The 288,358-nt window shown below is 37.8% G+C and overlaps 14 protein-coding genes, 3 long non-coding RNA genes and 2 pseudogenes across 23 annotated transcripts; 11 read left to right on the top strand and 8 right to left on the bottom strand.

Moving 5' to 3' along the window:
- The first annotated feature begins 13,215 nt into the window (after positions 1 to 13,215).
- On the top strand, positions 13,216 to 14,780 carry LOC126609689 (F-box/kelch-repeat protein At3g06240-like). Its single transcript, XM_050277560.1, has one exon. It carries the CDS (start codon positions 13,364 to 13,366, stop codon positions 14,555 to 14,557), a length of 1,194 nt encoding a protein of 397 aa, XP_050133517.1. The 5' UTR covers positions 13,216 to 13,363; the 3' UTR covers positions 14,558 to 14,780.
- Positions 14,781 to 62,864: 48,084 nt separating this feature from the next.
- Positions 62,865 to 64,315, bottom strand: LOC126609690 (putative F-box protein At5g15660). The gene has a single exon (XM_050277561.1). It carries the CDS (start codon positions 64,182 to 64,184, stop codon positions 63,003 to 63,005), a length of 1,182 nt encoding a protein of 393 aa, XP_050133518.1. The 5' UTR covers positions 64,185 to 64,315; the 3' UTR covers positions 62,865 to 63,002.
- Positions 64,316 to 79,153: 14,838 nt separating this feature from the next.
- LOC126611959 (uncharacterized) lies at positions 79,154 to 79,826 on the top strand. Its single transcript, XM_050280260.1, has 2 exons — positions 79,154 to 79,455; positions 79,559 to 79,826. The coding sequence occupies exons 1-2, from the start codon at positions 79,154 to 79,156 to the stop codon at positions 79,824 to 79,826; spliced, it is 570 nt and encodes a 189-aa protein (XP_050136217.1).
- Positions 79,827 to 87,233: 7,407 nt separating this feature from the next.
- On the bottom strand, positions 87,234 to 89,007 carry LOC126611958 (uncharacterized; annotated as a pseudogene).
- A 313-nt stretch (positions 89,008 to 89,320) lies between these two features.
- Positions 89,321 to 94,614, top strand: LOC126609688 (integrin-linked protein kinase 1-like). Its single transcript, XM_050277559.1, has 11 exons — positions 89,321 to 89,960; positions 90,417 to 90,509; positions 91,160 to 91,243; positions 91,372 to 91,463; positions 91,588 to 91,708; positions 92,154 to 92,233; positions 92,533 to 92,595; positions 92,892 to 92,980; positions 93,058 to 93,143; positions 93,878 to 93,990; positions 94,293 to 94,614. The coding sequence occupies exons 1-11, from the start codon at positions 89,697 to 89,699 to the stop codon at positions 94,405 to 94,407; spliced, it is 1,200 nt and encodes a 399-aa protein (XP_050133516.1). The 5' UTR covers positions 89,321 to 89,696; the 3' UTR covers positions 94,408 to 94,614.
- Positions 94,615 to 109,075: 14,461 nt separating this feature from the next.
- On the top strand, positions 109,076 to 111,029 carry LOC126609687 (uncharacterized). Its single transcript, XM_050277558.1, has 2 exons — positions 109,076 to 109,767; positions 110,962 to 111,029. Exons 1-2 carry the CDS (start codon positions 109,166 to 109,168, stop codon positions 110,972 to 110,974), a joined length of 615 nt encoding a protein of 204 aa, XP_050133515.1. The 5' UTR covers positions 109,076 to 109,165; the 3' UTR covers positions 110,975 to 111,029.
- Positions 111,030 to 111,237: 208 nt separating this feature from the next.
- LOC126609686 (DNA ligase 6) lies at positions 111,238 to 123,748 on the top strand. 2 transcript variants are annotated; one of them, XM_050277556.1, is made up of 19 exons: positions 111,249 to 113,680; positions 113,792 to 113,909; positions 114,066 to 114,147; positions 114,791 to 114,893; positions 115,056 to 115,152; positions 116,298 to 116,400; positions 116,900 to 117,028; positions 117,193 to 117,240; positions 119,252 to 119,349; positions 119,450 to 119,515; positions 120,034 to 120,193; positions 120,312 to 120,419; positions 120,660 to 120,709; positions 121,399 to 121,433; positions 121,535 to 121,596; positions 121,703 to 121,864; positions 121,967 to 122,055; positions 122,519 to 122,618; positions 123,218 to 123,748. In XM_050277556.1, the coding sequence occupies exons 1-19, from the start codon at positions 111,376 to 111,378 to the stop codon at positions 123,524 to 123,526; spliced, it is 4,224 nt and encodes a 1,407-aa protein (XP_050133513.1). In that variant the 5' UTR covers positions 111,249 to 111,375; the 3' UTR covers positions 123,527 to 123,748. The 2 variants fall into 2 exon arrangements, with proteins under 2 accessions (XP_050133514.1, XP_050133513.1); XM_050277557.1 differs by lacking the exons at positions 122,519 to 122,618; positions 123,218 to 123,748 and having other exon boundaries at positions 111,238 to 113,680; positions 121,949 to 122,058.
- A 1,230-nt stretch (positions 123,749 to 124,978) lies between these two features.
- On the top strand, positions 124,979 to 131,626 carry LOC126609685 (histone chaperone ASF1B-like). Of its 2 annotated transcripts, none has more exons than XM_050277554.1 (3): positions 124,979 to 125,292; positions 126,704 to 126,845; positions 131,575 to 131,626. In XM_050277554.1, exons 1-3 carry the CDS (start codon positions 125,169 to 125,171, stop codon positions 131,609 to 131,611), a joined length of 303 nt encoding a protein of 100 aa, XP_050133511.1. In that variant the 5' UTR covers positions 124,979 to 125,168; the 3' UTR covers positions 131,612 to 131,626. The 2 variants fall into 2 exon arrangements, with proteins under 2 accessions (XP_050133511.1, XP_050133510.1); XM_050277553.1 differs by lacking the exon at positions 131,575 to 131,626 and adding an exon at positions 126,927 to 127,429.
- A 4,767-nt stretch (positions 131,627 to 136,393) lies between these two features.
- On the top strand, positions 136,394 to 172,153 carry LOC126609679 (F-box/kelch-repeat protein At3g06240-like). The gene is made up of 2 exons (XM_050277547.1): positions 136,394 to 137,195; positions 171,584 to 172,153. The coding sequence occupies exons 1-2, from the start codon at positions 136,394 to 136,396 to the stop codon at positions 171,982 to 171,984; spliced, it is 1,203 nt and encodes a 400-aa protein (XP_050133504.1). The 3' UTR covers positions 171,985 to 172,153.
- On the bottom strand, positions 143,524 to 145,569 carry LOC126609682 (uncharacterized). 3 transcript variants are annotated; one of them, XM_050277552.1, is made up of 5 exons: positions 145,256 to 145,569; positions 145,070 to 145,120; positions 143,971 to 144,093; positions 143,830 to 143,880; positions 143,524 to 143,739 (listed from the first exon to the last, which is right to left on the bottom strand). In XM_050277552.1, exons 1-5 carry the CDS (start codon positions 145,325 to 145,327, stop codon positions 143,680 to 143,682), a joined length of 357 nt encoding a protein of 118 aa, XP_050133509.1. In that variant the 5' UTR covers positions 145,328 to 145,569; the 3' UTR covers positions 143,524 to 143,679. The 3 variants fall into 3 exon arrangements, with proteins under 3 accessions (XP_050133509.1, XP_050133507.1, XP_050133508.1); XM_050277550.1 differs by lacking the exons at positions 143,524 to 143,739; positions 143,830 to 143,880; positions 143,971 to 144,093 and adding an exon at positions 144,239 to 144,413; XM_050277551.1 differs by lacking the exons at positions 143,524 to 143,739; positions 143,830 to 143,880; positions 143,971 to 144,093 and adding an exon at positions 144,812 to 144,966.
- Positions 145,760 to 149,771, top strand: LOC126609676 (2-hydroxyacyl-CoA lyase-like). Its single transcript, XM_050277543.1, has 2 exons — positions 145,760 to 147,348; positions 149,263 to 149,771. The coding sequence occupies exons 1-2, from the start codon at positions 145,951 to 145,953 to the stop codon at positions 149,575 to 149,577; spliced, it is 1,713 nt and encodes a 570-aa protein (XP_050133500.1). The 5' UTR covers positions 145,760 to 145,950; the 3' UTR covers positions 149,578 to 149,771.
- LOC126609677 (F-box/kelch-repeat protein At3g06240-like) lies at positions 170,706 to 239,591 on the top strand. 2 transcript variants are annotated; one of them, XM_050277545.1, is made up of 2 exons: positions 170,706 to 170,820; positions 238,259 to 239,591. In XM_050277545.1, the coding sequence occupies exons 1-2, from the start codon at positions 170,782 to 170,784 to the stop codon at positions 239,402 to 239,404; spliced, it is 1,185 nt and encodes a 394-aa protein (XP_050133502.1). In that variant the 5' UTR covers positions 170,706 to 170,781; the 3' UTR covers positions 239,405 to 239,591. The 2 variants fall into 2 exon arrangements, with proteins under 2 accessions (XP_050133502.1, XP_050133501.1); XM_050277544.1 differs by lacking the exon at positions 170,706 to 170,820 and having other exon boundaries at positions 238,014 to 239,591.
- Positions 200,057 to 202,856, bottom strand: LOC126609681 (uncharacterized). The gene is made up of 2 exons (XM_050277549.1): positions 200,632 to 202,856; positions 200,057 to 200,458 (listed from the first exon to the last, which is right to left on the bottom strand). Exons 1-2 carry the CDS (start codon positions 201,527 to 201,529, stop codon positions 200,415 to 200,417), a joined length of 942 nt encoding a protein of 313 aa, XP_050133506.1. The 5' UTR covers positions 201,530 to 202,856; the 3' UTR covers positions 200,057 to 200,414.
- On the top strand, positions 211,785 to 214,409 carry LOC126609684 (uncharacterized). The gene is made up of 2 exons (XR_007618232.1): positions 211,785 to 213,872; positions 214,025 to 214,409. It is a non-coding gene; the product is annotated as an uncharacterized LOC126609684 (long non-coding RNA).
- Positions 228,180 to 228,288, bottom strand: LOC126612714 (small nucleolar RNA R71; annotated as a pseudogene).
- LOC126609678 (F-box/kelch-repeat protein At3g23880-like) lies at positions 234,556 to 258,649 on the bottom strand. Its single transcript, XM_050277546.1, has 2 exons — positions 258,598 to 258,649; positions 234,556 to 235,876 (listed from the first exon to the last, which is right to left on the bottom strand). The coding sequence occupies exons 1-2, from the start codon at positions 258,604 to 258,606 to the stop codon at positions 234,701 to 234,703; spliced, it is 1,185 nt and encodes a 394-aa protein (XP_050133503.1). The 5' UTR covers positions 258,607 to 258,649; the 3' UTR covers positions 234,556 to 234,700.
- On the bottom strand, positions 257,237 to 258,606 carry LOC126609680 (F-box/kelch-repeat protein At3g06240-like). The gene has a single exon (XM_050277548.1). It carries the CDS (start codon positions 258,604 to 258,606, stop codon positions 257,419 to 257,421), a length of 1,188 nt encoding a protein of 395 aa, XP_050133505.1. The 3' UTR covers positions 257,237 to 257,418.
- A 9,710-nt stretch (positions 258,650 to 268,359) lies between the features above and the next one.
- Positions 268,360 to 271,948, bottom strand: LOC126609675 (uncharacterized). Of its 2 annotated transcripts, none has more exons than XR_007618229.1 (3): positions 271,417 to 271,948; positions 271,262 to 271,331; positions 268,360 to 270,808 (listed from the first exon to the last, which is right to left on the bottom strand). It is a non-coding gene; the product is annotated as an uncharacterized LOC126609675 (long non-coding RNA). The 2 variants fall into 2 exon arrangements; XR_007618230.1 differs by having other exon boundaries at positions 268,360 to 269,611.
- A 2,853-nt stretch (positions 271,949 to 274,801) lies between these two features.
- On the top strand, positions 274,802 to 276,106 carry LOC126609669 (uncharacterized). Its single transcript, XR_007618223.1, has 2 exons — positions 274,802 to 275,231; positions 275,909 to 276,106. It is a non-coding gene; the product is annotated as an uncharacterized LOC126609669 (long non-coding RNA).
- The last annotated feature ends 12,252 nt before the right edge of the window (positions 276,107 to 288,358 follow it).

Raw genomic sequence — 288,358 nt, 5'->3', positions numbered from 1 at the left:
AGATTAGCTAGCAATCTTTTATCCTCCAAGGTCACTCATCTCTTCTTCAAGTCCCTCCTTGGTGTGGAAAAAATAGAGGTTCTCAATTTTGGGAACTTGGAAAATCCTTTCTACCATCCTCCTCCAAGAAATCGATGGAACTAAGAAGCAAGGAATGAAGGCCCTCTCCTTGGGTGATTAGCCTTTGCTTATGCAAAGAGGAATCAACAAAGGTATAAAATATCTCAACTCACTATGTTCTTGAGTTGAGTCTTGGTTCACCTTTCTACTAGGCTTTGAATTTCATGGGTAATGTTTTTTTTTTGAGTGCATACAAGCATGATTCCGCCTTTAATTGTTAATTGCATGCCATAGATGTTGCTCAAATGAACATGTTTTTCACAAAATTTCCTTCAAGTGGTATCAAGAGCCTAGGTCTAGTAGTTGGTGAATCCTTTGGGTTTTGTAGTTCATAGTCTTTGATTTGAATGTTGTAATTGTTACAAACTTTATTCTTGCTTCTTTGAATGTAAATTTTGTTAGAAAATTTGCCATCTCAAATGTTGTAGATGTAGTTCATATGAGCATGAATTTTGGAGCTAAAATTTGGTGCCATGTTTTTGGGGAAATTCGGCCAAATCCAAAGGGTGGATTTTTGGGTTCTTGTTTGTCTTGTTGAAAGTGTTTTAAGGTGACTTTTGGAACCCCTAAGTACCCTAGGATGTTAACCCCCTTTTGGTAGTGAAATTTTGAATTTTATTGAGTGAAAACATTCATGGAGCTTTTATGAGTTTTCATGTGTGTTCTTCAATGTCTTAATGTTCTTACCAAGAACAAAAAGTTTGGTGTTTTTTATTCAAAGTTTTTGGTTGATTACATAAAGTCTTTGTTTTGTGTTGGCTGGTGTGACTTTTCTATCAACAAGACATTTATTTGAAAAGGTGATTGAAATGTTGATAGAGTGTTTGAATTTTTTGTACATGATTGGTACTTTTTTCTTACACACCTATACCTACTTTTTCACACCAACCCATCACCCATCCTTTTCAACTTGCATGACTTTATGACTTTGTTTTTTATAAAAAAAAACCACTCCCTCACACTACCATGACCGGCCACTCTACATGTAAGGTACTTTTGGGGCTTTTATGCAATTACATAAATTTTTGATACTTTTGTGTATTTGTACTTTGACCCGAAAGTTTACGTTTTTACGTAAAGGCCCAAAATCACTAAAGGACAAATTGTTTTGCTCCTTTAATGAAGTTTTTGTATTTGATTAAATTTTTGGGTTCTAGTTGTAATTACATGAAGTAGTGGACTTTTGTGTTCTTACAAAGTGACCTCAAAAGTTTGTGTTTTGCAACATAGCCCAAAAAGTTGAGGTTATTGCATTTGGCCCAAATTAGTTGAGAACAAAATAGTTTTGTATCTTTAAATGAGAATTGGATTTTCATTTCATTTAGCTCTATTTAAATCAATTCTATGGAAACAAAAACCAAATGAAAATGTTGCATTCAAGTTTAATTAGTTAAAGCGTTAATTAATTAAAGAGATGGTGATTATGAACCTAAGCCTACGATAATTGAGCTATGTGAAAGGCCGTCTCAAATTTGTTTGAACCATGGGAATGTGTAAATTAGATTTTGGTTATAATTTGATATGATCAAATGTTGTAAAAGAGCATAAGCTCTTCTTTACTTTAAAGTAATTTGTTTTGATCAAATGTTGTAAAAGAGCATGAGCTCTTCTTTACTTTGAAGTACTCTTTTCTTGTTTTATTTGATATGCATGAAATTGGAGTAGTTGGGTCCAACGCCCAATAAGAAAAACACACCTTAATATGATTAAACGCGTAACTAAAATCAATGACCATCCCTAGATCGAGATCCAACACTAGGCTCGTGTTGGATCTAATCAAAGGTTCATAGTCATCCTAAGGCCCTAAGGAAACTATATAGTCTATCAATGAATGCAAAACTTATGTTAGTAGTACCATATACTCTTGCTTTAAAAACCGTTTTACAAGCATAGTGGGAGTATTATATACAACTAAATCAATCACATGGACCAATAGTTGTAATAGGACCAAATTGTTTTAATAAGATTAAAATGCATGCTTATATGTGATGAGACCTAAAACCCTCAACCAAACCATTATTAAGTTGATAAGCGTGAGAGTGCTTTGAACACTCTTTCATGGCCTTCCACCGTGATAGGTTCCGATTGTATGTGACTCGTACACCAACTTCACCCTATCATGGGGAAGTACAAAGTGCGTGCTTACCCTCAGGAGGAGTTCTATATGCATACATGATGTTGTGAAGGTAGGCAACAAGAATGATCAACATCATATCATTGTGAGGTTGTTCTTGAACCCCTACTCGAACTTGGATGGTGGGAATGACTTAACTAAGTGCAATGGAGCCAACATCATATCATTGTGAGGCTTCATTCTCTAGAGGCCAAATAAGATGGGTACTTGCAAGAGATGCAAATGAGTAAGCGTACTCTTTCATTATTATTGATGCTAGCCAACATCATATCATTGTGAGGTGGGCTTGGTAATGATGAGTCTCCCATACCCTACTAAGAGTTTCCTCCAAAACTCTCGAATTCCGATAAAGAATATGGAATTTGCCAAAAATAGTGGGTGGTGCTATTTGATTTAAAGACCGGATCAAATGACTTAAAATCAATCAATTTATATTCGTTATGTATTTATTTACCAATATATTTGCAAACGCTATCCAAAAACTTGACAAAGAAAAAGCCGAAAGATTTAGTTTCCGGACTTGGTACTACAATCCCATAGATTGTCTATAATGGCTTGTATATGTACCTAAGTAGTCTCATCCTCGCAATCTTCCTATTGATAATGTATCATTGGAAGAACATGTTAGATAAGTCTATCATAAAGAGGACAACACTTTTAATGTCATAATTCTTCAATTACAAATTGTTGTATGAAGAAATAAGAGTTGCTTTGAACAACCCTTAGCTAATGCAAACATTAGTGCTTGTTTCTTTGTTACATGAACAAGGAACTTGAGAAGTAAGCACAAGGGCATAGACACTTTATGTGCCATGATTCTTCACTTACAAATTGTTGTATGAAGAAATGAGAGTTGCCTTGAACAACTCTTGAAAGTTTGTAATTATGTTTAGAACATAATGGTTGGTTGACAAAAATAGTCCATCAACATGGACTTATGATGATTTTGAATTATTGAGTGTTAAAGTGTTAAACCACTTCTAGAGACGAAAACTAGGCAAGGATTTCACCTTTGTGTCCCTATCCAAATGGTTCACTAAGTTTATTGTAAACTATATAGTGAACAATAACCACACGCTCTCCAAATCGTTTGATGTGTATAACACAATTGAAATAAGTTTCAAGAGAGATAGTGGGAGTTTAGGGACAATGACTATTGTAGTCAAATGAAGAAGGCGAAATAACTCCAAGGGAACAAACTTTCTTTATGAAAGGATGGACATTGGAAGGGGTATTTGCAAGAAATGTCTTGCAAGTGTCAAGAACACACCTTTCGAAGGTGTTGTAAATTGTTCTTGAAAAGTTCAAAACAGTTGGTTCTTCTACTTGAATACTTGATTCCGTATTAGTAACTATGTTTTACAATTGTTGTAAAAGTGTGGCTATTAAGAAGTAGAAGATTAATGAGAGAAGAGAAAGTACTTCACATTCAGAACGTGAATCAAATGTAGATCTCTGCGAAAGCAGGTAGTACTTACTTCCTCATATGAACTACCAAAGAAAATGGAAAAACAAAGATTGTCTTTACATTTCAATTGAATAAAGAAACTTAATTCCGTATGAGAAATGGATAAATGTTTTGTTTGACAAAACATTGTTCTTTATTAATGAATGATTAGATTATTGTAATCTAATTGATTATCTCTATAGTAGAGATGATATGGTAGTGTTAACTGTTTAGAATATAACGACGCTTAAAACCTAAAAGGTTGCAAGGTAGTGACTAATCCCAACTGAGTTGTGATACCTCTAAAACATAAATTACGAGTTGGTCATAGATGGATGCTTTGGATCGTTAGATCCGGATCCAATGCCTTCTTGTTAAAATTGTATAGAGGCAAAATGTTTGAATCTTTATTCTTTTGGAAAGGAAGAAAGAATCACAAAGTTGTTGAGGTTAATTCACTTAGATGTTAGTGGCACTTGTCCACAACATAATACTACTCATGTTGTATGACATTCACCGAAGGTCACTCTCGGTTGGACTATCGTTTATTTTGAATAAACACAAGTCCGAATACTTTGCAAAAGGTTTCAAAGAATTCAAGAATGTAAGTTGATGAGTAAGATGTCTAAAGTATTTACCTCCTTAGATTTGATCCAAGGAAAGGTAACACTTTAGAACAGTTTCCTTGAAAGATATCAAGGAAAGAAGCATCGTAAGATAATGGATTTCTCCATTAGGAGAAGAACGAACTTGAATAAGATTTAGTTTGTTGGATGTTATCAATTACCCATATATAGGATATATACTTCTAAGACAATATGATTGTCAATTAGAAGATCTTCCAAAATTTTCATGACTCCATAGGATGTAATTGGAAAGAAAGATAAGTCTTAATCGTGTTAAGATTTGGGGTTGTGTGCTAATAAGCAATATTTGTTTAAAGAATTATCTTGTGGGTATCCTTAAATTGACATTTGGATATCACTTCTATAAACCAACTAACAAATGTTGTTTGTTGGGTAGTTCATTGTAATCCTACACTAGGATTTGCCTAAGATAGAGCAAATGAACGAGGTATAGAACTCAAAGAATGGGTTCTTTGAGAGACAAGATAGTGATCAACAAATATAACAACCTAGTTCCTATACCACAAGCTTCAAGGTAGTCGAGAAGGATTTATAAACTGTCTCAGTTGAATGGTTTGAACTTTATGATTATGTCATAGAGTTACACCTCTTAATTCGAAAGAAATAAGAATGAAAATCCTTATGACTACATTGAGTGTATATACGACATATACTCAAGTAAATGGTAAAATATCATTTGACCCGAAATAATGAAACATTTATAGCTAATTGGTAGCTTAAGGTGACTACAATCAAAGAGATTGGTTGACTTTGAAGAAACCATCTTTGACGTAGTCTTGGTTTCAATTAATTCGAAGATTGCTAGCTACAACTAAATGGTGATTCAATGTTTGGACATAATATGGGTTTCCGAAACCATTATTAAGATAGTCTTGATAATATATGTCTGAAACTATGAATCACAAGACATGTAAGTTGTAGAGATCCATCCATCTCAAGCTAGTGGGAGCTATAAGCGTCTTATGAGAGAAAGATCAAATCGTTTGATTTCTCATAAAGATGTAAATAAATCTTTTGTTTACTAGGTTTACAAAAGATTAGTGGGAGTTAATCATGTTCCTAAATTTGAATATATATATATACACATATATGATATATTAATTTTGGAAATGTAAAGAGTACTTCTTCGTTAAAGTTATGACTTTAAACATTCTATAACGATAGAATGTATATGGGAGACATAGTCTATAAACATGGGATGGAAATCTATAATGATAGATTTCAGGATATAATTGGATTATATCAAGACCTAATGATAGACAAAAGATGTTAGGAAGTTTCTCATATGATGATAAACTTCAATCAGAAGAACAACTCTAGTAAGACTAGGAGGTAGCTCTTCTCAAAGGGAACGTACCCTTTAACTCCCAAAGAAATAATGCGTAAATAGAATCCTTTATGTATACGCAAAAAGGTGATTTATGTATTTCATATTGTATGAAAAACGTTGATATGAGTTGTACCAAGATCGGTACAAGACGATATCAATGAAAGCCCAGGATCAGAACCACGGCAACTGTCAAGTGAATCCTTAAGTATTTGAGAAATAAAAAAGGATGGATTCCTCAAGAATGAGGAAGAATTAGAGTAACGTAATGGAAGCGTAAATGTATTAGATTATTAATCTAATCCATCATTGGATGTTTCTTCATTATGAATGAAGAGATACTAAGATATCTATTTATTATAACTAAAGAGATATTTGGATGGAAACATTAAAAGTAATGACTTTAGTGTGTTCCATTGTGAATGCAAAATATATTGCCATATAGAAGCTTACAACAATGTTGTTTGGATGAGAAAGTTCATTCATGAACTCTCTATTCGGTTCCAACTAGAAAGTGTCTCAAGTGTACCGACACTACGACACTAATGGGGCGATAGCTCAAGCTAGGGAATCAAGGTCTCATCATGATCTGAACTCAAATGAGAGACTAAACCACATGATTAAGAATCATGTATAATGGTGACGTTGTTATTCTCAAGGTTGCTTCTATGGATAACTGATATGAGCATATTTATGCGACTTAGTTAGCTTGTTTCTTGGCATTTATGTTGTTAGTTCGTAGTTATTTTAGTATTTTAAGCTATTTTCGATTGTTTGTAGGTCCAAAGGGTTAATGTGGCAAAGAAGTGCATTTTTGAGCATTTTTGGGCATGGAATGGATATCATATGCTTGGAGCAAAATGAATGGACGAAATTTGAAGTTTGTGCATCATCATCTCCCTATAAATAACCATTTTAGCACACTCATTTCACCCAACACATTCACCTACCACTACATCCACTCATTACAACCACCCAACACATTCACCTACCACCACATCCACTCATTCCACCCAACACATTCACCTACCACTACATCCACTCATTTCACCCAACACATCCATTCACCTACCATTACATCCACTCATTCCACCCAACACATTCACCTACCACTACATCCACTCATTACAACCACCTAACACAAACACTCATCCACTACACCCATTACATCCACTACACCCATTACATCCACTCATTACCAAACATCCACCCACTACACCCATTACATCCACTCATTACCAAACACTACTCATTACCAAACACTACTCATTACCAAACACTTATCCACTACACCCATTACATTCACTCATTACCAAACATCCACCCACTACACCTATTACATCCACTCATTACAACTCCATACACTCCTCTCCCTAGCCTATAAATACATCCACCCTTCACCATAATTTGGGGGCCATCATCCAAAGACACTATATTTCACATCTCACAACTCCATACACTTACACTTTCATTCCTTGCCGTGGCACTCATCCAACCAAAAATCAAATACAATTCCATATATTTTCCTTCCCTTGGCCGTGACATTCACCAATCCTAAATACATTTCTAACTTTTCCATATATCCATACACATCTTAGACACTTGTGCTGCAACAAGGTGGTGAAAACAAAGATCCTTGGCATTTCAAGCTTGGAACTTTGGAGCGTTTTAGGTGTACTTCGTTCTTGCTTTCAATGTCTACTTTGTTATTTTCTAATTTTGTTGCAATTATGAGTGGCTAAACCCCTATTTAGTTAGGGTGAAGTTTGAAGCCGTGAACATGCTTGAGATATGAATTGATTTCGTCCAATTGTGATTTGATAAGTTGTGATTGCAATTCAATTATCTATTTTATTCATAACTGATTCTTGTATGTTTATTAAGGATGCATACTTAGTTTTCATGCATGAATTAGATGCTAGAATATAAATGAGTTTCACCTAATCGTTACAAGTTTATATTCATGAGTAGTGAAGGTTGTTTATCACAATCGCGTTAATTGAATTCTTGGCAAATGTATCATGCATTCATAGTTATAATTGTCTCGTCAACACTTATGATTTTCATTAAAAGTAATGATCTCTGATTGTATCTCTATTATGCATTCATATAGGGGACTTTTAGAGAATGATTTGGGTTGTTGCATTCATTCATCCAACTCAATGAGTAAAGGAAAATCTGAGGGTTAATTTGTGCATCACGGTTAATCTGGTGTGTTGAGCATCATAGTTTATTGAAAAGCAATTGGAAATCAATTCATGTACAAGTGTATCATGTGTGAAGAACGGACCTCTAACTAATCCATCCATCGTCTCATTTCTTAAATTCGCTTTACAATCTGTCTAATTTTATAAGTTGTTTGTTTGTTTCGAATTCATCAGAACCAAAATCCCCCTTTTACTTTGTTGCTTCAAAGTGTTAAATTTCTATTTCGTTAGTGTTTTTGAGTGTTTTGATTCAAACCAAAACACTAAATTCATCCAAAGTTGTGTTAGAGTCAAATCTGCCCAGTAAGTGTTTTTAGACAATTTTGAGTGTATTTAAGTTGTTTTGCGTCTTTAGAATCTGTTTTGAGTCCCTTGAGTCTATTCAAACATTTTTAACTTTGTTTTTATGTTTTTGAGTAAGTTTAGAGGTTTTAGCAAGCCCTCCTAATCCCCGGTTTAGAACGATTCCTACTTGCATTTATACTCCAATTTGACAACAAGAGGGTTTAATTTGAGTACTTAACTTTCATCGCATCAATAACATATAGATATCCATTGTCTAGGCCTACTACTCAGCCGTTTTTTGAAATGACTACAGAAGAGGTATCATTATTGATGACCAAGCTGATTGGCTCTAGTGCAAGTGGGAGATTGTTTAGAAATGTGCCCTAAAACCAATCATATGATGATACTTTACGGACATTTCACATGTTAAATTAATCTAGTTTAATATCAAGGGCAAAGATTATTGTTTTAAGCCGTCTCATATAAATGTTATATGCTTAAACAATAAGTCCAAGGAATATGTAATTAGGAGAATGTAATTTAAAGAAGTTAGATTCATGAGACCATTCTCTTTCGTATACATATCCTAAACGTTCCTGATCATAGGATTGCCAATTGGGCATTGACAGTCCGTTAAGATCAGTACGTGATATGTCTTCTCTCAGGGAGAGTGACTGGTCTCGAGTCATTGGTGTGATTGACACCAAGACAAGCATGTAGGTGCTCAATAGAGAATGAGTCCACTAAACACGATCAACAAGAGTTCTCATACTCATGTCACATGAGAACTCATGGTTGGGATAATGCAAAGTAGTCCTTTAACCTGAGGCATCATAGTTGTCTTGTGGTTAGGTCCTTGATCTTTGACTATGTCAAAGTCACTCTGTCAGAGGTTGTCCACGGCATAGTTGGGGTTAAGCTACTTAGCCATGAAGACAAGTGAATGCGCAACAAGAGATCTCTAACCTTCAAACTGTTTGAGGGAGAAAACTCTATGATATGATTAAGAATCTCTGGCCAGAGTATGAATGAGATTTAGGAAGTTGTTCCAAATCACATTCAAGGTAATCATATAAGTAAATGAATCACATTGGATAGTAGATATGATTAAACTATCAAACCAAACAATGTGGTCAAGAGTATTGTATTAGAGAAAGATCGTATTGCATTGTAATCCTAAACTGAATAGGTTCTCCACCTCTTCTGATTAGCTTGGGTAACCATGACATACTGCTAGGTGTCACTCATGGTTTGTGGAAGCCCTAAACTTGTATAATCACTAAAGGGAGAATTGAAAGTAAGTTTCAATTCACAATCGATTTGAAAGAGTTTTAATCACCCACTGTCTCGCTAAAAGGAACCTAATGGATCGTACACCGTGTAAGGTAGAGATTGAAGAAACAAAAGAGATGAGTAATGATAATTAAATGGTTTAACTTATGGCAAGGATTAATTAATATGTTAATTAATCAAACGAATAAAGTTCGTTAAAGACCTCAGGTTAGTTTTAGGCCACAAGGCCCAATGGGATTTGAATGTCAAGCCCATTAACTTAAGTTGTATGACAACTTGAAAACACAAAGGGCTTGAAACCCCAATAAACCCTTAAGGCCGGCCAAATAAAGGAGGGTAGTGAACTTGCTTTAATTGCAAGTTTGCCACTCCATTATGAGGTGGTATAAAGGCAACTTTATAGCCATTTCATCCTTAGGGTTTTCTTTTGGGGAAAGGATGAGAACACAATGCTCTCCTTTTCTCTCTAAGAGGTCGGCCCCCTTGGAGGAGATTAGCTAGCAATCTCTCATCCTCCAAGGTCACTCATCTCTTCTTCAAGTCCATCCTTGGTGTGGAAAAATTAAAGGTTCTCAATTTTGGGAACTTGGAGAATCCTTTCTACCATCCTCCTCCAAGAAATCGATGGAACTAAGAAGCAAGGAATAAAGGCCCTCTCCTTGGGTGATTAGCCTTTGCTTATGCAAAGAGGAATCAACAAAGGTATAAAATATCTCAACTCACTATGTTCTTGAGTTGAGTCTTGGTTCACCTTTCTACTAGGCTTTGAATTTCATGGGTAATGTTTTGTTTTTGAGTGTATACAAGCATGATTCCGCCTTTAATTGTTAATTGCATGACATAGATATTGCTCAAATGAACATGTTTTTCATAAAATTTCCTTCAGAAACTCCAGATCGACTGCGGCGGTAGTGTGTGAAATCAGTCTTGCCCTTCACCTTGTAGAGTTGTGGCAAAAATTTTGCATATAAGCGCATCGTCATTCTTGTAGAGGATCATGGTACTGCGGTAGTGCTTGAGATGTCAATTAGGATCTTCGTCTCCCTTGTGCAGAGTGAAGTGAGGCACAGTTAAGCCACGAGGTGGATCTGTCCGCTTGATCTCATCTGTGAATAGTGACATGCTTATGTTGGTCATGTCTCGTCGAAGCGCGTCATCAGCTGTCGTTGCGCTGGAAATTGCACAATCGTTCAGTCATGAGCCTGTCAACTTCTTCTTGAATTTGCCTTTGCTGGGACAGTGGAACTTGCGGCTGCCTTTGGTCATGACCTATTGGTTGACTCATCTATGTCGTGGTTGCGGTGCATGTGGCACGTTCCTAGCAAGCAAGCGGGCTGTTTGTAGGCTGCTAGTTGAACTTAAGCTAGATGTGATTGCTTTTCTCCATCTGCCATATTGCCTACTTTGATGTGAGGTGGAGAATGCTTCTTGTGAATGAACACTTCACCTGGAAGGTTGTCCATGTTGATAATTGGAGTGTGGCCTTAACCGTGAACTTATACTAATCCGTGGGCTTGATCGGGAGTGCGCGCAGACTCCTCCGTGGGCTAAAACGAGAGTATACATTATCTTGAAGATCCAGGCGGGAGTGTAAACTGCTAGAATGCTCAGATCGTGGCTGGTTGAGGGGCTGCTTACCGGGAAGCTGCTAGAGAGGTTCGTCATCTGCCCTTGTCATGCTTCGGGACACCTTATCTAAGGCATGTTGCATCTCGGTGTGCTGCAAAAGCTGATTCACCAAGGTCGTTTGCTGTGCAAGGGCGCTTGTCAATTCTATGACTTGTTAAGACAAGTGTAGTTCGCCATTCTGGTTGGAAGAGCTTGGACGGTATGCATCTCCTTGAGTAGTGGAAGTGTAATAGACTCTGAGTGTGAGATTTGAATTGGGAAATGTCAAATTTGAGGAGAAATGAGGTGAATTGCCCCTAATTCAATCCTAGGTCCAAAAATATGAATCCGGGACGGTTGAACTAGTCTTAGACCAGTCGAAACGAGCCAAGAGAGCGAGTTGGGCGACGGAAGTGGGCCGTGCCACGTACAAGATGCGTGGGCGCGGTGCGGCACTGATAGCGCATTGGATTTGGGCCGAGGGAATGGTCAGCGCAACTTGGGCCTGTTATGTGTTATGGGTGGGCCTGCTCGAGCTCGGGCTTAGCTAGGCTGAACTGCGGCGTGGGCAACAGATTGGGCCACCTGCTGGGCTACTTGCGCAGCTGCTGCCAATGCCTGGGCCTAGGCTTGGTTCTGGGTTTAGGTTGCTGTAATGGCAACGCATAAGGCCATGGTCTGCTGCCATGGAGCTGGCCCACTCCTCACTGCCACGGTAGTCCCCGTGGCTGCCATGGTGGTGGTGCTCCGTGGTGGCAAAATTACTCCTCTTACCGCCATGTTGAGCCTTGTGGATCGTCATGGTGGGGCTACATTGCAATCTCTCAATGAAAGCACCAATTTGTGGATGCAGATTTCCGCCTTCTTCTTTTTGGACAAAATTGCACCTACAAAACAATTAACACTTTGGTCATGGCCAAAAGCCTCACACGCCTACGATGAATGGAGGGGGGCTTTGGCTGAAGAACCTTCAATACCAAAGTTAGAATTTGAGGGAAAAATGTTTAGAGAATTTGGAGAATTTTGCAAGAGTGTTGAACTTAGGCTTTTGGAAAAAATGGAGTGGTATTTATAGGGGTGTGGCCGACCCCTTTGGGAGAGATGGGAACCGGCCACTTTAGTGCTTGTTTGGGTGTAATTCACAATTAATTAGCTAAGTAATAAATTAATTGAGTAATGAATCAATTAATTAGCCAATTAATATAATTTGAAAGAAATAATTTTGGACTTACCTTGTGGGGAGGATTTGATGACGATGGATGAAATAGGTTTTGAATAAATACCTATTTTGATCACTTTTGACATTGATTGAGCCATGATTGTCCGCTGCTTGCATGTAGAGGCTTCGGTGTGCCTCGAGGGTAATTTTGCCTTTTTAACCCTAGAATCTACGTGTCGCCTCCATATTTTTCTCAATTATTTTTTAGTCTACAGTATATATAATAGTTAGTTGTGAGTTTTTCTATTTAAACATCACTTCTCATCTAAGTTCACCCCACCACTTAAGTTTTTTTTTTTTTTTTAACTTTTATTTGTGTCAAAAAAAGAAAAAGAAAAAAAAAGAGTTTTATTCAGAACCAACATGTTGGTTTATATTGAATAATACAGAAAAGGAAAAAAGATGTTGGGCTATAATGAAGTTCAGAAATTAGGGGTGCAGAGGCTGCTTTAGGGTGTTTGTGGATGTGGATTTGGTCTTTGAGGGTATTTTCGGAAGAAAATCGGGGAACTTAGAAAATGAGTAAATTTTTTATTTTTAATGGAGTGCAGATAAACATTGAAAGTAAACTTCGATGAAAATTGGTTTTGTGAGTGTATATCTAACGAGAAAAATTGACTGGTGTGTGAATATGTGAATTTCCCTTTCTTAGTTAATTAAACTCGTGATGTTACATGCTAGCCCATTTACAGATATCATGTGAATTTTTCTTTCTTAGTTAATTTATGTAGAATTAAAAAGTAAAATTTGAATGTTTATTTTTATATCAATAAAAAATAGTAAAAATTTGAACGTATGATCCTCCATGAAATTCGAAGCTGACTGGATCGCCCCTGTTTTCTTTGGAAAACTCAAAAAAGCCAACTCTGGATAGTCCCGTTTTCGTTGATAGTTGTATATGTTGTGGTTGTGGAACTTCAAGTTTATTTAGTACTGTTAGATTTTGGAATCGTATGTGGTATTATGTTTCGTAATTGAACATCGATCTACCAGGCCTTAGGGATTTGGAGTGTGATTTAGTTTGTCTCTCAAATTGGTGGTGTTCTGTCCGGTGTATATATACATGTGAAGAATTTATGTGGAATAAAACTGCAGAAATGCTAGAAAGTGAAACTCCTGAAGATAGGGTCGTCGAAATCTTGTCCAAGTTGCCAGCCAAGTCTCTAACGCGATTCAAATGCATACGCAAATCTTGGTGCACTCTCATCAATAGTCCAAGTTTTGTGGCCAAACACCTCAACAATACCGTGGACAACAAACTCTCATCCTCCACTTTCATCCTTGTCAACCATTCTCAGCCTCACATTTTCCCGGACAAGAATTGGAAACAAGATGTTTTCTGGTCCATGATTAATATTTCCATTGATAGTGATGAGCACAACCTTCATTATGATGTTGTGGACCTAAATATACCGTTTCCATTGGAAGATCATGATTTTGTTCAGATTCACGGTTATTGCAATGGGATTGTATGTGTAATAGTAGGGAAAAATTTTCTTTTATGCAATCCTGCAACGAGAGAATTCATGCAACTTCCCGATTCATGCCTTCTTCTACCCCCTGCTGAGGGAAAATTCGAATTGGATACAACCTTTGAAGCATTGGGATTTGGCTATGATTGCAAAGGTAAAGAATACAAAGTCGTGCAAATTATAGAAAATTGTGAGTATTCAGATGATGAGCAAACATTTAATCATTGTACTGCTCTTCCTCACACGGCTGAGGTATACACAACGGCTGCTAACTCTTGGAAAGAGATCAAGATTGATATATCAAGTACAACCTATTCTTGGTCTTGTTCAGTGTACTTGAAGGGATTTTGTTATTGGTATGCAACGGATGACGATGAATACGTACTTTCATTTGATTTATGTGATGAGACATTTCATAGAATACCGTTCCCTTCTAGGGGAGAATCTGGTTTTACGTTTTTTTATATTTTTCTTCGTAATGAATCCCTTACATCTTTTTGCTCTCGTTACGATCGAAGTGGGGATTCTCAATCATGTGAAATATGGTTAATGGACGACTATGATGGAGTTAAGAGTTCATGGACAAAACTCCTAACTGTTGGACCCTTACAAGGCATTGAGAAGCCATTGACATTTTGGAAAAGTGACGAGCTTCTTATGCTTGCTTCTGATGGAAGAGCCACCTCATATAATTCTACTACTGGAAATCTGAAGTATGTTCATATCCCTCCTATTCTCAATAAGGTTGTGGATTTCCAAGCTCTAAGTTATGTGGAAAGTATTGTTCCACTCAAGTAAGCTAAGCGCAGAGTTCCCTTTGCTCCTATTTAATTTGTATGCATGATATAAGGCTTGAGTTTGCTTCTTTTAATTTAATTGCTCTGTGGCCTTTGTACTATGTTGGCTTATCATGGGCTGCCTTTAATTTTTGTAATGTCCACATTTTGTAATATTATTCAATTTCAAAGTGTATGGTAACTAATTTTCTTTAGAGAATTAATAATAACAATTCCCTTGTGTTTTCCTTTTTTTCCTTCAGAATTCCCTTCCTAAAAACCTAATATGTTTTTACTCATTCAACATAATCGAGTTTAACCTTCTAGCGTAGAAGTGCAAACATTCATAAGTAAAATTCGGGGTACTAAACAAATTCAGGCAACAAAGAATATTAATAGCCTTATAGCACCTAACCATAGTCCGAAAAATACGAAACGGGTATAGTATGCGAAAAATACGTAAGGGTATAGCACCTAAACCATCGCTACCCACCCCCCCCACCCCCCAAAAAAAATTTCCCATCACTACCCAAACATTAGACCCTGCAATTTTTGACACGATACGAAAACGATACGAAAATAACGGGTTTCGGGTAAACACGATAACTAATCGGGTCATTATCGGGTGACCCATTAAGAACGGGTATACGCGCGGGTAACACATGGGTAACCCGTTTCGACCCGGCAAGAAAAAAATTATTTTGATAATTTTAAAGTTTAATTGCTAAAAGATTTATTATAAAATACAATAGCCATATTAATATATACAATATATTCTATATTAAATATATAGTTTTGTATTATCATTCTATTTAAGTTAAAAAAAAATTTAGTCATTATTTATTTTTATTATGAGAGATCCTTATTATCATTAATAGGATAAATTTTACTTAACATGTTATTGTCCAAAATTAAAATTAACTAGTATAGTATTTGTATAGGCAAGAACTAAGAAGACATACATACAAGTATGAAAAATGTGAAAGAATATATAAACACTCGTGATTCATCATTATTCCTCCACGAGTAGATAATGGTTATACTTACAATATTGTTTAGATTTTTAAAATCCTTCAAACCCTCATGAATAATGTTTTTTATTTGAGGGAAAAATTAATAAAATTAATAATAATTATTGTAGAGGTATATAAAATGTAAAAGAAATATACAATCACTCAAAGTGCCAAGTTTTACAACTTTCATGAAGGGGTCAGCTTCGAAATCCTACACTATAATCCATAAACCTTAAATTCATATTTAACCGTAGATTGTCATTTACACTTTATTCTTCTTACTGAATTTCATTTTTTAATTTTTTTTTTTTTGAAAATATGATCATCTGGCAGATGTAAGAAGATAAACAGTTTAGATCTTTGATATCACATTTCGATATTTACGGTTAACTGAAATATGAGTTGATGTCATATAGTTTGTAGAAACTTTATAAACATCAAGCAATATTTTCACTAACCGTAAAACTTTGAATATAATATCAATGATCCAAATTGTTCATCTTCTTGCATCCTCTAATAGATCATGTTTTCAAAAAAGAAAATCTGAAAAACAAAATTTGATGAGAACAATGAAGCATAAATATAAACAGCAATCAACGGTTAAATTTTGATCTATGATTTATATGTTTATAGTGGCGAATTTTGAAGTTAAGCTCTTCATGAAAGTTGTAAAGCTTATCATTACGAGCGTTTATATTATTTCTATATTTTTTACACTTCTACATTAATTAAAAAAATATTAAAGACTTTACTTAAATAACAGTCGTAAGATAAATGGGAGTAAATCTGTACCGTTGGATTCTATTTCACTTGTATTGTTAGAACTTTTTTGGATGAAAAAACCCCTTCTCTATTCCAATATTTTCAAATTTTACCATTTAATCAATTTAGATAAGCGAAAATATACTTAAAAGAAAAATGCGTTTTTATGTTTTGGATGTGACAATACGGTATGTATATACTTATTTAGGATTATATTTTTCATTTGATTATTTATTGGTGTAAAATATATTTTCCTTAACGGGTAACGGGTCGGAACATATTACCTGTTAATATTATCGGGTCAATTTCGGGTCGGGTCATTTTACTCATTTGTTTTAATGAGTGTTGCACGACACGACCCGTTAAGCTATCAGGTATGACACGAAAACGACACGAACACAAAAAACATGACAAACACCCCCCCTCCCCCTTACATCACATTTGACATTCTGACGCTTATCTGGATCTTTGTCGATGTGTTGCTGCACTTGGAATTTCTTGTCAATTGTGAAGTGATTGGGCACCCTAGAATGTTTTCTTCAATATTTTCTCAATCCTTCAAAGAGAAATTCAACGCAAGAAAAACGAAAACAATTAATGCAATTCATTTTCCTATAACAGTATAACTTGATAAGAATGTGAATTCAACTATCAATCTACACAACCAACAAGCTAGAAATTCAATATCTTTGTTACGAGGAAAGATTTTCAAGGAAATACAAAATATACGGTGCGTTTCTGGACAGACGAAAAAAATTAAGGATTTGATATGGAAATGAGGACGAGGATATGAAACGTATTTAAGAAGACATTTCGGGCTGGTTTGGTATTGCTATGCTTTGAAAAAAAACTGCTGTGAGAATAAGCGACTGTACTGTGAAAATAAGCGGGTGTAAAATAAATCAACAGAGTGTTTGGTAAACTTTTTTGTAAAAGTGCTTTTGGAAAAAAAAAAACAGTCTAATAGTGAGTTTTTTCATTAAAGAAGCACTGTAGCTCCGTGTGCTTTGAAAAAAAGCCAGTTTTCCAAAGCTGCAAATAGCAGCTTCAGCTTTTTCCTTTGATTTCAGCTTATTCTCACAGTAGCTTCCAAAATAAGCCTTTTTTTTTTAGTTTACCAAACACCTAAAACCTTCACAGCTTTTTTTCATGGGTGCTTTATTTTTAAGCACCTCACTCCCAAACTAGGTCTTCAAATCATCTAGCCCTAGAATACGGATTGATTCCCCTTGAGATTAGTGAAACCACGGTTAAAACATCAGTAAAGAGTATAAGAGGTAATTTCTTTTTTTTTTTGTGCTCATGCAACAGACGCAAAACTTCACCATTATGCATGCCTGAATCCGAAACGACTCTACTAAGAATCGGATAACAACTTGAAGATAGAAGACTAAACGATTACGGTTACCTCAAAAGTCCGATCATGGACTTATACAGCTTCGAGTAGAGGTGGATCTGGCGGAGTAGCGATGCCATCATCACCCTAATCTGTGACAATAGGCGAAAAGCCTTTGGTCTAAAACTACGTACTATCTTGACTGTCAGAAAGCCTTTGGCTGGCATACCACCTCCTCCCTTACGGTGTTAAGCTTGCTTACAGTTCTTTTCTGCTGTTTTGCAGGTTGCTTGGTTTGTGCCTCCACCATTCGTGGCAGTGAACAAATTTGGTTCCAACATGGCCTATATGTCTTCTCACATCATCAAAGAATCAAACCATGTGTGGTTCCGGGGGAGTTAATCTTTTCGTCAATCAGCCTATTTTTTAGGACGATCCACACCTCAACACTGTTGGTTTCTTGTTCTTTTCTTCTTTTTTTTCTTTTTTTTTTTTTTGCCTCAGTCTACAGGCTTTTCTTTGCAAATGCAGTTGATATCGTTGAAGGCAGTCTTATTTACAGAGTGCCTGTCATCCTCGTTGTCAATACGATCATACCTATCAGTCTTACCCTTTCCTTCCTCTACAGGCTTTTCTTCCTAGATTTTGTTATACACAAATTCCTAACAGCCCCCTGGTCGAGGAATACTTCAATGTGATCCCTTCCTGACAAGTAGTTCCTCGTCGAGTGGTCTATACTCTATTTGAAATAGCATTATTCGTTCAATTTTCTCTTTACCAAGTGCTCGAGAAGGGCTTCAACCGCTGAAGGAAGGGTTGTCCCTACTCCCCGTTCTGTTGTTCCATTGTGGAGAAGAAGGTGGAGTGCTACGGCCTTGTTCTTCTGCTCAGTCATCTGACCATCATCCCACTCGAGGGCCTTCCTTATGGTCTTGTTGTCCCAATAAGTAAGGTCGTCTACCAAGTCAAAGAATTCTGCCAAAGTGGCATAGTTGTACTTCTTCTTATTTAGCTTATGGGATGAAGGAAAGATGATGCAGAGTCATCATTTAAAGGTCATTGTGGCGAGCTAATCGTCTGGCTTCTCCGCCTATACCTGTTCAGCTTGGAATCGCTTCATGTAAACCCTAAGTCTCTCATCTTTTCTTTAGGGTATCAAGTTAAATATAGCTTTGTGTCACTTCCAAGCATTATTGTAGACGAAATAGGTGTTGATGAAGATGTGTCTACGAAACTCTCGAAGCAGTCGATCAAGCGAGCTAGCAATTTTGAGAACCACCTCATAACTGGTTCTTCTAAGGTGGAGGGAAACAGCTTGCACATCCATGCATCATTGTTGCTATATAACGCCATAGCACTCCTATAGTGCATGATATTGCAGTTCAGGTTTGAGTCAACGCAGTAATATTTAAACCTAGGTTGGAAGAACTTAGTTGGTGGAGGAGCAGACTAGATTATGGAGGAGAGCGGGCTTCTAGTCTTCACAACAGCCCATCTAGGCACTCGTGGCAAAGTGTCCCTCATATTACTTAGGGGCTCTTTCACGGCTGGTGATCTGGTGTTTTTCAGACTCTTCTAAAGACTTGGGTCCCTCAAAAGTCAAGTGTTACGGCTGCACCAAATGCGCCCTGGTGCCATCTGAGGGTCTTTAGTCCTACAAAGTCTGTATCTTGTCCCCAAGGATGCGGTTAACAATTCGACCATCATGAGACAAGCTCGTGCTAGGATTAGCCATGTTTGCAGGAGTCCAAGTAGAGGTTGGCTCGATGGGTTGTCCATCAGGGGTTACAGTGTTGATGTTACTACAACCGAAGATAGGGATTTGAGTGTATAAGGTGGTTTAGCTAGAGTTCTCCAGAGCCTTCATCCTTTTCTTCACATCGCTTACTGCAGCTTATCAACATCAGAGTTGATCTTCAGCAAAGTATCCCACTTATGTTCCATAATAGAAGGGGCCTTTTAGCACGGGCCTTGCCTTTCCCTTTAGTGGTTGCAGCTTCATGAGTTTAGTTGGAAGCTTCCATAGTGGCAGTAGTGGCGTCGGAGGTAGGGTTACCACTAACCTGTACGATAGAGAGATCTGTAGTTGGGCCCCCATCAGGTACCTAATCAATGCTAGCGTAAAGTGATCTGTTTTTAGAGGAATTTAGATGAGCCTAAATAGCCAAAGAGGAGGCGGAACGAACGTTGGCATCGGAGCAAAGTTCTTGGGATGCCAACAGATCCATTCTTGAATCGAACTTAGACGAGCCTTGGCAGGAGGTGAGCCAGGTTGAGATATTCCAAGCAGGAACCTTTAAGTAGAACGAGCCGATCATCACAGACATACAAAAATTGTATAAGGAAGCTACCGTTCAAGAATATAGTTAGTGATACCTTGATGGCTACACAGGCCAAGGCCATCATGAAGAATAAGACTCCATTCGCTTATTGGTAGAGATTCAAGAGGCTGGTCTTCCGGTTCATTCTTCTCTTGCACTCGATGCTGCAGGGCTTTCACTATTGGAGGGAACTAAATCTTCTTCTGATTCTAAGGAGTTATTGAACCGTCGAATGAGGTTGATATGGTTGCACTCGAAGTTGTTCCTGTTAGTCATTTCCAGTAAATTCTAAGGGTGCTACAGATGTGATTGTTGATAAGTAGTTATTGTTACATCTTTATTTTATGTTCTTTTTGTCATTCGACCTGGATGAGGGTATGTCCATCAATAAGTTGAACCTCATTTGCCTCGATTGTGGGCCTTGGGTCTTTCCGAAGTTTTTCTTTCTTTTCGAAGATTTTCTTTAACTAATGCACGTTCTCTTATAGTGTTTGTTTTTCTAAATGATCATGGTATGACTTTGTTCATTTGACTGTGTCTTAATTCGGCAATTCATCTTAAGCAAGCTAACTTCGGAATGATAAGTGACATAGCGGATTAGGATAAGCTCGTAGGCTCGGGATAGAGCTAAAAAGCCCCCTTGGTGATGTTGATTTAGAAAAGCATCACCTCCCAAGCTTAGTGCCCATAGAGGTTCCCATCACGATATCTAGATTACCACCTTACTCCAGTATTAGGCATTCAATTATTAAACTCAATGAGAACCCTTTGCTCTGCCCTTACCTTTCCGTGTTTACCAAATTAAGATTAGTGGGTTGTGGTCTGATGCCTGGAATGGCCTCTAGTCGTATATTCTTTTTGAAAGGTCTTTAAGCCTTGCAATGTAACGCTAAGGACGCGTGTTTTCCTTAGTTCGTGTTACATGTTTATCCCCAACAAATCTTAAACAAAAGTTCTTTGGGGACCTGGTCGCTTATATATGGGTCGAAAATGCTTTTTGAATCTTTTTTTAGACCCTACGTGTCGGATCTGAACGTTTCTGGTCAGATTACCTTGATTGTCATGGTAAAAGCATTTCTGCGTATCGAACCTCCGTTAGAATAAATTTCCTCTTGGGTATTGCCTAGTCTGGATGCCTCTTTTAGACCTGCTAACATATGATGCTGCAGAACGTACTTGACTTAGTATGTTGGTTCATGATAAAATTAGTCGTACTCGAGGTTGGAGTTCATAGCCACCTTTGAATGCTTTCTAGATCGCCCTTTTGACTATTCCTAAATGGCATATAGCCTAAGTTTGAATGTTATAACCCACAACTTTACTAGTTCTATAGACTTTCCAGAGGCTGGATGGTGCACTGAACTTCCGGGTCAGGGTGCCTTGTGCCCATGCCTTTGGCTTGCCAATCGTAACCGTGCTTATTAGGGTTCAAATCTCGTAAGCTGCCAACTGTTTAATATGGAATGGGCTAAAAAAGACTCATTTAACAATGTTACTTTGAATTTTAGACTTGCATTTGTGCGAAGTTTTCAAAGTTTATGCTTTGAAAAAAAAAAAAACAACTATTGAAACGAAGAAACAAAACAAATTTGTTTATTTATGGTGAAAGTAGGATTGTTTGACAAAAGGGTGTGATTAAATCCAAGGAGGATTGCCCACATACAGCCAGGCGTGTGATCACACAGGGCCCCGATTTTTAGGGGTCCCTAAATTTTAATAACCTTTATAATGTACTACATATAAAAAGAGTGTGAATGCAATTCATATTGTTGTCTTAGGGAATCGTCAAGCGCTGGTACTTACATTTGCTTTTGCACGGGTTCGATTCCTAGTAGAACCATTTTGGCCTTTTTTTGAACTACATTAATTTTTTCTTTTCTCGTTAATATTTGTAGTTTAATTTCTATCCTTATAAAAGATACTTTTGATGATAAAGCTATGATTAGGAATATCATAATTAAAATCCTTAAAAGTTTGAAGATATAATCTTTGAAAGCCCCCTTCCATATATGACATCATTTAATCAAATACATGTCATTCGTTTTTTCTTTTTGTCATTCTTTAAGGATCATCTAATTTTCATTCCATTTGAAGACCATTTAGTCATCCATATATATATATATATATATATATATATATAAGATACTTTTGATGATAAATCTATGATTAGGAATATCATAATTAAAATCCTTAAAAGTTTGAAGATATAATCTTTAAAAGCCCCCTTCCATATTTGACATCATTTAATCGAATACATGTCATTCATTTATTCTTTTGGTCACCCTTTAGACCAACTCCAATGGGGGCTAAAAGCCAAATTACCCCCCAAACAATCTCCAATCCATGCTAAAATTTTGGGCTAAATGCCAAATGTTATTTCTGGACCAAATACCCCCCAGGTCCCCCCTCCCCCCCACGCAACAGGACTCGTTGGCTTTTGGGCCAGTCTCGGCCCGTTCACGCTCCAACGCGCCCCACGCGGAGCGCCTGCATTTCGTTCCCGACAGGGGTGGGCCCCGCTGTCAGCGATTTGTCGGCCACCCACTGAATTCCAACGGCTACATTTTGAATCGGATGGCTAGTTTTCAAGGACTGGTCATTGATCCAACAATTCAGATTCAAATTAGATTTTTTTAAATATGTTATTTTAAAATACATTGAATACAACGGCTGAGATCGAATATAATCAAATCTAATGGTAAAAAAAATAAGATCTAACGGCCCAAATTTAAATCCAATGGCTAAAATAATTTAAAAAAATTATTTAAGGCTAAAATAATTTAAAAAAATTATTTAAGGCTAAAATAATTTAAAAAAATTATTTAACTCAAAATTCACCCAAAAACTCTATAAATACCTATATATTTGTTCAAACAACCACACAAAACTCAATTTTCTCTTACAATTCTTCCAATTTATCTTTCTACCATTTCTTTCCATTTCCAAATTGTTCAACATGGCAAGAGAGCATATTAAAGTTCATAATTGGACCTATGAGGAAGATGTTGCTCTATGCTTGGCATGGGTTTCTGTTAGCGAAGATGGTCCAGTTGGCACAAATCAAAATAAGAAGGTTTTGTGGGATAAAATCATTGAAAAGTTTCAAGAAAACTACAATGGTGGCTGGCGGGATGGTGGTGGTGTTTATGATGAGTAGAAGACTATCAACAAAGCATGCACTTTATGAATGCCCCGTGACACTCTTCTTTATCATGACACTCTTCTCTATCACGTTGCACATATGAACGCCTCGTGCAGAACCACGATGGCTAGATTCGCCATGGTACTCAGGTTGCATAAACGAGTTAATAAGTTCAACTTCATCGTTCAACAATTCTGCATCCTCAATCTCGATCCTTGCTTGGGCTTGGTATTGTGCCATTTGCATTGCCAAGCTACGCATTCTTCTATCACCCATTGATGAGATATTGAGGATTTTTAGGAAATAAAAACTCTTTGAAAGTTGAAAGATTGGTGAATATAGAGGATGATTGAAGGTTGAAAGGTTGTGTGATCAACAAATATTGGACATATGTTTATATAGAGGATGATTGATGAAAGTTGAACGGTTGGTGAAGGTTGAAAGTTTGGTGTTGAACGGTTGGTAAAAGTTGAAAGTTTGGTGTTGAACGGTTGGTGAATTGAAAATTTGGTGTTGAACGGTTGGTGAATTGAAAGTTAGCCCAGGGTTGAAAGATTGGTAAAAGTTGAAGGCTTGCTCTGTGGAAAATTTAGTGATTTTTCAATATTTATCGGAATTTAAATTTTTTTAGATTAAAATGTTCATAAAATTAATTTACGATAGTCTACATATTTATTATTTTTTTAAATTTAATTTAAGAAAAAAATAGTCTAAGTTCATTCTTTAATAATCCCAGACTAAAATTTTAGGCCAAAAAGGTTGGAGTAGAAAAACTGTTTCTGGGCTAAAAGCTAACTTTTCCGGGCTAAAATATTTGGCTTTTAGCCCAACCATTGGAGGTGGTCTTAAGGATCATCTAATTTTCATTCCATTTGAAGACCATTTAGTCATCCATATATATATATATATATATATATATATATATATATATACAACTTTGCTCACAACACTTAAGTGGAGGTAAGCAAGTGATGCTCATCCCGTATTGATTATCGTTAAATTAATTTGGTTTAATTGATTTACGACACGAATCTCGAATTCTAACTAATCTAATGATAATCAACCAAGTGGTGGATAGAATCATCCTCACTTTAGGGAGTGAGAAAAAAAAATGCAATAAAAAAGCTAACAGTTCTTTATAAGATGCTACAAATATCATAACCAGTGATTTGTTTAACTAGTTCATAATAAAGAGCATGAGTTGTTCTGATTATGATATATGTACGGTGATATGATATGTACATAGCCATCACACCATTTTTTTATATTTTAAAAGTATAGGAGTTTCGAATCCAAAAACATAAAGAATGCAGATACATAGCCAACAAACCAAGCTTCTTTTTTATTATTTTCTTTTCCATTTATATCAATTTATACACAAGAAAAAAATATAAATATAAAAGAAAATATAGCAACCAAAATTTAAACCTTGTAAGAGCCTCCGTTTGAGTCTCACACAAGGCCTCCAATATCTTTGGACTGGCCCTGCCTACATATCTCTCGAGATGAGAATCAAATCACTAGTGTAGTTCTAAGAAAAAAGATGGGATAATGTAGAAATTATGTCAGGGATCACTTTTGACAATAAGCCTATGGTGGGGCATTTTGAGATGAGTTCTCCATGGACTTGTCTTCGCGTAGATGGTGGCGTTATGATTGAGTGTAGAATGGACATCATACATATCTCAGGAAGGGAATCAAACCACGTGTAGTTCAAATTACCTTTTTTTATTCTATCTAAAGGCATTGGTGGGGAGTCCATCTCTAGGTAATGGGTATCAAATTTCTTATGGTCCTTTCTATCACTTCTCTGTTCTTCGGAGTTTCTCGCCCTTCATAGATGCAGTTTATGTTGAGAGTTAACTTCTTCACTTGTTGTTGATCTTCATTATCAGTGTTCTTGTCTAATTGATCCCTATCCTTGGGTTTGACTAAGCCTTTTTAATTTCTTGCTTTTTCTCTGATGAACTCCCAGTAGTGCCCTTGATCTAGCAGTTCTTCAATGTGATCCCACAACATTTGGCAGCCCCTAATTGCATTGCTAGTGCTATTATGAAAAGAGGAATAATCATTCGGGTTTTTCTTGGCTAGGTTTTCATGGAGTAGTTTTGGGTGTTGAAGAAATGGCTTATCCTTTATGTTATGAAAGATGTTGTTCGTGGTGGTGAACAGAGCAATATACTGCTTTGGCTTTGTTAGGGCACTGTTTGTCTCAACATCCTCATCTGATAGCTTGTTGTGGACAAGGAGGAAGAGTGTGCATGTCAGCTTTTCTTTTGTTAGTCTTCTTGGGTTAGTCTAGTTTGATTGTTATCCTTCTAGTCTTTTCATCCAAATCAATCAAACCATCTACGATAGTAAAGCATTTAGCCAGAGTGACGTAGTTATAACTTCTCGTATTCAGCTTCTAGGGAAAAGGCGAATGAACGTATAAGCCCTGTTTGAATGCCATAATGGCTACCTTGTCATCAGGTTTCTTGACTTCCACCAGCTCTACCCGAAAGTGCTTTAGATAGGTGTTGAGGCTTTTGTCTCTGGGTTTAGGGGTTATCCTAACTTTCAGACATCGTTGTTGTTGTATATTGCCATGCCATTCCAATAGTGCGTGACATGGTAGTGATTTTGATTGCCATCGAAAGCGGGAATCTGATCCAAACTATCTACCTATTGGGGATATGAGGATGGTCGTTTCTGATCAAGATCCTAGGGTCCTCTTTATCCAAAGGGCACTATATTTCTTGGTCTTCAAAAGAGTCAGGTTTGTCGAACCTTGACGAGGCTCCTATCTTGGTATTCTCGTTGTATTATGGGAAAGGGAATTGTGCAAATTTTGGAGTTTCCTTCTAAAAGTTACATTGGCGACCTGCCTATCGCATAATGGATCCCTACTTAGATCAGGGACATTTGTCGAGGTTGGGATAACAGACGACACTATAAGTTCTTCTTTCAGGGTTGTGGTGCTTAACGTTGGCAGTTGGTTGAATAATTTGGTTGAGAAAAATACGAGTTCACTCTCAATGAAAGCACAAATTGTTGAAACCAAATTCACGCACCACCGCGTGTGGAGGAAGTGCTCAAACTCGACTGCCTATAAAATCATATACAACCATGAGTGAGTCTTAAATCCCGAGGGGGGGGAGGGGTTGCTCCAGCCAAAGGCTTTTTGACGGTCAAGTTAGAGAACTATTTTTAGACCCAAGCAGAGGGCAAGAGAATTCAAGTGTATAGATTTCGTTACCAGAGATAAACCCTTAAAAGTAGATATTGCACCCTTTTAGAAGTTATGATTACTTGTGGTTCATGCCAATTCTTATATTGTAGAAGCTGAAAGACTATACATATTTGATTATGTCTATATATAGATCAGATCACATGTTTGCGTAATAAGCATGGTCATCCAATAAAGTCACTAGGCCTTATCCTATTGCCCTAAAACAGGGTGATGGTGGCACCGTTGCTCCGTCTGATCTAGCTCCGTTTAGAGCTGGTAAGTCCATGACCAAACTTCTAAGGTAGTTATATTTGGATCAGCCTTACTTCGACCTTGAAAATCATGGTCCCACACTCTTTACTTCATAATCTCCTTTCTGAACCTAATTTTCACTTGAACCTTCGATACTTAAGATCTCAAAAGAGAAAAGCCATGTCTTTCTTATGAACCTTTGCCAAGCAAGTTTAGGCAAAAAAAAAAAAACAAAAAAAGTTAGCCATAATCCCATAATAGATCCTTCACTTCTTAAGACTTGTTCCATAACATTCATCCCCATGCAATACCCTCCTCGCAATCTTTCATATGGGTTAAATCTCAACAAAGTGTTAAGATTCTTTAGAGGGTTCTCTATCACAACTTACTTTCTCACATTTGGGAGTGAACAATGGTGACGACTGAACTTCATCATAGTTCACAAAAAAATCTTAACCCGATAAATCTTTCCAAAGTAAAAGAACTTTTAGAGAAAATAAGTAAAATAGCAGAATATCGTAAGTCTGTGGGCCCAGTACAGAGATCAAAAAATCCCCCTTTGGTAATGTTGATTCGAAAAAACATTGCCTCACAAACATAACATTCATATTTAAATTGACACCTTACTGCGGTACCAAGAATTAAATATTAAAGTCATGAAGAACCTTTTGTTACGCAGTTCTTAATACATATTTATTGGACTAAGAATTTTGAATTGTACCTGAAACAACTTGTAAAAAATGATTGAATTGCGTATCTGCCTCCAGCTATTGGGCCAAGGATTTCATTACTTGCAATGTAGTGCCAAGGAAAGGTTCATTCCTTATCCTGAATTGTGTATTTGCCTCTAGTGAATCCTAAACAAAAGTTCTTTGGAGACTTGGTTGTCGACTTGTAGCTCAAAAATAATTTTGAATCCTTTTGTCAGATCCTATGCGTTTCTAATTAGATTACATTGACTATCTTGGTCAAAGCATTTTCGTGTATCAGAGCTCTATAGATATAAAACTCATCTTGGGGATTCCCTAGTTTGCATGCCCTCTTCGAACATGCTAACATATGATGTTGCAAAGCATACCTGATTTAGTATGTTGGTTCGCGATAGAAGTAGTCATACTTAGGGTCGGAGTTCAAAGCCAGCGTTAGATGTTGAATCATTAGTCTTGGTGGCTTTTGTTTCCACCCATTTAGAAACATAAACAACAACCAATAAAATATAAAGAAAACCATTTAGAAACATAAATCAATACCTCACACATCAAAGATCTCAACAATTAGAATAGGGGTTTGTGGCATTAGATTTCTTGGGTCCAAGTTACTTATTTGTTGACAACATACACATGTAGCACAAAACTAATATGTGTCTTTAAACAAACTAAGCCAATAAAAACTACTCTCTAACACCTTAAGAGTTTTCTTCTTTGCTCCAAAATGACCGCCACATGCATAAGAATGACATAAAGCTAGAATACATTTAAACTCAAGTTAGGGTATGACCTTCTAATCAATTGATCAAGACAATATTTCCACAAACAAAACAAAAAAAGATCATCCCACTCATAGTATTTGGTGGTTTTGATAAGCTTATCTTTTTTAGAACATGTAAAGTTATTCAGAATCTTCTTGGTGAACTTATATTGATAATATCTACATACAAAGGATCAATGGCCTCCAATGAAAATAGCTGCTCATCCAAAAGCTCTCACAGAAAGGGAGGAGATCTTCTTTTGTGTTTGAAGGCACAAATCTGCTTAGATGGTCTGCTAAAACATTTTCGTTCCCCTTCTTATCCTTGATTTCCAAGTCCAATTCCTAAAGCAGAAGTATCCATTGAATGAGTCACGGTTTTGCGTTCTTTAGTTCCAATTAGATAAGATCTAAATTTTTCTAAAGCAAATACAATAGCTAAAAGCTCATTCTCTATTGTCGAATAGTTCAATTGTGCATCATTGAGCATCTAAGATGCGTAATAGATGACATGGGGCACCTTATGGACACGCTACAGTGGAACTGCACCCGCCGTATAGCCCGAAGCATCACACATAAACTCAAAAGGTAAACTCTTATCTGGTGGTATGATCACATGAGTCTTGGATAACACATTGTTCAGTGATATCAAATGTTGCATCCTTTTGAAACAAACGGCACAAAGGTCTTGAAATGCATTGAGAAGTCTTTTATAAACCTTTGGTAGAAACTTGCATGTCTAAGAAAACAATGAACCTCCTTGACAGTAGTAGGGAGGTGTAAAGAACTAACAAGTTATACTTTAGATTTATCAACTTCAATTCCTTCTTCAAATACGATAAGTCCTAGAACTAATCCATGTGAAACCATGAAATGACATTTTATTTTTAAGACCAAATTAGTTTCTTGACAACATTTTAAAACTAGGGATAGATTATGTAGACATGTATCAAAAGAATCACCATAAACAGAAAAGTCATCCATGAACACTTCAATTATCTCAATCATATCAGAAACAATACTTAATATACACATTTAAAATTTGACGGGGGCGTTGCGAAGTCCAAATGGCATCCTCTGATATGCAAATGTGCCAAATGAACATGTGAAAGTCGTATTTTCTTGATCCTCCGGCATTATTGCAATTTGATTATATCTAGAGTAGCCATTAAGAAAGCAATAATGGGAATGACCAGTCAACCACTTTAACACCTGATAAATGAATGGGATTAGAAAGTGATCCTTGTGTGTGTGGTGTTGTTTATCTTTCGATAGTCTATGCAAACTCTCCAGCTACCTTGCACACATCTAGGCACTAGCTTAGCAACTGTGGCTCCAAATCACTTAGAAACTCCTTGAACAGGGCTCACCCACTTGTTGTTCGAGATGAGATATATGATGCCAACATCAAGAAGTTTGATAATCTCTTTCTTGACGACCTCTATCATGAGTGGGTTCAAACGGCATTGAGCTTCTCTTGTTGGTTTTGCATCTTCCTCCAGCAGAATCATATGCATACATGAAACTGGATTTATGCCTTTGATATTCACAATGTTCCAAGCTATGACAATTTTGTGGTCCTTGACTATCAGATTAGTTTTTTTCCCTCTATTGTTGTGAGTTGTGACGATATGATAATCAGTAATATTTCATTCTCTCCGAAAAATGCATACTTCAAATGGTCAGGAATTGGTTTAAGCTCCAATTTGGGTACCTAAATCACAGAAACAAAAGCCCTTCCGTTAGAAGTAGGAAGAGAAATAAAATAGGAAGAAGACTTACAACGATTTGGTGGAAGAGACTCAAGGGTTGCCACAGTTTGAATTAATTCCTCTTGAATGTGCTCGGAAGAATTAAGTTTTCCATGTGTAATGTTATGCATTAATGCCTTCTCTAAATTATTTTGTCCCATACTTGCATTAAAACATTTATGCATGAAATAATCAAAAGAATCAATAGAAAAACATATTCAAAATCATTAGGGTACCTGATAGCATCAAAGATTCTAAATTTGATGCTCTCGCCATCAATTTCCATGGTTAAGGTGTCGTTGTAGACATCCATCTTTGTACAAGCCTAATATAAGAGGAAGTGCAATAGGCATAGGGTCATGTTCCATCTCAAGAACAAAAACATTAGTGGGAAAAATAAGATCATTCACTTCCACAAGTACATCCTCTAATATGCCTTTAGGATATCCATTTGAACGATCTACAAATTGGATTACTACCTTTGTTTCCTTCAACTCTCCAAGGTTCAAAGTTTCATCCACCGAATATGGCATCAAATTAAGGACGCCCCCAAATCACACAATGCTCTCCCAAACTCTGTCCCTTTAGTTATACATGGAATGGTAGAAGGATGTATTTATACTAGTCAGGAGAGAGACCTTTTTAAGTTAGAATCATTGTTCTAAGCCGGGAGAATCTTATAAGATATCTAAAAGTAGATATTACATCCTCTTCAGGAGTGTAGTTACTTGTAACGCATGCCAATTCCTAGGTTGTAGGAACTCCAAGACCTACAAAGGATTGGCTTATTCCATATCAACCAGACCCTAGTCTTGTGGAACAAGCTGATCATTAACAGTGAAGTCGCTCGGTCTTCGCCTGTTGCTCCGTAACAGGATAATGGTGATATAACTGCTCCATTAATCCAGCTTTGTCCATAGTTCTTTGTAGACATGTAAATTTCGATGCATACAAATGATGCATCGCAAAGCTCCACATGGCATATGACTCATCACAAATGGACAAGTCATTAATGACATATGGCACAAATCAAGCAAAGGAAGTGTAAAAGCTTCCTTAAATTTGGCAAAGGGAGAACAAACTCTCCTAAATTCGGCTAAGGGTCCAAATCAATCCTAAAACAGGAAAGAAAGTTAAGGCATCTTCATAAAACAAGCAAGAATTGAAGATTGCTCACAAAATAGGCAACAAAGCCTATAAAATTCGGCCAATATGAAGAAAGTGATTTAAATTAATACATAAAACATGTCTAAATTCTCTCATGGACAAATTAGGACACAAATCAAAGCCAAATCCTCCCAAAGGCAAGCTTTAAGAAGCTTATAAATACAAGGTCCTCCCATAAGCATAAGGTCGAAAAATCTGAAGAACCTCTGCCAAAACCTTTGAAGACTAATACGCTATGAAAGCTCTCTTCGAAGAACATTCAACCAAAGCTGAAGCTTTCTCTCGACCAAAGTTGAAGGACTTCCTTGAAGAATCAACAAGCGCTCGTGCCGATTTCTTCAAGACTTTGTTGCAAGCTTATAAACTTGTAGTAACGTTCGTTTGAAGATCAAGTCGCCAAGACCTTTGAAGCAACGAAATCCCACATCAAACACTATATTTGCCACATCTTGAGGTGAAAACCATCCCCACGTTTGTTTCAAGCTCAAAAGTTGAAGTAATCGCTTAACTGTTAGTCCGAGATCAAGTAACCGCGACCCTTGGATCAATAATCAATCATCTACATCAGATTTGAAGACTAAATCAGAGGAAAAGTTGTAAACAAAGATTGTAACCTACAAATTCAAATCAATACCAATGTACTTTGTACACGTGTTCTCGTTTCATTCGATATAGGATTTTCATGTTTACAAATTTGGCATGTCCGGTGGGACATCTCTGCCTCTCATCTCTGTCTTAAAAAACTGCACAAGTGGCATCAAAGAAGGATCAAGCTGCTCCCGCTACCAATATGAAAAACAAGGGCATCCTTGCAGCAAGTGGTGGTACTTTGGGAGTCATAACCAGAAGCAAAGCAAGAACTCTCTCTGCCATTCCTTCCACCCTTCCATCAACTTTGCCAAAGGAGGAAGAGCACTCGAGGCACGAACCTATGATCACCCTGGCCTAGCTAAGGGCGCTGAAGGAAGAAAGCCCGATGAGGTACTCTAAGTCTTTGACTTCTGAAGCTGACTTAAGCAGCTCATGTCCCGTAGCCATACAAGTCATGACTACTGGCCCAACTTCCATCGAGGAGCAGCTGGCTTAAATGAGTAAAGCAATTGCAAGGCTGACAAAGACCGTGGAGGAGAATGACTTGCAAATTGTTACGCTCGTCAACTATCTGAAGGCGTAGCACGAAGACAAAGCTAACCCGAAGGTTGACCCACTAAAAGAGGAAACCGATGAAAAGGAAGAGCCTCTAGTGGAGAAAGCCGAAGAGAAGTTGGACCAAACAACAACGCTCATGGGATCTCTTTCTATCCAGCAGCTACAAGAGATAATCACTAGCTCCATCAAGGCGTAGTACCAAGGAAGCTTTATGACTCCGTGCTGTACTCAAACCCTTACTCCAAGAAGATTGACGCATTGAGGATGCCAATGGGTTATCAGCCGCCAAAGTTCATGCAATTTGATGGAAATGGCAATCATAAACAACATATTAGCCATTTCATCAAAACTAACAATGTTGGGACAGAGGGAGGCTACCTCGTTAAGCAGTTCATGAGCTCGCTGAAAGGTAATGCCTTTGACTAGTACACCGACCTTAAGCCCAAATCCATCAATTGCTGGGACCAGCTTGAAAGGGAATTCCTCAACCGCTTCTACAACATGCGCCACACCGTAAGCGTGCTGGAGCTGACAAGTACAAAGCAGTGGAAGGATGAATCGGTCATCGACTACATCAATATATGGGGCTTATTAAGTCTAGATTGCAAGGATCAGCTTTTGAAACCTCCACCATTAAGATGTGTGTTCAAGTCAAGCACTAGGGTCTACATTACATCCTCCAAGGCATAAAGCCGAGGAAATTTGAGGAACTGGCGACTCGTTCCCATGACATGAATCTGAGTATCGTAAACCATGGAAAAAATGACCTAATCACCGACTTCAAGAAGGACAAGGTGTTAGTTCCGAAGGTAGACAAGACTAGGAAGAAACCTGTCAAGGAAACTTTTGCCGTCAACACTACCCCCGTCAAGACCTCCCTTGCGCCTGTCAAGATCTTATCCAAGAACAAAGCGAATGAGATAAAAATGAGTAAGCCTTCTCGCACCCAAGATAGGTACAAAAACACCTTGATGGAGTTGGAGCAGAAGACCTTTTTCCAGACTTTGACGTGGCTACAATGCTAGATGACCTGCTAGAGAAGAAAGTGATCGAGTTGCCTGAATGCAAGCGTCCCAAAGAGATGAGTTGTATAAATGATCCTAGGTACTGCAAATACCATCGTATCATGAGCCATCATGTTGGCAAATGCTTTGTCTTTAAGGAGCTCATCATGAAGCTGGCACAACAATGGCAAATTAAACTTAACCTTGAAGACACGACTGCAACACACGCTACTGCAATTATATTTGGATCATTCGATCCCGTGCCTCTCCATATGACGCATGCTTATTGCCGTCCATGCTCAAGCCACATGGCACCTTCTACACAATCATCCATAGGGGCAAGTAACCAAAATGCACTTACCGATGATGAAGAAGGGTGGACACTGGTGACCTACAAGAAGACAATGAAGCTAAGACCATAAGCCGTCAAACCAAAAATGGAACAAGCGAGAAAGCACCGCCATCGCAACAATAGAAAGCCCAAGAAAAGCATAAGAGCTGCTAAGCCGATGTACTCTGGGGAACCTATGGAGCAAAAGCCATGCATTCCTGTCTCCTTGCACAAGTACTTCCCGAATGATTTCTTCCAACAGTGCACTACCACTGCCTGTCACATGGTTAAAGTAGAGATAGAATAAAGCTATAACCATAGAGGAAGAGAAAACTCCCATGCCTGAAGAAAGCCTGGTGTCGTACTTTAGCATCGAGGAGGCACTACGATTGCCCAATGAGATGCGAAGAGAACTAATAGCAGCCTTGGCAAGTCCTGACGACCATGAAGTGCAAGAAAGCAAGGATAAAGGCTTGGAGCTTCGACCACATGAATACGCCACATGCTATGCCACCCATGACGTAATCACCTTCACTGACAAAGACTTGCTGCTAGGGTTAAAGCCTCACAACCGTCATCTCTTCATCTCTGGGTACGTAAAGGAGTCAACCGCATGCTTGTGGATGGTGGTTTAGCCATAAACATCATGCCTAAGTCAACAATGACTATAATCGGCATAAAGGTGAGCGAACTGACCCGAAGACGTCTGCAAATCCAAGGTTTCAACCAAGGAGGACAAAGGGCGATGGGCATAGTCCGCGTCGAGATAACCATTGGTAAACTCAAGTCGAGCATGATATTCCATGTGATTGACTAGAGAACTTCTTACAATTTGTTTTTAGGAAGGCCTTAGATCCATGAGAATTGAGTGGTGCCATCCACCATCCACCAATGCTTAAAATACTACCAAGCATAAGTGAAGGTGATACAAGGCGACACCAAGCCATTCACCGAAGCTGAATCACACTTCGTAGACGCCAAGTTCTACATGGATGAAGATACAGTGCCTAAAGTTCTTCTAAAAGAGATCAAGTCCACAGGCAAAATCGCACCCAAAAAGAAGCAGTAGCAAACCGTGCCCAAAGAGCAAGAAGCGGAAGCTGTGCCATCTTCAAGCAAAAACGACGATGAGCCCGCTAAGCCCGCAATAACAAAAGGGAATGTAACGCCCTCAAAATGATCAAACACACCCATCTTCCGATACATCCTGATGTCAAGAAGAAAGGAGGGCAATCCCCATTTGAAACAAGCAAAGCTGACATACAGTTGCACAAGGACAACATAAAGCTGCTAAAAGTAAATGTAGTTTTACCTCTGACACAACTAGACGATGCTAAAATCTCAAAGCCATCGCAAGGCTTCGTACAACCCCTGTAAAAAAGGACGGAACCAAGCTCTCTTCTAACCAAGAGAACTGAAGAAGGCTTCGACCCAAACATCTACAAACTCATGTCAAAGGCTGGGTACGATTTCACTTCCTCTTCAAATCTTGGAAAGAAGAATGCAAATACCGTCAACGACAAAGAACATGACCTCATCAAGACTAAAAAAAGATTGAAGGAGCATGGTTACAGAGTTGACAACAACAAAGCTAGACTTGGCTTCACACCAAATACACCCATGAAGATTTCAAGAATGATAGGAGCATATTTATGCGACTTAGCTAGCTTGTTTCGTCGCATTTACTTAGTTATTTTCTGTTTATTATAGTGATTTAAGCTATTTTCGTGTGTTTGTAGGTTTAAATGATAAAGTTGGCAAGAAAGTGCATATTGGAGCATTTTAGAGCAATTTTGGGCTGGAATGGATTGCAAGCATGTTTTCAGATTTTGTTTTTTGAAAACATGATTTTTTTTAGCGAATATAGAAAGATGAATGGTTCAGATCGTGGATATCATGTTCAAATTTTTATAGTTAGTGAAAATATTGCTCGGAGCTGTTGCCATGACACCATCAAACTCATATGCGCATGACATGCAAAAGTCAAAGGCATTAAAAATAGGATTAATCACCAAATCCTATGTTTAATACATTCCTAATTGAAGGACAACTCAAACAAGTAAGAAATTTCATTACCATCAATCAATGATACTTGCTTGATAATTCTAAGATATTAATTAGGAGATAATATCTTAGAATTATTCTTTCCTCATTCATCTTACGGATGATTCATCTTGGCCAATTGGATGCCGCCACATGTAGGGCAGACCCCTATCATGGTAGGCCTTTGCTCCTATAAATACCTCATCTCTACCAGTTCTTGGTAAGCTCTATGCTAAGCATACGAGCCCTAAGGTTTTTACTTTTTTAGAGTTATTGACTTAGACATAGGAGATTCATTAGCTAAAACCCCCTCGTGGGCGCGTGATCAAAGTTGTTATTTGATTTATAGGTACAAATTCATCAAGACTGAAGACAACGGATTCTTGGTGCCATAAATTGGTGCTTTCAATGAAAGCTCAATTCAAATACTCGAAGAAGGTTCTCGCATTTGGAATTTTCTGTTACGTCGAATTTTCCACATTCCTAGTCATTGAATTTTTCCTAGAAAAATTCCTAAATCAGTCCTTAGGGAAATAATACAATGATAGGAAATTTTGAAACCATGATAAACGGAATGCCCTACAGTGAAGAATACGAACCGAATGAGGGGAACTAAGACATGGCCTCGTGTTGACGATCATCAAGCAGATAAACTACTCGGAGACACATGGTCAACATGAGCAGGTCACCATTAACAGGTAAGAAAAAGCCTGACCTCTTTTTCACTAAGGAATATTCGTCCTATCACTCAGTCAAGAAAAAGCCTGACCTCTTTTTCAAGGATTTGAAGGAATCATTTCGTACATATGTGAAAAGGTTCAAGGCGAAGAAGGCTAAGATCGTGGGATGTGACGATACCATAGCTAGGTCAGTCTTTAAAAAAGGATTCCCAATAGATCACCCCATTTTTAGAGAGCTAATCATGGGAGAAGACTTGACCATGGCCGATTCTTATGCTTTGGCAAAAAAGCACTCACTCTATAATGAAGCCAAGCGCGGCCAAAAAGTACCTGAGCAACCATGGAAAGACTCAAAGGCATATCAGAAAAAGACGAGCGAGAAGCATCTCAACAACAAAAGCAACCTAAGAAGCAAGTGCAGGGACCGTTCCCTAGCGAAATGAGGCTGAACGCCCATGACGTATACCAAGTTCTCAATCCCGATTCACCAAATCTTCCATGTCCTCAAGAATGAACCTTGTTCAAACTACCTTCACTTTCAAAGGGAGACACTTCCAAGCTGGGCGAGACGAAATATTACGCATTTCATTGAGGTCTAGGTTACATAACCAAGAGATGCCTCAAATGGAAGGACAACCTCAAAAAGCTAGTGAATGAAAGCATAAATGATAGATAAATCGATAAGCAAGCTACGCAACGCGGGGAGATGAAAAGCCAATGTCGAACCCCTAACCAAGGTGATCTGATTCAACGATATTTTCTCCAAGTCCAAGCATTTAGGGGCCACTAATAGTTCCAAGAAGCGAAAGATCTAGCAAGCATGATCGGTCTTCCAAGTTCAAGTCGTAGATACTCTACCTAAACTGGTCATTGACTTCATCGAACAGGACGTTGAGTGATGCGAAAATTAACTTAACACACAAATTTAACCCTCTTTTGACAATTGTAGTACAAGTATAAGTAGGGATCGTTCTAGACCGGGGATTAGGAGGGCTTGCTAATAACCTCTAAACTGACTCAAAAACATAAAACTAAACTTAAAAACACTTAACAAGACTCACAAGACTCAAAGCAAACTTAAAATACTCAAAAGAGCTTAAAACAACCAAATAAACTTAAACTAGACACTAGGAATGACTTTGGACGAAAATTGACTTTTACTTGAATCAAAACACTTAAAAACACAAACTAAAACAGATTTGAAACACTTTGAAACAAGAAACTAAAAGGGGTTTTGATTTGGATGAAGTTGTAACAAACAAACAAGTATGAAAAACTAGACAGATTGTAAAACAAATGTGAGAAATAAGATGATGGATGGGATAGCTAGAGGCTTTTTCTCCACACATGACATGTATGCAAATAACTTGATTTCCAGTTACTACTTCATTGAATTATGAACGACAATGCTCCAAATTAACCGTGACATCACTAGTTAACTCTCAGATTTTCCTTGTTTTATTGGATTGGATGACATCATTCGACAACCCAAAACATTCTTCAAAAGTTCCCTATATGACATCATAATAGAGATACAATCAAAGATCATTACGTTTAATGAAAATCATAAGCATTGACAAAGCACTTGCAACTATGACATCATGTCACTTATGCTAGGAATTTAACTTAACGCGATCGTTTATAAGCGACATTCACTACATGTGAATATAAGTTTGTAACGATTATGTGAAACTTCCTTATATTCTAGCAATGGATTTATGCATGCCAATTAAGTGTCGACCCTTAATTAACAAATACAAATAAGTTATCAATCAAATAGTTAAGCCAATTGCATTCACGATTCAAGAGTTCATAACTGGAATTTATCAAATTATATTGCACACATAATAGTGTTGATAGATGAAACTCAGGAAGGGGTAAATGCAAAGCTTAACCTTTGGAGAGAAGTGTTGGAATCTAAAGGTCTTCGTCTAAGCCGATCAAAGACAGAATATATGGAGTGCAAGTTCAGTGCAAATGGAGGCCAAAACGAGTTAGGGGTGAGGATCGGAGATCAAGAAATACCAAAGAGCGACCGTTTTCGTTACCTAGGATCTATCTTGCAAAAGAACGGAGAATTAGATGGAGATCTCAACCATAGAATACAAGCTGGATGGATGAAGTGGAAGAGTGCATCCGGAGTGTTGTGTGACCGCCGTATGCCACTGAAGCTCAAGGGAAAATTTTATAGGACGGCAATAAGGCCGGCGATGCTGTATGGCACAGAATGTTGGGCGGTGAAGCATCAACACGTACACAAAATGGGTGTAGCGGAGATGAGGATGCTTCGTTGGATGTGTGGGCACACGAGAAAGGATAAGATTAGGAATGAGGATATCCGGGGTAAAGTAGGAGTAGCCGAAATTGAAGGAAAGATGAGAGAAAATCGATTACGGTGGTTTGGACATGTGCAAAGAAGGCCTACTGACGCTCCGATTAGAAGATGCGACTATGGGACAGAGGTTCAGGGCCGAAGGGGTAGAGGAAGACCTAGGAAAACTTTGGAAGAGACTCTAAGAAAAGACTTAGAGTACTTGAATCTAACGAAAGACATGACACAGGACCGAGCACAATGGCGTTCTAAGATTCATATAGCCGATCCCACATAATCATGGCTTTGAAATCACCCCTAGCCAAGAGGGGTTTAGCCACTCATATTTACAACAAAACCAAAGGAAATGAATTTAAACATTAGAAACAAAAGAAAGAAAACACCTAAACGCTCTAACGATCCAAGTTGGACAGCAAGCATGTCCAAGCACTTTCCTTCCCTTCCTTTGCTACGGCACAAGGTGTTGGTGAGTGTTTGAAGGTTTGTTTATATGGAGGAATGATGTAAAGATGAATGGATGTGTTTGGATGAAGGTTGTATTGAAATGGGGATGAATGATCAAGCAAAAACTAAACTATATGGCTGCCACAGACACTTCCTTTTATAGAGGAAGTGCACGGCAATGGAGGGAAATTGGTGGTGTGTGCAATGATTCAAGGGTGAAAATGAAGTAATGATGCAAAGCATGAGGGGTAAAATGGAGTGGTGTTGCAGCAATGAGTGCATTAAATGGTGTTTGAAATGATTCAAAGGTGAAAGTGAAGTGATGATGCAAAGCATGGGGGGTAAAATGGAGTGGTGTTGCAGCTAGGGAACATGAATGATTGTGCACATGGTAGAGAAAGGAAAGGGAGGTAAAATGGTGCAGAAATAAGTCAAAGGTGCAGCAAGACTCATGATGCATGGCATGAGATTCCAAATGTGGTGGATGGTGCATCAATGAGTGCATGTAGTGAAGGTAAAAGTTGTATGAAATCTGATGGGTGAAGGGGACAATAAATGTGCAGCAATTGAGTGCAATGATTCAATGTTTAGATGCATGAAATTAGAAATAATGAAGGAGACAAGGGTGGTGCATGACATGGGTGGATAATGAGTGTAATGGTGCATGAAATGAGTGCAAGAAATCTGGTGCATGAAGGGGACAAGGGTGATTATGCATGGCATAGGTGGACAAGTGAGTAAGTGGTGAATCAATGAGTGCAAGGAGGTGAAAGGATATTGTGCACATGGTAGACAAAGGAAAGGAAGTGGAATGGTGCAACAAATGAGTCAATGGAGGGAACATGGATGATGATGCACGGCATAGGAATCCAAAGGGAGTGCAATGGTGGTGCACGACAATGATGGAAAGGTGAATGGTGGAGTGACACCTCTTTGTGGCTGAGCTCTTTATCCTTTTTACACTAATTCTTCTTTCTCTTTAACACATTCCTAGCCTCTTTAGTCTTCAATTTCGTCCATCCACCTTGCTCCATGCATGTGCTATCCATTCCAAGCCCAAAACTGCTCCAAAATGCACCAAAATGCATCTTATTGCTTTATAAGGCCTATGGACCTACAAACACACGAAAATAGCTTAAAATACATAATTAACTAAGAAATAACAACATAAATGCATGAGAACGAGCTAACTCAGTCGCATAAATATGCTCCTATCATTGAGGGAGTAGATTTTCCCCATGATGACATCCTGATGATATCTACCCAACTAACTCATGTCACTGTCAACAGAATTATGATGGACAATGACAGCACATGTAACCTTCTACAATTGTTGGTAATCTAGAAGTTAGGCCTAAAGATTAGAATTAGACAGAAAATGGAGGTTTAATCGAATGCAATGATCTTACGTCAATTGCCATCGGCAGTATTACACTCAACGTAAGAAGTTCTATTGTCTGATCACAAACCTTCATGATTGTCAACGACCCGTCTCCCTATAACTAGATTTTGGGTCAACCTTGGTTAGTGAAGATTTGAACTATGACCCCGATTGAGTGTCAGAAAATCTGATTCTGCATCCTGGGGGGAGAAGCTAGAGACATCAAGTCTGACTAGGCAATTGCTCGATGATACACTGTACAAGTTCTCAAGGAGTTGAAGAATAAGTCTTTAACCCCAGAAGTAGCTGCTAAAGTGTAGAAAGACGATTCTACCTCCACCAGATAACAATTATAGTAAGTAAGTCAAGAAGGTGGCATCCAGGATGATTAGCAACCAAACGAGTCAAGATGGAAACCTGAAAAAGATGTTGAATACATTGTTCTTAATCCAAGCAGCAGTCAAACCACATCAAGAACTTGGTGGAGACATTTAACATTCTTTGCGACTACAAGATGAAACTCAACCCCACCAAATGCATATTTAGAGTATCCTCAGGCAGATCCTTAGGGTACCTTGTGGCCTAGCGAAGAATCGATGAATATTAAAAAAAGATCTGAGTGATCCAGATATGAAGTCCTTGACTACCCTGAAGTAAATCCAGAGTCTTATCGAACAAGCAACAGCTTTCAGCCGTTTCCTCTCGCGATCAACTTATCAATGTAAACCTTTCTTCAAGGCAATCAAGAAGACCTAAAGGGATACATGGAATGAGAGTGCGAAAAACCATTCTAAGACTTAAAGAAGTACCTACTTTTCAACTCCCTTACTATCCAAGCCAGGAGTAGCGGGGTACTTATACATCTACTTGGTAGTGTAAGAAGTAGCAGTAAGCTCTACTGTCATACGCGAAAAGCTAGAGGTCCGTATTCTACACTTTTAAAACTCTCCTCATGCAGAAACCAAATACTCGAAGATTAAGAAGTTGATTTTGGCGCTAGTTGTTGTGGTTTGGAAACTCAAGCCCTATTTTCAGACGCATACGATCACCGTATGTCCCAATATCCCTTTTGATCAGCCCTGCACAGTCCAGACCCTTGAGTGTTCCTCAAATTCCTTGTGAATTGTTCAAAGAAAGGAAGCCAAGCCTCAAGCTCATGAGAGTGTGGGGTTGTACAACATATGTTAAGGTAATGGAAACTAGGAAGCTAGACAACTGGTCTAGGAGACTCAAAGAGAGACTATATAGCTTGACTTCAGAAAAAAGATCAATTAGTTTCGGGTTGGACTGCTTGATCAAGATCCCACCAAACTCAACATAACCTAGATGGACAACGACAAGTAGACCATGTTCTTCTCCTAGCCTTGAGTGGTAAGTAGAAGTTTGGTAATTTGCAGTGCAACACAGTTAGTTTACTAACTAATTATTTGAGATTCATTCTCTGAAAGGAATTTAGATTTTTTTTATGTTGTTGTGCTTGTGAAGGGCAGAGAATATTCTCAAAGCGAAAGAACACAATGAGTTGATTAGAGGTCGTAGGATCCTTTGGAAATGCCACTCTAGGGATTTAGGAGATTTCGCCAAAACCCTAAATGACTTGTTCTTGCATTGTTGTTTTGTAACCCGTGTTATCCTTTTTATAGCAAGAAAAGTGGGTGCCTTGTCTGAGTTTCCTTACATGTCGTACAAGGATAGTTAAATTTATAGGAAAACTAATGAAAATGACTTAAAAACTTTGAATTTTAACGAAAAATCATATACTAACTTTATTTAATATTAAGGACAAAAGATAAAAAACGAAATAAATAAAAAATAATCTAACCCAACCACGTGTAAGTGCACACCAACCTATTCAAATATCAAATCAAACCTTTACACTAGGCAATTAAAATCGAAAAGAAAACCCACTTGCAATGCAAAAAAAAAAAAGTGTGGGAGTAGTACAATAAATGATGAGATGGAATGGATTAGATGAAATTAAATTATTTTTTAAATATTTCATTGGGAATGAAAGGCTCAAAGATAGAGAGAGAGAAATAGAGAGAGAGAGAGAGAGAGAGAGAGAGAGAGAGAGAGAGAAGCTTCAATGGCTTTTTTTCCTTTCAGAATGACGGGGAGAGAGTATTGTTTATGTAAGAAAAAGAAAAGGATCAAGATTGTCTGCCCTCTTACTTTCCATCCCCTTCCATCCCTTTCCATCCCCTCTTACTTTTCTAACATTGATTTCATGTTAAGTTAATTTAATGTTCCAAATTTTGCCACCTCAGCAACTCCTCCAAAGCATCTTTAAAGCCCAATTTTTCAGACTTTTTCTACTGCCTTTCCCGCCCCACTCTCTCCTCTCTCTCTCTCCCCTCCTCCACTCTCTCTCCTCCTCTGAGACCTATAAACCAAAACAATGTATGAACTTTGAATCCCCAGAAATCCATATCCCCACCCATTTCACCAAAAACACCATATGGGTTTCCACCAAAATGCATTCCCCAAGCCAAAGGTTTTCCCTTTCCCTTTTCTCCCTGCTGGTTTTACTCCCTCTTGCTAAACCAGATCTGGCTTCTAACCGCACCACTCTGCTAGCCTTGTGCTCCTCCGTCAGCGGTCGAACTCTGCTTTGGAGCAGAAAAAGTCTAGAAAATTGGGCTTTAAAGATGCTTTTGAGGAGTTGGTGAGGTGGCAAAATCTAGAGCATTAAATTAACTTAACATGAAATCAATGGTTAGAAAAGTAGGAGGGGATGGAATGGGATGGAAAGTAGGAGGGCAAACAATCTTGGTCCAAAAGAAAAGTAGCAATTTTACGACCAAAGTAAAAAAAAACAGAAGTAAGAATTTCCTAGGGATGTCCAAATTAATATGTCAAATATCAAATTTTAATTTTACAAATAGGCAAATAGGTAATATCTGGCATGTAAATTTTGATTGACTGGTAGTGTACATAAAGATTGTCAATGCTATTAAGTATCATGCAATGAAGTAGTGGTAATACTAGTGTTCGGTTTAAGAAACAGTTAGTGTTTAGTTTACGAAATAGTAATACTACTAGTGTTCAGTTTAAGAAATAGTCAGTGTTTAATTTACGAAATAGTGATAGCACTAGTTTACGAATTAGTGATAGTACCAGTGTTCGTATAAAAAATAGTCAGTGTTATAGTAATAGTGTTCAGTTTAAGAAATAATCAGTTTTAGTTTACGAAATACTCAATGTCCAATTTAGGAAATAGTGATAGTATTAGTGTTCGGTTTAAGGTATAGTCATTGTTTGGTTTAAGAAATAGTCAATATTCAGTTTAAGAAATACTAATAGTACTAGTGTTTATTTTAATAAATAATTAGTGTTTGGTTTAAGAAATAGTTAGTATTTAATTTAAAAAATAGTGATAGTACTAGTGTTTAGTTTAAGAAATTGTCAGTGTATAGTTTAAGAAATAATGTTCAGTTTAAAAAGTAGTCAGTGTTTAGTTTAAAAAATAGTGATAGTATTAGTAATCCGTTTAAAAAATAATCAGTGTTCAGCTATAGAAATAGTAAGTGTTTAATTTAAAAAATAGTAGTACCATGGTGCAATTTTAGAAATAGTTAATGTTAAGTTCTAAATATAATCAATGTTCAAATCTAGAAATAAGCAATGTTAAGTTACAAAAATAATCAATGTTCATATGACATAACACAAACTTAAAAATTTGTCCAAACCAAAGATAAAATCACTATTTCGATATTAAAATAGGCATTGTTTATAAAACTGGGAAACGAAAATTTTCTTCACTTTTGGTCTTGTAACATTATTACTTAGTTTGTTCTTAAACAATTATGAAACAACGGTCAAATAAACAAACAATGAAATAAGAAAGAATGTATTGTTTATGGAGTGAGAGTAGTGTGATAGGAGAGAGTTAGGAGAGGTGAAATGAGAGAGGAGAAAGTTGATGTGGATGGGTGAGTTGAGAAGAGAGAGAAATTTGATGGGAATACGTGAAAGAAGGGAGAGGGAGAGAGGAGAACAATGGAGAGAGGGTAAGTGTGTTTGCGTAATATGACGCGCAGAACTAGCGAGTTAGCTTTTGCTTTCGTTTTTTTTATTATATTAAAATTTTGTCCTTTTTATTAAAGTTTAAGTATTTTTTTATTAAAATTTAAGCCATCTTTATTAAAAAAAGTTGGTAGACGATTTTTTGTTAATAAAAAGTTTAGAGAAGCCCCTTTCATTAAAGCTCTCTAAATTTATTGTTTTTGGACTTTTTACGCCGAATTTATTTCAATGTGTTGCGTTCGGCCTTTTGGTCCATGAAGGATGCACCCGGTTTGTTTCTTCTCGTCTTTGCTATACAAAATTGATTTCGTTGTTTTCACGAATTGTGTATGTTTGATGAAGTTATAAAGCACTTGGGTGTTAAAGTCTGTTTTCTTTCTTTCTTTTCATATAGTAGCTTTTGACAAAGATGATAAATTTTTGAGATTTATAATCCAGACATATTATTAAAAGCAAACCCTTGCCTGAATATGTTATGGGCTGATAGGAGCATATTTATGAGACTTAGCTTGTTCCTTGCATTTTCATAGCTAGTTTTTGCTTATTAGAGTGTTTTAAGATATTTTGGTTTGTTTTCAGGTTCAAATGACAAGGTTGGCAAGAAAGTGCAATTAGGAGCAATTTGGAGCAGTTTTGGGCCAAGAATGGATAGCATATGCATGAAGCAAGGTAGATGGACGTTTTTTAAGTTCAAGAGGCTAGGAATATGCTAAAGAGATGAAGAAAATAAAGTCAAGACAAAGAAGATAAGGAATCAGCTAAAAGGAAGGAACATTATCCAAAACCTTATCTTATCCAAACTAACCTTATCTTATCTTATCCTAATCTTATCCTACCTTAATTCCAGCTGTAAGGGGGACTGCTTATCACATTAGAATACCTAATATCTGATTCTAGAAGCCCTGAAACAATGCAAATAACCTGATCCCTTTTTCCCCTAGAAATCTGACTAATTTAATCCCTTCTCTTCTAGAAACCTGCCGTGTATCCTACTCCCTTTCATCGTAGGATTGTGCAATCCTTTTTCCTTCAGAAATTGTGCGAACCCTAAGCCTATAAATACATATTTATCACCACAATTTTGTGCACCACACACACAAGAGCCTAAAAATCAGAAAATCATATTTGTGTCGCAACTTTGCAAGGAAGGAAGAAGAGGAGACCCTTGGAGCCGTGCCTGCCATTCAAGCTTGAATTGCTAGAATGTTCCTAGGTGTATTCTATCCTTAGTTTTAGTTCAATGTCTAAATTAGATTGTTTTTGTTTAATTGCAACCATGTGGAACTAAATTCGTTTTAGTTAAAGGTGAATTCAAAGCCATGAACATATATGTGATATGAATTGATTACATCCAGTTATGATTCCATGAATCGTGAATGCAATTTACTTATCTGTTTGATTGATAACTTATTCTTGTGTGTTGATTGAGGGTGCACACTTAGTTTGCATGCAGGGATTTGATGCTAGAATATAAGGGAATTTCACCTAATCGTTATGAACTTATATTCACAAGTAGTAAAAGTCACTAGTCATGATGGTGTTAAGTGAATTCTTGGCAGGAGTATCATGCAGTTCATAGTTATGAATGTCTTGTCAACGCTTATGATTTTAATAGAACTTAATGATCTTTGATATGTATCTTTAACATGTTGTTCACGTAGGGAACTTGATAAGAATAATTTGGTTGCGTCGCTGAGTCTAATTCAAAGAATTTAGGAAAATCTGAAAGTTAATTTGTGTTTCTCACGATTAATTTGGGGCATTGTCATTCATGGTTTATAGGAAGAATAACTGGAGATCGATTTGTATGCATATCTGTCATGTGTGGAGAAGGACCCTCTAACTAGCCATTCACCCATTAAATCACCAATTTTGTCCAAAGTTATTTAGAGTCTTAAATATGTTTAGTTTTAGTCTTAAATTCGTCAAAAACCAACTCCCCTTTATATTTCATGTCTTTAGGTTAGAATCTATCCAAATTGGGTTCTTTTTAGTGTTTTGAGTCTTCTTAGTTTAATTTTCGTCCAAATCACTCTCTAGTTCTTGTTTTGAGTCAATTTAATTTAATTTTGTGTTATTTGAGTCAGTTTAGCTTGTTTTGAGTTGTTTGAGTCTAGTTTTCAGTTTTTAAGTTTAATTTGTATTGATTAGCATCCCTAACTAATCCCTGGTCTAGAACGGTCCCTACTTACGCGTACTACAACTATCTTAATAAGGTTTAATTTGTGTGCTAGTTTTACCACATCATGGGCCTGCTGCTGCAATGTTTGAATTGGGTTTTTAGCCAAAATGGTTCATGTGATTCATATAACTCCTCAATTTGGTCTTTGAGATTTGAAATTGAGAGAAGTGATCCCTGAGTGATGGCAGACAAATTCAGGGATCACTTCTGACAATTTATAATTTTAGGAATCAAAGTAAGGAGTTATGCTAATCTTAGTGATCATTTTGACTAAAAAGCCATTTGAATTTGAAAACTATACTTGCATCTAAACTTGATTTTCTTGATATTACTTCATGTGCTTGTGTATATTTAATTATTTATTAGGTCTTTACGAACTTTAGATTTTATGTAATGTCTAATGCGTGCGTTTGTTTTTTATGCATGTTAGTCATTTAATTTGTTGGAAATATGCATTCCTTGTAGTTTCCAGCCAGTATATATGTTGGAATAATGTTGACGAGGAAGAGTAGAAGAATTTTGAAAAATCATCTTATCTTTCTAACTTTACAACGGTGTCTTCAAAAATTATCCTATCGCGTGATATTCCAGCTAGCTTGGAATCTGAGACTTGATATATATTGTCAATTGTTTATTTGATTTGGTCAATTGTATGACCAAAATTACAAAAAAGGTGTGTAAAAGGTTAAGAATGATGTGTGAAAATAATCTTTATTTTTTATTTTCTTGATGTACAAATTTAATTTCATGAAAAATTTATTAATATCCTCATTAAATTGAGGGTTTTGTTTGTCAAAAATACCTTTAAAATGTGGTTACGTGGCCATTCACGTGACAATTAATGAGGATATTGACAGACTTTTCATAGAATGATCAAAATGACTTTTGGTGGACAAACTCAGGGACCACATTTATTGAATTTCATTGTTAAGGACCAAATTGAAGAGTTATACCAATTTTAGAAACCATTTTGGCCAAAAGACCAATTCACAACTATTTCTGTTTCAACAACCATTTCTTATGGGCTGTGTATTTATCTAAAAACCAATTAGATATGGGAGTAGTAGTCCATTGCTAAACATTACATGTGGGTCATTTCTTCGCATTCTCACATCTTAATGCAGTAATACTAGATGGTGGATAGACTCATTCTTTTGCTTGAAGATTTTAAATTAATGAACTCATGAAATGCGTGTCAATTTCGCCGCTCAAAATGCTATTATTCATCAAATCTATGTTTTTTTTATTGTTTTATTGGTAGGAGGTTACGGGCATAGTTTGTTAATCCACGCATTATGCACGTACTCTTTTTTTTCAAAATACTTCCATTTTTCGAACACATTTGGATGATTCATTAAATAACACTTTTTTTAAAAAGTCTAACATACAATACACGCTTTAAACATGTACGTACCTACGTTTCATGTTTAGTACATGTTACTGTCAACACAATTTTCAATAATACATATAAAATTCGTGTATTCAATACATATTTTTGATAAATTAAAATGATTAATTTATTTAAATAAATATTAAAATAAAAAATGGCAGAATTTTTCAAAATAAAATTTTGGCAAAGTTGTTGAATAATACATGAACATATCATTCACATATTATATCCGTGCTGTATTTTACAAACTATTGTCAGAGGCTAAAGGGCTATAAATATTCTTTGTTACTGATAGGATTTTTACTACCTGCAAAAATAAGGATAAAAACACTTAAAAATACTTGCAAGAAAACAAGGTAGTTGTCATAAGAATGATCATGCAAGATTGTTCTCAACATGGATTAGTTAAAATAATTTATATTAAAGCCAAATATTAATTAATTATTTTAAACAAAGTTTTGAAAATGTTGATTTTGGCATTTTAAAAATAATAAAAACAAAATTTTAATTAAAACAATAACAGATATCGAGAAAGTAAGGAAAACAAAATAAAAGAGTCGTTGAAAATAAAGTTGTAAAGCACTAGGGTTTCATCGTCACCTTAACAATCCTACATAGTTCTTCCAATTACTTATAACTTACATATGCATATTCTGAAGGTTAGGTTTTCCTAAAGTATGCTCTACTTGGACCCCCAATATAGAACGTATATCAAACATGCAATCCATCTATGGTGTTAAGCACAAATCGAAAAATGCAAAACTCATTAAGTTTTATAAAATTGAGACTTTGGATGCGGTCATGAGCTATGAATATTCTTTGATTGAAACCTTGTTGATTTTTAATTTTTAATCGAGGTCCCTGAAATTAATACAATAATTTATTTCTATATACGTTACTATATTTTTTAAATTAAAAATTAAAAATTTTAGTTGTTTATATAAATGAGATTTTAAATAAAAAACCATAATATGTGGGATTAAAAATATTAAAATATAAATATACTATTGTTTGTGTTTGTGTGTATAAACATGGGTACATTCATCAAAATTAACCAAAAAAATTATTGTATCAAAACATGGGTACATTTTTCAAAACCACAAACAAAACAAAAAAAATAAAAAAGATATTAGGCTTAATAACATTAGTAAATTTCTTCGATTAAACTTGACGTGGATACATTTTAAAATCAAAGAATAAAGAATTAATGTACCTATATAAGTTAAAAAATGGATTAGAGAAAAAATGAATAGATTTAATATAAAAAAAAGGTACATTTTACGTATAACAAATTGGTATATTTAAGAATGAGTACATTTTTACATTAATGGGTACATATAATTAGCATGGGTACATTTAGCAAAATAAAAAGTACAAATAAAAAAATATGGGTACAAATACAAATAATGACACACCCGACCAAAATCAAGGCATGCTGGTCGTCACGTGAGGGTGACGTAGCCATGTGCACAGTGCGAAAGCAACAGAGATATAAAGAAATACAAATAAATAAAGACCAAGTTACCAACAATACTAGCTAGGAGAATGTGCTAGTGCGAGATTAAGTGTGAAATACACAACCAGAGCATAAATAGCCTAACTGCAGTCAAGCACGACAAGTACTAATTATACAACACCCAAGGGTGATCGTACATTTATGATATTCTGTTAGAACCACCGTCGAAACCCCCGTGAGCCACCAAAGCACTTCTGCCTAAAACCTGGAGGGGCGCAAAACAGAAAGTGTGAGTGGGCAAAAACAAAGCTTTTCAAAATCATTTCATTTCTCAAAAGTTCTAACCCCTCACCATGAAACCTGTATAATTTCACAGAAATTAATATATGCTATAACAGAAATAATGCTCTGGATGAAAATCCATAGAAATATACCATGCCAAAGTATCTCAATGAAATGCTATAAGTAATCGAGTTAAAATATATCAATGCCAGATATCATATCAGCCGGATCCACCTAACGTCACCTGCGCGGCTAAGTATATAGCTCATAACCAATCTCAATCATATCAAATCCTGCACACAGGTCGAAACCACCTAAAGTGGTCTGTACGACAAAACTAGGTGTAAAATAAATATGCTTTAATGCTACGATCACGTGAAGACTGTGCGAATGATCGCGAGTCACCTACGAGTCGGAACCACCTAAAGTGGTCTGTACGACAAGCTTGTGCACCTAACTTGGATCCAAGGTGAGGATATGGTGCGGGAGATGAACATCACGTGAAGGATTGTGCCCTAACTCTGGACGGCAGCACTAACACCGGGGTGCAGGTTTATGAGCTCTCAATACATCACATCGTATCTCGCATAACTAAAGCAATCTCATATCTTTAATTTATTAACTTACCTGTACGTCCGCAGCACCAATCTTAAATATATCCAACTACTAATGCATAAATAAAATAGGCAGATACTTTGCATGGCATTTCAAAACGTATAATTATTCAAATTCATTTTCTAGGAAAAATCTCAAGTATATAGATATATACGGAAAACCAAAAGCCCACTCATTGATATATCGAAGGTTTGTAGCCCCCGAGCCTCGATTGATGGCGCTCGTTCTCCGGATAGGTCTCACCTATATGGGAAATAACTAAATAAACGTTATTTAAAGCACATATACAAAACTAGGAAAAAACTTCTCATACATTGCTCAAATGGGGTATTTGAATATACCACCATGATCTACTCAACCTCAAGATCATCCCCATATTTTTAGAAAAAATTTCCGAGCACCCACACTCCCTCACGCGCCGGCCAAGGCACGGCTAGATGCGCGGCTCAAGCTCAAGCACGTGCTTGGCACACTAAACGGATTCCCTAACGGCGTTAGGGAATATTTCGTTAAATATAAGCATATACCGTTAATTATACCTGACATTGTTAATTCGCGTTAGGAATATTCCGTCAAAGTTGATGGAATATTCGTCTTCTTCTCTGGCGAGTCACCGGATTTCGTCGCCGTCGTCGGAAACTGGAAAAAATTTCTAAACTTCATATCTTCTTCATTTCTCAACCAAAATTCATGAAACTTAAACCAAAATGAAGCTTGGGACGAAAGGAACAAGTTCTTACCACTTAAGAGTCCTAAAACCCACGGGAAATCACCAGAAAATCATTCGATATTCCAATCACGCCTGCAACTCGCCAAACCCAAGCTTCCGACGTCCAAATCACTCTAAAGTTACCCCCCCAAGCTTCATGAAGATGTTTTAAGGCTTCCTATGACCTTAAAACTCGCTAAAAGGTCCACATTTACGAATGCATGAACAGTGCTCACGATCGGGGTTATCTGGTTTTCGGGTTTTACGAGCTCTCACTCCGATCTAAGGGTATGGATGAGCTCCTAAGCTCACAAAGACCACCTTCACAGCCTTGATCCGTGCCTGTAAAGGTTGGTTTGAAGTTTTTCCATACAATTGTACGAAAATGGAAAGAAGTCCGAAAGAGGGATGAGAGAGAGAGAGCCCACGTGTGTGTATGGGTATATATGTGGTCCGAATTGGTCCCCAATCAAAAACAAGAAAATAACTTAAGTTCCAAACACTTAGGAATAAAAGAAATGGGTCCAAATCCTAAGCTTAGACCCCATAACCCCAGAAAACATCCAAGGGTACTATAGTCATTTCACGCCATAAAAATATAATTCGGGACGAGCTATGACAACCTACCCCCTTAAGAAAATTTTGGCCCTGAAATTTCCATACAATAATTACAATCCACTAATAATCATAAAACAACCTTGGGTACATATCTCTCATCCGGTCACCTATCTCTCAGGTGGCTTCTTCCACCGAATGATTTCTCCACAAAACCTTCACTAGGCGCACTGTCTTATTTCTCAGAACTTTATCTTTCTAATCCAAAATAGTCACTGGCTCCTCATCATAAGTTAAATCCAGATTAATTTTGCAAAGGTTGAGGAGGTATTACATGAGAAGGATCTGGGATATAATGACGAAACATAGAAACATGAAAAACATTGTGCACTTTGGACAACTCTGGAGGCAACTCAAGCCTGTAACCAACCTCACCAACTCGCTCGGTGATCATATACGGTCCAATTTACCTAGGACTCAGCTTGCCCTTCTTTCCAAACTGTACTACACCTCTCCATGGTGATAGCTTCAGAAATACCCAATCACTTACATTATACACCCGGTCAGTGGCATGTCTGTCAGCTAGACTTTTCTGTTGATCTTGGGCCGCTTTCAGGTTAGACTTAATTACCTGAACATTCTACGTAGTCTCATCTACGATCTCAGGGCCCACCAAACTGCAATGAAAGCTGTTGTTGTAGGAAAATTTCATTAAATCCAACTGTTTATGCCAAGCATCACCAAACCGCAATACTGAAGATCTCAACATATCTTCCAACGTCTGAATAGTCCTCTCTGATTGTCCATCTGTTTGAGGATGATATGATGTACTATAAAGTAATCTCGAACCAAAAGTTTCCTGGAATGCTATCTAGAACTTAGAAGTAAATCTAGGATCACGATCTGAGATAATACTAACTGGAATCTCATGGTACTTCACAATCTTTAATACGAATAATTCAGCTAATCGGCTTAAAGGATATTTCTCCCTCATAGGATTAAAATGTGCTGACTTAGTAAGCCGATCAACTATCACCCAAATGCCATCATAACCATTATGTGTACGAGGAAGCTTGTACACAAAATCCATAATAATATTTTCCCATTTCCACTGTGGAACGGGAAGTGGCTGCATCAATCCAAAATGCTTCTTTCTTTTTGCTTTGACTTGTTGACAAATGACACACCTACTCACATATTCAGCAATTTCTCTTTTCATACCTAGCCAATAATAAAATGGTCGAATGGTATGATACATTTTTTTACCTCATGGATGCATTGCATAAACTGAAATATGTGCTTCATCAAGAATCGCCTTCTTTAATTCCATATTATTCGGCACATACATCCTACTCTCCTGCATAAGCATGCTATCAGTTTCTCGCATTCTGAAGTCTTTCTTCTTCCCCCGATTCCTTGCTTGAATTATTTCCTGGGTCTCTTCATCATCCATCTAGGCTTCAAGTACACGATCAATTAAAATTGGCCTGACTTGAAAATTAGCAAGCAAGGCTTCCTTTCAATATTCCACTTCTAACTTCAATCCAGTGGACCTCAAATCCGCAAGAAGAGGAACATGACAATCATAAATGGCATTAAGTCTAACTGGAGTCTTTTTACCAAGTGCATTAGCCACTACATTCGCACGCCCAGGGTGATACTCAATCGTGCAATCATAATCACTAAGCAACTCAATCCACCTTCATTGCCGAAGATTAAGATCCCTCTAAGTAAAAAGATACTGAAGACTTTTATGATCTGTGAAGATCTTACATTTCTCATCATAGAGATAATGTCTCCAAATCTTCAAAGCAAAGATGATAGCTGTTAACTCCAGATCATGAGTAGGATAATTCATCTCATGAAGCTTTAATTGTCGTGAAGCATAAGCAATCACCCTACCATGTTGCATTAACACACAACCCATACCATTTAAGGAAGCATCACTGTAGACCTCAAAATTACCACTATCATCTGGGAGTGCCAAAACAGGTGCATGAGTGAGAAAATACTTCAATTGCTAAAATCTTTGCTCACAATTATCATCCCACTCGAACTTAACTTCTTTTCTAGTCAACTTCGTTAATGGCAAAGCAATGACTAAAAAATCCTTAACAAACCGTCTATAATAGCCTGCTAGGCCAAGAAAACTCCGTACCTCAGTGACGGTTCGTGGTTGCTCCCAATTCTCCACAGCTGCCACTTTCTGAGAATCCACCTAAATACCTTGAGCAGAAATGACATGTCTTAAAAATGCCACTTGATTCAGCCAAAATTGACATTTGCTAAACTTAGCATATAATTGATGTTCCTTTCATTTCTTCAACACCAAAGTAAGATGTCGAACATGCTTTGATTTAGATTTAGAGTCATCAATGAAAACAATGACAAACATGTCTATATACGGCTAGAATACTCGATTCATCAAATCCAGGAAAGCTACTGGTGCATTCGTTAATCCGAATAGCATCACAAGAAACTCATAATGACCATAACAAGTCCTGAAAGCACTCTTAGGGACATCGTCACTGTTGATCTTCAATTGGTAATAACCAAACCTCAAATCAATCTTAGAAAACACAAAGGCACCTTGAAGCTGATGATGCGATGAAAGTTAAGCACTCAAATTAAACTCTCTTGTTGTCAAATTGTAGTATAAATGCAAGTAGGGATCGTTCTAAATCGGGGATTAGGAGGGCTTGCTAAAACCTCTAAACTTACTCAAAAACAAAAAAACAAAGTTAAAAACGTTTGAATAGACTCAAGGGACTCAAAACAGATTCTAAAAACTCAAAACAACTTAATAACACTCAAAACTGCCTAAAAACACAAACTGGGCAGATTTGACTCTAACACAACTTTGGACCAATTTAGTGTTTTGACTTAAATCAAAACACTCTAAAACACAAACAAAACAGATTTTAAACACTTTGGAACAAGAAAGTAAAATGGGGGTTTTGATTTGGATGAATTTGAAATAAACAAGCAAGTTATAAAACTAGGCAGATTATAAAATGAATTTGAGAAATAAAATGATGGATGGATTAGTTAGAGGTCCGTTCTTCACACATGACACACTTGTACATGAATCAATTTCCAATTGCTTTTCAATAAACTACAATACTCAACACCCCAGATTAACCGTGATGCACAAATTAACCCTCAGATTTTCCTTTACTCATTGAATTGGATGAATGCATGCGACAACCCAAATCATTCTCTAAAAGTCCCCTATATGAATGCATAATAGAGATACAATCAGAGATCATTACGTTCAATGAAAATCATAAGTGTTGACGAGGCAATTATAACTATGAATGCATGATACAATTGCCAAGAATTCAATTAATGCGATTGTGATAGACAACCTTCACTACTCATGAATATAAACTTGTAACGATGAGGTGAAACTCATTTATATTCTAGCATCTAATTCATGCTTGAAAACTAAGTATGCATCCTTAATAAACATACAAGAATCAGTTATGAATAAAATAGATAATTGGATTGCAATCACAACTTATCAAATCACAATTGGAAGAAATCAATTGAAATCTCAAGCATGTTCATGGCTTAAAACTTCCCCCTAACTAAATAAGGGTTTAGCCACTCATAATTGCAACAAAATTAGAAAATAACAAAGTAGACATTGAAACCAAGAACAAATTACACCTAAAACGCTCCAAAGTTCCAAGCTTGAAACGTCAAGGACCTTTGTTTTCACCACCTTGTTGTAACACAAGTGTCTAGGATGTGTATGGATATATGGATGGAATGGATTTGCACGGCTAAGAGATGAAAGTGTATGGATTGGTGAGATATAGTATGGCTAGATGAATGGATGGAGGTCACGGCAAGGAAATTGTGTTTGTGAATGAAGTTGTGAGATGTGAAATGTAGTGTCTTTGGATGATGGCGCCCAAATTATGGTGAAGGGTGGATGTATTTATAGGCTAGGGAGATGAGTGTATGGAGTTGTAATGAGTGGATGTAATGGGTGTAGTGGGTGAGTGTTGTGGTAATGAGTGGATGTAATGGGTGTAGTGGGTGGATGTTTGGTAATGAGTGGATGTAATGGGTGTAGTGGGTTGTGGTAATGAGTGGATGTAATGGGTGTAGTGGGTGGATGTTTGGTAATGAGTGGATGTAATGGGTGTAGTGGATGGATGTTTGGAGAATGGATGTGTTGGGTGAAATGAGTGGATGTAGTAGTAGGTGAATGTGTTGGGTGAAATGAGTGGATGTAGTGATAGGTGAATGGATGTGTTGGGTGAAATGAGTGTGCTAAAATGGTTATTTATAGGGAGAGGATGATGCACAAACTTCAAATTTCGTCCATTCCTTTTACTCCAAGCATATGTTATCCATTCCATGCCCAAAAATGCTCCAAAATGCTCCAAAATGCACTTCTTTGCCACATTAACCCTTTGGACCCACAAACACACGAAAATAGCTTAAAATACTAAAATAACTACGAACTAACAACATAAATGCCAAGAAACAAGCTAACTAAGTCGCATAAATATGCTCCTATCAGCTTATCAAACAAATCATCAATACGCGGCAACGGATAACGGTTTTTAATTGTTACCCGATTTAATTGTCTATAATCAATACATAGCCTCAAAGTCCCGTCTTTCTTCCTTACAAACAAAACTGGATCTCCCCAGGGTGAAGTACTAGGCTGAATAAAACCTTTATCGATCAATTCTTGCAACTGGACTTTCAATTCCCTCAATTCAGCAGGAGCCATTCTATATAAACTCAAAGATATAAGATCCGTACCTGGAAGCAATTCAATAGTGAACTCCACATCTCGGTCTGGTGGTAATCCAGGTAAATCATCAGGGAATACATCAGGAAAATGCCTAACTACTCGAACATCCTCCACACTACTATAAGAAACATCATTCAGCACTACATGAGCTAAATATCCCTGGCAACCTTTTGATAACAGTTTTTTTGCTCTCATAGCAGAAATAACACCATGCCTCACCCCACTACTTTCACCCACGAAAGTAACTTTGGGTAATCCAAGACGATGGAAAGTAACTATTTTCCCGTAGCAATCTATATTGGCACGATTATAATGCAACTAATATGTGCCTAAAATCACATCAAAATCAACAATATCTAATAGTATAACATTAGCTGGTATAACCACCTTCTCCACCATCACTGGACATCCTGGATATACACAATCAACATAACATTTTTCCCCTCTAGGCATGGCAAACTCTAAATCATACCCTAGAGGTGTAGGATGAGGTTGTGTCACTTGAGCAAATGTATGAGAAATGACAAAATGAGTAGCACCACAATCAATTAAAACTCTAGCAAAGTGACCAAGAATGTTTAATGTACCTATGATCAAGTCCGGATGATTCTGAGCATCCTGCAGAGAGATATTGTTAATACGTCTTTGGGCTTGTTGTCGTCCCCCACGACCTCTATTAGTTTGATTACCTCGCCTCTGTACACCTCGCCCCTAACTTGGCTGACCAGATTGCCTTAAAGATCTTGCACTACTGGAAGCAATCTCAACTTGCTAGGGTTATCCTCCCTGATACCACTAAGATCAACCAGCTAGAATGGGAGGATACGGCGTATACCCTCCAGGATACTGAGAATACCCACTCTGGTAATACGGATCCTGCGAATACTGATATGGTCCTGGAGCATAAGGAGCGGCATCGCCCTGATAATGGTAAGCACCACCTCGACCCATTTGACCATAACTACCAGACCCTGGAACTTGCTGGATTGGCACTAGTGGTGGCATAAAAGGCTGTTGGGGCCTCTGCTGATTCTGGGGACAATTTATAGCCCTATGTCCCATCTGCCCACAAGTAAAACATCCACTGCTGCCTCGCCTACACTCTCTAAAATGCCGATTATTACATCTGCAGCATAAATGGGCACTTCCTCTTCCAGAATCTCCCTGCCTCTGGAATCTAGGACCCCCTGAAACTCTACCACCTCTCCTCTAACCAGTGGCACTAAAACCTCCGCTAGAAGAACTAGAACTAGTTTCGCTCCTCTTAAAGCTCTGAGTCTTGCAAGGTCCTTAAGAAGACTGACCTTTACCTTTATCATCTCTCATTTGATTCCCATCCTTTTCTTCCTCCTCACTATCACTGGGCATATTCTCAGAATCTTCAATTTGCAACGGAACCTCATAAAACTCTTGGTAAATAGCACAGGAAGCTGTGGTTGCCATAGAACACCACTTCTTTTTAGTACCCAATCTGAAGCGACGAAGCATCTCAACCGGATTAGCAGCAACCACCGGATGATAACGAGATAAATTAGTAAACCTCATGTAGTACTCATTAGCAGTCATCTTCCCCCGCTTTAGATTTGTAAACTCTTGTTTCTTGGGATCTATATACTCTAGAGGAATGAATCTCTTATGAAATAACTGCTTAAAAACTTTCCAATCAGCAGCTTCCTCGAGTGACAACTGATAAGACTCCTATCTCCACCAGGATGTAGGCTACTCCCCTAAAAACCAGGTAGTCGTCTCAACCCACCTGTCATCCGGAAGATTTCCCTATCTATTCATCAAACGGAAAGTCTTCACAAAATAAAAGAGTTGTTGAAAATAAAGTTGTAAAGCACTAGGGTTTCATCATCACCTTAACAATCCTACGTAGTTCTTCCAATTACTTATAACTTACATATGCATATTCTAAAGGTTAGGTTTTCCTAAAGTATGCTTTACTTGGACCCCCAATATAGAACTTATATTAAACATGCAATCCGTCTATGGTGTTAAGCTCAAATCTAAAAATGCAAAACTCATTAAGTTTTATAAAAGGGATACTTTGGATGCGGTCCTTAGTTATGAATATTCTTTGATTGAAACCTTGTTGGTTTTTAATTTTTGATCGAGGTCCCTGAAATTAATGCAATAATTTATTTCTATGTACGTTACTATATTTTTTAAATTAAAAATTAAAAATTATAGTTGTCTATATAAATGAGATTTTAAATAAAAAACCACAATTTGTGGGATTAAAAATATTAAAATATAAATATACTATTGTGTGTGTGTGTATAAACATGGGTACATTCATCAAAATTAACCAAAAAAATTATTGTATCAAAACATGGGTACATTCTTCAAAATCACAAAAAAAAAAAAAAAAAAAAAAGATATTAGGCTTAATTAAAGTAGTAAATTTCTTCAATTAAACTTGACATGGATACATTTCAAAATCAAAGAATAAAGAATTAATGTACCTATGTAAGTTTAAAAATGGATTAGAAAAAAATTGAATAGATTTTATATAAAAAAAGGTACATTTTACATAACAAATTGGTATATTTAAGAATGAGTACATTTTAAGATTAAAAAGTTTTACATGAATGGGTACATATAATTGGGTACATTTAGCAAAATAAAAAGTACAAATAAAAAAATATGGGTACAAATACAAATAATGACACACCCTGACCTAAATCGAGGCATGTTGGCCGTCACGTGAGGGTGACGTAACCATGTGCACACTGCGGAAGCAACAGAGATATAAAGAAATACGAATAAATAAAGACCAAGTTACCAGCAATACTAGCTAGAAGAAAGTGCTAGTATGAGATTAAGTGTGAAATACACAACCAGAGCATAAACAGCCTAAGTGTAGTCAAGCAAGACAAGTACTAATTATACAACACCCAAGGGTGATCCTACACACGAGTCGAAACCACCTAAAGTGGTTTGTACAACAAGACTAGGTGTAAAATAAATATGCTCTAGTGCTACAATCATGTGAAGACTGTGCGAATGATCACGTGTTACTTTCGAGTCGGAACCACCTAAAGTGGTTTGTACGACAAGCATGTGCACCTAACTTGGATCCAAGGTGAGCATATGGTGCGGGAGGTGAACATCATGTGAAGGACTGTGCCCTAACTCTGGGCGGGAGCACTAACACCAGGGTGCAGGTTTATGAGCTCTCAATACATCACATCATATCTCGCATAACTAAAGCAATCTCATATCTTTAATTTATGAACTTACCTGTGCGTCCGCAGCACCAATATTAAATATATGCAACTACTAATGCATAAATAAAATAGGCAAATACTTTGCATGGCATTTCAAAACGTATAATTATTCAAATTCATTTTCTAGGAAAAATCTCAAGTATATAGGTATATACGGAAAACCAAAAGCCCACTCACTGATATGTCGAAGGGTTGTAGCCCCCGAGCCTCGATTGATGGAGCTTGCCTCCAGATAGGTCTCAACTATATGCGAAATAACTAAATAAACATTATTTAAAGCACATATACAAAACTAGGAAATAACTTCTCATACATTGCTCAAATGGGGTATTTGAATATACCACCACAATCTACTCAACCTCAGGAACATCCCCATATTTTTAGAAAAATTTTCCGAGCACCCACACACCCTCAGGCGCCGGCCACGGCACGGCCAGATGCGTGGCTCACGCGCAGGCACGTGCCTGGCACACCAAACAGATTGCCTAACGGCGTTAGGGAATATTCCTTTAAATATAAGCATATACCGTTAATTATACCTGATGTCGTTAATCGCCGTTAGGAATATTCAGTCAAAGTTGACGGAATATTCATCTTCTTCTCCGGCGAGTCACCAGATTCTGTCGCCGTCGCCGGAAATTGGAAAATTTTTCTAAACTTCATATCTTCTTCATTTCTCAACCAAAATTCATGAAAATTAAACCAAAATGAAGCTTGGGACGAAAGGAACAAGTTCTTACCACTTAATAGTCCTAAAACCCACGGGAAATCGTCGGAAATCCTTCGATATTCCAGTCACTCTTGCAACTCGCCAAACCCAAGCTTCCGACGTCCAAATCACTCCAAAGTTACTCCCCGAGCTTCGTGAAGATTTTTTAAGGCTTCCTATGACCTTAAAACTTGCTAAAAGGTCCACATTTACCAATGCATGAACAGGGCTCACGATCGAGGTTCTCTGGTTTTCGGGTTTTACGAGCTCTCACTCCGAACTAAGGGTATGGATGAGCTCCTGAGCTCACAAAGAACACAAAGACCACCTTCACAGCCTTGATCTGCACCTGTAAAGGTTGTTTTGAAGTTTGTCCGTACAATTGTACGGAAATGGAAAGAAATCCCAGAAAGGGAGGAGAGAGAGAGAGTCAACATGTGTGTATGGGTGTATGTGTGGTCCGGATTGGTCCCCAATCAAAAACAAGAAAATAACTTAAGTTCCAAACACTTAGGAATAAAAGAAATGGGCCCAAATCCTAATCTTAGACCCCACAACCCCACAAAACATCCAAGGGTACTATAGTCATTTCACGCCATAAAAATATAATTCGAGACGGGCTGTGACAAATAAACTTTAAAAAATATGGGATCAAAAAGAAATTAATATATGGGTACAAATTAAAACTAAAAAGAAAATTGGTACAAATTCTAAAAGAATTACAAATTAAAAATGGGTACAAACTAAAAATATATGATAAAAAGTTTAGTCATAAATATAAATATACTAATTGTAACATTTTTAACATTAAATGAATATATTTAGAAATAAAAAAATATTTTGTTATAGAAATAATTAATGATGTTATTAATACCAAGGATCTTGATCAAAAATTAAAAATGAATAGGATTTTAATCAATAGAGTAGCAAAAGGAAGGATGAGAACCTAATTTCTCCTTTATAAAAACCTTTTGAAAAACCATGCAACCATTAAGAAGTGATATTTATCCTAAGTGAAATTACAATTATTAACCACAAGAAGTTTTCATCAAATTCAGGGACCGACTCCAACCAAAATTGTATCAAATTACTTTTCTAAATATCATAATGGTAGCTAAGCATTAACACAAATAGATAGTTTCAAACACGGTGATTAATAATTCAAAACATGCATGCATAGTATCACAAGTAAACTGAAAAGAAACTACACCTCGCCCTAGCAAAAGAGATTATTTACACGCAACCATAAAGCAAAAATTATTAAGAACATGGGTAGAAAAACACCTTGTAAATAAACTTAAATCGTCAAAAACTCTCTAAGTTGAATTCTCCAAAGAATGAGTTAAGAACCGTAATGGCTAAATAGTCTTATTTATACTACTACAAAATAAAAAATTTCCTTGAAAATGTCTTAGAACAAAACTAGGAAACATAATAAGTTAAAGATAAACTAGGAAACATAATCCTAATCAATAATGGGAAATTTGCCTAGCCATAAAAGCAGCCACGTTCAATAATGGGAAACCTGCCCAGCCACATTTTGGGCCTTAGACACTTACAAAACAGGCCCAAGAAGATTCTTTTTAAAACGTAAAATGTCTCAAACATATTTACAGAATGGCTATCTGTCAAAAAAAAACCTTCTTGGATGCCAAAAAGCCCAAACACCTTCTTCTCCGTAAATTATTCACTTGGTAGAAAAATCTGAAAATTTGCTATGAACAAGCTGAGAGACTCACGAATATCGTTCAAATGGAATCACTCCAAAATTCATCTCGCATGTCTTATGTTGAAAATATAAATCAAAGTAGCAAAATCTCACCAAAATAATTACTAAAATATACTAAGAATATAATAAAACATATAATATAAAATCAATTCATATCTTGCCTAAAAATTTTTTTAGCACCCCGGATTTTACTTATAACTGTGTGCACTCTTGCGCAGAAAGTTTAACTTAATTATGTTAAATGGGTAAAAAGTTTAGGTTTTAAGAAGGGAATTTCGAAGTAAAAAAAAATTGGGGGGGGGGGGGGGGGAATACTGAAAAATTGTTATCAGACTTTTAATTAGAATAGCATTACAAAATGCAAAGTTCTAAAAAACGCTAGACGTTGGTCGGGCGGCGGGCTAGCACCTAGCGCCTAGGCGGTTAAGCAGGGTCTAGGCGGGCGCCTAGGCTGCCTAGGCGGATTTAGATAAATTTCTTGTATATCTTGTAAATAAGTGTATATTGACACTTACAAAAAATTATATTTGTATGAAATCCATAGATAAGATAATAAAAGAATGATAAATGCAAAAAGAGTATCCAACAACTCCAAAATTTAAAAACATATTAAGCATATATGCCATATAACCATAGTGAGGAGTATTGTAGGATGACACATGTACAACAAGTTCACAATTTTAAACCACTTAGACTTGGATAGGATTTTTTTTTAATTTCATTAAAAATAAAATAAAAAACCGCCTAGCACCACCTAGCTCTGCCTAGCCCTGCCTAGCCCAGCTAGAGCCCAGTCGATTTTTCCAACCGATTTACAAGAAAACGCCTCAGGTCACCATCGCCCAGTGCCTAGGCCCTTTTTAAGAACACTGACAAAATGTGGAAAGCCGAAAAATAAAGCCAGCTCATGATAAACAAACTTAGTACAAAGGCCACAAAGTAAAATTAGAAGATGCAAACTCAAGCCTTATACCATGCATACAAATTAAATAAGAGAAAATGGAACTTTGCCCTCAACTCACTTAATTGGAACAAGACTTTCCTCATAAATAAGAGCTTGCAAATCTGTAACTTGATGCATAATTGGAGGAATATAAAGATCCTTGAGATTTCTGGTACTAGAATTATAAGAGGTGACTCTTCTACCGGAGGCAACCATAAGAAGCTCGTCACATTTCCAAAATGTTAATGGATACTCAATGCCTTTAAAGGGACCAACGGTTAGAAGTTTTGTCCATAAACTCTTAACTCCGCCATACCCATCCATTACCCATATTTCAAATAATTTAGAATCCTCACTTGGATCATAACGACAACAATAAGAAGTGATAGATTCATTATAAAGAAAAAGACCACAAAAGTTAAAACCGGATTCTATCTTAGAAGGCAATTGTATTCTATGAAATATCTCGTCACCTAAATCAAATGAAAGTATGCATTCTTCGCCATCCGTTGCAAACCAATAACAAAATCCCTTCAAGTACACAGAAAAGGGATAGGGATGGGTTGAACTTGATATATCAATCTTGATCTCTTTCCAAAAGTTAGCAGCCGTGGTGTATACCTCAGCCGTGTAAGGATAAGCAATACAATGTTGATATGTTTGCTCATCATCCGAATACTCACAATTTTCTACAATTTGCACAACCTTGTATTCATTAGCTTTGCAATCATAGCCAAAACCCATTCCGTGAAAGGTCGTTTCCAATTCGAATTTTCCCTCGGGATGGGGTACAAGAAGGCATGAATTGGGAAGTAGCCTGAATTCCCTCGTTGAAGGATTGCATAGAAGAACATTATCCCCTTCTATTAGACATACAATCCCATTGCAATACCCGTGAATCTGTACAGGATTATGGTCATCCCTAGAAAACGGTATATTTAAGGGCTTAACATCATAATGAAGGTTGTGCACATCACTATCACTGGAAAGATTAATCATGGACCATAAAACTTCACGTTTCCAACTCTGATCCGGGAAAATGTGAAACTGAGAACGGTTGAGAAGGATACAAGTGGAGGATGAGAGTTTGTTGTCCAAGGAATTGCTGAGGTGTTTGGCCACAAAACTTGGACTATTGATGAGAGTGCACCAAGACTTGCGTATGCATTTGAATCGCAATAGAGACTTGGGCGACAACCTGGACAAGATTCCGACCACCCTGTCTTCAGGAGTTTCACTTTCACGCACTTGGGACATTTTGGCAACTCTGTCCCATAGGAACTCTTAACATGTATAAATACACAGAAAAGAACACCACCAGTTTGAGAGCCAAACTAAATCAAACTACAAGTCCCTAAGGCATGGTAGATCAAGATTCAATTATTAAGCATATTACCACATAAGATGCCAAAATTTAACAGTACTAAATAAACTTGGGCTTCCACAACCACAACTTATTTAGCTATGGAAGAAAATAAAGGCGATCCAGTCAATTTGGAGTTTTATGGAGGATTCAAATTTTACTATCTTTTTAATTTTTTTATTGATACAAAACCATTTAAATTTTACCTTTTAAGTCTACATTTTTTTGAGAAAAAGTACGATATCGTACAAAGTGAGGATAGAATGCATAGATGGGCCTCGATAAATACTTCAGTCCCGTTCAAACATAACATCCACACCACCAATATAAAGGATCTGATCCCAAAGAGAACTCAAATGAACAACCCATTCTCTGTGCTATCGATAATAGTCTGCATATTGTAACTCGTTGAAACATGCTGAGAATGACCAAAGTCCAGCTGGTTCCCAATCCGTGGCCCAACTGGTATAGTATGAATAATTTTCTTTTTAGTTTTTCTACCCAAAACTTCATTAGATAAAGGTCTAGCTGTCCCCACTTCCATTGGAGTGGTAGTTTGTAATTTAATTCCAAATAAAGTCAACTCTTTATTGGAAGCAGGTAAGTGTACTTCATTCTCTCCAAAATCTCCGCAATTAAATTGTTCTCCATAGTCCTGCCTGTATTGAATGTGATGGTACTAATTTGTGGAATCAACTCCAAAGAGTCAACCACCATTTCCATATAATCCCCTTCCTCATTTAAATCAGGTAAGTTTTACCCTATAATTGCTGATGTCCCCAACCAAATTGATATCAGCATTAATTCCACCATCCTCCACGATCTCTTTCAAGTTAACCATCAGAAAATCAGTACTCCAGTGCCTCCTTTGGTGAAACCGGTGGTTCTTCCTCAACCTCATGCTCGGAAACATTCATTGATCAAGCTGGGGGAGGTTGTCTACACGCAGACATGGAGGTGCCGGATGTAAGATTCAGTCAAGCATTATGAATGCAATACTATAAGCTAGGTGAGTTATATCTAGTAAGGCTTTATTATGGTTTTGTTTGTTACCAGACAAATAACAAATGGAGGGAAACTTAAAGAGTTTCAAATACATTTGAAATATGCAGTTGGTTTTGGTTGATAACTGCTGACAACTCTTTCCCTAATGGGAGGAAGGGATTGTCATATATGTAATGAAAATGGTCATTTTTCTCGGTGTAGTTGGTTACCAATATATGCATGCTTGCCCCATTGAGAGTTTGATAACCTTTTCTTAAAAAACAAGAGAAGGTAAGTTCATCTTCTTACCGAGAGCACCATGGCTTAGAATGTAGGTTAGGTTTAATAACCTTGTATATCAATTATTAGGGTTTATGCATGATCATTTAATGTTCATGCACATATTAGAGTTTCATCCATAATGTCAGTATAGGGTTTGATGATATCGATCGCTGGAATGGCTTAATGTGATATCAGAGCCATTGGCCATTCAAACCATATCTTGTTATATGCATGTCTATGATGATGAATCTTTCGCTGCTGTTCATATATGTATGAGACTAAGCATGTTAAAAGACCCCTTCTTTGTCTTGGAGCCTCGTACATATAGGCTCTCCATGCCTTGCCTACAGTTGGATTTGACCTTGGTTGTGGGCTTGATTACTTGATGAAAGAACCAAGACTTGATTAATTAATATTTGATTTAATTTAAATAAAAATCAAATAATTCATTTCCACCAAGTGTTGACATGTGTCCGTCTTCATGAGTCGTTCAGTTTTGATGAGTCTTCTGCATGTGTACGATTTGTGAGACAAGTGGTGCATGCCACGTTTGTGTCAACAGTTGGAACCGGATTGTATCAAACGGATCCAAATGAATTGGTTCCACTAATAATACATAAATTTGAACAGGCTCCGACTCATTTATTAAAAAAACAAAAATTGAGTTTGGACAAAAAAAAAATGAAGGTGGCTAGAATCCCACCCCCCCCCCCGCGCGCGAGGGGGCGCCCATCCGTAGGACTACCCATGTTTTTTTCTAGTTTTTATTCTAAAAAAATGATTTTTTTTAGATAAATTATTAAGTACTTTTGAAACAAAAAAATTTCTCCAAAAAACTGTTAAAAGCAGTTACAAATTGTGATATTTGCAATTCAAGTTAGGAAAGGCTAATTTTATTTGCAATTCAAGTTAGGAAGGGCCAATTTTTGGTGTTTTGAATGTTTAAGGAAATTATGAGAGGCTTGTCGGCAGTATATTGCAACTCGAGTCAAGGTTCTAAATTCTTGCTAAAGACAAATTTGAACCACATTATTGCTAGCTCATTGTAGGTTAAGCCCACCTCCTCCCCTTAGTGTAGATAATATTGATTGTTCAAAAAAAAAAAAAAAGACACTAGGTGCTAGTCGGGCAGTGGGTTGGGGCCTAGCACCTAAATGGCTAGGCGGAGACTAGGCAAGGGCCTAGGCGAACAAGGCGGATTTAAGTAAATTTATTATATATTGTATAAATAAGTGTCTATTATACTTAAAAATGCAATATATATTATAAAGTATTAGACCATATTAAAAACATGGGGAACAAGCACATAATGAGTATTTAGCAAGTCTCTTACATCTTATTGAAAAATTAAAATACAAAATGAAAGTTATTGATTTTCCATCTAAGTGAGAGTCGAGAATTAGGTGGCTTTAGGAGGGTTAGGCAGACTCCTAAATGGGTCTAGGTTGTGGATGCAAATATCCACCGTCTTCTCCTTCGACGAAAATGCACCTGCAAAATAATAACACCTAAGATTAAGTCCAAAAGCCTTATGCACCCACAATGAATTGGGGGGGGGTGCTTTTGGCCGAAGAATCTTTGATGCCAAAGTTAGAATTTGAGAGATAAAGTGTTTAGGAATTTTTGGGGAGATAATGAATTAGTATTTTAGTGAGGAAAATGAGACTGTTTATAAGGGTGTGGCCGACCCTATTTGGAGAATAGGGTCCGGCGATTTTTGGTGGAATTAGAGATTTAATTGCAAGATATTATGTGAAATAATATCTTGCAATTAATCTAGGCAATCAATCCTAATTTAAATAGGATAATTGGGAGTTACCTTTTGAGTGGGGATTTGATGAGGAGTGATGAGAAGGATTTAAATAAATACCATTTTGATCTCCTTTGACTTTTCCTTGATTGAGTCATTGTTGTCCGTTGCATGCATGTGGGAATCCCGGTGTGCCTTGATGGTAATTTTGTCATTTTTACCCAAAAGTCCACATGTTGCCTCCATAATTTTCTTGATTATTTTTTGCTCCACAAATGCCCCCACAACTGTTGGCTGCTTGCAGGAAAGGGCAGCAGATGTAGAGATATTTCCTTGCTTTAGGAAACATAATATTGTTTCCTATTTTGATGTAGATCCCCTCATTAATTGGAAAGTAGATCCTTTTAGGAAAGTGAAATAAATTACTTCTAAAGTCTATTTAAGTCGACCTTAAGTAAATGATTAAATCAACTTCAGAGAGTAATTTATTCTACCTTACAAGGCCTAGTTCCCCACGGATTAGGTCAAGAGACCCAAAATCCTTCAGTTAGCTAAGCCTTGAAAAAGACCATTATGGCTACTTCTAGGAATCCTGGCACAAGACATCGTGCATCTAGTTATACCAGGGCAGCCCAACTCATCCACGTCTGGATATTCGAAGTGTAAAGTTTATCCTTCCATATTGGAGATCAAACCCATGTGGGTGTCGGGGAATTGGTTTACCCTCTCGCACTATAGAGTATGGTTGGTCCTTAGGAGGTGCAATTCATGCGATAAGTTCTTAAGAAGGGCGCAGTTTTCTTTTGAAGTGCAAGAGTGATTAGTTGTTGTAAGCATGCAGCTGAGCCAAGTTGTAAATTACTTCTGAATTCCTCATTGAAAAATGAGTGAAATGAACGAAAACTTAGCTGTAAAGTAGGAATTGCATAACAACTGAATAGTCCCCGGCTTGCGAGGTGGTATCCGTCGAGCTGCTTGAGTATTCGGGCTTTGATGTAGTGGGAGGTCATGCATGGTATTTACTCAGATTATAGGCGTTCCACTGGTTTTCGATCTCCTTGTCGTTCATGGTTAATGGTGTAACTACCCTTACCGCTTACTCTACTGATCTTGTACGAACATTCCCAAGTAGAATCCATCTTCTTTTCTTAGGACTAGATATCCTGGCTCGAACTGCCTGATTTTGGCCCTTTTTTTGTAGGTGGAGAAGGGATGTTGCTGGTAGGCTGCAATACGGGTGATGACCTTTTCGCGTTTCTCCTATGTTAGATCTAAGTTTGTGGCTATCTCTTTTCTGCTTTGCTCGATGCTTGGCAGTAGAGTGCTAATACTTGGCACGATGACATTGGGATGAATGATTGCTTTTGAACCAAATGCCAAAGAGAAATGAGTCTCACTGGTTGCTCGTTATTTGGTTGTGCGATACACCCATAGACATTCGGGAAGTTCGTTTAACCATTTTCCCTTCTTGTCGGAAAGGGATTTCTTAAGGTAATAGAGAATCATCTTGTTGGATGCTTCGGCCTGCCCATTGCCTTGGGGATACCTTGGCGTGGACAAGAAGCAGGCGACATTGGCCTTACAAAGTTGATTGCCCACTACATTGCCTGCAGTGATAGTACCAGCTTGTAGCGTTGGCATCGGTGACACTTTTGTACTAACTCATTAGCGTCTTGATGCATAGTAGGCCAGTAGTAGCCTGCGTTAAGAGCCTTATGTGCTAAGGACCGACCTCCGGAGTGATTTGGATGGAACTTAGAACCTTTAGGTCGTCGGGAGGTGCTAAGCAGCGGAGATGTGGTCCTGTGTAGGATCTTCGGACTAGAATGTCGTTCCACATATAATGGTGTGCTGTCTTTGTTTGGAGCTTTCTAGACTCCAACCTTTCCATGGGGAGTGTGTCATTGACCAGGTAGTCTATAATGGAATCTTACCAGTTTAGAGTTATACAACCTGTGTCATCTCGGCTGCTGGCTTCGCCTCTATGCTCGGCTTGTCTAGATACTCCATCGAAATAGAGCGTTTGAGTTGGTGGTCGAGGACGGAGCCTAGGCCGACTAACGCGTCCGTGTGGGCATTGTCTGCTCGCAGAACTTGAGTGAGGGTGTAAGTCTGAAACGCCTCAAGTTTCTTTCGTACCTTCTCTAGATATTACTCCATCTTTGGATGTTTTGCAATGTACTCTTAGTAGTCTAACTGGTGATTAGCTGAGAATCATAATGAATTGAAAGCTTTTTCACCGCTAGGTCTTTTGCCATTCGGAGGCCTGTCAATAGAGCTTTATACTCTACCTCGTTGTTGGATGCTTTGAAGCTAGAGTGATTGCTTGCTCGAGCATCAAACTATCTGGGGTGACAAGGACCACGCCTGCTCCCAAGCCTTTGTAGTTGAATGTGTCGTCGACATGGAAATGCTAGAAGTCTCCCTTGGGTGAAGTAGGCGTGGCTAGGGCATGCTCGGTTGCCTCCGAGGTATTTTTGGGTTGCTCTGTTGCATCACCTATGCTAGGCATGAATTCTGTTATGAAGTCCGCCAAGGCTTAAGCCTTTATCACCGTGCGGGGTCGGTAAACTAAGTCGTATTGGCCAAGTTCTAACACCTATTTCATCACTCATTGAGAAGAGTCTGGACCATGTAGGATTGATCGTAGAGGATGCTGAGTCATGGCGATGACTGTATGAGCTTGAAAATATGGTCCGAACTTCTGAGCTGCAACAACTAATGCCAAAATTAATTTCTCGATCTTTGGATATCTGGTTTCCTCATCGAGAAGAGCTTTAGAACTGTAGAATACCGGCAGTTGGGCCCTCAACTCTTCTCGTATAAGGGCAGAGCTCACTGCTACTTCTGAGACTGCCAATTAAATGTATAAGTCATATTCTGCTTTCAGCTTGGATAGTAAGAGAAGTGATGTGAGATACTTCTTCAGGTCTTAGAAAGCTCTTTCGCATTCATCATCCCATTTGCCTTGTTGTGCCCTCTTGATAGCTTTGAAAAAAAACTTGCATCGATCAGTGGATCGCGAGAGAAAGCGGTTGAGCGCGGCTGCTCGTCCAGTCAAACTTTGAATCTCCTTCAAGGTAGTTGGAGATTTCATCTCTAGGATTGCTCGAATTTGCTTGGGATGTGCTTCGATTCCTCATTGGGTTACTAGGTACCGTAAGAATCTGCTTGAAGATACTCCAAATGTGCATTTGGTGGGATTGAGTTTCATCTTGTACTTTCTAAGGATGTTGAAAGTTTCCGCCAAGTTGCCGATGTGGTCTGATCGCTGCTTGCCCTTCACCATGATGTCGTCGACGTAGACCTCCATGGTTACTCCAATTTGCTTCTTACACATCATGTTTACTAGTAGTTGGTAAGTGGCTCCCACGTTCTTGAAACCAAAAGGCATGAACTTGTAGCAGTAAGTGCCTCACTTGATCATGAATGCGGTTTTCTCCTTGTCGGGCTCGTGCATGGCTATTTGGTTGTAGCTGGAGAATGCGTTCACAATTATAATCTATTTCAATTTAGTTAGTTAGACTTTAGAATCAATTCGATCTCTGTGGGACGATATCCGTGTTTCAAAGTTATACTATCATATAATTCGTATACTTGCGAGCACTAAAATTCAAAACTTAATGAGGCTAATTTTGCTTATCTAATTTTTGCAACAATATCTGTATACTAAAGAGGATAACTTACATTTATTTAGGCCTCAATAAAAGTTGTTGGAAGATTTCAACTCAGTCGAAAGGATAAAAGGGTAATGTGCCAAAAAAAAAAAACATAGATCCGTAATCTAGTACTATCGTTGACACACCCCGACCCAAAATGTCCATTAGGACCCCGAATCGAGCCATGTTGGCCGACACTTGGAAGGTGACGAAGGCATAAGTGTGATAATGTATAAAATGTGAATAAATTAAAACCTAAAAGTGGTTAAGTACACGAGTGCGCGATGTACTGGTTTGGACCCATTTCACGTGTGATACAGAGCATAAGTATAGTACAGTAAGGTAAGATAATTATTATACCATCATAAGAAGACATATGTACTAAAAAGTGCCATGAATCCTCGTCGATACGGAACTCTGCTGCTAGAACCTGGAGGGGTACAAAAATAGAAAAATGTGAGTAAGTGAAACAAAACTTTTCAAACCAATTTCAATTACCAAAGGCAGTAGCCCTTCGCCGTAACACCTGTATAATTTCCCAGAAAATAGAATACATATCTATCTCAATTCCATACACGGCATAACAAAGTCCACATGAATATCATGCCATAGATCTCAATAAACATATATATCTCATCAACATGTTAGCCGGAGTCACCTCACGTGACATGTACGGCTGAATCAATATCTCATCAACATGTCTCATCAATCATTACTAGCATATAAATCGGAGTCACCTGTAGTGACCTGTATGACATATCCATATCTCATCAATCAATGTTAGCTCATAAGTCGGAGTCACCTGTAGTGATCTGTACGACATATTCATATCTCATCAATCAATGCTAGCTCATAAGTCGGAATCACCTCTAATGATCTGTACGACATATTTATATCTCATCAATGCTAGCTCATAAGTCGGAATCACCTCTAATGATCTGTACGACATATTCATATCTCATCGCATATGCAAATAATATGTCAGCCGGATCCATCTCTTGTGGCCTGTACGGCTAAGTCTATAGCTCATATCTTAATCTAGCCGGAGTCATATCTAGTGACCTATACATCACTACACCTGCACACGAGTCGGAACCACTGTAGTGGTCTGTATGACATGACTGGGTTTAAATGAATACGCTCAAGTCCTACGATCACGTGAAGAGTCACCTATGAGTCGGAACCACCTATAGTGGTCTGTACGACGAGTCTATGCACCTACCTTGAATTCAAGGTGAGCGTATGGTGCGGGAGGTGAACATTACGGGAAGGACTGTTCCCTGGCCACGGGCAGGAGCACTAACACCGGGGTGCAGGTTTATGAGCTTTAAATGTATATAATACCATATGTACGACTTATAAGCAACCTGTACGACAATGCCGGAGTTGCCTACTATTGCAACCTGTACGACCGTGTCGAAGTTACTTAAAACATAAATGCAGTCATACCATAACCCCATCAATTCAACTAATACCGTATACTTACCTGAACTTACCTGTGTGTCCAGCGTTCATTCTTGCACTCTAGAGCGTTCACAATAATTATGTGCAAGGAATATACATATGGATATACCAGAATGTAAATCTAAATTTCAACCATATCATAATATTTCCAGATATATAAACATATAAACAAATGGCCTAAAATGCAATAACTGTAACGCCTCACTCTCGAACCATTTACTTTTGGGAATACTTATCAGTGACAAGCCCAACAAAACACTAGTTTAAATTAATTATCACTACTTACGATTCTTTACTTCAATCACTAAATTTCTTACATATCGATTTATGATCAACATTTAACCATCAAATTCATAAGGTTAAACCTCGCTTTTCCACCAACCTTCTTCACATTGTTCAATTCCCTAAACAAGGTTGTTGTCTTAATTATTTAGTCTCATTTATTGTATGGCTGTATCTAACGTCTCGTTAGACTGCTTACGTACCCTTAATAGGGATCAAGTCATTCGTAGTTCACTATAATTATTTGTAGGTACATACATAAATTACTTTAGAAACGTTTGTGGAACTATCAAATATACACCTATGACAAAGGGAAAAGATCCACTTACCTGAAGCCCACGCTATGATTCACTAGCACGTACATCGAGGCGTCCCGAACAATTGCCGCCTATGACAATTATCGAATTATATCTCAGAACTCTTATCAATATAATACTTAATTCACACAAAGCACATCCTCAAGGACATTCTAAAATGATTTGAGATCCATTGACCAAAGGTCAACCGTCGGTCAAAGATCGACTGTGGGTCCACAACCCTACATAACTCAATCCAGGAGATCCACAACTCAAATTTCTGATCCGTATCTTCCAAAGATACACATTGTGCTTCTAAAATAACATACTAAAATTTCATTACGATCCAACGGTCGGATCTCCGCCAATTGCCCAAAACCAAGTGGTGGTTAACATTTATTTTATAAACTTACAAATCTAATTCGGGAAGATCCGTACGTCGTATTCCCAATCCGTAAGTTTCTATGGTACTCAAATATTACTTACTATAATGTATTAAAGTTTGGTTATGATCCAACGGCCGGATTGTCGATTACTATTCTGATCAAGTGGTGGACCTTAATGGAACTTCGCCGCATTCTGCAGATTTTGCAGATTTCCTGGGCAATCTTTGGAACTCCATATCTCACTTGTTTCTCATAATATACCAAATCAAAGCTAGAAATATGTAGAAAAAAATTATACCAGCTTGGAGTCCAAATGGTGGCCGGAGGTGGCCGAAAACAAGTGACTCGCCAAAATTTCTGGCGATACTCAACGAAACAAGTGATTCAAAAATGAAAATCATAGTTCTCAACGAGACGAAGAGATTGGTACCTTACATGATGGCTATCTCGCTGTGATTTGGCCGAAAAACACCTCGAAAATGGCAGAGGTCGCCAAAAACTGGGCAAACTTTAAATCGTTATAACTTTCTCATTTCTCCACCAAATCACACGATCCAAACATGAAAATTCATCTACACAACAGGAGGAATCGATTTATACCTGTGGCCAAGTCCAATCTAGCCAGGAAAGGCTCCAATTTCACTCAAACCCACCGGAACCCTAAAATGGGTGAACTTGGATTCTTCTTCCTCGGTGCTCCAACGTCTTTCCTACTGGTTGGATCTTGTTCCTGGGTCCAAGGGAAGTTGATTAAGGGCAGTTTTAGGTGGTGGAACTCACCGGAATGGAGGAATTTCCGTTGAGAATTCCCCACGACGCCGTGCGTCGTTCTCACGTTTTAGGAGCCAAGATGCTCGATTTTGGAAGGGAAAATAGTTGCATAGAGGTTGGATATTGATATCAAATGAAGGCTGAGCAAAAATCGCCTGAAAAAATGGTGGACATGGCCGGAATTGGAACTGGGTTGGGTATGTTGTGTGTGCCGGGCCAATGGGAAAGGGAAGGCAGGTCATTCCTCTTCTTTTTCTGATTGGTCCACTTAATTTTGCCTAAAATCTAATTGGTTAAAATTCCCACATGGTGGGAGTTTATTTTCCTTTAAATCTATTATTTAGTGAAACAACTTCAAATGTCTGTAACTATACTGTTATAATCCGGACTCGCGAACGGCTTTCGCCTATGCGTTTGTACTAATGAGTATTACACAATTACGCCGAAAGAATAAGTCATACGTTCCTCTAGACAATGGTCAACAGAAGTCAACACATTTGCCTCTAAGGGCATTTTCGTAAAATCACACTTTTAAAATTTATAAAATTGTAAAATTAGGGATGGGTTGTCACAATCGTCGATCAGTTGTAATCAACAAAAAAAAAAAGAGATCCTCAATATAAGCTGTTGGAAGATTTTGCATCGAACATCCAGATTCCGGCTGGTTAGGACTTTTTGATGACTTGTTGGAGAGTTGGATCCAAGAGATACTTTAACGGAACTTCATATTTGTTTCGTTCTCCTAAGTACAAAACTATATAAACTTTCTTGGAGCACTGGGGCACGATGAATATCTTCATCTTTTCTGGAACAAGATTTGCAAGATCTTCACCCTTCATATGCGCTTCGAATTCTCCTCAACTAGAAATTCACAAGTACATGATGAAAGTTTTTTTCGTACGTACGTACAATCTCAAGTGGCCCATCAATCTTTGAATCGAACACATCCGGTTGCGACTTCTTGATGAGTTGTTGGATAATTGGATACGATAAATACTTTAAAGGAACTTAATATTTCTTTCGTTCTTCTCATAGAATATTTAAAATTCCTATTGATAAATTAAACAAAATAAAATAACTAGTGTTTGGCCAACTGAATCATTCAAACTCAAATATCAAATATGAAGGGACCATTGACAACATCCTAAAAAATCAAGTGCACTATTTTTGCAACGTTATTAATTAAGAGTACTCTTAATTAAACAGTTGCTGTCTATATTTTTATTTATTTTTTGGTTTTTTAGTTAAAATGGTTCCTGATATTGGCATAACTCATCATTTTGATCCTTGATATTTAAAATCGATAGAACTTGTCCTATGTTCGCTCACCTTTAATCATTTTGGTCTTTCAGTGAAAAAACTCCATTAAATAAAGAAAAAAAATTGACAAAAATACTCTCAATTTTTTGTCAAATCATTTTGGGCCGTTGTTTATTAAATTGAAGGTCTTTTTGTCATTTTGGTCCTTATTTAACGGGGATATGTTATGGAATGACCAAAATGATTGAAGGTGATAAACTCAGGAACCAATTCTATCAATTTCAAATCTTAAAAACCAAATTCAGAAGTTATGTCAATCTCATAGACTATTTTGACTAAAATAGCTTCTTTTCTTTTGTTTTGGGGTGAAAAGTGAAGGAGATTTGTACCGTGAGTTGTACTAAGGGCTCCATCCATGTGGGATTGCTTGGTCTCAAACCAATCCTAATGAAGTAAAGAGTCTACTTTTTCTGTCTTTTCACATAGTCTAATCTAATTCTATGTTGTCCTAAAGAAAGGGAACATTGTTCTCATCAATCTTAATAGATGGTGATGCTCGTACCATATTTCTCATCGTTAGACAAGTTTAAAATTTAAAATCTATCTAGTAGGTAGACATAAATTTCAAATTGTAAACTCATTCAACGAAGATATGGAATTGAACAAAGTGGTTGGTATTTATTTTCATAATTCTATCAAAATGTATGATTTGGTTGTCGTTTTGGAAAGGGCGGTTATATCGAAGGGCAGTGATAGAAAAGCCGACCAATTTGCTTTACTTACTTTTTCTCAAATGATGGACAATTTTATTAAGATACAATGGTCTACCTAATTCACAAAATCAAATCCTCTCCATTTAAAATGGCTATGATCTATTTGTGGCCTCAATTATTGTTTGACACATTAAATTTATGACAACAAAGCTTAAAAAGTTGAGTTTATAAACATGTGTCAATAAATAATTGAGGAAGATCTTCACAATCACTTATCTGGGCTTCCAAATGGTCCTAGGACCATCCATGTCCCTTAATGGATTTGTCCTCCTTAATGGCATTCAAAAATACATTACTATTCATTCTTGAAACTAGGTTTCTATGGTTTCCGAATACAGCAGAGCGTCACTTGTCATGGACGTTGTTGTCAATGTTAAGTAGGGAAAGTTCTCTTCCTTGGTTATGTGTAGGGGATTTTAATGAGGTGTTGAGTTCGTCGGAACAACTTGGTGGGGCTGGGAGAAGGGAGAGTAAAATGAATGGGTTTCGGGAGGCGGTACATGACCGTGAACTGGTGGATTTGGGATTTATTGGTAGTGAATACACTTGGATAGATAACAGAGATGATGAGGTTCGGTGTCGCCTTGACTGTGCGCTTGCTACTCAGGCTTGGATACAGTTATTTCCACATTCTAAGGTTTGTCACCTCAACCCTTCCAAATCTAACCATTTGCCTATTGTGGTGGAGATTCGGAATTCAATGGTTGGCACCCCTTGGAAATCTCGCATATTTCAGTTTGAGAAGATGTGGTTACAAGAGGGCAGTTGTGAAGAGACGATTGCAGCGGCTTAAAGTGTGCAGCGGAGGGATTCACCATTGACCCGTGTATGTGACAAAATTAGAGCCACTAGGGTGGTGTTATTAGAGTGGCAGTGTGTTTCCTTTAGGAATACTAAGATGGAGATTGCGAATGTGAGAGATAAATTGGGGGTTTTGTTTGAGCATCCTCCTTCACCAGATATGCATAAACGTAGGGGAGAGTTGATGCAGGAGCTAGATAATTTGCTTGGTAGAGAAGAAACATTTTGGCGGCAAAGGGCAAGAACTCAATGGTTGAAGGAGGTGATTGGAATACAAGGTTCTTCCATACTCGCGCTTCTATCAACAATTTTGGCATATTATGGGTCCGAAGGTGGTGGAGGCGGTTCGGTCTTTTCTGCAGTCTAGCTATTTAAGTAAGGAAGTTTGTTTCACTCATGTTGTATTGGTTCCAAAGGTGAACAAGCCACAAAATATGTCACAATTACGCCCCATTAGTTTGTGTAATGCGCTCTACAAAATTGGTGCTAAGGTGATTACTAATCGTCTTAAAGGCATGATGTCCATGATTACTTCAACTAATCAGAGTGTGTTTATGCCTGGAAGATTAATTTCGGATAATTCTCTTGTGGCGGCGGAGATTGGGCACTATTTGCAAAATAAGAGGAATGGTAAGGAGGGTTCCTTTGCACTTAAGCTTGATCTCAGTAAAGCCTATGATCGAGTGAAGTGGTGCTTTTTGGAAGCTATAATGGTAAAGTTGGGGTTTGATACCGATTGGATAAAGATGGTGATGGCGTGCATTAAGTCGGTGTCATACTCCTTCCTAATCAATGGGCAATCGAGTGGATATTTGATTCCGTCACGTGGACTATGGCAAGGGGATCTTTTATCACCTTATTTGTTTGATTTATGTGTTGAAGGCTTGTCGGCACTCATTATACAGAATGAGCAATTAAGGCAGTTGAGTGGTATTCAGCTGTGTAAGGAAGCTCCCACGATTCACCACCTCTTGTTTGATGACGACAGTTTTCTCTTTGGTAGAGTGAATGTGGATGAATGTGCGATGATTCAACATATACTAGATATTTACTCTCAAGCTTCAAGCCAATCCGTGAACTTCGGTCAAAGTAGTGTGGCTTTTAGTGCGAATGTGCTCTAGTATGACCAACAAATGTTAGCAGGTTTCCTTGGTGTTTCGTTGGTAGAATGGCATGAAAGATATCTGGGGTTGCCAACATGTGTGGGGAAGAATAAAAAACAAACCTTCTCGTATATCAAGGAAAGAGTGACGCAAAGGCTTAATGGGTGGAAAAGTAAGCTTTTGAGTAGTGTGGGGAAGGAACTTCTTATAAAGGTTGTTGCCCAAACCCTCACGGCTTATGCAATGAATTGTTTCTTGCTCCCGAAGACTTTTTGTGATGAATTAAATCAACTTATGGCCCACTTTTGGTGGGGGAATGGTTCGGAGGATTGGAAAATTCATTGGAGGTCATGGGATAAGATGTGTAAATCTAAAGTAAAAGGTTAGGGTTTCGGGATTTTTATGCTTTTAATATGGCGGTGTTGGCTAAACAAGGGTGGCGGGTTTTCCATTATCCCTCATCATTGGTAGCGCAAATTTTCAAGACAAGATACTTTTCAAATTCTTCTTTCTGGGAAGCAGAAGCACATGCGTCTTCTTCGTATTGTTGGTAGAGTATTGTAATGGCGAGGGAGGTCTTGGTCCGAGGGTCTAGGTGGGTGGTAGGTGATGGATAAACAGTAAAGGTGTGGTTGGATCGGTGTGTACCTCGGCCTGGTACCTTTAAGATTATCTCGGCACCTCCTCCTAGAAGGGTTCACATGAAGGTTGAGGAGTTAATTCATACTTCTACAAGGGTGTGGCATACCAATTTGTTACTGGATTTTTTTAGCCATGAGGAATTATCTTTGATTCTTTCTCTTCCTTTTAGCTTTCGTGCTCTAAAGGATAGGTTGGTGTAGCATTATGACGAGATAGGTCATTTCTCTATGAAGAGTAGGTATTGGGTTGCTCGACAATGGTTACAATCTTCGGATAGCAGTGCATCTAGTGCGTATGCAAGACTTTGGAAGCATATATGGAAGGCTAACATCATTCCCAAAGTTAAGAATTTCACCTGGAGAGTGTGTCATGATTTTCTTCCAACCAAAGTTAACCTTTAAATGAAGGGAATGGGAGTGGAGTTGGAGTGTGGGGTGTGCAAAGGGGAGGAGGAAAATGCGGCTCATGTGTTACTTACATGCCCGTTTGCTAGAGCGGTGTGGTTTAGCTCTCCCTTTGGTATACGGTTGTCCAGGAGTGTTACACTGTCTTTGAAGGATTGGTTGCTTATGGTGCTGGAAAATAAGGAGATGGATTTTGACTTGGCTTGTGTGATCATTTGGGGCATATGGCAAGAAAGGAACTCACAGGTGCTCAAGCGTCACCTATGGTTATGTGGCAGAAGGTTTCGTCTTGGCTATCAGTGTTTCAAGTAACAAATTGTGCTTCTGCTAGGGTGGGGGTCGTACCTACCCCGAGATGATCTCCTCCTAGCCAATTGTGGGTTAAGGTTAATACGGATGGTACGGTGAAAGGTTCTGCGAATATAGGGGGTGGGGGGTTGAAGTGGTGTTGCGGGACTGGGGAGAGGGTTTTTTAGAGTCTAAGGGGCAGCAACTCCCATGGGTCACTTCGGTTCCGCTCGTGGAGTCGTTTGCCGTGCGGTACAGGTTACAGGTTGCGCAGATGCAAAGGTGTCAACAAATCATAGTCGAAAGCGATTCTATGAAGGTTATTTCAGTCCTTAATGGCACTGTGGCAGACTCATTGGCTCTTGGTATGATCGCGGAGGATGTGTTATAGCTAGCTTTCACCTTCTCTAGAGTGAAATTTATTCATGCTTCTCGTTTATGTAATGGGGTTGCCCATCGTCTTGCTAAGTTTGCTTTGTCTAGTAGCAATAACCTAGTTTGGTTTAAGGAGCCTCCTACTCTTATTCAGGAGCTTCTACTCTAAGACAAATGTAACTCTGCATGAGAGTATTCAATACAACGCTTCATTTAAAAATATATATATATATATATATATATATATATAGTATGAGTTGTGGCAATTCTGTAAGAATAATATTACTATGTATACGAATTGAGATTAATTAGAAGACCAAGCAAAGACATTCCATTGATCAATAAAATAAAATAAAACCCTATAGGGAGGGGACAGTAAAAATTCATATATGAAAGTTAAACGTAACACAAGATGAGATTCAGAATAGCGTTAGGCTATGAGTACTACTTCTGTGAATATGATGTCAACAAATCATGGAGAAAATGGAACCTAATTTGCCCCCTCAAGTCAATTGACTAGGACAATACTCTTCACATAAATTAGAGCTTGGAAATCTAAAACCTTATTTAGAATAGGCTAAATATGAAGATAGTTGAGATTTCTGGTACTGGAATTATAAGAGTTGGCTCTTCCATTGGAGGAAACCATAAGAAGCTCGTCACTTTTCCAAAATATTGATGGATTCTGAATGCCTTTTAAGGGTCCAATGGTTAGTAATTTTGTCCACGAACTCTTAACTCCGTTATAATAATTCATACCCATATTTCACATAATGTAGAATCCTTATCACTTGTATCGTAACAAGAGAAAAAAGAAGCAATGGATTCATTACACAGAAAACGATTATAAAGCTTAAAATCGGATTCTCTCCTTGTAACAACTCATCTCGATTAATTTTACGGATTTTGGAACGAGGGTATTTTGGTAATTTAATTGGTTTTGGGCTAGATATTTTGTTTTTGCTTTTGTTCTTAATGGGTGTGCCAAGGGGCCCACCCTTGATTTTTGTCCCTCAGGCCCAAGCCTCTCATTTCCTTTCTCTCACAGTTCTCTATCTCCCAACTCACTCTTACTTCTCTCCCTTTTCTCTCGGCAAGCACCGAGATAGTGCCATAGGGAAAAAGCCCACCTGAAAAACCATCACAGCCTCGATGAGGTGCCTCACTTCTCACCACCTAAACCTCGTCATCACGAACCCTAGCAAGAAGACTTGGAAACTCAACACTAGCTGAGGCCACTATTCATTCTCTTCCCGACTCCATCACCTCAGATGTGGGTAAGCTTCGAAACACCTTAAACTTTTTTCCTCCTTTGTCCTCATATTTCATTTCTAATGATATTTGTACGTTTTGGACGACAAAACCACGAAGAAACACCACTGAAAAGCTTTCCCAGATTCCGGCGATAATGCTATGATTTTCATACCATTTTTCGGCCAACTCCGGGCACCACTAGTCTTGAAATTGGTACGAATCTTTTCCTTGTCCCTTGGTTTTCATTTTGGTAGGTAGATCGTAGGGTATGGTTGAGAATCGAGATCGCCCGGAGCTTGGAAAGCTCCGGCTTTCTTTTCCGTCGAGATTGGCCAACCCGGGCTGAAAACGGGTCAAAACCTGATCCACCAACCTATGTCGGCCCAACTTGTTGGGCCATGGAACCCGACCTAATGCTCTCAACCCTGACCCAAATACCCCGGGCTTAACCTTGAGGCCCAATTCAAAGAACCCAAGCCCAACCCAAATGAAAACCAACCTACTAACCCTCGGCCCAGCCCAGCTGAACCAGCCCAAACCCGTTAACCCGTTTACCCGTTAACCAACCTGACTCAACCAGGGAAATATTCTCTAGAATATTCTTTGTGTTGACTTTTACGAAATTTGCCCATGACCCCTTTTAGGATAATTCGACGTCCTGAATCTATTTCCGACGTCCGTTTTTCCAAATTCAATCATTATAGTAGAGTTTTAATAATAGGACCCTTTGTGTGCTTATGTGTATTTATTGTGAAGTTTCCGTCTTTGCTAGTTTGCATGGCTTTTCGACGGCGAAGTATCTGTGAGTGGACCCCTTCTAAAATGCATGATTTTTACTATTAGAAATGCATACATGAAAATCATGATTTATTGGTTACATTTAACAAAACGTTTATGAGTAAATTGGTTTCACGCTTTATGAATTATCATGATTTTTACTATTAGAAATGCATATATGATTGATGACTATATACATACTTGTTAACGTGGTTTTACGATATGACGTTTTAGCTATGTTGATGCACAAAACCGGAGGGTCTTAGAACAACATAAATCCGACCGTGAATCTGCAAGTAATGTAACTAACACAAGATGTATTGTGGTTCACCCCAAGGTTTGGGCTACGTCCACACTAATATTGTATTTATTTGAGGGAGAGAGAGCTCTGAGAGTGAGAGCTTTGAGAGGGGTGAGGAGCCTTAGGAATTGGCATTCTCTAATTGTGAGGGTGAGGAGTCCTTTTATAGAATAAGGGCTCCTCACTTATTACATATTTGCCCCTTCCTTTATTACATAATTACATTAAATTCCCCTGAGTATTTGTACGAGATCTAAATACGGAGGCCCTAAATATGGTATAAACAATAGTCCCCCAAGTCTTCAGTCAAGAGAGTATTTTGGCTGGAGACTTGAAATTCAGTCCATGTGTGGGCCGAAGTAATTAGATGTTGTCTTGAACTAATGCTCGATATGAGGCGGTGCTCAATCTGAAATGATGCTCAACTAGAAGTAGCACATGTTGCGAGGCTGCTCGGCTCGTGGCTTATGTTGCCTTGGTTGGCTCGGCTTGTGGCGTTTAAAGGTGAGGGAGTCCCTTTTATAAAATAAGGGTTCACTCCTCAATACATAATTGATGGGTTAGGAGTGATGCTCGCAGAGAGGCGGTTGCTCAGCTGGCGGCATTGCTCTCTAATGAAGGTGAGGGAGTTCCTTTTATAGAATAAGGGCTCGCTCCTCAATACATAAATAATGGGCTAAGTCCCCCAAGTATTTTTCATGAATGCTCTCTAATGAAAGTGAGGGAGTCTCTTTTATAGAATAAGGGCTCGCTCATTAGTACATAGACAATAGGCTAAGTCCCCCAAGTATTTTCATGAGGCCTAGTTGAGGCCCAATATATGGTACATAATGTAGTCCCCCAAGTCTTCGGTCAATAGAGTCTGTTGGCTGGAGACTTCAAATTGAATCCATGTACGGGCCGAAGTGGCGGTTGTTCGGATGTGGTATTTGTATACCCTGCACTGAAGCTTTGTAAGTGAAGCTTTGCAAGCTTTGAAGTTGGAGCTCTGTAAATTAAGCTTTTGAAGCTGATTGACATGAGTGATGCTCATGAATGTTTATGTTGATTGACATGAGTGATGCTCATGGATGTTGTCATGAGTGATGCTCATGAATGTTAACATGAGTGATGCTCATGAATGTTGACATGAATGATGGTCATGAATGTTTATGTATGATTGTCATGAGTGATGCTCATGAATGTTTATGTATGAGTGACATGAGTAATGCTCATGTATAATTTAGAGTATTGGGCGTACTTTTAATCACCTGGTTGGTGGCATGAAGAAGAGTACGATTTGTACATTTCATCACCTGGTTGGTGGCATGAATGGCTAGTTGCCAAATGATATTAGAGTACGGGTTGTACATTTCATCACATGGTTGGTGGCATGAATGGCTAGTTGCCAAATGATATTAGAGTACGGGTTGTACATTTCATCATCTGGTTGGTGGTAATAGCAGCGGGTTGCCGAATAATTGTGGAGTACTGGGCGTACTTTTGATCACCCGGTTGGTGGTAATAGCGGCGGGTTGCCGAATAATTGTGGAGTACTGGGCGTACTTTTGATAACCTGGTTGGTGTTATTTCGGGCTTATGGGTCTTCGCCCTCCACAACATTCCAGCCCATTTATTTTGGGCTTGCCTTTTTTTTTTTTTACCCCTCTGATGGCGTTTATACATATGTCTCCGAAAGATAAGAAAAATAAATTACATCATTCAAAAATAAAATCCGACCCTCTGCTCAATGGGTCACGCCTATAATTCTCTTTTCTGCATGCCATTACCACCACAATTATGTCTGCTTTTTTTTATCTTCTTTTGCTTTCTGCTTTTCTCTAAAATGACAGCTGCTTTGGACAGCCTTTCCGACATCACCCATTTTTTTTTCTCTGGCTTTCAAAAAATAGGAACATGCATCCTTTGGTGGTCAACAAAAGCAAAAGTAAAGGTTTCCCATCATAGGCATCAGCGAAAACGCAAAGTGAAAAAGCAACTTTTAGGGCCATTAGCAGCAATAGCCATCCTCTCTTTTTTTCCTTTTCTCTGCTGCACTTAATGGGCAACCATGCTTTGCTCTTTTTGCTTTTCTTTCGCACCTCTCTCTGTAAAGATCCTCTAAATTGCACACTAAATTGCTCTCAATCGATACAATAGGTATGTCAGCCCTGCCAAAGCTTATCTATTCCATTTGTAAGACACCATCCTCTAAGATTTGTAGTGAAACAGATGAACAAGAGTACACTTTCAGAATATCTTTACCGGAAATCTCGCCTTCCTCAGAAATAATGGACAGGAAATGACAGCCCTGCCAAGTTGAAAGAGCCCTCCCTGTCTCTAACAAAAGTAAAAGAGAGCTTGGAAGGAGAAGTATCAGCTTGATAGTGAGAGTGATGAAGTCTCTGGTCTGTGCAATATATATATATGATGCAGAGCAGAAACGACAGGTCTTGGAACATTGAAGCATTGAAGCATCTCCAGTCACTGCAGAAATGTAAGATCCCACATCGCCCAAAGAAGTGATCCTTAAATGTATATTCTTATCCCTACTTAGCATGAGGCCTTTTGGGAACTCACTAGCTTCGGGTTCCATTGGAACTCCGAAGTTAAGCGAGTAGCGCACGAGAGCAATCCCATGATGGGTGACCCACTGGGAAGTTCTCGTGTGAGTTCCCAGAAACAAAACCGTGAGGGCATAGTCGGGGCCCAAGCGGACAATATTGTGCTACGGTGGTGGAACGGACCCGGCATGTAGTGGACCCGGGCTGGGATGTGACAAGAAACAAGGTACCATACTGGAGAAACATTGAAGCATCTCCAGTCACTGTAGAAAATCAAAAGTCTATCCATGGGTCACAAGGTGTTCGTCTTCTTCATCAACCCCACAGTCGGCTTGGAAAAGAAACGGCAGATGTTGGACGGCATCGTGAGCTGCTGGACGACATCGTGAGCTATTAGATGACATCGTGAGCTGCTGGAGGTTGCCACTGGACGACACGTGTGACAGAAGCTGGGGAAGAAAAAGCAGGTGTTGGATGACATCATGGCAGAAGTGGCAAATGCTGCACAGTCGACTTGGAGGAAGTTAAAAGAAGCAGCTGGAGGTTCCCTTGGAGATCGTGAGCTGCAGGTACCAAGGTCACGGAGTTGGCTGTGGCGGGTAAGACTTCTACATGCTCAGATCTGCAATTAAACCAAGAGAATGGTTCTCCCCGAGCCAGGGTGCATGGGTCAATGAAGGTGGATTTCCAAGTGTTGATCTTGTTGGATGCCTTCTGCAAGTGAGAAACAAAGCTAGGTGGCGTTCGGCCATGGCTGCCATTTTTGTAAGTGAGAGTAGAGAGAGTGAGGAAGACACATGAGAGGCGAGAGAGAGAGTGAGGAATGTGGCCCTGGTGGCTTTGTGTTTGTGAGGGTTTTCTAGAAAAGCCCAAGGAGGTTTTGGGTTTCTGCAGATTTTGCAGTGTTGATTTTGTAGATTTTGCAGATTCTGCATATTCACGGTGGAGGTGAAAAAATGAAAGAGAACCGACATAGTTTTTTGTGTCGATTCCCACAGACGGTGCCAAATGTTGATGCACAAAACCGGAGGGTCTTGGAACAACGTAAATCCGACCATGAATCTGTAAGTAATGTAACTAACACAAGATGTATCGTGGTTCATCCCAAGGTTTAGGCTACGTCCATACTGATATTGTATTTATTTGAGGGAGAGAGAGCTCTGAAAGTGAGAGCTTTGAGAGGGGTGAGGAGCCTTAGGAATTGGCCTCCTCTAATTGTGAGGGTGATGAGTCCTTTTATAGAATAAAGGTTTCTCACTTATTACATATTTGCCCCTTCCTTTCTTACATAATTACATTTAAGTCCCCTGAGTATTTGTACGAGATCTAAATACGGAGGCCCTAAATATGGTATAAACAAGCTACTAAACTCCGATTGAGATATATTAGAAATATTATGGTAATGTTTTTATGTACTTATTTAGTGGTTACTCAACGATCCTGGCTACAGGCGAATGATACTGCCTACGAACGAACTGTACTGCCTACAGGCGAATGATACTTAAATGGCTTTTGTCGGACGTTTGGTTGGTGCCGACGGGTGGAAGATATTTATATTGGCTTTGACCGGGCGTTTGGTTGGTGCCTACGGGTGGAAGATAATTATATTGGCTTCGGCCGGGAGATGTAGTCCCTTCGGGCGAATGAAGATATATGTTTATATATATACTTATATATATATACCCTGTACTACCACTACTAAGCACTTTATATATGATATATGTTTTATGAAAGGTTTTATGGCATGCTAGGGTTTTCGGAAAACCTATTACATATTATACTATGAGTTTCTAAACCTAAGGGTTAATACGTTGAAGATTAACTATTTTAGTATTACTTATATATCAACTTGGTCCACTCATGTTTTGTTTTGCACATGCTCAGGACTTAGAATCAAGGCGCACAATCCCAGCATCAAGTCACTCCCACATCGGCATCTTCGAGTCCTCTCGGTGTAGGACCCATCTCTTTGTTCATTCAATTTTATTTTATTCCTTTTTAGTGTCTCGGATTAGTTGTATGCTCTGAACACGTTCTATAATTGCATATTCATTATAATTAAATTTACAAGTTTTAGTTATGTCGGTTAATTGTTTCTAGTTCTCATGCATCCTAATATGGCTTCGTCACCTTCAGGTGTCGGCTAGCACATGCCCATCCTAGTGCTTGGAGAATATCAGGGTCGGGTGTGTAACTCCTAGAAGGCAATTGTACTGTATGGAATATCTCATCATGTATTCCTCGCCATCGCTTGCAAACCAATAAAAAAATCCCTTCAAGTACACTGAACAAGAAGAATGATAGGTTTTGCTTGATATATCAAGCTTGATCTCTCTCCAAGAGTTAGCAGTCATGGTGCACACCTTAGCCGTGTGAGGAAGACACTACTACAATACTAGCTTTAAGTGTCGGATGATGATGGCGGTTAACGAGTCATTCTGTCAGATAAAAGATATCCGACACATAATTTAATTAGTGTCGGATAAAAGTAAATTTCTGTCGCATATAACCGACATATTTACTGTCGGATTAAACTGACACAAAATTTTTATAACCCCCAGGAATTTTGCTCATCATTTGAATACTCACAATTTTCTATAATTTGCACAAACTTTTATTCTTTAGCTTTGCAATCATAGCCAAATCCCAATCCTTGAAGGGTAGTTTCAAATTCGAATTTTCCCTTGGGAGGGGAAGGTACAAGAAGGCATGAATGGGGAAGTTGCCTGAATTCCCCCGTTGCAAGATTGCATAAAAGAACAATTTTCCCTATTACACAAACAATCCCATTGCAATAGCCGTGAATTCGTACAAATTCATGATCTTCCAATGGAAACGGTATATTTAGGTCCTCAACATCATAATGAAGGTTGTGCTCATCACTATCAATGGAAAGATTAATCATGGACCAGAAAACTTCTCGTTTCCAAGTCTGGTCTGGGAAAAAAGTGTGGCTTAGAACGGTTAAGAAGGATACAAGTGGAGGATGAGAATTTGTTGTTCATGAAATTGTTGAGATGTTTGACCACAAAACTTGGACCATTGATAAGAGTGCACCAAGACTTGTGTATGCATTTGAATCGTATCAGACACTTCGACCATCCTAACGCTTGGTAGATCGTTTTTAAGCATATTTACCACATAAGATGCCAAAATTCAATAGTACTAAATAAACTTGGAGTTCCACAACCACAACATATATAGCTACCAAAGAAAACAGGGGCAATCTAGTCAATTTCGAGATTTATGGAGAATCATATGTTCAAATTTTACTATTTGTTTTTTATTTGACACAAAACTAACCATTCAGATATTACGTTTAATTCTACATTAAATTGATGAAATAAAAAAGGACGAATGGAAGTAATTCCTCCTTTTGGATATTAGATTAGCAGTAGACACATTTTCAATGTTATCTTTCTTGTAAATCATTTTGAGATTAAATAACTAAAAGCATTCTTAAATCATAAAATGAAAAATCTTATTTGTCTTTTTTGTTTTACAAAATTGTTTTTTAAAACGTCACGAAATAGGCCCTTAACTTTCGCAAAAAAATATGCATAGGCTTTTCATATTTCAAATGGTTGTTTTATTCACACCCACATATTGTGAATACACCTTTTATACCTCACTTGTACTTAGGGCTAGTTTGGTATTGTTGTGCTTTGAAAAAAAACTGATGTGAGAATAAGCGGCTGTGCTGTGAAAATAAGCAGCTGTGAAATAAATCAACAGAGTGGTTGGTAAAATTTTTTGTAAAAGTGCTTTTGGAAAAAAAAAAGTCTGATAGTGGGTCTTTTCATTAAAGGAGCACTGTAGGTCCATGTGCTTTGAAAAAAAACCATTTTTCCAAAGCTGCAAATAGCAGCTTCAGCTTTTTCCTTTGATTTCAACTTATTCTTACAGCAGCTTCCAAAATAAGCCTCTTTTTTTTCAGTTTACCAAACACCTAAAACCCTCACAGCTTTTTTTCATGGGTGCTTTTTTTTAAGCACCTCACTCTCAAACCACCCCTTAATACATCTCACGTATTTTCTCATATTGCCCTCACACCTCACATGTAATAACCCGTCTTCAATTATTATGGTTTTTATAATTTTAAAGCATGAATTTACGAAAATACCCTTCAAGGCAAAAATGTTGACTTTTGTTAATTACCTTGTCATGTCACGTAAGACCTGCTTCCTTGGCGACGCGTGGGAGCGAGCGGAATCAAAATTGAAGCTAAAACGAAGATTCTACGGAATTCGGAATGTAAGGGCATTTTGGTAATTTTTCAAGTGAAGATATTTTCCACCTTGGACCACCCCGAGCTGACACATGTCCCCTTCCCTAATCTTCTGGAATCCTCTCCCAGATCTCTCTTCCCCTCTCGAGCCTCTCTCTTCCCTCGTGATATTTTTCAATTCAGATTCCGCTTTGGAAGTAGAACCGGATCGTGCCCACCCCTAGGTAGTATTAAGTGGTATAAAATGAGGAAAATGATCTTGCGATGATCCTTTTCCTGGGGATCCAGGGGATCTCGTAATCATGTTTGTTCGTTGTACATCGTGCGGTCAGTTTTCGTTAGGTATTATTTATATTTAATTTTAAATTTTAAATTTTAAATAATTTCTGATCACATGATCTACTATGAACAAATATGATTACAAGATCCGAAATCTGCAGGAAAATGATCCGGCGAGGATCCTTTTCCATAAAATGAAATTTAAATTGGAGCTCAACGCCTATTACAAAAGCCGAGAGATTCAAATAGCGGAAAGATCAAAGAGGTCGTTAAGCCCGAAGCCTCCCTCATCGGCACACCCGCCCCATTTTCCTCCACCAATAAACGCCACTCGGAAAAGATGCTATCTGTATACGTCCCTCTCTCTCTCTCCCCTTTCATCACACCCTCTTGCTCTCCCCCTGTTTGGTTCCTCAAATTCCGCAGCTCAGGAACATTTGGACATTCAGTTTCCTACTTTCTGTTTGGATTCTTGAATTGGGTTTCCAATTTTGAATCAAATCAATGAAGACCATGCGGGAGATTCTGCGTGCCGATTCTTCGGATGATTTCGATATGCAGATGATAGGCAAGTTCTTGAGTTTCGCTTCCAGAGGCGACAGGGTTGGACTGAACCAGATGTTGATCCAGGGCATATCTCCTGATGTCCAAGACTACGACAACAGGACCGCGCTCCATCTCGCCGCGAGCGAAGGTCACACTCCCATTGTTGAGCTTCTTGTGTGTTACAAGGCCAATGTTAATCTCAAAGATCGATGGAAACGGACTGTAAGAAGAACAACTCTTTAATTGTCTGCCTGTTTATTTTGTTTAATATAAAGTGATTTTTGAGAATTTCTGGAATATGTGTCATGGGTAAGACTTGGCGCAACGGAAAGGTTGCTCCTTGTGACCAAAAGGTCAAGGGTTGAGTCATGGAACAGCCTCGTAAGACTACATACAATAGACGTTCCTCGACCCTTGCAAAGAGGGAGACTTGTTACCTTGGAGTCGCTCGGAAGGCTAATTATTAATTTTCATGCTGAACTTGTCACACTTTCTGCTGTAGATATATCAATTCTGGGGTGGCCTGCCCAAATCACCAGTTAATTAGAAAATTTTTGGATTGTTTAAATGTTTATATTTTTGGTGACATGTTTCTGGACTTGTTTTCTGATAGTTGTTACATTTAATAGCTACTAATTACATTTCATATTCTTCTTTTTTTCTCTTCGTGATGTCAAGCCCCTGACAGATGCGAGACTCTATGGACATCGAGATATATGCAGGATTCTTGAAGTAAATGGTGGCAATGACTTTACCAATGATCAACTAATGGTAATTGAAATATCACTTTACAACACAGATGCAGAGTGAAGCCTAATATCTGATTAACTTCTAGGATCAGGATTCTCGAGTGATTCGTGCCCAAGTTGCTTATATCATACATATTATTTTTACATTAGAGGTAATATCAACATTGCACGATTCCATTGCTGCAGAGTGAAGCCTAATATCTGATTAACTTATAGGATCAGGATTCTCGAGTGATTCGTGCCCAAGTTGCTTATCATACATATTATTTTTACATTAGAGGTAATATCAACATTGCACGATTCCTTTGCTGCAAGCTTTGCAGTGCAATACTGGGGTTTGAACCGGTCCAGGGTAAACAATCGATAACATTGCACAAGACTGGAACTTGCATCAATAGCTTTTATGTTCAGTTTGTGGAACAAGTAGTCTGTTATTGCTACAATTGGTTTCTCTTTACAGGCCTATTTGAGGAAATATTTAATATGAGCAAAGCTTCATACCATCGCAAACAAAAAAACAAGCTTCATACTATGAATATTAGCAAATGATAAGGCCTATACTTGCGTGTTTGAATTGTTTTGAAGTCCAAAATTCCCCCGTTGGAGGAGTAAATTGACACCCTATATACGTATAATATTCAGCAGCTGACTTATCTTCATGCATTTCTACAGACTGTTCGACATGAAGAAGATTCAAATGATGTAAAGTTTGACATGTCAGAACTAAACACAGAGCATTCATCAACAATTCGGCAGGTATATACCATGGTATAGGGAAATAAAGACAACCTTTTGTTGAGTTCAATAAATAAGCAACTAATATGTCAAAATGGGCGTAGTATCAATTGGTTTTGATAACTATTAAAGATCCATTAATCTTGCAGGGTTCATTTGGTGAATCTGAAAGGGTCAAATGGCGTGGAACATGGGTCGTTAAAACTGTTGTCAAGAGACAAATATGCAATCCTGTAAAAATGTATGTTTGATATATGGGCTTTTTCTTTATGAGTTTCGAGGTGTATTATTTGTTTCATTTAATTTAGGACGAAAGTTTGAACAATCTTAGGTAATAATAGCTTGCTGCTCCAATCTTGATACAGGATCCTCTCTGCTAAGGATAACACTCTCCTGCGAGAACTTAGACATCCCAATATTTTGCAATTTCTTGGTTCGATAGTGCAGCAGGAAGAGATGGTTCTGATTACTGAGTATCTACCAAAAGTACATACCGCTATCAATTATACGCTATTTTTAGATTGTCAGTGGTTCTGTTCTATTTTATATATTGACATACACCATTAAAATCCTGATATTTGCTTCACTGCAATTTTGATTCTTTTGTTTAAGTAAGAGCACTACTAAAAGGAAAAGGACATACTTATTGTTGTTCAGTTATCTCAATAAATTACACTTTTTCTAGTATATTTAGAAAGAAAACCATCTCCTGAGTTGTATTAACTAAGAAGTGAAATTAAAAAGTGATTTTAGTGTATATTGGTTATTTTATGTTAGTGAACTCTTTGTTCTTGCATATTCTTTTCTAGGCCATTTGTTATTCACGTGTCTGTGACTCTGTATTGAAATGTGAAGCTGCTATGGATGGTCAATTTATCTTTCTTATTCGCGTCTCTTTTTTTCACAATTTATAACTTTGGTGCTATTACAGGGTAACCTGGAAAACATCTTGAGGCAAAAAGCTCGACTTGATTTGCCTACTGCTTTTCGCTATGCACTTGATATTGCTAGGTAATTGATTGTGCTGTTTTTCAGTAATAACTAGTATATCATGTGAAGGAGTTCATGTCGTTACACACGTTGCAATTCTTTCTATTCAATGTGCAACATACATGCATAATTGCTTCATTCACACAAAGGGTGTCACGTTTTCTCCATTTAGCAAAGATTTTAATCACGTCGATCGTCCAAGTTTTTTGATATGCATGCTTTAGTCTCTGCAGCTCCGAAAGCTGTTGCTTTCTAGCTTACATGCTGTTAAGAGTATATAGTATAGAATTCCAGAATATGATACATATACAAATTGGCAGGGGAATGAACTATCTTCACGAACACAAGCCCTGCCCTATAGTTCACAACCATTTGGGTACCAGGTATGCCCTTTTCTCAAACTCAACTATTGCTCATGTTGTATTATGCCACCAATATAATCAAAATATATAAGCTTGACAATCCAAGAGAAAACATCTATTTCTATCTCCCTTAGTTGTTCAAGTTTCCCAATTTTATACAGTTTCCAAGAATCGAATTTACAATGTTGAAGACAAAAATTAGAAAGAAAGAAAAGGTTAATGCCTTCAAAAAGCGCCATGATTTATTTGCCTGGTGTGCTATTATAGGCAATCATATATGATAACGTTACTAATCCTGTTTTGTCTCTTTGGAGTAGAAACTTGTTGCAGGACGAAGGTGGACACTTGAAGATCGGCGAGTATTGGGTTCAAATGTTGTACGAGCAAATTAACCCAGATCAAAATGGTTGTACAGGAACGTCAAATTCCATTTTACTTTGTTTAAATTTTTTTGTTGTGTTTCTGATCAATTTCAATTCACAGGGAAAAGAAGCAATCCCCGTAACATCGAAAACCTAATAGATGACCCTAAGAAAGATGTTCGTACATTTGGTTTCATATTTTATCAGGTGCGTGTTTTTAATATTTGGACTTGGTATTTATATTGGCATATGTTTATGTTTGGATTTGTTATTTTATTTGGCAAGACATTTTCTGGATACGGTTTGCACTAGAAGTTTCCTGTAATCCAAACATATCATACTTCAAAGAATATAAGTTGAATCACTCTGCCTAAAAAAAAATATAGCATGTTTATTTTTGACGGGAAATGTTGATAATGTTGCCAGAAAACCAGGCACATATAATATAAGTACTGTTATTAAAACCATGTAACTTTTAGAATTTTAATTATTTCAGAGCAAAATTCAAGATATAAGCGGGGAGTCTTCTTGGCTTAAGGTCGCCCTTTTAGTTATGCTATATGCCAATTCTAACTCACAATTTCTCGGACAATAATACTCTAGTATGATAGTTATATCTCGTCAGTTATCCATTAACTAGTATCTTTACAGCATATGTATTTGTAAATGTAAACCCATTAGTATCTGTGTTTACCAAGCACATAGAGATCAGAAGTTTTTCATTATACAAATTCAAATAACATTGTTTTAATCCATCGTTACAAAGTTCAATAATGTTTATTTTTTTTTCTTTTTCATTGGCAAGCTTGAGAATGTAGAGTTTCTGTGTAGAGTCTGGAGTTGGACTAATATTTCGTGTTTATTGTTTATCAAGTAGTTTCTCATAAAAAAATAAAAAATAAAAAAATTACACCGTTTCGAGTTTGATTCGCAATCTACAGATGCTAGAAGGAAGGCACTTCATGACCAGCACGAACTTTGACACCATAAATGAGGAACCTGTTGATTTTAAGCCGAAATTCCACTTAAGTCGATGTACAAACAGAATTCATCAGTAAGTGTACATTTTCATTATCATTTCCGTCTTGCTAAAATGTGAAGCACCAGTTTTGACATTCAGTCGTCATAACAAGCTTTATTATCTGCGTGTGTACATATGTGAGTTGGCTTTATCTTTGTAATATCTCATCACTATCTGTTTTAGTTTTATATTTAAGCTAAATAATATACATTCAGGTTATGTTCGAGTGAGGGATTTGCGACATTTAGGCTATTATTTTTAATATATTTATACGTGACATTTCATCGTTTGACAATACTGGGTATATAAGTTCTGGTGTATGTTAACGTATGCAGGTTGATAGAGCATTGTACAAGTAATAATCCTTCGGAAATACCCTCATTTGGTGCTGTCATCGAGATTCTGGAAGAGGAATCGTCATCTTTAGGGAGAGTTGTATGCCCTTGTTGAGTGCAGTTTCACAACTGAGATGGACAAGAAAATAACTGAATATATGCAAACACATTTATGTAAAATCTGTGTAGTGAAGATGTTCCTTAGACTATTTTAAATAAATAAATAGTCTGTATATTGCAAAACGTAGAACTGCGTTCATCGACAAGCTTATGTAATTTGGATTTACAAGACTTGTGATAACGATTGTTTTTGGTCCATAGATTTCGAAAGGGTTAGAAAGAATACAATCTTCTGTTGGCCACAGGAGACATATACCTCATATCTCTATGTATCTGACTTTCTTTAATCTAGATAAGCCATAGAAATGGTGACACACCCCTACCCGGAATGTCCACTAGGATTCCGAATCAAGTTGTGCTAGCCAACACCTAGAAGGTGATGAAGCCATAAAGTGTAGTGATGTGGAAAATGTGAATAAATTTAAACCTAAAAGTGCCTAAGTATAAGAATGTGTTGTGAGGGGGAATTAATCTATTTCACACGTGATGTCAGAGCATAAGTACAATACAGAAAAATCGGGTGAGAATTATACCCTTGAAGGTAATCGTTTACACCAAGATTCCCAAGAATTCTCGTCAATAAGAAAGCTCAGCTACTAAAACCTAGAGGGGCAAAAAACAAGGGTGAGTGGGCTGCAAAATAAAGTTTTATAAAAACCTTTCTGAAAACATTGTAACCAATCATCGTAAAACAAGTATAGTTTCCAAAAAATTATACTACGTACAAGTATGAAATCAAGTGTAAATCAACAATAAATCCAAAAATATGTCAATCACAATATCTCAACAGTAGCATAATAAAATTAGATGCTCATCAATCTATGCTAACACACAAGTCGAAGTCGCCAAACGCAACCTGTACGACTGAACTGATGCACATCAATCTATGCTAGCACACAAGTCGGAGTTGCCTAATGCAACATGTACAACAGGACTGGGTGTAATAATAATATACGCTCTAGTGCTACAATCACGTGAAGACTAGCGCTATTCGCGGTCACATATGAGTCGGAGTTGCCTATTGCAACATGTACGACAAGATGTCGGAGTTGCCTGTTGCAACCTGTACGACATGACTGGCACCTACTTGGATCCAAGGCAAGTGTACGGTGCGAATGTGAACAAACACGTAAAAGACTGGCCATGGGCGAGCACTAACATCAAGTGCAGCAATGACGAGCAGATAACATCAATATAGTCATGCCACAGTGATTCGTTAGTTCTAATCAACATACTAACATTCATAGCCGTAGGTATAATTATGGCATCAAGAATTATAAGCATACATGTGCATCCCGTAGGATGTAGCATATTTCATAAATTCCATCATTTCGCTAATTCTTATAAACTTTAGTCTAATCCAGGCATACATAGAAATTCTTTTTCAAATGCATAAATGGAAACTATCAATCACACACACACACACACACACACACACACACACACACACACACACACACACACACACACACACACACACACTATAAAAAGGAAAAGACTCATTCACCTGAAGTTCACGCTACAACTCCCTAGCACGAATATCGAGGCATCACGAACGATCGTTGCCTAGAACAAATGTCAAATCATGTCTCAGAATTCTTATCGATAGAACACGTAACCTACATAAAACACATCCTCAAAGATGTTTTAGAATGATTTGTAACCTATTCACCAAAAGTCAACCGTCGGTCAAAAGTCGACGGTAGGGTCCACAACCCTACGTAACTTGATTCGGAAGATCCGCACCTCAAATTTCTGATCTGTAACTTTCCAAAGTTTCAATAAGCTTCTAGAACAACATCCTAAAGTTTCAAAACGATCCAATGGTCGAATCTCCGCAATTACTAAAATTAAGTGGCAGCCAACATTTAGATTTACAAATTTAGAAAACCCATCCAGGAAGATCTGTACGTTAGATTCTCAATCCGTTAGTTACTAATATCCTTAAATATTATGTACTATTACGTATTAAAGTTTGGTGACGATCCAACGGTCGAATCTTCGATTCATACAATGTCCAAGTGGTCGTCTCTATCAAACTATAGTCATACGACGAGATTTCATCAATCAAACGTCACATATGGAATCCGAGTATCCAAATTAGTCTAGGAATTCCTTTCATTACGCTACATGCTAATAAGCCTTCACAGCTTTCTCAATTCACTCTAACAGTGAGAAATTAAATCGTACTTCAACTCTACTGTCTACCTGTGGAAGTGATCGAAAATGTGACTAGTCGGAGAAGTTCTGTTTACCTAGATAAGTGATAAGGTAAATACGACTATGAGTTTATTGTCCTAATACAAAACTTGCTCCTTAGTTTCCATGATTTAGTTTCTTTGGCTCTGGTAGTCACTGTTAATCAGTCTATCAGTCACGCCACTAATTAACGCATTACAATATTTTGATATTGTACACTACCTTGAAACTGTGAACCAGCATTCTGGCATAAGGGTATCACTCCCAAATGCTAGCATGTGTCAGGTATCAGAAATCATACCACCTGAATACTGGTTGGCAGCTTCTGGATATCGAACGGTATCGTCAATTAGTAGTGCCACCATAGGCTAATTACAGGTTAGAGCCCACTCGAGTGGATGGTTTTGGACGATTGGTAAGGAACTGGTCCGGTGAGGTGGTTTCATTAATTTTAGGGAAAATACTTACTACTTCAGGGATTTCTACTGATCGTAGGTATAACAACTCGTACACCTGTGCTTATGCCCGTCGAAATGACGAGTATATCACCAAAAAAAGCTCTGGAACCAGTATTGGTTGAAATGTTCCAATGTTATGAATGGAAATTACTAAAAATATCTACTTCGAAATGGGATTCAACGAAGTAGAATTTTCCTCCCAAAGATCTAGAATGATCTTTAATGCGTTTGAAAAGATTAGTGTTATCGGGGACCAAAAGTGAATGTCTCCCGAATGTTCTTCCATCGAGTGTTACCACTTTAGCACCAGGTTGCTGCTCAAGACATTTCTGAAATCTTAACGAAGTAAACTTCGTAGGAATTCTAATAAATGGTATGCTAACGAATGTTGCCAAGGAATCAAAACTATGCTTGGTTCCTAACTTGGAATGGTTGGTAGAAATGACTAAATGGTAGTAGGATTGATTGGTAAAACTCTGGTGGCACACAATTATCGATACATTAGCCTCGCTTCAGGGCCATCAACTTGTCTCAATTCAGGATTTATCCTTGGCAGGGAGATTCTTTGTTTAAAATTTAGAGGTGGCCGCCACAACGTTCCTCTAAAAGGTCGATAAGTCGACTAGGTCGCTTAAAACTTAGAAGAATCTAACACATTTTTCGTGCTCGACGAGGTGGCAAGATTCGAACATTAGGCTCAAGAACCGAGAATGTTTACATCACGTGTGTGATGAATGCAATATTTCCCAAATTTGGCTTTGATACCAAACTGACACACCTCGATTTGGAATGTCCATTGGGACTCCAAATCGAGTTGTGCTGGCCGACACCTGGAAGGTGACGAAGCCATAAAGTGTAGTGATGTGGAAAATGTGAATAAATTTAAACCTAAAAGTTCCTAAGTATAAGAGTGCGTTGTGAGTGGGAATAAACCCATTTCACACATGATGTCAGAGCATAAGTACAGTACAGTACAGTAAAATCGAGTGAGAATTATACCCTCAAAGGTAATCGTCTACACCAAGATTTGCCAAGATCCTCGTCGATAAGAAAACTCAGCTACTAAAACTTGGAGGGGTGAAAAACATGGGTGAGTGAGCCTGAAAATAAAGTTTTATAAAAACCTTTCTGAAAACACTGTAACCCCTAGCTGTAAAACAAGTATAGTTTCCAGAAAATCATACTACGTATAAGTATGAAATCAAATGTAAATCAACAATAAATCCAAAAATATGCCGATCACAATATCTCAAAAGTAGCATAATAAAATTAGATGTTCATCAATCTATACTAACACACAAGTCGAAGTCGCCAAATGCAACCTGTACGACAGGACTGGATGTAATCATAATATACGCTCTAGTGTCACAATCACGTGAAGATTGGTGTTATTCACGGTCACATACGCGTTGGAGTTGCCTATTACAACCTATACGACAAGATGTCAGAGTTGCCTATTGCAACCTGTACGACATGACTGGCACCTACTTGGATCCAAGGCGAGCGTGCGGTGCGGATGTGAAAATACACGTGAAAGACTGGCCCTGGCCCTGAGCGACACTAACACCGGGTGCAGCAATGATGAGCAGATAACATCAATATAGTCATGCCATAGTGATTCCATAGTTCTAATCAACATACTAACATTCATAGCCGTAGGTATAATTATGGCATCAAGGATTCTAAGCATACCTGTGCATCCCGTAGAATGTAGCATATTTCATAAATTTTGTCATTTTGCTAATTCTTATAAAGTTTAGTCTAATCCAAGCGTACACAAGAAATTATTTTTCAAATGCATAAATGGAAACTATCAATCATATATATATAATATAAAAAGAAAAAGACCCACTCACCTGAAGTTCGCGCTACAACTCCCTAGCACGAATATCGAGACGTCACGAACGATCATCACCTAGAACAAATATCAAATCACGTCTCATAATTCTTATCGATAGAACACGTAACTTACATAAAACACATCCCAAATGACGTTCTAGAATGATTTGTAACCCATTGACCAAAAGTCAACCATCGGTCAAAGGTCGACGGTAGGGTCCACAACCCTACGTAACTCGATCCGGAAGATTCTTACCTCGGATTTATGATCCGTAACTTCTCAAGAGTTTCAATAAGCTTCTAAAACAACATCCTAAAGTTTTGGGACGATCCAACGATCTGATCTCTGTCAATCGCTAAAATTAAGTGATGGCCGACGTTTAGATTTACAAACTTAGAAAACCCATCCGGAAAGATCCATAAGCCAGATTCCCGATCCGTCAGTTACTAATATCCTTAAATATTATGTACTATTACTTATTAAAGTTTGGTGACGATCCAACGGTCAGATCATCGATTTATATAATGTCCAAGTGGCGGTCTCTATCAAGCCATAGTCATACAATGAGATTTCGTTAATCGAATGCCACATATGGAATCAGGGTATCCAAATTAATCTTGGAAGGGCAGGTGGGGTCTTGGCCCATGCGCCGTCGGTCGGCAGCCCCTACTCGCTGGAAAAACCAACTATTTCAAAAAATTATCAAATCACACAGAAATGAAGATCTCAATAAGTAGAGTAAGTTTTATACTTGTGGCCAAGTCCAATTTGGCCGGGAAAAGCTCTAATTTCCCTCGAAGTCACCGGAAACCTTAGAATAGGTGAGCTTCAATTCTCCTTCCTTGGTGTTCCAACCCTCTACAACTGGTTGGGTCTTGTTCCTAGGTCCAAAGGGAGTTGATTAAGGGTGGTGGTGGGTGATGAAACTCACCGGAACAGCGAATTGTCGTTGAGAACCCCCACAATGCCGTGTGTTGTCCTCACGGTCTAGGAGCCAAAAGGCTCGGGTTTTAGAAGGGAAAATGGTTGCACATAGGTTGTGTGTTGCAAGTGAAAGCTGGTTGAAAATCGCCTAAAAAAATGGTGGAAGTTGGTTGGAAATCCCTCCTAGTCGAAACTAGGGTGCTGCGCGTGGATGGGTCGACGGGAAAGCTGGGAGCTTTCTCTCCCCTTCCTAATTGGTCCCTCTTTCTTCCCTAATTTCTTATTGGTCCTAAAAATAATATGATTGGTTACAATTCCCACATGGTGGGAGTTTTAATTAATTTAAAATCCATAGTTTAGTAAAATGACTTCAAATGTCTGTAACTATACCATTAAAACCCGGATTCGTAAAAGGCTTTCGCCTACCCGTTTGCGGTTTTGAGATCTATTCGAAAACGTTACTTTTGACCTCGAAAGGTCAACGAATTTTTAAAAGTTAATTACGAAAATTTAAACCCGATAATTATTTGATTTAATTCCTAAAGTTAACGGAATTAAAATTAACTAATACAAATAGCATAAATGTTAAATACAAATGGAAGTGGGCGGATGTGGTATAACCTCCACATTTTTACATTATCTACAGAAACTATTAGAAAATCTGTCTAAGGAAGTCGGATCACTTGTGAAGATCGAGAGCTTTTTCCGGATGCAAGTGGGCGAAGGAATTCAAAGGCAGAAATTCATTGCTTATAGTTAATGCTTTTCATGTCTGATTATGATTTTGACCATGCTATACTCGTAGCATAATTGATTGGTGCTTAGAGTAATGGCCATATTCCATAGTATATCCTATTATCGATTTCATTTATCGTCATCAGGAACATTAACATTGTTGCTGTTATCATCATCATAATTGTTGTTTTACCTACGTGTAACTACTGCCAGTTTTCTTGTCTTATTTGGCTTTTATCTTTTATCGTTTAAAAATTGTGTCAACATGAATGTGGTTGGGATCACAGCAATGGATTCTATGCTGAACATGTAATCAAGTGTTAATGTTCTATCTAACTTGGTTGAACATGTAAATTGCCTTAACTACATCATTATTAAAAACTCCTTGGCTGGGAGCTGAAAGGCTGCCATATTTCCTTTGTGCATATAACCCAATAATTTCATCCTCTGTGATTATCTGTCAGTATGGTAGCTTAGGTTATCCTGCAAGTGGCAGTGTTTGGATTATCATCGTTTATACAGTTTTGCCGCCTCCAGTATTTGATGAAATTTACTATTTTTTGTGCATCCACTTCGTAACTTTATTGTGTTATTCTATCCCTTTGCTGCATGCTAGAATTTTCGGCCTTGTTTGGCATAAATAAGAGAAGCATTTAGAAGGATACGAGAAACCATTCTAAGGTGCAATGTAACAGATATGGTCCAGGGTGGCTTGAAATATGTTTAAGGATGTTTGTTTTCCTGAACTACCTTGGTTAATCAAATGAGGGTTCATATTTATTAGGCTCTATTTTAAACTTGGTTTAACTCTAAGCGGTTGTATAGTATGGGTTACATTATTAAACATTTGGACACTGTACATTTGGTCTATCTGTGGTTTACTTGGTGTACTAATTATTTTTGGTCTATATGAGCTCCTTTTATTTATCCCTAAGGTAAACTCCGCAACAAAAAGTCCTCGTCTGATGATTGTGTACTACTTGTTCTTGCAGGCTAGAAGCATCCAGTACATCGGAACATGTGGCTCAGGCTATTTGAGGAATTGGTGGCCCGTCACCACAGAAAAGTAGAGTTTAGTTTCAGACTGCCCCATAGAAATGGGATCAGGTTTACATCTTTTTTATTTTTGCCGGTCCTGATGCTTCTGAAGATCATACAAAGTACAAACAGCCCGCTTGCGCTCACAAACGGTAGTTAAGGTGTTTGCAGGCTCTGATGTATCTTGCCAACAAAAAAAGATAGTAATAAAGAAAACCCCAATGGTTAATATTTACCTATTGACTATCTCAATCTTTGCCTGCTACTGAAATCCCTTATGGGTCAATTTGATTTAGGTTTCTATTTCCCAGTACAGATTGAAGGATCGATAGGTTTGTGAATGTACATGCCTCTTTTGGTATGTAGGATTGGATTAGGTGACTCAAAAAATTCATAGTACATTTAAGGTATAGGTGAATGATTATTCATTTGAGAGGATTAGAAGAAGATTACAGATGTGAAGGAAATTTATTCCAGCTAATCCTATCATTTTAGGGGATTGAAATAAATAAATTTTCTTAAACGATAATCCATATTTCATTTTCAAGTTGGATGATATTTTTTTCACTAACTTCTTTGAACGTATCTTCAATATAGTGAGTGACACACCCAACCATGATATTCTTCGAACACCATGGTAGGCACATGCTGGCTGACACCTAAAGGTGGCAAAGCTATATTAGAATGCATGAGAACAATAAATAAATAAATAAGACTTGTAAATATAATTAATATGCAAATGAGGAACGTATTCAGAGCATACAACTAACTATAACACTAAGGAATAATATAAAATTGAATGAACAAATGAGTGAGTCTTACACCGAGAGGACTCAAAGATGCCGACGCGAGAATGCCTTGACACCAGGATTGTACACCTCAATTCTAAATCTTGAGGGGGCGCAAAACAAATATGAGTAGACCAAGTTATATATAAATAATATTGAAACGGTTATCAACATATTAACCCCTAAAGTTTAAAGAAAACTCATAGTATAATAAGTAGTAGGTTTTCCGAAAACCCTAGGATGCCATAAAAATCTTTATAAAACATATCTTGTATACAGTGTGCTAACTAGTGATATCAGTATCGCCCGAAGGCATAGAGAACTCTTCATTTAGAACACTTCCTTCAGAACACTTCATTTGCCAAACAGGCACCAACCTACACCTGGTCGAAACAATATAAATATCATTTGCCAAACAGGCACCTACCTACTCCCGGCCGAAGCCAATATAAGTATCATTTGCCAAACAGGCACCAACCTACACCCGACCAAAGCCAATATAAGTATCATCACCCATAAGCAGAACAATGACCACTAGATACGCAAAAAAAACATTGAAATAGTCTTTCCAACATAAATACATATATATCTTAAAATCATCTTCATAGCATATAGTCATCCATCATGTATATTATAAAGAAGTGAGTAAAAGCATGTTCTAAATAGTATATAGTCATCCATCATATATACTACAAAGAATATCAGTTTGATAAAATATGGTAATTCAAAATATTCGCAATAAGCATAATATCTTATAAAACTTAATCATTAAATCATGTTTTTCATGTATGCATTTCTATTATTAAAACATGTATTTTAGAAGGGATCCACTTACATATACTTTGCCGTTGAAAAGCCATGCAAGCTAGCGAAAATGGAAATGCCACAATAAATGCACCTAAGCACATAAATGGGTCTAATTAATAAAACTCAAATCAAACAATTGAATTTGGGAAAACGGACATAAAAAACGGATCCAAAATGTCAAATTTAGCCTAGGAAGGGTCCCAGACAAAACCCGAAATAGTCAACCCAAAAATCAACGTTGACTGTTCAATGGCCAACGGTCAAGGTTTGATCGATTTTTGGGGCACACTTCAAACGCTCATAACTTCTTCGATACTCAACAAAATCAAGTGAAACAAAATCGAAAGTTGTAGTACTCAACAAGATGAAGAGATTGATACCCTGAACACTGGCCAAATCACCGTGGTTTGGCCGGAAAACACCTCGAAACGGCAGTGCTCGTCGGAAAACTGAGTTTTTAGTCGAAAGTTTGGATAATTTTCAAAGCTTCGTAAATTCTTCGTTTCTTAACCAAATTGAGTGATTCAAAAGCCAAAATGTATTTAGGAATGTGGAGAAGAGATTCATACTAAGTGGAGACCAAGTGGTGGCCAGAGTTGGCCGGAAAATGGCTTGAAAGATGGCCAAACGACCATGGCCTGGGAATTTCTAAATTTGCACATTGACTTTCCTTGAACTTTTCGGAGTTCCTACACCACCAAAACCACCCAAAACCTTAATAACCGTGAACCTAGACATGATTTACAATGACAGGGACCAATTTCGAGGCTTACCTTCGTCGAAAATGTGAGAAAGTCATCGAGGAAGAAGATGAATAGTGTCAACCAAGAGGGAGAGAAAGGTTTGTGGGGTTCTTTCTTTGTTTATGAAAACACATGGGAATGGTGGTGATGTTTAAGTTGTTGTGTTGTTTGTGTGTGATCTCAGAGAGGGGAATGAGAGTTGTAGAGAGAGGGAACGGGAGTGAGAGGGAAATGATAGCGTAAGAGAAAGTGAGAGGGAGAGAAATGAGAGTGTTGAGAGAAAGAGAGAGGACTTACTGATAGGAGCATATTTATGCGACTTAGTTAGCTTGTTTTTTGGCATTTATGTTGTTAGTTCTTAGTTATTTTAGTATTTTAAGCTATTTTTGTGTGTTTGTAGGTCCAAAGGGTTAATGTGGCAAAGAAGTGCATTTTGGAGCATTTTGGAGCATTTTTGGGCATGAAATGGATAGCATATGCTTGGAGCAAAAGGAATTGACAAAATTTGAAGTTTGTGCATCATCCTCTCCCTATAAATAACCATTTTAGCACACTCATTTCACCCAACACATTCACCTACCACTACATCCACTCATTTCACCCAACACATTCACCTACCACTACATCCACTCATTAAACCCATTACATCCACCCACTACACTCATTACATCCACTCATTACCAAACACTCATCCATTACACCCATTACATCCACCCACTACACCCATTACATCCACTCATTACAAACATTCATCCACTACACCCATTACATCCACTCATTACATCCACTCATTACCAAACATTCACCCACTACATCCATTGCATCCACTCATTACCACAACACTCACCCACTACACCCATTACATCCACTCATTACAACTCCATACACTCATCTCCCTAGCCTATAAATACATCCACCCTTCACCATAATTTGGGGGCCATCATCCAAAGACACCACATCATCTACATAACTCTCCACTCTTCACCATAACTCACCTATATCCATCCACCACCATAAGAGACCATCCATTCACCACTCACACCTTGGTGCCGCATATTTGCAAAGAAGGAGGATTGCTTGGAGTTGTGCTAGTCATTCAATTTGGATTGCTGGAGCATTCTAGGTGTATTCTACTTTGGTTTTCAATGTTTAATTTCAATTGTTTCTGTTTAATTGCAAGTATGAGGAACTAAACCTCTTTTGGCTACAGGAGAATTTGAAACCATGAATATATTTGCAATATGAATTGATTTCTTCCAATTGTGATTTGATAAGTTGTGATTACAATTCAATTATCTATTTTATTCATAACGGATTTGTGTATGTTTATTAAGGATGCATACTTAGTTTTCATGCATGAATTTGATGCTAGGATATAAATAAGTTTCATCTAATCGTTACAAGTTTATATTCATGAGTAGTGAAGGTTGCTTGTCACAATCGCGTTAATTGAATTCTTGGCAAACGTATCATGCATTCATAGTTACAATTGTCTCGTCAACGCTTATGATTTTCATGGAACGTAATGATCTTTAATTGCATCTCTATTATGCATTCATATAGGGGACTTTTAGACAATGATTTGGGTTGTCGCATGCAGTCATCCAATTCAATGAGTAAAGGAAAATCTGAGGGTTAATTTGTGCATCACGGTTAATCTGGGGTGTTGAGCATCATAGTTTATTGAAAAGCAATTGGAGATTGATTTGTATGCAAATGTGTCATGTGTGAAGAAAGACCTTCTAACTAGCCCATCATCCATCCAAAACAACCAATTTCGTGCAAATCTGATTAGTTCTAGTTTCTGTTTTGTTTTACTTTATTTTCGTCCAAAACCCAATCCCCATTTACTTTAGTGTGTCTAATTAGTTAGAATCTGTTTTAGTTTGTGTTTTTAAGTGTTTTGAGTCTATAGAGTCTAGTTAAGTGTTTTTAAGTTTCTTTTTATAAGTCAGTTTAGTTTAGATTAGCAATCCCTCCTAATCCCCGATCCAGAACGATCCCTACTTATACATATACTACAATTGTCAAAAAGGGTTTAATTTGAGTGCTTAACTTTCATCGCATCACTTACGGGTCCAAAGGAAAAAGAAAAAGGAAAACTAATGAAAAATGCTTGAAAACTTTGAGTTTTAACGATAAGAACAAAATAAAGGGTAAAGTGAATAGCACCAGTTTTAAATTTATAGTGTAAAAATATGGTTTTTCATTAAAATGAACATTACCGCAGGCTTTCCGTTAAAATTCCCAAAAGAAAAAGGGCCGGGGGGAAAGGGAATCAAAAAGGAAAGTGGGTCCCAAGTGGCACACAAAATAAGACCTAAAAAGCAATATTTTAAACAAATGAAATCCAACCAAAGTGAAAATACGAAAATATCCTCATTGAAAAAATAAAGTTGAAGGATTTATAGCAATAAAATTTTGATTAACTTAATATTTCAAAGTAAGCTATTTAGTACTATGATCTAATAGTATCTTTTTAATATTAATATATCATTGTATCAATAAAAAGGACCCAAAAAAATGGTTGAATCTAGGTTTAAGATAGAACAGTATTTGGTTATTTGCATTCGATGAGCTTTTCCTTCTTCGCTATAAATTACGTATGCAAAAAAATAATGATGATTTTTTTACATGTCATCAGGAGCTAAGTATTTTTCAAATTTTGTGTTGTTAATGCTTGAATATTGTAGCTATGCAAGTCCAAACAGATTTATAACCAAGCTCTATAACAAACTAGCCAAGAACATAAGATTTAACCAACTAAATCATAATCATCACTCCAAGTATATTATGTATATGTAAATACTGAAGTAATTTCTGCAACACATACTTGCAAACTGTTTGACGAAGTCTTTCCCATGTGTGTATGCCATTAGGTCATGAGTAAGTTCAACTCACATTCCCAACAGTCTTCTGGATAGTTGCAACCCGCTGGATTGCCCTCTCAGATTCCAAAGCCCGAACTCTAAACTTCAGATCACCCTTCTCCAATCTTTGTATAATTTCAACAAGCTTTTCAACTCTGTCAGCATGTTCATGGATGAAGAAGCCATGGACGAATCCACACACAACCTTCTCCTCTCTACAAAACTCAATGATTTCCAAGTTATAGGTAATTGGAACAATAAGAGCATGCTTTTGTGAGAGCAGGGGTTGTGGTTTTTGTACTACAAAATCTAGATTACCCTATAATAATCCTACAAGGAATACAAGACCAAATCCTTGTACAAGTATGAGTTCTATTCTCGAGCCAACAGTAGAGTTTCAATCCAAACCAAAGTTGAATTAACTCTTATAAACACATTAAGACATCTTTATACCAATCTGAAATAACAATGATTATTACTAAATTGTGAGAATCACACTCATACTCTAACATATTCCACATTGCCAGTGGAGTGCACTCAAGCCTCTACCAAGATTGAGATGTAGTCCAATGAGAGGGAGAGAGGAAAGAATCGATGAAGTGTTTTTATGAGATGGAAATGAACTTTAATATCATTTTTTAAATGCATCATATGTCAACCAATATAAAAATCAGCAAAAAGAAATACGAGATTTAATATTAAATACCCAAAAATTTAAGTTAATATTGCATATGACGCTATTGTATTTGCGGAACTATTTAACTCACTAACATTATTGCTCTGTTAAAAAAAATTGTATAGGATACGACAATTTATTGTATTGGCATAGAACAAATAAATAAATTCGGTAGAGTCAGTGGGAGAATTGTGTGGAAGATACTTGGAAATGTGACACCAACGATCCCGTGACGCAAGCAGGCAGAGGACGAATATGATGAGCTGCCCCTCTTCGATTGTGAGTCTTCAACACCATGGACTCGTTCAACGGCTCGCCACCGCCACCGCCACCGCCAAAAAAGTTTAAATACATACCCTACTATTCATTTATGCATGCATCTCAAAAGGTCACATGCTGTCCTGTTAATTCACACGTAAATGATATGCAAGTCATAAGTGTTTATTTGGTTCCCAAGCTATCACATTCACATATATGCTTCATTGAATTAATCATCCATAAATCATGGAAGAGATGTAGAAATATGTTTAAGAAGACTAGGGAAGGGATATACATGGAAGAAATATTGGTCACCAAATGATGAGACATCGTTTCTTTATTCAACCTTGAATACATACTATGGATTCATTGTAATTCTTTTAACAAATAAGACACTCTAATTGCATCTATCGCGTTTTTTTTTTTTTTGGGTAACAAATCTATACTGGTAGCATTTGTAGATATATGTTTTTGGTAGCCGTATAGGAATTTACTCTAATTTGTAATTTGGTCGTGCAAATTCACTCCATACCAATTTTTTTTATCACTGCAGCAATGTACACAATTAACACAACCCTATGTATTTATTGGTGATGATCAAACTTTGTGAACTAATGATGATCATCAACTGGCCACACCACTGTATCGCTTCTTGTCAAAAAGCAAACAAGACACTGATATGTACATTGGCACATGAGACGTTTAGTGTCTAAACCTAACGACTTTAGCACAATAGTAATAGAAGAACTAAATGATTTGTAAATAGAGTATATTGATACAGATACACAAAACTGACAACATTTATTATAACTCTTTAATACAAGTCAATTATCCTACATAAATAATATTGGTGTTATAGATAAACTCCTAATCCCATTTCAAGAACTAAAAAAAGAATGAGTAAGTCAAGGACAATGAGGAAAGGTCCCACACGTTATTTAACAGGGGATATTTGTTCATAGATGATACTATAAGCATAATCATTTTGTTAATTAATTAATAAATAATAAAAAGCCAACCTGAAACGTAGTAACGTACCTTCCGATACATTTTCTTGCTTTCTTTTCATATTTTTTTTTCTTCCTTTTTGGCCCAACGCGGACTGCACCAACAATGTCAAACCCAGATACATTACAACTGGCTCTACTATTATCTTATTTCAGAATCTTCTATTCCTTTTTCATAGTTTTTTTCATTCAAACAACAGAGAAAAAAGAGAATCGAACTTAATATTTTGGGTGCAGAAGTAAGCGCTTTTAATCATATTTTTAGCTGAGAGACATCTTCAATTCCCTTATATAATCTTCAATTCCCTTATATAATCTTCAACTCCCTTATATAATCTTCAACTCCCCTCAAACTTCCAGGCCAAAAGTTTCATCTCAACTCTATATACCTCCCTCTCTCCCTAGACAACATGGGCAACTACATTTCTTGCAGCCTAGCAACCCCAATATTGAGCAAGCATGGGAAATCTACAGCCACCAAAGTGATCATCCCAAGCGGCGAAATCAAACAATTCCATGTCCCCATAAAAGCCGCCGAGCTCATGCTCGACACCCCAAACTTCTTCCTCGTAAACACCAAGTCTCTTCGTGTCGGAAGAAGATTTTCACCTCTCAATGCCGACGAAGACTTAGATATCGGTGACGTATACGTCATGTTCCCCATGATAAGGCTCAACTCCACCGTCACAACGGCTGATATGGGGCTACTGTTCCTCAAGGCCTCTGCGGCCAGCTCCACAAGCAAGCGGGCTTCCGGGAGAAACATGAAGGTGAGGCCGGCTGATGATCCCCATCAGGCCACGAAATCTGCTCATGATGACGGCGATGAGGGCAAGATGATTGAGAGTTGGAGGGAAAGTTCGGATAATGAGGCGGCGATGCCGAAGTTGAATTTGGATGATATAGAAGATTTCTCGGCGCCGGAATTCATGCACAGATTGTCTATGAGTAGGTCAAAGAAGCCATTGCTGGAGACCATAGCAGAAGAGCCTGCAGTTTCTGTTTCTTCAAGGTGATTATTATTCATGGCATGCACAGTAGGGTTATTTATGGAATTTTAGCCAAAGGGAGATTTGTAGGAAAGTGGGGTGGTGGAAGTTTTTGTTCATAGTGACCAGTATACGGGTGATACACCATGTGTCATTATATAAATGGTGGGATGTATGCTAAAAAGTTATTAACTTAAAAATTAAAATTTTTCATCACTTTTATTAAAACACGTGGTGTACCACTTATATTTCCATCACAACTAAAAATTTCTCCTCAACTTGAGCTTACACCTCTTCGGAAAGGTTCGAGTCTTCTATATATGTTAAGGATGTAATGATGCATACAAACATATGGTTGTGGATTAAATACTAAATCGCCTCTTCTTTTTGCACAATGTGAGCATTCACTCTTCATACCAAATCTTGAGTTCAATTTTCATTCTCTGGTTTGTCCATAAGAATACAAAACAATAATATATACATTATTGGAATTCTTTTTAAGTTTTCTTTGAGATTTAATATGGGCCAAAATATGTAGCATGCGGTTTTTTTTTTCAAATATTTATTCAGACAGATCAATGGTTCAATATCGGTATTTTCTTAAATTTAAGAGAGAATCAAGGATCCAAAATTGAATTTACCATATGTTAGCCAAGTAAAAGTGAGGTTTATTCTAAAAACCCTTGGTAGAATAAGGAATTGAATTACGTAATTATAAGTGCAAATTGTTTTGCCAAACTCTTGAAGTGAAATTTCAACAGTTCGTTTATAGTTCTTAAACCTTAGACGAAATTATGGTTGTCTTTCAATATTAATATCAAACGCATAAGTTGACTATTTGAACTTTTAACTAATAAATTGTTTGGTCTACGCACTGGTACATTCAATTTCCATATAGCCATATACCAAATTGAAATTCGTATTAGCCGCATGATAACAGTTTTTGACAATGAGCAGTGCCAACTTCGAAAGAAAATTGATAAGGAACTAACTAATGTCTAAACTAATATAAATTTAGTGATCAATACTATCTACTAACCAAAAATATCTGAGTGAAAATATAACAGGCGAAAACAAAATCAAAATATTCTGGACAAGAGACTCATAAGAAGTATCGTTTTTTTAAGATTGAAAGTAAATAATCTAATTGAAACTTTGTAAATACTAATTTTTTTTTTAATGTAATATTATTCACATATTTTTTTTTTTCATTACAGGCGAGCCATATAAATGAAGGAGGTGGATTGTCTACCCTCCCATTTTCACACTCTTCCCATCCTCTCCTTCTTGTGTGGTCACGGTTAAGCCACGTTAACATTTTATATTGATTTTTTAAAAAAATAATAAAATAAAAAATAATAAGAATATAAAATGTTGACGTGGCTTAACACAAAACAGAAAGAAAAAAAGAGATGGAAAGAGTATGGAAATGGGAGCGAATGAATTGGAAAAAAATGAAAGAAAAAGAAAGTGATGTGACCATCATTTCCAGAAAATACCCAAAAAGTTTTTTGAGGTACACAATAAACTGTTAGTGTTTGCCGCCTTCAACATACCTGCTTACGACTTCCACCAGAAAACCTCAAAATTCCAAACAATGCTTTCCTCTTGACATCCATATCCAATCTCCCATGGCCTCCTCCTCCTCTTCCGTGACCAGAACCCCAACCCTTGATTCCACCCACCTCTTCCTCGCCGCCCTCGCCGCCTTCTCCCACCAACCCAACCCTCCCCATCCCTCTTTCCCTCCAATTCCCTCCACATTCCCTCACTCCAAACTCATCCCCAAAACCCGTTTCGCCGTCGACGCATTCCGCCACGCCGGCGATCACTCCGTCTCCTACTTCCTCTCCCATTTCCACTCCGATCACTACGGCGGCCTCTCCCCCAATTGGGCTAAAGGCGTCGTCTTTTGTTCTCCGATCACCGCCCGTCTTCTCACTGAGGTGCTCAAGGTCTCTCCTCATTTCGTTGTCGCTCTGCCGCTGGGCGAAGCCGTTGTAATCGATGGGGTGAAGGTTGTACTGATTGACGCTAATCACTGTCCGGGTGCGGTTCAGTTCTTGTTTAAAATTCCGGATATGAACGGAAAGTTTGAGAGGTATGTTCATACTGGCGATTTTAGGTTTTCGGGTTCAATGAAGTTAGACCCTTTTCTGTGTGAATTTGTGGGTTCCGATGCTGTTTTCTTGGACACTACGTATTGTAATCCGAAATTTGTGTTTCCTTCACAACAAGAGTCTGTAGATTATATTGCTAGTGTGATAGAACGAGTTGGGGGTGAATGTAAAAGTGAAATGAAAAATGTTTTGTTTCTTGTAGCTACTTATGTAATTGGAAAAGAGAAGATTTTGCTTGAAATTGCGCATAGGTGTAATCGTAAGGTGCATGTGGATGCTCGTAAAATGGCAGTTTTTCGTGTTTTGGGTTATGGAGAGAATGGGGTATTTACAGAGGATGAATGTGAAAGTGATGTACATGTTGTTGGGTGGAATGTCTTGGGTGAGACTTGGCCATATTTTAAGCCTAATTTTGTGAAAATGAAGGAGATTATGGCCGAAAGAGGATACTCTAAGGTTGTGGGTTTTGTTCCTACTGGTTGGACTTATGAAGTGAAGCGTAATAAGTTTTCGGTTAGGTCGAAGGATTCGTTTGAGATCCATCTTGTACCATATAGTGAACATTCAAACTATGAAGAACTTAGAGAATATGTGAGGTTTTTGAAACCAAAGCGTGTTGTTCCTACAGTGGGCTTGGATGTTGAAAAGCTTGATAGTAAGCACGCCAGTAAAATGCAAAAGCATTTTGCTGGGTTAGTTGATGAAATGGCAAACAAGAAGGAGTTCTTGAAGAGCTTTCGTCTTGGGTCTAAAGAAGTAGCTGACAGTGTAGAAAATGAGTCCAACAAGGGCCCCATTTTGGGGCTCGGTGAGGAGAAAGAGGCACTGTCATATGATAAGGATATAGTAGGAAATAGTATTATCAGTTTAGGCATTGAATTATCATCTTCTCTACAAGAACCTGATCGACAAAATCAAGTGGTGTTAAATGATGAGGAAGCAGAAAAAATCGTCCAAGAACTTCGTGATTGTTTGCCCACATGGGTCACCCATGAGCAGATGCTAGTTTTGATTGGTAGCACGGGAGGGGACATCGTTGAAGCAGTTTCTAATTTCTACGAACGCGAGACAGAATTTCATGAGCAAGTAAATGCTTCTAGAATTGCTGATTCTGTGTCCCAGACTACCTCAACTTGTGACTCTGCATCACTTCCAAAAGCAGGCTCTGATAAGAGCAGTCCATGTGGAAGTACTGACATTCCTTTAAGTCAAGATTATATCTCACTTATGCCAAGGAATATGATTAAAAGTGGAATATCTCCTGGGAAAAGGGCGAGTAAAGTTAACAATAAGGTAAACAAAAAGTTGAAATTAAATTCAAAATTGGATTCAGGCGGGCCGAAGCAACTGGCAATAACAAGGTTTTTTAGTAAAGTCTTACCAAATGTTCCAGAAACTGCGGTGGCTGGTTCATTGCATGAACAAAACCCTAAATATGAAAATTTGCTCAACGATGACACCAAATCATACAGGGATGAGATACATCAGTTTCTTCAGATAATAGATGGTGATGAATCGCTAGAGAGCTATGCTGCCACCATTCTGGAGGAGGCAAATGGAGATATCAATAAAGCGCTAAATATATATTACTCTAATCGTGAAGGAAGGTCCGGTGAGAATGAAGAAGAATTGGTGGTTAATGAAAAATCAGTTCAGTTCCACTGCCACATAAATAATTGCTCTTCCGACAAAGAGAAAACTCAGTCAAGGAAAATGGAACCAACAACTGATTCGTCTGTGCAGGTTTCATTACCAGTGAATGTAAATATAACTTTTGTGTCTCTACCACCAGAAAAATACAATCCTATAGAACATGGTTAGTGCCACTTAGTTAGAACACGATGTTCAATTTTACAGAACTTTTTTGTGTTATATGCTATAATTGTTTAGATAGGAATCTTGATTAACTTGGAGATAACATGTGCAGCTTGCTGGAGGAATGGACAGAATGCTCCATATTTACATCTTGCAAGAACTTTTGACTTACTTGAGGATGAAAAGGGCAAGATAAAAGCTACTTCCATGCTCTGCAACATGTTCAGAAGGTTTGGTGTATGATCCATTGTGATGTTTTCGGGCTTTTATTTATTATTCAGGATCCACTGTCCACTTTGGTTATGTGGTATATAATTCTGTTGCAAGAGAAAAAAGAAATAGAAAAAAGTGGCCCATAATTGCTTGTGATGCTTCTTGTTACGCAGTTTGCTTGCCTTGTCTCCTGATGACGTGCTGCCTTCAGTGTATTTGTGCACAAATAAGATCGCTGCTGACCATGAAAATGTGGTTAGTTGTATTTATTCTTTATCATTTGTATTTATTATTTTGTTTGCTTGCCTAGACATACGTGTGCAACTTATTTCTTATCACTAAAGAGCATTGGCTAAAACTATGAAGTAGTTGAATGAAAACTTTCATACTAGAGCATGTATTTGTTGATGGGTTAAATTTTTTATCAGTTTTAGCTGTGGCTATAATGTTCACTTTGTATTCCTAAACCCATGCAAAGTTAGATCTGTTGTCTTTTGTATTCGAGCATGCCTTAATAACAATTATAGACTGGGTTATACTTTTAGTTAGACTAGAAAATCAATGGTTTCCAACTTTCTAACTGCGAGATTTGGTTAAGTGGTTTCTGTTTGCATTTGGACTTTTTATTGTTGTGGTTTAGCATTTTTATGTGCAAGAAGTGTGATTTACTTGTGGATTGTCAACTTTTTCTGCTCAATGTGCTTGTTTGATGCGTTTTTTCCCTGACAACTGTTGTCTGCCCATATACTTTTTATTTTCCTTTCCATTTGGCTGGCCAATAGATAGAGTTAGCAAGAAGAAATACAAGGAATTTTTTAAAGACAAATCACAAATATGCTGCCTAAGGGCCCCTCTCCTGTAAACAAGGAAGGAATTCTCATTTATAAGAATTATACAGGAGCTAAACATCGGTGGAAGTTTGGTCACATCAGCACTGGAAGAAGCATGTGGGACAAGCCGATCCAAAATAAGGGAGATGTACAGTGAGCTGGGTGATCTAGGTAGGAATGGGCCATTTTTCTCACTCCTCTCTCTTTGCTCTTCTAAGCATTTTTCTTTTTATGTTTAGAGGTGGGTGGGGGGGGGGGGGGGGTTGGGAATTGGGTGATGTGATCCTGCCATGGTCCCTGAATAAATTTTAATAACAGTATAATATCTTAAAGGTGATGTTGCTCAAGCATGCCGGCAGACACAAAAGTTACTTGCCCCTCCTTCACCGTTGTTAATAAAGGATGTATTTTCTGCACTCCAAAAGATAAGGTATGGATAGTCCAGATTGGTTTTTGTTCATGACCGATATATGAACTTAGTCCAGTTACAATGTTTAGACAACCTGAAATGTTGATGTGTGGTGCATGCTTTTTATGAAAATTTGACAGAATCTAGCATGTATTTCATATTAGTGATCTTGTTTCAGTTCAATTGAGGTTTGGGTTATAAAAAGTTGGCTGATGACCCCCTTAACTTTTCTGGATTGTTTGTGACTGGAGAAAAAGAAACAGGATTTTCTGGCTACTGATGTTCAATCTATTTGAGATAAGAAGTGTTAAATCCTTATTTCTTGAGCTCAACGATTGAGATAAATTTTACATAATTACTTTATAATTGCTTTGTAGATTTAAATTTGACGAAATGGAAACTTTTACTGTATTTTAGCCCCTTAAAACTTGAATCTGCTTTCCAAGTTTATTTGTCAAATAAGTTGAATTCCTCGAGTTTTTTTTAACAGTGTACCAGCAGAACTGCTCTATTCTTTTCCTTATAATGAATTATGTTATTTTATATATAAGAAAACCAGTGTACCTCCAGAGTTCTCTAAATTTTCATGTTTCACTAAGTTTGTAGAAATTACAAAAACTTACCCAAGAAACATTTGTAAAACAAAGGGAGTTGTATTGGAAAACCCTCTAATGATTTGTTGGCACTGAGGCCACTTCTCTGCGATTTGCATTTTAAGATTAAATATTCTCTTCTCTTTACATAGTATTCCTTTTCCTCCTTCCTGAGATTTTAAAGTGTGGGCCTTGAACTCACTGTTGTCTTAAGGCCGTAAGTCTGCTCGTAATGGAATTAAGTTCAATAGCCTGCATTTACAAAACAACAATATGTGGTGATGGGTAGATGATTGACTTGTTGGTGTTGTTGTGCTCTGAAGGACTGGGGCATTTATGGAGTCTCATAGAGGTTTAATGGTAACATGTTAATGTAAGATGGCTTTTAGGTACTTTTGGCATAACTATTTTGCTTATTACCATTTTATATAACCAATATGTTCTCTTTTCTCTAATGTATGGTTATTTACAGCATGGAAATTGTACAGGTTCATCATTCATTTTAATTGTTAATTTATTTTATCTTCTCATATTACTTGCACCTCATCACTTTACTTATGTATTATTCATCAGTGTACAAACAGGTAGTGGAAGCACCGTTCGAAAGAAAAGCCTCATTTTGAATCTAATGCGCTCTTGTAGAGAGAAAGAGATGAAGTTTCTTGTTAGAACTTTGGTAACACTCTTACAGAGCTTTTGGTTCTCAGTGTTTTTCACCTAAACATGCCTAGATTTAGATGACCCAATGTTTTTCTTGTATATATAACAAAAAAAACTCATGATTTCAGTTTTGTAAGTCTTCCAGTCTCCAATTGAAACAGCTGGGTTTGTGCTATGTATCTTTGGTTCTCTTTTTGTTTTTTCTTTTTGTTTTGTTTTGTTGTGGGGGAGGAGGTGCTGGTCCTTTTTTTGGTTGACTGATCAATATGAGCAGCCACTTCCTCTGTTTTAATTGTTCAACTCTTTTGACAACATGAAAGTTCTTTGTTATACAGTATGACATGAAAAATAAAAAACTCTGCCCTCGCTTGAATAGACAAACCAAAAGCTTCATCTGTCAAGTGAATGGAAGCGAATTCTGGTGTAATAGGAATAGAGTTACAGTGAGAATCATTTCAATTGGAAACTGCTTTATATTATTATCACCACTCAGTTTCTGTATATTCTTTGTATAGGTCAGGAATTTACGAATTGGAGCAATGATGAAAACTGTTCTACCTGCTCTGGCTCAAGCTGTTGTCATTAACTCCTCGTATAACTTCAATAATGAAGGAAGAGTAGAAAATATGAAAGATAAGCTTCAGGTTTTAATATTTATCTATTTGAACTAAATAGTTCCACAATGTTTTTTTATTTTTATTACAAAAGTTACAAATTTTTTTTTATTATCAAAGATATAAATTTATTTGAATATCTAGTTTATTCTAATATTAATGTTTTTTTTTCCCTGGCTTTCTTAAACTTCCAGCGTCATTCAGCTGCTGTAGTCGAAGCGTACAATGTTCTGCCCAATTTGGTGAGTACTTGTGAATTTTTCACCAACTTTTAGTTGCCTATTGTGTCTCTAGAAACTAAATTCTTGTTTTATTGGAAGGCCTGCACCACCTCCAATCTAGTATATAGGTGGTTTCCCTAGAGAGTTTCTTGGTGAAGGCGTGAAAGAATAAAACATTGTAACTAGAGTAAAAATTCCTACCATTCTTATGAAAAATTAATATGGTCCTTTGGTTAAGGCTATTCAGGGAGGGCAATATATGTGCTGGGTGGTTCCAGGTACATGTTTCTCTCTCCACATTGGTGTGTGCTGTGTAAGAAAGATGCTGAGAGTGCAAATCATCCGGTTTTACATTGTCTTACAGAACTGAATCTTTGGCTGTTCAGGAAGGCAAATCTGTTCTTGCTAGTTCCAGCTGCACATGGCATTATTTTGGGAGGACAATATTTTTGTGAGGATGGAAGAGGGGTTTTTCTTTTGGGAAGATGTTCAGTTATCGCTTTTATTCCTATAGACAGATATTGGAATTTGGAGGGTCAGAGGGATGAGAAAGTGGGGTATTGTGAGTTGTTAGTCTAGCGGTTGGGTCCTTGGTTTGCTCCTAAGTGGTCTGGGGTTTGACTCTCTCCCACAGTACCTTAAGAAAGTTGAGGTTCCACCATAAAACCAATTGACAATATAGGGAGTAAACTACTATATAAGCACATGCAAGGTCCCTCCTCTCATCAATGCGGGATTCATTCTCAACAGTACCCACCTAGTAAATGCTAGAGTTTCTCGCTCCCCAAATGTTTGTAGGGTAAAAAAGAAAAAAAGAAAAGAAAGTGGGGTATTTGTGTGAGAGGGTTCGTTGCTGGGCCTCTCTTTGTGCCTAGTTGTCATCTGAATTTTAGGAGAGTGCACTTTCTGTTATTTTCAGATGGGAATGCTGATGATGTTGATATATTTTGTAAATTTTTTGGTGTAGGTAGATGCTGGTTTTGGTGTTCTATTTTTATCCTTTAGATGACTGTATTCTATTCATGTCTTGTTTTCCACTATAAAATGGGGTATGAAATCACAATGCCGCTTTTGATACCATTCTGCTTAAGTGCAAAAGCAAGTGTATCCAATGTTGTTTTGTAAGATTCTATAGTTTGTTATGACTTCTTTTACATGACCTGGCACTTGTAATAAAAACTTAAAATAGTTCAGAGGTACATAATTAGTATCCACCAAGTGCAACTGCCTTTATTATGGTGAAAGAGGGAGTTCACTCTGGCATCATCCTCTCATAGCCTGAAATTATTTTTACTATTTCTGGGACTATTTTTTCCACAGCCATAGTCACTGTAACTATTTTAAACCCTTATCTACCGCTATAATGTTAGGCTTGATACAATTTCTGTGTTGAGTTTGGGTTTGGACTCTTGACAAGGTTTTGGGAACCATTTTCAATTAGGGTTTCTATATCTAATATTTTGTTTCACGGGTTCATAAATATCATATGCTTGTATTTTCCTTATTCGAAAACCATTTTCCGTCTTTGTTTCATGAACCATGATCTTCTAAAATCTATATCTCAACTTGGTGTGGTTCAGTATAACTGGATGTTGACTTTTATGAGGATAATTTGGCTGGGCTGTGATGTTGGCAAGATCAAGCCTTTGTGTAGTGTAGTTTGGCTTTTCTCAATTTGGCCTTCTTTTGATGTATTTTCTCCAAATTGTGTTTCGGTTGTCATTTATTTGAAGTTTCCTGAAGTGCAACTTTTGTGTTTGGACCAGTCTCAGTTATTTAAGGTTTACCAATGCAGTTCCTTGTGCATTATCATCACTTAATTGGATTTGTATGATGAGAGTGTCTTTTATATATGGCTGATTGTTTTCATCTCCTGATGCCTCACTTTTGATAGTAAACATAAACATCATACATTGTTCTTAGCTAATTCAAGTTAGATGTTAATATTATTTTGAAGGCAAATTTCAAATTTGTCGTCCTGGTTTTATCATCTCGAGATGTCAGAATGTGCCACGTGATTCATTGTATGCAGGATTTGGTCGTTCCTTCCCTCATGGACAAGGGCGTTGGATTTTCTTCGTCAACCTTGGCAATGGTTCCAGGAATACCTATTAAGCCAATGCTTGCAAAGTATATGCTTTTGAAACTGCTTCTTACTTTGTATTAAGGAATGCAAGTAGAATAGAAACTAATGCTCCAACTCAGTGTTTTTAATGTTTGTTTGTGGTAGGATCACGAATGGTGTTCAGCAAGCACTGAAGCTCTTTGAAAATAAAGCTTTTACATGTGAATACAAGTAAGGTCCTCCCTTACCTGTAGATGCATTGTTTTGCCTTGGTCATTTTTCCTGCCTAATTAAAATTCACTACATCTTATAAGAGGTTCAAAAGATGTCAATCCAAAATTGTTGGAGACTTCTGTTCCATGTCACCTATAATTTGTTCCGACAACTCTTATTTAGATGAAAAGATTTCAGGGTTAAGAAATTTTCAAGGTTTTACTTCAAGAATTTTCTTCTGAGAATTTGTGTGGTCATTTTTTTTTAAATATTGGTTACATTGTGGTATACTTTATTCTCAAAACGAATTAGATGGGTGGTCATCTCTCTTTCTCTTGTTCCCCTCCCCTCCTCCCCCTTCTCTCCTTTTTCTGGCTATAGAAGCTCCAACTGTTCCTTTTAATTTTTAAAGTAACTCTGTAATACCTGCTGAAATGGTTCATTGCATTCATCAAACTGTGCCTCATGTGCATTTATGAGAGTATGCTTAACCTTTAGATTTGAAACCACTACTACGCTTATGACCATAATTTCAGATATGATGGTCAGCGTGCCCAAATTCACAAATTGGTTGATGGGTCTCTGCGCGTTTTTTCACGAAATGGGGACGAGTCAACATCAAGATTTCCAGATCTGATTAACATAGTTAATGCATCTTGTAAGCCTGATGCAGAAACTTTTATACTAGATGCGGAGGTAAAAGTTCCTTGGTATTGTACTCATGGACAAGCACAGACAGACGCTCTTCTGGATTTGTTAGATTCTTTCTTTTGGGAGGGGGATAACTAAGTTCTCTGAGATTTTCTGGTTTCAGGTAGTTGCAGTCGATAGGAATAATGGTCACAAGCTAATGTCTTTTCAAGAATTGTCGTCACGTGGGAGAGGGGGCAGAGATACATCAATTACATTGGATAGCATAAAGGTTGTATGACTTATCGGGATGCTATCCAATGTGCTCCTTAATTGGGAAACATAAGATGTTTATTCTAAAGCCTTCCTTACATAATAAATCAAATCTAATAAAAAATGTTGATAAATTATTTATACAGGTTCACGTAGTGATAGATAAAATTCATGTAAAAAAATTGTGTAATGTATGGGTAGATTTCATTTTTGTTCTGAAATATTGAATTTGTTTTCAAACATTTTCTTTCATGTGCAGGTCGACATCTGCGTATTTGTCTTTGATATCATGTTTGCCAATGGAAAGCAGTAAATATCTATGCCTCCTTATGTAGCGTTTCTTGATCTGGTTTTTCCTTCTGTTTTAGACAGAGGCTTTCAGACCCCAAATTTATTACTGATTTAGTAAACTTTTGTGGAGCAATAGGATGAGAACCCTGCTCTACATTGGTTTAATGAATTGATCATCTAATCTGTAGAAATTTAGTCTTAACCAGATTAATGACAGAAACTATTAGGATTTATATTTCTATTTTTATTCAAAGCAGATTACATTCCTATTTTAGTCAGAGGCTCTACCAAAAGGGCGTCAAATGATCTTAATCTTGGAAGTATCTTGGGCATATTATACCACCATATAAACGTCCTTGTGTGGCAACTTCATAAAAAGCATATAGTTACAGATAAATTGGCATAAAATCATATTTATAACTACAAGAAAAGAGCAAGGTTGGAAGGGCTTGGACATTTGTCTAACACTTCCATTGCTTCTGCATTGGGTTAACTGCTCCTTATTAGAATTTGTGTCATTCAACAGTATAAACTCAGAGGAGATACAAACATTTAAATAACTGTATATGGTTTTTGTGTTGACACAGGGTTGACACGCTAGAATTTTACACGATCATATTGTTGTCTTTGCTTTTATTTATTTCTGTTTTTATTTTTTGTAATACGGTTGCTTATCATTAAAGTAAGCTAATCAAACTTTATCACAGGTTGCTGGGCTTTCCTCTGCGGCAAAGGCGAACATGTACGTCTCCAGACTTTAGTTTGTAGTATATTCCTGTCTAAGAGTATCTTGCTTGATACCCTGAAATTATGTTGTAAACTTTGGTGCTCAATAATCTGCAGATTTGAAAGATATGTTTTATGTTGAGAAGCCGGGTTATTTCGAATATGCCAAGGAAATTACAGTAAGTGCTTATGGTTTACTTTTCTTGTAATTGGCACTTTAGCTTTATCTTTTCGCATAGTGGATCTTTCCTTAATTGCTGATTTGTAACATTTGTCTGCTTGTAGGTTGAAGCAGATGATGCTTGTTTAACCAGTGAAGCCACGTTAGCAAAGATCAGCTGCTTTCTTGAAAATTCATTCCAATCCTCATGCGAAGGGATTATGGTTAAATCTTTAGATGTTGATGCTGGATATTCTCCATCAAAGCGTACAGACACATGGCTAAAGGTTTAATTCTGTTCAAGTTTCTTATTAAATGATTTGATATAATAAACATCATAGGAAAAATATCTGACCTGACCTGTTATTAAGTCTTTCTTTCCTTTGTAGGTCAAGCGAGACTACATGGAGGGATTGAACGACTCTCTTGATTTAGTCCCAATTGGAGCTTGGCATGGAAACGGGAGAAAGGCAGGCTGGTAATTATTTATTTTTCGTTGCCACTTAACTTTTATGCTGTGTGTGATTACCTACTACATGCACGGATGCACAAACGTTAAAGTTGCTTTACATGTTTTCCAAGTCATTGAATTTACAAATCCAGAGTTTTAAATAGGAAAGTGCTATTCACACACCCAATTTTACCTCCCACACACCCTTGTTAATTTTTGGGCATTGATCTTCTTCAATTCATTTGATCCGACGGCCAAAATTGAAAGGGGTGTATCAGAAGTAAAAATGGATGTGGATAGCACTACCTTTAATTAGTTTAGTCTTTGTCAATAACTTGTGTTTTTTCTTTCTATTTGGTCTTTTCTGTTTCTGTTGTGGTTTTTAATAGTATATTGAATCTTACTCATGCCATAAAAGAGAGAAGGGTTGAAATATGTATCAATTGTGCAGGTAAGGTCCATTCCTCATAGCATGTTGTTTATGTTACAGGTACAGTCCATTTCTCATGGCATGTTATAACCCTGAGACTGAAGATTTCCAAAGCGTCTGCCGTGTCATGTCTGGGTTTTCCGACTCATTTTACATTGAGGTATGTGTATTTTGCTGATACGCAAAGTATTTTCTTAAGAAGGTACATGCAATTTTTTGGTATATTACTGAAGATATTGTGACTGATCGAAGATGAACTGTGGCTATAAAGTGGTTTCCAATATTAGAATGTTATCCTGTTGGATAAAAGTTTCCAACTTCCTATTGAAACCAAGTTCCAATTGTGGAGTACAATGAAGGGTTCATATTTCTTAAAATATAAGAGACCTAAGATTTTAATGTGTCCTCTCTAAAATTTATCCTTTTAAAAGTTAGTGCGGTATAGCTTTGGGTTGTATGTTATTTGATATGTGGTGAAAGGCAATTTCCTCTTTGCAATGGTGAATAAGGCTTAGTTTAGGGCTTCATGGCAGAAATCAGGTTCATGTTGAGGACACTTGAGTTTGAAAACCCTATTTTTACTGGACAAATTATTAGTGTATTTGTCATTTCTGCACGGAGAAAACCTTCTGGAAATTATACTTCCAATTGATTTCTCACTGTGTTGCACGTGGATTCTCTTATTAAGAGTCAATGTAGGGTGTGAGCTCATCTCATGAATCTGCTGATTATAGGTTTGATTTCTGTTTTTAACTGCAGATGAAAGGTTTCTTTTCGGGAGACAAGATCTTGTCCAGAAAACCACCTTATTATAAAACCTCTGAGATGCCTGATATGTGGTTTTCTCCGGAACTTGTGTGGGAAATAAGAGGTGCAGACTTTACAGTGTCTCCTGTTCACCAGGCTGCTGTAGGTTTAGTGCATCCATCACGCGGCATTTCGATCAGATTCCCAAGGTACATTCGCACTGTGGCAGATAGAAAACCAGATGAATGTAGCACAGCTGAAGATATAGCTGCAATGTTTCGTTCTCAGACAAGGAAGATGGACGTGGCAGCTGAAAATTGAGAATTTTCTTTGATTTGGTGCGTGAACTGCTTTCAGTCCAAAGTTTTGTAATGTTCGTACAAATAACATAGTTAGAAATATGTTTTGAATGTATAGCTTGAAAAGGTTGGTGCTTAAACAGTCATCCCCTTTGCTTCTTATCTTTGTTACCTTGTAAAGATTCATAGAGATCTCCACTTCAGCTTTAAATTAAAATGCATCTGCTTCTGCATATTCTACGAAGTTAGTTCTCCAAAGGTTTACAATCTTTTTATATTCGGTGCATGAACTTTGATGTCAATCGGTACAGTGGATAAGGGCTTGATTTATCCTTATACATCGTTAAGCGGATCCAACCCCCGATCTTCATAATGAAGTTTGCCTGGTTGGTTATGCTGATGCTGGTTATTTTTCTATACAAACCCAGTCTCAAATGGATTGTTTATATCATTAGAGGTACTACAATATCCTAAAGATATACCAAATTGGACTTGGTTCCTACGTTTTCAAATCACGCTGAGATTCTAGCTCTACACAAAGCATCACGTGAATGCTTTCAGTTGAGGGGTGATTGAACACATTACAACCTCATGTTGTTTTTCTTTCATCATTGGCGGTCCAACAACGATTCATGAAGACATCACTGCAAGTGTCAACTTGTTAAAGAAATGATACATCTAAGGTGACAATACCAAGCATATTGCATCAAAGTTTTTCTTCACCCATTAGCAACAAGAGCATTAGAAGATCGAAGTCAAGTAGATCTAATCTCAAGACAATCTTGTCAACCTTTTCATGAAGTCATTGCTAAAATATACTTTTAGATTTGCATCACCGGTAGTTCTCATAGGAAGCTATGTTGAACTTAAGGGAGTATCTTGAAGCATACTTATATGACATTATTGTACTCATTACCTACAATCGGGAGCACTTTTTCCTAATTAGTTTTTGCTAGCCTAACGAAGATTTGATGAGGCACCTACTTTAAGTTGGTCATACCCTTGTATGTGTTAATGATCTACTAGAAGACGTGAAACATCAATATCCTGCATTAACTTACTTTTCTTCTTAGATTACGAGTTTGTCCTACTATGTTACCACATCAAAGTTTTAAAGATCAAATCCTCATAAGCTTTGTATTACTTGTAAAGCAAAAAATACCATAATAATTAATTAAAAAATATTATTCACATCTTCATTTTTACTTCTCATCGAAAAACCATAATAATTAATTAAAAAATATTATTCACATCTTCATTTTTACTCTCGCCTAACAAGTTCATAGCACTACCCAATTAGTTTCGCAACAAGTCCATTTTTATTCTTCTTTTTAGGCTTAAACCCCTTCCCGCCCCAAGTTACGCACACCGGTACCCTTCACCAAAAAAACTCCCGCCAAATCGACACCGCTTATCGCCCGTATCCATCCGGTCACTATCTCGTTTTCTATTTCTCGCTTTAAAACGACAAAAATCAATTTCCCCCAAAACCCAAAACTCCCAAAGCAGTGTTCCGAAAGCAGTTAGCTATTCCGGCTTGGGATTTCGATTAAGGTTCTGAAACCTAGGGTTTCAATCCGTCCGTACAAGAAATCCTACGCGAGTAGAATAGTAGTCACAGTCACAGTCGTCGTTGTCTTCTTCTTCGTCTGGGTTTCGTTGCAATGAGCGCCATTAACATCACGAACGTGACGGTGCTCGACAATCCGGCTCTGGACAATCCGGCTCTGTTTCTGGCACCCTTCCAGTTCGAAATTTCTTACGATTGCAACACTGCTTTCAAAGACGGTACTGTTTTCCCCTCTCTCTCTTGCTTTTTGTTTTTGTACCTTTGGTTTTAATTTTGTGATTGAGTTTGAATTAGGGTTTTTTCGTGTTTGATTGGGAAATTGGTAGAACAATTGGAAATTGAAGTGTTAGATGTAATGTTGAATGGATAGAGGTTATCTTCCGAAAAAGGGGTTTTCTTGGCTTGCAAGGAAATGGGTGTGCGAGAGCTCATATACTATAGATTGGATTATTATCTTTTTGTTATGAAATACTGGGGATATACACCCAATTGATTGAGTTTATTGTTTGGGTTTCGAGCCAGAAGTGAAACGGTTTCTTGGTTGATTAGTGTTTCTTCTTCTTTTCGTTTTTTCACGATGTAGTTGGAACAATGAACATTGTAGTATGTTGGAAGAATTTGTAGCATTGGCTTGCCATTGAATGAGAAGTAGAAATAAGAAAATGTCGTCGCAGTGGACATGGTGTGATGCTGAAAGAAGTCAAACTGTGTTTTGTATGCATTTCAAGAAAGCGTATGTTCTAAAGTGTTATGTTTTCTAAGATTGGTGGTATATTTTCTATCAATGACCATGTTTGATTTATCAGCTTTGCTAATAACAATTCATTTCTGCATTTCAAGGGTGCACTGTGTACATATTTATTGTTATTCTGGTAATATCAGTTTCAATGTCTTTGTCGTGCCGTTACCCCTGACCTCTCTAAACCTTGAAACACCCTCCCTCTCCTTTCTTCCTTCCTGTTCTTTGTGTCGTATGTGCGATTGGATCTATTTAGACTGTTTGCAGTTAAATTAAATATAGCTAAAGGTGAATGGATTTGGAATAGAAATAAATTTAGCAAAGAATTGTTTAACATGTCAGTCACTTGAATGTAATTATAGTACTTGGCTGAGGTGCTATAATTGCGTAGGTATTGCATATAGAACTGTAAACAGAAAACCAGAAAGGTATCTTTCAAAGAGTGAAAACGTAACACCATGTAATTAGGCAAATAGTAGAGCTGTAACTCTAAAATCTTTCTAATTTTGTAGCTTTGATCGACAGAAAATTATTTAACCACCAAGTAGCACCAACTTGAAGCATTGACTTGTTCCGGGTAGGAATATGTACTCTTTTGAGGACAACAGACCAGTAAAATAATTATGTACAGATGCTTGTTAAAATATTTAGTCTTCTAGTTCCATACCCTTCCTTTAATTTTTTTTTTGGAAATCATCATATCCTATTTCAGCTTCTTGAGTCATCCCCTCACTAATGGTGATGATTGTTTGCATGAAACTTGAATGGAATGGGGAGCTGAGTTTCTGAGATTGCACAAGTATCACCTAGTTGCACATGCTTTTCTAGTTCTAGGTGAACTAAAAGTGGATGCCTTGTTTACTTGTTGAATAATTTTTATGCCAATACAGATTTGGAATGGAAGCTCATTTACGTGGGATCTGCTGAGGATGAGACTTATGACCACGCAAATACGTTCACAAGAAAATCTGGCCAAACTCTTCACCAAATCACTGCCGAAGACGACGTGTCAAAAGCTTGTTCATGGAATTGGTATGCGTAAACTTTCTAAGTTGCAACATTACTATTTCTATTTGGAATTGTGTCAAATTCAGGAGGAGTATCTACGATTAGGAGCATTTTTCCCACTGGGTTTTTACTACCTAACGAGGTTTTAACGAGGCATCCACCTTGGGCTGGTCATATCCCTGATGACGTTCCGTAGACATTTCTTTTGACTTTGGATTACTCATGCATTTTTCCTTAGACTATGAATTTTGTCCCTACTCGGGTTTTTGCCATAGCCTTAGGGTTTTTTTGTGAGACTTACTTCCTTATACAAGTTCCTACCTCATTGAGAATAGTATGTTCCCAAAATCAGTGCCGACGAGTCGACTTCTTCAACTTTTACATGATGCTGAATTTACCTTAAGTATTAACACACTCAAGGGGGAGTGTTGTAAACTTCCTATTAAAGTGTGATTGTCTAAATCCTAGATTAGATTTTATTCTAGTTATCATTTCCTATTACAACTTGTATTCCTTGGGGATGAAGGATTCTTTCCCTTTACTACTATAAATAAAGGCACTACATAGGACGGATAACACACAAATTCCCCTACATTCCCACAAACACATATTTATTTACTCTCTCTTTGTCGTTGGCTCCCTCCCCTTGTCAGATAAAATAGACCACAACACTGAAACCTTTTTCGTTAGTTTTCTTAACTTTTAATTGTAACAAAAGGCAAAAGAAGAGTTTTACTTAGAACCAACATGTTGGTTTATATTGAATAATATGGAAGACACAAAAAGATGTTGGTTTACAAGAGCAAGCCACCTGTTTTAGAAGGGCTTGGCGCGGTCCAGAGTGTGATAGGCCCAGTGAAAAAAATTGTTGGTATGTGGGCCAGAAGCTGCAAGCAAGCCTTAAGTAAGGAACCCAGGCGCATGCTCGGTTCTCACACACATGCAGCAAGCCCAAAAAGGTTGCTGCCTCACGGTTCAAGCGTCCAAGCCTCGAGCTACAGGCTCGGCTTAGGGTCAGGTCGGTGCGGCAACATGGTTTTGGGTCACGGCTTAGTCGAAAATTCCCCATAAATATTAAATTCTTTTTCAAAATTCCTAGGGTTTGAAAAACCCTAATTGCTTCTAATTTATTTCAATTCTTTGACTCACAAATTCCACGTAGAAAAGATTGCGTAATGCATGAAACGTGTATATATATATATTGACAAATATATTAATCATATATATATCGGAAGGTAAATATAAATGTAGGGGGTTCATGTATTATAAGGAATGTTTTCATGCTTCATGATCAGTTCAAATATCTTCCTTTATTTTAAGCGTACCTGATTGGCAGAAATAATAAAAGCCTTTGAATTTTGTAGAAGATCATTCTCTGAAAGTTAGAATCGCATCTCCAATGTGTTGTATCACGTTCAACAAAGAAAAATTAAATTGAATCAATAACATGTATATCAATTCAATAAAATAATAAATTAATCATGAAAACAATGATTAAAACATAATACTTTCCTGATTGAAGATCAAACTCTCTATAGCCAGCGTCTAGAGTGTGCTGATAATGTATTAAACTATTGAAATGAAAACAAAAAAACAAAAAAAACAAAACCAATCGGTGCCCAAACCCCCGACCTCGCGCTGCTCACCAGGACTGTAGCCTGCACCGAGCCACAGCCGGAGCTGTCGGCTCCTGGCCTGACCCCAAGACGCTGGGCTTGGCCCACTGACGGCATCCTGCTCCAGCCTTTTGGGCTTTGGAGCTCCCTCCGTCCAATTTGTTTCCCCCGACCCGCGAAGAAGGAAAACAAAAATCAAACAAAATTCTTCTGGGCTCGCCTGAAGTAGCCCCCGTAATTTTTTTGGCTGTTGGGCTAGCCTGCAGTGGCCCATACCATTGGCCGATTCTCTCCTTTTGGGCCTGCAGCCCACTTGAGATCAAACTCGCCCAGTTTTGGGCCTGGGATGCACGACACCTTTTTTTTTTAGCCCATTCGTGGGCTTAGGCCTTATTTTGCTTGCTAAAGCTGAAATCAAGGTATAAAATATCGATGATATCGGAAATATCGGTAGTCCAAAATCACGGAAATATCGATGGAAATATCAGGATATTATCGATATCAATAATAATAATATGGAAACCACGGAAATTGTAAGAAAAACTTGGAAATTTTTATTGAAACTTTGCATGATGTTTATTTAGTCAATTATCTATTAGTTTATCACAAAAAATTGGAAGGAAATGCATTGCATGATGGATTTAAGTTGATTATATAGCGAGCTGGCAAACATTGTGAATGTAGAAAATATGTAGTAATTAATGAAAGAAGTTTAAACACACCATAATCATTTATATATAATGAATTTGTACAATATTTTGTTAGCCTAAAAGGAATGGTTAGGATAGTGACAGGTGTCATTATCAGAGTAGAGAAGATTTAGTTAGTTATAAGGAGATTGTATTTATATATAAAGTAGTTGGTGTAAACAGAAGGTTGTGTGTGTGGAAAATATACAAAGAAATATCTTTACTCTCGCTCTCTCTACTTCCTCTCTCTATACTCTCTCTGTACTTTTCTCCATTGCTGTTATCATGGTATCATCGCTGGCAAAGGGTAACACCGTCGTCGGTTTCTGATTCCTATGCTTCCGCTCGGTTTTCTTGGTAGTAGTTGCTTTCGGTGCTTTCAGTTTTTTAGTTGGTGCTTTGCATATCTCAGTCGGTCGCTGAAACCCTAAAACCAAATTTGGGGATTTCTTGTTTTCTGTAAGTCGGTGGTTGTTATGCTTGTGATTTCTTCGTTAATTGTTGCTCATCTGTGTTGATTGTTGGTGCTGTGTGGTAGCTTTCTCAGTACGGTTATTGCTGAAGTCGCATTGTTGCTGAAGTCGAATTTTTAGTGCTTATGGTTCTTAATGCAATTGCTATTTGCATAAGTATTGTATTGCAGATCTGTGTTGTCGAATTGTGTTGGTGAATTGTGGTCATTTGGCTTGAATTGGTTTTTCTTTGTCTTGACGATCAAATTGATCTGTTGCAGCTCTCATCATGGTGACTGTTGCTCAATTAGCCCTTACTCAATCCCCAATTTCTTCGTTGATTCCTAGTGTTGGTAATACTGTCACTGTGAAATTGGATGATTCCAATTATGTTACCTGGAACTTTCAAATGGGACTTCTTTTGGAGGGTAATGAGATTTTTGGTTTTGTGGATGGCTCTATTTCTTGCCCGGACAAATATCATAGTTCCGATTATGAGGAAGACACTGTTAGCACTTCCCACACTGTTACTGATGATTACAAAGTGTGGAAGATTCATGATAAAGCTCTTATGACACTTATCACTGCTGCATTGTCTACTGCTGCCATATCCTGTGTTATTGGTTGTTGTAGTTCACAGGAAATGTGGAGTAATCTAAGGGAACGGTTCTCTAATATGACTAGAACTAGTATTGTTCAAATGAAGATTGATTTGCAGAACATTAAGAAAGGGTCAGAGTCTATTGATCTATATCTGCAGCGCATCAAGGATTGTCGGGATCAACTTGCTGCTGTTGGTGTCCATATATCAGATGAGGATATTGTCATTGTTGCTCTCAAAGGTCTTCCTCCTGAGTTTAATACTATTAAGGCAGTTATAAGGGGTAGAGAGAATCTTGTGTCTTTAAAAGAGCTGAGATCACAATTGAAAGCTGAAGAGGCCACTTTGGAAGAGGTTGTTAAACAGGCTCCTATCATGTTTGCCATGTATGCTTCCAATTCCATCTATGATGTTGGAAGATCATCTGGTGGTGCAGCACACAGTGCCTCTCAGAATGCATTTAGTGGATCATCTCAGCCAATGTTACAATCAATGCCTTTTGAACATCATATGTTTCCGATGCATACTCCTCTTGCTTTTGTGTCTCAGAGTGGTTCAGGAACTTATAATAACTTCAGGGGGACTAACTTCAAATCAAAGGGGAAATGAAAGAGGTTTTACACTCATTTTCAGCAACCTCAACAACCTGGTGCTCCATTTCCACATCAGTCTTCTTCACCTCAGTTTCAGGGCTCTTCTTTTCAGTCTTCTAACTCCCCTATGGCTACTGAGCAAGTGTATCAACATGTTCAACCCTGTCAAATATGCAATAGGAAAGGTCACAGTGCTCTTAATTGTTTTCAAACAGGGTGTCAAATCTGCAATCGGAAAGGGCATACAGCTGCAACTTGTTTTGACAGAAACAGTGGTCCTTCTCCACTGATGGCTCATCCATTTTATTCATCCCCATCAACTTTTTCTCCTCAACAGTTCCCATCTTCTGGTTCTCCTTATTTCAGATCTCCACAGCCTCCCTTCTCTTCCCAATTTCCATCTGCACCTGTGGTTCATCCACCTCCGTTTAATCCTGCAATGATGCACTCTCAACATCAGTCTCCTGTTGCCATGACTGCAAGGTCTACTCCTTCTCCCTCTGCACCACAGCCAGAGTATTGGTTACTTGACTCGGGGGCGACACATCACATGGCGTTTGACTTGTCCAACCTCCAAGTGGCTGCTCCATATTCATTATCTGATACTGTTACTGGGGCTAATGGTGCAGGTCTACAAATTGCTCATATTGGACAGTTTACTCTTTCTCTACCAACTAATAATCTTTGTTTAACATCTGTCTTACATGTTCCTTAATTATCACAACACTTATTATCTATGCATCAACTATGCAAGGATACTAATTGTAGGTGCATTGTTGATGAGTTTTTTGTGTGCATACAGGACAAAGTCACACAGAAAGTTCTGTATCAAGGCTTGAGTAACAATGCTGTCTATCCCTTACTAGTGTTGAAGTCTTCTTCGGTTTCTCTAGCAGCGTATATTGGACAAAGAATAAGTTCTGCCCTTGGGCATTGCAGGTTGGGTCATCCTGCCAATTGGGTACTCAAGGCAGCTCTCAGTAAAGCCGATATTTCTTTTTCTTGTAAAGATTCTTCTCCTACTTGTAAAGCTTGTCTACAAGGCAAATTTACTGGTTTACCTTTTCCTTCTTTGGCTTCAAAGTCTGTTATTCCGTTTGAAGTCATTCACACAGATGTTTGGGGTTCGTCACCTAGTGTGTCTATTGAGAACTATAGGTATTATGTGTCCTTTATTGATGAATGTACAAGGTACACATGGATATTTCCTATCATGAATAAAGTTGCTGTTTTTGGTCTGTTTGTTCAGTTTCAAGCTTTTGTGCACAATTACTTTAATGTTTCTATCAGAATCTTGCAAAGTGATGGTGGTGGAGAGTATGTTGGGCTTCACTTTCAGAACTTTCTTAAGAACAAGGGTATTTTACATCATAAGGCGTGCCCTTACACACCGCAACAGAATGGGCTCGCAGAGAGAAAAAATAGGCATATTACAAAAACAGCTGTTACTCTACTTCAACAAGCTAGTCTTCCTCCTAAGTTTTGGTACCACGCATGTGCCACTGCTGTCTATCTCATTAATCGGATGCCTACTCCAGTTTTATCCATGCAGTCACCTTTTGAAAAGTTATATAATTCTTCACCTAAGCTTGATCATTTGAAGATTTTTGGTTGTGCTTGTTATCCCTCACTGCGGCCTTATAGATCTTATAAGCTTGAACCAAAGACCAGTGAATGCATATTTTTGGGATATGTTGCTTAATACAAGGGGTTTATCTGTTTTAATCCTAAAGACAATAAACTCATTGTTTCTCGGCATGTTCTCTTTGATGAATGTCAGTTTCCTGCAACATTTCTGTCTCAAAATAAATCTCATGGTACTCAGTTTGTGTCCATACCATCCACAGTCAATCCCAATACTTTTCATCATCCTCCATTGGTACCTGTACCATTTCCTCAAGTGTTTTCTTAGGATTCAAGTTCTCTGCCTCATTCTACAAATTGTTCTCCGGTACCCCGTGCTTGTTTCTTCTAGTACTACTGTCTCACTACCACTGGACTCTGTGGTCGATGTGAATTCTGCTTCTCCAGTCAGTTTCGAGTTATATCCTGACATTCATATGTCTCAAGTTTCTGAGTTGTAGCAAGTCTCTATTGGAGCTGTTAATACTCATCCTATGCAGACTCGTTCAAAGTCAGGTATCTCTAAGAAAAAGACGGCATTTTCTGTTGCAGTTCAATCTGGTGATCAAGAACCTCAGTCTTACTCTGCCGCTTGTAAATTGTCTCACTGGCGAGATGCAATGCAAGAAGAAATGACTGCTCTTATTCAGCAGAACACTTGGACCTTAGTTCCTCTTCCTCCAGATAAGAACTTGGTTGGGTGTAAATGGATCTATAAAATAAAAAAACATCCTGATGGTACTGTTGCTTGGTATAAAGCCCGATTAGTGGCTAAGGGGTTTTCCCAAGAAGCCGGGTTGGATTACTATGAGACATTTAGTCTAGTGGTTAAGCCTACCACAATGAGACTTCTTCTCTCTTTAGCTGCTTCTAATGGTTGGAAACTCAAACAGCTGGATGTTAAAAGTGCCTTTTTACTTGGCTTTCTTGAAGAAGAGGTTTATATGGCTCAACCTTAGGGTTTTGTTGATCCTATACAGCCTGCACATGTTTGTAAACTACAACGGTCTCTCTATGGGCTGAAGCAAGCTCCACGGGCCTGGAATGAACGTTTTACAAAATTTCTTCTCACTTTGGGTTTTAAATCTTCTTATGCTGATCCGTCCCTGTTTGTCAAACATACGCATCACTCCATTATTGTTCTTCTGTTGTACGTGGATGACATTATACTTACAGGCAGTAGTGTTGTTGAGGTTCAAAATGTGATTAATCAGTTGACTACTGAGTTTGACATGAAGGATTTGGGTCTTCTGCATTATTTTCTTGGTTTACAGATTGAGTATCACTCCAGTGGCATATTTGTTCATCAATCCAAGTATATAACTGATATGTTACACAAGGCTGACATGTTTAATTGCAAACCGTGCATTACTCCTTGCCATCCTAACCACAAACTGTTGAATCATGGCAGTCCCTATTCTCCGATCCTTTCAAATATCGAAGTATCGTTGGGGCTCTTCAATATCTCACCTTTACTCGCCCAGACATAGCTTATTTTGTGAATCAGGTCTGCCAGTTTATGCATGCTCCTCTTGTAGATCATTTTCTTGCTGTTAAACGGATTTTGCGTTATCTCCGTGGCACTATGACTTTTGGTATTCGGTTTGGACCTGGATATCTTGATATTAAAGCTTACACAGATGCGGATTGGGCTAGGGATCCCAATGACAGGCGCTCAACAACTGGTTTGTAGTGTTTTTGGGTGCTAATCCTATTTCTTGGAGTTCCAAGAAACAACATATTGTCAGTAGGTCATCTACCAAAGCAGAGTATCGTGCTATGGCCACCACTACTTCTGAAATTGTGTGGATTCAACAATTGTTAAGGGATTTGCAGATTTCTTGTTCCTCTGTTCCCCTCTTTCACTGTGATAACCTTTCAGCCATGGCCTTGGCTACTAATCCTATTCTTCATTCTAAAGCTAAACATATTGAGATTGATTGTCATTTTGTTCGAGAAAGAGTTCAACAAGGGACAATCATGCTTCAATTTGTCTCTACCACAGAACAATGTGCTGATGTCCTCACCAAAGGATTATGTTCTTCTCAGTTTAATTTTCATTGTAGCAATCTTATGTTGGGTTCTTCCCTCCATAAGATTGAGGGGGAATGTTAGCATAAAAGGAATGGTTAGGATAGTGACAGGTGTCATTATCAGAGTAGAGAAGATTTAGTTAGTTATAAGGAGATTGTATTTATATATAAAGTAGTTGGTGTAAACAGAAGGTTGTGTGTGTGGAAAATATACAAAGAAATATCTTTACTCTCTCTCTCTCTACTTCCTCTCTCTATACTCACTCTGTACTTTTCTCCATTGCTGTTATCATATTTTACACTTTATACATTGTATGGTAAGATACATGAGTGACTTAGTACCATATAGAGTTCCTATGAGGTTTAAAATTTTCACTATCTTCATCGTCTTTATTTGTAGAGTAAGTGTATTGTGAAGAGTAGTCAGCAACCATGGCAACGGTTTTCAAGAACCAAAACCCAAAAGTCAATAGGAAACCGAATACTTCGGTATTTTTCGGGATTTCGGGATTACCAAACAAATGGGATTTGGAAACCAATCCCATATCGAAAATTTCGGAATTTTTCGGGATGGGATTCCCAAACTTCAGGATGGTTTTGGTTTGGGATTTTTCGGTTTGGGTTTGGGACTTTTTCGGTTTGGTTTGGGATTTTCGGGAATTTTTTCCAGCCCTACCATGTAAGTGACCAAATAAAAAATAGAAAAATTAAAAACCACTTGCCATTGACTAAGTAATTAATTGACACAATTTAAAATATAATACCACAAAAAATTTGGAATATGTGCAAATTTGTTTCTTGTAAAAAGAATTCAAAACAAAACCATATATATAAATATTTTAGCATATTATCGCAACAACATAAGTGATATGGTGGTTAAGGCGTTAAAGAGTCAAATGGGAGGGGTTTGAATCCCCCTATGCTCAAAATTGAGATTTTTTAGAAATTTTCAAGTATTTTTTGATTTCATATTGCGATATTATGACGAAAACTATTTTCAAGTATTTTTGAATTTCATATCACGATATTTTGACGAAAACTCATTGGATACCTATTAAAATATCGGTAACTCAAAAAAACGACGTCGATATTTTCGATATTTTGGTCCTTGGCTGAAATAAAAAAATTAGCAAAATCTTTGTCCGCAAGCAACAGCTCGGGCAAGACTTTGCCTTGGCACTAAGTCTGTTATAGTAGGGCCTTACTGCAATTTTTGGGCCGGTGGAGCATTGTTTTCTTTAGTTTTGAGCAATAATTGTGCCTTTGCCTTCCACCGATGCAACTGCTCTACTGAAGTTCTGAAATTGGGGGTGCACGAGAGGCTGCGTTAGGGTGTTTGTGGATGTGGTGTTGATTTTTAATTGCATTTTTGGAAGATATGTGGTGAACTTAGTAAAGGTTTAATTTTTTTTATTTTTGATGGGGGTGTATATAGAAATTGGGTAAACATAATTGAGAAGTGGTGTTTAAATAGAAAAACTTATAGTTGTAATGAGAATGCAGTTATGTAATAGTATTTCTAATGTAAAAATTGGCTTAATTAATTAAAACTCATGTGAATATGTGAATTTTCCTTTGTTAGTTAATTAAAATCATGTGATGTTACACGTTGACTCATATAATTTAATCTAGACTGCAAACATAAAATTTGAATGGTTATTTTTGTACTGATAAAAAAGTTTTAAAATGGTAAAAGTTAAACGTATAGTTCTCCATAAAACTCGAAACTGGTTGGATGGCCCCTGTTTTCTTTGATAGCTAAATATATTGTGGTTGTGGAACTCCAAGCTTATTTACTACTGTTGGGTTTTGGCATCTTATTTGCTAATATGTTTAATAATTGAACCTCCATCTACCAGGCCTTGGGGACTTGTATTTTGGTTTAGTTAATTTGTCTCTCAAACTGGTGCTGTTCTTTTATGTGTATATACATGTGAAGAATTCTTGTGGAACGATACTGCCGAAATGTCCCAGGTGCATGAAAGTGAAACTCCTGAAGATAAGGTGGTCGAAATCTTGTCAAGGTTGTCGCCCAAGTCCCTGATGAGATTCAAATGCGTACACAAATCATGGTGCACTATCATCAATAGTCCAAGTTTTGTGGCCAAACACCTCAGCAATACCGTGGACAACAAATTCTCATCCTTCACTTGCATCCTTTTCAACCGATGTCAGGTTCATGTCTTCCCGGACAGGAGTTGGAAAAGAGATGTTTTCTGGTCTATGATTAATCTTTCCATTGATAGTGATGAGCACAACCTTCATTATGATGTCGAGGACCGAAATATACCCTTTCCTATAGAAGTTCAAGACAATGTACAGCTTTACGGTTATTGCAATGGGATTGTCTGTGTAATAGTAGGAGAAAATGTTCTTCTATGCAATCCTGCAACAAGAGAATTCAAGCAACTTCCCGATTCATCCCTTCTTCTACCCCTTCCCACGGGAAAATTCGGATTGGAAACGCTCTTTAAAGGATTGGGATTTGGCTACGATTGCAAAACTAAAGAATACAAGGTTGTACGAATTATAGAAAATTGTGATTGTGAGTATTCAGATGGTAAAGAATCATATATTGAGCGTATTCTTCTTCCTTACACGGCTGAGGTATACACCACGGCTGCTAACTCTTGGAAAGAGATCAAGATTGATACATCAAGTGATACTGATCCGTATTGCATTCCCTATTCTCGTTCAATGTACTTGAAGGGATTTTGTTATTGGTTTGCAAACGATAACGGGGAATACATATTTTCATTTGATTTAGGTGATGAGATATTTCATAGAATAGAATTGCCTTTTCGGAGAGAATCCGATTTTAAGTTTTGTGGTCTTTTTCTGTATAATGAATCCGTCGCTTCTTATTGCTCTTGTTACGAAGAGGATTGTAAATTGGTTGAAATATGGATAATGGATGACTATGATGGAGTGAAGAGTTCATGGACAAAACTCCTAACCGTTGGACCCTTTAAAGACATTGAGTCTCCTTTGAAATTTTGGAAATGTGACGAGGTTCTTATCCTTTCCTCGTATGGAAAAGCCACCTCTTATAATTCTAGTACCGGAAATCTCAAGTATTTTCATATTCCTCCTATTATCAATTGGATGATAGATTATGTGGAAACTATTGTTCCAGTCAAGTGAATTGAGGACAAAGTTCCATTTAATTTGTATGCATGATATAAGGCTTGAGTTTTCTTCTTCTAAGTTTTGTTTGTGGCCTTTGTACCATGTTTGCTTATCATTGGCTGCCTTTAGTTTTTGGACTTTCAGCATTTTGTAATGTTATTCTATTGTAATGAGGATATCCGGGGTAAAGTAGGAGTAGCCGAAATTGAAGGAAAGATGAGAGAAAATCGGTTACGGTGGTTTGGACATGTGCAAAGAAGGCCTACTGACGCTCCGATTAGAAGATGCGACTATGGGACAGAGGTTCAGGGCCGAAGGGGTAGAGGAAGACCTAGGAAAACTTTGGAAGAGACTCTAAGAAAAGACTTAGAGTACTTGGATCTAACGGAGGACATGACACAGGATCGAGCACAATGGCGTTCTAAGATTCATATAGCCGATCCCACTCAGTGACTTGGATTTTCCAAGTCTCCAATCGAGAAGTTTTCCTCACTCGGGAAATTAAGGGAACACTACCCCAACCTACATGCTCCACTCAGAAAGCTTCAACATACAAGCTTCAACAAAAGAAAATTCAAAGAACTTAGCGAAGAAGGCTTTGGTGTATTTAACACAATACGTTGAAATGAAGGAAAGCTTATTTATTGATATCCCCGATCAGCTACAAATATGTACATATACATGAGCCAAAATAAACACACAAGACGGAGCCTTCACAAAGGTTGCTTAGGAGAAGTCTCAGCAGTCGGTAGAGCCCCAGAAAGAGAAGGCACCGGAGGGGGATCATTTGGAGCCTCAGTACTGGACAGAACCCTAGAAGGAGGAGGCATCAGAGGTTGATCATTCGGAGCTTCATTACGCGGTACAGCCCCAGAAGACGAAGGCAATAAATGCCTTTGGAACAAACCCACAAATCTCTGATGATCAAGTAAAACCTGACCATCAGTTTCCTTCATCTGGTCAAGCTTCCTCTTCATGTTTGTAGCATAGTCATGTGCGAGCCGGTGCAACTGTTTATTCTCATGCTTGAGCCCTCTAATCTCCTGTTTGAGACTCATCACTTCAGCCGCCAAGGATTCAACTTGGCGGGTTCGAGCAAATAGGCGTTGGGCCATATTAGACACAGAACCTGCACACTGAACACTGAGAGCCAGCGAATCCTTAACAGCTAACTCATCAGACCGTTTGGAAAGTAGTCTGTTATCTTTGGGAGTGAGAAGGTTCCTGGCCACCACCGCAGCGGTCATATCATTCTTCATCACGGAATCCCCAACGGTAAGAGGACCAGTAGGGGAGACGAAGGATGGGCGCCATATGTTGTCTGGAGAAGGCGGGGCTGCCTCTTCAACAAGGTTCAAGTCAAAACGACGGTCGGAGGGGCCAGACATTTTCAAAGGTGTGAAGAGAGAAGAGGTCGGACAAATCAAGATCTTAGAAGTGCAAGAATGAAGCTTCTACTGGTGGAGATTCAAGTGTGCTTTGGAACTTAATGTCAGCCTCTATAAAAATCTGCACTCGACGGAGCTTCGGAAATCGAAGAGGCGCCTGCTCAGAAATCGAAGAGGCGTTTGCTTTCTCAAAAGCTGGGCTGCTTAGAGATCACGAGGGTTGATCTCAGAAATCGAAGAGGCGTTTGCTTTCTCAAAAGTTGGGCTGCTCAAAGACCACGAAGGCCGATCTCAGAAATCGAAGAGGCGCTCGCTTTCTCAAAAGCTGGGCTCCCCAGAGACCACGAGGGCCGATCTCAGAAATCGAAGAGGCACCTACTTTTCCAGCCTTGTCAGCACCCGTCACACGCACACTCAGCTTTGCAGAAATTATGGGCATTCTGTCGAAGACTTCTGGGGAAGTAGAAAACACATGAATCTTATTGTTCAATCACCCACTTCCCACACGCAACAATAACTCATGGGTACCACAGATAACTTTGCCAAAGTTCTCTGCCAAAGTTGAGCACGTGAAGCTTGCAGCTCCCACTACATCGCTCTGACCAAGAAGGGTAAAAGAATAGCAAAGAAACAGCACTAACAAAGTTTAGACCCATAAATTTTGAAGGTCTAGCTACCATATTATTACCCACAAGGGTAAAGGAACAGTACCACTGCTGGATAATTGGAAAGTCCCTGTGTGTCAACCTCTGTGCTTCGTGGCAAGGTAGACTAGCAAACATGCCCAACCTTTACTCACATTCGAGAAAACACTCCCAATAAGATTGCTTGCTCCAAAATCGAAGAGGCACCGTCCTCCGAATCTCGAGAGCCAGACTCCCAACATGACTACTTTCTTAAAAATCGAAGAGAGGGTAAAGGAACAGTACCATTGCTGGATAATTGGAAAGTCCCTGTGTGTCAACCTCTGTGCTTCGTGGCAAGGTAGACTAGCAAACATGCCCAACCTTTACTCACATTCGAGAAAACACTCCCAACAAGATTGCTTGCTCCAAAATCGAAGAGGCACCGCCCTCCGAATCTCGAGAGCCAGACTCCCAACGTGATTACTTTCTCAAAAATCGAAGAGACACTGCTCCCCGAATCTTCGAGAGCCAGACCCCCAGCATGATTGCTTTCTCAAAAATCGATGAGGCATCGTTCTCCGAATCAATCGAAGAGGCGCTCGCTTTCTCAAAAGCTGGGCTGCTCAGAGACCACGAGGGCCGATCTCAGAAATCGAAGAGACACCTACTTTTCTAGCCTTGTCAGCACCTGTCACACGCACACTCAGCTTTGCAGAAATTATGGGCATTCTGTCGAAGACTTCTGGTGAAGTAGAAAACACATGAATCTTACTGTTCAATCACCCACTTCCCACACGCAACAATAGCTCATGGGTACCACAGATAACTTTGCCAAAGTTCTCTGCCAAAGTTGAGCACGTGAAGCTTGCAGCTCCCACTACATCGCTCTGACCAAGAAAGGTAAAAGAATAGCAAAGAAACAGCACTAACAAAGTTTAGACACATAAATTTTGAAGGTCTAGCTACCATATTATTACCCACAAGGGTAAAGGAACAGTACCACTGCTGGATAATTGGAAAGTCCCTGTGTGTCAACCTCTGTGCTTCGTGGCAAGGTAGACTAGCAAACATGCCCAACCTTTACTCACTTTCGAGAAAACACTCCCAACAAGATTGCTTGCTCCAAAATCGAAAAGGCACCGTCCTCCGAATCTCGAGAGCCAGACTCCCAACATGACTACTTTCTCAAAAGCGAAGAGAGGGTAAAGGAACAGTACCATTGCTGGATAATCGAAAAGTCTCTGTGTGTCAACCTTTGTGCTTCGTGGCAAGGTAGACTAGCAAACATGCCCAACCTTTACTCACATTCGAGACAACACTCCCAACAGGATTGCTTGCTCCAAAATCGAAGAGGCACTGCCCTCCGAATCTCGAGAGCCAGACTCCCAACATGATTACTTCCTCAAAAATCGAAGAGACACTGCTCTACGAATCTCGAGAGCCAGACCCCCAGCATGATTGCTTTCTCAAAAATCGAAGAGGCATCGTTCTCCGAATCTCGAGAGCCAGATACCACAGACCACTTTTTCAAAGTGCTCTGACAGAGTTAAAACATGTGAAACTGGCAGCTCCCACTACCGTGCTATGACCAAGCAGGGTAAAGGAATAGCATTACTACTTGTTGTTAGGGAGACTCCTATATATGTCGACCCCCATCCCCAACGGACAGGCAGACCTGCAAAAATGCTCAACCCTTCATCATATCTGAGAGGGCACTCCCAACGAAGCCTTTCGAAATACTCAGCTTTCTTTCCCCCCGATAATACCTCTGCAAACAAGCTATACTAGAGCAAGAATATCTCATATCATCAGGGTTAAAAGCAAGAGTATCCCATATCATGCTTTTTCCCTGTCTTTTCCTTTGGCCTTGTTTTTACCTACAAGACAAGGAGAAAGAGAGCAATCAGTCAGCATTTGGATCAAGCTTCCAGCCAGGAACTGACTGCCTGGAACCCCTTACCTGATTACTTACCTGGCATTGCTCTCGAGTACTCATCTTCAACATCTTATGTTTCCAGGGAAGATTCCGCATCTGCTTGAGGAACAGATAGGGCAAGTGCGAAGGATACAAGGAAGCATGTGGAGACAAGCGTAACAGCACACGTGCCGATACACCCATTACTCTGTCAAAAGCAAAAGTATCCCATATCAGCAGGGTGGAACGTACTCTAGATTTGATGGACTTGTTTTGACCCTCAAATTCTTCAGTCGGCCTTATACTCTGGAGGAAACCAGAAAACCCTCCAGCTCAATTCAAGAATAAGCCTGTGGAAAGTTACTTCTTCAAAAGCAAAAGTATCTCATATCATCTCTTCTCATTTTTCTTCTCTTTATCCTTCATGCTGCTGCAAGATGGGGAGAAGGTGAACAATCAGTCGGAGCTCTGATTGCTTACCTTGTCTGTCACCTCTTTCAGCAGACCCCCTAGCTCGGCGACTTGGGGGACTCCTACTACATGGTTTGTATCGCGCTTGACCAAGCCTGAGACTACAAGTAAGCTTCAAGTGAAATTGATACATTACCTTGTGCATCTCCACCAGTTAAAGATACCACCCCTGGATGGAGGAAGAGTACTTCCAGAGAAGATGCCACATCTACCTATGAGACAGATAAGGCAAGTCAAGACGACACCACACTCCGATACTTAGAAGTTTCGTGATTACGAGATCATTCTCCCACAATATTTCCTAATGTCATTTGTACTAAATCATTCACTTGTACTCACTAAAGGAGAGCTTGAACCTATGTACTTGGGTAAACCCTTCACAATTAATGAGAACTCTTCTATTCCGTGGACGTAGCCAATCTGGGTGAACCACGTACATCTTGTGTTTGCTTTCCTATCTCTATCCATTTATATACTTATCCACACTAATGAACGGAGCAATCTAGCGAAGATCACAAAAAGCGACCGTTTTCGCTACCTAGGATCTATCTTGCAAGAGAACGGAGAATTAGATGGAGATCTCAACCATAGAATACGAGCTGGATGGATGAAGTGTAAGAGTGCATCCGGCGTGTTGTGTGACCGTCGTAGGCCACTGAAGCTCAAGGGAAAATTTTATAGGACGGCAATAAGGCCAGCGATGTTGTATGGCACAGAATGTTGGGCGGTGAAGCATCAACACGTACACAAAATGGGTGTAGCGGAGATGAGGATGCTTCGTGGGATGTGTGGGCACACGAGAAAGGATAAGATTGGGAATGAGGATATCCGAGGTAAAGTAGGAGTAGCCGAAATTGTAGGAAAGATGAGAGAAAATCGGCTCCGATGATTTGGACATGTGCAAAGAAGGCCGACTGACGCTCCGGTTCGAAGATGTGACTACGGGACAGAGGTTCAGGGCCAAAGGGGTAGAGGAAGACCTAAGAAAACTTTGGAAGAGACTCTAAGAAAATACTTAGAGTACTGGGATCTAACGGAGGACATGACACAAAACCGAGCGCAATGGCGTTCTAGGATTCATATAGCCGACCCCACTTAGTGGGAAAAGGCTTTGTTGTTGTTGTTGTTGTTGTATTCTATTTGAAAGTGTATGATAATTTTTTTTTGTTAAACAAACGATATTATCTATACTAAGAATGAGAGGTTAGGTTTAGCCTCACAATGAGCTAACAATAATATGGTTCAAATTCGTCTTTGGTGAGAATCGAACCAAAGACTTTTCACTTACAGGTGAAGAGGAATACCACTAGACCGTAATACTAAGTGGTTACGATAATTTTTTTTTAAAGTTAATTAATGCTAACAATTCCTTTATGTTTAACTTGCTTCCAAAGTCAGCTGATCTGCACAGGCAGTTTTGACGAATTTGTTACTAAAAATCCTACTTGTGCTATTTTTCTTTTATTTGCTTGACAAATCCCACAAAACACAAAAACAAAGTAAATAGCTCAAAAATATAAGGAACTAAGAAAAGAGAAGTGAATTTGATGTAAAATATATATAAATATGAGCTTATTACAGTCCCTTAGCCACATCACTAGGAAACGATGAAAATCTTAAAATACCTTCCTTAATTCGGTACAAACCTAGCAAATCCTTGTTTTCCTTTCTCGCAGTTGTATCTCCCACGGGACAGCAACCAAAAGCAACATTCTTAGAACTTTATCCATGCCTTCTCTTGGCTGGGTTCCCTTTGGATTGCTTACCACCATATCTCGTCCTCTGCATATTACAACATCGGTTATAAGTCATAACAGACCATATACTTTAAAGCCTATATATATCCAAACATTGTGGTGTGATGTTTTTTACCTTTTTCGACCCATTCTTGTCCTGTCTTTTACTTTTCTTTCTCGGCATACCCTAGAATAAAGTAGCAGAGATGGGTTAATTTCTTGCATGCACGCGCGACATTATTTCCTGGTTTATTTTAGCAATATACGAGAGACCTACCTGTGAATTAGCTAGAATTTTTGCATATAAAGCAGGGGTCTCTTCTTCATCAATTTTCCCATCAGCGTTCAGTATGGTCTTCAGCCTACCTTCGTCCAATAGTTTCTTAGACCGAGCATGTCTCTGCAATAATAACAACAATATAATTAGTCACTAGTAATTGGTCTTGACAAGACCACATAAAAACACAACAAAGCTGAACCACTTTTACCAAGCAACCGATCGGCAATAAGATCTGGTATGATGTTGGATTCTTCCTCTAGTAATTCTGAACCACTTTTACCGATCAGTTGCTTGGTAAAAGTGATTTGATTCCTCGTCTGGCATGATGTTGGATTCTTCCTCTAGTAATTCTGGACCACTTTTACCAAGCAACTGATCGGCAATAAGATCTGGTATTTCATGTCCTGTTGAAGCATCATCATCTTCGGTTATTGGTAGGCCTGACATGAAAAGATGATGTCATATGTCCTGGAAGTGCTGACACTCCGAAACATAGGTGTATTTATTCTGGTCAAACATTAAGATGTAAAATACACTCACTTTTCTACAAAGTTTGAACTCTCATGATCCATACTTAAGTCCACAAAAGCACATATCTTGCAACAGAAAAAAAGTAACGGTAATTTTCTTTTTGAGGGGAAGGAAGTAGTAACGTAGCATCTATATTTTATGCAAACCGCATAACAAGATGCTGCGTGCCTTGTGATTAGAAGTCGAAACCTAATTTTCATATCAACTTTATGCCACTCCTAAGGATGAGTGTTACGTCTTTTATTGCCCAATAATAACATCAACTGATAAACCCATCTTCTCTCCTTTTCGGACTATTTCATTCATTCTCCTTCTTATATTTTTAGGGAGAGGGTGGTGGCGGTGCTAAGGAAGGAGGAAGACCAAAACAAACATGGGTGAGGTGATTAGGAAAGAAATGATAGTGTCTACAATCCGAGCTGATTTGGCGAAAACTTCTTGGTGTTTCAATAGACAATGTATCTAGATAGAAAAATCCATATCATGAATGCAGAAAAGAAAATTGAAAACTCCATAGCCATGCAAACGAATCAAAATTCACCGATAAAAATTCTTATAGCCTTACCTGAGGAGTCAACAGGAACTTCATTCGCTGAGCTATCCTCACTCTGATATCCTGGAAACCGAAAAACCAGAAGAAAAATTAAATTCAGCAAATATTAATCAATACCCATTTAAATATAATTTGAGAAAAATCATATAAATAAATTTAAACAAACTATAATTAAAGGGCAGGTAAGGAAGAGGAAACCAGAGGAGGTAGAGCAAGATTGAGCATCGTCCTTGAGTTGTTCGACTGCATCATATTCTTCTTCTTCTTCATCGGAGTCGTATGTGGCGTGTGGTTCTATTTCAGAATCCGACGAGGATGAAGACGAATTCGAGGGGCCATCTCTGGCCCCGTGTTCTAGCTTGTAGAATCGCCGCTTTATCATTTCGCTGACTCAGAGAGAGAGAGAGGAGAGAGGGCGGCGGCTGAGCGGGGTAGAAAGGGCAGGGATGGCTTTGGGTATGAGAAATGAGTCCAGATCTGCTGTGCCCAAATTACCTCATCCTAGCCTGTGACCACCTTCTTTTGATACCTGTCCTTATAGTTAACGTAATACTCGTCGGCTCTGGACTGCTGAGGAAGAAGGAACTGCTTCGGCTTTTACAGTTTTCCCACGTCAGCTTTATGACGTGGCATAGGAAGTCGCTTTATACTGTTCCATTTAGCCATTGACAGTGAGACCGCCGCCCACCAAACCAGAAAAGCAACAGCGGCTGTCTCAGCATTCCTTATCAAATTTGATTTCTCCATCTACCCATCTCCTCGTTCTGTACTACCTCCCCGACATAACACATTTCCCAACAATCTATCGGGGGCATAATCGTCCTCCAACTTCTGTGTCTATATGTACCCACTCCACTCATTTCCCCGCAGAAGAAGCACAGCAATCAGATCCAATGGGTGAATCAACCACAACCGCAGTCGATGGCAACCAGCTGATCGCCAAGGCCCTTGCCCGGTTCGGCGTCGACCGCATGTTCGGAGTCGTGGGAATTCCCGTCACCTCACTCGCGAACCGCGCGGTTTCGCTCGGAGTTCGGTTTATCGCCTTCCACAACGAGCAGTCGGCGGGTTACGCCGCCTCTGCCTACGGGTATCTAACGGGTCGACCCGGAGTTCTCCTCACGGTCTCGGGTCCCGGATGCGTCCACGGGCTCGCGGGTCTTTCCAACGCCATGGCCAATGCTTGGCCCATGGTGATGATCTCGGGTTCGTGCGACCAGAAAGATTTCGGCCGTGGAGATTTCCAGGAGCTCGATCAGATCGCCGCCGTCGAACCCTTTTCCAAATTCTCCGCCAAAGCTAAATCAATCAAAGAAATACCGGATTGCGTGTTTCAAGCTCTTGCAAAAGCCGGTTCGGGTCGACCCGGAGGGTGCTATTTGGATTTTCCGTCGGATGTACTGCACCAGACAATTTCTGAGGCGGAGGCTGAGAGCTTATTGGCCACCGCCGCCGAGAAATTCGGAGAGTCGGAGAAGGTTCTGTGTGTGCAGAATTCGCAGATTGAGGAGGCCGTTTCGCTGCTCCGGCACGCGGAGAGGCCGTTGATTGTTTTTGGTAAAGGGGCTGCATTTGCTCGAGCGGAGAACGAGTTGGGTAAGCTGGTGGAGAGGACGGGAATCCCATTTTTGCCCACTCCAATGGGGAAGGGGCTGTTGCCGGACACTCATGAGCTGGCGGCGACCGCAGCAAGGTCTCTGGCGATCGGGAAATGTGACGTGGTGCTTGTCGTTGGCGCAAGGCTTAACTGGCTTTTGCACTTTGGTGAGCCGCCCAAGTGGTCCAAGGATGTGAAGTTCATTTTGGTTGATGTTAGCAAGGAAGAGATTGAGCTGCGAAAACCACATTTGGGTTTGGTTGGAGATGCAAAGTTGGTGTTGGAGAAGATCAATTTGGGGATCAAGGATGACCCCTTTTGTTTGGGGAAGTCTCATCCGTGGGTTGCAGCGATTTCGAGTAAGGTGAAGGACAATGTTTCGAAAATGGAGGCTCAGTTGGCTAAGGAAGTTGTGCCATTTAATTTCTTGACGCCAATGAAGATTATTAGAGATGCAATTGCAGGGTTGGGGAGCCCTGCTCCTATATTGGTTTCCGAGGGGGCTAACACTATGGATGTGGGTCGGTCTGTGTTGGTTCAGACCGAGCCGAGGACCAGGTTGGATGCAGGGACTTGGGGAACAATGGGGGTTGGATTGGGTTACTGCATTGCGGGTGCGGTAGCTTCTCCTGACCGGCTTGTTGTTGCAGTGGAAGGGGATTCAGGATTTGGGTTCAGTGCAATGGAAGTTGAGGTATGGTCCCTCACATGCGTTGTCATAAAAAATATGTGCTAATGGTTATTAAATATTAATTCCGGCAAATTATCTGCTAGTGATATGCTTGATAGCTGTGATTGATCCTTTAGCAAGGATAACCTGTTTGTTTACATAAATTTTCATTAGAAAGCACACAGATTGTGCTGCGAAACTGTGATTTCTTTTCCTCCCCTTCAAATTGTTTTGGATCTGAGTTGGTCAATCTCACTAATGGTTTAGAGAGTTAGAGTAACTTGATTTGTAGTCATCTGACATCTGCTTTCTGGTTGTTGGTTTTGATGCGGTTTTCGTTTAGTTCGAAAGATGTGGAAGAAAATTTGGTAGTCTTTGTGTTAGGTATAGGAATAAAAAGAATTTGGAAGTGAGATGCTTAATGGCATGTGTGCTGCATTATCAACCTAGGTGTTGTTTATTAGGTTGGTGAAAGTAATAGTACAAATAATATTAAACATAGCAGTAACCTTTTTCCTTTCCCTTTTGGTTTTTATTTTTTGTTTTAAAAGACATTAGAGAAAGAAACGTATAATTGGACAGCTTAACTGGTCATCTTAGTTTTTTTTTCCTGTTAGTATTAGTTTAGTTTTGGGAGCAGCCTCTCCATAAATGGGGGTAAGGCTAGCCGACATTCACCTCTCCCAGACCCTGCGTAAAGCGGGAGCCTTGTGCACTGGGTACGACGAGTATTAGTTTAGTTTTGAACATGCAGTCGCATGGGTTTGGACATGATTAGCTTAAGTAGTGAGTGAGCATCTTATTTGAAGTTGGGGTTAAAAATGGGCAACTTTAAGTGCTGAAGGGACTTACAAAGTAGGCTGGATTATACTTGGAGCAGTAGGAGTTGGGTCTTGAGGGGGGACCACGTTTTCGGTTATAGACATTGGAGGTTTTTAGTCTCTATCTTCATAAGTAAGGACTTTTTGTTCAAAAAATTTGCAGGGGCCATGACCTCCATCATCTCCACATCGAGTCTGATGTTGGCTTTCCATTGTATTAGAAACTTTTGGAATACGTAACAAAGACAGCTTGAAGCATGTACAGTTTTTTCTCAAAATGTGTTGAGATTTAGAGAATGACTTGATATTTGTGATTTCCTTGGTAGATATCTACCCTTGTGTCTTATTTATAGAGCACACAGTCCTGGAGACATTTAAACAAATAGTAGACATTTGCTGTTTTTGTTGTAGTTGTGCTACTTGAGGTAAATGATGGTCAGACTTCTCTCTCTGAAAGCTTCAGCAAGTTAGGTTTTGGTGGTTAGTACTAGTAGCGGACCAAAGCTCCATCATTTGGTTACATTGGTGGTGTATTGAGAATTCATGTGACAATAGGTTTCTAAATACTTAGGACTTACATGGTCTGACAAAAAAACTTAGTTGGAGTAAGGCCATCTTTTGAGAGATGTTGTAGGTAAGGCCATCTTTTCTCATAGTTTGAGTAAAGTTAAGGCATAGTTTCTGGTGAGAGATGTCTTTGGTAGTGTCTTTGGTCCAAAGTTTGAAGAGGGTCTGGTGGTCTTCTGTATAATCAGGAAAAGAAAAAGGAAAGAAACGGTCGTTGAAAGCTTGACCTTGACACATTGCCATACTTGTTCCCCTATTCACAATTTTCCCTTATTGCTGAGCGCAGCTTTTGTTAAGGTTAGTGGGCTAGAAGCAATTTTGTTATAAAATTTGATTTCTCTTTCATTATTAGCCTTTGAAATTTCTTTCCTGTAATCAAGATTCCCTTAGAAATTTTCCATTATATCATCAATGTTTTGTTTGGTCAATGTCTTCATTGATAATGTTTATCTTATTGCCTGTCTGTCTGTTTTTGGTGTGTGTATATGCTTTTCTCGGGCTGTACAAGAGACAATATCATTCGTGTATACTTTTTCTTTGATTTCTGCAGACATTGGTTCGATACCAGTTACCTGTTGTTGTGATAGTCTTTAACAATGGTGGTGTATATGGTGGCGATCGAAGAAGCCCGGATGAAATTAGTGGGCCTTACAAGGATGACCCTGCTCCCACTTCCTTTGTCCCAAGTGCGGGTTATCACACTCTGATTGAAGCTTTTGGAGGCAAAGGCTATCTTGTTGGGACACCTGAAGAACTCAAGTCCGCCCTTTCAGAATCCTTCTCGGTACAAAAACCAGCTGTTATAAATGTAATTATCGATCCTTATGCTGGTGCAGAAAATGGGAGGCTTCAACACAAGAACTGATGTAGGCCTTAGCTGCGTTTTAGCGCGCTCATTTCTCCGGGTAAAGGTGCTTCTGTTATGAATAATGTAAACATGCATGAGATTTGGAGTTGTCAATTATTACGAATTCCACTAATCTCACTGTTTCGTTAGGCGTGTAAATCGAAGAGAGTTTCAAATGAATGCCATTAACTCAAGGAAGAACGGTTATGAGATGTTGAGATGTTGGAAGAGAGTTTCGTTAGGCGTGTAAATCGAAGAGAGTTTCGTTAGGTATTTAGATGTTGGAAGAATGGTTGGAAAGTGGAGGAGTTTATGATTTTTTTTATTTTTTTTTATTTTTTTTTTTATGATTGATGGTTTATGAATACTTATCGTGCTTGTCTGAGTCCTGTGCAAATCAGTCGATTTGTAATTGTACAAGTTCTTGTATTTCTCTATTGATTTCAACATTTGAAGGAAGAATTTGTTAACTAAAACGTTTTTAGATCACCAAAAACTTTGGATCATGCTTGCATTAAAAAGTTAAAAGTACTTTTGGGTTAAAGAATCCATTAAAATTTTTCTAAAAGAAGCAGTGTAATCGAAGTGCTTTTACAAGAAATGCCTCTGAGCGGAAGTGCTTTCAAAGAAGCCTTTACAAATGAGCCTAATAAAGAGCTAAAATGTTGATTGCATGTTTTATTTGTCAAAATAATTTTTTTTATCGATGTGTTTCTACTTTTATTTGCTAGAGTTTTATTCTATAATGGAAGTTGCGACTTGTGAGTGGTTTTGAGAGCTTGAAAAAAAAAAAAAATTGGATAGTAATTTGAGGTGTATTCAGAATATATATATTATTTTTTTGGAACATTGGAAAAACAATCAAAGGGCTAAGAAGCCACACAAACAGAAAGCCAAACCAGGCAAACATCAACAGAACACTGGAAACAAACTTTGCAAGAAGCTACAAGAAAGACTGACGCGGCACCACAAGCTAAAGTGTCACTCCCTGCAAAGCCAAGAACACCTAATGGGGACAAGGCAATCCATCGAAGTTTAAGACAAAAAACAAGGAGGATGGGGGTTGGTCAACCCACAAAACATCGCACATCTCCTTAGACTTCTGCGATGCTAAAAAATTCGCCGCCTTGTTGGTTGATCTAGATGTCCAAGACCAGCAGTAGTCCTAAAAGGAATCTCGTTACTTCTGGACTTGAGCCAAAATGGGACATGCCCTCCAACTGCCATCTTCCAACTTACCATTCAAACAAGAAACTGATTCCAATGAATCCAATTCAAGAATTATACAACTAAACCCTTGTGAGATACCCAGTTCACAACCAAGGAAAAGAGCCAAGGCCACAGCTTGACTAACACACAAAGCTGCAATAGCCTGCCTACTAGCAGCCAAAAACTTCCCTGTACTATCCCTCGCCACCAAACCCACAAACCCCGAACGTGAAGACTCAACCCAACTAGCATCCACATTTATTTTTACAAAAGGTGGTGGCATGGACCAGCGAGTTTCCAAGTCCCCGCCAGACGCAGGCATCGCCTACTGATCCCAATCAAGCTTACGAGCTGCAAAAAACACTCCCACATCATTATTAACAACAAAAAGGGTTTGAGCCAGGTTGATAGTGGAATGCTTAATGATAAAATTGCACCTGGTCTTCCATATGCGCCAACACGTGAAACCAACATAAGCCAAGAGCCACTTCCTCTCTTGAGTAGCCCACTGATCTGAGCGAAGAAGATCTTCGAACCATTGCCACTAACACGAGACATCTGCCCTATTAACCTTGGAATTGAGTGCACCTCTAAACCAGAAAGCTTCCACCCAAGGACATTTATGTAGAAGATGTTCAGTTGTTTCCTCCGTGATATGACAGATAGGACATAACGGCGAGTGGGCTAATTTCTGCCGAAACAGATTAGCCATCGTTGGAGGCACCATGTGAAGACTTCCAGAGGAAATGTCAAATTTTTTGGGGAATGTTCAACTTCCATATAAATGTCCATACACAAAGAAAAAGAGAGGTATCAGGTGAAAGAGGCAAGCCTGTAGGAATATGCATTCTCGAAAATTCCCAATGGTACCCAGACTATACCGTAAATCTGCCACGCTTATCCTATGGCTAAACAAGCCGATCTGCTTTTGACAAGACAAGTCCCAAGTCTGTAAATCACGAATTGTAGTTGTTGATGCACAAAACCGGAGGGGTCTTGGAACAACATAAATCCGACCGTGAATTTGCAAGAAAGTAAAGAATATAAGATGTATCGTGGTTTACCCCAATGTTTGGGTTACGTCCACACTGATGTTGATCGTATTTCTCTGTAACTGTATGTATGGATTACAAGTGTGAGGGGGAGTCCCCCAGAGAAAGAGAGAGTTTGAGAGAGTTTCTCTGTTTGTGAGCCTTATGGCTTTGTATGTGAGGATGAAACTTGAGGATTGTAAGGGTGAGGAGGCCCTTTTACAGATTAAGGGCTCCTCCCCTTTTACATGAATCATGGGCTCAATGTCTGGAAGCCCAAGTAATGAGGCCCAATATAATATGGTACCAACAGTAATCCCCTAAGTTTTCAATTAAGAAAGTCTTTTGGCTGGAGACTTGAAATTCAGTCCATGTGTGGGCCCAGGGCCGGTCCTGAGTTTTTGGGTGCCCAGTGCGAAAGTTCAAAATGTGCCCTTTTTTAAAACAAAAACATATGTTAAAAAAAAAATTTAACGAGGGCTGGAACCCAGTCGAAGCTGGGGGGCTAGGCCCTCACGCCCAAATTTTATTACCTGAGAAAATATACAACGGGGGGGACATAGTACCTAAACCCCGACAATCAAAAGTACAATCATATACAACCACTCCTAGCAAATCTTTTTCAAATTTCAACCTTTAAGAAATTGTCTTCTAGTATTTTTTGAAGCAAAATCATCAATTATATCATCATACTCAAAGTCTTCAATCTCATCCTTTTCAATGCATAAGATTGCTAATCCATTGGTTCGCAAGTAAGATTTTAATAATTTCAATTTTGAAAAACTTCTTTCTGTAGATGCCACGGTCACAGGTACAGTCAACATTACACGATAAGCAATCAAGACATTAGGACACATGTCAATTTCTTTGACAAAGTTTGCTATTTCCATGGATGTCCAAGGGTTATTAGAGAGAAATGCTTTTTTAGGTAACATCATTTGCAAAACCTGTAATTCGGAACATAAGTCGGCTCCATCTACATCCGTGGTATTTCCATGTTTCAAATGTGCTTCAAGATTCATACAATTTTGTTTTAGCTCTTGATCATCCAATGAAATTAACTTCGATGCATCAAACAAGAAGCCAAAAATATATTCAAAAGCCTTTAACTGTTCAAACCTGTGTTTCAGTTAAGAAAGAGCAATATCCACTATAACAAGAAAATAATCTGTTCTAAATGATTCTTCAGCAGACTGTTGTTCCCTTTCATTACCATCAACTTCATAATGATGTCTTTTTCTAGGTCTATGACGTTTAGTTTGAAAAACAGGGTCAATTTCCGAATCAAGTGCAATTTCTTTAGCATCACTCATGGCAGAAGCAAAACCAGTTTCTCTATAGTTTTCGAAAAACGTAACAAGTGCTTCCAATGCCTTTACAACAACATCAAGACGCATGTCTTCAGATTGTAATTTTGTACTCACCATGTTAATCTTCAACAAAATGTCATACCAAATAACCAAACTTAATACAAAATAAAAACTTGAAAGTTCTCCTGATGCTAAACATTCTGCATCCCTACTCAATTGGGGATTTTCAGTAATTTCCACCAATTTAAACAAAGCATTTCTAACCTGGGCTACTTAGGACTTAATCGCTTTAACACTTTCAATGTGACTTTCCCATCGAGTAGTTGACAATGACTTCAAAGTTAAACCATCAATATGTTCAAGCAAAATATTCCAACGCTTTGTAGAGTTGGAAAACACTGTATATATGCATTGACACGCTCCAAAAAAAGATTTTGCTTTAAGACATGAACTTGCCATATCACAAACTATTAAATTAAGATAATGAGAACCACATGGCATGTAAAAAGCTCTGGGATTTATGTCTAGCAATCTTTTCTGGACACCTTGGTGTTTCCCTCTCATGTTAGATCCATTATCATAACCTTGTCCCCTCACATTATCAATATCAAGATCAAGAGACTTTAGGACATCTTGCAACTCATTAAAAAGTCCTAATCCTGATGTATCTTCTACACTTAAAAACTCCATGAAATACTCCCTTATATTTATTGACCTACTTGACAAGTCAACACATCTCAAAATTAACGTCATCTGTTCCACATGACTTGCATCAGGAGTACAATCAAGAATGACAGAAACAAATTTGGCTTCTTTGACTTTTTTAATGATTGCGGTTTTGACTTTTGAAGCTAAAGTAGCTATCAACTCATTTTGAATTTTATGGCTCAAATAGTGATGATGAATCTCTTTATTCTCAATGAGTCGAAAATGCTCTTGCATTATTGGATCAAACTCTGCAATCATTTCAAGTAAACCTAAGAAGTTGCCATTAGAGTCTTCATAAGGTCTTTCATTTGTTCCACGAAATGCTAAATTATGTATGGCAAGACATTTCACAACAGCAATAATTCTAAGCATCACTTGTTTCCAATGATTTGTCTGTTTCTTGATTCGTATTTGAAATTCTTTGTCAATTGTCTGATTTTTTGTCAATCTACTTTTCAACTCAACCCAAGTTCTCGAATTAACGAGATGCTCTTTACTCTTTTCATGTTGGTCAATCTTCACACCAAGATGTCTCCAATCACTAATTCCATCTTTTGCTAACTCACTTTTTGAGGCAATTGTTTTAAACAATTTACAACAAAAGCAAAAGACTTTATCCAACTCTTTTGAGTACACAAGCCATTTCCTATCATAAATTTCACCCGTTCGTAATTTTCGACCATAGTAGTGTGATGAAAATTTTCTAGAGAGTTTGTCCTTAGGATACGTGAAATTAGTTTCTCGAATTGGTCCCTTTTCTATAAGTAAGTCTCTCATTTCTGCATTAAGGCCATCCCAAACTTTTGGATCATAAATGTTTAAATGGAAAATAGGTTCAGGAGATTCAATATTTTCCTCTACACCAATATGATCATCATCAACATTTAAATCCACATCACCACCATTTTCATGATCTTGAGACTCATCACCAACATTTTCCTCTAAATCACCACTATTTTCTTGGTCATTAACATCTTCCTCCACATAACCACCAATTTCATGATCATGAGACTCCCCAACAACATTTTGTGACTCTTCACCAACATCATTTTCTCTCAAATTTTCAACCAACTCATTCTTTGTAGAAAAAAATTTATTAAGAGATCCTCTTAAACTTTCGGCAATTTCGTTATCCTTTGCCTTTTTTTTCCTTTTCATATTACCAGAGAGTTGTTTCCTAAATGACATGGCTTTGATAATTTGTTTACAAAAATTACCTACACATGATATAACAAAAATTTCCTATTAAAATTATCATTCCAAGTCCAACACATATTATATATTATAAAAACACTAACATCTGTTATATATTATAAAAGCACTAACACATATGGTTTAACATATTATAAAAGCACTAACACATATGAAATCAAATAATTCAATTAATCAAGAATTCAATCCATCAACAACAACAATTCTATACATCAATTATCATATAATTCTATGTCACTTGCAAAATTTAATTTAAATTATGAATTAATAATTCAAATTTTAAAAATTAGTTTATCAAATTACCTCAAAAGTTACTCGGGTTGGTGAATGCACAATGGCAACCAGCAGCAGGGATTGTGGCTGAGAAAGACAAAGACCTGTGGCGGGCCTGTGTGTCGGGGTTGGAAGGCTGGGAGCTGCAACAGCAGTGCAGATGGCAGTGGGGTGGGAAAATAACAGACGGCACTGGGGGGAAAACAAAGGGGCTGGTGGGAAATTGGGAAAAGGGGAATTAGGGTTAGGTGGGGAGGGGGGACCGGGGACAAGTGGTCCCTTTACATTGTTTTTTTTTTTTTTTTTAAAGGCCAAAACTTGGGCCGGTCCAATTTTATATATATATATATTTTCTTTTTTTAAATCTTGAAAACTTGGGCCCTTTCCTTTATTGTCAAATTTGGGCCTCTTACCCTCCATTCCCTATTTTGGGCTCTGGACAATTTTTTTTTTATTCCTAATTATTTGGACTTTTTTTTTGTGCCCCTTTAAATTTTGGGCCCTGGTTGCACTGGGCCTGGGTCGGCCCTGTGTGGGCCGAAGTAACTAGATGTCATCTAGAACTGATACTCAATATGGGGTGGTGCTTAATGTGAAATGATGCTCAACTAGAAGTAGCACATGTTGCGAGGCTGCTCGGCTTGTGGCTTATGTTGCCTTGGTTAGCTAGGCTTGTGGCGTTGAAGGTGAAAGAGTATCTTTTATAGAATAAGGGCTCGCTCCTCAATACATAAATGATGGGCTAGAGTTGATGCTCGTGGCGAGGCAGTTGGTCAGCAGGTGGCGATGCTCTCTAATGATGGTGAGGGAGTCCCTTTTATAGAATAAGGGCTCGCTCCTTAATACATAAGAGATAGGCTAAGAGCGATGCTTGTGACGAGACGGTTGCTCAGCAGGTGGTGATGCTCTCTAATGATGGTGAGGGAATCCCTTTTATAGAATAAGGGCTCGCTCCTCAATACATAAATAATGGGCTAAGTCCCCCCAGTATTTTTCATGAGGCTCAGTTGCAGAAGCCCAATATATAGTGCATAGTGTAGTCCCCCCAAGTCTTCAGTCAATAGAGTCTGTTGGCTGGAGACTTCAAATTCAATCCATGTATGGCCAAAGTGGCGGTTGTTCGGAGGTGGTCTTTGTATACCATGCACTGAAGCTTTGTAGATGAAGCTTTGAAGATGAAGCTTTTGTAAATAAAGCTTTTGAAGTTGGAGCTTTGTAAATGAAGCTTTCGAAGCTGAAGCTCTGTAAGTGAAGCTTTCGAAGCTGGAGCTTTCGAAGTTAGAGCTCTGTAAATGAAGCTTTCGAAGCTGATTGACATGAGTGATGCTTATGAATGTTTATGTTGATTGACATGAGTGATGCTTATGGATGTTGACATGAGTGATGCTTAGGAATGTTGACATGAGTGATGCTCATGAATGTTTATGTATGATTGACATGAGTGATGCTCACGTGTAATTTTGGAGTACTGGACGTACTTTTAATCACCTAGCTGGTGATAATAGCAGCAGGCTGCCGAATAATTTTGGAGTACTGGACGTACTTTTGATCACCTGGCTGGTAATAATAGCGGCAGGCTGCTGAATAATTTAAGAGTACTGGACGTACTTTTAATCACCTGGTTGGTGATAATAGCGGCAGGCTGTCGAATAATTTTGGAGTACTGGACGTACTTTTGATCACCTAATTGGTAATAATAGAAGGTGAACCTTAAGTGGAGGGACAGAGGTTGGAGTTTGAAGCCATAGGGCCTGGCTCTTTTGGGCATATGGGCCTTCGTTCTCCACATAACATTTCAGCCCATTTTTTTATTTTTTTTTTGGCATGCTGCCTTCTTTACACATCAGTATAACTATATAATAATTGCTCCAGTTTGCAGAAGACAACTTAAAAATATTCATCAATGACAGTGGGTATGGGTGTACCATGCTTTCCACTTCCTCCTCGGCTTTTCTCCATCTCCAAACATATTTTCCTTTTTCATTATTTTCCTCCCTTTTTCTACTTTTGCTTTCTGCTTTTGCTTTACTGGTGGTCGATGCCCTTGGAATCTGAGGAAATTGCATTGGATGCTTGCAATGATCTCCCACACTTGCATTTCCAGCTCATTGGCTTTCTACTTTTGCTTTATCGACATGTGAGCAGATCCGTCTCACATGACTGCACCACTGTAAAATGCTCAGTAATTTCTCATTATTCCAAATTGCTGCAGCAATGTGACTCTTAAAAATCTTTAGCAATGATGTATCTGTTGGCCCTCATGGAAAAGGCTCTATCGCTTTAGCATCATCTTCATAAAATCAGGTTGCTGCAAGAAAGCTCGGGTCGACGGGTACGAGAAGTTTTGGGGTAGCGAGGGTAGCTTTCTGGGCAGTGAGCTTAGCTTCATCTTTCTTGTCATAGTAAGGCTCCACCATCTCTCTCTCTAAATGGCTTTCAGCCTTTTCTCTCTCTTGCATCGCATCGACTTCGCCATTGTTTCTGCACCGCCTTTGCCTCTTTTGCTTTTGTGGCTGTGGAAGATTACGTTGGCGGCCATGGAAGAGCAAGGCCCTGTCGGTGCAGCTCTGGCTTAGGCAGCGGTTCAGGGTGGAGGTGGATCAGTCTGCTTGCAGAGCTTGAGGGAGAGGGAGTCGGGATCAATCAGTTTTGTGGCCGTCGGGTCAAACTTTTGGTCCTCAACTTCTTTGTAAAGCGCTTATGCTTGTACTTCTCAGCGGCGGTGAAGAAATCTTTGATCTCTTCACTCGGAGGTGATTTGCTGACCGGGATTCTTCGTCTGTGAGACACCACAGGCACCGGTAATGACATTTCGTTCAAGTCCAGGCACAGCTAACTCGACGGCGTCGTCTTCCTGCTGAATTTATATTTGGACTCACACTGGAAGAGCACAGCTTGTCCTCCATCACCTGTTCTCCATAGTCGTTATAGTGATTGAGAGAGAGAGCTCGATCTGAAAGATCTTGCTAAGCTTGCCCACTTTGGCTCAAAAGTGATGGCTTGGCAATGCTAGTAAAGAAACGGTAGGTGGAGATGGAGGCCAATGTGACGTCGCGGCGCCGGAAGTTACGGAGCAAAGTAACGGTGGCCATGGCTCTGATTCGAGCAGCAACAGAGAAACAATGAGAGAAAGGGAGAAAGAGCGAGAAGAATAGATGGTTTGCAGTATGTGACCCTAAAATTGGCGGTGCTTCTCCTTCTCGATGAGGTCGTGGATCTCGGGGCTCTCTCGAAAGGAGTTGCAGAGAGAGAGATTGAGTGAGAGAGGAAGTGGCTCCGTGGGTTTTCTGGGAAAGCTTTGGGTTGTTAGGTTTTTGTAGATTCACGGCGGAGGTGAACAATTGAGAGAGAACCGACATAGTTTTTCGTGTCGTTTCCCACAGACGGCGCCAAATGTTGATGCATAAAACCGGAGGGGTTTTGGAACAACATAAATCCGACCGGGAATCTGCAAGAAAGTAATGAACACAAGATGTATCGTGGTTCACCCCAATGTTTGGGCTACGTCCACACTGATGTTGATCGTATTTCTCTGTAACTGTATATATGGATTACAAGTGTGAGGGGGAGTCCCCCAGAGAAAGAGAGAGTTTGAGAGAGTTTCTCTGTTTGTGAGCCTTGTGGCTTTGTATGTGAGGATAAGACTTGAGGATTGTGAGGGTGAGGAGGCCCTTTTATAGATTAAGGGCTCCTCCCCTTTTATATGAATCATGGGCTCAATGTCTAGAAGCCCAAGTAACGAGGCCCAATATAATATGGTACCAACAGTAGCCATCTCATTATGAGGCATAAAACCCATAAGGAAGTCAATATCCCAGGACTTGGTAGAGGGACAGATTAATGTATCAACACTTAGATTCCTAGACACAGAAACTCCTACCCATGGAACAGGATGACCTATAGAAAGAGAAAGAAGCCATTTATCAACCCAAACTTGAACATCTTTGCCGCCGATAATCTGCCAATGCGCTCTATCTAACAATAGATCTCAACCCACCAACAAACTAGACCACAACCAAGATGCACGGCCATCCCGTTTAGCCTTAAGAAAAGAACAATGGGGAAAATATCTAGCTTTTAAGACTCGTATCCAAAGGGACGAAGGATTATGGAGGATCTGCCAACACTGCTTAGCAAGAAGAGCATTATTAAACACTTGGAAATTGCAGAAACCCAAACCACCCTGGTTCTTTGGAAGACCAAGAATTTTTTTTCCCTACCCAATGAATATGCCGCTCCCTACCAACCTTCCCCCACCAAAAAGCATAAATCAAAGCATCCAATTCGTTACAAAGCCTGGCAGGAAATTTAAATAAACTCATCGGGTAGGCTGGTATGGCTTGCACTACTGTTTTAAGCAAAACCTCCTTCCCAACCGGAGATAATGTACATCTTTTCCATCCCTGAAGTTTCGCCAAAATTCTCTCCTTAATATAAGTCAACCCCTGCCTCTTAGAACGTCCCCAAACTGCAGGAACCCCCAATAGGTACCAGGATCAAATACAATTTTCATACCAAGAATCGCTCCCAACTCTGCAAAGACATCCACAGAAACATTAGCACTGAAGAACACATTAGATTTCTGAATATCCACCGCTTGTCCAGATGCCAAGCAATAGTCATTTAAAGTTGAACAAGATTTGTACAATTTTTCCTATTAGTCTTTAAAAAGATTAGCATATCATCATTGAAGAATAGGTGCGAAATGACAAGAGCATGAGAACCTATCTGAACGACATCCAAATACTTCCTATCCATAATTGATTGAATCATATGGGACAACACCTCACTAACTAAAAAAAATAAGTAAGGGCATAAAGGTTCCCTCTGCCTAAGACCCTGAGAGGGAGCAAACTTGTCACCCAGTTGCCCAATGAGAATGACAGCGAAACTGATTGTACAAAGACAACTCATAACAATCCTTCTCCACCCAATGCAAAACCCCATTTTCTCCATAACAGCATCGAGAAAATCCCACTCCACCCTATCATAGGCTTTGTGCATATCCAATTTAACACCAAACTCAAACTTTCCTTGAGCTTTCCTTAGCTTAATGAAATGAAATAGCTTATGTGCGATTCCGATGCTATTTTGGATTTGCCGACCCGACACGAAAGCATTTTGCATGGGAGAAATCATACTCGGCAAGAGAGGCTTTAACCTATTGGCCAACATTTTGGAAAGAATTTTTTAGGAAAAATTGCACAAACTTATAGGTTGGAATTGTGTGACAAACTCTGGGGATTGAACTTTAGGAATCAAGACAATATGGGTTGCATTAAGCTTACGTGGGCAACCATGTCCCTGCAACAGCTCAAAAATTAACGCATTGAGAGTATCAGCAAGATCTTCCCAATAAGTATGATAGAAGACGCCTTGAAACCTATCCACCCTCGAGGCTTTAAGATTGCCCATTTGGAGAGTTGCCAACTTAATTTCCTCGATTGAGACAGGCAGAATGAGAAAATCATTCATCCCATTAGTGACCATCTGTGGAATACACTCCAATACCGAGCCCCACTCCCTCGGCCTAGAAGTAGTGAAGAGGTCTATAAAATGCCTTTCAAACAAGCTCCTAACCTTTCCCGGATTGTTCTCCCAAGAACCATTATCTTTCTTAATTTTCAGCATCTTATTCCTCCTTCGCCGAGTGAGAGTAGTTTGGTGGAACAAGCGGGTATTAGCATCTCCTTCCCGAAGCCACTTAACTCGGGATCTCTGCTGCCAAAAGCTTTCTTCCTGTGCCCACAATTTATCAACCCGAATTGAAAGATCCTTAATCTTCTCCGCATTCGCCTCCCAACTCAATTGCAATTCATCCAAAAAAGTTAACAACTTATTTATTTGTTGCTGACGAAGCTTAAATTTATTGCGGCTCCAATGAATCAACTTCGACCGACAAGTATTAATTCTTTTAAGCCAACAATCCATAGCCATCCCCTCACACTAACCAACCCAGCACGATTTCACCAACTCACTACACTTCTCCTCCTTAGCCTAAAAGGCTTCAAACCGAAATCTCATCTTGCCTTTCGGATTATCCGGCTCCCTTTGAATAATGATTGGACAATGGTTAGAGCCCAATAATGTCCTATGGATAGCAATCGTATTGGGCCACAGCTTCCGCCAAAAATTATTGAAGAGCCCCCTATCAATATGCTTTTGAATGAGAACCCCATTTCGAGTACCACGCCAAGTGAAGGTCGGCCCCTTAAAATCAGCATCCAACAAATCCGTACAATTCATAAAGTGCTCCAAGTATCTTGGTTTATGTGCTTACTCCCTACCCTTCCAGATTTTTCACTCTTAAAGGTATTCATTAAAATCCCCTCCATACAACCACGGGATCGTAGAGGGCAAAAAATGAGTATTCATCCAACCCCAGAACTCTTCCTTCTCTGCTTTGTACGAGGTGCCATAAACTCCTGTAAACCGCACCCAGGTTTGCTCTCCTAGTTCTCGAAACCTAGCATCTATGATGAGTTTTGAGAAGAATATAATATTCACTTCCATAGACGCATCCCACCACAAACTAAACCCACCTGCCCTTCCCATCAGAGCCACATTAAAGCCATCCACAAAACCCATACGCCTTCGCGCTCCATCAATGCGATGATCTTTCATCCTAGTTTCAGAGAGAAAGATCATAGAGGGTTGATATTTTCGAATGAGCTTATGAAGGGCTCGAACTACCATGTCTGACCCCAGACCATGGCAGTTCCAGAAAATATAACCATGGTGGATTTGCGGCTGTTGAAGGCCAGCCGCCACCGCCCCGGGAAGACTTACCCGCATTCTTGCCATAAGTGCAGCTCTTTCCAGTATTGAAAGCTCCTCCAAAACATCCCACATCTCCTGATACCCAATTGGAACCTCTTGTAATTCCTCTTCCGCATAAATCGCTCTCTCTAACATAAGGCACCTTTCTTTAATGCTCATCCTGCTAGATGTTTCTGCTGCCTTCCCCTTACTACTTTCACATCGCTCAGCACTGCGAACCCTTTTAAGTGGTGATTGAATGGCCTCATCCAACCTGATTCCCCAATATCTCCTACCTTCTGGTAAGCACCACTTCCTGATCAACTTAATATCCCCCTAGATTGATAGGAATACCATGTGCCTCTGACATAGCCTGAACCACACCTCCTTGATCCATACCCTGTGCCAAAGACGTTCCATGAGCAGACTGTAGACTAGGACTCTCTTGTGTAGAACTAGAACCTTTTTTAGCTGCATTGTTAATTTGCTTAACTCTGCGTGGCCTACCCCGACGTGTACCCAGATGCATGCCTTTCTGCGATGGTTCTATAGGGAGAGGAACAAATTCTGAATTCCCCTTTGTCCATAACAAAACTTCCTCATTTTGCAAATTAGGGGTGTGACCATACCGCACGGTGCCAACTACCCTTCTTTCCCAAGCACGACCCAAATAAGAGGTGGAAGGGTCCACCATCTCCCTTATTAGGCCAATCTTAGTCCATTCCCCATATCCAGCAACCCCACCACTACTGGGATCAAAGGAACATTCCGTATTAGGGTGCCCTATTCTCCTACACCAATAACAGAAATCTTGGAGTCTTTCGTAACGGAATTCCACCCCGTATCCTTGTTCGTCTCCTGTGGTAACCAACAACCCGTAATCAACGATTTCTCTGTATCCACCAACACCCTTACACTAAGAAAACCTCTGGCCTTGGAGGGATCTTCAAACTCCATAAACTCCCCTATTTCACAAGCTAGCCGTTTAACATTGACTTCTGAATTAAGGAATAAGGGCATTCCTCTAATTTGAACCCAAAATGGGACGAACTCCACTTGAACTTCCTCCAAAGCCAGCTCTTGGGGCCATCGTTTTACTGAGAAATTTTGCTTCATCAATGCCCAGGGAACCTGGTTCAGAATTTGTGCCGCCGTAGTTTCATCCGGAACAGTAATAATAAACAGATTATCACATACCCATTTTATCTCAACCTCCCCCAACTCTTTCCATGCTGACCGCAGAATATTCTGTACCCCCCACTTATTGAGGGTTCGGTTAACTAGCGCAGCCCCCACCAACTTAATCCCAGTATCTATAGATGATATCCATAGACCTCTCCAAATGGACAACCAACTCCTCCACCTCAGAAGTTTCCATGGGTCTTCTAGCCTTCCACACACCCCAACCTTTAATAAAAAAAAAGAAACAGCAAAGATGCAATGAAAGTCCGATTCAAGAGAAGACCGATCACTTTAATGTGTTATGATACAATACATTTTTTAATGTGTTGTTTGGAAAACAATTTATATTTAATTGTTATTACAGAAGGTAACTTGAAGGTCTCAATGTGAGACAATGAAGACGACTAGTTTACTAGTTTTATTAAAGGTGGACTATAATACGAGGTGCATTACAGAAACATTCAAGAATGAATGTTGTATTAATTTTTCATGTCTTGTTGGAGTTTCATGTGTATGATAGTTTCATCACAAACGACTATAGTTTCATCACACATGACTGTTGACGAAGAACTAATCTCGCCTAATCCGTCTCTACAAAGTAAAAAAAAAAAAAAAAGATGGTGATTTAGGGGATAGTGTTTATGTTTTAAGGACATGACTCTCTTTAGTTCTTCATGAATGCTAGCATATGATAGAAACTTGTTACTGGGATTTTGTTGTTCCTATTCTCATGGCCACTGAAGTATGATTTCTTATATGGTGGCATATGTGAAAACAAGTGTTGGCTCTAGTGGGAGAATGTAATCTAATTAGAGCTGCACATTTAGTTTATCACATGCTTAAGGGATTGAAGTCATAAGAGATTGGGATAGACTAGTCTTGCAAAGCTATCAGGGTTGTATGAATCCTAAAACGTCACCTTCAAAACAAAATTGGAAATCCAACAAAATTGGCGTTTACTACAAGCATTTAAAAAATTGAACTTTTTATAAACATGTAAAACTATGATTTATTTGTAAAGAAAAATGATTTTGTACAAGGATCTAAATATATTTTGATATATTATTTTAAAAGGGGGGCTGAATAAACTTTAGTTTAGGTGTGCCAACAGCTTCAGTAACTACATTGATATTTCATCTAGATTGTGCAGGCCACCAAGGCAAGGAAGAGGATATTAAAAAACTTGCCAGCTGAGAATCTTTTGGATTAAAACGTGCACGAGAGAGTGTAGGAAACGATCGATTTTTGGTGTACTCGCTATACCACCATATGCTGTTAGTATTTCATTCAAATTATGTGGAATTTTGTTCATTAAAACACCTTAAAAATCGATTAACTTTGTCGTTCCACCATATTCTATATAGGGTTAAACTCTGTTTACTACCCTCATATTTCGTGGTTTTCAATATTTTGTACATCAAGTTTTTTTCGTCTTAGAGACATACCTAAAATGTTAATTTTGGGACAGTCTCATACATCCGTTAGTCAAACTGTTAAGTCTGCTGTTAACTGATAACGTGGTGCCTATGTGGACAATGACTGGGCACCACGTATTATTAAGGGGTCCACGTGGATATTTTTTATTTTTTATTTGGAGAAGGGGTTAACAAAAAATTCAAAAATTCAAAAAAAAAAAAAAAAAAAACCCCAACCCCCCGCACCCTTTCCCTCCCTTCTCTCTTCTACAACCCGCACCCCTTCCCTCCCTTCTCTCTTCTACAACCTGCACCACCCTCCCTTCTCTCTTCCTTCCTCCCTTATCCCTCCATTCTCTCTGCAACCCGCAAGACCCTTCATTTTCACCTTTGTGAACCGCACTAGATCTGTTTTGGACCTCAAGGAGGTCCCCCCGCGGGTCAACATCCTTTCTCTCCTCTGCAACCCTCATCTCCTCTAATCCATAGCCCGCCTTAGCTCCCCCAAATTATAATCCCCATTTCTCAAATTTCAACCTCCCCAGATCTGAGCTCGGTAAAATTGGGTTGTGGAAATTCGCGAAATCAGAGGTTGTGGAAGACAAGAGGTTTGGAACGTTGAAGTTCAAAATAATTGCAGACTTTGATGAAAGAGAGAGAGATGCTGGGGAGGGCAGGAGGTGAAAAGGTAGGGTATCAATCGGCGACGACTAAGAAGGAAATTTGGAGGTTGGTTATGGGTTATGAGTTTTAGGATGGTGTTTGGTTATGGATTCAAAGGTGTGAGCGGCCAGCTCGTCATCAATGAGATTGACGCCTCTACCGCCATGCCTCTCCAGGCCATCAAGCTCATCGCCCTCTAACTCTCTAGGCCCGATTTCAAGGTACCATCTTTGATTTTGAATTTCGATCCGATATCACAAACTGTTAAGTTGAATCAGATTTAATTGGATGGGATGTGTGATGAATTGAAAGGTTTGGATTTGTGTAGGAATCGGCGATCTCGAATCCACCATCGACCCATCTAATTTCTCCACCGCCCTCATCATTTTCCTTGGCGATTATTGCGACCGCGGCGGGTTGCAGAGAGAATGGAGGGATAAGGGAGGAATGAGGAGAGAAGGGAGGGTGGTGCAGGTTGTAGAAGTGAGAAGGAAGGGAAGGGGTGCAGGTTGCAGAAGAGAGAAGGGAGGGAGAGGGTGCGGGGGGTTGGGTTTTTTTTTTTTTTTTTTTTTTGAACCCCTTCTCCAAAAAAAAAAATTCCACGTGGATCCCTTAATGACATGTGGCACCCAGTCATTGTCCACATAGGTGCCATGTCATCAGCTAACAGCAGACTTAACAATTTGACTAACGGATGTATGAGGCTGTCCTAAAATTAACACTTTAGGTATGACTCTGGGACGAAAAAAAACTTGATGTACTAAATGTTGAAAACCACGAAACATGAGGGTAGTAAACAGAATTAAACCCTTCTATATATAATGCGCTTAAGGGAGTAAAATGTTCCAACTTTTGTGACGAGTTGAAAATTTTCAGTTTTGCTAAATGACATATTTGTTATAGTGAGAGATATCAACTATGTGAAGAAAGTTGAGGTTTTACCATAAAACTAATTGACAATATGGGAAATAGTGATGTTATTCCCACACCAATGTCTTATCTTCCCATCCACCTTTTAATGAATTTTTTAATTACAAATTTGTCCATTTACAAAAAGACTGATAAGGACATTAATTATCTTGTTTTGCTTAATTTAAATAAAAATAAAAAAAATAGGCTGGGCATGGAAGACAATTTGTCTACCTTAAACCCTAAATCATATTTTCATCTCCTTTCATTCAGAGAAAGTTAAAAAATAGCAATGGACTTAGAAGGTGACTTTTTCATTGAACAGGTAGAAGATGACGCTTCTACGAAAGAGGTAGAAGATTATGATTCCATTGAAAAGGTAGAAGAATAATTTGTGTGTAGGTCATTTGAATTTGTCCATCGTATTTTTAAATTTTTTGTTGTCGAATTCTTTTGAATTTGGGTACTTCTGTCGTTTCCATTTGAATTTGCAGACCTTAGTGGTTTTCATTTACATATTATTTGTTATATTTTTTAAGAGACAATTTTATAATTTCATATGTATGTATATATTAAAGGTTATTTTAGGAATAATAGTGGGTGGGAAAATAACATTTTAATTTTTTAACTTTTTAAGGTGGGTGAGATTATTACGTGGGTGGGAAAATAAGACAATGGGGTGGGACTAGTAGCTCTAAAAAATCACCCAACTTACTTATAAGCCTTTGCAAAATTTCTCTTTTCACAGATATGGGACTCTTTAACCTTTGCGTACTCACATGCCCCTCATGTGTGGAGAATTTTCAAGCCTAACACGTGGACAACACAACTCCGGTGACGTGTAGCTGTTGAGCTCACATGTGAGACAACCTGCTATCAGACCATAAAGAGAATTGAGGTTCCTCCATAAAACCAATTGGCAATATATAAATCCTTGCAAGGTTTATCCTTTCACCAATTTGGGACTCTTCTACCTTTTGTTTTTCTACAAAAAAAAAAAAAAGACGGAAAATCCTCTCACACTCTATTTGGATGAGGAAATTTAAGATTTTTAAGGAATTTTATAATGATGGAAATTGAAATGATGGAATTTTATTTTCTAGAATTTGTGAATTTTATTGTTTGGTTAACCTAAAAGAACAATAGAATTTGAATACGAAATTTGTTATTTTTGAGCTCTAATTTATATAAATTAAGAAATAATATCTATTTACATGGAATTTAAACTTGAAAATTGGAGGTCCCAAATTCCAAGTTTTTTTTTCCACGCGAAAATTTTAAATTTCTATGTTTATGAATCCAAATAAGAGAATTGATGCATGCCAATTTATAAATTTTAACTTTTTTCTGAAATTTCAAATTTTTTTCCCTCATTCAAACATAGTGTTAAATGACTAAAATTGAAATAATACAAGAATCAAGTTGATCTTGCCTCATTAGTCATTAGGAAGAGTCATTTATATAACAATCCAACAAGAAGAAGACATCAGCCATAGCATTTGTCACAAAGTTTGCTTCTAATAAATATGTTGAAATTCAATGGCAAATGAAAATGGTACCGTTAACAACACCAATAAGGACTTCAAAATCTCCCTCCACTTCCAAGTTGGTATATATAGATATATGGTCCATCTTATGTTGCCCTATTTCTTGTCAATTGTCATGCTTTTGTTTTAGATTTACCAAGGGGATTTCCTTACTATATATAGATATGCTAGAAGGTGGCATTAAGAGGTTGTAACAACCTAATCATAAATTCAAATCTCATTTGGAAGATAATACTTTCGAAGATAGTTTATTACTAAAGAGATGGTGAAAACTTGGGGCTAGTTTAGTTATATTTTTTAAAACACTTTTCCAGTTATCAAATGTCGCATCCCGACCTGGGCTCCACCACATCCCGGACTCGACTCCATCGTAGTACAATATTGTCCGTTTTGGGCCCTGACCATGCCCTCACAATTTTGTTTCTGGGAACTCACACGAAAACTTCCTAGTAGGGGTGGGCACTTGAAATCGAAAACCGCAACCGAAACACAAACCAAATCGAACCGCACCAAACGGTTTGGTTTTAAGGTTTCAAAACGGTTTCGGTTTGAAACCGAACAAAATAGGGGAAAAACGATTTGGTTTCGGTTCCGGCCCTTCAAAACTGAACCGAAACTGCATACCTTTATTAAGTGTTAAATTCTAATTGGTTATTTTCGTTGAGTTGAATTATTTTGTTGTGGTATGAATTCTGTTGTCACCAACTAGGTAACGTGAATTTGTGATGGTATCAAACCCTAAACTTACGCCAATCATGAATTTGTGATGCAGCGAGGCAAGGAAGTCATTAAACAAATCGCCTGTTGGGCAAGTCCTTGACAATCTCATCTACAATTACGATCTGACTTTCTGTGGGAAGGCTTTGGCTTTCTTCCTGAATTTGAACCGATTGGGGGTTGTTAAAAATACAAAAATAGAAGTCAAAGGCAGTGCTCTTCAAACTGAACTTGTATTTTGGATTTGTGAACATGAATTTATTAACTTGGTTGCCTCAAGTTGAATTATTTTGTTGTGGTGGATGTGAATTTTGTTGTCATCAACTAGGTAACCATAATAGTTTTTTCAAACAATGAAACCAAACCGAACCGAACCAAATGGTTTGGTTTCATTTTGGTTTTAGCCTCAAAACCGCACCGAACCAAACCGCAAAAACTTGCGGTTTTGGTTTTGGTTTCACTCAAAACCGCATCAAACCGAACTGTGCCCACCCATACTTCCCAGTGGGTCACCCATCCTGCAATTGCTCTTTTGTGAACTCGCTTAACTTAGGAGTTCCGATGGAATCAGAAACCAGTGAGCTCTCAAATGGCCTCGTGCTATAGGAAGGTGGACATGTATATATAAGGCATAGAGGAGGGATTCTCTCCCCTCGAAGATGCGGGATGCTACATCAGATATAATAATTAGTGTAAAATGTATTTGGCTATTAATTTAAAAAGAATTAATTTTGAAAATGAAGAACACAATAGTTAAGAAAATCCATTGACAAGCTGAGCTCCAAACAAGTTTTTCACGTCATTTACATAAGCAAGAGTGCGAGTTATATAATAAATTCATACGAAAAGCCTATGAGTTAAGGGTGGGCACGGTTTGGTTCGGTGCGGTTTTGAGTGAAACCGAAACCGAATTTTTTTTCGGTTTGGTTCGGTGCAGTTTTGAAGCCAAAACCGAAATGAAACCAAACCGTTTGGTTCGGTTCGGTGCGGTTTCAAACGGTTTCGGTTTGGTTTTTAAGAAAAAAATGTACAATTTACAATTTAACATATTAATAAGCATTTCCCAGTAGCAATAGGAAAAAGACATTTGTTATATAAACAATTAGCATGTTGCATGCCGTTGTGATGTTAAAACATGTTTGTGCAACAAAAGAGTGCCCCGTACAAGGTATAACATAATACAAATTGAATAACTTTGAATTCATTAAACGTGAGCGAAACTTTCATACTAGAATATGTGATATCATGCTTCAAATGAGTGGATTTCATTAGATCTTTGTTTGACTCTTGATAACAAGATTAGTCCACCCTTGTACATATATGTGTGTGTGTGTGTGTGTGTGTGTGTGATGGTATAAAATAACAAAGGTCCTTCAAGTTAATGAACGAAAGAAAGTGATGAATGATGATATTCTAGTGTGGTTGAGTCCATACTAACTAAGTGCTTGGATTCTAACAAACAACTAATTAAAACATGAAATTTAATATGGACATTTAATTAAATGTTTATTAATATTTGCGGTGCGGTTCGGTTTCGGTGTGGTTTTCAAAAGTCAAAACCGAAACCAAATCGTTTTCTATGTTGCGGTTCGGTTTCAAAACCGAAACCGTTCCAAAACCGCAAAACCAAACCGTTTGGTGCGGTTTGATTTGGTTCGTGTTTCGGTTTCGGTTTTCGGTTTTAAGTGCCCACCCCTACTATGAGTATTCTTCTGCGAAAAGTAAGGTTCCGTTTAATAACGTTTTACAAAAATATTTGTTTTCAAAATTATTTTTTAAAACAAAAACGACAAATAGGATATTTTTTTAAAATTTATTTTATAATTTAAGAATGCTTTTGGTTATTTATTCTGAAAATGATTTATGAGAAATAAACATTGAAAATGTGTCTAATATCAAAATCTAAAAGGAAAGATTAGGTTCCCATTCCTCAATTTTTTTGTTTTATCAATTTAATGTAGAATTAAAAAGTAAATTTTGAATGGTTAGTTTTGTATCAAATAAAATAAAAGTAGTAAAATTTGAACTTAAGATCCTCCATAAAACTCGAAACTGACTCGATCGCTCCTATTTTTATAGCTATATATGTTGTGGTCTTGGAACTTCAAGTTTATTTAGTACTGTTGAAATTGAATCTCGATCTACCAAGTCTTAGGGACTTGTAGTTTGATTTGGTCTGGCTCTCAAATTGGTGGTTTTCTTTTGATTTGGTCTGGTTCTCAAATTGGTGGTTTTCTTTCCTATGTATATATACGTGTGAAGAATTCTTGTGGAACAAATTGCCAAAATGTCCCAGGTGCGTGAAAGTGAAACTCCTGAAGATAGGGTGGTCGAAACACTGTGTAGGTTACCGCCCAAGTCTCTGATGCGATTCAAATGCATACGCAAGTCTTGGTGCACTCTCATCAATACTCCAAGTTTTGTTGCCAAACACCTCAACAATTCTATGAACAACAAACTATCGTCCTCCACTTGCATCCTTCTCAACCGTTGTCAGAATCATGTTTTCCCGGATAGAAGTTGGAAACCAGAAGTTTTCTGGTCCATAATTAATCTTTCCATTGATAGCGATGATCACAACCTTCATTATGATGTTGAGGACCTCAATATACCGTGTCCATTGGAAGGTCATGATTTTGTAGAGATTGGTGGCTATTGCAATGGGATTGTCTGTGTACTAGCATGGAAAACTCTTCATTGGATATATGTTATTTTATGCAATCCTGCAACTGGGGAATTTAGGCAACTTCCCCATTCATGCCTTCTTCAACCTTCCCGTTCTAGGAGAAAATTTCAATTGAACACGATCTCTACATTATTGGGATTTGGTTATGATTGCAAAGCTAAAGAATACAAGGTCGTGCAAGTTATTGAAAATTGTGAGTATTCAGATGCTGAGCAATATGATTATCATCGTATTGCTCTTCCTCACACGGCTGAGGTATATACCACGACTGCTAACTCTTGGAGAGAGATCAAGATTGATATATCAAGTGAAACCTATTGTTATACTTGTTCAGTGTACTTGAATGGATTTTGTTATTGGATTGCAACCGATGAAGAAGATTTCATACTTTCATTTGATTTAGGTGATGAGATATTTCATAGAATACAATTGCCTTCTAGGAGAGACTCTGATTTTAAGTTCTCTAATCTCTTTCTGTGTAATAAATCGATTGCTTCTTTTGGTTATTGTTGCAATCCAAGTGATGAGGATTCTACATTATATGAAATATGGGTAATGGATGATTATGACGGAGTTAAAAGTTCATGGACAAAACTCCTAACCTTCGGACCCTTAAAAGGCATTGAAAATCTATTTACATTTTGGAAAACAGATGAGCTTCTTATGGAAACCTCTGGTGGAACAGCCAGCTCTTATAATTCCAATACCAGAAATCTCAACTATCTTCATATTCCTCCTATTCTCAATCAAGTTAGAGCTTTTAAAGCTCTAATTTATGTGGAAAGTATTGTTCCAGTCAAGTGAGTTGAGGGCAAATCTGTTGACTTTGTATTTTAGGTAGGATTCCTAATTGATATCAATTCCGTGTAATCTCCTGTAATCTCGTGTAATTAGTTTTCTTCCTATTACATTAGAGTTGTACACCTTATATAAATACCTCTCCTTGAGAAGAATAAAATCATCATTCAAAGCATTCTCTTCTTGGCACCAGAGCCTAGGTTAGAAAAAAAAAAGAAAAAAAAGTCATGTTGTGCGCAGAACCGAGAACCATTGGCCGCGCAGCTAGTTGTACAGCGCACCGTCACACCAGCGAGCGACGTCGTCGTTGCTGACCCGAGTTCACCAAGCTGATCCCTGCAGTCACCCACCACTATCTGCTGCTACATCACGTGCCCACGAACCGCGATCCAAATCCAGAAATCTTGCCGCTGTAAATCCCAGTTGACAACCACAACTTCTGCCTAAAATGGTAAGGCTTTAAAGGTTTTTGCATTTGTTATGAACAATACATGGATAATTGATTCTGGTGCTACTGGACATATGACTTGTGATTCTAGACAGGTACAAACCCTAAAACCATCCACCAAAACCGTCGTGAGTGTTGCCAACGGTAATCTTGCCCCTATTATTGGGGAATGAACTGTCTCCCTTTCAGATACCCTTAGTTTTGATACCGTGCTTGTTGTTCCTTCTCTTGACTATAATTTATTATTTGTTGCTCAAATAACTGTCGCCCTGCATTGTCTTGTGATTTTTTGGCCTTCTTTTTGTGTTTTTAAAGACATTCGAACTCGCAAGATGATTGGTTATGGTATTAGGAAGGATAAGCTTTACTACTTGGAGCTGACATCGAACAGTTCTCAAATGTTGACTCAAGCTCTTGCAGTGGAAGGAAATCAGGGGGATAAGAATAAAGCTTCGGAGATTTGGTTGTGGCATCGTCGACTTGGACATGCTTCGTTCGGCTATTTGTGGAGGTTGTTTCCTAGCCTATTTGTTAAGCATGATATTTCTAACTTTAATTGTGGTGTTTGTGAAATGGCAAAAAGTCATCGTACTTCATTTCCTCCTAGGTTGAATAAAAGTTCAAACCCATTTATGATAATTCATTCTGATGTTTGGAGACCATCTAAAACTACTACACTTGGTGGTGCTCATTGGTTTGTTACTTTTATTGATGATTGCACACATATGACTTGGGTTTGTTTGATGAAGTCCAAAAGTCAAGTTACTTCTTTGTTTCAGAAGTTTTACAAAATGGTACAAGTACAATATATGTCACAAATACAGGTTCTCAGGAGTGATAATGGTGGCAAATATGTTAACTCTGAACTTCGTGCCTTTCTTGATCATCATGGGATTGTTCATCAAACTACATGTCCATATACTCCACAACAAAATGGGGTAGCTGAATGCAAGAACTGTCAGCTTCTAGAGGTTGTTCATGCTTCTTTACTCAAGGTGCGTCTCCCGTTATCCTTTTGGGAAGAAACTCTCACCTCAGCTGCGTATTTCATTAATCGTGTTCCATCCCGATTGGTTGCTTTTTAGACACCCTTTCAGGCACTTTTTCACATGTTAGTGCTCCTGCAATCCCTAATCTTCCACTTCATGTGTTTGGTTGTGTGGCCTTTATTCATCTTCATAAACAACAGCGAAGTAAGCTTGAACCTCGAGCCTTACAATGTGTGTTTGTGGGGTATGCATCAAGGCAGAAAGGATACCATTGTTATCACCCTTTGACGAATAAGTAGTTTGTCACTATGGATGTTGCATTTCATGAGCATGGTATGTACTTTTCCAATCCCGAGTCTTCACTTCAGGGGGAGAATCAGAAAGAAGTTCAAACTCTTGATTATATTATTCCAGATACAGATAGAAAATGATTTGGATTTAAGTGGTGATGTCTTGGAAATAAATGGTGATCATTCACACGAAAACAATGATGTGAATGAATTGGAATTAAGTGGTAATGTCTTGGAAACAAGTGGTGATCATTCACATGGAAACAATTTTGAAAACCTTGAAATGGACGAGTCGACATCGCCATATAACTCACTGCCTGATAGCTTACTGCCAGTTTCCTCACCACAAGACAACCCTGTGTGGCCAGCTACCTCACAGTCGATCTCGAGTCCCAACAACCATAATCAATCGTCTTCAATCCCGGATGCACCACCACCACATCATCTCCTTGATCGCATCAACCGAGGTATTCCTAAACTTACTTATGAAGTCGACCCTAAATGCAAAACTAGGTATCCGGTGAGTAAGCCCAACCCTGAGTCTAATGTGTTATACTTATTAAGTAATTATGTGTCTACTAGTCACCTATCAGAATCAAATAAGTCGTTTGTGCATCAATTATCTAATGTATCCATTCCTAACAGATGCTTTAACTGATCCACGTTGGCAGCAATGAATGAAGAGTTGAAGTCTTTGAAGAAGAATGCTACTTGGGAGATCACAGATTTACCAGCTGGAAAGAAAGTTGTGGGATGCAAATGGGTCTATACTGTGAAATACAAAACAGATGAGACTGTGGATTATTTCAAGGCAAGACTGGTTGCAAAAGGATACACTCAAAAATATGGAATCAATTACACAGATACATTTGCACCTGTAGCCAATAGCGGTGGGCGCGGTTCGGTTTAATGCGGTTTTGAGTGAAACCAAAACCAAAACCATACATTTTTGCGGTTTGGTTCGGTGCGGTTTTGAGGCTAAAGTCGAAATGAAACCAAATCATTTGGTTCGGTTCAGTTGGGTTTCAAACGATTTTGGTTTGGTTTCATTGTTTGAAAAAACTATTATGGTTACCTAGTTGATGACAACAAAATTCACATCCACCACAACAAAATAATTCAACTTGAGGTAACCTGTCACATCCGGGCTCAACTCCACTGTAGCACGATATTGTCCGCTTTGGGCCTCGACCACACCCTCACGATTTTGTTTCTGGGAACTCATACGAGAATTTCCCAATGGGTTACCCATCCTAGGAATGCTCTCGCGCGAGCTCACTTAACTTTAGAGTTCTAATGGAATCCGAAGCCAGTGAGCTCCTAAAAGGCCTCGTGCTAGGTAGAGATGAGAATATACATATAAGGTTTACTGTAAGATCCCACATCGCCCAAGGGAGTGATCCTTATATGTATATTCCCATCCCTACCTAGCACGAGGCCTTTTCGGAGCTCACTGGCTTCGGGTTCCATCGGAACTCCGAAGTTAAGCGAGTAGCGCGTGAGAGCAATCCCATGATGGGTGACCTACGAGGAAGTTCTTGTGTGAGTTTCCAGAAACAAAACCGTGAGGGAGTGGTCGGGGCCCAAAGCAGACAATATCGTGCTACGGTGGTAGAGCGGGCCCGGGATGTGGTGAACCTTGGGCCGGGATGTGACAATTTGGTATCAGAGCCTAACCTTGACCGTGTGTGTGCCGACGAGGATGTCGGGCCCCTAAGAGGGTGGATTGTAAGATCCCACATCGCCCAAGGGAGTGATCCTTATATGTATATTCCTATCCCTACCTAGCACGAGGCTTTTTGAGAGCTCACTAGCTTCGGGTTCCATCGGAACTCTGAAGTAAAACGAGTAACGTGCAAGAGCAATCCCATGATGGGTGACCCACTAGGAAGTTCTCATGTGAGTTTCCAGAAACAAAACTATGAGGGTGTGGTTAGGGCCCAAAGCGGACAATATCGTGCTACGGTGGTGGAACGGGCCTTGGATGTGGTGGACCCTGGGCAGGGATGTGACATTTATAGGATCCACTCCCTTGGGCATGTGGGATGTTACAATCCACCCCTCTTAGGTGCCCGACGTCCTCGTCGGCACACTTCCGGCCAATGATTGACTCTGATACCAAATTGTCACATCCCGACTCGGGGCCTCACCACATCCTGGGCTCAACTCCACCGTAGCACAATATTGTCCGCTTTGGGCCCCGACCTCGCCCTCACAGTTTTGTTTCTAGCAACTCACACGAGAATTTCCCAGTGGGTCACCCATCTTGGGAATGCTTTCGCGCGAACTTCCTTAACTTCGAAGTTCCGATGGAATCCAAAGCCAGTGAGCTCCTAAAAGGCCTCGTGCTAGGTAGAGATGAGAATATACATATAAGGCTTACATGATTTACTCCCCTGGGTGATGTGGGTTGTTACACAACCAAGTTAATAAATTCATGTTCACAAATCCAAAATACAAGTGTAGTTTGAAGAGCACTGCCTTTGACTTCTATTTTTATATTTTTAACAACCCCCAATCGGTTCAAATTCAGGAAGAGCCAAAGCCTTCCCACAGAAAGTCAGACTATAATTGTAGATGAGATTGTCAAGGACTTGCACAACAGGCGATCTGTTTAATGACTTCTTTGCCTCGCTGCATCACAAATTCATGATTGGTGTAAGTTTAAGGTCTGATACCATCACAAATTCACATTACCTAGTTGATGACAACAGAATTCATACCACAACAAAATAATTCAACTTAATGAAAATAACCAATTAGAATTTAACACTTAATAAAGGTATGCAGTTTGGTTTTGGAGGGCCGAAACCGAAACCAAATCGTTTTTCCCCTATTCGGTTCGGTTTCAAACCGAAACCCTTTTGAAACCTCAAAACCAAACCGTTCGGTGCGGTTTGATTTGGTTCATGTTTCGGTTGCGGTTTTCGGTTTTAAGTGCCTACCTCGAGTAGCCAAGATCAACACAGTTCGTGTTTTGTTGTCCTTGGCCACAAATCTTAATTGGCCCTTACAACAGTTCGATGTGAAAAACGCCTTCTTGCATGGACTTGACATAAGAGATTTATATAGATCTTCCACCAGGATGTAATGCTCCAGATAGAAGAAAAGTGGGCAGGTTGAAGAAATTCTTATATGGTTTAAAGTAGTCCCCTTGAGCATGGTTTGAAAGATTCACAAAATCTATGAAAGCATTTGGCTACAAACAAAGTAACTCCGATCATACTCTGTTCCTGAAAAGACGAAATGGGAAACTTACTGCACTTATTGTGTATGTAGATGATATGGTGGTAATAGGTCATGACCCAGAAGAATGCGCAGCCTTGCAAAGATATTTGTCTACAGAATTTGAGATGAAGGACCTTGGATCCTTGAAATATTTTTTGGGGATTCAAGTATCGAGAAGCAGTTTGGGAATTTTCTTATCACAGAGGAAGTGTATTATTGATTTGTTGCATGAAACTAGCATGTCAGCTTGTCAACCAGTAGCTACACCATTAGAAGAAGGATTGAAGCTTAGTGTTGATCCTAATCAAGTACCAATTGACAAAGGGAGATACCAAAGGTTAGTAGGTCGTTTAATGTACTTGGCACACACAAGACCGGACCTTGCTTATGCCTTAAGTGTATTGAGTCAATACATGCATGATCCTGGAGAACAACATGTGAATGTAGTGATGATAATTTTGAGATATTTGAAAGGAAGTCCTGGCAAAGGGATTTTGTTTAAAAGGAATAATCATCTTAGAGTTGAAGGTTATACTGATGCAGATTGGGTAGGTTCGATTGATGATAGACGCTCAACATTAGATTACTTTACATTCGTTAGGGGTAACTTGGTTACATGGAGAAGTAAGAAATAGAATGCGGTGGCCCGTTCCAGTGTAGAAGCTGAATATAGAGGCATGGCTTTGTGGATTTGTGAAATTCTATGGCTTAGGCTCCTGCTTAGCGATTTGGGTATACTACATGATCAACCCATGAAATTATTTTGTGATAATAAAGCTGCCCATGACATTGCACATAATCCGGTACAACATGATAGAACAAAGCATGTTGAAGTTGATCGATTCTTCATCAAAGAAAAATTAGAAGAAAAAAATAATTGAGCTACCGACAATAAGAACAGAAGACCAGTTGGCAGATATCCTCACGAAAGCTGTTTCAAGTCATAAGTTTTCAAGTTTCTTACATAAGTTGGGCAAGAGTAACATATATGCACTATCTTGAGGGGGAGTGTTGACTTTGTATTTTAGGTAGGATTCCTAATTGATATCAATTCCGAGTAATCTCTTGTAATCTCGTGTAATTAGTTTTCTTCCTATTACATTAGAGTTGTACACCTTGTATAAATACCTCTCCTTGAGAAGAATAAAATCACCATTCAAAGCATTCTCTTCAAGTTCCATTTTCTCTTATATATTTGTATGCATAATATAATATATATCGATGGAACATTGTTTTGTTGAGACCATATCCACAGTAGTAGTACTCATAGCCTAGTGCTGTTCTAAATCTCATCTTGTGTTACATTTAGCTTTCATATATGAATTTTTACTGTCCCCTTCCCTGTATGGTTTTATTTTATTTTATTGATCAATTGAATGTCTCTGTTTGGTCTTCTAAACTCAAACCGTATACATAACAATATGTTTTTTTGTTGTTAAATTGCTACAACTCATACTTTTGGTTTTAAGAATCAACAGCTTAATTAATAGTAGTAATTGATAACAATATCAAAGAACCAGAAATGATGAACTCAGAAAACCAAAAATTGATACTAGCTAACAGAAATGAATATTGAGAGAGAGAGAGCGAGAGAGAGAGACAGAGAGAGAGAGGGAGAGAGAGAAATGAAAGAACTATTTGTATTGATTTGTGAATGAATGAGTTACATCGTCTGTGTTTACAGTACTATGTGATGAGTCGATATTATACTATATATTTTACCGTAATCTTAGTATTAATTTATTGGTTATTTTGTGAGAATTTTTATACTTTGAATTATATTTCCAATGTAGGACATTTGATTTCCTCTTGAGCAAAAAGTGGCCAAACGGATGAATTTCGGAGTGATTTCAATTGGAAGATGTTCTTTAGTCTTTCGACTTATTTGTACCAAAGTTTTAGATTTTTCAACTAAGCGGTTGATTTATGGCGATGGAATACAGGAGCAGAGTGCTATCAAAGTGACGTTTTGGGCTTATTTGGTTTTTTTTTTTTTTTTTTTTTTTTTTTGCATCTCTTTTGGGTTCGAGGCCTTCTGCAATTATGTTCGAGATGTCCTAAGTTTTAATTCAAGTCATTTTGGGCATGTTTTGGACCCTAAAGATCCAGAAATGTGGGATTCTTTGTGACTGGGCAGATTTCCTAAAGTTAAAATAGGAATGTAATTCCTAGTTATCTTATTATATTATGTTTTCTATTTTTTAGAAGACCTTTTCTAAGAAGAATTTTATTTTCTAGTAGTATAGATAAGGCTCCTATCACTATATATCAAGCACATAGCTTTGCTATCAAGCTATCTAACTAACTAACTAACTAACTGATTATTACATCATTCAATCTTTTGTGACCATAAAGCTAAGCTAACATATTTTCTGTTTAGTTGAACAGTGAGCTGGCAATCCATTTGACAATGAGATAGCTGTCAATCAATCTATTATATTCAACATTCCCCCTCAATCTCGGTTGGCGTACCTAGCTTGAAATTGTAGCAATGTCTAGGAAATGATGGACTGTGAAGACCCTTAGTAAGTACATCAGCCATTTAGTCTTCAGTAGGAATGTAAATCACCTCCAAATCCCTTGTTGAACCCTTTCTATAACAAAGTAGAAGTTTGTATCAAGGTGTTTGATTCGAGAATGGAACACAGGATTTGCACTAAGTGCAATAGCTGAAATGTTATCATAATGAATTGCTGAAGGTGAAGGTAAAAGTAGTTCCAAATCCTTTAATATTCCTCTCACCAAAGCAATATCAGTTGTAGTATGAGCAAGAACCTTATATTCTGGTTCTGTTGAGCTCTTTGAAACTGAACTTTGCTTTTTTGATTGCCAAGACACTGGATTATTTCCCAAATACACTACATATCTTGTAATTGATCTTCTTGTATTAAGATCAGCTGTCCAATCTGCATCTGAAAATGCAGTCAATGTTGTTACTGTATCAACAGAATATAAGATCCCATGATGCAATGTTCCTTGTAGATACCTCAACATTCTCTTTACTGCTCCATAATGCATTTCTGTATGAGAATTCATAAACTGACACACTATATTCACATCATATGAAATATCTGGTCTAGTAAAGGTCAAGTATTGCAATGGTCCTATAAAGAGAAGGATTTGATATTATGGGACCATCTGAATTCAACATCTGATCATGTGGTTTACAAGAATTGGTTGCATGATTAAATGAATCCATACCTACCTTGTGGATCAAATCTTTTATATACTTTAACTGGTTAACAAATATATCACCACTTGGTTTATATAAAATCTGTAACCCTTAGAAAGTATGTCAATTGTTCCATATCCTTGAGTTCAAAAACTTCAGACAATTCATCAATCATTTTCTGCACTTTAAGAGAGTTAGACCCTATGAGTATGATATCATCAACATGTAGGACAAGAATGACTGTCACTGCCATCTTTCTTGAAGAACAAGCTTGTATCAGAAATTGATGAATGAAATTACATAGCTGCTAAGTACGATGTGAATTTTGAATTCCATGTCCTTGGAGCTTGCTTTAAACCATATAGAGACTTGATGAGTTTACACACATAAATAGGATGAGATGCATCTACAAACCCCTATTTTTGTTTCATATAAATTTCTTCTTGCTCACCATGCAGAAATGCATTTTTGATATTAAGCTGTCTAAGTTTCCAATGGTTAATTGTAGCTAGAGCTAACAATATTCTCATAGTGGTATGTCTAACCATTGAACTAAAAGTGTCAAAGTAATTAGTACCTTGCATGCTCTTGAGGGAATCCTTGAGCCACAAGCTTTGCCTTATATCTGGAAGCACTACCATCAAGATTTTTTTTCACTTTATAAACCTATTTGCTGCCAACAATGGATCTATCATTAGAAGAGGTGACTAAAACCCATGTTCCTTGACTTCTAAGAGAATCATATTCTTCTTGCATAGCTTGTTGCCATTGTGTCCTTAAAGCAGATTTTTTTAATATAGATGGTTCTGAGACATCAATAATTTCATATATAAAAGTATACCCAACAAATTGATCTTCTTCAGTTAACTGCAAAGACTCTAACTCAGGAAAGAAGCTATGAAACATTGTAGTCCTTCTTCTGAATAATGCCACTCTTTAATCTTATTACCATTTGATGCATAGAACCAGAAGTATTCATCTTAGTAGAGATGTTAGTGCCAATGGTGATTAATTTTGTGATGAGAAACGTAAAATTACCATGAAGTTGAGAATTTGAGTAGACAGGCAACATTGGTGATGTACCAGAGTGATTATGTGGGGAACTTTGGACTGCATATTGCTCTGAAATAGCATTTGACTCTCTTGACTGTAATTCAGTACTATTGTTTGTAACTAATACAGAAGGACTTGGAGTTGTAGACTGCAATTCAGAACTGCTATTGATATCTGATACATAATTTTCCTCTTGAATTTCATCGTCACTATTCTGTGCATTTTGATGACTATGTACTGGAATAGGCACCTGAATAACAACATGAGTTTGATTTAACCTTTGACAAAATCTTGAACAAGTATCCTTTGTTACAGATAGCTGCTTGAAAGGATAAACATTCTCATCATGAATAATATGTGTTGAAATGATGAATTTACCATGATGAACCGTTATTATACTATATATTTTATCCTAATCTTAGCATTAATTTGTTAGTTATTTTGGTAGAATTTTGATACTTTGTTATGTATTTTAAATGTAAGACATTCAACTTCCTCTGGAGCAAAAAGTGAACAAACAGATGAATTTTGGAGTGATTCCAATTGGAGGGGGTTCGTGAGTCTTTCAAGATGATTGTATCAAAATTCCAAAATTTTCTACCAAGCCGTTTGACCATGGCGATGAAATAAAGGCCCAGCGTTCAGCTTTTCTAGATTGCCATTTCTGGACATTTTGGGTATTTTGAAGGTCAAGATGGAATATTTTGAGGAAGATTCCTTTTGAGGATTTATAGGGGACGTCTGAAGCTTTCAAAAGAGACCTTTTGGGACCAAATTAGAGTTGATTTGATTGGTCAAAAGTCTGATTTTCTGAGAAGTCCGAATTTTAGTTCAAATAGGAAACCTTTAATTTCTGTTTTAGTATTTTTATTATGTTTCCTAGTTTTATTCTAAGACCTTTTAGGGTTTTAATTTGTAGTGGTATAAATAAGGCTTTTTAGCCATTAGGGTTTCTTACGCAAGAAATAGGGGAAGAACGCACGCACTAATTTAGAGAGCCTTAGAAGTTTATTTTCAAGGTGTTTTCTATCCTTGTTTTTAATAATATTTTGTGTATGGTTGTTTATAACTAATTTCCATTTGCTAGGGTGAAGCCTTGAGCCTTAGCATGAATATGTAGTCTTTATTCAATTACTTATGATATTATGCATGTTTACTTTGAATTATTAATCACTATGCTTGAACTGTCTCTATGTCTTAACGCTTAGCTACCATTAGGATGTTTAGATAAGTAATCGGATGCAATTCGGTCGGAATATCATTGGAGGATTGAGTATTGCTTCTTGTGATTAATAATTGTAATTTCACCTAAGGCGAATATCATGCTCTTAGGGGTTGCATGGTTTTTCAAAAGGTTTTTATAAAACTTAATGAGTCTTGCATATTCATATTTGATCTGAATATCACAGGCGAATTGCATGTTTGATATATGTTCTTGCTTGAATATCACGAGGAGAATATGCATAAGGAAAATCTAACCTTCAAAGTTGCATGTGTAATTCATAAGTAATTGATAAAACTACATAAGATTGTTAAGGGGACGGTGGAACCCTAGGCTTTTAACTTTATTTTCAAAACTATTTTCTTTAGTTTTTCTTTGTCAATTTAATTAATCATTTTAAGTAAATTCGTTTTTATTATTTTTAAATTCTAAAATCAACCTTTTTGAGACTTTGTTCAAAATAGTTAATTAAGAATTAGTTTAAATACAAATTATTCATTCAATCCCTATAGAAAACGACCTTGCTTGAGCTACTATATTATGATAACCTCGTACTCTTGCAAATATTTTTAAGTGTTTTTATCCCTATTTGCGTAGGTGATAAAAATCTCTATCATACCACTGTGAATATCATAACCTTTTCATCTTTTATATCCCACTACAAAACCCAGAAAAAAACATACTGACTTGACCTTGGTTGAAGTTTGTTCTCATTGTAAGGTCTGAGATAAGGGTATATTGCAGTCCCAAAAACTTTGAGACAATGAATTGTAGGATTTTCACCAAATAGTAACTGATAAGTGTACTATTTTCCAGAGTTTGACATGGCATCCTAGTGCATATGAAGATGTGTGATGCCAAACTAGCTCGAATATGAGCTTCTGTCATTAAACTTAAAGCTGTTTCAACCAGATACCTATGTTTTCTCTCAACAAGTCCATTTTGCTGAGGTTGTGAGGACAGGATACCTGATGTATGATACCCTTATGATCCAAGAAATTCTTCATCATTTTATTCTGATACTCCCAACCACCATCATATTGTAGACATTTAATTTGAGTATTAAGCTGAGTAATGACAAAAGCATGAAACTTAGCAAAAATTTGGAACACATCTGATTTATTTATCATTGGGAAAATCCATATAAATCTTGAGTAATCATCTACCAACAACAACAACAACAACAACAAAGCCTTTTCCCACTAAGTGAGGTCGGCTATATGAATCCTAGAACGCCATTGCGCTCATTTGTGTCATGTCCTCCGTTAGATCCAAGTACTCAAGTCTTTTCTTAGGGTCTCTTCCAAAGTTTTCCTAGGTCTTCCTCTACTCCTTCGGCCCCGAACCTTTGTCCCGTAGTCACATTTTCGAATCGGAGCGTCAGTAGGCCTTCTTTGCACATGTCCAAACCACCGGAACCGATTTTCTCTCATATTTCCTTCAATTTTGGCTACTCCTACTTTACCTCGGATATCCTAATTCCCAATCTTATCCTTTCTCGTGTGCCCATACATCCCACGAAGCATCCTCATCTCCGCTACACCCATTTTGTGTACGTTGATGCTTCACCGCCCAACATTCTGTGCCATACAACATCGCTGGCCTTATTGCCGTCCTATAAAATTTCCCCTTGAGCTTCAGTGGCCTACGACGGTCACACAACACGCCGGATGCATTCTTACACTTCATCCATCCAGCTTGTATTCTATGGTTGAGATCTCCATCTAATTCTCCGTTCTCTTGCAAGATAGATCCTAGGTAGCGAAAACGGTCACTTTTTGTGATCTTCGCTAGATTGCTCCGGTCATTAGTGTGGATAAGTATATAAATGGATAGAGATAGGAAAGCAAACACAAGATGTACGTGGTTCACCCAGATTGGCTACGTCCACGGAATAGAGGAGTTCTCATTAATTGTGAAGGGTTTACACAAGTACATAGGTTCAACCTCTCCTTTAGTGAGTACAAGTGAATGATTTAGTACAAATGACATTAGGAAATATTGTGGGAGAATGATCTCGTAGCCACGAAACTTCTAAGTACCGGAGTGTGGTATCGTCTTGACTTGCCTTATCTGTCTCATAGGTAGATGTGGCATCTTCTCTGGAAGTACTCTTCCTCCATCCAGGGGTGGTATCTGTAACTGGTGGAGATGCACAAGGTAATGTATCAATTTCACTTGAAGCTTACTTGTAGTTTCATGCTTGGTCAAGCGAGATACAAACCATGTAGTAAGAGTCCCCCAAGTCGCCGAGCTGGGGGATCTGCTGAAAGAGGTGACAGACAAGGTAAGCAATCAGAGCTCCGGCTGATTGTTCACATTCTCCCTATCTTGCAAGCAGCATGAAGGATAAAGAGAAGAAAAATGAGGAGAGATGATATGGGATACTTTTGCTTTTGAAGAAGTAACTTTCCACAGGCTTATTCTTGAACTGGGCTGGAGGGTTTTCTGGTTTCCTCCAGAGTATAAGGCCGACTGAAGAATTTGAGGGTCAAAACAAGTCCATCAAATCTAGAGTACGTTCGACCCTGCTGATATGGGATACTTTTGCTTTTGATAGAGTAATGGATGTATCGGCACGTGTGCTGTTACGCTTGTCTCCACATGCTTCCTTGCATCCTTCTCACTTGCCCTATCTGTTCCTCAGGCAGATGCGGTATCTTCCCTAGAAGCATAAGATGTTGAAGATGAGTACTCGAGAGCAATGCCAGGTAAGTAATCAGGTAAGGGGTTCCAGGCAGTCAGTTCCTGGCTGGAAGCTTGATTCCAAGTGTTGACTGATTGCTCTCTTTCTCCTTGTCTTGCAGGTAAGAACAAGGCCAAAGGAAAAGACAGGGAAAAAGCATGATATGGGATACTCTTGCTTTTAACCCTGATGATATGAGATATTCTTGCTCTAGTATAGCTTGTTTACAGAGGTATTATCGGGAGGAAAGAAAGCTGAATATTTCGAAAGGCTTTGTTGGGAGTGCCCTCTCAGATAAGAGAAAGGGTTGAGCATTTTTGCAGGTCTGCATGTCCGTTAGGGATGGAAGTCGACATATATAGGAGTCTCCCTAACATCAAGTAATAATGCTATTCCTTTACCCTGCTTGGTTATAGCACGGTAGTGGGAGCTGCCAGCTTCACATGTTTTAACTCTGTCAGAGCACTTTGAAAAAGTGGTTTGTGGTATCTGGAAAGCTGATGTTGCGTGTGAAGATTACAGACCTGTCGGGGGTCTGGCTCTCGATATTCGGAGAATGATGCCTCTTCGATTTTTGAGAAAGCAATCCTGCTGGGGGTCTGGCTCTCGAGATTCGGAGAGCGGTGTCTCTTCGATTTTTGAGAAAGTAATCATGTTGGGAGTCTGGCTCTCGAGATTCGGAGGGCCGTGCCTCTTCGATTTTGGAGCAAGCAATCTTGTTGTGAGTGTTTTCTCGAATGTGAGTAAAGGTTGGGCATGTTTGCTAGTCTACCTTGCCACGAAGCACAGAGGTTGACACACAGGGACTTTCCAATTATCCAGCAGTGGTACTGTTCCTTTACCCTCTCTTCGATTTTGAGAAAGTAATCATGTTGGGAGTCTGGCTCTCAAGATTCGGAGGGCGGTGCCTCTTCGATTTTGGAGCAAGCAATCTTGTTGGGAGTGTTTTCTTGAATGTGAGTAAAGGTTGGGCATGTTTGCTAGTCTACCTTGCCACGAAGCACAAAGGTTGACACACAGGGACTTTCCAATTATCCAGCAGTGGTACTGTTCCTTTACCCTCTCTTCGATTTTTGAGAAAGTAATCATGTTGGGAGTCTGGCTCTCGAGATTCGGAGGGCGGTGCCTCTTCGATTTTGGAGCAAACAATCTTGTTAGGAGTGTTTTCTTGAATGTGAGTAAAGGTTGGGCATGTTTGCTAGTCTACCTTGCCACGAAGCACAGAGGTTGACACACCAGGACTTTCCAATTATCCAGCAGTGGTACTGTTCCTTTACCCTTGTGGGTAATAATATGGTAGCTAGACCTTCAAAATTTATGTGTCTAAACTTTGTTAGTGTTGTTTCTTTGCAATTCTTTTACCCTTTTTGGTCAGAGCGATGTAGTGGGAGCTGCAAGCTTCACGTGTCTCAACTTTGTCAGAGAACTTTGGCAAAGTTATCTGTGGTACCCATGTGCTACTGTTGCGTGTGGGAAGTGGGTGATTGAACAGTACGATTCATGTGCTTTCTACTTCGCCAGAAATCTTCGACAGAATGCCCATAATTTCCGCAAAGCTGAGTGTGCGTGTGACAGGTGCTGACAAGGCTGGAAAAGTAGGTGCCTCTTCGATTTCTGAAATCGGCCCTCGTGGTCTTTGAGCAGCCCAGCTTTTGAGAAAGCAAGCCTCTTCGATTTCTGAGATCGGCCTTTGTGGTCTTTGAGCAGCCCAGCTTTTGAGAAAGCAAACACCTCTTCGATTTCTGAGATTGACCCTCGTGGTCTCTGAGCAGCCCAGCTTTTGAGAAAGCAAACGCCTCTTCGATTTCTGAGCAGGCGCCTCTTCGATTTCTGAAGCTTCGTCGAGTGCAGATTTTTATAGGGGCTGACATTAAGTTCCAAAGCACACTTGAATATCCACCAGTAGAAGCTCCATTCTTGCACTTCTAAGATCTTGATTTGTCCGACCTCTTCTCTCTTCAACACATTTGAAAATGTCTGGCCCCTCCGACCGTCGTTTTGACTTGAACCTTGTTGAAGAGGCAGCCCCGCCTTCTCCAGACAACATATGGCGCCCATCCTTCGTCTCCCCTACTGGTCCTCTTACCGTTGGGGATTCCGTGATGAAGAATGATATGACCGCTGCGGTAGTGGCTAGGAACCTTCTCACTCCCAAAGATAACAGACTACTTTCCAAACGGTCTGATGAGTTGTCTGTTAAGGATTCTCTGGCTCTCAGTGTTCAGTGTGCAGGTTCTGTGTCTAATATGGCCCAACGCCTATTTGCTCGAACCCGCCAAGTTGAATCATTGGCGGCTGAAGTGATGAGTCTCAAACAGGAGATTAGAGGGCTCAAGCATGAGAATAAACAGTTGCACCAGCTCGCACATGACTATGCTACAAACATAAAGAGGAAGCTTGACCAGATGAAGGAATCTGATGGTCAGGTTTTACTTGATCATCAGAGATTTGTGGGTTTATTCCAAAGGCATTTATTGCCTTCGTCTTCTGGGGCTGTACCGCGTAATGAAGCTCCAAATGATCAATCTCTGATGCCTCCTCCTTCTAGGGTTTTGTCCAGTACTGAGGCTCCGAATGATCCCCCTCCGGTGTCTTCTCTTTCTGGGGCTCTACCGACTGCTGAGACTTCTCATAAGCAACCTTTGTGAAGGCTCCCTCTTGTTTGTTTATTTTGACTCAAGTATATGTACATATTTGTAACTTATCGGGGATATCAATAAATAAGCTTTCCTTCATTTCAACGTATTGTGTTAAATACACCAAAGCCTTCTTCGCTAAGTTCTTTGAATTTTCTTTTGTTGAAGCTTGTATGTTGAAGCTTTGTGAGTGGAGCATATAGGTTGAGGTAGTGTTCCCTTAATTTCCCGAGTGAGGCAAACTTCTCGGTTGAAGACTTGGAAAATCCAAGTCACTGAGTGGGATCGGCTATATGAATCTTAGAACGCCATTGTGTTCTGTCCTGTGTCATGTCCTCCGTTAGATCCAAGTACTCTAAGTCTTTTCTTAGGGTCTCTTCCAAAGTTTTCCTAGGTCTTCCTCTGCCCCTTCGGCCCTGAACCTCTGTCCCATAGTCACATCTGACTGTATCTTTTCAAACATGAATGTTTTTCTAACTTGTTTTACAAAAAATGACAATTTACACATGTTACCATAAATTTGAGAGGCAAGAATCACTACTAACTGATACACCTACAGTCTTCAACATTATAAATAATACTTCCTCAAATAGTTGCCCCAACCTTTTATGCTAAATTAAGACTCTTACTTTCTTTCCAAGAAATGCAGCACTATTGTCTAGCTTTGCAACAAATGAACTTTTGAACACTTAAACTGGTATCTTGAACAATATGCCCATTATCACTCTTTCCTTTGTACAAAATCACCCGAGTTGCCTTGTCTTGTATAAAAAAACACCAAATTGTCACACATGAACCAACAACCATCATCTCTACATAGTTTCTTAATTGATAACAAAATCATTGCAAAATGAAGAACATACATCACATTATTTAATACAAATGTATGATTATCTGTAATAAGTTTGGATGCACCACTATTCTTGACATTCAAACTTTTACATTGCCTATGGTAATTTTAGCTTCACCATTATAAGGAGTGACGTGATTAAGATGTTCAAGATTTGCTGTCATGTGGTGAGTTGCAGCTGTGTCAACTACCCATGTAGCAGCATTTGAGAAGCCATGGACATTCTGAGCCATTTGAGTTGTATTGGATGATTGAGCTGCCATTCCAATAGGTGACTAAGTGAGTGATGGAGGTGGAGGAGACCCATGATAGGAATACTTATTCTTATGATAGCATTGTAGAGTAGTGTGGACATTCTTTCCACAGATTTAACAAACAGTTGGCTTTCTAGTAGCTTGATCATTATCAGTCTTGTAAAAACAATTTGGTGTAGTGTGTGACCTCTTTGAACAAATACATTTAGGAGAAACAGAAGACTTGTAATTTGCATTCTCATTTCAGTTGCTTCATTGCTTAAATCCACTTCCACTAGAAAAATTATTAGAGCTGCCATATTGATTTTGAGACCCCTTGGTGTTATTATTAGACTCATTAGATCCATTACAATCATAGAACCATAAGACCTATTTCCAAAGTTGGAATAAGTTCTTGAGTTATTGTTGTTTCCATTGAACCTTATGTTCTAATTGAAAAGGTCTTCCACCATTTCCAGCAAACCCACCATTGAAACCTCCTTGAAATCATTGTCTGTTGGAACTCTCTCGTTGCTCAAAATTCTGGTACAACCACCTTGAATACCTTGTACATTTGATGATTCACTATTTATATACATGGCATATATTAACCCAGCAAGACTATTCATCTTTGTTTCAAGCGACCTTTTAACACCAATTAACTGAGCTATGAAATCTTTCAAAGAGATGGATGCTTCCCTTGCAAGAATGATGGTCTTTATGACTTCAAATTTGGTTGGTAATCCTTGTTGGAAGTTCAAATAAAAACATTATTTCAATGTTAGTGGGCTGCTAGCTGTTTCTTTTGACTCATACTTCCTGCACTTACCCAAATTAATGCTTCTCTTTTGTGCTAGCCGAAATATGGTTGTAAACCACTAGTATAAAGTAGTGTGTGTGTGTGTTCAATAGTCTAAAACTGCTGCAAGTAAAGACTTTGAACCTCTTTATTTTATTTTGCATAGATAGTTTTCCACTAGCTAAGTCTAGAAAGTCTTTGTTTGCATTTGTTTATGAAAACCACTTGTGTGGTTCTCTTGCTTTTGCAAGTATAAGAAGGCCTTCCGTAAGGCTCTTTGTAATTCCATTCCATATTTCAGCAATAGAGTTGAAACTCTTTTAATATATCAAGTACTTGTCTCTTTAAGAAACTTGCTGTTTTTTCTTTCTATCGGTCCATTTTCAAAGAGAGTAAAAGAGAGAAAGGTGTGATAGAGTTAGAAAACCTATCACCCACATAATTGGTATTGAGTTTGTAAACTTCTAAATACCAACAATTGGTATCAGAGCCAGAATACCATTCTGGCAAGTGCAGCAGTTATGGCGTCCAACTTAGTGCAGCTCCAGGTTCCCACATTGAAGAAAGAAAATTATGAAAGATGGTGCATCCAATTCAAAGCATTGTTTGGATCACAGGAGCTATGGGAAGTTGTCAGTAATGGGTATGTTGTACCCACTGCCGATCAAGAAGCCGCATATACTGCAGAACAAAGGAACACTCTCAAGGACTTACGAAAGAAGGACCAGAAGGCGTTGTATCTTCTATACCAGGGTCTAGAAGATTCAACGTTCGAGAAGGTTGCAGAAGCAACAACGAGCAAGCAAGTATGGGACACACTTAGTACAATCTACAAAGGAGTAGATCGAGTCAAGAAAGTGAGGTTACAGTCACTTCGAGCAGATTTTGAAACTGCTCACATGAATGAAGGGGAGAGCATCTCCGACTATCACTCAAGGCTCATTGTGATAGTAAATCAGATGAGGATAAATGGCGAGAGACTCGATGAAGTACGAGTTGTGGAGAAAATACTCCGGTCACTCACATCTAAGTTTGAGCATGTGGTGACTGCCATTGAGGAATCCAAGGATTTGGAGGCGATGAGCGCAGAAGAGCTACTAGGATCCCTCCTAGTTCACGAGCAACGTATTCAGAAGAATGCAAGCCCCACAACGCTAGAGCAAGCTTTGGAGTCAAAGTTGAATATTGACAAACCAAATGGAGGTCGTGGGCAGTGGAACTCACGTCGTGGGAATTCATCCAACCGTAGCCGAGGACGAGCCCGAGGAAGAGGTCGAGGCTATGCACAAAATCGAGGTCAGTCTCAAGAATGGAGATCTACTCGAGGAAAGGCACATATCCAGTGTCACAGTTGCAAGCAATATGGACATTATGCCAATGAATGTTCATATAAAAATGGTGAGCATGTCAACATGGCAGAATCAAGTGGAAATGCTGGTGAGGAATTTACAGTCTTACTAGCACACCATGATTCCAGTAATCAACAAGATGTTTGGTATTTGGACTCTGGTGCAAGCAACCATATGTGTGGAAAGAAAGAGTTTTTTGCCGAACTCAAAGATGGGCCTTATGGATCTATGAGTCTTGGTGACTCCTCAAAGTTGCCAGTTGAAGGAAAAGGAAAGATCAAAATCATCCAGAAGGATGGTATAGAAGAATACATCTCCGATACCTACTACATACCAGGAATGAAGAGCAACATTCTGAGCATTGGTCAACTGCTCCAGAAAGGGTATATTATACATATGGAGGATATGTTTCTCACTCTCAGGAATGCAAGGAGAAAACTTATTGCACGTGTTCAAATGTCAAAGAACCGAATGTTCCCGTTGAAGTTGAACACAAAGATTGGGAGTTGCAACATCGGTGTAATGGAAGATGAGTCATGGAAATGGCATCTTCGGTTTGGCCATCTTCATTTCAATGGCCTAAAGTTGCTGTCAAGTGGAGGAATGGTTCGTGGTCTACCCCAGATTGAAGCCACACGCCAAGTATGTGAAGGTTGTGTGCTTGGCAAGCAAACACGGCTCACATTCCCTGTTGGTGATGCATGGAGAGCAAAAACACCACTGCAGTTGGTACATACGGATATATGTGGTCCGTTAGATCCTATGTCCTATGGAGGTAATAGGTATTTTATTACCTTCATTGATGATTTCAGTAGGAAGACTTGGGTCTATTTTCTCAAGGAGAAGTCAGCTGCCCTAAAAGTTTTCAAGGAGTTCAAGGCACTCACAGAGGCTGAAAGCAACCACAAGCTTGTGGCTGTGAGATCAGATAGAGGTGGAGAGTACACCTCCAATACTTTCCAAGCATACTGCAAGGAGCAAGGAATTAGGCATCAACTGACTACTGCCTATACTCCACAGCAAAATGGGATAGCCGAAAGAAAGAATCGAACCATCCTTGACATGACAAGGTCCATGCTTAAGGAGAAGAATTTGCCAAAAGAATTGTGGGCAGAAGCTGTAGCTTGTTCGATTTATTTGTTGAATCGATGTCCAACAAAGAGTGTCAAGAGGATGACACCACAAGAGGCTTGGAGTGGATACAAGCCGAATGTTGCACACCTAAGAGTTTTTGGGTGTGTTGCATATGCTCAGGTTCCAGAAGCCAAGAGGAGGAAACTCGATGATCGAGGTGAAAAATGTGTGTTTGTGGGCTATAGTGAAGAGTCCAAGGCATATAAGCTCTACAACCCACTAACTGGCAAATTAGTGGTTAGTAGAGATGTTATCTTCAGTGAGGAAGATGCATGGAAGTGGAACAACAAAGAAGTCAGTAAAGAGAAGATTGTTTCCACTAATTTTGAAGAACCAGAAGTTGTACCACCTGTCGAGCAACAGCCTGCTCAAATAACCACAACAACTTCAGTGCACAGAATTGCAAGGAGTGGTCCTACATCTAGTGAGGAAAGCAGCTCATCAACTCCAGTGAGGCTAAGAAGTATCACCGAGATATATGGACAAGAAGAAGAAGAAGAAACCAATTTTTTCTGCTTGTATGTAAACCACGAGCCTCTCTCATTCAATGAAGCTGTGGAAGAAGATCGTTGGAGAATAGCCATGGAGGAAGAAATCCATGCCATCGAGAAGAATGACACTGGGAGTTGACAAAGCTCCCACCAAATCAGAAGGCTATTGGTGTCAAGTGGGTGTACAAGATCAAACGCACTGCAGATGGGAGTGTGGATCGATACAAATCAAGGCTTGTAGCAAAGGGTTACAAACAGAAGTATGGAGTGGACTATGATGAAGTCTATGCTCCAGTTGCAAGACTTGACTCGGTAAGATTGCTAATCTCTCTCGCCGTTCATCATAAATGGAAAATTTATCAACTAGATGTCAAGTCAGCCTTCCATAATGGAGTTCTTGAGGAAGAAGTGTACGTGGAACAACCAGAAGGCTTCCAAGTACAAGGAGAAGAAGATAAGGTGTATCGTTTGAAGAAGGCTTTGTATGGCCTCAAGCAAGCACCACGAGCTTGGAACTCAAGGATTGATAACTACCTTCACCAAAATGGATTTCAGAAATGTCCATACGAGCATTCAGTTTACATGAAGAACGGTGAAAAAGGGGAGTTCTTAATTATTTGTCTCTATGTAGATGACTTGTTGTTTACAGGAAACAATGAAGCAATGTTCTGTGAGTTCAAGCAATCCATGTTCAGTGAATTCGAGATGACTGACAATGGATTAATGTCATACTTTCTTGGCATAGAGGTGAAGCAAGAAAGTGACGGTATCTACATCTCTCAACAAAAGTACATGAGAGATATATTGGAGAAATTCAATATGGACAAGTGCAATATTGTCAACACTCCAGTTGCAACTGGATTGAAGCTGTCCAAGGAAGGAGAAGGTGAGCTTGTAAACTCAACCGTGTACAAAAGCCTTGTTGGAAGCTTAAGGTACCTTACAATCACAAGACCGGATATAGTTTATGGTGTTGGACTCGTGAGTCGGTACATGGAAACACCAAAGGAGTCTCATTGGCTGGCTGCCAAGAGAATTTTGAGGTACATAAGAGGCACTCTAAACTATGGTCTGTTTTATAATTTTGGTGAAGATGCAAAATTATTTGGTTATTCAGATAGTGATTGGGGAGGTGACCAAGATGAAAGAAAAAGCACAACTGGCTATGTGTTTTTTCTAGGATCAACAGTTTTCTCATGGACTTCAAAGAAGCAATCAATTATTGCTCTGTCATCATGTGAAGCCGAGTACGTTGCTATAGCCTCAACTGTGTGTGAGGCAATTTGGTTAAGAAATCTGTTGAAATCTTTATGTCATCCACAAGTGGAATCTACTGTGATTCATGTGGATAACATGTCTGCAATCAAGCTTGCAAAGAATCCTGTTCAACATGGAAGGAGCAAGCACATCGATACCAGGTTCCATTTTCTGAAGGATCATGTGAAGCAAAAGACAATTGAACTTATCTATTGTCATACCAAGGAACAAGTGGCTGACATCTTCACAAAGCCATTGCCAATTGAATCATTCCGGCTGCTACGTGACATGCTAGGAATGAAGGCGTTTTGATTTGAGGGGGAGTGTTGGAAGTTCAAATAAAAACATTATTTCAATGTTAGTGGGCTGCTAGCTGTTTCTTTTGACTCATACTTCCTGCACTTACCCAAATTAATGCTTCTCTTTTGTGCTAGCCGAAATATGGTTGTAAACCACTAGTATAAAGTAGTGTGTGTGTGTGTTCAATAGTCTAAAACTGCTGCAAGTAAAGACTTTGAACCTCTTTATTTTATTTTGCATAGATAGTTTTCCACTAGCTAAGTCTAGAAAGTCTTTGTTTGCATTTGTTTATGAAAACCACTTGTGTGGTTCTCTTGCTTTTGCAAGTATAAGAAGGCATTCCGTAAGGCTCTTTGTAATTCCATTCCATATTTCAGCAATAGAGTTGAAACTCTTTTAATATATCAAGTACTTGTCTCTTTAAGAAACTTGCTGTTTTTTCTTTCTATCGGTCCATTTTCAAAGAGAGTAAAAGAGAGAAAGGTGTGATAGAGTTAGAAAACCTATCACCCACATAATTGGTATTGAGTTTGTAAACTTCTAAATACCAACAATCCTGACAACACAAAGGTCGTACCCAGTGCACAAGGCTCCCGCTTTACGCAGGGTCTGGGAGAGGTGAATGTCGGCTAGCCTTACCCCCATTTATGGAGAGGCTGCTCCCAAGTCTCGAACCCGAGACCTACCGCTCATGGGCGAAGGCACTTGCCATCGCACCAAGTGCGACCTCTGGTAATCCTGACAACACAGCAATCATCAAATCATTCTCTGATTTTCTCCCATGTAGATACCAACTCATCCTTAATAACCTTCAATCTTGGTAAGAATTTGTCCACTGAATCAGACATTTTTTGTGCAGTGTGAAATTCAGTCTTTAACTGATTTATCCTCACAAAAAAAAAAAAACAGATGCAAATCTTTTTTGTAAACTTTCTCAACCCTCTTTAGTAGTCATGTAGCCTATCATATGATCCCTGCTTCATCAGTTAATGTAGCAATGAGCAAATTCAGCAAAACCAAATCTTTCTGAATCCATTACTTATAGACCTGCTTAATTTCTTTTGTGACAACCACCTTCAGGAGTTATTACGATACTTTGGTGGACACTGTGATTCCCCATTGAAGTAATCAAACAAATCATACCCTCTAAAAACTGATTGAAACTGGGAACTCCACTTTACAAAGTTACCTTCTTGCAATTTGACTATGATCATACCAAGTAACCCCTCGATCTTGACTGAATTTGCAGCCATTGTAATGGATACAAAACAAACACTTATGACCTGAATCTTGATTAACAGAGAGTATAATATCACTTTTGGCTTCGTCCTTTTATGAAGGGACAAGAATCAACAATCTTGAACAATTAAGAGGATTTCAACAATTCGGCCTTTTTAATTCCTCATAACAATCATATACATCATTACACAAAAAACAGGAATTGGCATCGGCCTTTTTAATTCCTCACAACAATCATATACCTCATTTACACATACAATCAAATAGATCGTGTACACAAAATTCAAGAATTTTGATGAATCAAAGAACGAAAATACCAGTAACCCAAAAGAGCGAACTTATATGCCAAAAAAACTTCAGCGATCGCGAATTGAACCTTCAATACAAGAAAACTCTGGGGAAAAGCTGACGAAAGACTGTCCTAGGCGATTGATATCATGATAACAGTATCAAAGAACCAGAAATTGATAATAGCTTCCAGAAATGAATATTGAGAGAGAGAAATGAATAAACTGTTTGTATTGATTTGTGAATGAATGAGGTACACAGTCTGTGTTTACAGTGCTATATATCAAGCACATAGCTTGGCTAGCAAGCTGTCTAATTAACTAACCAACTAACTTATTGATACATCATCCAATCCTTTGTAACCATAAAGCTGAGCTAGCATATTTTCTGTTAAGTTGAACAGTGAACCGGCAATCCATTTAACTGTGAGCTGGCTGTCAATCAATCCATTATATTCAACAGTAATGTATTCTTGTATGACACCAAGGATGACGAATCCATTAAGGGACCTGGATGGTCCTGAGACCACCCGAACCTTGGCTAAGTGGTTGTGAGGCCTTCCAAGTATTAACACTATGAATCTGATGAAGAAATGAAGAAATATGTATAAAGGTTTACAGAGAAAATAGTAGAGAGAAAGAGAGAGAGAGAGAGAGAGAAATGTGGAAACTTTTCAGATTACTTCGTAAGAATCTAAAGGCTTACAAGCTATGCTATATATAGCATTTTACACTTGTCAGCTCATCTTTATCCACCTAACTAACTTTTAACCATTAAGCAACTAACAACAATTCTCAACTGTATTTTGCTGACATGGCACACACCCTTATTCTACTAATGACCTGTGTCTACACTTATCATCCCTCCTCAATCTCAGTTGGGTTTACCGAGCTTGAGATTGTAACAATGTCTGAAGAAAGCTGGACCGTGCAGGCCCTTGGTTAGAATATCTGTAATCTGATGCTCTGTTGAAATATACTGCACCTGTAAGTAGGGATGGGCAAATACCAATTGGTTATGGGTAACCGCGGTTACCCGCCCATTTAAATTAAATGGTTACGGTTATGGGTAACTGTTTAGATAAATAAACGGTTATGGGTATAACCGTTTACCCGCGAAATTTAAATGGGCGGTTATGGGTATTAACCACAGTTATAAACGGGTAACCGTTTACCTATTTATTTTATATATGTAAAACTAACACAAACCATGTTCTCGATCCAATAATACTTAGCACCCAATAAATTAGCAAGGAATTCATCGGTCCTTCTCTCAATAACATTACTATAGGAATGATGATTCTCATTATCAAGGAATTGGCCAAATTAATTTAAATTCCTTGCGGGTAACCGTGAAATTGACAGAAATGATTTGACAGAAAAGTCTTCTAAACAATTTTTGTAACCCAATAATACTTAGCAAATATTATATTTACCTTAATTGATAACAGTTAAAAATATCATCCGTAAACTATTATTTCAATTATTGGAATGGTATAAAGACTTAAAAAATTAAGATATGGAAATATATGATGAATGTACCTATAACGGTGTTTAATTGTCAAAAAAAAAATTATGACAATTTTTTTTTAAATTTTCAAGTTGTTAAAAAACATGTAGACAGGTGAAAAAAGGGTAATGGTAAAAAAAAGGAGATAAACGGGTTAAAAATGATAAATGGGTAAACGGGTATTAAACGGTTACGGTTAAATAGGTATGCGGTTACGGGTATGGTTAACCGTTTATAAACGGTTATGGGTATGGGTATAACCGTTTAGGCAATTACCCAACAGGTAAACGGTTATATGGGTATGAGCATAAACGGTTATGGGTAAATTAACCGCGGTTACCCGCCTGCATAACCATTGCCCATCCCTACTTGTAAGTCTTTTGTTTGAACCTTCTCTCAGACAAAGTGAAAATCTGTGTCAAGGTGCTTGATCCTTGTGTGAAACATTGGATTTGAACAGAGAGTGAGAGTTGATAAATTGTCACAATGAAGTAAAGGTGGTTCCAGTATAAACTGATGTAAATCTTTCAACAAAAGCCTGATCCAAGCTATATCTGCAGCACAATGGGCAAGGGCTTTGTATTCAGCCTCTGTTGAGCTTCTAGACATTGAGGATTGTTTCTTCGATTGCCATGATATCGGATTTTGACCCATGTATACTACAAAACCAGTAACAGATCTTCTAGTATTAGGGTCTGTAGCCCAATCAGAGTCTGAGAAAGCCGTGATAGAATTGTCTGAAGATGAGGAATATGTGAGTCCACATTGAATAGTACCCTGTACATATCTCAAAATTCTCTTGACAAGACCAAAATGTTCATGTGTTGGATTAGTCATATATTGACATGCCAAATTAACAACATATGATAAAAATATCCCCATTGGTGAAAATAGGCTTACAACATATGATAAAAATGTCCAAAAGAGTACCTTCAGAAGTAAGGAATTGTGTTTTTGAGGTTTACATGGAGTTGCAATAGGCTTACAACTGTCCATACCAGCCTTATGAATCAAATCCATGGCATATCTTGATTGATTGATAAAAATATCCCCATTGGTCTTGTATTCGTCTTGTAATCCCAGAAAGTAAGATAACTTGCCCATGTCATAACTTGCCCATGTCTTTTAAATCAAACACATCACTAAGTTCTTGAATGACAGATTGCACCTTTGAAGCATTGAGCCCTGTCAATATTATGTCGTCAACATAGAGTAATAAAGCAATTACATCAGTGCCATCATGCTTAATAAAGAGGCTTGTATCTGCCTGAGACATTTGAAATCCCATTGTAGGAAGATAACCTGTGAATTTGGCATTCCAGGCCCTTGGTGCCTGTTTCAAACCATATAGAAACTTCACAAGTTTACAGACATGCCCAGGCTTAGATGAATCCACAAATCCTTGAGGTTGCTTCATATACACCTCTTCTTCTAAATCACCATGCAAAAACGCATTCTTAACATCCAGTTGCCGTAACTCCCATTTATAATAAGCTGTAAGAGATATAATCATCCGAACTGTGATATGTCTAACAACCGGACTGAAGGTTTCAAAATAGTCTAAACCATGTTCTTGAGTGAACCCTTGTGCCACTAAGTGTGCTTTATACCGAGAAATCAAACCATCTGGATTCTTCTTTACTTTGTAAACCCATTTGCTACCAATGATTGATCTATGTTTTGGTGGAGGCACCAAAATCCATATGCCTTGACTTTTTAAAGCATCAAATTCCTCCTGCATTGCCTTCTGCCAATGTGCACTTGTTGCAGCACTTTTGAAAGATGTAGGTTCAGCTATATCACTGCATTGAGATACAAAAGAGAAACCTCTAACGGCATACTGATCTTGATCATCAATCTGAAGAGTGGTTAGTTGAGGTAGAGTAGCAATAGAGCTTGAATAATCCTTTCTTTGTATGGTTCCAGTTTGTAACCTAGTACTCATTCTGTGTACTGGATGATCAGTAGGCAAATCAGAAGATAAATGAGTATCAAAAGGAAGATGTGCCTCTAATTATGCAGGATCTAGGACAGGTAACATTGAGGCTATAACCAGAACGGAGTGAGTTGTTTCAGATGGTTGTGACACTGTGAGACTACCTGAAGTAGTTGATTCTTGTACAGAGTTGCTTTCTGAACTTGAGTTAGCAATATCCAATGAGTCATGTTCCAGAGATCCTAATTCTAATACATTCTGTGTTTGTTGCAACAGAATAGTCACTACTATTGAATTGCTTGATGGAGCCCCTGCCTGAGACTTAGCTTGAATTGTACACTTTGACACACCAGAACTAGATTTGCAGGGAAACACATTCTCATCATGAATCACATGTCTTGTTATCAACAACTTCTGAGTTTGTACATGATAACATATAACACCTTTATATCCTAGTGCATAGCCAACAAAAACACACAACGATGCTCCTGGTTGCAACTTGTTATTATTATAAGGCCTGATATAAGGATATACAACAGTGCCAAATATTTTCAGTGTTTGAAGTTGAGGTTTAACCCCAAATAACAATTGATAGGGAGATTTCATTCCCAAAGTCTTACATGGCATCCTATTTATTAAGAACACAGAATGAGCACAAGCATGAAACCACAAGGTTTGAGGTAACTGAGCAGTTGTCATTAGAGTTATAGATGTTTCTATGATATGTCTATGCTTTCTTTCAGCAATTCCATTTTGTTGAGGTGTGTATGGACACGAAATCATATGAAAGATTCCCTTAGTTTGTAGAAAACCCTCAAACTGTTTACTACTAAACTCTCCACCCCCATCTATTTGCAAACATTTAATTCTAACATCAAACTGAGTATAAACGAAATGATTGAACTTCTGAAAGATACCAAACACTTATGATTTATTTATCAAGGGAAAAATCCATACATGTCTTGTAAACTCATCCACAAAACTAACATAATATCTAAACCCTTCTACAAATTTAGTTGGTGAAGGACCCCAGAGATCCGAATGAACTTTTTGAAATGGAAAACTACATTGTTCTTTCCTATCTAAGAACGGTTGTCTAGACATTTTCCCAGATATACAATAGGAACATACATGTTGTGGATCATCAGAAGCACTAACTATATTGGATTGCTGCAACATAACAGAGAGAACTTCATTACTAGGGTGGCCCAATCTTTGATGCCACACTGTTGACCTAACCTTCTGACCAAGCAAAGCAGCTGACTTTTGAACTGGAGCCACTAAATTCTTTGAAAACACCTTGATCGGAATCTGAAACAACTCACCATCACTGCTCTTTCCATGGTATATTACAGCCTTGGTTACCTTGTCCTGCACATAGAAGTTAGTATCATCACATATGAACCAGCCATAGTTATCTTTACATATTTGTTTGACAGATAATAGACTAACAACAATAGTTGGAACATGTAAGACATTTCTCATAAGTAATGAATGAGGTAATGTCTTCAAACATGTAGAACCAATATGTTTGATTTGCAAACCTTCCCCATTGCCAATTGTTATTTTATCATTGCCCTCGTATGGATAAACCTGCTGCAAGGAATGGAGATCTGCTGTCATGTAATGTGATGCTCCAGTGTCAATGATCCATGAGTCATTGGGAAGAAAATTGGCTGGAGCTTGTGCTTGTATGGCAGTTAATGTAGGAGCAGATGCAGATCCTTGATAGGCAAAATTGTTCCTGTGATGACAATCTAATGCACTGTGACCTCGCTTGCCACAAATTTGGCACTCAAGAATTGATCCACTTGAACTCGGATTGGTAGACCTCTTCCAGCAATTTGGAGTTGTATGCCCCATCTTGGAACATATCTGACATTCAGGGACAATATTTGGCCTAGTTTCAATGTTTCCAGACCATGACTGCCAATTTCCACCATTCTGTCTTCCGCCTAATGTATTCCCATGATTACCACCATAGCTGGATGATCTAAAGGTACCATTACCATTTGGTTTTGTACCATAGACATGTCTTGTACCAGTATTGGAATTAGAATATTGTCTCTGTGCATTAGTATTCCCAACAAAGCCATATGCATTAGACAAACCAAGATAGAATTGAGGTTGATGATGCACTATAGGAAATTGATTACTTGGAAATAGTGATACATTAGAGAAATCAGGATACACTGGAGTTTGAGGCTGCACCATAGGATATTTAGTACTATGAAATGGTGATGGATACTGAATATTAGACACTGGCATTGGTGGTGATGGATGCATTACAAAATTAGATAATGATGCTCCCTGATTTGGCACTCCAAAAGATGGAACTGCATTTGGAATCCGTGTAAGAATCCCCTCCAGTACTATACACAACCTCATCAGACTTACTTGATGACACCTGAGCCATTGTAGATTGTGAAGAAGAAGCAACATTCCCTTGCATATACATTCCAGAAATTTTTTGAGATAAACCACTCACCACAGACTCAGCCTCCCTTTCTGCACATAGTAACTGCTCTCTAAATTCCCTTAAGAACATAGTAGTGTCTCTTGTGTAAATCACTGTTCTAATCACAGAATATTCCCTTGGTAAACCAGACAGAGAAGTAACAATGAAATCATTATCAGTTACAAATTCTCCCGCAACAATTAACTAATCTTTAATATTTCTAAGTTTAGACAGATATTGATCAATAGAGTCACTACCCTTCTGCGTGGTCTGAAATTCAGTCTTTAACGTATTCACCCTTGCTTTAGAAACAGAAGCATACCTATCTTAAAGATTAGTCCAAGCCTCATGAGCAGTCCTATATCCCAAAACATACTCAATAGACTCATCAATCAATGTAGCAATCAACAAACTCAAGAGAGCAAGATAAACAGCTTCTCATTCTGTATATGCCTCAGAAATTTCATTTGTAACACCACGATCAGTGCTAACCACAAATTTTGGTGGAGACGGAAGCGACCCATCAAAGTGATCAAACAACTTATATCCTTTTAGAAAAGATTTGAATTGAAACACCCATTTCGAAAAATTCTTGTCATTCAACTTAATTGTCAACATTCCCAAAAGCCCTTTAATTTTTACAGATGAAGATGCCATCGCTATTTGTTAGATTCACAGTCGTATCAAGACACAATTATCTCCTCAACCCTTCAAGAAGAACAAAGTAGCAAGAAATGCTTCAAATTTTAACTAACAGTGGTCACATAAATTCAACTATTTGTCACAAACATTCATAGAAATGGCTTTGTGCCCTCAAATTTCAACAACTCTTCAAAGAAATTCATAGAAATGGATTCTTCACAAACATTCACATAAATGGCTTCGTGCCCTCGAATTTCAACAACTCTTCAAAGAATTCACAGAAATGGCTTCGTGCCCACGATTTCCAATCAACTAATCTTTTACAAACATTCACAGAAATGGCTTCGTGCCTAACAATAAAACCAACAGAAATGGCTTCGTGCCGCAAACAAACTAGATCTACTACTCCACAGAATTAAAGCATGATAGAGAATCGAAACAAGAACTTGATTCGCAAAGACAATAAAGATGCACTGACTCAAATTCCAGAAAAAAAAACCAAACACGCCGACGAACCCCAAGAAGATCAAACCTTCAGCGCCGATGAACCTGAGATAACCCAGCCCATAGCAGAACCGATTGCTCTTGATACCATATTAACACTATGAATCTGATGAAGAAATGAAGAAATACGTATAAAGGTTTACAGAGAAAATAGCAGAGAGAAAGAGAGAGAGAAAGGGGGGGGGGAGAGAGAGAGAGAGAGAGAGAGAGAGAGAAATGTAGAAACTTTTCAGATTACTTCATAAGAATCTAAAGGCTTACAAGCTATGCTATATATAGCATTTTACACTTGTCAGCTCATCTTTATCCACCTAACTAACTTTTAACCATTAAACAACTAACAACAATTCTCAACTGTATTTTGCTGACATGGCACACACCCTTATTCTACTAATGACATGTGTCTACACTTATCACCAAGGGCCACCTAAGTTTGAGCTGTGAAAGAGAAGCCTGCAGCATGATCTTATCATATTTTCATTTATTTTAATCATATGGTTCCTTGGATTTTGTATATTTGAATGGATTAAATGCAAAATGTCTTGACCTTATTTATTTTTTGTGTACTTCTATATCTTAATTTGCATTGCTTTGACAAAAATATAATCTTAAATGGTGGTCGCGTGATCCGATAATTTTGCTGTTTGGCCGGCCTTCTATCAAATCCAAAGTTGCCTTTAGTACTTTCAATATGGTATACTTCAATTTATGTGCTTAATCACTTTGCTTTCTATTTACATTATGATCATCAGCGGATGTTCGCAAACTAGTATTCTTTGTGGTTGTACAGCCTTACAATCTCTACATTGCACTTCACTATATTATATGGATTTGAAGCTGCTGCAAGGTGCCACTCTCATAATTTCTTTTTTTAAGTGCATTTTGTATTTTACATAAATATACGTAGGACTCCTTAAGCAATATTCGAACTCCCCTCAAGACCGCTCAAGTAGCGCTCAAACCTAAACAGGACTGCATATTAATATTGTGTGTTTTAATGCTAGGAGCCTGGAGATAATAACTGAAGTAAACCTAAACATCAACATTTTTTTATAGTATTTGGACGTCAAAAGAATTAAGAGCTGGAAATCCATAAGCAGCTGAGTGGCTATATGTGACACGCCCGACTCTGATATCCTCCAAACATCAGGGTAGGCACATGCTGGCCGACACCCGAAGGTGACGAAGCCATATAACATGCAAGAAAACTATGAAGAAAGAACGAACATAAATAAAACTCGTAAATTTAACTATAATGAATATGCAATTGTGGAATGTGTTCAGAGCATACAACTAATACAGGACATTGTAAAAGGAATATTATAAAACTGTACTAACAAAGGAATGGGTCCTACGCTGAGAGGACTCAAAGATACAATGCGAGAGTGCCTTGACGCTGAGATTGTACGCCTCGATTCTAAGTCCTGAGGGGGGCGTAAAACAAAACATGAGTGGACCAAGTTTATATATAAGTAATACAAAAACAATTAGTCATCAACGTACTAACCCCCAGGTTTAGAAAACTCATACAACATAATAAGTAATACGTTTTCTGAAAACCGTAGCCTTCCATAAAACCTTTCATAAAACATATATCATATATAGTGTGCTTAGTAGTTGTATCATCATTCGCCTAAAGGCCCTTAATCACCCAACTGAAGTCATATATAAGTATTGTTCCCCCGAAGGCCCTTCATCACCTGACCAAAGCCATATATAAGTATCATTCGCCCGAAAGCCCTTCACCATTCGCCCGAAGGCCCTTCATCCCAAACCGAATCCATATATAAGTATCATTCACCCGAATGCACATAGTATGAATAACCATTGAGTAAGCACAAAAAATCATGAACATAATCTTTCTAAAATATATCTCATCGGAGCTCAATAGCTCAAACATCATATCATAAATTCATAGGAGCGTTCTAGCTCAAAACATCATCACCATGTTCATAAGTATATATAATCATAAATATTTCAAAGGAGTAAATTCAATAAAGCATGATATTTCATAAAGCGTAAATCTGATTTACTCATAAATGTTCCATAAAACGTAGTCATAAAATCATTCTTTTCGATGGCGACGGAGAACAATACCTTCGACGAAGGTGGGTGTGCTCCATGCACCCGCCATGGTAGCGCCCTCGCGTGAACCGACATGCAGACCCACTCGCTGACCTGGAAATTGAAAACCTGTCCGGGTCAGGTCAGACCTGGGTCTGATTTAGGTTTTGGGTCGTTGGGTTGGGCCTGGTTGCCTAGTTGGATTTTAGGCTGATTTCGAATCTAGTTTTAAATTCAGGTTTTGGGTTCAAGTCAGTTTGACCTAGTTTCAGGCCGTGGTTGACCAGAATCTGGGTAGAGCTTCTAGAGCTCCGTTCGAGCTCATTAAAATGAAGCTTAGAAAGAAAAGAAGAGGTTTGTACCAATTTGGAGACGTGTGGTGGTTGAAGTTGGCTAAAAAATGGCCTGGAAGTTTTGGGTTCTCGTAAAAAACTAGGAAAGTCTTCCCAAGTTGTTTTTTGTCACAATACGTCAACAAGGCATACTTATAGTTTTTAAAACCAACCAAGACGTTGAAAATGAAGAAGGAGCGATGGTATTTCGAGTTTGACCTAGTTGGGAGTGAGGGAAAGGCCAACATGGCAGTGGTTCGTGACTAGCATAAAGTTATGGTGGGTGTGCTTGCTGCTGCGATGAGGGTGGTGTGATCTCAGTTTGTAGAGAAGGAGAGAGAGGATAGCTGGGGGAGTTTGAGAGAGAGAGAGCTGTGAGACTTTTGGGTGGAATACATGGAGAGAAGGAGAAGAGAAGAGGGAGGGGGCTAAGGACAAAACCAAAAGGGTGGGTCTCCCTTGAGCATACCAATTAAGACCATAAAGCAAACATGACAAAATATCTCCCAATCAAAGTGAATTTACAAAATTACCCTCGATGTTCTGTAAACTCCAAGATGTGTCTTTACAATCTACCCCCCGTTAAGAAAATTTTGTCCTCGAAATTTGAAATAACTTGTTATACGTAAAAAAAACTCAAAGAGAGGAAGAAGAATATAAATATATATAAAGAAGAAATCAAGTCAGGGTTGCATCAAAGAGAATATGCCAAACCATCGCGATTGGGTTGCAATGTTTTCTCTTTCATGCCTCCAAGCTCATACCTTCTTCCCCCATCAGTATAAAAGTAGAATCATACTTTATAAAGATATAAAGTCGAAAATATATAATAACATAAGGTAAAAAATATGTACGCATAAGAAGATATCATCAAAATAGATATGTACTAACATAGAAGATGAAAACTCATATGGAACTTAAAACTGAAAGTGGAAAAGACTCACCCAAACATTTGTAACGTCAAAAACACAAATATATAACTATAATAAAGTAAGTTAAAAAATACTTGCATTGAGAATTAAAATCGAAAATGAAAATAGGTCTCGCCTAAGCATTCGTAATGCGTTTACCCCAAAAATAGGTGTTTGTGTCTTTAGGTCGTGCCCAAACAATAACTAATCAGTATCAACTACCGTAGACAGGTCTACCTATCCACTTGCATAACAAACACAATGAATAAGCCATCGATATTACAGTCTGCAACCCGAAATATCGACAACACATTGTTGTCTAGATAAACAAGTAGTAATTTCCCAAGTGTGCAAAAGTATCATTTTGTCCAACTACAAGGTGACATCAAGCATACAGTTTCCCATATTGAATTTGGATCCTTTGAATACCAGTTTCGCAATACTTTTCTGTATAACAAGTGTTGCCGGTAGAATCTCTCATACTATGTCTCAAATAGTGCCATACCCAAATCGAAAATAAAAACTATCGTTGTAAACAACTCCAAAAGAGATCGGTAAAAATTCTAATCATGCTGAAACCACAAAACGAATAAACACAACACGTCCTCCAAGGTCTAGATAGCTCATTCAGATTGTTCAACAGTTTAAGAATGAAATGCAATACTGGACAATAACTTAGTACCCATGGCCTTCAAGAAAGCATCACGATAAGGTACAATAATGATGGCACACCTTATAACCGAATAATGTGATTCACAAAGCCTAACTGAATCGATTCGTTGAAACTTCCTCTTGGATTTAGCGAACGGTTATGCAAAAGAAGGCTAAAAGAACACTAAAGAATTTAAGGGTCAAAACAAGTCCAACAAATCTAAAGTATCAGATAACTGGAGTGAATGCATAGCTTTGATGCAAGAACATGTGTATGTACCTAACTTGATTATGTGGTGGCAAGTCGAGATGGTTGAGAATGGACTCGACTCGATCGGTACTTTAAAGTAATCTGATCGACGTTAACATAGACCTTTTTCCCATTCCAATATTCACAGCAGCTAGTACAACGATAACCTCAGGGATATTCAATCACTAGTAGCAATGATTCGCTCAATAGGGTGATAATTGGTGATTGAATGATTGATGATCTTATCTAAAACTTTCGAATCTGAGTGGTTTTCTTTAACAGTCTGTTTGCTTAGAAATGATACGAATTGTTTTAGGGTAAACATGAACCCAAAGTTGACTAGAATGCCTTCTAGTACCAGGAGGTGAACCTGGGATTACAGTCGTAATTGATGCTAATCGAGACGTCGATCTAAAAAAAGTCTAAACTGAAGAATTATGACAAGCGGTCGAAGTATAGTCCTCACAGATTGGTAGATAAAATGACGAGTGAGTTGATCAACAAATACTGAAACGTCGTCATATTCTCCACGTGTACAAGGTGGTTTGTACCAGAAATCTATGGTGACATTCACCCATTTCCATTCACATCCTTAATGGGTCCCCGACAACCCAAGAAGGACAACCATGGGAACTTTTTCCCACCTCTAAACAGGAATAGAAAGAAATTGAGATAAGCTCGTTGGATTCCATCTCACAGCTTCCACTTATTAGTAAATCAAATGCTACTCACATATTCATCGATATCCTATTCATATAATACCAGTAATAAAGCAGACGAAAAAAGTGGTACAATTTAGTACTGCCAGCATGCATGGCATACGATGAAATGTGAGCCTCACAAAGAATTTTCCTTTTTCATAGCTTCCTTACCCTTAGGCAAGAACAATTTGTTTCTTATCAACAGAGTTCCAACTCCTCAGACTTTCAAATCTTGTCTCATGTCATCTGACATTTTCTCCTTCAAACTCGCACATTACTGATTAAACTCTTGGGCTTCTTACCCAAAATCTACCAATATAGGCTTGACTAAGGAGTGAGCCGACAATACTCACTGTGGATTGGATGCCAAAGCAAAGCCAATTCCTCAATGAGAAAATGATAATGGAACATGGATAACTCGGATGAAGGTAAATTGTCCATGGGATTTTTGACTAACAACATCAGCTACGACATTTACCTGACCAAGATGGTACTCAAAAATGCAAACAAGATCATCGATGAGTTCCATCCACCTATCTCGTCTCAAACTCAACTCATTCTGTGTGAAAACTCACTACAACTTTTTTGGTCAGAAAGGATGTAACACTTTTTGTTGTAGAGAAAACATCACCAGATTTTACAGCAAGGGAAATTGTTGCCAACTTTAGGTCATGAATAAGATCATTCCTTCCGTGAGGTTCAAGATGCCCGGGACCATAGGCGATAACTTTTCCATGCTACATTAGAAAACAACCCAAATGTGATAAGGATGTAAAACGAGCGGCTTAAAACTCACCATTAACGTCAAGAAAAGCAGGGACAGAAGCATGAGTAAGATGATGTTCTAAACACCAAAAATTTTTATTCCCAACCTTCATACCACAAAATTTCTACAAAGAAAGGGTGTCATTAGATTTTCAAGTATGACAGTAACCATTGGCTCAAGGTAAAAGATAATATGGTTCACTTCATACGGTTCTAACCATCAAGAGGCACATGAGTTACTTGGTCATGTTGCATCAGCGTGCAACCAAACATTCAATAAAACATCACCGTAAAATTAAAAATTTATCGATATCATCGAAAAGTGTAAAAACAATGATCAAGTGCGACAATACTTCTGTTGTAAAAAAGATTGACTTGCTCCCTAGCCAAAAAGGAATAAGGCTCTGCACAAAGAATCATTAAGAACTGCCGATAGAAAGTGACAAGACCAAAGTTATTTCATATTTCACAACACCTTGTGAGGATTTCAATTTCCAACGATCGCAAACTTTTTGAAAATTGATAAGAATAGCATCTGCTACAAAGGAGTCTCCTAAGAAAAGTATCTAATTGGTGTACATTTGATTGTCGATGTTTAGTGATCTTGACCTCGTTGTTGGAGTAAGTAAGAAGGTTGCCAATAGAATAATCGCCGAGATTTTTTCTGAGGGTCCACACTAATTTCCTCAGCCGGAATGATAAATCTGAGAACATTGATTTGATCCCACCAAACTAACACTTGTTAAACTATGCTTACAACTGGTGATTCCTCACTGTCTCTAACATGAACTTCAAATATTTCAAGAAATTTCCATATAGATATGACTCTACCCGCCAATCTTAGGGAACACATATCACAGAGTAATATCACCATTTCAGATCTTTAGTTGGTCTTATCCAAACTTTATCCCACTAAGATTTTTTTGTTTCACAACACTTCTATGTAAATCCAACTCAGCCCGCCATTCCTAGGAAACGCATGTCGCATAGTAACATCACATTTTCGAACCATCAACTGGCCTTAACTAGACTTCATCTTACTAATATTTTTCAATTTCACATCACTTTAATGTAAATTTGACTCTGCTTGCCATTCCTAGGGAACGCATGTCACAGAGTATCAGTCCGTTGTTGAAAGTCGTCCAACAATCCATTTCATCACCGATGAGACACAATCCTGACATGAAATTTGTACTTCAAATAGAATGTGGCAATTCAGGACAGGAAAAGGTTTGCATAACTGCGCCGAATGGTACCAAATCCAGAAGTCGTGCCATCTATATGGTGTCAACTACAACAGTAACCGAAGATTCGAAGTATGCTCTGAACAATCCATGCTCTGATACCAAATTGACATGCCCGACCCCAATATCTTCCAAACACCAGGGTAGGCACATGCTGGCTGACACTCGAAGGTGACGAAGCCAGACTAACATGCAAGAGAACTATGAAAAAAGAGCGAACATAAATAAAACTCGTAAATTTAACTATAATGAATATGCAATTGTGGAACGTGTTCTGAGCATACAACTAATCCAGAACATTGTAAAAGGAATATTATAAAACTGTACGAACAAAGAAATGGGTCCTATACCGAAAGGACTAGAAGATACGATGCGAGAGTTCCTTGACACTGGGATTGTACGCCTCGATTCTAAGTCCTGAAGGGGGCGCAAAACAAAACATGAGTGGACCAAAATTATATGTAAGTAACACTAAAATAGTTATTCATCAACATACTAACCCTCAGATTTAGAAAACTCATATAGCATAATAAGTAATAGGTTTTCTGAAAACCCTAGCATGTCATAAAACCTTTTATATCATATATAGTGTGCTTAGTAGTGGTATCATCATTTGGCTGAAGGCCCTTCATCACCCGACTGAAGCCATATATAAGTATCATTTCCCCGAAGGCCCTTTATAACCTAACCGAAGCCATATAGAAATATCATTCGCCCGAAGGCTCTTCATCACCTGACCGAAACCATATATAAGTATCATTTGCCCAAAGGCACATAGTATGAATAACCACTAAGTAAGGATAGAAAATCAAGAACATGGTCTTTCCAAAATATATCTCATCGGAGCTCAATAGCTCATACATCATATCATAAATCCATAGGAGCGTTCTAGCTCAAAACATCATCGTAAATATTTCAAAGAACGTAAATTCAATAAAGCATGATATTTTATAAAGTGTAAATTTGATTTACTTATAAACATTTCATAAAACGTAGTCATAAAATCATGCTTTTCATGTATGCATTTCTAATAATAAAATCATGCATTTTGGAAATGATTCACTCACAGATACTCCACCGTTGACAAAATCAAAAGGGTAGGCCCCCCCTTGGGCACACCAATTAAGACCAAAAAGCAAACATGACAAAATATCTCCCAATCAAAGTGAATTTACAAAATTGCCCTCGACGTTCTGTAAACTTCGGGACAAATTGTTACGGTATTGGCCACAATATTTCTATCACTCTCTGAGGCAGTTATTGTGAGCACAATTGTCTTCTGCTGCCGCTACGTTTTGGGGAATGTTTTTAGTAGTGAGAAGCCAGTTGTGGATTACAGTGCGGTCATGGCACCTCTGATTTGTATCTTAGTATTTATGGATAGCTGACAAGCTATTTTTTTGCAGGTACTTTCCATCATATGTTTTCTCATATATAAGCTTCTTTATTGGGTGCAAGTAATGCTACATGGATTGCATTTGTATGCTACACACTTGTTTTGTAAGGCTTTTAGAATCACTTAAAGCACATTTAGATACAAAAAGTGCTTTTTTTGCCGTGCTTTTTGAAGAAGCACCTACCAAGTGCTCATTCGAAAGAACACTTAATTGTAAAAGTGCCTTCCACAAATCTCTCACAAACATAAAGTAGTTATGTTCGAAGCACTTTTTATAAGAAGTATAACAAAAAATAACTAAAAATTGTTGAGAATGAATGCGAGGAGAGACCTTACATGTGCTTATAAGTAAGTTGAGATACTCTCCATATTGCCAATTAGTTCTATGGTGGAACCTTAACTTTTTTCAGGAATCCAAATGCTTTGAAATATTACTTTCTAGTGCTTCCAGAAGATAGCTAAATACAGTCTTCATAACTCGTAAACATTGCTAGTTATTTATGTCAAACGCTTCCAAACACGTTTTGATTATTTGAAAGCAGTTTTTGCAATTCCAAACACACCCTAACTTGGGACACAAATATATAAGAGCAATTTATTAACTGTAATAACTGTATAAATGCCACATAGCATCATCTGTGTTAGGAAAAGTGTCACAATCCTATGCTTTGGATTGTTAGGTAGTTAGGAGCTTACTTGGCTATTAAGTTTCCAAGTTACCATAATAGTAGTAAAGTCACAAGTGTAAATATCTTCTTATACATTGCAATATTCAGAAATATCCATCTTTCTCTCTAGTATCGCTTCAGCTTCCATTACTGCAACTCTGAGTTTTCTTCATTTCGTCACTACTGTTGGATTGTTAATATGGTATCCAGCTCAGGTTCGTCTTTTACCTGGGAGGTGAGGTGAAATAAGCTGATTTCTGAAGGATATGTGAGCTTTGTGATCTGCATCAATGCGGTGGGATCTTCAATTTCTTGTCAGTGATCAATCTCAACTGTGATTTTTCCTGAATTTGAGCTGAATCTGGCTAAATTATTCCAGAATATTTCAGTGTTTTGATGATTTTGTTAACGCACGAAGCTAATTCTTGTTTGTTTGATAGTTAAGTGTGAAAACTTGCATCTTGAAATCTGTTAAAGGCAAGAAGATTTAAATCTGTGAAGTTGTGAAATCTTTGTGCAAAGTCTTGAATCTTGATTGATTACTAGCTATAGAATCTTGAATCTTGAATCTTGAAAATTGTTGAAGGCATGAAGCCATGGATGCATTAAATTTTTTTTTTTTTTTTTGTGATTTGATCTGAAAAATTGAAAATTCGATAGTATATGTTTGAGATTTCTTGAAGAGTATCTGATTACTATTTCATTGATAATACAAATGGCTTCTACACCTCTTCGAATTGATGGTATACTAGGCATGGTCACTATCCGTTTGCAAGATGATAACTTTGCAAAGTGATCATTTCAATTTCAATCTGTGCTAGAAGGATAAGCTATGTTTGACTATTTTGAGGGTGCAATGTTTGTCCTCCAAAATATGTGATATCTCGACAAAGTGGGGTTACCAAAGAACTTACTTAGGCATATCGTGATTGGATAAAAACTGATAAAGCACTGTTAAGTCTGTTAATTACTACACTTGGTGATGAAACAATTGAATATGTTGTTGGTGATGAAACAATTGAATATGTTGTTGGTAGCAAGACTGCATATGAAGCTTGGACTTAGCTATCTGATCATTATGCCACTATATCTTGAGCCAGAATTAATCACTTGAAGACTGAACTTCATACCATTAAAAAGGGAGATGATTCAATTGAGAAGTACCTTATTCTATTGAAAAATCTAAAGGATCAGTTACTTGTTGCTGGAGAAAGCATATAAGATAATGATCTTATTGTTGCTGCACTAGCAGGGTTACCTTCTGAGTATAACATGATGAGGACTGTAATAGTTGATAGAGAATCTCCTATAACTCTTAAAGAGTTTCATGCACAGCCACTTAGTGCAGAGAAGACAGTTAAAGAACTTCAAACCTCTATGCAATTACCAATGACTGGAATGTTTTGTCAAGGGGAATCCTCTATTGCTGGAGCTAATATACAATTTCATCAAGGTGAATCATCTACAACAGGAGCTAGCAGACAAGTCTACCAAGGAGATGTCTTTCCAAGAAATTTTGAAGGTGGACAACAATCAAATAGATGATATGGTTTTGTTGGACAGTCTCAAAGATTCAATGGAAATAGAAATGGCCCTTCTAGAGGTCACTTTACTCAAGGAAAAATATACCTCAACAGTTTCATTCTCAAAGAGACAATGGATGATACAATGGTCCTAGATACAACTCAAGGCCAAGGTTTTGATGGAGGCAATGGAGAAAATTTTGGAAACAACTCAGGTGGTTTTACAAATAGAAATAATGGAAGTTTTGATGGATCATCTATTGGAAATAAAGATGGATCTTTATGTGGTTCATAGAATGGAAAGGGCAGAGGTCTAACATAATTCCAGAGTGTCAAATATGTAGCAAGAGAAGGCACAGTACTCCTAACTGCTACTAGATGAATGAACAAATGCCTGCATCTGTTAGAATGCCAAATCTGTGGCAAACGAGGACATGTACTCAATTGCTTTCATAGGAGCAATTATACCTTTCAGGGAGCACAACCACCAGCAACTATCAATGCAATGACTGCACAAGCTTCACCAGATTGCAATACCAGTCAAGCATGGATTATGGATACTGGAGCAACCCACCATATAGCAGGAGATATGGCAGATCTGAGCTTAATTACACCATTTGAGGGGATCAAAAGATAACTGTTGGAAGTGAAGAGTGTCTTCCTATGAAGAATACTGGTTTTTCCTCAATTCAAACTTCTTCAAAACCTTTACATCTCTATATTGTCTTGCATGTTCCGGAACTTGCAGCGAGTCTTTTATCTATTTACATTTTGTGTAGGGATAACAAATCTTATGTAATCCTTGATGAGTATAATTTTTGGGTGCAGGACAAAGCAACAAAGACAATTCTCATGAGAGGAAAGAGTAATGGAGGCCTGTATTACATCCCCAAACAGTTGTTCTTCAAGTATAATGAACAGCTGCAGTCTACTCCAAAAGCTTTTCTGGGACAGTTAATAAAGGCATTTTTGTGGCATCATAGGCTCCGGAATCGTACCAATGAAGTTAAATAGTATGTTTTCGAATTCCAAGATTACTTACACATGTGGTATAAATAAACATATTTGTAGTTCCTGTTTGAGTGGTAAAATGTCTAGGCAAGTCTTTGAACCAAGAAATCCTGAGTCTGTAAAACCTTTTGAAATAATTGGTAGTGATGTGTAGGGACCATCATCTGTTGTATCCATTGATGTGACAAGCCATGTTTAGCTTTCTAAATAGACTTTTTATACTATTTTTGTAAGCATAAAGTTGTGGCATGACATTTTTTCATCTTATTTGCTCATTATTAATTGTTTGCACGATGCCTCTTAGATATTTGTACAGTCCTAGGTCAAGGACCAACTTCATGTGTGTGTTCACATGCACTATTTACATTCACTTTTGATCCAGAGTTAGGTGTCAGCATGTCCTTAGGTTAGATGTTTGGACTCGTATGTGATGCGCTTAGCATCAACTTCACATGATGTAGTACTAGAATGTAAAACTTACACCCAACATGTTCCATTATTAGAATACCTTTGCCATGGACTTGTGTGACTACGTAGATTAATGAGCAGGGACTTATGCTGTCAGATGACTGTTGTGTACATACCATGTATTCTTCAATTTACTGTACTTGTTGGGTACTATCCAATATTACGTAGTATTATTATTTCCGGAAAATTATATACTTGTTTACAATGAGGGGTTACCCGTTTTGGAAAAAGTTTTCAAAACTTTATTTTTAGGCCCACTCACCCTTATTATTTGCTCCTTTAGGATTTTAGTGGTAGAGTTCTTGTGATGACAAGGATTTCTGGCAAAAGCTGATATGAATGATGTTTCTCATTACGGTATAAATGCTATTCACCCAGTGATAAGGGCTCAACCCCGCTCATGTGCTTACTCTAGTATTAGTTACTTTACGTTTTAATTTACTTGCACTTTCCACAACACCATCACTTTATGGCCGTTTCACCTTTCTGATTGTATGCTTGCGAATTCGTCCATAGGTCAAATTGGATATGTAATTATTGGAATAATTGTTGGAGACTCAAATGATGGATATGCAAGCATGATAACTTATATTTTGTTGTCGATCAGCATAGCTCGATGTGGGTGTCCAGGTGGACATGGTGGACATTCTGGGTTGGGATGTTTCAACATTTGTAAGAATATAATTGAAGATAAAAAAAAGTTAATAAATTAAAATTTGTATTAATAAATTCGAAATATTTAGTGGGTGATACTAAATAAAAATATACATTAAACATTAAAACAAGAGTGTTGATAAACCCACCTCATTATCTTCTTTCTTCACCCACATTTTAATGAAAATATTAGAGACATGTTTATCCTTCTAGAAAAAGACTTTTAAACCCTACCCATTTTCTCTCCCTCACCGTCTCTCTCTATTTGTCTCTAGTTTTCTCTCTTTCATTTCATCTCTCTGCTCGACTTCAACCGCCACGACCGAGCCACAATTCAAGTTGTTGTTGTTCTAGTACTTTCATTGTAGCCTCACTGTAGGCTTCCCTTGCCCTTGTGTCATTTTTTCCCTGAAATTCATTTCATGTTCTAATACTTAGATACAATTAAAACTTGAACATGGGGTGGGTCTGGAATTTTGCCCTTGTATCATTTCAATAGGGATTTTGGGTTGGCAAGGTTGATAATAGAGGCGGAAGGGGAAGAGGGATGGGATGATAGGGGGAAGAGGCTTAGTTGTCCTTCACAGGCTACTCTTTCTTCCCTACTTTGTCCTCTTACTCGCAACCATGGCTACCAATTAACCGATTTTGCTGCTAAAGGAAGTTGAGGGAAGGATTGGGGTGCAAAGAGTACAATGAAGAGGTGGTGATGTGATATAAGGTTATTTTAGGAATAATAGTGGGTGGGGAAATAAGATTTTAGTTTTTAAATTTTTTTTATAGTGGGTGAAATTATAATGTGGGTGGGAAAATAAGACAATGGGGTGGGTCTATCATCACTCTAAAACAAAAACAGAATTTGAATTTGAATTAAATATACATCAAATGACTAGAATCAAATATGTAATCTAACACATGTTTTAATAAAACTTCAATATTTTTTAAGTCAATTTTTTCATTGGAAATACAATCATATAATCACTTTTCCTCTAAGTTTACCCCAAATTTTATCTACACTCCATTAAGAATTTAATTTAAACCTCTTCTAATTTCACCATGTTTCTTCTAAAATTACCCTCAAAGACCAGCACCACAAACACCCTAACGCTGCCTCCCATGAATCACTAATTTCTGAATTTCACTATAGCCCAACATCTTTTTGTCTCTTCTGTATTATTCAATATAAACCAACACGTTGGTTCTGAATAAGGAGGTGGATTATCTACCCTCCCATTTCCATACTCTCTCATGCTCTCCTATTTGTATGGTCACGGTTAAGCCACGTCAACATTTCATATTCCTATTACCTTTTGTTTTATTATTTTTATAAAAAATTAATATAAAATATTGACGTGACTTAACCGTGACCACACATCACAAGAGGGCATGAGGAGAGTATGGAAATGGGAGGGCAGACAATCCACGTCCCCTGAATAAAACTCTTCTTTTGTCTTTTGACACAATTAAATATATATATATAACCCCACCACTTAGGTTTACTTAAAAAAAAAAAAACTTTTAATTGTGTCAAAAGACAAAAAGAAGAGTTTTATTGAGAACCAACATGTTGGTTTATATTGAATAATACAGAAGAGACAAAAAGATGTTGGGCCATAGTGAAATTCAGAAATTAGTTATTCATGGGAGGCAGCGTTAGGGTGTTTGTGGTGCTGGTCTTTGAGGGTAATTTTAGAAGATACATGGTAATATATATATATATATATATATGAAAATGGTCATCTTGAGGGATGCAATTGATCCTAAATATTGTGCCGACTGTTTGAATTGGCGGGGGCAGCCAATGAACTTCGTTTCGTTGTGATCGCTGCGAAGAGTGACCTCAACCAAGTCAGTAATCCCGGCCCAGTCTTAGTTGTTTAATAAAAAAGCTACTCTTCTCTTATCACATTTTCATACCACCTCTCTAATGGAGATGGGACACACATGTGTTGGTGGTTCTCCTCCTATTAGAGAGGTGGTACAAATGTAGTATGTGTAGCATGACTCATTGAATTGGCACTTGAGTTTTGGTACCTTATTTTGTACCTTTGCGTATAGCATTTTCAGTGCAAACCGCCTCAAGGGACAGTTAAAGGCCACCAACTAGAAATTGCAGTTACTACCAGTGCCAAAGTACTGATCTACCATTGCTCAAGCTCAGCGAGATGATTCAGATTGCTTCTTCTGCACTGCCTATAAATAGAGCCTGAGACCTTCACACTCGAGACCATCGTCAGTTTCAATATCTTCAAATTATACAAAAACTTTTGAGTGATTCCTCAATCAACGCTAAATTGCTTTTCAACACAAAATCAATTGTTTTTTATGCAACCAGGCTTTCAGCTCTAAAACTACAAACACTAAAGTCTTTCTTCGAGGTAAACCTTGAGATTTAAAACTATTTCCGCTCTGCCACCATGTGGTATTATTTGTTGTTGATGTACTATCTATTGGGACACATAATCCTTACACAACCCGCCCCTGAAAGCGAGTGGTGAACTCTTGTTACCACAAGGTGCCTTAGTCAAGCCTTAAATAGGCACTTAGGCTCTCTTGTAGATGTTGGATAGTGGCCAAATTAGTGGTCAAGTGGACAACAAGTCAACTCTCCTTTCGGTTATTAAACAAACCAAAAGAATGAAGGACATAATGATGTGGGAACATCATTAGGAGGTTTTCCTTTATGATGTGGCCACATGAGTGGCAATTATGATGTTTGTTCCTTTTGTTTATATTAAGGCATTTGGTTATGCCTTTGGTTTTGGAGGTTGTGAACGGCAGATTAGAGAGAAGAAGAGGTGGGTTGCTGTTTTCTATCCTCCATTTGTGCCATCATTCATTCTAAGATATTTTGCTACATTTTGTGGCTTTTGAGAGAGAAGAATTTGATATGTGTTTCTTCTTCTCCATTTGTTCTTTGTATGAGTGAGAGCTATTGGGTGTATATGGGATATTGGGTTTGAGAGTTCAACTCTATTTGTAATCTCCATTTTGATATTAGTGGAATTTCCTCGCCGTCTCTGAACTGAACATAGGCTTACGCCGAACCAGTATAAATCCTTGTGTCATTTGGATTATTTGTCTTGTCATATTTTGCCATATTAGCTTATTGGTTCATATTTGACGCTTCCGCACAACAAGTGGTATCAGAGCTCTAGGTTTCGACTTGGGGTTTTGTACTAGTATGTATATGAAACCTTCGAATATGTTGCTGAAATATGATATTGAAAAATTCGACGGGAGGAATGACTTTGGCATTTGGTCAATTGGAGATACAAGTTTTGCTTGCATTGCTACGAAATGAGTGGCGTTGAAGAAGGATGGGAGGGCACCATGCTGCAGTCCCTTAGCTCGTAGATTGAAGAATGGTTCCGGAAACAGCATATCTACTGCAATGTTGTTTAAGTGTTGGTGTTCGAAGGCTGCAGGTGTAGTGTACTGTTATGGTAGATTCTCCGTTGGTCATCGCTGCACCGGCGGTGTTTGTGGGCTGTTGTCGACAAGTTGAGTGGGAAGGAGAAAAAGTAGAAGCTGTTGAGAATTGAAAAGAAAATGTTGGTTCCTTTTCTTTCAGCATTTGTTTTGGCAGAAAGACATCATGATGACAGATAGTGAGGCACCACACTATTTTGGATACACCACATGCACTGCAGAACATTTGTGTGGAACCCTCTTGCAGAAGGCAAGTTATATGTTTTCTAACTTCGTTTGGTCTATGGACATTTGGTTAGATTTGTTTGCTACTGCTATTTGGTTTGTTGGTCTCTAGCATCTGAAATATGCTTTGTTGAAGACTCCAGTCAAGGTATGGTCTTGGATCTCCTACTGATTATTTGAATTTGAAATATTTGGTTATCATATTGGTGCTCATGTGATGATGGTAAACTTGAGTGAAGGGCATAATATTGATATTCATAGGATCTGAATTTGGGTGAAAGGTTTTGTATGTGGTATGTTAAACCTTGTTGCCAAATTTTGTAATCAGTTTTGACTTGGAGAATGTGCCATGCTATGTGAATGAGTCTATTGGTGCAGTTTAAGACCATGGTGTTTGTGAGCAGGTGGAGTTCGTTGTGTGTCCAATTTTGGTATGGTGTGCTTGATCTTTTGTTCGTGATATTGAAGAATTTCAGTTCTTCGTTTGAATCACCTTTGTTTTGATCAAGGCACTTATGGTTTGCAAATTTGGAGAAGACGGTAGAGAAATGGTCTACTTTTGTTGGCTTTGGTACAATTTGAGTCGAGGTGGAGATCATTATGAGTACCGAGAGTTTGGGAATTTGATTTAGTTCCCGTTGTCTTTAGTTTGTACTTTGGGTGCTTATAGTGATTGTTGATTCGATTCTCTGTGATGTTTTCAGAATTTGGCCAAGGTGGAGATTGTTGGATAGTGGCCAAATTAGTGGCCAAGTGGACAACAAGCAAACTCTCATTTCGGCTATTAAACAAACCAAAAGAATGAAGGACATAATGATGTGGGAACATCATTAGGAGGTTTTCCTTTATGATGTGGCCACATGAGTGGCAATTATGATGTTTGTTCCTTTTGTTTATATTAAGGCATTTGGTTATGCCTTTGGTTTTGGGGGTTGGGAACGGTAGATTAGAGTGAAGAAGAGGTGGGTTGCTGTTTTCTATCCTCCATTTGTGCCATCATTCATTCTAATGGTGATGGTGGTCCTTCATCACCGTTTTTTTCCTCATCTGTTGCTCACTAATGGTGATGGTGATGGTTCTTCGTTCAAACATTCGCCTATGTGGCACTCATGTGGCTTAAGTGTTGAAATCACACTAGAGTGCCCATCACCAACCTTCTTCCTCACTGGACATGTAGTACATAATTTGCACTGGAGTCCAATTCATTTAAGATGATGGGATGTTTTTGTGGCTTTGATAATAAACATGCATTTGTGTACACCAAACTATTGTACTAATTTGATCTCCTTTGTGACTTTGATAATAAACATGCGTTTATGTAAGGATATTCTTGTCTTGTGTATCTTTTTCATGAAGAATTTCTAATCTGATAAATGTTTTCAAAGTAAACAAACTTTAAGGAATAAAATAATTTACAGAGTAGAATGGGAATAGGTATGTGGGCACCGGACAAAGTTTTAAGACCCCCTTGTTAACGTTGATTCAGAGAAACTTTTCTTCCCAAACTTTGCATCTGTAAAGGATTCTCATCACATTAGCCGGAATACCACCTTACTTCGGTACTAGGAATTAAACTTTAAACCTTTAAGGAACGCTCCGATCTGAGCTCATTTATGCATTTATCAGATTTGAGACGATTATGCCATATCTGAAATATCCTACAATAGATAAGTTATTGAAATCTTCTTTACCTTGCCCTTATTTCTTGGGCTAAGGGATTCATTAATTGTTATGTAGTGCATGAAGGGATTTTTCTTCCTAGATTAGATTGTGTGTCCATTTATATTGAATCTTAAATGAAAGTTCGTTGGAAACATGGTTGTTAGCATGTGGGTTAGAAACACTTTTTGAATCCTTTTGTCAAATATAACGCGTCAAACTTGAGTGTTTCCAATTAGACTACCTTACTTGACTTACCCAAACCATTTTTGCATATCAAAGCTCCATTGGAATAAAATTCCTCTTGGGAATTGCCTAGTCTGGATGCCTCATTCAAACCTGTTGACATACGATGTCACAGAACATACTTGGCTTAGTATGTTGGTTTGGGATAGAACTAGTCGTACTCGAGGTTGGAGTTCTGAGCCATCCTTGGATGATTTTTGGATCACTTTTTGGAATATTCCGTCGAATGAAATAGAGCCCGAGTTTAAATGTTATAACCTACAGCCTTGCTGGTAGCATAAACTTTTTGGAGGTTGGATGGTGCATTGCATTTCTAGGTCAATGCGTGATGTGCCATGCCTGCATCCTTCCAATTATTATTGCCCTTATTACAATTTGTCTCCCAAACTGGTAATCGTTCAAGATGGACTGGTTTAAAAGATACTCCTATGACAGTGTTACTTTGAACATTTTTGTACTTGAATTTGTGCAAAGTTTTCAAAGTTTGTGCCCTATTTGGAATAAGTAAGGTACTCTCATGCATCATAAGGAAATGAATGAACAGACCTTTAAGACATATAACTTTTCTTTATTGATGATCCACAGTAGAATTCGATCGATAAGGGGGTGTGGTTGAATCTAAAAAGATTGCCTATATATCTCTAGGATGGATAATCAAATCACTGGTGTAATCCTAAGAAAAAGATGATATCATGTAAAAAATCACCAGAGGTCACTTTTGACAATAAGCTTATGGCAGAGCGTGAGAATATGAGTTCTCCATGTACTTTTCTTCATACAGACGGTGGCTTGTGATTGGGTTTGGAAAGAACTGCCTACATATCTCGAGAAAATAATCAAATCGCATGTAGTTCGGATGGCGTATTCATGGATAATATTTTTTGAGCATGGTGATGTTCCATTTCTTGGTGATCAGGGTTCCATCCTGTGATCTAAGTGATATGTTAAGTTGACTCCTACTTTAGCGATCTTGTATGGTCCTTCCCAATTTGCCTCGAGTTTTCCTTTTCTTTAGATTTTGGTATTCTAAAAAACTTCTCTCAATACCAAGTCCCCAACTTGCAGTTTTTTGGGTTTGACGCCTTTGTTGTAATATGATTGGATCTATTGCTAATAGGCTGCTAGTCGGACTTAAGCGCATTCTCAATGCTCATCCGCAAAGTTGAGATCAGTGTTCAGGACCTCTACATTTTCTAGGGCGGTCCGTTCTTCAGTATGCAAATTCTACATAGTTGTGACTTGAACTGATATGAGAGCTCTTTGTAGGGTGGTCTTAGCTCTTTGTACCAATTTGTGACTTCAGAGCTGGTGAACTGTAGCCCGTTGTCTGTCAATATTATGTAAGGAATTCCAAATTTGCAAATGATGTTTTTTCAAACGAAGAACTTTACAACTGCAATAATGATTCTTGTTAAGGGCTCCGCTTCTATCCATTTTAAGAAGTAATCTATCGCCATTATCAGGTTTTGCCTATTCCCTGGTGCTTTCTTAAGAAGTCCTACTAAATCGATGCCCCATTGCATGAAAGGCCATGAACCTATTAGAGTATTAAGTTCTTCTGCATGTTGATGGTTCATAGGAGCGTACCTTGGACGCTATTGCAATTCTGGGCAATGCTAATTGCTTTTTGCTTCATGGTGGGCCAATAGTAGCTTGCAATTATCACTTTTCGATCCAACAATCTTCCTCCAGCATGATTGTCGCAGACCCCCGAGTGGATATCATTTAGAATTCGTAGGCCAACATCTAGAGTGATGCATAAGGTATAAGGTTCAGAATATGAGCGTCGGTAGAGTTTTCCACGGATGACTGTATATCTTGACCAAAGTTCTAAAAAACGCTAGGCGCTAGTCAGGCAGTGGGCACGAACTTACCACCTAGGTGGACTAGACGGATTTAAGTAAATTTATTATATGTTGTATAAATAAGTGCCTATTTAAACTTAAAACACATAATTGTATACAAAAATTACAAAATAAAATGATATATAGATTATAAAGTATTAGAACATATTGAAAACATGGGAACAAGCATATAATGAGTGTTCATCAAGTATCCAACAAGTCTCTTAAATTTTATTTAAAAAATAAAATGCAAAATGAAAGTTATTGATTCTATGTCTAAGTGAGAGTCGTGATCAAGGAGGGTTTAGGCAAGCTAGGCGGATGCCTAAGCGGATCTAGGCGACTTTCTTAATTTTCAAACACCTAGGACTAATCGAGCGGTGGCCAGGTGCCTAGCGCATAGGCAGGGATTTTTAGAACCAAATCTTGACACTTTCTGGATTAACTTTCTGGCCAGGTTACTGTTCTCTAGTAGTTTTTCACTTTGTATGTAGTCGATGATTTTGTCCATCCAATATTCTCGAGCGTCAATGACGGCAATCATCTCAAACTCCATTTTATGGATGCAACATCCGTTAAATTTTCCATCTGAACCTCTGTTAATTGATGTCGTGGCTCCCATGTGAACAATAATTGGACGCCACGTGTTAATATGGGCCCACGTGAATATTAAAAAATTAAAAAATTAATAATTAATAAAAAAAAATTGAAAATCAATCTGGGTCTCACGTCTCCCTCCTCCGCACCTAGTGCCCCCCGTTCCCGGAATAGCAGCCCTGACGCCAAGTTCCTCCTCCTCAAATCCGAAGGTTTTAAGCACCTTCCCAACCTCCACCCTCGATTTCTACCACCTAGTCTCCGCCGTCGATTCCGAAGAAAACGGAGACCAGATCAGAAACAGCACTGTCCTGATCCACTGTCAGCTGCAATCCAACAACGTCACTGTGAATCAGGTCGAGAGAGGAATCTCGTCTCTCCAGCTAAATTAAGACGTCAGACGCAATGGTTGCTTAAATAGCAGCAGCGATGACGAAGCAGATGAGGAAGAAGTGGAAAAGGACGAGAATCGTATAAACGCACCGCTGAAGGCGGAGAATGCGACACGAGTCAAGGAAGCCATGCATCGAATTTCCTTCGCTGGAACTCCTCCGCATTAGGCAGGTCTGATCGCCGAGAACAAGTGGATGGACCTCCTTCGCGGGGCCGGACAATCTTCGTCCCAGAGGTGAAACAGTTCAATCTTTTTATCTCTTTTTCTTGGATTGGAGTGGATTGCAAAATTTCAAATCTATTGGAGTGGTGGATACATTGCAGGCGCTCATGGCTGCTGTCGGCGAGAGAAGGTTGGGAAGGTGCTTGAAACCTTCGGATTTGACTCTAGGAACGGGGAGCACTGAAGAGAATAATAGAGTATATAAAAATGTGAAAGATGTTAACAGTTAGTTAAAGTTACTCTGTAATATTATTCTTTCAGATTAATGAAAAAGACTTTTCATTTCCTCAATATGGTATCCTCCGCCGGAAGTCTAACGACTTCGATCCTCTAATCATTTTCTCAGTACCCAAACAGATCCCTTCTGCTGTTTTCTTCCCAACCAAACAGATCTCTTCAACTATTTTCTTCCCTGATCCTTTGTATCCATGGCGGCTACTTCTTCTTCTCCGATGCATGCGCACTCTCATTCTTCTCAGGATGCTATTCCCTCTCTTTCTTCTACTCAGGTCTCGATCAATCACATCACAATCCAGAACATTGGAAGCATGGTTCAGACGAAGCTGAAACGCCACAATTATCTCGTTTGGAAATCTCTCTTTGATCCGATCTTCCGCCGGTACAAGCTTGCTGGATTTGTTGATGGATCTGAACCTGCACCGCCTCAATTACTTTGTGATTCTTCAGGAAATATGATTCATAATCCTGCCTTCGAGTTATGGTATGAAACTGATCAGAATATCATCATCTGGATTAATTCTACACTCTCTAAGGATTTGCTTCCCTTCACTGTTGGTGTTCAATCTGCTCGGGAATTATGGCAGAATCTTGAACGGAGATTTGGTGGTGTATCGCGATCTCACATTCATCAACTGCGGTCAACTCTTCAATCGATCACTAAAGGCACATCTTCCATCTCTGAGTACTTTCAGCGTCTCAAGGAAGTCACCGATGCTCTTGCGGCTGCTGGCGCCCCCGTTGATGATCATGATCTGCTGATGATCATTCTCAATGGCCTTCCTGATGACTATGATTCATTTGTTGATTCCGTCCAATTTCGTCTTGCTGATACGACTGTTGATGATCTTCATGGTTTCTTGCTTAGCAAAGAACTGGCGCTTGCACGGAAGCAGCATGCCAAAGGCTCATCTACTGAACCTTTTCAGGCTTTTCAAGCATCCTCTAACACCGCTCCTCCTTTGCTCCCTACACCATCTCTTCCCCCTAAACTTCAAGCCTACGCTGCTCAGCATCGTGATCAGCGCAATTCCTTTAACAACACTCGTACTCCGCGACATTACAACACCAATAACAATCGTAATCGATTCAATCGCTCCACCTCCAATTTTCAGAATCGTGGTGGTTCTCGTGGTGGCTCTCGGTTTTTCAACAACTTTAAACCTTCTCCTTGCCAGATCTGTGAAGACCCAGGCCACCAAGCCATTGATTGCAGTCATCGTAAGAATCCTAATTTTCAAAGTTGTGTTCCTCCTGCCAAGCTTGCTATGTACGCTAATCCTCCTGGTCATTCCTCTCCTCCATGGCTCCTCGATTTTGGAGCAAGTTCCCACATGACCAATAACATTCAGAATTTGCAGAATCCACAACCATATCATGGCTCTGAGAAGGTTTATATTGGTGATGGCCAAGGTTTGCAAATCCATCACTCTGGCTCTTCTTTACTTCGCACTCCTTCTGCTACGTTTCAATTAAAGAATGTTTTACATGTTCCTCAATTAAAACATGATCTGCTTTCTGCCAATATGTTTTCTGTGGATAATTGGTGTTCTGTGACTCTGAATCCTTTTGACTTTAATGTCAAGGATCTTACTACGGGGAAGATGCTTTTTAGAGGCCCTGTTCGCCATGGTCTTTATCCCTTCTCTGCCTTTCCTCCTCATTCCAGCAGATATCTTGCTACTCCTGCAATAAGGACATCACCTCATATTTGGCATCAACGCTTGGGACATCCAACGATCAAGACATTAAGATCTGTTCTTTCTCGGTCTTCCCTGCCTATTACTGCTTCTGTTGATCAGCTCTTTTGTTCCAATTGTATATTAGGCAAGTGTGCTAGGTTGCCATTTCATGCTTCTATTAGTGTCACATCTAGACCATTGGAACTTGTTCATGCTGATGTATGGGGCCCTGCACCATTACTTTCTGTTAGTGGATACAAGTTCTATGTTCTTTTTGTTGATGACTTCACCAAGTATACTTGGTTGTATCCTCTCAAACATAAATCGGATGTCTTTGTTACTTTTGTCCAATTTCAAGCTTTGGTTGAAAATGTTTCTGGCTTCAAGATTGGTACTTTACGCACAGACTCAGGGGGTGAGTTTCTTAGTTCTACTTTTAATAAGCATCTTGCTACTTGTGGTATTCAACATCATCTCAGTTGTCCGCACACTCCCCAGCAAAACGGTTGTGCTGAAAGGAAGCACCGGCATATTGTTGAAAATGCCCGCACTTTATTGATTGCTTCTAAAGTGCCTCATCAATTTTGGGTGGAGGCTTTCTTCACTGCCACTTACCTTATTAATAGGTTGCCTCCTCCTTCCAAACCTTCTCCATGGGAACAGTTCTTTCGCAAGCCTCCTGATTACAGTCAGCTCAGAGTCTTTGGTTGCAGTTGCTATCCTTGGTTAAAACCCTATATCACTTCCAAATTGGATGCTAAAAGTAAACCTTGTGTGTTTCTTGGTTACAGTTTGATTCATAAAGGGTATCGCTGTTTAGATCCAATCACCAATCGAGTCTACATATCTCGACATGTATATTTTGATGAGACCTCTTTCCCTTTCCACACATTTACATCCTCTTCCCCTGTTTAGAAGCAACATACAGTTGCTCGGTCCTCCACCGAAGCTGAATACAGATCCTTAGCCCATACTGCTGCTGAAATTACTTGGATTTGCAAATTGTTTGCTGATATTGGTTTTCAATTACCTGTTTTACCTCAGATTTGGTGTGATAACATTTCAGCGATTTCTTTGGCTTTGAATCCGGTCTTCCATGCTCGTACCAAGCATGTTGAAATCGACTACCATTATATTCGGGAGCTTGTTCTTGCTAACCTTCTCACTGTTCAGTTTGTTTGCAGCCAAGATCAGCTTGCTGACATCCACACTAAATCTCTTCCTCGTCAACGTTTTCTTGATCTGCGGTCCAAGCTTTCCCTCCAATCCTCTCCGTTTAGCTTGAGGGGGTGTGAAGAGAATAATAGAGTATATAAAAATGTGAAAGATGTTAACAGTTAGTTAAAGTTACTGTTGTAATAATTTCTTTTACTTTTGGTATCTTTAGTTTTACCACAGTTGATTGTATATATACTCTGTAATATTATTCTTTCAGATTAATGAAAAAGACTTTTCATTTCCTCAATAAGCACTGGGTGCGGAGGGGGGAGACGAGATGACCCAATTGATTTTAAATTTTTACTTTTTATTTTAAATTTTATTAATTTTTAAATTTTACATTTTTTTTAAAAAAAAAATTAATATTCACATGGGCCCATATTGACACGTAGCGCCAATTCATTATCCACATAAGTGCCACATCATCAATTAACGGATGTTCTGACGGAAAACTTAACGGATGTATAAAAGTGTCCCAGAATTATGCTTTTAGGTACCAGACTTGGACGAAAAAAACTTGATGTATGAAATATTTAAAACCAAGAAACTTCAGGATAGTAAACTGAAATTAATTTTTATTTTTACCTTTTTTTTCTTCGTTCTTAAATTTTCATGTGATATTGTGATCAACGTGGCAGATTTGGTAAGTGTCCATAACCTAAAATTGAAACATTGTTTGGGGATCTTTTTTATTGTGTTAGTGACCATGCAATTATTGGAGGCAAGGAAAACCCTCCCCCCAGAACATTGAAAGGCTATTGCATCCAACTCGTGTTGCATCTCCTTCATGCATTGTTTTTACTGCTAATATGCCAAATTATGAATTTAAAAATGAAATGGTTCAACTTTTTCCTATTTTTCATAGTTTGGAAAATAAAGACGCTTATGTGCATGTTAGGGAATACAAGATGTGTTAGCACTTTTTATAATATTGAACATGATCAATTGGATGGAGTAAGATTAAATTTTTTATCCATTCTCTTTAAAAGACAAAGCAAAACATTGGTTGTATGCATTAAAGTTAGGTCTATTTGTTCGTGGTCTGAAATTACTGATGAATTTTTTCAAAACTTTTTTCGAGATCATAAGACTAAGGCCTTAAAACAACAAATTTCTACTTTTTTGTCAAAAAAAGAGTGGATGATTGTATCAGACATGGCAAGGATTTAAGAATTTCTTGAATTTGTGCCCACATCATGGTTTTGAAGACTAGCCGCTTGCTAGTTTCATCTACGAAGTTCTCCTCTCTCGAGATCGTCAATTTCTTAAGTCTGTGTAAATGGGGAATTCATGTCAAAGGAACTTGATGATGCTTTAGAGTTCCTAGATCAAATTTCTAAGAAGACCCATCAATGGAAAGGTCATAATCCACTTGAGAGCATTGATCGCTCTAAGTCTTCCACATCTTTTAGTAGTAAGGGAATTTATCAAGTGAGGGAAGAAGATGAATTGAAAGTAAAATATGATAATTTTGCCAAATAGGTAGTTGCATTAAAATTTGGAAAATCTAATATACCTTAACAAGTTTATCAGTAAGATATTGACCAAAATTGTGATGTTTGTTGTGAGATTGGGCACTCCGCTAAAAATTGTCAAATGTTGAAGGAAATGAAAGGAGTTTATGAAGAACGGTGTGCTACCATTGGAAGTTATCGAAGCAGTATTCTCCTTTTTCAAAGATATACAATTCGGCAACTAGAAATCACCCAAATTTACTTTGGAGGAATGACTTGTACCCTCAGGCAAGTGCTCCTAACCACCAATATTCTGCTTCTAATTTGTTTCAACATAAACAATCATATGTAGATCCCCTTCAAGTATTAGATCAAAAGTTTGATTCATTATTTAGTCAACTTTCAAAATTAACAAACTCTATGTCGGTTAATGAAAAAGGAAAATTCCCTGCAAACACTTAAGCTAATCCTAAAGATGTTAATTCAATTAAGATCGAATTTGAGCATGCTATGTCTATGATTACTCTTCGGAGCGGTAAATAATTGACACAACATCTTTACCTGAGGAGGTTGAGAAAACCAAGAGTAATGATAAACTTGACAAGCTCAAAGAATCTGAAAATGACAAGGAATATCATGTGCCTATATATTTTCCGAAAGCTTTACAACCCTTAAACAAAGCTGTTTATAACTCTGATATTTTTTAGCTTTTTAGGCAAGTTAAGATAAATATTCTTTTGTTAGATGCTATTAAGCAGGTTCATGCTTATGCTAAATTTTCGAAAGATTTATGCACTTATAAGAGAAATCATAATGTGAAGAAAACTACGTTTTTAGCTGCCTATGTGAATGTAGTACATTGCAAAATAAATCCCCCCAAAATACAAAGACCCGGGAAGTCCTACTTTGTCTTGTGTCATTGGAAATAATTTTGTTGATCATGCTTTATTTGACTTAGGTGCTAGTTTGTATTTGCAGCTAGGTCTTGGTCAATTAAAGCCGATACGGGTAAAATTGCAGCTGGCTAATCATTCTATTAAAACCCTAAGAGGGGTTATTGAGGATGTGTTAGTCCAAGTAGACAAGTTTTACTATCCCGTTCATTTTATTGTTTTAGATACTGCACCTGTTTCTAGCCTCTGAATATCACATTCCTGTAATTTCAGGATTTCATTTCTTAGCTACCTATGATGCTAACATAAGTTGTAGGAGTGGATTACGAAACTTTGTTTTGTAAATATAACAATGGAGGTTAACATTTTTAATGTTTTTAGGCAACCATGTGGAGATGGCGAATGCAAGGTTGTAAATTTTATTTTGACTGCAATGAATGGACAGTTTGAGAGGAGTCGAATTGAGGATGATTTAGAAATTTTTCTTTTGAATCACGATGCACAAAATGATCCTAATGATCCTAAACTAACTGAAATCGCTGCTATCTTTGATTCTTGTCAGGTATAAGAAGCGAATAGATGGAGACCTAAGATTGAGGAGCTTCCACCACTATCAAAAGTCGTATCATCTAGTGTGGAGGTGCCCAAATTGATCAAAGATGATGCAAGCAATTTTGCAATCTTTGTAAGAAAAAGTAAAGATAGAGAACAAAGTAGAGTGTAAATGAAAATGAAAGAAAAATGCTTTACGAATACTCATGAAATGTTAACAAAAGGACACTAAATAACGTGAAATGATAACAAATTTAAATTAATTGATAAGTACAAGCAACCAGGCAAAGTTTAAGGGCTGGTTTGGTATTGCTGTGCGTTGAAAAAAAAACTGTTTCTGATGTGCTGTGAGAATAAGCTCATTTTTTGTTGCTTCACGTTTTCAGCATTTTTCACTCAAAATTGTGAAAATAAACTATTTTTAAGTGTTTACCAAACTCCGTTTTGAGCTCAGCTTTTTTTATACCCACTTTTTATAAAAGCACTTCAATACCAAACTAGTACTAAACCTATTCGGGCAAGTTCACATGTATGTCAAGCAAGTTCTTGCAGGTATAGGGATTAGTCTGACAATGAAATTTAGTACATGAAATTGATACTATAAAGGGGAGTAGCAGAGCTATGAATACAAGGGAGTGTTCGAACTACAAAGGGAATAATTGGAAAGTAGGTTGCAGAGCCTTTAAAAGTTTTTTTTGTAAGATGAGTCGAGGGTCGTTTTCTTCAATGCCTCGGTTGCATTTTATAGAAACTACTCATTTCTTTCAAAGCAAGTTTTCACAAAATGTAATGAGTCTTGCACATTCACATTCAATCTGGACGCTACAAACGAGTTGCATGTTAGATATACGTCAAATGTTGGAGGTTCCAAGTATGACATATATTAGAAAAATCTAACCTTCAAATATGCATATGTAATTCATAGTAATTGAAAGAACTACATAGGATTGTTAAAGTGACGGCGGAACCCTAGTGCATTCTCACTTTATTTCAAAAATTCTCTCTCTCTCTCTCTCTCTCTCTCTCTCTCTCTCTCTCTCTCTCTCTCTCTCTCTCTCTCTCTCTCTCTCTCTCTCTCTCTCTCTCTCTCTCTCCTTCTTTAATATTGCAGATTTTTGCTAACCCTTTTAATTAAATTCATTTTTCTTAATTTAGGCCCTTAAATCTCCTTTTTCCAAAACTTTGTTCTAAGTAATTAGTTGAGATTTGGTTTCGCATAAATTTATTTAAAATAATCCATGTGGAGAACAACCTTGCTTAGGCCAACTATTCTACAATAATCTTGTTTCTCTTGCAAGTATTTCAGGTGTTTTTAACCTTCTTTGCGCAGGTGGTAAAAATCTTATCACTTATTCACCATTCATGGATGTGATAATGTTTCCTATCACCTATCACTTATTAATGTAGCCCATAGATGTGGTAATTGTGTATCTTTATGGAGATCTTGATACAGAAATCTATATAAAAGTTCTAGAAGGACTTCCATTGACTGGATTAAATAATTCTAGAGGCGTTTACTCAATGAATTGCAGCAATCCGGATGGATGTGGTATAACTGTCTGAGCGAGTATTCGACTAGTTCGGGATACGTGAACAACGTACTACACCCTAGCGTGCTAATGGAGAAGTCACATTCTGAATTTGCGATTGTTGCAATTTATGTCAAAGACATGAATCTCATTAAGACTCCAGGAGAGCTCAAGAAAACCGCCATGCACTTGAAGTCAGAATTTGAGATAAAGGATCTAGGGAAATCGTCATACTGTCTCAGCCTGGAGATCAAACATTTTTCGAATGGTATTCTTATCCATCAGTAGAACTACATTCAGAAGGAGTTTCATCATTTTAATAAGGATAAAGTGAAGCTTTCAAGTACCTATATGGTTGTTCGAATGCTAGATGCAAAACAAGATCTTTCTTGTCCTAAGGACGATGATGAAGAGGGCTTAGAACCAGAAGTTCCTTACCTTAGTACAATTGGCACATTATTATACATAGCTCAGTGCACTAGACCAAACATCTCCTTTGCCATGGATCTTTTAGTGAGATACAACAATGAACCTACACGCAGACACTAGACAAGTCTTAAAGACATCTTCCACTACATCAAAGGTACGATGGGTTTGAGTTGTTCTATCCCTAGAAATTATTGAGTGGAGATGTTGCCTTCTCAGTTCTTGGGTTAATTCTTGCCTTATTGGTTATGCTGATGCAGGGTACTTGTCTAACCGCATAACACACGTTCTCAAACGGATAACAAATTTACCATCGGAGACACACCAAACCGACCTTAGTTGCAACCTACTGAGAACCATGTTGAGATAATCACCCTCTATGAAGCCAATCGGGAGTGCTTTTGGTTAAGAATAGTTATTGAACATATTCGAAGTACCTGTAGACTTTATTTCATCGTTAACGTCTCTACAGCAAGCTATGAAGATAACATAACATGTATTATATAGCTCAAGAAGGGATACATCAAAGAAGACAACACCAAACACATTGACCCAAAATTCTTTTTCTATCATCTACAACAAGAGCATAAGAGCTTTGAGGTTAAGCAAATCACTGCTGAAGTCTACTTTCCACCAAGTCGCTGCTGAAGTTTACTTTCTGCCAAGTCACTACTGAAGTCTACTTTCCAAAAGCTTGTTCAAGGAATTGGTATGCGTAAACTTTATGAGTTGTAACCTTGTTAGCTTTTTTGGAATTATGTCAAACTCAGGGAGACAATCCCGAAGTATACTCACTTGGCCTTAATTTACTGTTGTCTTTACGGTTAGGAGCATTTTTTCCTTTAAGTTAAGGCTACCTGACTAGGCTTTTACGAGGCACCTATCCTGGGCTGGTGTTACCCTTATGTAAGTCTCGTAGGTGTTTAAATGGGCTTTGCATCCAACTCACCATTTTCCTCATACTATATATGGTTTTTTGGCCCATATTGGGTTTTACCTTAATAGGATTTTGTGAGACTTTTTTCAATAGGAAGTTCCCTGTTTGAGACTAATGTGTTCTTGGATCAATACTGACGAGGCAACTTCCCCAACTTTGTCGAACCTTATGTTACATCAACTTGAGTATTTACACACTCACGGGGAAATGTTATGAACATTTAGTACGTGACTGAGTGAATTCTAGTTAGATTTGGATTCTAGATTATCCATTATTCTAGTGATTCTTTCCCTATAGGATTGTACTTACTTGGAGGACAAGTTAATCCTCTCCTCTTGGTTTACTATAAATAAAGGCACTGCCATAGAGAGAATCACAAAATCGCAAAGCATTCTACAATTTCTCCCCTCTCTACTGATGCCGCACCCTTTCTCTCTCTCGTATAAAATACGCCACAAAACTTTTGAAATTTACAAGGCTTTTTGGCCAAATGATCTTGAGAATGACATAGCTCCTCACTTTAATCCCTGATTATAAAAATCGATAAAAGTGGCCCTGAGTTCGACCGCTGTAAATCATTTTAGTTTTTCCATGAAAAATTCGTCAATATCCTCATCAAGTCGAGTGGTCCATTTGACAAAAATACCCTTAAAATGGTGGTCACGTAGTTGTTCACATGACAATTTAACGAGGATATTGATAGATTTTTTGCGAGTGAACCAAAATGATTTATGGTGGATAAACTCAGGGACTAGTTTTATCGGTTTTCATTATTAGTGACCAAAGTGAGGAGTTATATCAATCTCATAGATCATTTTTGGCTAAAACGGCAATTATAACTATTGCTATTTGCAACAACAATTTCTTATTAAGGCTTTAGGGTTGAGTTTTAATCTAAAAATCAATTCGATATGGGAGACTTGGTCCATTGCTAAACGTTTCATGTGGGTCATTTCTTCGTTTTCTCACACCTTAGTGCAGTAATACTACATGGTGGATACACTCATTATTTTCCTTGATGATTTTAAAATTATGAAATCATAAAATGCGTGTCACTTCTTGCTGCTCAAAATGATACTTCACATGAAATCTAGTTTCTTATAATTTTTGTTGTTTTATTGATGAGAGGTTACGGGCATAGTTAGTAAAATCACATATTATACACGAATTTACGTATTTTGAAAAAAAATACTTCTATTTTCTATACACATTTTAATGTTTTGTTAAATTGCACGTTTTTTTTAAAAGTCAAACGTACAATACAAGTTTTATACATATAAATATGTATTTTTAATGTTTAATACCAGTTATTGTCACACATTTTTTTAATAATACATATAATTCACATAGTCAACACGTATTCTTAACTTAATATAATTATTTAATTAATTAAAATAAATACATAAATATTAAAATTAAAAAAAAAAGTGGCTGAATTTTTCAAAGTAATGTTTAGAAAAGTTGTCGAATAATATACGTACGTATCTTTCACATACTATAGCTATTCCGTATTTTACAAACTACGATTAGGGGCTAAAAGGCTATAAATATTTTGCGTAATTTTTTTTTAGAATCCTGAATTTTACTTATAAAAGTTTGCACTTCTACGCTGGAAGGTTTAACTTTGTTATGTTAAATGAGTAAAAAAAATGTGAATTGTTTTTATTAATTAACTCTAAAGAAAATAGTTTTCATACACTTCCAAATCGAATAACATTACAAAATAGTACAAAGGACACAAAGCAATTAAATTAAAAGATGCAAACGCAAGCCTTATATCATGAATACAAATTAAATATGAGGAAATGGAACTTTGCACTCAACTCACTTGAATGAAACAATACTTTTCACATAAATAAGAGCTTGGAAATCTACAACCCTATTGAGAATAGGAGGAATATGAAGATATTTGAGATTTCCAGTACTAGAATTATAAGAGGTGGCTCTTTCATCAGAGGCAATCATAAGAAGCTCGTCACTTTTCCAAAATGTCAATGGCTTCCCAATGGCTTGTAAGGGTCCAATGATTAGTAGTTTTGTCCATGAACTCTTTACTCCATCATAGTTGTGCATTACCCATATTTCACATGATTCAGACTTATCACTTCGATCGTAACGAGAGCAAAACGAAGCAAGGGATTCATTACGAAGAAAGATATAATAAAACTTAAAACCGGATTCTCTTCTAGAAGGCAATTGTATTCTATGAAATATCTCATCACCTAAATCAAATGAAAGTATGTATTCCTCAGCATCCGTTGCATACCAATAACAAAATCCCTTCAAGTACACTTGACAAGAACAGGAATAAGTTTTAGTTGATATATCAATCTTTATCTCTCTCCAAGAGTTAGCAGCCGTTGTGTATACCTCAGCCGTGTGAGGAAGAGGAATACGATGATAATATGTTCGCTCATCATCTGAATACTCAGAATTTTCTATAATTTGCACTACCTTGTATTCTTTAGCTTTGCAATCATAGCCAAATCCTAATGCTCGAAAGACCGTTTCCAATTCGAATTTTCCCTTGGGACGGGAAGGTAGAAGAAGGCATGAACTGGGAAGTCGCATGAATTCCCTCGTTGTAGGATTGCATAAAAGAATATTTTTACCTGCTGTTACACAAACAATCCCATTGCAATAACCGAGAATCAATACGTAATCATGATCTTCCAGCGGAAATGGTATATTTAGGTCCTCAACATCATAATGAAGGTTGTGCTCATCACTATCAATAGAAAGATTGATCATGGACCAGAAAACTTCTTGTTTCCAACTATTGTCTGGGAAAACATGAGTCTGAGAACGGTTAAGAAGGATACAAGTGGAGGATGAGAATTTGTTGTCCACAGAATTGCTGAGCTGTTTGGCCACAAAACTTGGACTATTGATGAGAGTGCACCAAGACTTGCGTATGCATTTGAATCGCATCAGAGACTTGGGCAACAACCTGGACAGGATTTCGACCACCCTATCTTCAAGAGTTTCATTTTCATGCACCTGAGACATTTTGGTAGTTTTGTTCCACATGAATTCTTCACACGTATATATACACAGGAAAAAACACCACAAGTTTGAGAAAACTAAATCAAACTCCTAGTCTCTAAGGCCTGTTACTAAACATATTATTACTAAGATGCTAAAATCCAACAGTACTAAATTAACTTGGAATTCCATGACCACAACATGTATAGCTATCAAAGAAAACAGAAGCGAGCCAGTAAGTTTCGAGTTTTATGGTGGACCATATGTTTAAATTTTAGTATGATTACTTTTCTTTTTTAATGATGCACAAATAACCATTGAAATTTTACGTTTTAATTCTACATTAAGTTAACTACGAAAGGAAAATTCACATAATCATACACAAGCTAATAAATTAAGCCATTTTTTCATTAGAAATACAATCACAGAACCCCTTTTCATCTAAATTTACCCCAATTTCTATTAATACTTTGTAAAAAAGAAGAAACAACTTTGGAGATTTCAGATTTTCAAGAGGCATCTGCACATATGGAACATTAGAACTGCTAAGGCATGGCCGAAGTGTGATCCAGTTCACCCACCTCCTCCTCCTCTTTAATTTTTTAGTTTACATTTTCGCACAATTTTCTATGTAATTTGGATTAATTGTTTGGTGTTTTTGTCTTAAATTTTTGGAAGATTATCTTATGGATATTATTTTCTCAAATTATTAATTAAATAAATGAAAGTATATTTTTTCATGTGACCGATTCAATTAATTTATTTCTAGGTATGTTTAGTGAGGAAGTTAGTTGTCAGGCATACAATTCAACTATGGACACAATATTGTGTGAACGTCATTATTTTACTAATATCATACCTAAAAATGCACCTCTAAAGGCTTTTTCAGGTCTATCCAACCTGAATAAGGGATACAACACAACCCGTATCATATTGTCCAATAGTACTAAAATAACCTCTAAAAGCCTTTTTTTCTTAAATATCAATAAAAAGTTTCTCGTACTGTCAATGTTCAATAGAAAAAAAGAGTTAATTAACACTTAGGCCTTTGATAAGGAAGTTGATCGTGGATTATCAATAAGCCTCGAATTGAATCTTCCTTGGTCGGGTCAGAGCGCAAGCTGATGGTTTTGGCTATTGTACTCTCACCGTCTAAATTTTCTTTCTATTAATGTACTAAAAAATTACACAACTTAATATATGGTATTTGAAACTATCTACTAAAATAACAAGATATATTATTATTATTATACAGAAATAGGTAGAGAGCTAGAGATCCTTTGGTGGCTAGTTCAAAGAGCTTTCCATGGAAGGAGAAAATGGAAACTCCAATCTCAGCATCAGTCAGCACATATAACTTCTTAGCCTTCTTCAAGATCCCCGCCCAGCGCTTGCTGAAAGTAATCTGCCTGTGCACCGGGTTCTCGATCCTCTTCATCTGAATGTACTGTATACCTTTGAGAGTCTTTTGATGGTAAGGGTAGGGGCCTTATCGTTCAGGTGCATGTATATCCTCATCCTTGATCAGCTAGTCAATGATATTAAATGAAATATATATTTTTTAATTTGTGGTACGGTTCAGTTTCGGTTGGTTTTAAATGTTCAAAACCGAAACCAACTTGTTTTTTCATACTGCAGTGTGGTTTCAAACCAATAACATTTTAGAACCGCAAAAACCGAACTTTTTTCGAAGTTCACCACTTCATCGTCCTTATTTAGAAAAAGGTTAAAAAAAATTCATTTTTAATGGGGCGTGGATAGAAATTAGGGTAAACTTAAATGCAAGGTGGTGTTTAAATAGAAAAGCTCTTAGTTGTAATAAGGAAGCAATTATGTGATTGTATTTCTAATGAAAAAATAGCTTAACTAATTAAAACTCGTGTGAATATATGAATTTTCCTTTGTTAGTTAATTGAAATCATGTGATGTCACATGTTGGCTCATATATGAATATCATGCTCACCTCATCTATTTAATGTAGACTTAATAAACTAAAATTTGAATGGTTATTTTTAATATGAATAAAAAAAAAAATATATATATATATATATATAGTAAATTGAACGTATGAGTTTCCATAAAAATCGCAACTGACTGAATTGACCATGTTTTCTTTAAAAAACTCGCCAACTCTGGATTGCCCTTGTTTTCTTCAATAGCTAAATATGTTATGGTTATGGAACTCCAAGTTTATTTAGTACTAATTGGGCATATGATGTGGTAATTTGTTTAATAATTGAACCTCGATCTACCAGGCTTTAGGGACTCGGGGTTTGATTTAGTTTGTGTGTTAAACTTTGGTGTTCTTTACTGTGTATATGTACATGTGAAGAATTCATGTGGAACAAACCTACAGGAATGTCCCAGATGCGGAAAAGTGAAACTCCTGAAGATAAGGTGGTCGAAATCCTGTCGAGGTTGCCGCCCAAGTCTCTCATGCGATTCAAATGCATACACAAGTCTTGGTGCACTCTCATCAAAAGTTCAAGTTTTGTGGCCAAACACCTCAGTAATTCAATGGACAACAAACTCTCAACCTCCACTTGTATCCTTCTCAACCGTTCTGAAATGCCCGTTTTCCCGGACGACAGTTGGAAGTACGAAGTTTTATGGTCCATGATTAATCTTTCCATTGATAGTGATGAGCACAACCTTCATTATAATGTTGAGGACCTAAATATACCGTTTCCAATGGAATACCATCATCCTGTATTGATTCACGGTTATTGCGATGGTATTTTCTGTGTAATTACAGGGGAAAATGTTGTTTTATGCAATCCTGCAATTGGGGAATTCAGGCAACTTCCCGATTCATGCCTTCTTCTACCTGCCCCTCCTGAGAGAAAATTCGAATTGGAAACGACCTTTCGGGCATTGGGATTTGGCTATGATTGCAAAGCTAAAGAATACAAGGTTGTGCGAATTATAGAAAATTGTGAATATTCTGATGATGAGCAAACATATAATCATCGTATTTCTCTTCCTTACACTGCTGAGGTATACACAACGACTGGTAACTCTTGGAAAGAGATCAATATTGATGTATCAAGTAAAGCCTATCCATGTTCTTGTTCAGTGTACTTGAAGGGATTTTGTTATTGGTTTGCAACAGATGGCGAGGAATACATACTTTCATTTGACTTAGGAGATGAGATATTTTACAGAATACAATTGCCTTCTAGGAAAGAATCCGGTTTTAAGTTTTATAGTCTTTTTCTGTACAATGAATCAGTCACTTCTTATTGCTCTCATTACGATCCAAGCGAGGATTCTAAATTATTTGAAATATGGGTGATGGACAACTATGACGGAGTTAAGAGTTCATGGAAGAAACTCCTAACCGTTGGACCCCTTAAAGGCATTCGTTATCCATTGACACTTTGGAAAGGTGATGAACTTCTTATGCTTGCCTCCGACAAAAGAGTCACCTCCTATAATTCTAGTACCAGAAATCTCAAGTATCTTCATATTCCTCCTATTATCGATGAGATCATAGATTTCGAAGCTCTTATTTATGTGAAAAGTATTGTTCCAATCAAGTGAGGAGTGGTCACAGTTCCATTTTACCCTATTTAATTTGTATGTATGATATAAGGCTTGAGTTTGCACCTACAAATTTTGCTTTCCAGCCTTTGTACTATGCTTATCAAGGGCTGCCTTTAGTTTTCGGGCCTTCCAAATTTTGTAATATTTCAAAGTGTATGATACCTATTCTTCTACGGTTACTTAATTAATAATAACAATTCCATTATGTTCGTTTCAAAAAATAAAAAAAAAATTAAAACATTACGTTTTTCTGTTTCTTTTTTTCTTCTGAATTCCCTTCTTAAATACTTAATAAGTTTTTCCTCATTTTACATAATCAATTTACAGGCCCTTTATGCAAATGGATTTTTATTTTATTTTTTATAAAAATGGGGATTAGGTGTGGAGTCCACTCCACATCGAATTTCAAGGATTCGAACCGTTTATTTTGTAAGTCTCGATTCATAGATCATTCTTATAAAAATTCAATTCAATCCGAAGCCATTTGCCTATTTAATTATTATGATCAAATTTCATTGTTTCTTATATAACAAAGTATTCGTTCATTTCTTTGAACCCAATTAGATGTCTTAAATATTTCCAATTTGGCTAATATTTTGCAATTATGATCTATGAGGTACAACTTGAAAAATAGACGGTTCGGATCGTTAAATTTCAATATGTTGTGGACCCCGCAACTAATCCCCATTTTTATAAGAAAAAAGGAGGAACCCTTCCCTTAAAGGTTTCCTAAATAAATTTCAGGGTGCTAAAAGAAATTTAGGCAACAAAGAATATTTATAGCCTTTTAGCCCCTAACCATAGTTAGTAAAATACGGAGCGGATATAGTATGTGAAAATACGTACATGTATTATTCTGCAATTTTGCTAAAACTTTACTTTGAAAAATTCGGCCACTTTTTTTTTAATATTTATTTATTCCTCATCAAACTTATTCCAATATATGTGCTGGATGGGAATTGCCACTAGGCACCCACTATTTCTTGCTATAAAAAGGCTAATAAAGGGTTACACAACAAATGCAAGAGTGAGTCATTTAGGGTTTTGGCAAAATCTCCCATCTCCAAAGGAATCCTACGACCTCTGATTAATTCATTGTCTTCCTTCTCTTCGAGAATATCCTCCGACCTTCACAACCATAAGAACAATATAGAAAAAAAAAATACTCTATCAGAGAATGAATCTCAAACAATCCGTCAGCAAACTAACCGACGTCACACAGAGAATTACAAACCTTCTGCTTACCACTCAAGGCAACGAGGAGAACATGGTGTATTCGCTGTTGGCCATTTATGTTGTGCTGAGTTTGATAGCATCTGGATCAAACAATCCAACCGAGAATTAATTGCTCTCGTCCCTCTGGTTTTGGTCGATGGATCTCCTAGCGGAGGTCCATGCTTGTCCTTTGCCATGGGCCTTTGAGTCGAAAAGCCTGTCCCCCCTCAAGCCTTCTTTCAAACAAGTGGCTGAAGAAGCGAATGCCAAACTCAATTTTTATGTTTGTGTCGTTTTTTTTGTGTTCGTGTCATTTTTATGTTATACCCGATATCTTAATGGGTCTTGTCATGTAAGACCCGTTAAAGTAAACAGGTAATATGACCTGATCCGAAATCGACCTATTAATATTATCAGGTAATATGACCCATTACCTGTTAAAAAATATTTTTTAAATCAATAAATAATGAAAATGAAAAACATAATTTGACATAAAAAATAGAAAACATAATACTAAATTAGTATATGCATACTACATTATCACTAAATATTACTCTAAAACATTAAAAAAAATATTTGTCTTTCAAGTGTTATATACTCCAAAATTAGAGCATAATGAAAAATATTAGTACATTACTATAAAATACTAAAAATGTGAAAGGATATGCAAAATGAAGGGAGTTGCGTTTCAAGATTGAGAAACCTTGCACGTTTATATATCCTTTCACATTTTTTTAGATTTGTACATTAAGGATTATGAATTTTATTTATTTTGAACTCCCTTAAAAATACTATTCATGAGGGTTTGTATGGTTTTAAAATTCAAATGATGTTGTACCCATACTCATAGCGTAGAGGATGCGAGCATGAGCCTTTGCATCCTTTTTTTTTCCTCACATTTTTCGCACTTGTAAATTAATTATTATAATTATTTTAATGTGTTTGGTATTTTTAAACTACTTGATACTTTTATTTTAATGTGTTTTATAATTTTTTTAATCTCACTTTTGCCTATTGTATACTATAAATAAATATATAAAACTTAATTTTTTAAAATTTATATAGAATAATAATAAAATAACACATATTTAATATTTAATATACAATATATACATATACACTATGACTATTGTATTTATAGAAAGTTTTTTTTAGTAGTTTAAAAAATTAAATCATCAAAATAACGTTTTTCTTAACGTGTCGAAACAGGTTACCCGCGTGTCACTTTTTGTGTAAACCTATTAATGACCAGTTATTAATGGGTTCTTATTGTGAGACCCAATAATGATCCAATTAGTTATCGTATTGATTCGAAACCCATTATTTTCGTGTCGTGTTAACCGGTCGTGTAAGAAATTATCAGATCTAATTTGTGGGCCAAAAGGAGACTAAGGGAGTTATTAAGGAGGCTCTTCCGCCAAATTCAATTGACCATTTAACCAGAGTCATCTTTGCGAATGCATTAAACTTAAAAGGAATTTGGGATCAAGGTCACAGTTTTGATACATCACAAACAAAAAGTATTACTTTTACCTTCACAATGAAGATAGGAGACTACCACCGGTTAGGGCACCCTTCATGACAAGCAATGCGAAGCAATTTGTAAGAGCCGTTCGTGTTAGAAGACTTAAAGCTTGCTTATAAATTGGGGTCAGACCAGGATTTTCTCAATGTATTTGTTACTTCCAGATGCAATAGATGGACTATGACACACTCCAACCCCAATAACACAAGTTATGAGGTAACCCCAATAACACAAGTTATGAGGTTGTAATGTGTTGGCCAACACTAAATTGACTACGTGACCCATCCGGAGATGCCATCATAAGCCAACTCAATGACGAAGCCATAGTAAGATATTTATGATATGTAAGAATTTGAACCAAAAGATGTTCATTAAAATAATAAATCCAAAGCTGCTGCATAAGTACTTATCATCCTCCTCACTTGGGGACACAAGTTATCTCAGGTTTGACCCCATTATTAATCACATCACATCAAAGCAGCTAGAAGTTTCACACAACAATAAATACAACAAAGTGCAGTGCTATGCATAATCAAAAGTGTGATCATGCAATAATTATTACAACATAGATAAAACTGCATTAAAGGAGCCATCACCCAAAATCTAGAGGATGAAAGCTTCACTGCCAAACCCACTCATCCCCACCGATGTTCTTCTTAGTCTCGTTGCGTCCCGAAGGTGTCGATAAAACAAAACGTGAGTGGACCAGTTTTATCATAGTTATAAAATCATCATTTAAACATAATAACCAAGGCTAGGTTCAATACAAAACGGTTCGGTTCATTTTTTTTTGGTTTTTTTCGGTTCCTTTTTTTTTTAATTCAGCTTTTTTCAGTTCAGTTTCAAATTGGTTTCGGGTTTTTTTTGTTTTTTTGTTTTGTTCTTTTTTGTTAAGGAAAAAAATGGAAACATATAATCATCCTAACATTAACACACCACAAGTCTGCAATGACCTTGTCATGCTAACATGGTAAGCCAAAACTCAGAACAGGGAATCAAAAGACTATCTATTTTGCACAATTTTATCCAATATAGTATTGTTGCTTCAATTCCCAACCAAAAGAAGGAAAAGAAAATAGCAAAACCCATGAAGTTGAAAAGCTGCTGAACCCATGAAATTGAAAATAAAATCTGCAAAACCCATGAAATTGAAAAGAAAATCTGTAGAACATGAGAGAAATTACCATGAGAGTAACCTTGCAAAGGAATTCATGGGTCGAGACTCAGAAGATTGAAAAATCCAGATTAGAATCTTCCAATTTGGAGGGGTTTTGATTCAAAAATGGCGAGGGGAAATCACGGTTTGGAAAAAGAAATTCGCGAGGAGAACCCAAGAAGAAGGAGAGAGAGTCGGATTTAGAGGAAGAGAGGAAGAAAATAAGAAAGCAGAGCATGGAGGTGCATGAATTCGACGGTGGGAGAGAGAGAGGTTGAGAACAAAGAGGAAATGAAATGGGAGTAAATTGGATGGCTAGGGTTTTGTGTTTAGAAATCTTATAAAGAAAATATCCATAATCAGTATATATGTTTTACTAATACGATTATAGCAACACAAAACTTGTTGTCAAGTTGGCTGAAACAAACACTCTAAACCTGAAGGTAAAGGAAACATCTGGCCTTTAGATTATGAGTATTTGTATATGATTTATATAATGAATACATATTAAATAATTAAATATAAACCGGTTCGGTTTGATCTGGTCTAGTTTTTGGACAACCAAAATCGAAACCGAACTAACCTATTTCAGTTCGGTTCGGTTCACTTAGTTCGGTTTAATTTTTATTGTTTTTGGTTTGGTGTTCGGCTCTGTTTTTTTCGATTTTTTACCCACCCCTAATAAGAACCCCTGTTTTGAAAACATATATAGCGAAAAACTATATAATATAATACTACCATAATAGTAAAGTTTCATTCATCAATATCAACGAAAAACCATCAAGTCAAGTCTAGATATCATACCTTCTGTCAATCAATCATGCTAGCATCCAATATGAGTATAGCAAGCAGGAAATATACTAGCTCAACTAGTTAATCTCAATACTAGTAATAATCGTAAACCTTAGCATCCACTAGGACAAATATAACCCGCAAACACGAAGATAATTATATGACACGTCACATGATGACCATGTGGTGAAAATAGATCACAAATGATCTAAAGATATTATCAATATCATCTTAAGTCTTGTTTGAGACTAACATAATAATGTGCATCCACATATTAAGCATAAAAGCATAAACATATATATAAGGTTAAAACATTTGGTTTTTTGATGGAACATTGTCTAATTCAACCATTTAGGCTTCAAATTTTCACAAACAGAGGGCACCACGTGTTTTAGAACACCAAAAAACCTAGGGTTAGGTCTCGGGTCTATCATGTGCCTCCACGTGCTTCCATACTTCAGCCACGAATCACCACGCGTCGGGAAACATGTGCCGCCATGGGCTACCGTCGTAGGCGAACGTGCCGCAGTTCGGCGAGTAAACGTCGCACTCGTCGAAAACGGTGCTACAAGCCGATGCAGTGAGGGTTTAAAACAGTTAACGAAATATACCTTTGCTGTTAGAAGATTCTGTTAAAACTAACAGAATCTCAATCCCTGCCGTCAAAGTTAACGGTGACCGTCACAGGTCACCGGTGCTTCGCCAAAATCTGCAATGATAACCCAGAACACTTTGCAGATCCTATGTGGTCGAAATCAGCATATCCATTCACAAGTAATTCCCATTCAACGTTTCCTACATACACCAACATAAAATCCTTAGTTCTGTACTTAAGGATTGCCTTTAAGACTTCCTAAGGTGTTTTTATTTTTTATTTTTAATATTTTAATTTTAATTTAATTTATTAATTTTTTGCGCTGCGAAGTTAATTGTTTGTGCAACGAAATTACAAAATGTATATTATATTAAAAATGTACATAGAGATTAACAAAGTACAATGATAAAATCTTATTACAAGTCTATTGTGGTGGTAGTGGTCGGGGATATGGTCTGATGGCGTCCTAATCCTCGCCTCCTCAACTTCCGCCTCCAAAGTCCTAACAATTCTCTGCGAAAAAACAAACATTGTCAAATAACCAAAAAAACAATATAAAATAATACCAAAATAACCTCCCCTAAAATCAGCATACCTCAAATCCGATCCAAACTCCACTACGTACCCCATGCCCCAACCCCAAATCCAAAATCAACTCTAAAAACACATAATAATGAAAAAAAATGTAAAATTCAGGGAGAAATTAGGGAAAGGGAAAGAGAGAGAGAGGGAGGAGAGAGTGAGTGAGAGTGAGACAGAAATTAGGGAAATTAGTGAGAGTGAGAGATAGAGAGAGAGAGAAGAGAGGGGGAGAGAGTGAGTGAGAGATAGAGAGGAAGAGTGAATATATTAAGTGTGAGTGAGAGGAGACAATAAGTATGAGAGAGGGCCAGATTTGGAAAGGGAAAGAGAGAGGAGAGGTAAGAGAATAGAAAGAGACGTTGAAAAAATTGAGGAGTTAATTGGTTTTAGACCATATAAATTTTTGCTACGAATGATACGATTTGTGCAACGAAGGCTTGGTTGCGCAAAGTCTTAAAAGAATTTTCTTGCATCCCATTTTTGGTGGCCACCCACGGTTTACTAATATGGTGAACAGTTCAAGATCTTCAACATTCACTGCGTCACCAAGTAAACCTGATATGTTTTCACTAGGGTAAGTTCAAGTCCAAAAGACACTTCACCTGATGCATATCATGTTTATTCTCTCTCAGTTTTAGGCAGCCTAGTCATATATTTGCATTTATATGTGGGGTGTTATAAGTAAATTGGTGGTGTTTGAAACAAATTTCAACTCACATGTGGGGTATTGTTGGAAATTTTGAGTAGAATTTTCATTGTCCCACATTGGTCACTACCAAAAGGTTCCCTCAGTTTATAAGGCTTTGGCTCTTATAGAAAGTGATTGGAGTGATGGACCATGGAGAATAAAATTAGGCTTGGCCTTGGGGTTAAACTTTGAGGTGTATTAATTAATTGATAATAAATATATAATTAATTATCAAAATATAGGCTCTAATAATTAAATTCTTTAATTAATTATTTTTTATCAACAAACTCATCTTTTTAGATGAAGTCTGAAGTGTGGTGAAGCATCGTAGATAGCAAAGCACCCTTCTAAGAAGATGTCTCCCAACAGATGCATCATTTAATCATACATGTTGCAAACAGGTATAAACCTATTATATATACATCCATCTGCATGGCTTTTAGAACATAGAAAATAAAATCCTTCTTCTACAATCCCAAACATTCTTACTGAGAAAACCACAAAGAAATTCGCTAGAAGTCAAGTTTTTCAGTGTTGGAATTCTAACTTAGATCGTTGAATCCTAGTGAAGCAGACGTTTGTATAACTATAAGGACTGAGTAGGGACGAAATATATGTTTCAAGAACATTGCGGTACGTAAGCCTCGATCTTCAATGTATCTATTTAATATTATTTCTTTGTTCATACTCTGTTAATTTAGTTGTTCGCATTTATTATTTATTAGCAAAAATAAATTTATCATTGATTGTTGATATTTATCCAACAGGGAAATGTTTGAAGCAGATGCAAGAGGGTTGAAGAGCTTGATCTTTGTATACCATGTACTGAAGCTTTTGTTGGCTTATAATAAGACTTTGTTGGTGACTATAACCCTTGTTGGGCATAAGTACTCCCTCAGTTGGGTTGAGTTAAGCTTGCTTATCCCCTTTTTGAGTTGTAAGGCTTTAGGGTTTTTGATTATTTGTGAATGTTAAGGGTTCACATGTGCAAATTGTACTGCTTCTCACCTAGTTGGTGAGAAGAATGATGAGTTTCCAAGGAAAAAATGTTTATTAATAGTACTAATTGTACTCTTTATCGCCTGGTTGGTGATATAATGGTGAGTTTCTTCATCACTTAGAGTACGAGTTATATCCTTCATCACCTGGTTGGTGGCAAGAGTGGCAAGTTGCCAAAGGATATTAGAGTATGAGTTGTATCCTTCTTCACTTGGTTGATGATACAAAGGTGATTTCCTTTATCACCTGGTTGGTGAGAATAAGGACAAGTTGCCGCCATTGTAGCAAGTGCCGAATAGCAAAATGTATGTTGACACCTATTCGAAGCTCAATTGGCTTATGTATGAATGTATTGAAATGTTTGAAGTTTATGCCGACTGACATAAGTGATGCTTATGAATGTTTTGCTATGCATATAGGAATCCATTTTGGATGTGTGAACCATGTTGGTTGTAACACTTATTTTCACTTACTTTGTGTCAAAGTACGTATACTGAAGCTCTGAGTTAGAGTATAGAGGTAGGTCAGCGTTGACCAAGTGTTCCAGTGCTAGGAATGTAAAAGACTCAGACGAAGTTGTCTTAATTCCATCTTCATTAAATATATGTTGAATGGCTTGTATTACAAATGATCTCATACGATTAAAGGTTAAAACATTTGTAATGTGTATGCCTTCTTGTAATAGCATTTCCTTCAGCACCTAGTACCCCCACTTTGAAAGAGCAAGGCTTGACCCAGTGGTCATAATAGTTGAAGGTACATTCACCCCTTGTTATCTTGATAGGAACCTTTATCCCTCTTGTTGTAATGAGCTTGCTGAGATTAAAAATTCTTCCTCTTGCCAAGAAACGGATACGTTTTGTGACTTAACGGGTAGCTAAGTGAGGCAAAAGAAGATGCAATGAATGTCTGAACGGCCCAAAACCTTCCCACTTAGTAGAACTTGACTTCCCTTCCCCACTTGTTGATAGAGGTTAATCATAGGATGGTTATTTTGGTATGTCATTGCCTCGGTAGAGGCATGATTGTAAGCTTGTATCATCATTTCAGAGTAAGTCTTCCAAGTGTTAACATTGATCATGTACTTGAAAAAGAATTCATGTATGCCTACTGTTAATGCCCTAAGTGTTGTTTTATCATCCACCTTAACGCAACGAAAGTACTCATGATTGAAGTGATCAGCATATTCACATAATAACTTGTTCGACTTCTAACGAATGATGTAGAACTCATCAGCGGAGTGTAAACGATCAGCTTGGAAGATGTGTTGAGCCACGAAAAGTCTTTTTAGCTCAGTGAAGGAATCCATAATATTAGGTTGAAGACGACAATACCAATTAAAGCTCCACTAGAGAGAGTTGAAGGAATATAAGACATCGTTCCTCATCATTGAGTCTTCGGTATACCATGGTAGATTCAAAGACGTGGATATGCTCAATTCGATCTTCCCTCTTAGTATACGATTGTAAGCGAAGCTTCTGTTTTGTTTTTCCTTGTAAAGGGGTATAAATGATCCTCCTTGTTAGAGGGTCTTGCATTGGATGATTCCAGTCATGTTCTTGGCCTGTCTCTCAGTCTTCAGCTTGTTCACTTCCTTGAGAATTTGTAGGATAATGGGGTCCTAAGTAGAGTCAGGCAGCATTGGAACCCTCTTTTGTAGTAGGAAAGCTTGGTCAAGGAATGTTGCCTTTCCTTAGATTTAACGTACTGTATGTTAGGATGTGCCTGTTAAAAGTCCCTCGAGTCTCATAAGCCCTCTTGTTTTCTAAAAGCATGCCACTCCTTTCTTGAATTAGAGGCTAGCCTAGGTTGTGATAGGGGAAAAAGTCCTTTGATGATCCTTAGGTAATTGATTCTTGAGCCTATGTGGATAGGTTTTTCTTGATGTTGCATCAAAAAGTCTTGACAATTGCGATAAACAGTTTTAAATCCTTTAATTCCTTTTACAAAGAGATGTCTACTTCCACATCTCATGCTTCAGTGTGTAGTAACTGGGTTGAAAGAAGTCTTATGTTGATCAATATCTGGGTGAGAATGTCGTTTCTCATTAAAAACGCTCATACTAAAGACATGTAAGTCTGCGTGTTGCAGGGTACCCCAGGGGTGATCCACATTCACGAGGGTGATGGGCTCATAAAATAGAGATTGTCTAACCTCATAGAGCATCTCAAAGAGCTTCTCGTATTGTTCTTAGAGGATCTCACTCCTAATCGCTATTGTGTTGTTTCGAGCTTCTAACTCTTTGATTTTAGCATGAAGAGTAACCTTCTTCCTTTCCCTCATTCGTTGCCTCACACTAGGTATGAGGGGGTGTCGTTCTACGTGTTATGACTTCCTTCGTTTCCTATGTTGAAAAGGGATGTCTGATCAAATAAGAGTGTACGAATAATGGAAACCAACTTGACAAAGTTGGTGAAAGTAGGAATAAGTGAGACTTTGGAACAATGTAAAGTGTCAAGTTTGTGACCTTTGCACGACTTCTCCAATCACCTAGTAAGGATGATATGTGAAGAGATAAAGATAGGGAAGCAAACACAAGATGTACATTCACCCTAAGTTTGGCGGTGTCCAATGAGCAGATGGGTTTTCATTAATAGTGAATTTTTTACACAATACATAGGTTCAAGCATAATCATCATTAATAGGTTCTAATGATGAGTTTAAGTACAGTAATGACATTTGTTCTTATTGTAGGAGAATGATCTTATTTTATAGTTGATGAGAGTCTTCGGCTTTCAACCACTGTCGATGTGGCTAGGAGTTTTAGTCTAATGTTGACATGTGTTGTATTGTGATTGGCCTCCTGGGTGGAGGGAAACTCTTATGCTTCGGCAAGGGTGGCTTAGTGTAAACCCCTCAGTGGGTCCTTAAGGGTATAAAGTTGATCGGTACTTGGTAGTTTCAGGATTGGTCAAGTATGATACAAACAATCAGAAACTAGCTGAGACATACGTACCTCAAGGGTTGTGCCCCTTCCACAAGGAAATATTAATGTAGGCTTTATAAAAGTAATTTCATCAGCTTACAGATGACTCATCTTAGCCAATCAAATGTCGTCAGGTGTAAAGCAGAACCCTACCATCGCCAGTCACTCCCCTATGAATATCCCATCTCCACCATTTACTGGTAAGCTTTCGCTACATACACAAACCCTAAACTTTTACTCTTTTCAGAGTTACTGACTTAGGTATCGAAGATCCATTAGCCAAACCCCCCGCTCCCACCTTGTGGGAGCGTGTGACTTTGGCCTTGATCAAAGATGTTGATAGACTTAAGACGGTGAATTTTTACTACCATAAAGTGGTGTTTTCATTGAGAGCCTAATTTGTTACCCTCGAAGAAGGCTCTCGCATTTGGTCTTCAAAATTTTTTGTTACGTTGAATTCTTGTATGCTCCTAGTCATTGAAATTTTGTTAGAAACGTTCCTTGATTAGTCCCTAGGGAAATGATACAATGCTAGGGAATTTCAAAACCATGACGAACGGAACCCCTGCATTAAAGGATACAGACCAGAAGTTGGAGACCAAGACTAGGCTCAACGTGATGACAAAAGGAGACTTGTATTCCATAGTAACTAAGTCATTAAACAAAGTTCCTAGCCATTTGGAAAGTCAACTAGACATTGACTATCCGGAAAGGTCGGTTTATACCACATTAAGGTTAGCATGGTCTCATGCTATGCTTGTTGGAAACGTGATAGATATACAGGTGCTTATCTATAAAAACAAGTCTAATCAACACTGACCGCCCAAGAAGCTTAAACGTATAGATGCTTATCGCTTGTCAAATGTTGCAAAGCTTCTAGTTGTAGTATGCAAATAGTTCTTAGAGCTAAGGCATCATAGGTGTCGTATATTTGTAGATATAAACCTTGATTTTTCCTTATAACCTTCAATGAGATCACAGAGCCAGATAATGTGATATTCAAGTTCACATGTACATGTATGAAGGTACATGAATGTGCGATAAGGAATCTATCACATTTTGGGTAATTGTTCAATAGAAGGAGATATCCCCCAAAGTCACATGAGATGCATCATGGCGATCATCGATAAATGTATGTGATTTGACATATCACATAAATTTTGATCTGGATATAGATGATAGAACAACCAAACTGCATTGTAACTACAATCAAGGTTCAAAAGAGTATCATGATTAGTTATGGTATATTTCTACTAATCTGAGGAGCCATGACATGATGCTAGGTACCATTCATGGTTTGTGGAATTATATTACTTCATTGATTAATTTCACTGTTGGCTTTAGCTTGAATCTAAGTGGTAACACATATGTTAAGTCGTAGTAACGTTATATGGATGATGATTAAATATAATTAATTGTTAATTATATTGAATTAATTATTTGTGTTTAATGGACGTGATTTTAGTTAAATAGGCGTTAAATTTGTTTAATTAAAAAGGAGTCCAAGTCACCCAAAGTGGGAAAGTGATTGGACTAGGCACAAGGAACAAGTCCATGTCGTTAACACTAGGAAGGTACGGCTAAAGGGGGTGTGGCAAGGAGTTTATAAATGATTGGGTTAAGCGCATGGAACAAATCCACACGTGCTTCACATCACCCAATTCATGTTATCCACATATTTAGCTTGAAAATTCGCCACATATGAGTGGACGTGTGTAGATATACAAAGTGTTCCACATTGGTAAAAAAAGAAATCTTGCAAAGGCTTTTAAAAAGATGAACTACTCTTCATATTGTCAATTAGTTTTATACTAGAGCCTCAACTTTCTTCAAAAATCACATTATTTGTAATGCAAATTCAAAACAAAACACAAGGAGTAGTTGAAGCTATTGATCAAATAGAATGCAATGATTGAAGGAACGAAAACAAGAGGTTTTTGATCAAATCATCGTTCCAGCGGATTGATCACTTGACCAGTGAAAATCAATGTTCCAGTCATTTCCTCTATAATAAAAAACCGTAAAGGTGGTGATCAACCACACGGTCTATCTTTTGGACGGGTTGAGGAGCACAACATCCAAACTCCCCATGGAAAACACCAACAGTAACTGCTGCAGCTTCATTGTGACGGTAGAAGTCATTTCTTCTCTTGCAAATTCCTATCTTCATGATTTTAAATTAATGAAATCATTAAATTCGTGTCATTTTTTTGACTCTCAAAATGATACTATTAAAAAAAATCTAGCTTATTATAATTTTTGTAGTTTTATTGATGCGAGGCATAGTTATAAATTCGTGTATTATACACGTACTTATTTATTTTTTAACAAATACTTTCATTTCCATACATATTTTAATGATTTGTTAAATTGAACATTTTTTAAAAGTCCAAGGTACAATACATGTTTTAAACAGGTAACTACATGTAGTACACGTTTTAAATAGGTACGTACCTAACACGTTATTGCCACACAATTTTTAATGGATCCGGATCCCCTCCTGAGCATAGGGTGGGAATTCTCCTGACCGGATCATCTGGACCATTGAAATTTGATCCAACAACTACAATAATTATAATTTTAGGAGGATCCCCCTGTTTGTAGCCGTTTGATCAAATTTCAATGGTCCAGATGACCCGATCAGGAGGATCCCCACCCTATGCTCAGGAGGGTATCCGGTTCCATTTTTAATAAGACATACAAAATTCATCCAACACATATTTTTAACATATTTTTGAAAGAATTAAAATTACTAATCAAGAAATATTAAAATTAAAATAATGGCCCAATTTTTAAAAGTTTTAGCTAAGTTGTCGAATAATACATGGATGCATTTTCACATATTATAATCATTCCGCATTTTATTAACTATGATTAGGGGTTAAAAGGCTATAAATATTCTTTGTGCCTAAATTTTTTAGCACCCCGGATTTTATTTATAAATGTTTGCACTCCTATGCTAGCAGGTTTCACATGATTATGTTAAATGAGTAAAATAAATTAGTGTAAATTACATAAAATTATCTCAATTATAAACTAAATCACAATGTCATACTCTATGTTTTAATAATATAATGTCATATATCATCTTACGAATTTGTTGTAATTTCAAACCTCCATTAATTTTTCTGTTAATTTCTTTATTAAATGTTAACGTGGCTTGAGGTGGTCCTACTTCCAAACCCAACTGGATTAAAAAAATTAAAAATAAAACTATTTAAATATTTTTATAAAAAAATGTAGGACCCATCCCTACAAACTCATCAACCTCACCTTCTTCCCCAATCCACCGACGACATCGATCTCATCGTCTTCTCCCTCATCTAGTCCCACTCCTTCCTCGGCTGCTCCCTCCACCTCAACCTTCTCTGCCACTCCTTCGACTCCTCCCTTCGTTTCTCATTTCTCTTCCTGTAGGACTTTCCAATTTTCCACAGCCCCAACTCACCCATCCTAAACCACCTGCAACCTCCAATAGCCCAACCAATCCTTCCCCCACCCAGACCCCCATATTCGCAGACAACCACCCTAAGCGCTCCAAATATTATATCCTTTTCAAATATGAGTCTCCTCCATCCTATCATTTTCGGAAATTTCATGAATAATTTATTTGAAATCTTTAATTTTCCTTTCTAGTTTTCTTAGAATAGCTTCAATTGGAACTTCTTATATTTTCCAATTCAAGTTCTGAAGGCATTAGAATTAGAACCCAATGGGGCTTTACCTCTAGAATTTGGAGTGATAAAAATAGCACCATAACCCACCATAGCCACCACATGTCTGATCTCTGGTTCACCGGAACCAAGTTCTCCTATTTTCCAGAAAACTAGAAAAGTTAAAAGAAAAAGGAAAGAAGCTCTAGTTCATTGTGCTTGCATCTCGTTCATGAGGAAGACAACAGAAAAGGAAGAAAGGGGAGAAAAAAGAGACTTACGGGAGGCAGAGAAGGGGAAGAAGAAGGCAGAAGGTTAAGGTGGATGGAGTGGCCAGCTAGGGAAGAAGGTGAGGCTGATAGTTTGTAAGGATGGGTCCCACCATTTTTTATAAAAATAATTAAATAATTTTATTTTGAGTAAATTACAAAAAATCACTTTAATTATAGGTCACATCACAATTGTACTTTATATTTTAAACATTACAATATCGTGCTTCGAATTTACGAATACATTACAATATCATATCGCCGTTAAAAATTCCGTCAATTTATTTATTAAATACTGACCTAACAACAAATTAATGAAATATCATCAAATTTGTGCCACGTGCCAAAAAAATAATTTCAATAAAGTTTAATAATCTAATAATGCCAAAAACAAGAAAATCTATTTAAAATATAAAAAAGTTTAATCATTTTAAAAGAAAAAGTTGCAGACCTTCCCATCTAAACCAAGGTTTTAAATATCGATAATATCGACGATATTTCGTCGATATTATCGGATTTTTGCTTTACCGATATTTTAATAGGTATCCAAGAAGTTTTCGTCAAAATATCGCGATATTATCGATAATATCGATAATATCGCGATATATAGGTAATATCGCGATATTACCTATAATACCATGAAATACTTCAAAAATACTTATAATACTGAAAATATTAAACTAACAATAACAGATACCACATCAGATCTTAGCCAAAAGATCGAGAAAGAAGTGCCTTGGAATGTGGGTTTTATAGAGCTGTTTGCTTGCTCACTTCCATTGCACAGCCGATGTGGGATGCAAACTAGCTTTTATAGGATTGTTTGCTTGCTCAGTTCTATTGCACAGCCGATGTGGGATAGTGGGATAACTTATCAGTCAGTCAAAAGGGTTTTGATTTGTTGCGGTGTGGGGTGAGATAAAAAGTTCTCATCTTTCCATCATATAACTTCTGCATCACCTTTTTTTTTTTAAATAATATTATTTATATTATAAAGATAGAAAATAAGCTAAACGGTAACTACTAGAAGCAAAGTTCTTTTTTCCTCATCTTACTGCATGGATGTAAGAAAAGTTCCAAATCGGAGAGTTAATTAAGAAATTCCTCACAAAGTTTATTAGGAGTTGTGTCATAACTCTTATTGCCAATTAATTTTGGGGTTGAAACCTTAGTTTTCTTCATGGATCTGGAGCATATATGCTTGCATATTAAAGGAAGTTGAGTTTCCACTATAAAAAGTTATTACAAATAGTTACCACACCCAATACTACATGTATGTTTGGGTGAGAGACTCCCAAACTACAAGGCATGCATTTTAGGCAAATGAAGAAGAAATCTGTCTCACAAAGTTAAATAGGAGGAATTAGAAATGTATCACATGAACATTACAAAGATATGTAAAAGAAATTTGTTAATGACTCATTTTAAGCAGTCATTTGCAAATCCCTCACGTGTTGCATTTCTAATCTCACATATCTATCTTTTTGTGATTCATTTCTTCATGACTATGTCTAAATTCTCCTAAAATGCATAGTCATTTCTTCATGACTATATTTAAATCATGCTCTCCAATATGATTAAAATGAGGGGGGTAACCATGTCTAAATTGAACACATTGAACGGGGGGTAACCATTTATAAATTAATAAAGAAATGAATCACATTGAGGGGAATTTTACATTGAGACGTGGTTACATCCCTCACTCATGTCTAAATTAATAAAGAAATGAATCACATTGAACAAAATGAGGGGGGTAACCATGCTCTCCAATAATTCGCATATCTATCTTTTTGTTTTAGAGCGTTCAATGTGATTCATTTTTTTTGTTTCTCACTCACTCATGTCTAAATCTTGTCGAGTTGCACATATTTAGTTGTACAAATGAGCATTAAATTGTTAATATCATGCAATGTATACAGCGTAAAATATTGTACAAATTCATTATATATAAACGATTATGGTGTGTTTAAACTTCTTTCATTAATTACTACATATTTTCTGCACTCACAATGTTTGTCAGCTCGCTATATAATCAACTTGATAATGTTAAATCCATCGTGCAATGCATTTCCTTCCAATTTTTTTTTATAAACTAATAGATAATTGACTAAATAAACATCCTGCAAAGTTTCAATAAAAATTTCCAAGTTTTTCTTACAATTTCCGTGGTTTCCATGTAATTTTTATCGATATCGATATTATCCCGATATTTCCATCGATATTTTCGTGTTTTTGAATTACTGATATTTCCGATATTACTGATATTTCCGATATTCCCTATATTTTCTTCTTGCCCATCACCCATCTTCCCCAACCAACCCCAACCCTCTCGACCCTTCGTTGCACAATCCACCAGAATCATCCAGCCATAACACCCCCCCCCCCCCCCCCCAATCGAATCATCCACACCGCAATTACATTACTCCTCAATTTTTGGGGTTTTGGTGATGAGAAAGGAGGTGGAGAACGGCGAGGTTTGGTGGCAGAGGAGGAAGTGAGAGTGGGTGAGTGGATTCACCAACGACTCGGCACTGATCGCAGTAGGCAGATCGTCTGGAGCGGGTGACTCCTCGTCCACCACGGTGAAGGGAAGCACGGCGGTCGGGTTGCCAGCTCGTCGCTTGCATCGTCGTTGGCGATAGGGTCTTCTCTTAGTTCTCTCTCCACATCGGATCGTGCGGCTATCGGGTCATCTCTCAAATATGGATCATACGACTATCTGGTGCAGAGGTCTGCAACTATGGCAATGGATGCCATCGGCTGTTGTCGTCGGAAGTAGATTGAGGATAGAAGAGAAGGAGGCTATAGAGTGAATTTCATTAATTTAGGGCCCAAATTGTAAATATATATATATATATATATATAATTTTTTTTTTAATTTTATAATATTTTTTATTATTTTCAAATATTTATAAATAATAACAATTTTTAATTAGTTTTTGTCCATGTGGCTTAAACTTGACATCTATATTAACAAAAATGTGAGCTTCACAGTTGTAACGTCATCATTTAACAGATAAATTAACAGAAAATTTAACTAAAGTGTGACATTGCAATGAATATCTAAGATGAGATGTGATATTGCAATGTTTAAAAGATGAGGTATGAGTTTGTTATTTGACATAAAGTTATGGTGGTAAAATGAAATTTACTCTTTTATTTTTAATTTTTAATCTAGTTGGGTTAAGGATGGACCCATCTCAAGCCACGTTAGCACTTAACAAAAAGTTGACAGATGTCTGACATTGCAACAAATTCGTAAGATGAGGTATGACTTTGTAATTTTTAAAACATAAGGTACAAGATTGTGATTCAATCTATAATTAAGGTAGTATTATGTAATTTACCTAGAAAGTTATTAGGTAATTTCTAAGAGTGGAATTTCCGAATAAAAAAAACATAAAAACATAAGGGAATTGCTAGGATTAATTAACTCTAAAAATAGTTATCATACACTTCCAAATAAAAAAACATTAAAAATATGGAAAGCCAAAAAACGAAAGGCAGCCCATGATAAGCAAACATAGTACAAAGGCCCCAAAGCAAAATTAGAAGATGCAAACTCAAGCATATAGAAATTAAATAGGAGAAAATGAAATTTTGCCCTCAACTCAGTTGACTGGAACAATACTTTCCACATAAATAAGAGCTTGTAAATCTATAACCTCATTCATAATAGGAGGAATATGAAGATACTTGAGGTTTCCGGTACTCGAATTATAAGAGGTGACTCTTCTATCTGAGGTAGCCATAAGAAACTCGTCACTTTTCCAAAATGTCAATGGATTCTCATTGTGTTTAAAGGGTCCAATGGCTAGGAGTTTTATCCATGAACTCTTAACTCCGTGATAGTCATCCATTACCCATATTTCAAATATTTCAAATAATCTAGAATTGTCACTTGGACCGTAAAGAGAGCAAAAACAAGCAAGGGATTCATTATACAGAAAAATATTACAAAACTGCAAACTGGATTCTCTCCCAAGAGGCATTTGTATTCTATGAAATATCTCATCACCTAAATCAAATGAAAGTATGAATTCCTCGCCATCATTTGCAATCCAATAACAAAATCCCTTCAAGTACACTGGACAAGAATCAAGATAGCTTTTACTTGATATATCAATCTTGATCTCCTTCCAAGAGTTAGCAGTCGTGGTGTATACCTGAGCCGTATGAGGAAGATCAATACGATGGTAATATGTTCGTTCAGCATCTGAATACTCACAATTTTCTGTAATTCGCACAACCTTGTATTCTTTAGCTTTGCAATCATAGCCGAATCCCAATCCTCCAAAGCTCGTCTCCAATTGGAATTTTATGTTGGGAAGGGGTAGAAGGAGGCAATCGGGAAGTTGCCTGAATTCCCCAATTGCAGGATTGCATAAAACAACATTTTTCCCTGTTATTACACAGACAATCCCATTGCAATGACCGTGAATCACTACAGGATGATGGTCTTCCATTGGAAACGGTATATTTAGGTCCTCAACATCATAATAAAGGTTGTGCTCATCACTATCAATGGAAAGACTAATCATGGACCAAAAAACTTCATATTTCCAACTGTTGTCTGGGAAAACGGGCATCTGAGAACGGTTGAGAAGGATACAAGTGTTGGATGAGCGTTTGTTGTCCACGGAATTGTTGAGGTGTTTGGCCACAAAACTTGGACTATTGATGAGAGTGCACCAAGACTTGCGTATGCATTTGAATCGCATCAGAGACTTGGGTGGCAACCTGGACAAAATTTCGACCACCTTATCTTCAGGGGTTTCACTTTCATGCACCTGGGACATTTCGGCAGTTTTGTTCCACAAGAATTCTTCACATGTATATATATATACATAGGAAAAGAACACCACCAGTTTGAGAGACAAGCTAAATAAAACTCTAAGTCGTTAAGGCCTGGTAGATCGAGGTCCAATTATTAAACATATTACCACATAAGACGCCAAAATTCAACAGTACTAAATAAACTTGGAGTTCCACAACCACAACATATTTAGCTATAGAAAACATGGGTGACCCAGTCACTTTCGAGTTTTTTGGAGGATCATATGTTCAAATTTTACTATTGTTAATTTTTTTAACTAATTAAAAATAATCATTCGAATTTTGTCTTTTAGCTTTACATTAAATTGATGAGAAGATGAGCATGATATCCGTATAGCCAGCATGTAACATCATACGATTTTAATTAACTAAGAAAGAAAAATTCACATATTCGCACGAATTTTAATTAATTAACCTAATTTTTTCATGAGAAATACAATCACGTAACTGTATCCTTATTACAACTATGACTTCTATTTAAGCACAATTTCGCAATTAAGTTTACCCCAATTTCTATCTAAGGGCTGGTTTGGTATTGTTGTGCTTTGAAAAAAAGCTGCTGTGAGAATAAGCGGCTGTGCTGTGAGAATAAGCGGCTGTGAAATAAAGCCAGTAGAGTGTTTGGTAAACTTTTTTGTGAAAGTGCTTTTGGAAAAAAAATCAGGATGATAGTGTGTCTTTTCATTAAAGGAGCACTGTAGCTCCGTGTGCTTTGAAAAAACTGGCTTTTTTTCAAAGCAGCAAATAGCAGCTTCAACTTTTCCTTTGATTTTCAGCTTATTCTCACAGCAGCTTCCAAAATAAGCCATTTTTTTTCAGTTTACCAAACACAAAAATGACCCTCAGCTTTTTTTCACAGTGGCTTTTTTTAAAATCACCTCAATCCCAAACGGGACCTAAGTGCCATCAAAATTAAAAAATTAAACATTTTCTGAGTTCACTACATTTCTTCCAAAATGCCGTCAAACATGAACACATCATCCACAAACACCCCAACGCAGCCTCCCATGCACCCCCAATTTTTGAACTTCCAACGGTGGATGACAAGGGTACAAATAGCCTAAAACTCAAAAACATTGCTCCACTGGGCCAAAAATTGAAGGGCAATCAATAGGCCCCACTGTACCCAACTTAGTGTTAAGTTAAGACCATCTCCAACCTTTGGGCTAAAAGCCAAATTTTTTAGCCCGGAAAATTTAGCTTTTAGTCCAGAAACATCTTTTCTGCTCCAACCCTTCTACCATAAAATTTTAGCCCAGAATTATTAAAGAATGAAATTAGCCTAAATTTTTTTCTTAAATCAATTTTTTTTTTAAATAAATATGTAGATTATTGTAAATTAATTTTATGAACATTTTGATCTAAAAAAATTTAAATTCCGATAAACATTTCACATTTAGCCCGGGGGGAAAGCTGGGGGTATTTGGCCCAGAAATAGCATTTGGCATTTAGACCATCTCCAACCCTGGGCTAAAAGCCAAATTACCCCCCAAATTACCCCCCCAAACACTCTCCAACCCATGCTAAAATTTTAGGCTAAATGCCAAATGCTATTTCTGGGCCAAATACCCCCCAGCTTTCCCCCCGGGCTAAATGCGAAATGTTTATCGGAATTTAAATTTTTTTAGATTAAAATGTTCATAAAATTAATTTACAATAATCTACATATTTATTTTTTAAAAAAATTGATTTAAGAAAAAAATTTAGGCTAATTTCATTCTTTAATAATTCCGGGCTAAAATTTTAGGGTAGAAGGGTTGGAGCAGAAAAGATGTTTCTGGGCTAAAAGCTAAATTTTCCGGGCTAAAAATTTTGGCTTTTAGCCCAAGGGTTGGAGATGGTCTTAGCCTAAAATTTTAGCATGGGTTGGAGAGTGTTTGGGGGGGGGGGGTAATTTGGGGGGTAATTTGGCTTTTAGCCTAGGGTTGGAGATGGTCTAAAGCACAGTAGAAAATATCGATAATATCGGCGAAATATCGCCGATATTATCGTTTTTTTGGGACCCTGATATTTTAGTAACTATCCAACTTGTTTTCGGCAGAATATCGCGATATTATCGATAATATCGATAATATCGCGATATTTTCGAAACTATCGCGATATTTGGTATGGACTCATCGGAGAACACGGCCGGAGCAAATAATCCGAAACCCTAAATCCCCAAATGCTAAATCAAAGCAAATGAACTGAATCTACAATACAGGATTCCGAGAAGAACGATTTCAGTACAAAAATCAACATGTTTACAAGCCGAGAAGAACGATTTCAGTACAAAATTCAAAGCAAATGAACCGATTCCCTAAATCCCCAAATTCGGATTCAAAGCAACTGAACTGAATCCCTAATTCCTAAATCCCTAAAATCTATTTCAGTACAAAAATCAAGCAACATGCAGATAAATCGCAATCTGTACAAAAATAGAAACCCTAATTCCTAAATCCCTAAAATCAATTTCAGTACAACAAAGGTGCAACATGCAGAAAAATTGAAATCTGTACAAAAATTTAAAGTAATAGAGGGGAAGAAGAGAAGTAGGAGCCTGGAACATCGTCTTCCTCACGAATCCAAGACGGCTGGGACAAGTTCGTGCTCCTCAGTGGTGTCGACGGCTTGGACTACGGAGACAGAGGGAGACAGGGAGACACGGAGACACGGACGGTTATGGAGTGGTGTCGACGGCTGGGTTTAGGGCGGGTGAGATGGGAGGAGCAGAGGGAGACAGGGAGACACGGAGACACGGACGAGGAGGATCGAGATTCGAGAGATGATGTCTCTGTGTGTGTGTGGAAGAACTGGAGAAGGGGGAAGGGAGGGAGAAGACTGAGAACTTCTCGGTGAGAACGAAGGCTCAGACCGACCTCAGAGATAGAAGAGAGAAGAGAGACTGAGAGGATTCGAGAATATGGTAGTGGAGTGGGAAATGAAAGATCGAGAAAGAGACCTCCGTGTGTGGTGTACGTGTGTGGTGTGCGTGTGTGGTGTGGTGGGGGGGGGGGGTCTCGAAGTGTGTGTGTGGTGGAGTGTGAGTTCTTCAGTCTTTTTTACTGTCTGAGTGATGGTGTCTAAGAAAAAAAAGCATCCAATGCTCCAAATTATTCAAAACCAAATCATTCCAAACCTATGTCTACCTCTCTGATCCAATGATCCAAAGAACTTTTTGCAATTTCAGAACATGCACAACAAATACTACTGCTTTAATAATGAAAGCGTGTGACAGTCTTTCACATGCAAAACAGTGTCAATGTCTGTTATATACTTACATTCTTTCATCATCAGAGGCATTCACCGAATTTTAACTTACATTCTTCTTCCCATACCATTTTCAAAACCATTCCAGATCCTTTCCAAAGCCAAGCAACACAAAGGCTTCCATATTTAAGGTAAGTTTACAAACTTAAATTTATATTATTGTAATTTATACAAAAACAAATAAATTTGTGTGCACTCGTATGTTAATTTTTTTAAGTAATTACTTGCATGTTAATTATGTTAATTTTTGTAAGTAATTAAGTAATGTTAATATTAATTGTTTTAAGTAATTAAGTAATGTTGTATAATTATTCCCTAGGATAATTTTAATATGTTTAATGTTATTTATTATTTTATTTTCCTTACCATTTTCAAAGTCATTCCAGATCCATTCCAAAGCTTGAACACAAAGGCTTCAATATTTAAGGTAAGTTTACAAACTTAAATTTATATTATTGTAATTTATACAACAACAAATAAATTTGTGTGGACTCGTATGTGAATCTTTTTAAGTAATTAATACTTGCATGTTAATTTTTGTAAGCAATTAAGTAATGTTAATATTAATTGTTTTAAGTAATTAAGTAATGTTGTATAATTATTCCCTAGGATAATTTTAATATGTTTAATATTATTTATTATTTTATTTCTCTTACCATCTTCATTATCAAATTGGATTATTATTCATTAATATTAGGTTTTTTTATTATCAAATTGGATTATTATTCTTTAACATTAGATTTTTTTATTATCAAATTGGATTATTATTCTTTTATATTAGGTTTTTTTATTATCAAATTGGATTATTATTCTTTTATATTAGGATTTTTTTTATCAAATTGGTGGATTATTCATTAAATTTGATTATTATCAAATTGGATTATTATTCATCACCATGTTTTATATTAGGATAATTTTTTTATCAAATTGGTGGATTATTCATTAAATTGGATTATTATCAAATTGGATTATTATTCATCACCATGTTTTATATTAGGATAATTTTTTTTATCAAATTGGTGGATTATTCATTAAATTGGATTATTATCAAATTGGATTATTATTCATCACCATGTTTTAATTTAGGATAATTTTTTTATCAAATTGGTGGATTATTCATTAAATTGGATTATTATCAAATTGGATTATTATTATCAAATTGGATTATTATTCATCACCATGTTTTAATTTAGGAATTTTTTTTTATCAAATTGGTGGATTATTCATTAAATTGGATTATTATCAAATTGGATTATTATTATCAAATTTGATTATTATTCATCACCATGTTTTATATTAGGATTTTTTTTTATCAAATTGGATTATTATTCATTAAATTGAATTATTATCAAATTGGATTATTATTCATTAATATTAGGTTTTATTATTCCATATTATTTGTATAATTACTTAACTTTTTACAATCATTTTCTTTACTTTGTATTTAATTATTCTGTAGAATAACTTTATTATTTAGGTTCTCTTATTTTTATCAAAAAATAATTGTCTAATTTTAATGAAAAATAAATATAGGTACATTTAAGATGTCAAGTAAACGTGATCCAGCTTGGGAACATGGAGACCCAATAGACGGAAACAAACATGGCACAATTTGCAAATATTGTGGTCGGGTAATGAAGAGTGGCGGAGTGACACGACTGAAGTATCATCTTAGTGGATTAGATCCATCAAAAAATGTCCAACGATGCGATAATGTCCCCCCAGAAGTGAAGGCATTCATCAGCACATTATTAAAAAATAAAAAACAGCAGAAGGAAAAGATGACACAAGGAATGGAAAATATTCGAGCTGAGCTACGGGGAGAAGTCTATGGCCAAGCGGTTGACAGTGATGATGATGACGATGAGGACGAATGTGATGATGACATGGGACCTGAAGAACGACGCAGTTTGAAACAAGCATTACGTGCCTCCAAACAGTCAGCATGGGAAAGAGAACACCTTCATAAAATTCCTAATAGGGGACAAGGTTCCGGGACAAGTGGTGGTGCACAAATGAGACGGGGAGGCAGTCTTAGAGAATCACAACCAACACCACCAATAGCCCCAAGTTTATATAAGTCATCCAACGCACGTCAAAAGAGTGTTTGGAGTTATTTCAAGGGAGGTAATGTGAAGGAGGGAATGGGGCGTCTAATTAGCAAGTTCTTTATCTATGAAAATGTCCCTGCTGCGAAGGCTTCATCACATCATTTCAAAAATATGGTAGTGGGATGTCAACAGGCCGGTGTTGGAGTACAACCTCCCACTCCCTATGAGATAAGAAACAAATATTTGGATATGGAGTACAAAGACATTGGCGAGTATGTTAACAAGTTGAGGTCAAAGTGGGAAACTAATGGTTGCACAATCATGTGTGACGGATGGACCGGCCCGACCAGATTATCTATCATCAACTTCATGGTATATTCCAAGGGCAAGACAATTTTTTTGAAGTCTGTTGATGCTTCAGACCATATAAAGAATTACAAATATATTTACAAATTATTGAGGGATGTAATCATGGAGGTGGGAGAGCATAATGTTGTCCAAGTCGTGACCGACAACGGTTCTGCATTTGTCAAAGCTGGAAAAAAGTTAATGAAGCATCATAATGTGTTTTGGACATCATGTGCAGCACATTGTATTGATCTTATGTTTGAGGCAATGGGGAAGAGAGAGAATGTTGCTACTATGGTCAAAAGAGCTAGAACGATCACTAATTATATTTACAATCACGGTTGGTTGTTGGCAAAGATGCGTGAATTTTGCAGAGGAGAAATTATTCGTCCAGCTACCACTCGATTCGCCACCAACTATATTGCATTAAACAGCCTACTCAAGAAGAAAGCAGGGTTGAAGCAACTATTCACCAGTGATGATTGGGCCAACCACAATTTTAGCCGCTCAAATACAGGTCGTTTGGTGGAAAGTATAGTGCTTGATCATGCTTTTTGGAGTCAAACAGAACATGTGTGTCAAGTGTTTGAACCTCTTTACAAAGTTTTACGGATCGTTGACACAGAAGTGTATCCTACTATGGGGGCTGTATATGAGTTGATGCGTGTAGTGAAGGATGAATTGGAAAGAAAACATGGTGCAAGGTGGGTCGTAAAAATAATTGAAGACCGATGGTATAAAACATTATACCACGATTTGCATGCAGCAGGTATAAATTATGTCATAATTTGCAATTCATTTCTTTAGTTGCATAAGTATTATTTATCTTATTAGAGTATGTGTTTCTTTGAACAGCATATTATTTGAATCCCCGATACCAATACAGACCCGGTGTTGGAGATGATGGTACCCTTATACGTGCTGTACATAATGTATACTCTAAATTAGACCCTGCATCACCAGCAGTTGGCCAATTTGGAAATGAGGTACACAATTACTTAAATTATAATAATTACTTTGTTGGATTAAACTAACACAATTTATTGTATTCAGCTAACATGGTTTAAAGATGCAAGAAGAACATTTGGAGAACCAACATCAGTTGCTGCTCGAACAAATATGTCTCCTAATGAGTATAAACATATTTCACTATAAGTTTATAATAGAATTTGTTGGAGTTATTAGGCTTATCAACATTATTTTTCATTGTAGCTGAATGGTGGATCATGTATGGGACCGATGCACCAACTGTGAGAAAGTTAGCAATAAAAGTATTATCACAAACAGCTTCCTCATCAGCTTGTGAAAGAAATTGGAGCACATTTGCACTCATCCATACAAAGCAAAGAAATAAGTTGGCTCATAGTAGCTTGGAAAAATTAGTTTATTGCTACTACAACATGAAGCTTCAAATTCGAGATAAGGAAGCAGAAATCGATCATGTCGACCGTGGTGACCCACTAGATGTGTTTGATATTGTTGGTGAAGATGATGATACGGAGGGTAACCAACTTTTTCAATGGATTAGACCTCTTCATTTAGATGATGATGAAGGCAACCCAGCTCCCAGAGTTGCTGAAGAAGCACGTAATGAAGGGATAAATGTAGAAAGAGTATTAGAGGAGGAGGTGGGATCTAGCAGCGCTGACTCTTTCGAAGAACTTTTGCACCCAATGCCAAGCAACACTGGAATTCCACCTTTTTCCAATCCTACACAACCACAACATCGTGCTGATACTAATGATAGCTCTAGTACAAGATCAGGAGACTCACCTACCACCGGAGGTGGAAATGATGAAGGAAATAGTGGAGCTGGAGGTAGTGGAGCTGGAGGTAGTGGTGGTGGATATGGAAACTATTATGGACCACCACCTCCCGGATATATGAGCCCCTTCACTGGTGAGGCAAACTTCACGCATGCAACACAAGATGATGACCATGGCAGTAGGCGGGCAGGACCAGGAATTGGTGCCATAGGGAAGGACTATACTCGCAGAGAAAGAGGCAAAGGGATTTTGTCAAGTCAAGAAGATGACTCGTTATCTAGAACTTCAGACTCTTTTGGATTGGGAAGTAGTAACTATGGTTATACTCATAACCAACCATTTCCCTACCCTTCATATCCCATTCCTGTTGGGATGGAATCGAGCGACTCATGGAATCAATCCCAGCCTCAATCTTCAAATGATTTTTCTTATGGACAACCTCAACCAATCTCGGATCCATATGGGTGGCATATTAACAATTACATGCAAAACTATTTTGGGGATTTATCATTTGATAACTACTCTTCACAATACACTCATTCTACACATAGAGATGATGAAGATAGTGACAAATTTGAACCTCATAGGAACTCTATGTGGTACTAAAGTGTAAAATATTGTACTAATTCATTATATATAAATGATTATGGTGTGTTTAGACTTCTTTCATTAATTACTACATATTTTCTACACTCATAATGTTTGTCAGATCGCTATATAATCAACTTGATAATGTTAAATCCATCATGCAATGCATTTCCTTCCAATTTTTTGTGATAAACTAATAGATAATTGACTAAATAAACATCCTACAAAGTTTCAATACAAATTTCCAAGTTTTTCTTACAATTTCCGTGGTTTCCATGTAATTTTTATCGATATCGATATTTTACCGATATTTCCATCGATATTTCCGTGTTTTCGGACTACCGATATTTCCGATATCACCGATATTTTCTTCCTTGGTCTAAAGCAAGAATTTTTAGTTTTGTTTTTTTTTTTAGTTTTTTTGTTCCTACCAACTTTAGCTGACAGAAGGCCACACGCAAAGAAATGGTTTTTAGTTGGCTTTAGCCAAAAGGAAGAGACGTCAAATTAAACTTGGGCAAACAACTACATAGTTAAACTTGGATAAACAAAGTTTCATATAACTTTTATGCAATCATATGTTCAAAAAATATTAAAATATGTTTAAAACTCGAGACGAAAATTGGAGGAAGACTGTAATGAGTGCTAACAGAGAGCATGGGGATGTAGTAGGTATGAAAGGAAGTAAGAGTGTTAAAGAATGTGGCTCTGCTGCTGAGGATGCCGTCGCATCCATTATGGCGGCGCCTAGGCCTAAAGTGGGGAGTCTAAAGTCTGAGGAAGCGTATCCGAGAGGAGGTTGCTGAAGCAGAAGGGAGTCACAAGAGTCCTCTTGATGGAATTGACAGATGAAGTGCATCACTTGGAACTGTAGGGGTCTAGGGAGACCTGATTTTAACTGTATTTTAGTTTTGTGTACTTCAATTAAACTGGACCTTTTTTGCTTGTTTGAAATGAAGATGTCTTTAGATAAGGTCTAAAAATACTTCTATGGGAGGTTCTTTAATCCGGTTTTTTGCTACGATCTCATTGGGTGGAATTTGCTTGTTTTCGAATTCTACCAGTGTTGATGTTTCGTTTGGAAATCCATTTCCCGTTTTATTCACTGTGTTGTGAAGGATTTGTGCAATGACCGTCTGCAGTTTGTTACTTTTGTTCATGCCTTCCTAAAAAACATTTACAGGATTGTCTTTGGGAGGAAATTTTAACTCAATCCTTTTAATCAACCTTGGTGTCTAATTGGGGATTTTAACCATATTTTTTACCCTTTAGAAAAGCTTGGTGGTTGTCAAAGTACCACAGTTACATGAATAAGTTTATTACTTTCATGAACAATGGAAATCTTCATCCCTAAATGCAACCGATGTGCCTTGTACTTGGTGTAATGGTCACACCGATAACACTAGTCTATGAAAAACTTGACAGAGGTATAGCTAATCCTCAGTGGCTAACTGAATTTCATGATTATAGCTTGCATAACTTCCCAATTTGTAGCTTTGATCATAGTCCCATACTACTAATAAACATTTTGATAACGGTGAGTAATGCTAATGATACCTTTTACGTTTGAAGTGGTTGCATCACCCTAACTCTAAGGATTTTGTTAAGAAACCATGGCACAGTGTTGATTGCTTCAGACCATTGACAAATTTAGGGATTGTGCTGGGTCCCGTAAGTTCTTTGTTAAAAACTGGAATAAGGAGACATTTGGTGATATCAAAGATCACAAGAATAAGCTTTTAAATGCCCAAAGTTGTTGAATCCCACATCGGCTAGAGGGAAAGGAGAAAAGCAGTTTAAATAGAATTACCCCACTTAAACCAACACCGAGGCATTTTGTGATAAAACTTTACACCTGACAGATTGTGTAGATAGCAATTACTAAGTTGGAGACAATATCGGTGTTGTTGGAAGTGGGTCATCGGCCTATCTCTCCCATAATTCTACATGGTATCAAAGCCAAGGACCGGGTCCGTACTACCACATCATGGGTGGATCCCCTTGACCTTGCGTGAGTGGGTCCCTTGACCCCGTGTGTAGCGTGAGTCCCCTTGACTATACGTAGTTGTCGATGTGCGGATCTCCATGTGTGACCCACAAAAATGGGGTCTCACATGCGAGCCATACCCCGTGTGTAGCGTGATTCCCCTTGACTCCACATGGTTCCCGATGTGCGGATCTCCCCTTGACCTTGCGTGAGTGGGTCCCTTGACCCCGTGTGGGGTCGCTTGACCCCGTGTGTAGCGTGAGTCCTCTTGACTGCATGTGGTTGCCGATGTGCGGATCTTCACGTGTGACCCACAAAAATAGGGTCTCATGTGCGAGGCGTGTTCAATCTCACATCAGCTAGAGGGAAAGGAGAAAAACAATTTAAATAGAATTACCCCGCTATATCCAACCCGAGGCTTTTTGTAATAAAAATCCACACCTGACAGATTGTGCAGGTAGTAATTACCAAGTTAGGGACAATATCGATGTTATTGGAAGTGGGCTCTCGACCCGTCTCTCTGATAATTCTACAAAAGTGATATACACGATAAAATTATGATGGGTCAAGATACAAACATTAATATGGATTTGGAAGCTAAAACTAGAGATAAGTGAAGTGTTAAAGGAAGAGGAAATTATGTGGGCGCAGAAAGCCAAGGTTAAAAAGGTTGCAATTGGGGGATAAAAATACAAATTACTTTCAAATTGTAGCAACTATTTGTAAAAAGAGAAATGAAATTAGAAAAATCAAAGATGGTAATAGTTTTTTATGGAATTATGGTGAGGGTCTTGAGCAGATATTTATGCAGGAATTCAAGCTGCGTTTCTCCTGTGAAGGCCCCCTTCTGATAATATGGCTGCGTTGGCTGATATTATTAGCACTTGCATTAATAGCCAGCATAATATGCATTACGTCTACTTTGTTGGAACCAAATTTGAGCATTGCTGCGAATGGTAGAGGCATTAATCCGAATAACCTGCAAAACAGAGAACAAAGGCTAGGACAGGGTCTAACGGTTAAGTTAGTAAGCAGTTTTAGACTCAAGTATTAGGCAAGAGAATTATAGTGCAGAGATTGTGTCACGCCCCAAAAAGGAGCACGTAACAGTGTCACGCACTACTAGTAACGCAATACTATATTGTTAAAATTCAACACTATAGCACTACATTCCTAATAGAACATAAGGCTATTTGAGGGGAATAAAATAATTTATTTTTAAGCGGTACAGAAGCGGAAATCATTTTGGTAAAGCGAAGAATAAAAGGGCAACTGAATTTGGATAAAAATTTTACAACAAGACCAAATAGTTTAAGGTAATTATCATACTAAACCAACTCTTTAGTACGATTTGAAAATGTAAAACGCTGAGTTTGGCTACAAAAATCCCTTCAAAACAGTGAGGTAATCAAGTATATGTACAGATAAAAATACTTAGAAAGAGTCAATGAACAACCAAGAAGTTGACAAGTAACAAACAACGCTAGTCCCGACTTTAGTCCATAACATCTATTGTAGATGGAGCGATCCTGTAATAAAGTAGGGGGTGAGCATCACAAACGTCTCCCCCCTCAGGGAATCTGCCCCAGCTAGGTTTGAAAATAATATATGACACTATATATACTTTAGGAAAATGATGCACAACAAAAGATTTGTTTAGTTTTGAAAATAGATTGTATGCTCACACAATTTCCTTTTAAAAATAAAACAAGGATCCCAATAAATCCCTACATGCCTGATGACCGGTCCAATGACCAACTACCCCCTTATCTGGACCAACTACGAATGAATATACTTATGGTAAGGTGTAGCGAGAGAGTCCTTTAATGCTCTACCCTTAGATATCCTAATACCTCTCCTAGAAATGTAGCCCCTCCGGAGATTTAGGGAATCGAAACCCAAGGCGGTTGCTATGCCCCCTTCACTCTCAAGTCATCACTTTAATTTGTAGCATAAAACAAGATGCATAGCATGATATAAAACAAAATCCTCATGATTCTAACACAACAAAATATATGCAGCTTTCACAGGCATTTGTATGTTTACATATACATACATTCATAAAATTCCATGACTAGGGTAAGTGAGGATTCCCTTTCCTAGCCTCCAAGCCAAGCAAACAATATTCCTCACCCAAACCTCGATTAAATGCAAGCATCGCGAGTAATTGGAATCCCTAGTTGAACAATTACAATATGTCACTACATGTCCACATATAATGACTAAACTTTATTCCCATAGCAACAACTATATCCAATATGGACCTTCACTTAACCAGAATAAAAATTCTGTATTTAAACTTTTTATTATTTCAAATAGTTCCCCAAACTTTAATTGCACTTTGGCCCCTGAACTTTAGGTAATTTACAAAATTACCCCAAAATTGAAACTGTTTTTATAGTTCAATCGCTGGTATGAAACCAAAGGCTTTGAGGTCTGTTTCCCAGAAATTCAACATATATTTTAAGCCAAAACGCAATCCATCAATAGTACAACTCACTTTTTCCATATAAACGTCCTTTAAAGACCAAATTTGATGAATTTCGAGTCAAACATCAAATTTCTCTATATCTCATCCATATGAAACTTGTACAAAATCCCAACCATCTGATCATGTGTAAATCTTTACCTTAATGTCTCAGAAATTGTTCTCCAGTCATCAAACAGACTTCAAAGCCCTCAAATCGTGTAAGAACAAGCTTGAAATCAAAGATTTAAGCCTAATTAGTCATAAATCCAATCTGAACGAATTATTCAAATTTAAATAATAATCCTAAAATTTACCTTAGAACATTGAGTTCGATTCATTGAACATATAGGCGAAAACTGTTCCTCAATTGGAATCCCAGATTGAAAGTTACAAATTTTGAAAGATTAATGGAAACTTTGCTTATCTGCCTTGTGCTTCAGGTTGTACGAAGAAGAAGAAGAAGAAGAAACCGACTTTCTTCTCATATAAATAGGTGCAAATGCATCGGTTCCTTTTAGTTAAGGTCCGATGGCAACTCGCCAAGAGTTAAACTAAGAAGGAAAATTTGATCTTTCTTCCATTTTTCTATTCTTTTTCTTTGGGTTCGATCCCAACTTACCATGCAATAACATGGTGAATTTAGATGATGACCAACATCTCTTTTGCTGGAATTGTTGGCTGCTGCCACGTGTAGAAACCAACCATTGTTTGCTGCCATGCGTCAAAGTCAGTCATTCTTTGATTGCCACATGGTGTTCTCCAATCCGTCAGATTTAAAGTTTCATTGTAAGCTCGTTCGAGCTCTGAAAATTAATTTAAACGATGCCACGAGCTCGTAATCTCGTCCACTTTTATCTTTTTACCTCAAAATAATCTTTGAACTCAAGTAAAATTATCACCCATTAAAAAGAAACTAGAAATTGTAAAATTTGAAGGCACTCCAAAGTTCATAAAAACACTTCTAAAATTTCAAGATCTCACATATTGCGTTACCAGAGACAAACCCTAGATAAGTCTATTTGTACTGTTTGGGGAGAGACCTTTTGAGAATAGAATTCTCGTTCTAAATTGGGAGAATCCTAGATGATATCTAGAAGTAGATATTGCACCCTTTTAGGAGTTGTGATTGCTTACGGCGCACATATGAAGAATTTGATTGATTCCATATCTGAATTTGATCTCGTGTCCTGTGGAACAAGCATGGTCATACCAAAGGAGTCACTTAGACTTCGTTTATTGTCCCAGAACAGGGTGACAATGGTACACTTGTGAAATCCCATACCCGGATTTCACTGTTTAAAATTACATATTTTGTATCCTTAGTTTCGATGCGTTTATATTTGGAACGTATATTTTTTTTGGGGGGGGGGATTTTACATGAATGTATTTGATCCTTTAATATTTTTTTTACTTTCTTAGTATATTTAGATAGTACGTATTATTATGAACGTGTGAGCGCAAACGAATTGGAATTTGAAATTCGAACGAGAAAATTATGAATTTTCACAATAAAAAGGCTTTCTGGCAAGTTCGAATGGAACTTTCTGGATGCCAATAGGCTTCCTTTTTCTTCTTCCCTGCGTGTAAAACCAGCAGCTTTGCCGCTGTTCTGGATTTTTTTCTCTCCACCATTTGGCTCCCCTAACTTCAAATCTTCACATCTTCTTCATTCGGTTATGGTTTTTGACAAATCTTATACCAAAATCTTAAGCCCTCATTGAATGGTAAATCTGTTGATGTGATTGGTGTGCGGGACACCTTTAACTTATAATAGTTTTATTCTTTATGTAATAACCCTAGATTAGTAAATGTTCTGCCAGTCTATTTTGGCTTATGAAGCAAAAGTATATTATTGAACTTCACATTTTACTAAAACGTTAGTTGGTAATGAAAATGTTCAAATCATGGTTAGTAAATTCCTTCTATATGGGATGTTTTGATTGTGCACTATGATAGACTTAATATAAGCGGTATCAGTGATTACCCTAACAATTCCCATGCTAGTATATTTAGTGGATATGGCATGGTTCTACAAATGTGTTTTATATTAAAATATTACTTTTAAACTCTACCATCTATCTATTGTATGAAAATATGAGTTGGAACCTCGTTAGAATTATTCCATAGAACTCGTTTGTCTGGGTGATTAAAGATTGGTTAGTTAAGTGGAATCGATAGGATGTACATTTAAAATTGTGATTCATGATGAATTGACATATGTTATAGAATGTGTATTATGTGATTCAATGGTCGTTTGTCTTGTGGGATCGATGGTGTGTGCTAGTAATTATGATTCATACTAATTTAGTGCTTGTTGTGTAATGATATGATTGCACCATGTAGCAGTGGTACATGGATGGTCCTGCTTGGTATATTCATGATAAGGGACCATACGTATTTCAGGGGTGATCATGCTTGGTATATCCGCGAAGGGTGATCACTGCTTGCACGATTAGACTATGCCTATGGTTCTGCTTGGTATATTCACACTGGTGGACCATACACATCCTAAAGGTGATCATGATTGGTATATTAGCGATGGGTGATCACTACCTAGAGCTACATGATACGGTCTTGCTTGGTATATCTGCGATAGGTGATCACTGCTTATGTTATTAGACTGTGCTTATGGTTCTGCTTGGTTTATCCACAATGGGGGACCATACACATTCTAGGAGTGATCAAGCTTGGTATATCCGCGATAGGAGACCATACGTGTTTCAGGAGTGATCATGTTTGGTATATCCGCGATGGGTGATCATTACCTGTACGATTAGATTATGGTATGGTTCTGCTTGGTATATCCGCAACGGGGACTATAAGCATTTTAGGAGTGGTCATGCTTGGTTGCGATTGTTACACCCGTCCCTAATTTAAATCGTATTTTTACTAAGTTTGAGTTTATCTTGTTTTTAAAATTGTTTTGGGTCTTAAATGGTGTGCCCAAGGGGCCCACCCCCTGTTTTGTCCCCCGTTCACTTTCCCTTTCTTTTATTTATTTTCTTTTTTTTCTGAAAAGTCTCTCTTTCTCTCTTCTCCCTCTTCTCTCCCTCGGCACAACTCTCTCCCTCTCACCCGTGCCCTTCCTCCCTGCAAATCCTCACTTCCACACCACATCAATGAAGATGACAGCACCCATCACAACCTCTGCAGTTTTCTCTCACCCGTTGTAGAAAGGACGACGAAATCCCAGAAGCCTCCGACGAGCATCGCCCCTTTCGAGTCAATTTCCGGCCAAACTACGACGAGTTGGCCGGCGTACAAGGTATCAATCTTTTCATCTCGTCAAGTACTACAACTTTCCTTTTTGTTTCACCCAATTTAGTTGAGTATTGAAGAAGTTATACTCATTTGAATCTTACCCAGTTTCCGGCGAGTCCGACGGCTTTCGAGGCGTTTTCCGGTCAAACCACGGCGAGTTAGACTTCGTTTGAGGTATCATTCTCTTCGTCTCTTCAAGGGCTAAAACTTTCGTTTTTGTCTCGCTTGATTTCGTTGAGTTTTGACAAAGTTATGGCCGTTTAAAGATTGTGCATTTTCCGGCCGAATTCCGGCTTTCTCTCCCATTGGGTCCGGCGACCCACCAAAACCAGGGCCTTTGGGCCTTCCTTGCCGAGCCCAACCCTCTTGGTTGTGAGGCCTTTGGGCCTTTGTGTGTGTGTGTGTTATGAAGGCTTGCCTTGTGCAGCCCGTGTGTGTGTGTGTGTGTTTTAGGGTTGTGTAGTGTGTGAGTGTGTGTGTGTGTGTTGTGTGTGAGTTTGGGCTTAAGCCCAAACCACCCCTTTTCACCCTAAACCCTTTTAACCCAAAACCTTAGAATTCCAAAACCCAATAGATCATAATCCTATTTAACCTAAATCCTAATCTGGATTTCAAGCCTAAAACCCGTTAGACCTAATTTAACCGTTGACCCCCGGTCAACGTTGACTTTAGGGTTGACTTTTCGGGTTTTCGTCCGGGACCCTTCTTAGGGTAATTCGACGTTCTGAATCCGTTTCCAACGTCTGTTTTCCCAAATTCAATTGTTAAAATAGAGTTTTATTAATTGGACCCTTTATGTGCTTAGGGGCAATTATTGGTGACGTTTTCTTGTTCGTTAGTTTGCGTGGCTCTTCGGCGGCTAAGTACTGTGAGTGGACCCCTTCAAAAGCATGTTTTAACAATAGAAATGCATACATGAAAATCATGATTTAATACTTATGTTTTATGAAATACTTTATGAGATAGTATGCTTACTGAGGCTAGATTGAATTATTACTATTTTTCCTATAACCCATGTTCTTATAGAATATCTGATGGATGACGATATGATATTTAGAACATGTTTCGAACACCTCTTTATAGTATAGATGATAGATGACTTTATACTATGAAGTTGTTTTTCAATATATATGTTCAATGGTTTTGTACTTACCTAGTGGTCCTTTCCGCTACGGGACGTAGGGATAGATTCCGGTCCGTCCCGGGCCACGGTTTGGTGTTGGCATAGGGCCTGGAGTGTGTTTCCTCTGGCTATTTAGCACAGGGACGGGGAGCCGGCATGGGGCCTGAAGTGTATTTTCCTCTGACTGTCTGCTCAGAGACGGGGAGCCGGCATGGGGCCTGGGGGTTATCGGACAATTCACTAGTGATTATTATATATACAAGTTATGATTTGAGACACTGCACATCATGCTAGGTTTCGGAAAACCTATGTTTATCATTATATATGTGTTTTCATAAAACTTGGGGGTTAGTACGTTGATAACTGTTTTGTTATATTTATATCAAATTGGTCCACTCATGTTTGTTTTGCGCCCCCTTCAGGATTTAGGATCGAGGCATACAATCCCGGCATCCAGGCACTTCCGCATCGGTATCTTCGAGTCCTCTCGGTGTAGGACCCACTTCTGTGTTCATTCAATTTTTATATTAATTCTTTTAATGTTCTAGATTAGATGTGTGCTCTGAACACGTTCCTTAAATACATATTCTTTATTCTCTTATATTTATAAGTCTTATCTATCCCTTGTTGTCAGCATTTGCACTCAATAAATGGCTTTCGTCACCCTTCGGGTGTCGGCCAGCACGTGACCATCCCTTTGTCCCTAGGACATCGGGATCGGGACGTGTCAGCGATGGTGATCATTGCCTACCTAAGGTTGTATAGAGTGGATGTGCTCGGTAAACATTTGTGTTTGTAATTTAGAGCTACAATGATATTGATTTGGATTCTAGCAAAGAAAGTACAACAAACTTGTTGGAGGTTAGCTTTATTAAATTTAATGAAGTGCTATATAACTTTATTGGTTGATTAACTTAGCTAAACGTTAATATTTCGCATCTTTGATTCATTGATTTGACTTGTTGTTATGGTTACGGGAATAGCTAGAAAACAATGCGATAAACGTGAAGGGTGGACGAAGACACTGGTTATGAAATGGTTGACTCACGTATTATAGAACCTAGTGATGCTCGTCGATTGCCATTGAGTAATTATGGAATCCTATGCTTTTCTGTTATAATGTACTAGTAATGTAGGAGAATGTGAACTACGAATGGTTTGATTTCATCTATGGTATGTGATAGGGATTTGTACCACCTGCAAAAGTAAGGATAAAAGCACTTAAAAATACTTGTAAGAGTACAAGGTTGTCATGGTATAGCAACTCAAGTAAGGTCAATCTCCATAGGGATTGAATGAATAATTTATGTATATACCAAATATTAATTAATTATTTGAAAACAAAAGTTTGGAAAAAGGTGATTTTATAATCTAAAATATTAAAAACGAATTTAATTAAAAACAATTAAATAAATTAGGAAAATAGATAAAACAAAATAAAATAGTTTTGAAAATAAATTTGAGCACTAGGGTTCCGCCGTCACCTTAACAATCCTACGTAGTTCTTCTAATTACTTATGAATTACATATGCATATTTTGAAGGTTAGGTTTTCCTAAAGTGTATCCTACTTGGAACCTCCAACATAAAACATATATCTAACATGCAACCCGTCTGTGGCGTCCAGATCGAATGTGAACATGCAAGATTCATTAAGTTTTGTGAAATTCTTTTGAAAAACCATACAACCCTTAAGACATGTCGTCCATTACACATGTGAGGTCATATTGGGCTCCAAAAATGCAGTTTAAGCCCAGAAACGCCACTTTCCAGCAACGTGCACTGCTCCTCCATTTAATCTCCAGAAAATAACCGCTTGGTAGAAATTGCTGAGATTTTGACACGAACAAGATAAGGAACACATGAACGTCCTCCAATACGAATCACTCCAAAATTCATCCATTTGGTCACGTTTTGCGAAGAAATCGAATATCCTACATTAAAAATATAAAGCAAAGTATCAAAATTCTACCAAAATAATTGCCAAATTACACTAAGAATGGGGGTCAATATATAATATAATATTGACTCATCAGTATGTAGGTAGTCTAACATAGGGTTAGATCCAGCCACAATATAAGAGAAAAGTTATTGTGTTGTTGAATCGTTGTTCTGTTTTGGTCGTGTCTCGAAGGTGAGACGTGATGAATGGACAAGTACGTGGTGATGTCACGTGTTGATCTGGGACGTAGCTTGGGATCAGGGCGTGGCAACACTGCTTCATTTGATCCAGGTCTGCTTGGAGCCGTGGAGTCCATGACCGGACTTTTGAGGTAATTGTATTCTTATTAGCCTTACTCTCTAATCCAAAAAAATCATGGTCCCACAATTTCCCCACACTATGCATTTGAAAGGCAACCTGTTCCACTTGAGGATGAATAGTTATCCAAAGACCATGCCTTTCAGAGTAAACTAGAATATGTACTGTTTAATTTTCTAGCTTTGTATGGTGATTCGATGCTCAGAGAGTAGTGGAGACGTTTCAAATTCAGACATGTGGTCTTGGAAGTAGTACCATAAAGTTTGCAATGATGAAACTTTGAGTTTGTTGCATGTGCATGAAAATCAAAAAATTACTGTTAATATTTTGTACTGATTTTAACGGTTAGATTCGTTGATCCAAATAAAAGTCGATCCGTTTTCAACGGCTAGATGATTTTGTTTCCTTGAGTATTCTTCAAATCCTCGTCTTTTTTTCTTCATCAAATCCCCAATTTCAACATCAATCCAACAACACATCGACTGTCTCTTCATTTTTCAATTCAGATTCCTTCACCAAATTGTTTCATCACCCAGAGAATATGGCCGCCATCTCATCTGTTCATCCGGCACCCCACGTTAATGTGGTTATTTTCTTTTAGCCCACTATGATCAGAGTTCGTAACAAGGAGAATGAAGAGGCCTTCCTTGCAGGTCATGCTCGTCAATTGAACGGTTGCATAATTTGATAAGAGGATAACAATGACGTAACTGCAACACTTGCCAAACCTTCCGACAGTCGCCCTTGCACCTGGGTTCATCCCCGGTATTTGGATTTGGGGTCAAGATTCCCTTTGTCGCCCTTATGGAAGGAAATACTGATCTGTTATCAAATTAGGCTATGCACCCTTACTCGTACGTGCATCATTACCTGTTTCGAATGTCCAAAAAACTAGTACTGTGCCAATTTGTGTCTTCTAGAATTTCGCATACTCTACACAATACGGAAGAGTGTTGAGAGAGAGAAAGAGAGAGAAATTGGCACAATACTAGTTTTTTGGATGCCATGCCAATTTGGGAGGGATGCCATCGTAGCCCCGTGCTCCAATCATCCCATTTTAGACCCGAAATGGGTTGATGCCAAAATGACAGGCTGCTCCCTGCTCTGCAAACAGCTAAGGATGCTCCTAAGGTCGAGAAGAAGAAAAGGAAGAAACCTAAGGTTATTATATTAAAAGAATCCATGTCAGGGTTTCAAAGAAAAAGTCTAAGTCAGCGAGTAGCTCTAGCCGCCATCAAGACAAGATGTTAGAATCGTTGATCTTACTTTCTAGACTAAGGAGGGTATTCAGCTGCCTTCAATAGTTATTAGCGGAGAATGGGGAAAACCCCCTTTCAAGAAATGTGGGAGCTCCACTGAGGTTCTCCTGGAGAAAACACCTTCAATTGCGGTACAGAAACAAACATTTCCAAAGCAACAACAGCAACTGCAACAACAAAGTTCTCAAATCCAAGTTTGCACTTCGTTAGCTCAAAATTCGACTTTTGAGCAAGCCCATGCTTTGACCCTTGTTGGTGAGGGCATAGTCAATGATCTCCCAGAAGCACCGCCCACCACGTCTGTCTTTCCTGAAGTGGCTCTGAGTGGAGAGCAGTGTTTGGTGATCAGGCCTATTCACGGTTTAGAGTTGCTTCCCCCAACGCGAGTGGTCTTCATGATGCCAAGCATGCTCAAGCCTTGGTCCGTTTGACCGTCTCCTTTCCGACTTTAGGGAGGTGATCATCGATGCTGGTCATTTGAAAAAAAATGCTACCATAGTAGATATGCAGCTAGCCTTTTCTTTTATCTGATTTCAGCGCTATTTTTCCCTCATTCTTGGTTTTCATTATTGTTCTCCTTTTTTAGGCGAACACTTGGAAGAAGGCTTAGCTCAAGGGTCAAGTGGGTAAGATCTCGAAGCTCGAGACGACCTATAAGAATAGACTAGGCAGCCGAATGAAGTTTGAGAAGAGTCTGCAAAAGAAAAGCTCCAAGTTGGAGGCGTTTTTGGATGCCAAACGATCTTGGAATGCTAAGAGAGATGTGCTAGTAGATCGCTTGCCTGAAGCCGAAACAAAGTCTGCTCAGATACTAAAAGCTAAAGAGGAAGCGTAGCGAGTCTTGGCTTCGGAGCAGAGGTCATGGGATGCTGACTGAGCATCCTTCAGTCGGCCTTGGATGGGGCTCTTAAGGAAGTTGATCAAAGTGAGAGGTTCTAAATTGAAATCCTTTATCAGAATGAAGCGAACTTGGCGAAGGTCAGGAAGTTATTTAAGAAGTCAACGGAACAAGAATACGACCATGGTTATCTTGCTGGTTATACGGGGCAAGACCATCATGACAGATGGGATTGGAGCCGTCTGCTGGCGGAAATTCGAAAGGTTGGTTTGCCCGTGCCTTCCTCTCTCGTGATAAATGCGGTGGAGCTCGTAATATCTGAAGGGGAGCGAGTCATCTTCTGACTCTGAGGGGCCATCGAATGAGGCTGATCCGGCTGACCTTGATGTTGCTCCTACTGACCCTTCTTCAACAGGTCTAATGGGTGCTGCTGTGAGAACTCGTATTTCAGAATATACTAGCAGGAATGCCCGCGCTTTGCTGTGGGTTTTTAGACCATGAATAATATTCATAGAAAAATTAACTGAAAATGCTACAGCAGTACAATTGCATTCATAAATGTAGCAAGTCAGAGAAAGCATGTTTTACATGAGTAATGCATTCTTGTTTTTTCTATTTTTAGATGTCTTTACTTATAAATCTATTTTTTTAGAATGAAGTTAGAAGATGTTCTAGCACCAAAGACTATTAGAAGTTGGAAAGATATGCCGATGCAATGGTTTGAGAACAGTTTGGGAAATTTTGGGTAGGAAATATGCTCGCAAGGAAAACCGACAATGGGTGAGTATCACTCTCAAAGCTGCTTTATGTCTAAATTAGTGAATTACCATAATCTTTGCTAGTTGGTTTTCACTCTTGGCCTAATTTAGTGTGTCAATGCTGAATGTATTCCTCTTTTTGCTTCATCCTGGGAAACTCTGACACCCTTACTACATTGTCACCTTTCTGATCTTTGAAGAACGAAGACTTATCTTTGTCCTAAACTTTTCCTAAATCAACCTAACTGTGTCTAAAAGATTTAGACCCGACTATGTCGTGTTTCTGGCAATTCTATTTCTCTTTCGCGTTAATCAGACCTCTGGTTTACAGATGCATGATAAAATAATTGAAAAGTCACAGTTTTATCACATGGTTTTTTATCCTAGCCATAATAAGACTAATGTGATTTATACCAAGAGACTAATGTGCTTTTTCACATGCTTTTTTGTCTCAAAATTTATAGAAATACAAAAATGATCATCACAAATTTCAAATCCTGCATTAACTGAAATTAAAACAATTATTCAAATTCCTAAAATTAAAACAGCATTTAGAAGCACTATAAACTCAAATTACAAAAAACATCAACAACATGGTGAGAATGGAGATTTATTTTATAGAAAATGAAAAATCTTTCTCAACCAATATGCTAAAAATGTTCACCACCAGTATATAATAAAAAACAAAATGCTAACTTCATCACATAGCACCAACTTTAAACGTATCTCCTTCCGAAATTAAATTAAGAATTCACATGCCACTAATTAAGAAACTTATACTAACTGAAGTTGTATATTGTAAAATGCAACTGCTTTTAGAATTCCTAAGTGATATCAGTTAGCAAGAAACTCATACTAACTCAAGTTGTATAGTGTAATAACGCAACTACAAAAGACCAAGCTTCTGCTGCTAAAAGGCTTTTACAAAATCATAAAACTCTTAACAGTTTGAACCCTACCAGAAAGTTTATATGAGTTGAAGAACAGCTGTACTTAAGTGCAGCAAGATCATTACCTCTTACGGATTCTCCTCCACGTCAGAACCACCTGCAGTCCAAATTAAGAAAGATTCAATGCCAGATCAAGAACAAATCAGTAATAATTTAAACTGAAATCCCTAATTATTGTTGCAGAGAGAATTCATATGAAGATTAACTACAATAATTAATTCGAATGGAATCCAAAAGCAGCATAAATATGAAGGGAAAAAAATTAATAGCAAAAGTCACATTTCAGCAGCAATTAATAGCAGAAAACAGAGTTTAGTGGCAGGGACCAAAACAATTTCAGTAAAAAAGACCAAAAACTGCAATGACTAACATATTTACATACATGTGAAAATCTATTCACAACCACATTTACAATGACTAACATATTTACAATAACTTACATATATATAGGTGTCCAAGTGTCTATCGGTACTATTGTCTTTCAAATGGATCCTCAATTTCTGAAATCACAGAAAAGAACCACCCGAAAAAGTTATGAAAAAAAAAAATTCAACTGTGTACAGGTACCAAAGAAAATGTTTTTCTTTCTTTCTAAGATTTATTGATTTATGCTCGAGAACATGTGAACAATCAGCAAGAGCCACAACAGATTTAGGCATCACCCAAACACTGAATCAGATAACACATCAATAGACAATCCAACATCGCATCACTTCCTTAATTAAAGGTGGAAAGATAGGGTATGAAAACACGATTTTCAATTAAAAAAATAAAGAACCCATTAAGGGCTTGAATTGCAGGTGCCCTCTCTCAGTTAGTAGCAAGTAATATAGTTATGCTGCTTATAGTTATACTAAAACAACCATCACCTAAAAGACCACACCTTTATGCTTCATTCAAAATAGCCACCATAAACAATTTGCAGTCCAAAAGTCCAATAATTCAAACCTCATAAAAAAACTGAAAGTAACTAATTAACCACCATCACCTAAAAGGCCACACCCTTATGCTTCATTCAAAATAGCTACCATAAACAATTTGCAGTCCAGAGCTCCAATAATTCAAAGCTCATAAAAAAACTAAAAGTAACTAATTAACCTTAAAATAAAGCAATTTGTTCAAGCAAAATAAAGAATGAGAATTCTGAGTAAATACAAATACCCCTAAAGATTCTAAAACAACAAAACCCTAGTTCTCAAATTACAGAACACTAAATTAGATACTAAGTTTTTACTTCTGTTATCATTCGGAATGCATAGTTAATTTATTTTTATTAATACTCTATTGTGAGTCTGAATGGTAACTTATGATGAACTGGTAACTGATGCAAGGGATTAGGATGAGAGAACTTAGGTAACGGCTTGATATAATGACATTAAATTTTTAATTTTCTTTTAAAGAGTATATAGTTTAGAGCTCCGCCTCTGCATTTTAACAGTAGGTCGATTTGTAACTATATTGAATCGCATCATACCCTCATTTACTTTTTCAAGATGCTCAAAATGCTATGAATGACTTATCTGGTAAGGATGATGTTCTTCCTATTTAAACCTTATTTTTTGACAACTTCTCAAGAACTAAATCATTACCAAGATTCAGTTTAATTAGTTTTCTCATCATATCCAAATTATATGCAGTTTATATAATAACACAATCATCTTCAAAGACCATTTCAAAACCAATATAACTTTAGTCCTAAAAACAAATTCACAAAACACTCAAACAGACACAGACAACAACTAAATTGCAATTTCAAAACAAAGGCAACTTTTGTTCTTCAATCCAAGAACCACATATGCATACCAAAATGATGACACTGCGATGGGAGTCCAAACTAAACAGCCAAAAAATAGCGAGAATAAGAGTAAGAATTCGAACTTAGTTCGTGTGTTTATATTGTATAAATGACTCTTAGCTTGTTTTGCTTCTTGCAGGCTTATGGGATTCAGGAAAAATGTGTTATTTAGTTCCTCTCGTAGAACTGAAGAGGTGTTTTCTAGAGACCCAGAATATATGGAATCTCTACCCAGCAATAAAAACAGAGAACATCACATAGGCAACAGAAGCCGAATAGAAATCCCACATTTCACAACCAAATCATCACATCAGTTCGAAACATTAAACTATAAGAACTAAAAATAATAATAACAGTACCTTGAATTGAACCCTCAGGTCAGAACCTCCTGCTTTGCAACCTGAAACAAACGAAAGAAATTAAAACCCACAAACCCACAATCAGATCAAAACAATTTTCCAGGAAAAACAAAACGAAGATTGGTATACAAAAAACCATCAGATCTATAACCTGGAAAAATAAATAAAAAGCCACACAAAAAAACCCAAAAAAAAAAAGAAGCAACCAACCTTAAAACAGAGAACAAACAGACAGAAAGAGAGATGAATGTCCAAAATGAGAGAAAACAAAACAAATAAGGGAAATTAATATCTCTGATGAATCCCCTAAAAACTGACCTAACACACCAAAAAAATCGAAAATAATCCACAACAAAAAGGCAGAAACGATGACAATGTAAGCTGACAGTAAAAAACAGGAACTTATCTTTGGAAATCCAGGCATGCAGCGGCAAATCCGGACGACCCGTATGGTTTTCTCTGACCATCCCACTCTCCCACTTCTGAAATCCATCACCCATACCCCTCCCCCTCGCTCTTTTTCCATCGCCATCTATCTCGATCTCCGTCTGTCTGTCTGTCTGTCTCTCTCTCTCTCTCTCTCTCTCTCTCTCTGTCAAAGCCTCCATCCCCCCGAAACCCTCATTGAAGGACAACAAATGAAAACCTACACGGCAACCCCCGAATTTGCTCAAAACCGATAGGACAAAATTGCCCTTCCAACCCAACCCAAATCTGATGGGTTTCTTGTAAATAAGGAGAAATCAAAGGGTAATCCGTCCTAAACCTTGCGGACAAAATTACCCTTCTAAATTCTAATAAATACCCTTCAAACCCAGCCCAAATCTCATGGTTTTATTGTAAATCAGATGAAATCAAGGGGCAAACAATTGACTGTAGCTAAGCTACAGTCAATTCACTCCTCAATTTTAGAATAGATAATATGTATGAATTATATTTATATTTGAAATATTCTTATTAAATTATACTTATATAATATGCCATGTCATTCTTAACTTTATGACACCAGTATTTCTTTCTTTAAAATTTCTATATATTTGCTACTTCTGATGTTGTAGATATCAACTTCTATGATATTTATTTGCACACCCCCACCTTAACTTAAACACATTTGCATGTATGTGTCTAGCTTCTGTCAATACCAATCCTAACTATCATTGGAGAGAAGAAAAGGTGGTTAGTGAGCACTCTATTATGGTGACTTTCCAAAGCTATTAGCTAAACGTGTCATCCTTGTGGCCATGCAATTAACACCTCTTGCATCAACTAAGTGACTAAGCAATTAGATGTTGTAAGACTCATGTTGAATTGTTAATTATTATTAGATGTTGTAAGACTCATGTTGAATTGTTAATTATTATGGATCGAATTATTTAAAGGCAAATAACTTGATCTTGAAGATATTTGACTTTTAACGTTATTCAATATTGGTTAGCAAGAATCATGGAACCAATATATATTTAGTTGACTAATTGAAACCCCAATTAAGTAAGACATATTGTACATCCTTGCTGGGACAACATTAAGATTAAATGGTGATTTGGTGTATTCCTCCAATTACTATAATAGGCGGAATTTGAGGAATGTCTGTTTGGTATGCCTCTACCGAATTAGAGCATAATTTTGGTGGGCCCCAGCCGAAACTGGGTATCATTATTAGGTAGTCTCCAGCTGCAATTGAGTCTATACCGTTCTCCCACATTTATAGTAGTAATCAAAGCCGATAATTTGGTAAAGTTTTGCTTTCTACAATGCCACTTCAAGAGCAAGTTAGAAACATGGAATGACGATAAAAGTATTCTCCAGTCAAAATTTTGTCAGATTTATAACTTCAAAATCATACTCATTCAAGTAAGTAATCAAGGGGTGCTTCAGGTAATGTATTTCATGATTAGACGGTCCGTATGAGCGAGCCAAAGAGCCATAGAATTCACGTTCAAGGGATACTTCCGTTTGTAATGTTTCGAGCATAAGACAGCAAATAAAGATCAAGGCGAAGGATTATTCAGCTCTTCCATGCCATTGTTGGCTTCAATGATTTTTCAGCTTCCAGATAGTCAAGTGTGGTTTATGTCTTATGCTCACATATAAACATCCATGTTAGAACATTCAGGTTCTAAGGGATGGCTTACATGAAAAACTTCTGGATTCCACGGTGTATTGTTTTATGAAAATTTCCGGTTTCAAAGGCACTAAATTCGAAACTGCAAGTTCGAGTTTAGTTATGTACTTCTGGTTCATAAAAATGAGGTTCCTGCAAGAGCATAGAATACAAGGTACTGATTTAAGTGCAATGGATTTAGGTTGCTTTGGGAACTCAAGTTAAGCGCTTCGGGACGCAGGGAGGCTGGATGCAGTGCACGGCTACATGCCTTTTGGGTCACAGAGAGGCTGCAAGCCTCTAGGCCGTGGGTCTGGGGTGAGCCCAGCAGCGAGATTAGGCCGAAACAGGAGCAGGGAGCAGGTCCAGCACTTTGCTGGCCTAGGTGGGTGTGCGGCGGCTGGCTTCAATTTTGGGTCAGGGAAAGGCGAGCCTAATAGCAGAGTGGCTACTGGAAAACAGGTCGAGGCATGGGAGCAAGTTTCGGGCCTGTTGCAAGTAGGTTGAGATGAATGGACAAGCCCAATAAGTATCGGGCTTGCTAGTTTTGGGCCAGAGGCACGGGAGATAGGTTCAACATAAGTAGCAGGCCTGCTGGAGTAGGTTGTGGGTTGCAGACCCGTGAAAACCCTAAACCAGGCCTAGGGCCTGTTTGTTCGTGGCGCGCAACAAGCCCACAGGGCTACTACACATGGTCCAAAGCGTCTAGATGACATTATCCAAGGTGGTGGCGTGACTGCAGGCCAGCTGACTCGGCTAAGTGGTGCCAGCGGCGGTGCAGCTGTAAGTCGCAGCTCATGCTGCAAAAGAATCCCAAATTTTAATTTTAATTTTTTTTTCGACTCTAAGGTTTGAAAAACCCTTATTATTTCTAATTTCTTTCAATTCTTTGACTCACAAGTTTCACATAGCAAAAATTGCGTAATGCGTGAAACATATATATATTGGAAAGTAAATGTAAATGTAAAGGGTTCATACATCTTGGGGAATGTTTTCATGCTTCATAGTCGTTTCAAATATCTTCTTTTATTTTAAGCGTACATAATTGGCAGAAAACAACAAAAGTCTTTGAATTTGTAGAAGATTCTTCTTGGAATTCCATCTCCAATGCGTTTGCATCACGTTCAAAAAAAAAAAATTAAAGTGAATCAATAGCCTGTAGATCAATTCAATAAAATAATAAGTTAATCATAAAAAGAATGATTAAAACGTAATACTCCCCTGATTGATAATCAAATTTTTTTTAACGCAGCATCACGAACGTGCTGAAAACTTGTTGTAAGCCTAATTTATTGAATCATTATAAAGGACAGAGAGAGAGGGTGCTGCGGAATTAGAGAGAAGAAAGAGATGTGTAATTGTGATATGTGTGTTATCTCATCTCATTGTGCCTTTATTTATAGTAGTAGGGAAGGTAAATTTCTTATTACAATAGGATTACAACTCTAATAGGATAATATCTAGTCTAAGATACATGGTACAATCCCACAAGGATAACTCAGATATGATAGGATTACAATTACATTTAATTTAATAGAATTGCAACATTATACAAATTTTCTATTAAATAATCAAATTCATATGCAAATTTTCTACTAACAATAGAAAAAACTTCTCATACACAATACTGCCGAATGACACATATATAACACCAGTAGTTTATGCTCTGCACAAAAAACGGATGGAAAAATAAATTTAATTGGCCGCTTTGATTTTAAAGTGAAAATGAAATGAAACTATGATTCAAGTCTTAACAGAAATTAATTTTATCTTCACAAACTGATGTTAAAGCAAATAACGAGTAAAATAATATACCTGGTAGGAGTAGATGCTCTATAACACGAGGATTTTCAACACTCTGCTTTCTCCCATGCCACCCATTTTTACTGAGAAATAAATTTCTTTGTGCAATTTTAAGGAAGCACTCTATCCATATCCATATTTGCTCTAGAGCATGACTCCAATTAGAGTCTCGAAATTTCGTGCAAGAGCCTAATAGATGGAGCGAATAGTGATTCCGACTAGTATCCCCTAAAATTTTATTATGTAACCCTTATCTAAGAAATAACATATAGAATGTATATCACCTAGTTTGTGGTGTGTTTATGTAGAAGGCGCGGATGGTAATATATAAATAAAAAAATTGATGTAAAATCCAATGACGAGATATGGTTTGCTGAGCGAAATATAACTTTTCAATAAGTTTAGAGAAAATGGATGTATTAGAGAAAATGTATGCATCATGTGAATATGCGAAAATTGAGAGGGTTGTGAGAGGTAAAAATAGAAGTGGATAGCATCACGCTTAAAATGGTCATTGCTCTTGCAAATGGCTAGCATGTGAAGTTAGCATTCCCAAATGGGGTTAAGTAGTATCACCCACCAAGTCTTAAATGGTCAGAGTTCAAAAACACTTGTATGGAGTTATCTTAGAACGAGTCATTATCCCAAATCGATTAGAAGCAAAAGAGGAATGAAACTCGGCTACTATATAAGTACCTTATGATACTTCAGCTGCAACTAAAGTACTGGTGACCAGAATATGTGTGTACG

The sequence above is a fragment of the Malus sylvestris genome, chromosome 17 (assembly GCF_916048215.2).
Source record: "Malus sylvestris chromosome 17, drMalSylv7.2, whole genome shotgun sequence".
Classification (NCBI taxonomy): Eukaryota; Viridiplantae; Streptophyta; class Magnoliopsida; order Rosales; family Rosaceae; genus Malus; species Malus sylvestris.
The sequence above is the reverse complement of the archived record's forward strand: the minus strand, read 5'-3'. Positions and strand labels throughout refer to the sequence as shown.

Bases quoted from the DNA above. Each gene is read 5' to 3' on its own strand.
- LOC126609685 (XM_050277553.1), top strand. From the start codon at position 125,169: ATGAGCGCCATTAACATCACGAACGTGACGGTGCTCGACAATCCGGCT. The intron at 125,293-126,703 runs GTACTGTTTTCC...ATGCCAATACAG, and splicing joins CAACACTGCTTTCAAAGACG to ATTTGGAATGGAAGCTCATT. The intron at 126,846-126,926 runs GTATGCGTAAAC...ATCTACGATTAG, and splicing joins AAAGCTTGTTCATGGAATTG to GAGCATTTTTCCCACTGGGT.
- LOC126609677 (XM_050277544.1), top strand. From the start codon at position 238,199: ATGTGGAACAAACCTACAGGAATGTCCCAGATGCGGAAAAGTGAAACT.
- LOC126609681 (XM_050277549.1), bottom strand. From the start codon at position 201,529: ATGTTGCTTCTTCTTCACAATCTACAATGGCTCAGGTGTCATCAAGTA. The intron at 200,459-200,631 runs GTTTGCAAATCA...TTCTATGTGCAG, and splicing joins AACAATTGGCAATGGGGAAG to GACAAGGTAACCAAGGCTGT.
- LOC126609676 (XM_050277543.1), top strand. From the start codon at position 145,951: ATGGGTGAATCAACCACAACCGCAGTCGATGGCAACCAGCTGATCGCC. The intron at 147,349-149,262 runs GTATGGTCCCTC...TGATTTCTGCAG, and splicing joins TCAGTGCAATGGAAGTTGAG to ACATTGGTTCGATACCAGTT.
- LOC126609689 (XM_050277560.1), top strand. From the start codon at position 13,364: ATGTGGAATAAAACTGCAGAAATGCTAGAAAGTGAAACTCCTGAAGAT.
- LOC126609686 (XM_050277556.1), top strand. From the start codon at position 111,376: ATGGCCTCCTCCTCCTCTTCCGTGACCAGAACCCCAACCCTTGATTCC. The intron at 120,194-120,311 runs GTAAAAGTTCCT...TTCTGGTTTCAG, and splicing joins CTTTTATACTAGATGCGGAG to GTAGTTGCAGTCGATAGGAA. The intron at 120,420-120,659 runs GTTGTATGACTT...TTTCATGTGCAG, and splicing joins TTACATTGGATAGCATAAAG to GTCGACATCTGCGTATTTGT.
- LOC126609680 (XM_050277548.1), bottom strand. From the start codon at position 258,606: ATGTCCCAGGTGCATGAAAGTGAAACCCCTGAAGATAAGGTGGTCGAA.
- LOC126609690 (XM_050277561.1), bottom strand. From the start codon at position 64,184: ATGTCCCAAGTGCGTGAAAGTGAAACTCCTGAAGACAGGGTGGTCGGA.
- LOC126609688 (XM_050277559.1), top strand. From the start codon at position 89,697: ATGAAGACCATGCGGGAGATTCTGCGTGCCGATTCTTCGGATGATTTC. The intron at 91,244-91,371 runs GTATATACCATG...TTAATCTTGCAG, and splicing joins ATTCATCAACAATTCGGCAG to GGTTCATTTGGTGAATCTGA. The intron at 93,991-94,292 runs GTAAGTGTACAT...TAACGTATGCAG, and splicing joins TGTACAAACAGAATTCATCA to GTTGATAGAGCATTGTACAA.
- LOC126609682 (XM_050277550.1), bottom strand. From the start codon at position 145,439: ATGATAAAGCGGCGATTCTACAAGCTAGAACACGGGGCCAGAGATGGC. The intron at 145,121-145,255 runs GTTTCCTCTTCC...TTCGGTTTCCAG, and splicing joins ATCTTGCTCTACCTCCTCTG to GATATCAGAGTGAGGATAGC. The intron at 144,414-145,069 runs GTAAGGCTATAA...TTTTCATGTCAG, and splicing joins AGTTCCTGTTGACTCCTCAG to GCCTACCAATAACCGAAGAT.
- LOC126609687 (XM_050277558.1), top strand. From the start codon at position 109,166: ATGGGCAACTACATTTCTTGCAGCCTAGCAACCCCAATATTGAGCAAG.
- LOC126611959 (XM_050280260.1), top strand. From the start codon at position 79,154: ATGGGAGTGGAGTTGGAGTGTGGGGTGTGCAAAGGGGAGGAGGAAAAT. The intron at 79,456-79,558 runs GTAACAAATTGT...GTACGGTGAAAG, and splicing joins CTTGGCTATCAGTGTTTCAA to GTTCTGCGAATATAGGGGGT.
- LOC126609679 (XM_050277547.1), top strand. From the start codon at position 136,394: ATGTCCCAGGTGCATGAAAGTGAAACTCCTGAAGATAAGGTGGTCGAA. The intron at 137,196-171,583 runs GTGATGAGATAT...CATTTGATTTAG, and splicing joins CATATTTTCATTTGATTTAG to GTGATGAGATATTTCATAGA.